The sequence below is a fragment of the Pyrus communis genome, chromosome 16 (assembly GCF_963583255.1).
Source record: "Pyrus communis chromosome 16, drPyrComm1.1, whole genome shotgun sequence".
NCBI classification, from domain to species: domain Eukaryota; kingdom Viridiplantae; phylum Streptophyta; class Magnoliopsida; order Rosales; family Rosaceae; genus Pyrus; species Pyrus communis.
This window is the reverse complement of record NC_084818.1, coordinates 6,968,952-7,243,849: the sequence shown is the minus strand read 5'-3', so window position 1 is coordinate 7,243,849 and position 274,898 is coordinate 6,968,952. Positions and strand designations below refer to the sequence as shown.

General features: G+C 36.8%; 19 protein-coding genes, 3 long non-coding RNA genes, 3 other non-coding genes and 4 pseudogenes across 33 annotated transcripts; 10 read left to right on the top strand and 19 right to left on the bottom strand.

Moving 5' to 3' along the window:
• Positions 1-18,475: 18,475 nt before the first annotated feature.
• Positions 18,476-26,273, bottom strand: LOC137719724 (uncharacterized; annotated as a pseudogene).
• Positions 26,274-28,194: 1,921 nt separating this feature from the next.
• Positions 28,195-31,361, bottom strand: LOC137719723 (fructose-bisphosphate aldolase-lysine N-methyltransferase, chloroplastic-like). The gene is made up of 10 exons (XM_068458757.1): positions 31,350-31,361; positions 30,803-30,862; positions 30,492-30,599; positions 30,054-30,123; positions 29,724-29,753; positions 29,589-29,628; positions 29,420-29,423; positions 29,244-29,279; positions 28,665-28,748; positions 28,195-28,263 (listed from the first exon to the last, which is right to left on the bottom strand). The coding sequence occupies exons 1-10, from the start codon at positions 31,359-31,361 to the stop codon at positions 28,195-28,197; spliced, it is 513 nt and encodes a 170-aa protein (XP_068314858.1).
• A 10,429-nt stretch (positions 31,362-41,790) lies between these two features.
• On the top strand, positions 41,791-46,851 carry LOC137720951 (cyclic nucleotide-gated ion channel 1-like). The gene is made up of 6 exons (XM_068460078.1): positions 41,791-42,243; positions 42,467-42,694; positions 42,868-43,166; positions 43,491-43,602; positions 44,615-44,893; positions 46,399-46,851. Exons 1-6 carry the CDS (start codon positions 41,815-41,817, stop codon positions 46,738-46,740), a joined length of 1,689 nt encoding a protein of 562 aa, XP_068316179.1. The 5' UTR covers positions 41,791-41,814; the 3' UTR covers positions 46,741-46,851.
• Positions 46,852-54,188: 7,337 nt separating this feature from the next.
• Positions 54,189-58,616, bottom strand: LOC137721123 (uncharacterized). 3 transcript variants are annotated; one of them, XM_068460236.1, is made up of 6 exons: positions 58,436-58,616; positions 58,009-58,078; positions 56,618-57,709; positions 56,062-56,195; positions 55,748-55,836; positions 54,189-55,634 (listed from the first exon to the last, which is right to left on the bottom strand). In XM_068460236.1, exons 4-6 carry the CDS (start codon positions 56,148-56,150, stop codon positions 55,429-55,431), a joined length of 384 nt encoding a protein of 127 aa, XP_068316337.1. In that variant the 5' UTR covers positions 56,151-56,195; positions 56,618-57,709; positions 58,009-58,078; positions 58,436-58,616; the 3' UTR covers positions 54,189-55,428. The 3 variants fall into 3 exon arrangements, with proteins under 3 accessions (XP_068316337.1, XP_068316338.1, XP_068316336.1); XM_068460237.1 differs by lacking the exons at positions 58,009-58,078; positions 58,436-58,616 and having other exon boundaries at positions 54,189-55,352; positions 55,486-55,634; positions 56,618-57,925; XM_068460235.1 differs by lacking the exons at positions 58,009-58,078; positions 58,436-58,616 and having other exon boundaries at positions 56,618-57,920.
• A 28,655-nt stretch (positions 58,617-87,271) lies between these two features.
• Positions 87,272-89,674, top strand: LOC137719722 (uncharacterized; annotated as a pseudogene).
• A 40,756-nt stretch (positions 89,675-130,430) lies between these two features.
• Positions 130,431-132,310, bottom strand: LOC137719720 (uncharacterized). Its single transcript, XM_068458756.1, has 5 exons — positions 132,236-132,310; positions 131,899-131,982; positions 131,394-131,476; positions 131,030-131,105; positions 130,431-130,598 (listed from the first exon to the last, which is right to left on the bottom strand). The coding sequence occupies exons 1-5, from the start codon at positions 132,308-132,310 to the stop codon at positions 130,431-130,433; spliced, it is 486 nt and encodes a 161-aa protein (XP_068314857.1).
• Positions 132,311-140,259: 7,949 nt separating this feature from the next.
• On the bottom strand, positions 140,260-141,931 carry LOC137721124 (uncharacterized). The gene is made up of 4 exons (XR_011066606.1): positions 141,806-141,931; positions 141,541-141,629; positions 141,324-141,469; positions 140,260-140,954 (listed from the first exon to the last, which is right to left on the bottom strand). It is a non-coding gene; the product is annotated as an uncharacterized lncRNA (long non-coding RNA).
• Positions 141,932-148,960: 7,029 nt separating this feature from the next.
• LOC137719719 (probable cyclic nucleotide-gated ion channel 10) lies at positions 148,961-153,746 on the top strand. The gene is made up of 4 exons (XM_068458755.1): positions 148,961-149,917; positions 150,141-150,368; positions 150,533-150,831; positions 153,605-153,746. Exons 1-4 carry the CDS (start codon positions 149,492-149,494, stop codon positions 153,744-153,746), a joined length of 1,095 nt encoding a protein of 364 aa, XP_068314856.1. The 5' UTR covers positions 148,961-149,491.
• Positions 153,747-154,388: 642 nt separating this feature from the next.
• Positions 154,389-160,186, top strand: LOC137721121 (uncharacterized). The gene is made up of 5 exons (XM_068460233.1): positions 154,389-154,939; positions 155,392-155,673; positions 156,833-157,156; positions 157,630-157,911; positions 158,791-160,186. Exons 1-5 carry the CDS (start codon positions 154,607-154,609, stop codon positions 160,099-160,101), a joined length of 2,532 nt encoding a protein of 843 aa, XP_068316334.1. The 5' UTR covers positions 154,389-154,606; the 3' UTR covers positions 160,102-160,186.
• Positions 160,187-160,804: 618 nt separating this feature from the next.
• On the bottom strand, positions 160,805-166,359 carry LOC137721122 (fructose-bisphosphate aldolase-lysine N-methyltransferase, chloroplastic-like). 2 transcript variants are annotated; one of them, XR_011066605.1, is made up of 15 exons: positions 166,120-166,359; positions 165,871-166,029; positions 165,656-165,766; positions 165,519-165,578; positions 165,190-165,297; positions 164,840-164,909; positions 164,501-164,541; positions 164,312-164,392; positions 163,986-164,021; positions 163,471-163,554; positions 162,915-163,048; positions 162,602-162,690; positions 162,340-162,488; positions 161,768-162,206; positions 160,805-161,293 (listed from the first exon to the last, which is right to left on the bottom strand). XR_011066605.1 is itself a non-coding variant. In XM_068460234.1 (15 exons), exons 1-14 carry the CDS (start codon positions 166,225-166,227, stop codon positions 161,807-161,809), a joined length of 1,392 nt encoding a protein of 463 aa, XP_068316335.1. In that variant the 5' UTR covers positions 166,228-166,359; the 3' UTR covers positions 160,809-161,293; positions 161,768-161,806. The 2 variants fall into 2 exon arrangements, 1 of the variants encoding a protein (XP_068316335.1); XM_068460234.1 differs by having other exon boundaries at positions 160,809-161,293; positions 161,768-161,968.
• An 889-nt stretch (positions 166,360-167,248) lies between these two features.
• Positions 167,249-167,770, bottom strand: LOC137719422 (uncharacterized). The gene is made up of 2 exons (XR_011066393.1): positions 167,689-167,770; positions 167,249-167,569 (listed from the first exon to the last, which is right to left on the bottom strand). It is a non-coding gene; the product is annotated as an uncharacterized lncRNA (long non-coding RNA).
• Positions 167,767-168,446, bottom strand: LOC137719421 (uncharacterized). The gene is made up of 3 exons (XR_011066392.1): positions 168,278-168,446; positions 168,042-168,188; positions 167,767-167,876 (listed from the first exon to the last, which is right to left on the bottom strand). It is a non-coding gene; the product is annotated as an uncharacterized lncRNA (long non-coding RNA).
• An 8,251-nt stretch (positions 168,447-176,697) lies between these two features.
• On the top strand, positions 176,698-183,744 carry LOC137720700 (uncharacterized). The gene is made up of 4 exons (XM_068459802.1): positions 176,698-176,868; positions 177,815-178,033; positions 178,132-180,677; positions 180,780-183,744. The coding sequence occupies exons 2-4, from the start codon at positions 178,010-178,012 to the stop codon at positions 182,095-182,097; spliced, it is 3,888 nt and encodes a 1,295-aa protein (XP_068315903.1). The 5' UTR covers positions 176,698-176,868; positions 177,815-178,009; the 3' UTR covers positions 182,098-183,744.
• A 3,776-nt stretch (positions 183,745-187,520) lies between these two features.
• LOC137720699 (SAC3 family protein A-like) lies at positions 187,521-196,515 on the top strand. Of its 4 annotated transcripts, none has more exons than XM_068459800.1 (14): positions 187,521-187,833; positions 187,973-188,044; positions 188,515-189,357; positions 189,803-190,426; positions 191,525-191,626; positions 192,406-192,521; positions 192,921-193,095; positions 193,293-193,787; positions 193,909-194,049; positions 194,397-194,456; positions 194,786-194,916; positions 195,486-195,619; positions 195,714-195,949; positions 196,105-196,515. In XM_068459800.1, the coding sequence occupies exons 2-14, from the start codon at positions 187,985-187,987 to the stop codon at positions 196,201-196,203; spliced, it is 3,216 nt and encodes a 1,071-aa protein (XP_068315901.1). In that variant the 5' UTR covers positions 187,521-187,833; positions 187,973-187,984; the 3' UTR covers positions 196,204-196,515. The 4 variants fall into 4 exon arrangements, with proteins under 4 accessions (XP_068315901.1, XP_068315899.1, XP_068315900.1 ...); XM_068459798.1 differs by having other exon boundaries at positions 192,918-193,095; XM_068459799.1 differs by having other exon boundaries at positions 187,970-188,044; positions 192,918-193,095.
• Positions 196,516-206,797: 10,282 nt separating this feature from the next.
• Positions 206,798-209,540, bottom strand: LOC137720748 (ABC transporter G family member 6-like). The gene has a single exon (XM_068459863.1). The coding sequence runs from the start codon at positions 209,309-209,311 to the stop codon at positions 207,056-207,058; it is 2,256 nt and encodes a 751-aa protein (XP_068315964.1). The 5' UTR covers positions 209,312-209,540; the 3' UTR covers positions 206,798-207,055.
• Positions 209,541-213,905: 4,365 nt separating this feature from the next.
• LOC137721270 (protein RDM16-like) lies at positions 213,906-218,419 on the bottom strand. 2 transcript variants are annotated; one of them, XM_068460373.1, is made up of 7 exons: positions 217,612-217,647; positions 216,804-216,884; positions 216,603-216,726; positions 216,063-216,476; positions 215,781-215,972; positions 215,526-215,686; positions 213,906-215,080 (listed from the first exon to the last, which is right to left on the bottom strand). In XM_068460373.1, exons 1-7 carry the CDS (start codon positions 217,632-217,634, stop codon positions 214,204-214,206), a joined length of 1,872 nt encoding a protein of 623 aa, XP_068316474.1. In that variant the 5' UTR covers positions 217,635-217,647; the 3' UTR covers positions 213,906-214,203. The 2 variants fall into 2 exon arrangements, with proteins under 2 accessions (XP_068316474.1, XP_068316473.1); XM_068460372.1 differs by having other exon boundaries at positions 216,603-216,884; positions 217,612-218,419.
• A 3,320-nt stretch (positions 218,420-221,739) lies between these two features.
• On the top strand, positions 221,740-223,218 carry LOC137719512 (uncharacterized). The gene is made up of 2 exons (XM_068458558.1): positions 221,740-221,941; positions 222,524-223,218. Exons 1-2 carry the CDS (start codon positions 221,792-221,794, stop codon positions 223,151-223,153), a joined length of 780 nt encoding a protein of 259 aa, XP_068314659.1. The 5' UTR covers positions 221,740-221,791; the 3' UTR covers positions 223,154-223,218.
• A 2,662-nt stretch (positions 223,219-225,880) lies between these two features.
• On the bottom strand, positions 225,881-228,108 carry LOC137719718 (probable LRR receptor-like serine/threonine-protein kinase At1g05700). The gene is made up of 3 exons (XM_068458754.1): positions 228,045-228,108; positions 227,061-227,607; positions 225,881-226,469 (listed from the first exon to the last, which is right to left on the bottom strand). Exons 1-3 carry the CDS (start codon positions 228,106-228,108, stop codon positions 225,881-225,883), a joined length of 1,200 nt encoding a protein of 399 aa, XP_068314855.1.
• A 526-nt stretch (positions 228,109-228,634) lies between these two features.
• On the bottom strand, positions 228,635-233,223 carry LOC137720146 (chalcone--flavanone isomerase-like). The gene is made up of 7 exons (XM_068459154.1): positions 233,083-233,223; positions 232,807-232,965; positions 230,942-231,165; positions 230,546-230,861; positions 230,289-230,447; positions 229,126-229,349; positions 228,635-229,044 (listed from the first exon to the last, which is right to left on the bottom strand). The coding sequence occupies exons 1-7, from the start codon at positions 233,186-233,188 to the stop codon at positions 228,832-228,834; spliced, it is 1,401 nt and encodes a 466-aa protein (XP_068315255.1). The 5' UTR covers positions 233,189-233,223; the 3' UTR covers positions 228,635-228,831.
• A 2,961-nt stretch (positions 233,224-236,184) lies between these two features.
• LOC137720185 (uncharacterized) lies at positions 236,185-242,374 on the top strand. The gene is made up of 18 exons (XM_068459202.1): positions 236,185-236,588; positions 236,654-236,881; positions 236,984-237,079; positions 237,564-237,616; positions 237,741-237,837; positions 238,007-238,080; positions 238,521-238,638; positions 239,187-239,297; positions 239,455-239,531; positions 239,900-239,966; positions 240,352-240,417; positions 240,507-240,614; positions 240,708-240,838; positions 240,931-240,997; positions 241,152-241,219; positions 241,299-241,392; positions 241,610-241,680; positions 241,790-242,374. The coding sequence occupies exons 1-18, from the start codon at positions 236,439-236,441 to the stop codon at positions 242,163-242,165; spliced, it is 2,052 nt and encodes a 683-aa protein (XP_068315303.1). The 5' UTR covers positions 236,185-236,438; the 3' UTR covers positions 242,166-242,374.
• A 4,585-nt stretch (positions 242,375-246,959) lies between these two features.
• LOC137721226 (probable membrane-associated kinase regulator 4) lies at positions 246,960-249,267 on the top strand. The gene has a single exon (XM_068460325.1). It carries the CDS (start codon positions 247,105-247,107, stop codon positions 248,182-248,184), a length of 1,080 nt encoding a protein of 359 aa, XP_068316426.1. The 5' UTR covers positions 246,960-247,104; the 3' UTR covers positions 248,185-249,267.
• Positions 249,268-249,908: 641 nt separating this feature from the next.
• On the bottom strand, positions 249,909-251,520 carry LOC137721227 (uncharacterized). 2 transcript variants are annotated; one of them, XM_068460327.1, is made up of 6 exons: positions 251,176-251,520; positions 251,014-251,063; positions 250,827-250,929; positions 250,632-250,738; positions 250,418-250,464; positions 249,909-250,269 (listed from the first exon to the last, which is right to left on the bottom strand). In XM_068460327.1, the coding sequence occupies exons 1-5, from the start codon at positions 251,363-251,365 to the stop codon at positions 250,423-250,425; spliced, it is 492 nt and encodes a 163-aa protein (XP_068316428.1). In that variant the 5' UTR covers positions 251,366-251,520; the 3' UTR covers positions 249,909-250,269; positions 250,418-250,422. The 2 variants fall into 2 exon arrangements, with proteins under 2 accessions (XP_068316428.1, XP_068316427.1); XM_068460326.1 differs by having other exon boundaries at positions 250,827-250,935; positions 251,176-251,517.
• A 347-nt stretch (positions 251,521-251,867) lies between these two features.
• LOC137720023 (ankyrin repeat-containing protein ITN1-like) lies at positions 251,868-255,698 on the bottom strand. Its single transcript, XM_068459013.1, has 4 exons — positions 255,574-255,698; positions 254,748-255,248; positions 253,625-254,034; positions 251,868-253,025 (listed from the first exon to the last, which is right to left on the bottom strand). Exons 1-4 carry the CDS (start codon positions 255,593-255,595, stop codon positions 252,201-252,203), a joined length of 1,758 nt encoding a protein of 585 aa, XP_068315114.1. The 5' UTR covers positions 255,596-255,698; the 3' UTR covers positions 251,868-252,200.
• A 3,139-nt stretch (positions 255,699-258,837) lies between these two features.
• LOC137721585 (U5 spliceosomal RNA) lies at positions 258,838-258,954 on the bottom strand. The gene has a single exon (XR_011066660.1). It is a non-coding gene; the product is annotated as a U5 spliceosomal RNA (small nuclear RNA).
• A 1,918-nt stretch (positions 258,955-260,872) lies between these two features.
• LOC137721586 (U5 spliceosomal RNA) lies at positions 260,873-260,989 on the bottom strand. Its single transcript, XR_011066661.1, has one exon. It is a non-coding gene; the product is annotated as a U5 spliceosomal RNA (small nuclear RNA).
• A 1,562-nt stretch (positions 260,990-262,551) lies between these two features.
• Positions 262,552-262,679, bottom strand: LOC137721589 (U5 spliceosomal RNA; annotated as a pseudogene).
• Positions 262,680-263,877: 1,198 nt separating this feature from the next.
• LOC137719581 (3-ketoacyl-CoA synthase 19-like) lies at positions 263,878-265,296 on the top strand. Its single transcript, XM_068458621.1, has 2 exons — positions 263,878-264,806; positions 264,837-265,296. Exons 1-2 carry the CDS (start codon positions 263,878-263,880, stop codon positions 265,291-265,293), a joined length of 1,386 nt encoding a protein of 461 aa, XP_068314722.1. The 3' UTR covers positions 265,294-265,296.
• Positions 265,297-265,946: 650 nt separating this feature from the next.
• On the bottom strand, positions 265,947-266,063 carry LOC137721587 (U5 spliceosomal RNA). Its single transcript, XR_011066662.1, has one exon. It is a non-coding gene; the product is annotated as a U5 spliceosomal RNA (small nuclear RNA).
• Positions 266,064-268,318: 2,255 nt separating this feature from the next.
• LOC137719717 (3-ketoacyl-CoA synthase 19-like) lies at positions 268,319-269,154 on the bottom strand (annotated as a pseudogene).
• Between the last annotated feature and the right edge of the window lie 5,744 nt (positions 269,155-274,898).

The window sequence follows — 274,898 nt, the reverse complement described above, 5'->3', positions numbered from 1 at the left end:
AAAATGGAAATGAATATTAAGCATTTTTGTTAAAATAACAATATTAAATATAACATAAATTGATAATATTTAGTAATATTACAATATATTATGTTAAATTAATTTTTTTGCACACTAATTGTTATGAGGATATTCAAAACTTGAATTTAACAAACAATCAAGATTAGACGAGCATAATTTTGATAACTTTTTGTTGTTATTTTAATTTGTTTTTATTGTAATAGGTGTTGGAAATTAAAGGATTGCAATCGTGATAGAGTTCAAGGGTTGAAAGATAGAAATTGAAAATTCTAATAGTTATGCCTACATGAAATGGATTGAAAGATTGTAGGGATCTTAGTGTAAACATAATATTTTGCCTCGTAAAGTGGTAAAACATGTGGCTGATCCAAAATTCTAACACTGGGATGTCTTAATCAAGGTATGTTAGGCCTAATGCCTAGGTAGGGGCCTCTGCAAAATAGACAAATTTAAGTAAAATTATTATATAATATAAATAAGTGTTTATTTACACTTAAAAAAATTATACTTGTATTGGTAATTTGAGTTTATTATTTTAATTAAGTTTATTATTTAACATATAACGTACAAAATACCATAATTTTTGCTTTAGTATTTAGTAAATTTGATGGTACGAGATGAAAGGTCAAGTGACTGCGAGTTCGTATGAATTTATATTGAATTTAAAAATAAAAAAAATAACAGTGTCAAACATATGGTATATAAGAATTGGTTGAGTAATACACATCCATTTATTAATTAATATGCTATGTGGCATAACTTGATTGGACAACAATTAAGGAAAAAGAAAAAGAAAAATGGGGAGTTGGTCATGTGGGAAATGGAGAGAGAAAGCCTTTCTTCTTCGTTGGAAAAGGTCCAAGAACAACAGAGTCATGGTGGTCTTTTATGTGTTCCTCCTCGTCTGAAATTAGATCTTTCTTTTTTATTTAAAACTTTTGTTGCACAGCCTTCTCTCTTCCACCACATGTCCGGGCCATTGGGTGGTCCTTGGAGGTCCTCATAGGTGATTCTTCAAACTTCCTGATGGTCTCGGGAGCACCGGGACCATAAAATGGATCTGCCTCTGCATACATGATTAGCACATTAAACACCAACATAGTTAATCAACTACTTAAAAGTCCTAGATTAACAACCTCGTATTAGTTAAGATTAAGATTCTTTTTGCGTCGTCATTTTGTTGGTTGTTCATGTAGTGAGAGGCATGTGAAATGTATATGGATTGTACACAAAATATAACTACAAGTTAATTGAAAAGAAATTTTTAACATTTTTCTGTATTTAGAGCAAAAAATAAGCATACATTTTCTCCCTCATTTCCTCTATCATTTTTTAATCCCTTTTTTCTTCTCATGTATACCTAAAGGGAGCGGATCCATGACATGACCTTTTTTTACACAAGTTTTTATAGGATGCACTCCGTAATGTATTTCAACGATCTGAATAGCCGATCTCTTAGAATTATACCAACAAAATAGCACCAATACAAATCAAATCAAAAGAAAAAAAAATTGACCTCCATTCAATTATATGCCATTACAGCCGATTTTCTATCTCTTTGGGCATCATTGTGAAGAAGTTTTCAACTTGGCAATCACATCGGTACATAATGCTATTAATTTAGATGTTATAACATTTAATACAAGTGAATAACAAAATCTTTTTCTTCAAAATCAATCAATAATAGTTAAGGTCTCACCCAATGAACTGATAATATCACATCATGGTTACAATGAAAAATATAAAATTATTAAGATGAGATTCACTTATGTAGTGGCACTATTATTGTCACATCTCAGCCCGGGGTCCACCACATCCCAAGCCCGCTCCATCACCGTAGCACGATGTTGTCCGTTTTGAGCCTTGACCATGCCCTCACAATTTTGTTTCTGGGAACTCAGACGAGAACTTCCCAGTAGGTCACCCATCATGGGAGTGACCTTGCACGCTATTCGCTTAACTTTGGAGTTCCCATGGAACCCGAAGCCAGTGAGCTCCCAAAAGGGCTCGTGCTAGGTAGGGATGATAATATACATATAATGATCACTTCCCTGGACGATGTGGGATCTTACAATCCACCCCCCTTAATTAGGGGCCCGACGTCCTCGTCAGCACACCACGGCCAGGGTTAGGCTTTGATACCAGATTGTTATATCCTGGCCCAGGGTCCACCACATCCCGAGTTCGCTCCACCACCGTAGCATGATATTGTTCGCTTTGGGCCCGACCACGCCCTCACGGTTTTGTTTCTAAGAACTCAGACGAGAACTTCCCAGTGGGTCACCCATCATGGGAGTGCTCTCGCGCTACTCGCTTAACTTCGGAGTTCCCATAGAATCCGAAGCTAGTGAGCTCCCAAAAGGCCTCGTGCTAGGTAGGGATGAGAGTATACGTATAAGGATCACTCCCCTAGGCAACGTGGGATCTTACAATCCACCCCCCTTAGGGGCCCGACGTCCTCGTCGGCACACCACGGCCAGGGTTAGGCTCTGATACCAAATTGTCACATCCCGGCCCGGGGTCCACCACATCACAGGCCCGCTCCACCACCATAGCACGATATTATCCGTTTTGGGCCCCGACCACACCTCACGGTTTTGTTTCTGGGAACTCACACGAGAACTTCCCAGTCGGTCACCCATCATGGGAGTGACCTCGCACGCTACTCACTTAACTTCGGAGTTCCCATGGAACCCAAAGCCAATGAGCTCCCAAAAAGCCTCGTGCTAGGCAGGGATGAGAATATACATATAAGGATCACTCCCCTATGCGATGTGGGATCTTACAATTATCTAAAGAGTGATGCTAGAGAAACCATATTTTTAAATTATATTTATAGTCTACGTAATGTACCGATTGATGGTTTGATTATTTCTTTCAATCATTAAAAGTGAAATTCAACCAAACCATTACATTGTTTGAATTAAAAAAAAGCCTAAACATTTTCCTTATCTGAAATTGATTGTAGAAATAAGTCAAACCATTAAAAACTAGGGTTTTTTGACTTTAATCCTTCAAGAAGATTGAAATTTAAAATAAACCAGGTGTTAGATTACATATTGATTATAATCTCTTGATGTGTCCTTAATTCAAAATAATTAATACGCATTTTATTTAATGTCTCCCATTAAATATTTAAATTTATTAACATACAAATTTTAATTTATTTTTTGACCAAAAAAGAGTTTTTTAATTATTAATTTTATTTAACGTTTTTCAAGGTTGAAAGACTCAATTAATGTACCTAAATGCTAGTACCGAAATGTATTATATTGAACTAATGTATTTAAATGTTAGTACTGAAATGTATGTACCAAAATATATGCACCGAAATGTATTATATTAAATTAATATACCTAAATGTGTGTACCGAAATATATGTACCGAAATTTATTAATATTTAATTAATGTACCTAAATGTTTGAATCGTAATTATGTACAGAAATGTGTGTATCTAAATGTATGCACCGAAATGTATTATAATGAATTTAATGTACTTGAATGAAGAATACAAAGTACATTGAAATATATTGTATAACAAAAATTAGTTTATCTAAATGTTTACAACAAAATATATTATGATAAATGAAATGAAAATTAATACATTAAAAATTAGGAAAAAAAGAGAAATAATTAAAAAATCAAAATATAATTAATAAATGAGGTTATTAATGTTTCAAGGGGCTAAAATTAGATTTTGATCTTACTCATAGTTTTAATCTAATAGTCATCTTTGCAAAGGATTAAAATGAAGTTTTATATAATAAGAATAATGTTTTTGTCCTAATATTCTTGGCGTCCCTGGATGATATTACTCGAATAATGAAACAATAATCTTCCAAACCCAAGTCACACTTCACAAAAGCTTTTTATTGTTCCATCAATCATCATACTGCACTAGAAGCAAAATCGAAAGAATCCCAGGACAAAAAGTTGGAACAAAACCATAATTTTGTTCCAATCAGAAGTCTGTCTTCTCCTGTCTTCTCTCATCCAATCAGAAGTCTGTCTCCTCTCTCTGCAACAAAGACAACGCCACCTCAGGCGAACCGAAAAAACTATCAGACAACCACCATTTTGATCCTCTCGACGTCACGAGCTCGAACCCGAGCTCCGTTTCGCAGGGAACTGTGCACAGAGGCCCCATTTCGGAGCTCCGAATCGGACTAAGCTTTCCGATGGCCCACGGTGGTTTCCCAACGAAGGTAAGAGTGTAAAACTTGGAACACTTAGTAAAGCGTAGCACAGTGTGCAAATGTTTCAAGTGAATTGCATACCCTCATACCGCTTTGTCTTTATAATATTCAAATTTAAACAAGACCTAACAGACTTCTTGGATAGGGACTGTGGACTGAGATAACAAACTGAAGAGTTTGCATACGAACTGGAAGTCTGACTCGGTCTAACAAAGAGTGGTAACCAGCTCAAATTGCTTCGTGTTGTTGTGTAGTTTAAATATTGAGGTTTGTTGCTGAGTTTGGAGAGCCTTGTATGCAGATCGAAGGAGGAAGACACCCTGGAGCTCCGGTGAGTTTTGTCTGATTCAAATCCAAGGGCCAGAATGGGAAATTACTCTGACATGCAACCTGAAGATGCATTAAGTTTATGGAGTGGAGAGGAAACTCAAAAACCACACGAATCTTTGGATCAAAAATACTGGAAGAAAATATTCCTAGCGTTGTGTTTGTGCGCTGTCTTAATTGATCCATTGTTCCTCTACATTCCAATTCTGAAGGATGATTTCAAGTGCCTTATGTTAGACCCAAAGTTGAAGATAAGAGTTCTTCTCTCAAGATCAGTCATAGATTTTTTCTATTTAATGGACATTATTATTCGAATTTATAGATCTGAAAACTATTCGAGTTTAAATAATGAACCTAACCGCATACAACACCAGATGAAGTTCAATTTCGTATTGAAATTTTGTGTGCCAAGAATAGCCAAGACGATATGGGCATCAAATGATATCTTGATTGACATTGTAGCTCTTCTTCCCCTTCCACAGGTAAGAAATCAAATCCTTTTGTTGGAGTAATTGTTTTCCCCATTTACTTTGTGTGCGGCCAAAGCGGTTTTTCAATGTTAAATGCACAAAACTGACACACTGTGGGTCTCACTTACACTTTGTTAGCGAGCGCATTAATTTTGTGTTCTAGACAGCTTTGTCATTAATCCATCGATTTGCTCATGATATTATCATATTTTGATTGTTGATACTACTAATGTATATCCACTATCCAGGTGGCAATTCTCATTTTCTTGTCAAAAATGAGTGACTTGAGATCTTTGACTACAACAAGGATGGTTTTTATGAACATGTTTGCTTTATTGCAATATATGCCACGAGTTTTTCGCATCTACATCTCATCTATGGAACTTAAAAAGACTCATGAAGAAGAGATTAGTGAGACTCCTATATGGATTAAAGGTGTACTCAATTATTGTATGTACATTATTGCTAGTCATGTAAGTTTCGATATATATCCTTATTTATTTTTGTTTGTCGAATCAATTCTTATTATTCTTGTCTCACTTTTGTTTATTAGAAAGAGCATGAAATGACTATTTTGAAATAATAATGAAGTAATGCTACACTTATCACCTAGTTGTACCATTATTTCTATCATATTTTTAATAGAGATAGGGTCCGCCTACGCATGTGGATCTTATCTATATTGGAGATGGTATAACTAGATGGTAAGAGTAGCATTTTTAAAAATAATATCAGAAATATTTTTAAATTTTTCCCATTTTTGGTTGTTTATTTAATTTTCAGGTAGTCGGAGCCCTGTGGTATTTTTTTGCTATACAACGAATGATGATGTGCTGGCATTCTGCATGTCTCAAAAATGATGGATGTGATAACAGATTTTTTGGTTGTCATGATCACCACGCATTTAGAAATACCACAATTCTAAATGATTTATGCTCTGTCAGTGACAATTCATCAGACACAATGCTCTTCAGTTTTGGCATATTTGCTACTGTGCTTCAATATGGTGTTGTAGGATCAACCAATTATTTCCAAAAGTTCTTGAACTGTTTTTGGTGGGGTTTACGAAATTTAAGGTTTGTACATTTTTATCTTTGTTTGTTGAAGAATTTAGGTTTAATGCTCTTTTTAAGGTCTCTGAATTTGTTGACAATTTACATTAATTTTTTTTGTTGAGAGTATGAATATTACATCGAAAACTAAAGCAATAGTTTTACAAAATAGAGTCGAGTAGAAAGACTCATAGAATTAGCAATCAAGTTGAGAGACTAAAATGTTATCTTGGATAAATTTTAGGAAGCAACCGTAGAACCAAAACCAAATAACTTGAAATTGGTTATCATATATATTGATCCATTAATTTGATTTTTGCAGTTCCCTTGGTTCAAATCTTGAGCCCAGTGTAGATGGATGGGAGAACCTCTATACAGTTTTTATTTCTATAACTGGCTTGCTCCTGTTTTTATATCTCATTGGAAATTTGCAGGTTTGTTTAAAAAACTTTTCTTACGCTTATCATTAAGTGCTAATTAATTACTCTAACAACGTAAACTTGATCTATGAAGATTTTGATATCCATTAAATTCACTCTAACCAACCTAATATATGTTAAGTATTCTTGAACTAATTATATGTTAAGTATGAATTTTTTCCTCACTAAATTTGAATGCCATGTATAAGAAATTTTTACTTGTAACAAGAATACTTGTCACGTAATGTATTTTTTACGTGTTATAAGTAGATGACATAGATGATATTTCCCCTTTTAGGATATATTAATAGAAAACAAATGTGTGTGTCATTTGAATGAGTAGTGACACCATGTGGCTGTGTTCTAGTTCTAGCTATAGAGAAATTTCTCGTCATGTATGTTGGATTTTAGGGTAAATTATATTTTACCCTTCAGGGTGCAATTGCAATCTCATACAATATCTTTAAAACATTTCAATCTAATGCGTTTACTTTTATTTCATTTCAATTTATACATCATTTAGAAAATTTGTTAAGTTAACCGTTAAGTAATGACGAGGTTACAATGGATTCCACATTTGCGTTGATATGGCTACCACCATTGCGTCACATGGACAAAAACAAATTAAGAAATTCTTTTAATTATTACCTTAAGAAAATAAGTGATGTTGAACCCACCTCATTGTCCTATTTTTCCATCCACATTATTGTTCCACCCATCATAAAAAATTTACTCTCATTTTTCCACTCACTATTATTGCTGAAATAACCTTTATACCACCACGGCACCACACCTCCAATGTTCTGTTTCCACCACCAGTCCCTTCCCCTGAACCAACTTTACACCAAAATCAAGATTGCAAATCTCTAACAGTACAAATTGAACAAACACAGAAATTTATCTGGTGAAAATTTACAACCTTGAAAGTCACAGTCATTGGTTTTGTTGGAGAGTTGCAGATAGCAAGAGATCTGCTTTCTCAATTCAACTAATTTCGTTCGAATCGAAAGAATTAAATTCAAAAAGTGAAAGTAAAAAAAATCCTGTATCTGAGATTTGATTCAAATGAGTTGGAAGCTATCAAATTAAAGATGCAATTCAAAATTGAATTAAACGTCGAAAAGTTAAAAATTTATTGGAAAACACTACAAATTGATTAACATATTTGGAATCGGAGTCAAAGAAATCATAGAAACGAACAATGAGAAATACTACATGTCGGCGAATTCTTGAACTTCTTTCGCCGTCGGAAAAAATGGATCTTTCTCCTGAATGGAGAGAATGAAATGGAAGAGAGAAGAACGGGGAAGAGAGACCGTGGAGAAGCCGAGAAGAGAGAAAAACGGGGAAGAGAGATGGTGGTGGAGAGAAATGGGTAGGGATTGAAAGTATTTTTCTAAGAGGATAAATACGTCATTAAGATCTTTTTTAAAACGTGAGTGAAAAAATAAGACAATGGATATATCATCTTAAGTTTGAGTGCAATTACAATTTTATACAACATCTTTAAACATTTCAATCTTATATATTAATTCATATTTTGTTTCAATTTCATACGTCCATTCAAAAAAATCTGTTAGTTTTCTATTACCTGCTTACATGAACATCACGGATCCCATAATATATGTGCCACGTAAATTAAAAAATGAAAAACAAATTTAAAAAGGTTTAAAACTAAAATTAATAAAACTGAAAGAAAAAAAAACAAAACCATTAATCTAAACTAAACTAAACAAAACCAAAAAAGTAAGATAAAAATAATTAAAGATGCTTTCCTTAATTCCTTTCAAAATCCCTCGTTCCCATTTTCACCGCCGCCCCATCCTTTTGCGATGGTGTCATCTCAAGTTCTTTTCTTCTTCTTTCCAGTCATCGATTCTCCTGACCCACCACGATGGGGCCCCAAATCAGCTGGAAGACAGAGAAGAATTGGAATTGCCATTTCTGCAACTATCTGCAGATACTGGGCAAGTACCAGGAGAAGCGGCGTATCACGATGGAACCAAAGTCCGTGCGTTTCCTGACCCACCAATGCTTCTTCTCCACTGTCCGATCCGGCGAAGTTGCGGCGCTGACTCAGGTGGTGGAGAAGTTCGCCAAGGACGAGCCCTCCTCAAATGGGTCGCTGGTCTCTGATCTGATGGCCGCGTAGAATAATCTGGAGGAAGGAGAGGTGGTTGAGGTTGGGCATGCTGCGTTGCTCTCTTCAGTTCCTTCCGTGTTTCAATTTCCAACCCCATCTACCATGAATTGTGTTACTGAAAAAAAAAAATAGCTTGCCGCTTTTTTGAAATGGAAAGCAGATGAGTGGAGAGAGAAATGGAAAGGTAGGAGAAGCTTTCATCCGTTCCCACCTCCACCTCGACCTCGCCACCATCCTAGCTGAAAGCTTCATTTTCTCATTAATCCTACTCCTCTGTCCTCCAATCATACAGCCCACAATCAACATCGTTTGGGTAAATACATTTTACCTCCTCTTCCGGCGATGTCAGCCGTCCTCCGCCGCTATTTCTCTCAGCTCTCACCGGCAAGTTTCTATCTTTGCTTTGCTATTCATTTCTGCAGAAATTTTATGCTCTTGAAGCTGTTTATGAAAGTTGGAAACTTTTCTGCGATGGCTTTGAGTGTGTTGATTTTGTGTGGCTTTTAAGGGCATGAGTGGGTAATTTGTGGATTTTAGGCAGATCGGTAACTGCCGTTTTAGCTGTGTGGATATATGGTGTACTGCTTTGGGGTTTTCTGGGAACCTTGAGAGAACAATTGCTAGAAATTTATGGTCTTGTAGTGTAAAGTTATTGCTTTCTGGGTGAAATCTAAGGCTTCATATCTGGGTTTGTTTTTATTTTTATTTGTTGAATTGGGTTTTTATATCTGTTGGAATTGGATTATTGGAATGAGAAAGGTAAAAGAGTAATGGAGAAAGAAGAAGGGCCAGTTTTTCCCTGAAACATGCAGCACCTTTATCGAGAGAGAAGGAAAATCGAGAGAGAAGGAAAGGATTTGGGGGCACGGTTTCGAAAAAGCAGCATCTTTATCAGCTCAATCATGGAGTTGGGACCCATGACTCTGCTCCTCCGCCCTAAAACAGTTTTCTTTGGGACAAACCCACCTAAGATGTCAAAATTTTGGTAGGAAATCTGGGAAAATAAGAAATGGGTCTCAGAGACTTGAGCCAACATGAACGGCGGATGAAGATTTTGAGATTTGGATGGTGGAATAAATTGGTGGCTGCTGATGATACAACGCCATCCCAATCCCAACCCTTCAATTTCCTCATCCTATCTCTTGTAAGAAATTCTTCTGCATCGTTCACGAGTCGAAGCACGCTATGGAGTTTGTCAAGTCGTAACCTGGTGTCCGGCTGGTTTAAGGAGAGGTGGTGGGGTAAGGGGTGGCTGCGGCGGGTGGGGAAGTTCTAATTTCCTATTAAATTTTAGTTTTTTTTTAAAATATTTATAGCAAAATTAGTTTTTTCAGTTGTTTGGTCCTAGGGATTAACTTTGGCAGCCACGTTAGCTCAAATGTGGAATTCATTGTTACTACGTCATCACTTAACAGTTAACTTAATAGAATTTTTAATAGATGTATGAAATTGAAATGAAATAAAATAAAGCGTGTGAGATTGAAATGTTTTAAAGTTGTATGAGATTGCAATAATATTCAAACTTGAGGAGGTAAAGTGTAATTTACCCTAAATTTTTAATTGTAATCCTTTAGTGAGGTGCATTATTATGAAATTTATTGTATAAGTACAATGAGATACCTACATATGTTCGTGATATTTTATTCCATCAAAATATTAGAATCAAAAGTAGCCAGTATTTCTTTCTTTTCATTTTGGTTAAAATAGTATTTTTCTTCTCGTAATATAGAAGAAAGATTAAACTCAAAATCTAATATAATGATGACATTCAGCTTCATTTAAAAAAAAAAAAAAAACTCTTATCCAATGTTGATAATTTAATTCTTATCGATCTCTTATTTGTTGAATAGATGTATATGCAACTTGAGTCTACAAGAACAGAGAATCGCATGCAAATTAAACGGAAGATGAAAGGAAGAGATAAAGAAATAGAATTGTGGTTATTCAAAAAGGGTATTTCCACCAGGTTGATTAAGGATATCAAGTTGCAGATTATGGAAAAGGTAAAACAAGCACTTCAGGAGGATACGGATACTAATTTGGATAATATTCTCCCTCTTCTTCGTTCGGATGTTCAAAGCCGCATAAGAGAGCCTTTTGCCAAGTTGAAGCAAGTAATTACTCACCTTGATAATCATATAAAATGAGGATTGTATCTCTTTATCTTTTTAATAAGACTTTAATTGATTCTTCCTATGGCTTTTCTTGCTTTCTCTCTGATAATTTAACAACATGAATTGCAGGTGCCAATGCTTCGAGGGATGGATGAAGGTTTGTTGAATACAATCTATGAGAAACTCGAGCCCGTGAGGTATGCTAAGAACAGCTTCATTATTCAAAAGGGTAAACCACTTGACAAGATGCTCTACATTGTAGACGGAGATTTATCCTTTCAAAACAGGTCTTCTGATGATTCGAGATGAGGTGCAACACTAGTATGTGGAGAAGAACTTCTACGTTGGCCATTCTACTTTAACTTCCGTTACAGCTTACTGTTGGCAACTGAATCTGTCAAGGCAATTGGTGTTGTTGAAGCCCTGGCTCTCAACTTACATGACTTACGAACTGTAAGCTCTTAATCAAATGCAAATTTCCCTTATTACAATTGAGCATCCATAGGAAAATTAATTGGGACAAGAGAGATCCAAGAATTACCCGTATTTAAACTATCAAACAAAACTTTCATGCTTTCAGTGCAGTCCTTCACGTGGGGGGTATTTAAGCATAATGTGTGGAGTAAACAACACATATTGAGTGATATATAGCACGAAGATCGTCTCATCTGATATCATATTAAAATTGAGCATCCATCTTAGTTAAAATCATTGGCAATAAGAGGCAGATGGTCCAAAACTAATTAAATTATTACGCAAAATTTTATTTTCCTGATATGAGATTCATATAGTCTGACAACTTTAATAAGCCTATAAAAAAAACTCTAACAGCCTCAGTTTGATTGTAATTTGGCTAGATATTCTTTTACTTGAAGTAACGAACTCTAACAACCCTTTTGTTGTTGTGAATTGATAGATATACAATCAATCAGACATTGAAGAAATAGAGAAGCCTAGACACAGAAAAATGATGAAGGAGGAGATGGAGCGAAACTTAGATTGGTGGATACCTAGAAATAAAATTTCTATAAAGTTGAATCCGGATGTAAAGTCGCGGATCATGGAAAAGGTAGATGAACAATTTCAACAAGACAATGGTGTTTATTGGGATACGCTCGATTGGGATCGTCTCTTTTATCGTCTTCCCCGGGATTTGCAAGACGAGATCGAAAGTTACATGCCATTGGCACGGTTGAAGAAGGTAAAGTTTCTTCAAGTCTATGAAACATGTGATATTAGAGCTCCCAGGCATTTAATTAGAGCATAACTAATATACTATAAAAACAAACAAAAAGAAAAAAGAAGCTGTCAAATAGAAGAATTCACGGGCCAATGAAAACCATCCACTTGGAACTTTCTAACCCCTAGCCTTTCACACCAGTAAATTTTAAAAGGAAAACCATCCACTTGAATACTTTTTTATATAACTTGAAGCATGTCAACATTTGCAGCTATAATCATCCGAATAACCCAAAATGGTATAAATAAAGGGTGATTTGGTATAAAATCAATAAAAAGTTACAATATTAATAATCTATCAATCATATTTATGCTAATTATAAACAAGTCAATCATGTATTGTGATACTTAAATGCATTTAAGATAAACAAAAATTACAAAATGTGTCATTATAGCTGGCATCCACTTTAAATGACACTCCCTTTCTCATATTTTCATATGTTGGAATAGGTCAATATGGATTCAGACACTGCAATGTAGTGTCTAATTTTTTATTTTGGTTTTATTGGATTTAGGCACAACGTTGCATTGTTTGTTTTCTGGTTTTGCTTTTTTATCATTCACACCTCATGCAACTCCTAATTTTCGCAGTCAGATTCAGACACTGCAATGTGCGTTTCCTGTTATGTTTTTTACATTATTTTTACATTTGGATTCAAACACTGCAATGTAGTGTTCTTTTCCTGGTTCTATTTTTTACATTTTTATTCAGACACTGCAATGCAATGTTTGTTTCCTGACTCTTTTTTTTTTTTTTGTTACGTTGTGATTTAGGCACTGTGTTGCAGTGTCCTTTTCCTGGTTCTGTTTTTTCCATCTTTTATCATTCGCACTTCGCGCGACTCCTTTTACATTTAAATTCAAACACACGATGTGTCTGTTTCCTGATTCTGAATTGCAAACCATAAAACTCTTTGCAAACGCACCTTTAATTCAAGAGGGTTTTGATGGACACTACCCTTAAGAGAATCTCCATGTCCAAAGCCTTTGGAGGTTTGCTGGATATCTATTACATCCTTTTTTTTTTTTTCGCTTGCGTTTTGTTTTTCCTGCTAATAGTTGCACTTTTCTTTGGAATTCTTTTTTTTTTTTTTCCCTCTCTCCTTTGTGATTGTGTTTGGTATTGGGAAAGTTTCAGAGCACTGGGATTAATTGAACTATTTATTCGGTGCAATGCAGTGTCCGTTTTCTGGTTCCCTTTATTTTAATTGAGCAGACTCCTCCATGTAAACGAAGGACGAGAGACTGATAGAATATATATGTTCTAACTATTTATAGGATTCAGATCCTCTTAAGAAGTTCCATAGGAATAGAAATCCAACGGCCAAAGCCTCTTCCTCTGCCTCTCTTTCCCCTCATGTTCTCTTTCTCCTTCGCACCTCCACGCCCCACTGTTGTTAACAAATCCCAAATTCAATTGCAGGTCATTTGTGCTCTAAGTTAGATTTATTTTTTCGTTATCCCTTATTGTTTTAGTTTTTTATTTGTCATTTCTTTCTTGTTCTTCTTCATCTTTGAGATTTCTCTCTCTATAATTCTTCCATAGTTATGAAAAATATCTCTGCAACCAAAAGACATTGGTTTGCACAACCCCTCTCTTTGTTGTTTCGTTAACATCGGCTGAGATTTTAAGGCTGAGGGACTTGCAATTGAGGGATGTGGTGGTGCTGAGGCTGATTTTTGAGAGGGTAAGGTGAAGGACCTACAATTAGTGGTTGTGGTTGTAGCGGTGTTGTGGCTGATTTTGAGGTGGGGTTGAATTTAATTTGGAATTTGAGGAGTTGGTGGTTCGAGGTTGAGAGCTTCGCAATGAGGGAGAAAAAGAAGAGTTGAGGGAAAAAGATGAAAGATAATGGATTTTGGTCGTTGGATTTGTATCAATGGAAGAGATCCATTGGTCCAGAGGATCTCTACAAAATTGAACCAGAGAAGATCTAAATTCGTATTTATAATAGCTTAAGCACATATGACATTCATAGAGAGAGAAAGTGAGAAGGATAGAAGAGTCAAATTCTAACTATTTATAATGACTTAGTGTTAAAGCCTATGTAGTATTCATTATTGACCTATGCCTCACTAATAAAAATATATTATTTATTAAGTACAAAACAAAAATATGTCTGGAGTTGCAATTACCTTTAACTAAAACCTGGAAAAAATAATACAAATATGCTATACAAAAGTGAGCAGTAGAAATAGGAAAAGCATGATACTTATGGGGTTGCAATAATGTCACTGACAGAAAAAGAAAAAAAAGTTATGATTGTGGCATTAGTTACGTTTTTTATTCTCACGATTCATTTAAGAATAATATTAAGGAGATCATTAAAAAAAAGAGACAATAATAGATGTTGTATTAGTTATGCTTTTTATTCTCCCTCTTCTTCCTTCGGATGTTCAAAGCCGCATAAAAGAGCATTTTGCCAAGTTGAAGCAAGTAATTACTCACCTTGATAATCATATAAAACAAGGATTATATCTCTTTATCTTTTTAATAAGAATTTAATTAATTCTTCCTATGGCTTTTCTTGCTTTCTCTCTGATAGTATGACAACATGAATTTCAGGTGCCAATGCTTCGAGGGATAGATGAAGATGTGTTGAAAATAATCTGTCAGAAACTCAAGCCCGTGAGGTATACTGAGAACAGCTTTATAATTCAAAAGGGTGAACGACTTGACAAAATGCTCTACATTCTAGACGGAGATGTATTCATTGAAGAGGGATCTTCTGATGATTCGAGACGAGGTGCAGGACAATTGTGTGGAGAAAAACTTCTATGTTGGCCATTCTCCTCTTTCTTCCTTGAGACACTACCGTTGGCAACTGAATCTGTAAAGGCAATTGGGGTTGTTGAAGCCCTTGCTCTCGACCACATCGACTTATTTCGTGTAAGCTCTTAATCAAATGCACATTTCTCTTTATTACAATTGAGCATCCATAGGAAAATTAATTGGGATAAGAGAGAGAGAGAGAGAGAGAGAGAGAGATCCAAGAATTACCCGTATTTAAACTATCAAAAAAGATTTTCACGTTTTCAACGCAACCCTTCATGTACGGGGCCCTTTAAGCCTAATGTGTGGAGTAAACAAGATATATTGAATGATGCATAGCACATAGATAGTCTCATTTGATACCATATTAAAATTAAGCATCCATCTTAGTTAAAACCATTGGAAATAGGAGGGAGAGGGTCCAAAATTATTTAAATTATTAGGCAAAATTTTATTTCTCAGATATGAGATTCATATGGTCTGACAACTTCAATAAGCCTGTAAGAAACTCTAACAACCTCATTTTATTTGTAATTTGGCAAGATATTCTTTTACTTGAACTAACGAACTCTAACAACCTTTTTGTTGTTGTGAATTAATAGATATACTATCAATTAGACATTTTAGAAAAAGAGGTGCCTAGACACAGAAGAATGATGAAAGAAGAGATGAAGCGAAATATAAATGGGTTGATACGTAGAAATGGAATTCCTGAAGGGTTAAATCAGGATGTAATGTCACGATTCATGGAAGAATTATTTCAAGAAAAAAGGTTGTGTATTGGGATAAGCTCGATTGGTATCATCTCGTTTCTTGTCTTCCCCAAGATTTCAAAAAGGAGATCAAAAGTTACATGCCATTGACTAAGCTAAAGAAGGTAAAGTTTCTTCAAATCCATGAATCTATGGCTTTAATTTTGAACATGGAATTAGAGGCATTTATTTCTTTATAGCTCTTATCCCAATATCGGATGCATGCAGATATGATATTAGGGCTGCCAAGCATTTAATTAGAGCATAAGTAACGTATATTATACAAAACCCAACCTAGGCTACATAACAATCTAGCCCTAAAATGACTCACAAGTGCCCTTTATTTAGCCCCGGCCCTTGCCCATGATAAGGTGGAGCGTAAGTACATGAGAAAGAAAAAAACAAACAAAATAAAAAAGAAGTTGTCAAATAGAAGAATTCGCCGGCCAATGAAGGAACTTTCTAACCCCCAACCTCTCACACCAATATATTTTTAAGGGAAAACCATTCACTTCGATACTTTTTTTATATAACTTGAAGCATGTGAACATTTGTAGTTATAATCATCCAAAATAACTCAAAAATGGTATTAACTAAAACTAGGGAAAAAAAAAAAAATATGCTACAAAAAAATGAGCAGTGGAAGCGAGAAAAGCATGATGCAATAAAAACGGTGGAGATTAATGATGGATGGAAACGTTTTAAAATTCATGTGTTAGTTATAACTATATACTTAACTTATGTATTAGATTTTTTAATTTGTCAATTAATTTACTTAAATGTTATGAAATGTAGATGTCAGCATTCCGATACATGGACGAATCAGTGCTGAAAGAAATTTGTAGCCATCTTCAACCCATCAAGTACCATCGTACCGATGACATTATTGAACGGGGTGAACCAATTCAAATGATGTTCATTGTGGAAGGAAGAATAGGCCACCAAGGAAGGGAAAAAGGCGCAGGAGAAATCTATGGAGAAGAACTTCTATTTTGGCCATTCTCGACCTCTTTCCCTGACACAGTACCTACAACAGCTCATTCTCCTTTCGTAATTACGGATGTTGTTGAAGTCCTTTTTTTGACGGCTAGTCACATGACAAGTGTAGCCACCGAATTCCGGGTGCATTTCATTAAAAATTACGGCAGACTCGTGCAGAATGTTCGTAAGGATACATTCTTAAGATACTTTACTGAAGAGAATCTTAAGCGGGCCACAAGGAACTACACTGGTTTGAAATATCCAAATGAAGGAGGCTACGGAACGGTTTACCACACAAAATTAGATGGAAGAGCTGTCGCCATAAAAAAGTGCAACAGTGCTACTGGTGACCCATTCATCCAGAGTCAACGTCTGGTTCATGAGGCATTTGTTCTTTCTCAAACCAGACACCAAAATCTGGAAAGGCTGTTAGGTGGTTGTTTCCAGACAAGATGGCCTATAATGGTTTATGTCCGCACCAGTGCTTTGACTCTTGTTGAGCACTTTCACATGGACAAAGCGAAACTCTCATTGGAATCACGAATGAAGATAGCAGCGGAAACTGCAGGAGCTCTAGCACATGTGCACTCCAGGTCAGTCATACACGGAGATGTGAAGACGGCGAATATATTAATAGATCATTCAACTCACACTGTAAAAGTTACCGGTTTTGGAGCTTCACGATTGCTTGATGAAGATGAAGGTGCAATGGAAGATGAAGTATCAACTTTGCCAAGGACATCCAGATACTTAGACCCCGAGTATCTTAAATCACACGACATCTATAGCTTTGGAGTTGTTCTAGTGGAGCTACTAACACGTCAAGAGGCAGTTTCTTCTGACGGGTCTGAGACATCCCTAGCAAACGACTTTGTATGCTCAGTGCAAGAGGATCGTTTGGGCCAAATTCTCGATGGTGAAATAAACACAGACAAGTTTAGTTTTGAGATGGCCAAAAAAGTGAGCGAGCTTGCCGTGAAATGTTTGAGGCCATGGGGGGAGGAAAGGCCTTCCATGGAAGAAGTAGCTGCGGAGATCGAGGGAGTAGTGCAAACTATAATAAACAGAGTAGAACCTTCTACGGTGGACGATAATATATCTTCGGCTTCTAGAACTTCGGAGTGAAGTATTGATGAACTGATGCGGCTGGTTTCAGTTGGTGTATGCTTGTGAAGTAATTCATTAGTCGTGTAATGAAGGTTGACAAGTAAGATGCATTTGGTAGTTTGGGTATTTAATTTTATCTTTGCGGTTGCCCATTTAATTTTATATCCTAAGTGTAACATCCTCGTAAACAGAAAAGAGTAATGTCTATAGCTTTGGAGTGGGAATACGTCGAGTGCTTGAATTCTTCGAAAAGCAATGGCGAGTGGGAATACGTCTTGGACTTATTTTAATTAGGGAAGGCTGACGCTGAAGAAGTAGCCGTACAGGTTGAGAGATTGCTTTAATTTAACGCTAAATTACTTGTTCCAAGGATGCATCGCAACTTCAAAAAACATAAATCATACTCATGAATTTATATGCAGAATTCAACCTTACCCAAATAAATTCATGCCCAATTCACAAACTAAACTTACAAATATATCATAAATTGGTTGATTTTGTAGATCAATGACGCACAGCAATTTGAAAAACAAAAGGTTGCAATCCGTTGGAACCAAAATCTAATTGGATATACAAAAACTGTATATATGTATAATTGTGTGTGTATAATATATATATATATATATATATATAGAGAGAGAGAGAGAGAGAGAGAGAGAGAGAGAGAGAGAGAGAGAGAGAGAGAGGCGCACATGAAGGAAATGAGGGTAGTAACAGTATCCAGACGCACTCCCCCTCCTCCTTTTTCTAGCCTTAGGACCAGCAACATAAGATAAACTTACACAAGCAGAGTTATAAAATGTGGACTATATTATAGAAATTTACTAATTTACTAATATAACCACATTCACTTGAGAAAGTATATATTCACAAAGAAATCCAAATTCACCCAGCAAAAACGTGTTTTCTTTTTTTAGTTGTACATTGAGATCCCACATGCCCGCTCCAAAAGGGTTAAGAGCCAATTTGGTGGTTGTTCCTTCATGTTAGCCTAATCTTGTGGACTCCTAGTCTCCCAAAATCCCGGTTTTTCACGTACGGTTTCATATGAATCCATAACTTGTACCTGTGTCTGATCGCGTATATAGTCTCCGACAATATTACCTCTCTCGAGTCTTTGGTGTTTTGCAAAACCAATATCGTCATCTATGGCAGTCTGTTGTAGTCAAAGTGTCGCAGTAGTTTCTTAGCCTCACAGAAGCAGATTTGAGGATAGAAAGTTCACCATTGAGGAGATCCCGAGCCATTTGCCTCCGAATATAAAGTCTTTTGCATTTAACGGGAGAACTTACGGGTCCCAAAGACTATGCATACACTCAAGAAGCATAAAAAGAAGTTAATACATTAGTACTAGTCAGATGCAACATTATGTAAACAATAGAATGAGTATATCAAAAGTTCACTCTCTTCGTATGTTTATTACTGCTTCCCAAGTTATAGAACTCAATTTCATTAATATCTCAACCACAATGAGTATGTTACAACACGTCAATTGATTCAATATGAGGATGCTTAAGAATTCCTTAATTCACAAGAACTGTAATTGGTGTACGCTCTCGAGAATTAATGCATTACCATAGAAGATAATGAACTCTTGTTCAACTTAGCTTAGGCAAGTTCTGTAAAAGAAAGGGATAAAAAGTTAGCATCTTTACCTTGATGGATGCATCATAATCCTCAGCAAATTGGGTTAATTTGATAACATCTGATGTGCTTTAATCTCTCTGCCGCTCTTTGTTAAAGGACGTTGAGCCAATCGACCATCATGTTCTGAAGCTTCCTTGGCCAGGTCACTAAGCTCTGAATATTAGGAAACAATCAAGAAACTATTTGCAGATGGGTCATAAAGGTAAAATGAGCTCAGAAGCATATCAAGCAATGCATGCAAGTAAGGTAACGCACCTTGAGGAGAGGTGCAACATAGAACATGAGCAAATGCACGAAGTGACTGAAATTCCTTTCCCTTTTCCACTACCAGACCTAACTTCCCTATGTCACATACGATTATTGTAATCAGTAAAAGATTTTCATCACAAGATATCAAGTCATCACGCGGCCAAACGCATTAATTAAGCAAGACTGGAAATGGAACAAAAGAAACAGAATAATTGGTGACTTCATAGAGTACCACTAGATTCGGGTGATAAAGGCCATCATGTAGGCAAAGGAACAAAAATAGGGGGAAAAGGAAAAAGGAAATAAAATAGATACAGTGCATCACTACCAACTTGATGGTGAAAGAATCCATTGAAGAGTCGAAATCATTGACATCACTACTGATTGGTCTGTGATATCTCTTCAAAAGTTCCCACTTCATTTCATGAAGGACATCATGATGAGGTATCTTGCCCTGGATCTGGACCTGAAAATAGACCATGCGCATCCCTAAACATTTATAGATTACATATATCAAAACCATCATCTGGCAAAAATGATGTAGAACATGTATTCAATATCTTACTAATTATCACTGGGTTATAGAATAATTAAGTGCGCTTGAGTCTTCAAGCAAACTTACTAAACAAAGAGATTACAAGTGCTCAACTAAATTGCAATTACTACACTCCCATGAAAGACGTCCAACTTATCAAAGAGGTTCTTAAGCAAGTTTTAGATCAAAACTATTCTTGTTTATTGAGTCAAAGAGAGAATAGTTTTGTTACCAAAAACAAACTTCTAGTCAAAGTGTTAAATCAAAGTAAGAAGTGTTAATTAAGCTACAGAAAGATCTTCCCAAAATAACAAAGCAATCATTGTGACTAAAGTAAACTGAAATCCAAGACCGACCTGGTCGTGAATGTTGTATGAAAGTGTAAACCCAAAGTCCACCAGCGGGGTAGTATTTGAAAACTTTCCGTATCTTATCAGTACCTATACAATGACCACCAACGAATAAAAAGTTTTGCTAATTCATTAAAAAAATACATAAGAAATTAGCAGAAGGTCATTAAAATTTCAAACCCAAACGAGAGACATCTAAAACGAGTATGAGTTATAATGTTAATTGAGCCGTCTACAAAAACAAAAATTGATCAACTGTTTCAAACAAAAAAAGAAAGAGTACGTGTAATTTTAAATAGGGGAAACAAGCCATCTTAATTAAGTAGCATCTAACCTGTTCACCAGGAGAATAATTGCGGTCAGCAATGACCTGCCCAGATAAATGACAGGCATGAAAAATCAAGAACACTGTTCACCCGTATACCTGATAATATGTACAAATTTTAAAGTGAGCTCGTAACTGCAGAAATAAGTAGCATGAGAGAAATGAATTTGTTGTGCACCCCAATAACTGAACGAATATAAAGCAATAAAAACATAAAAAATAATCAATTTCCATAAGAGTGCAGACTGAATAAAGAGAATACAAAATTCTTGTACTCCATAACCAAATCAAGATGTGAGATAGAGAATCAAAACGCAGAGAGAGAGAGAGAGAGAGAGTACCTCTGAGAAATGTTTGTCATCATCACTCAACACAATTGGTTCAGAAGTCCCATCATGATTCAGAAAATCAGCGTCTGCAATCTATAAAATATTTTAATAATCCAAACAGGCATAATTAAAGAGGAAAACATTGAACTTGCATCATAAAGTTCATAACACTATTTACAATGGAATCTTTATAAATGTGTTACCAGGGAATAACCCTTCATGCTTCCCCATGCTCGAGAAGTAACTGCAAAATCCACCTTGAACAAGTGAGAATAAGTTTATAGATCTTTAAGATATGCAACTGCTGCAACTAACCATATGATTAATATCTAAAACAGTTTTGTATCCAGCAAGTCATATAAAGTCAGAATGAATAGGTTTATAGGAAAATGGAGATATAACTAATTTAAAAAATATGAAATTGGATGCCATTAAAATCTACAACACTGCTGGCACTGATTCATTTTCTTCAAAAAAATTGGTATTAAGTACAATTGAAGCAAATAATTCAGACAGATTAGGACATGAAAATTCTTTAAAATGTAGAAGCTTACCTAAAGCGTATGCATGCATGAAATCCTTAAGGGTGATACTTTTGGACATTTCAGGGAAGTTCTTGAGAGCCTGAAAATACGTCGTAACAATAATCAGAATATACAAGTTAATAACAAAGAAGTGATTAACAATCTCATATCTCAAGTAAGTATTGACTTGATTAAGTTTCAAAAGTTATTAAGCTGACGAGATGCCCCACTATTCCAAATTCTAAAGAATTTGTGCCACATTATTCTAGTTGTATTTGACTGGTTACTCTGGTTGATTAATTTTGTTGGAACATTCAAGATAATGGGACACTAAATTACATGCCACCAACAGTTTAAACCCCGAATAGAGATGATGAATTAAATTTAAAACATATACACGGTAGAGGTTTACGCATGAACGTCCCAAAAACATTAACCAGAGAATAAAACAATCAAGTACTTACCATCCTAATTGCCAAAAATTCATTTTTCGATTTGAGATCTCTGATTAATTGTTTCCTGATATACAGAGCTTTGGCGAATCAGCTCCAACTCATCGTTGCTCCAAAATATCTAAGAATATACAAACAACATCCAAGTCAAAAACACTGAATTCTTGCCATTCAAGAAATGCGTACAAACAAACAAATCAACTACATGTAAGGACCATTCATCAGTTAAATTCTTGTTTCATTCGTGTTCAGCCCATAATGCATAAACAAAAACCTCAAACTCCACAGAAAAAAATCTTTCCACAACATGGTAAATTAAGCTAGAACAGCAATCTACATTGCCAATTCTCTGCTCAAACAAAACGACAGTGGCAAGCTTTGCAGCATCACCAACTCCATCACTCAATAAATCTTTCAGTTCTGGAATGAGATTATCCGGAGCTAGCTGCTTCAATTATAAACCAAAACAAAACCTCTTAAATCATAAATTAACAATTTAAACTGTTATTAAAAGTGTGGTTAAAATCTTAAATGATTTGGGATTAAGATTTACCACGCTGTACGGAACCTTCAAAACGCAGTCTCCAGCTGTTATGCTCTTTGAAGCGAACAGAGACGTTCCGTACGCCGATTTCCCAATTGAAAGCGCCGGCCTTCAGCTCCAGCGACGGCAAGAAGTCGTCGGATTCGTCGACCTGGTAGAGAACGATGAGTTGAGCTTGATACTTGGAGTGTAGGAGAGGCTGAGATGTTGACGGCGGAGACGCCATCGGATTTTTCGCGCTCTCAGTAGCATTGCGGTGCGGGATTGGGACATCGTCCTTTTGAGGAGAGTGTTGGCTTGGCGCTCGACTGTCGTATCCACGCGGAGAAGTGTGGGAATTAGTCCCGGCTGGAATAATTTTGACTTCTGGTTTAATGGTGCGTAACAAAGATGAAAATAAGGGGAATTGGATTGAAGAGGGGTTGGAACAAGGAGAAGTTAGAATTAGATTCTTGTTAAAGTTGTTTATTTATAAATGTTCTGGAATCGAAATAGAAATCCATAAAACTGTTTACTAATTCAGCAGAATCGGAATATAAACTAGTATGATTACTAAAATGTCATTGTCCTAAATCAAATATTTTTTATATTTTTTAATAAAATTTGATATAGTATATAATAGTAAGAAAAAAAATTAAATTGCTTTTTTATTTCATATATACACTATAATGATTTTGTTTATTTATTTTTATAAATTTAAGTATTTACTTTAATTACAGTCTAGGGTTAATGAGTTTATAAAGGATAATCTTGGAAATAATGAAAGTAAGTGAGGGCATAAAGGGAAAAAAATTATCATTCTGATTGTCCCAGCAATCCGGAATCCAAATACCATGTCTATGTAGGGAATCCCAATCCTCCAAATTTTGGAATTGGATTCCAAAATTTTGTGTGGGTCCCACCTTTTCTTTTACTCCCCAAGTTTAGTACACAAAAGTATACCCCCATCATCAAAATTTAATTCCGTATTTTGATTCCGATTATGATTACGTAAACACACCATAAAAGGGAACGGGATATGGAATTACGGTGTTTGCGTGGGGTATGGATTATTGGCAATTTGGCATCATTATGGAGGGCGCGGACCACAACTCTTCAATAAACAAAAAAATATATAAGGTGCTAATCCAAGCTGATGAGTCTGTTTGACTAGACCACATGCATGATGAAAATTTTTATAGCCTCTCCAGGATCGAAAAGAATAGATAATCGTGATTTACCACTAATTGTTTCATTTTAAAATAATAATAATAAGTTGCAATAAATGATTTAATCAACATTCTAAGTTGATAGTCATACGACGTATGTATGAGAAATGTAGTCAAAATTGAATAGCTGTTGTTATAATGCTCCTCAACGTTTGGATCTTTAATATTCAATATTGTTATGCAACTATTGATGTACAAAATTAGGTAATTTTAAAACAATACGAAATGTCAAGGTGTGACGTTTATAAAGTTGGTTCGGTCACCAAATAAAGATAGTGTGTAAAGAGATAGAGATGGATAAAAAAAAAAAAAAAATACAAGATATATGTTGTTCACAAGTTAGGATAGTTCACGAAGGTAAAAGAGCCCTCATTAATAATGTAGAGTTTACATGATACAAAAGTTTAAGCATAATAATTATTAGGTAGTTCTAATAATGGTTTAGAGAATCTAAGACTCTAAGAAGCTTAATTGTGGGAGAACGATCTCCCTTTATAGTTGAGGAGAGTCTCATGTTTTCGTCTACGGTCAATGTGGACTCTTAGAGTTTTATTTTGGTGTTGACACATGTCGTGTTGTGATTGGTTTCTTGGTTGGTAAGAAACTCATGTTCTTTGACATGTGTGCCTCAACACGAACCCTTTAGTAGGTTACTAAGGTATAAAGTTGACCGGTATTCAGTAGTTTCGGGTGTGAATTGTGTGATGAAGTATGGTACAAATAATGTTCCCCAAGTTCCCAAGAGGAAAAGAAAAAAAAAACAAAAAAACCCTTTTGGTTGGGAACCTGTAAAATCCAAGTAATTTAGTAATCACAAAACTTTTAAGTACCGAAGTAAAGTAGCATATATGGGAGTCTCCCTAAATATGAATTGACAGTGATTCAGCAAGGAGAGATGAATCGTCAATAACATCTTTCGACCGCATTGCATGTTCCTCGACCACCTTGTTCCACTGCTTCGACAAGACCATTAACAATGAATGATAAAATTACCATATGATCAAATGCAATACAAAGATCAAATACGAAATTATCTTCAAAACATTACCTACTCAAAGAAGGAAATGAAACAACATCAATGGGTTGCTTCGAAAAATAACAAAGAAGACTCGTCAATTTGACAATGAAACTACCAACAAACAAATTGTACCATAACTACATTAGTTCATCATGTTTAAAACGTTATAGTTAGATCCACAAGACCCCTAGATGACTTAGGCTAAGAATCCAATTGGTTATAGCTTGTGGGACATAATCTTTTTCTGCAAAGACAATTTGTAGTCAACAAAATTCTTACCGTGTCATCTGGAGGTATTGGTTTGGCAAAAGTACCAATTTCACATATTTGGTGCATTTTGTTAAATTTTTACGTAGATTGACATAAGTGACAATAAGTACATTAATATTTTCAAGATCAGAACCGTCTATCTGCCATATTCCAATGGTCATATGGTTTCAAATTTGGTTGATTTTTGATAGAAATGATCTTTGAAAGAAGACTTAAGATAGACAGTTTGGATCGTTGACATACATTACTAAATGGGTCTTATAAAAACTTGTGTCAAAAGTTGTGTAAAAAAAGTGGTATGCACTTCCTTTCGTTTTGGGGGAGGGGAGGGTGGAGAAGCTTGCTATTTGGTGGATTGGAAGTGTTTGCTAATACTACTCTTCTGTCAGTAAAGCTATATGTTTTGTTGTTTGTTTCTGAAAGAAATTAGCAAACAAATACTCTGTACATGAGTATAGGATACTGATTCTTTCAATGTGTCCTGCCCTGGCATTCTTTTATGTGAAATTTGACTTATTTGTTCGAGATTGGATTTCTGTTGTATGCTCTATCATACTTGGACTCTTAAGTCATTTTGCTGCTATATTGTGGTGAAGTAATCAAAGATGAGTTTAGTTTTGAGATAGCCAAGTGAGCGAGCTTGCCGTGACATGTTTGAGGTCAAGGGGGGAGGAAAGGCCTTCCATGCTAGAAGTAGCCGTGGACCTTGAGAGACTATGTCAGGGTAAAGCATTCTGTGGTGGAAGATAATATAACTTGGGCTTCTAGTACTTCCGGGTGAGGTATTGATGAACCGATGCAGGTGGTTTCAGTTTGAGTGTGTGCTTCGTGAAATAATAGTGTCGTGTAATGAAGGAGGGGTGAAGCGTTTTCTCAAAGATTCTCCCTTATCTAAAGCAACCAGAAGTCCTAATGAGCTTTACGATTTACACATGAAGTTAACACTGGTATGGAATTGCAAACAGGAACAGATAATGAAACAACAAACCCAAGTATGTTCTATTGAACTGTAAAAACACGTCAAATAAGCACCTAGCTTGAACCAAACAGAACAATCAATAAATGTAACATTTGTCTATGCAATGTTTACCTAACCACCCAAAAAGCACTAGGAATCCCATAATTCATAATCATTCTGCATACCTTCCATATCTGCTGAATACGTCTTCAAGTTCGCGTGATCTTGTCCGTGATGACAAGCAACCAACACAGAGCCGTGAACCACCATTATTTCGCAATTTTGAAAGCATGCATATGGAAATACATATAAAAATTTGTCTTGCAAATAACTATAACCAAACATCTAGCAATTACAGAGATTTGTACATAAAAGAAAGCAGATATCGTTTTTGCAAACCAGAAAAGTCAACAAAAACAGATAAATAGAAGCAAAGGGCAAAAAGTTTCACACTCCAGACACCAAATTAACCTAAACAATGAATATGCAGAATTCAAGCATACCCAAATAAATTTTGTCCAATTCACAAACTATACATACAAATATATCATAAATCGGTTGATGTTGTAGCTCCATGAGCACAGCAATTTGAAAAACAAAGGGTTGCAATTGATTGGAACCAAAATCTAATTCGATATACAAACTTGTAAATATATATATATATATATATATATATATATATATATATATATATATATATAATTATAAAGAGAGAGGGGGTGGCACACCCTAGATTTGTTTCGACAAGAGGATTGGACTTAATTGATGTTCTCTCTTTTGTATTTATAGTGCAGGATAAGTTTTAAAAGGAATAATTCCATTTGTCAAAAAAGATATATCATGTACAAGAAAGTACATATACATAGGAAAATATCAATGTAAAGATATCGAAGTAATTTATATTTGATATTGATATTGAACGGTAATGATCACAAAATGTGGACTACATATTACATAGAGATTCGACGTGAAGGACAAAGTGTCGGTTGTCACCTACTTGACGCACTCTCCCTTCTTTTTTCGGCCTTGGGACCAATAGCGTAAGATAAACTCACACAGTCAGAGTTTTAAAATGTGGACTATATTATAAGAATTTACTAAATTACTAATATAAACTCATTCACTTGAGAAAGCATTCACACAGAAATCCCCCAGCAAAAATGTGTTTTCTATTTTCAGTTGTACATAGAGATCCCACATGCAGGCTCCAAAAGGGTTAAGAGCCAGTTTTGTGGTTGTTCCTTCATGTTAGCCAAATCTTTTGGACTCCTAGTCTCCCACAATCCCGGTTTTTCACGTACACTCTCATATGAATCCATAACTTCTTGTACCTGTGTCTGATTACAATGCATACACTCAAGAAGCCCAAAAAGGAGTTACTACTACATTTGTAGTCAGATGCAATATTATGTTACAACACGTCCACTGATTCAATATACGTAAGCTTAAGACTTCCTTCAGTCAAAAGAACTCTAATTGGTGTATGCTCTCGTGAATTAATGCATTATCATAGACAATAATGAACTCTTGCTTAGCTTAGGCAAATTATGTAAACGGAAGGGGTAAAGAGCTAGCATCTTTACCTTGATAGATGTATCACAACCCTCAGCTAATTTGGTTAATTTTGATAACAAAGTCTGATGTGCTTTAATCTCTCTGCTGCTGTTTGTTAAAGGACGTCGACCCAATCGACCATCATGTTCTGCAGCTTCCTTGGCCAGGTCACTAAGTTCTGAATATTAAGAAACAATCAAGAAACTATTTGCAGATGGGTCATAAAGGTAAAACGAGCTCAGAAGCATATCAAGCAATGCATGCGAGTAAGGTAACATGAAGAGAACACACCTTGAGGAAAGGTGCAACATAGAACACGAGCAAATGCATGAAGTGACCGTCGAATTCCTTTCCCTTTGCCAGACCTAACTTCCCTATGTCACCGTACGATTACTGTAATCAGTAAAAGATTTCATCACAATATGGAAATGGAACAAAAGAAACAGAATATTTAGTGACTTCACAGAGTACCACTAGATACGCAGGGATAAAGGCCATCATGTAGGCAAGGGAACAAAAATAGGGGAAAGAGAAAGAAGGAAATAAAAGAGATACAATGCATCACTACCAACTATATAGTGAAAGAATCCATCAAAAAGTCGAAACCATTGACACCATTACTGATTGGTCTGTGATGTCACTTCAAAAGTTCCCACTTCATTTCACGAAGAACATCATGATGAGGTATATTCCCCTGGATCAGGACCTGAAAATTGACCATAGGCATCCCTAAACATTTACAGATTACATGTATCAAAACCATCATCTGGCAAGAAATGAAGTAGAACGTGTATTCAATATCTTACTAATTAACACTGGTGACAGAATAATTAAGTGGCTTGAGCCTTCAATTACTCAACTAATTGCAATTACTGTGCTCCCAAGAAAGACATCCAACTTATCAAAAGAGGTTCTTAAGCAAGTGCTAGATAAAAAATGTTCTTGTTTATTGAGTCAAAGAGAGAATAGTTTTGTTACCAAAAACAAACTTCTAGTCAAAGTGTTAAATCAAAGTAAGAAGTGTGAATTAAGATTTAAGCCACAGAAAGATTTTCCCAACATAACAAAGCAATCAGTGATGAAAGTAAACTGAAATCCAAGACTGACCTGGTCGTGAATGTTGTGTGAAAGTGTAAACCCAAAGTCCAGCAGGAGGGTAGCATTTGAAAAGTCTCCGTATCTTATCAGTACCTATAAAACATACAAATTGATGTCCGGAGTCACGAACTGCTTTACAGGATGTTGCCATGTACCATCCATTCATAATATATAAATGCATAATAGGGAAAGTTAGTGAAAAGATAATGCATACAGTAAGGAAAACCCCAAACCTCCAGTAACTTCTAAACATTAATTCCCCAAGATATCTCAAACAATAGTGTGCTTTTTACTCTAACGTTGGCCCTATGTCCATGTGCTGAGATCCGTTATCTGTTAACACACTATGACCAGCAAAGAATAAAAAGTTTTGCTAATTCATTAAAAAAAAAAAAAAAAAATTAGCAGAAGGTCATGAAAATTTCAAACACAAACGAGAGACATCCAAAACGAGTATGAGTGAAAATGTTAATGAGTCGTCTAGAAAAACAAAAATTGATTGATTGTTTCAAAACAAAAACGAAATTCCATAGGGTACATGTAATATTAAATAGGGGAAACAGCCATCTCAATTAAGTAGCATCTAACCTGTTCACCAGGAGCATAATTGCGGTCAGCAACTACCTGCCCAAATAAATGACAGGCATGAAAAAATAAGAACACTGTTCACACATATACCTGACATGTATAAATTTTAAAGGGAGCTAGTAAATGCAGATTATAAGTAGCATGTGAGAAATGAATTTTTTTTGCATCGCAATAACCGAACTATTATAAAGCAATAAGAACATAAAAAAGAATAAATTTCCATAAGAGTGCAGAATGAATAAGGAGCATATAAAAAAGTCTTGTACTCCTATAACCAAATCAAGATGTGAGATAGAGAATAAAAATGCATAGCGAGAGAGAGAGAGAGAGGGAGAGAGAGAGTACCTCTGAGAAATGTTATCGTCATCGCTCAAAACAATTGATTCTGAAGTCCAGTCATGATTAAAAAAATCAGCAAAATGGAATCTATAAAATAATTTATATATCCAAACATTCGTAATTAATAAGGAAAGCAATAACCCTTCATGCTTCCCCATGCTTGAGAAGTAACTGCAAAATCCACCGTGAACCAGTCAGAATAAGTTGTACAGATCTTTAAGAGATGCAACTGCTGCAACGAATAATATCTATATAGTTTTGTATCCAGCAAGTCATATAAAATCGGGATGAACAGGTATATAGGTAAATGGAGATATAACTAATTCAAAAATATGAAATTGGATGCCATTTTAAAATCTACACCGCTGATGGCATTCATTCATTTTATTCAAAAGTTGGAATTAAGTACATTTGAAGCAAATAATTCAGACAGATTAGGACATGAAAATACTTTAAAATGTAGAAGCTTACCTAAAGCATACGCGTGCGTGAAATCCTTATAGGTGATACTTTTGGACATTTCAGGGAACTTCTTGAAAGCCTGAAAATATGTGGGAACAATAATAAGAATCTAAAGGTTAATAACAAAGAAGTGATTAACAATCATCTCATATCTCAAGTAAGTATTGACTTGATTAAGTTTCAAAAGTTATTAAGTTGACGGGATGCCCCACTATTCCCAATTCTGAAGAATATGTGCCACATTATTTTAGTCGTATTTGACTAGTTACTCTGGTTGATTAATTTTGCCGTAACATTCTAGATAATGGGACACTAAATTACATGTCACCAACAGTTTAAACCCCGAATAGAGATGATGATATAAAATTTAAAACATATAGAGGGTAGAGGTTCACGCATGAACTTCCAAAAATCATTAACCAGAGAATAAAACAATCAAGTACTTACAGCCCTAATTGCCAAAAATTCCTTTTTGATTTGAGATTTTTGATTAATTGTTTCCTGATATAGAGAGCTTTGGCGAATTAGCTCCAACTCATCTTCGCTCCAAAATATCTAAGAATATACAAACAACATCCAAGTCAAAAACAGTGAATTCTTGCCATTCAAGAAATTTGTACAAGCAAACAAATCAACTACATGTACGGACCATTGATCAGTTAAATTCTTGTTTCATTCGTGTTCAACCCATGCTATCCGAATTGATCGTTTAACAACATAACCTCCCTAATTATCTCAATGAATATCATAACACTCACCGTGCAATACATCTCCACCAGGCGAGGAAGCTGGCGAATGTAAGGGGCCCACCCGGAATCCTGCACAAACAAAAACCTCGAACTCCACAAAAAAAATCTTGCCACAACATAGAAAATTAAACTACAAAAACAATCTACATTGGGTTTCAAAAAAAAAAAAAAAAAAACAATCTACATTGCTCATTCTCTATATATCTAATCATCTATGTCACATATCATTTCACCTAACTCTAGTTAATTTTCACATAAATGTTACTTTTTAAATTTTGGAAAAAAAAAAAAAAAACAAAGGTTAAGTGAAATGTGGCAAACAATTAGGTATATGGTGAGCAACTGAGCATACACCATAGTTTATCGTGATGAGCAAAAATACTCCCATTATAAAATAACCATTTACACTATGCAATCTCAAAAGTCAAGTGATCGATGAGCTCAGACCATTTTGGGACCAAGTTCTTCATATATGTATTTGTAATGCCCTTTTATCAATAACTGAAATATTGTAATCTTCTTCATTAAAACAAAAAAAAAAAAAAAAAAAAATCACCATTAACTCCATATCTCCGCAATTTTCTTACTTTCTGTTGAGATTTCCCATGAATGTCACCTTTGGTACGTCCTTAGTCTCTTTATGGTACAAATTTCAGTTAATCCACTCAAGAAAAAAAGAAAAAAAAACCAATTTTAAGTCGACATAAGTCTTTATAAGCCCAAACTTCTTAAAATGTTTAAAAGCCTAGAAGAACCCTAGTTTATTTTTCATCATCTCTTTTTATCTTATGTTCTTTTTTTTTCATCATTTGATTTTATGGTATTAATATCAATTAGTCCACTAAACGGTTTGATTTAAGAGGAGACAAGTGGTGTGCTTAAGATCTTCTTGGACAACGTGATCAGCGACGTCTTGACTTACATTGAGCACGCTCGCCGCAACACTGTGACCTCTATGGATGTGGTCTACGCGCTCTAGAGGCAGGGCAGGACCCTCTATGGGTTCGGTGGCTAGGGTTTGTTCGGGTTCTTCATGTCTTGCAATCAAGAAATGGTCGATGGGTTGGGTTTAGTGGTTAATTACGTATTAATTAGGTGGTTTAACTTTGTTTCGACTCCCTCACGTGTTTCAATTGCAATAATTTATATGCAAGATTAAGTTTATTATTATTATTATTATTTTATTTTATTTTTTAACTAAATCACTTCCTCACATTTGTTTCAATTGCAATAATTTATATGCAAGATTTAATTGAGCAATTTTTATATCTTCCTTTAGGAGAACGAGAATGTTCGTTTGATCTTAATCCTTGTGGAATAAAAAAGGGATTGCACTGGATATGCACGAACCTCTTCGTATGATTATTGCACTAATATGTAGATGTACGTTGAAGATTAAGATTGAAACATTCAAAACTTAGTGTATCTCTATATATTATATTGATAATGTTCTTCTTATATATTGTACTTGAAATCGAGATTTCGAGTACAATTGTATGTACAATGCTTTCAACCAACTCAATTACAAATCTCTTGCTTGTGTGATAGTATCAATACTGTGCATCATGAAATTATGAGTTTCGAGTGAATGTGTGACGGTTATAAGAGACAAGTTGAATGAAAGATGTGAATTGTGTTTTAGTGTCATTGTAATGAATCAGGTATTGGCCAAATTGAATAGTTGAGTACAAATTTTTTGGTGATTATGGGCCTCTAGGTGAATCGGTAGTTGGATTGGTGGTGGGCTGATTTCAGGTGGAAGGATATGGGCCTTTTTCACCTTTCTATTTTTTGTGTTTTTAGTCTTATTTTATTTTATTTTATGAAAATGGTGACAGCTGGCAAAAGTGGCAAATGAGAGTTGATTGTGATGTGGGCCACTTGAAGGTTGGATGGTTTCAAAGCTAGAAAATGATTTGTTTGATGAATAATTGAAGTAATAGGTCCCAATTTTGAGATGCAATTACTGCAAGTTGCAAGTATTCAACATGATTTTAATCTTTGTTTAAAACGGAGCTTCTACTTTTTTTTATGTTTTTTAGTCAAACGATAACGTTAGTAAGTTAAATTTTAGATTAGTAATTGACGACATTCGAACACATACTCTCATGCAAGGGTATAACCAGGGGCAGTCCTGAGAATTTGGGGGCCCTAGGCGAGTTTTCAAAATTGGGCCCTAATATTATCTAATTTCCGGTTCTTTGTAGATTAATATGTATAAAAAAGAATTCGCTAAATACATAAATATTCTATTTCCACATCCAATATCATTAAAAATTAATATAAAAAGATAATAAATATACAAACATTACTTAAACATTAAACGACTCATGTTTTTAGACTCAAATGTACTAAATGTTTGTAGTCAATAGCCTAAGATTGAGAGTGAAGAACAATAAAACTTGATGATCGAGGGAGTAAAGAACAATAAAACTTGATTGATGAGTATAATAAATTCAACAACATCAATTGTTTCTCTTGTGCTTTTTTCGTAAAATCAACATCACACTAACGAATCAAATACTAAAACAATCCATTGAATAAAAAATTATTGAAAGAGAAAAATATAAATTCAAAGTTTTGATTACCTTAAAGTACAATCTTTAAGACCATGTGATAGTTTAAAAATTCAATAGAAATGGGGAGATTGGGAAGTTGAAAGAAAAAAAGATTGCAAATGGACTTGAGTTTTATAACTTTATATGCATTTGGACAGATGGATTGGGAGTTGGACAGATGGATAAATTTGAAAAAAAAGAAAAATTTAGTGACTAAAAAAGGCATCTCTGTGTTTTGAACTCAACACTCCAAAGAAAAAGAAAGCCGAACATTTCCACCGCACCAACAAATGAATTATGATATCTCTCTTTTTTTTTGTATTTTTATATTATTTACAGGATATAAAAAAATTTGGGGGCCCCTTCGAAGTGAGGGCCCTAGGCGAGCCCCTACTTGGGCTACCCTCAGGGCCAACCCTGGATATAACACATTTATACCACTATAGTAAATGGCCACTTGCGAGCTTCTCCTTCTTAATTGACTTTTCCAAAGATTGTTTTGAGTTCTCTAATATTTCTTACCTTCCAGCTTTTATAAAAATTATCAAACTATTCTTTATTCGAGGCAAAAAATTCAAAACACAAAACTTGTGATGTACTTGTGCTACCAGTAATTTGCACAATTGAAAAAAAATCGTCGTCACATTGTAGATGCGTATTGAAAATATTGTTTACTATCTATATTTTGCATTAGTATGATAAATATCAATGCTCTAAAAAAGGGCCTAGCTGGCGTCTAGTTGTTGGGCGGTGATGAGCTGATGCGTTTTCTTGCAAATCTGTGGGAAAAATCGGATGGGCTCTAGGTGGGCTAGGAGGGGCTAGGCGGTTTTTTTTTTTTTCCTAATGAAATTAAAAAAAAAAAATCATATCCAAGTCTAAGTGGTTAAAAATTGTGAACTTCTTATAAATGTGTCATCCTACAATACTTCTCACTATGATTATATGACATATATGCTTAATGTGTTCTTAAATTTTGGACTTGTTGGATACTCTTTTTGCATTTTATCATTATTTTATTATCTTATCTATGGATTTCATACAAGTATAATTTTTTGTAAATGTCAATATGCACTTGTTTACAAAATATACAAGAAATTTACCTAAATCCACTTAAGCCACCGCCTAGCTGCCTAGGTGTTAGATGTCAGCCCACCGCTCGACTAGCGCCTAGAGTTTTTTAGAACCTTAATAAATATTATTTATAAGTTTGTATTACGTGATGTTTATATCAAAATTTGGAAACAATGACATCGTACCAAACTTGGAAGAAAATGCCACATAAAATAATTCCTAATGAAATTAAAAAAAAAAAATCATATCTAAGTCTAAGTGGTTTAAAATTGTGAACTTCTTATAAATGTGTCATCCTACAATACTTCTCACTATGATTATATGACATATATGCTTAATGTGTTTTTAAATTTTGAACTTGTTGGATACTCTTTTTGCATTTTATCATTATTTTATTATCTTATCTATGGATTTCATACAAGTATAATTTTTTGTAAATGTCAATATGCACTTGTTTACAAGATATACAAGAAATTTACCTAAATCCACTTAAGCCACCGCCTAGCTGCCTAGGTGTTAGATGTCAGCACACCGCTCGACTAGCGCCTAGAGTTTTTTAGAACCTTAATAAATATTATTTATAAGTTTGTATTACATGATGTTTATATCAAAATTTGGAAACAATGACATCGTACCAAACTTGGAAGAAAATGCCACATAAAATAATTCCTAATGAAATTTTTTTTTAAAAAAAATCATATCTAAGTCTAAGTGGTTTAAAATTGTGAACTTCTTATAAATGTGTCATCCTACAATACTTCTCACTATGATTATATGACATATATGCTTAATGTGTTTTTAAATTTTGGACTTGTTGGATACTCTTTTTGCATTTTATCATTATTTTATTATCTTATCTATGGATTTCATACAAGTATAATTTTTTGTAAATGTCAATATGCACTTGTTTACAAGATATACAAGAAATTTACCTAAATCCACTAAAGCCACCGCCTAGCTGCCTAGGTGTTAGATGTCAGCCCACCGCTCGACTAGCACCTAGAGTTTTTTAGAACCTTAATAAATATTATTTATAAGTTTGTATTACATGATGTTTATATCAAAATTTGGAAACAATGACATCGTACCAAACTTGGAAGAAAATGCCACATAAAATAATCAAAACCAATCGGGTAATAGTCAACTTTTTTTTTTTCCTTTTTTCTTAAAAAGAGAAAAAACTAATGACAAGTCATGGTTACTTACCTTATGCGGAGAGGTTATGAGGATTTTTATCCTATTCGTGACCACAGTCAAACAGACTCACTAACTATAACTATAAGTATCGAACTCGAGACCTTCCGTATTTATTTGTTTATTATTATTGTCAAATGATTGATCTTCAACTTTTTTTGTTTATTGTTGTCATAGTCACCTTTGGTTACTACCGGATTAATTTTAGAAACCAAAGTAAAGCATCTAATTAAATTAATTGTAAATACACAAAAAAAAAAAAAAAAAAAGGTCAATTCTCTATTATTTTATTTGGCGTGCAAAAAGGGTTAAAGCAAAATAAATAAATAAATAATTTTAAAAAAAAAGCCAAAGTATTCGGTAAAAAGATTAGAAATCCATAACGAATCTTGCAGGAAAGGACAACTGAAAAATGACAAGAAGGGGGGGCCAGTTGCGGAAAACGTCAGTGCAAGGTTCGAGTCAAACAATGCGACAACGAGTGTATAAGACTAATTTATTCGTTTCACACTTACGTATTTTAAACGACTTTAATTTACAAGTGATACATTGAATTACGGATGTAGCACATTTCTGTAGCTAATTGATGTCTCTAAAAAAAAAGCATCGAGGGGATATGGTTAGATCAATTAGCTTAATTGCAATATAAAACAAACACATTGTTATAAAGGAAAATTAATGAAAAATGTTTGAAAATTTTGAATTTTAATATTTAAATAATATTAAATGATTTTTTTTTTGTTTTTAATAATTTTTTATTAATTTTTTTAATAAAAATGGGTTCCGGATCAAGCCACGTCAGTATTTAACTGAGAAATAAACGGCCAAGCTAACGGAAGGTATAACATTGACACAAATTCGTAAGATGAGGTACGACATTGTCAATTTTAAAAGATGATGTCACATCCCGGCCCGGGGCGGATCACTTCTCGGGCTCGCTCCACCACCGTAGCACGATATTGTCCGCTTTGGGCTTACCATTCCCTCACGGTTTTGTTTTTGGGAACTCACGAGCAACTTCCCAGTGGGTCACCCATCATGGGATTGCTCTAGCCCCCTTCTTGCTTAACTTCGGAGTTCCTACGGAACCCGAAGCCAGTGAGCTCCCAAAAGGCCTCGTGCTAGGTAGGGATTGGAATATACATTTAAGGATCACTCCCCTGGGCGATGCGGGATGTCACAATCCACCCCCCTTAGGGGCCCGACGTCCTCGTCGGCACATTTCCGGCCAGGGATTGGCTCTGATACCAATTTGTCACATCCCGGCCCGGGGCGGATCACTTCCCGGGCCCGCTCCACCACCGTAGCACGATATTGTCCGCTTTGGGCTTACCATTCCCTCACGGTTTTGTTTTTGGGAACTCATGAGCAACTTCCCAGTGGGTCACCCATCATGGGATTGCTCTAGCCCCCTTCTCGCTTAACTTCGGAGTTCCTACGGAACCCGAAGCCAGTGAGCTCCCAAAAGGCCTCGTGCTAGGTAGGGATTGGAATATACATTTAAGGATCACTCCCCTGGGCGATGTGGGATGTCACAGATGAGGTATGAAAGTGTCATTTGACCCATAGTTGAGGTAATTTTTTGTAATTTACCCTTATTTAATTGTTGATTGAAAATGTTTATTAGCCACTTGCTGACATAAACCTTAGTTCACTTGCTGACGTAGGTCTTTGTTCAGGCCCTTAGTTTTAAGGGATTCCTATTTTTTTTTTTTATAGATAATGTTAGGAAGATTAAATTTAAAAATTAAAATTTCTAAATTAAAGAACATGAAAGTTGATGATTAGTTTATTACTTAAACATTGATATAGGTGTTCATTATTATTGGTGACACATCATTTCGTTTGCAAATTTTGTTTCTAAATTTAGTCTCTCTAACATTATCTTTTTTTTTAATATTTTATTTTATAGAAATGGGGACTAGTTGTGTGGTTCACTCCACATCTAACTTCAACATTCAACCCATCTATCTAATTGATTTTTTGTATGGATAGTCTATGAATGAAGACTTAAAAAATAGACATAATCCGGATCGTTAAAATTCGAAGTAGAGTTAGCCTCACAAATAGTCCAATTTTTTTGTAAATAAAGAAAATAGAAATCGCTTTGGATAAAGGCTTTGGGTCTTTGTTTATGATTATTAGTCGCTTGGTGACGAGTGATTTTTTAGCATGTTCGGAGTACAGACATAAATGTCATATGTTATTAAACAAGTAGAATGACACCTGGAATTATAAAATACATAAGAAAAATGAGTTATGAATAAAGGTAGTTGGATGGAAGGGACAAAGAAGATTGAACATTAATCTAAAGGGGTTTCAATTTTTTTTATAAAATGAATACTGGTTGTGGAGCTTACTTTACATCGAACTTCAATATTCAAACCATTTATTTTTTAAATTGCACTTTATAGATCATCATTGCAAAATGTTAGTCAAATCGAAAATATTTCAAGTATTTAATTGATTTTTTTTTGTAAGGATGATCTATGAATGAAGATTTGAAAAAGAAACATGGTTTAAACCGTTAAAGTTCGAAGTAGAGTGAGCCCTATGCCACATCCCGACCTGAGCCCCCACCACATCCCGGGCTCGACTCCATCGTAACATGATATTATTCACTTTGAGCCCCGACCACGCCCTTACAATTTTGTTTCTGGGAACTCATATGAGAACTTTCCAGTGGGTCACTCATCCTGGGATTGCTCTCGAGCGAACTCACCTAACTTCAGGAGTTCCGATGGAACCCGAAACCAGTGAGCTCTTAAAAGGCCTCGTGCTAGGTAGAGATGAGAATATACATATAAGGTTTACAAGATCTACTCCCCTGGACGATGTAGGATGTCACTCCCCACGATTAGTCCAAATTCTTATAACAATAAAAAAGGAATCGCTTTGGATAAAGGCTCTGGGTCTTTGTTTATGGTTATTAGTCGCTTGCTGACGAGATATTTTCTAGTGTGTTCAGAACACGGGCACATACGCCTATTATTAAACAAGTGGAGAGACACTTGAAATAAAAAATCTCTCTACTTATATAACGACAAATGATATACCACCTCATGTTTGATGCACACTAAAAAATATATCTTGGTCGTGATTGGTGATAGATCTTTGTTTATGTTTATTAGCCACATGGTGAGATAGGTGATAGTTCTTGTGCTGGCATGGATCCAAGTTGATTAGAAATCTTAATTGTTGCTTGAAAATGTTAACATGATTGCAAACTATCTAATTTGTTTTATATGTTATAGTTTTTTATATTATTTTGCTTTTGAAATTAAAAAATACATAAGAAAAATGAGTTATGAATAGAGGTGGGGGAAAGGAAGGGACAAAGAAGACTGAAAATTAATCCAACAGTATGTAAAAGCCAAACCATCTTTTGCAATAACGAAAGCTTAATTTAGTACAACTTGATAAATTGAGAGAGCTTAAAACAAGGGAGAGAGAGATAGAAACAGAGATATCTGGCAAAACGGAAAATGTCTACAAAAAAAATGGCTTAATCAAGAAACAATTAAACAAAGTTGAACCCCACACCATCTTTGTTCAATGATGCATCCAAATGATGTAATGAAGAAACAACTATACAGCAGATAAGAAATGTTAAGGGGAGTGAAAAATTAACTGTTTAAATTGTACTTTAAATTAAAACGTTATTTCTATTGGATCGTACTAATTCTGACTATCTAAATTAGAGAGTGGCTGGAGGAGTGTTGTTAAGGAGATCCTAAGATTATTTAGTTGTTTTATTTCAAATTTGATTAAAAAATAGGGAGCATGATTGCAACATGCTTCAAGCTATTTTGCTTCTTATTTTGTTCCTTAATGTCAAACTTTCTTAACGTCAAGTGATGCGTATTGAAGGGTTCTGATATTTCTACATGTATATAAATAGAGTTTTACATGTTTTATATGGTTTGAAAACACGTAGCACCGAGATCGTCTTTGCTAGTTTGACATAATATCAAAGGTTGTTTGACTTGTAGTACAGATTACTAACAGTTTTCATCACAAATTACGGTTAATAATTTTTTTTTATCACAAGACCCAATTATTAACAATCACGTCATAATAAAAGTGAGCCTAAATAAATGGTCTTTTTAGACCTACACTTTCCGTTTTTTATTTCGTATTTTAAAATAGGAAATTTTTTGAATTTGAGGCTTATTCCGTGTGGCGTTTAGAGCAACACCGCATTGGTAAGGCAATTGGGCAATTCTTGCCCAAAAACAAGAAAAGGTGCTCCGGCTCAATCCAATTAGTCAGGGGTGGTGGCTGAGAGCCCGGAGTCGGAATCGGGGGATTCGTCGATTTCACCGTCGGAGGTCAGAAGAAGCGGAAGAGGAGGAGGAGGAGGAAGATAGGAGGGGTGGTGTCCAAGAGCTCGGAAGATTTGGAAGAAGAAGCCGAAGCAGTAGAGAGCACAGAGAAGAAGACCGAGAAAAAGGGAAAAGGAGAGGAAAAGATCTTTCCAGGGAGAGGAAGAAGGTCGTGGAAAATAATGTAATTAGAATAATAATATTATCTTTTATTAATTTAAAAAATTAATGTTTTAATAAAATAAAATGTGCTTGAGCAATTTAATTTGACGGAACACCCGGAAATTACTATTCACGCAATAATTGATAGTGGCCCACACGTTTGAAAAAGAAGAAAGAGCAATTGACAACCATTCCGCTTTATGAATTAGAAATTAGCCTTACAGATAGAAGAGAGCAGAAATTAGCCGAAAGTCCAATTTGAGAGCTAACACTCTCCTTTTTTAAATAATGTTAGGGAAAAAAATTTAATTAAATTTACAAATTAAATGATATTTTATTAATAAGAAATAAGAACGTTAATTGATATTTAATTATTTACAACCATATCATTTAATTTGTAAATTTAGTTTAAAATTTTTATTTTCTCTAGTATTACATGCACTTTTAGAAAAAGAGAGTGAGAAATAGAGAGGAAGCACCTTTGGAACAAGAGAATGAGAAATAGAAATTATGCATCTTTAGCAAGAGATAGTGTAAAAAAGAGAGTGAGAAATAAAAAAGATGCATCTTTTGAAAAAGAGTATGAGAAATAGAAAATATGCACCTTTGGTGATTTTTTGGATAATCATTTGTCACGTGTTGTTTTATTTAATTTTGATTAATATTTTTTTAAATTTAGGAAAAAATCAACCAAAGTTAAGTAAAAAGATACGTGATAGATGATTAGACGTATGATATGCATACATTATAATTTACAATGATGAGCAAAAATAAACCCTCAAATGTTTGCTATGCCAAACACAAATAGTGTTGTCCGTTTGAGTTACCTAGTTATTATTTCACCAAAGGTTTCAAGAAATAAAACAAAAGAAATGCACGTTACTTTTTTCAGTTTGAAGAATATTAAATTTGTAGCTCATCTTGTGTGGAGCTTTGCACCGTGAGAAAGCCACTCAACATTGTAATGGTTATGATGACTTAGTTTCAAACAAAAATTGTATGTAGCCGACACAATTGACTCTCAATTGGAAAAGGAAAAAACGCTGTTGGCATTTATTTCACTTTGTAAAGTTGTTGGGTTATAGAAAGAAGAGAGTGAGAGAGAAATAGAGACGAAAGGGAGAGCTGCCGCTCTTCTGATGTTTCGGGCAATAAGTGGCCCGAGTGGATAAGCATCAGACAGGGGAGGCCCACCTCAATTGTGATGCGACATGACACTCAGATTCAAAAAACTTGCCCACTTGAACAGGTTTACTTGAATTCACTTCTACAAAACGTGGACTACTGCATCCATATATCCACTCGACTTGAACATTTCAGTTATAGAAATTTGAAATCTCAAATTTGGTTTCGAAGTGGATATACTACTTTATCTGCAAAATTTCAAAGTTTTAGCTCCAAGATTCAATTCTATTTTCTGCCAAAAAAAAAAGAAAAGTAAGTTTGAGCAATTTCTTTTTTTTTTCTTTTTTCACCAAAATATTGCGTCAACTATTTTATGATTTTTTTCGGTGCAACCGGAGTTACAGAGCACTTATGATCATCAGATTTGATGAATGTTCAACAAATTTCAATTACTAGATCAAATCCGACAGTTATAAGCGCTCCAACACTATATCTTGAGAAATTTTGGTTTTATTAGGACAACTACTAATTATATTAGTTGTGTTTTGTCCAGTAATCCTGAAATTCAAATCCAAAGGCTAGAATGGAAAACTCGCATATGGAAGTAAGTTGCATATGGACAGAGAAAACTCAAAAACCTGATGAGTCTCTAGATCAGAAATATTGGAAGAATATATTTATATCATCGTGTTTGTGTGCTATCATATTGGATCCATTGTTCCTCTACATTCCTATTCTGAAGGATGATATCAAGTGCCTTATGTTAGATCCAAAGTTGAAGATATTCACTCTTCTTTTAAGAACACTCACAGATTTTTTCTATTTAATGGACATCATTATTCGAATTTATAGATCTGAGAACTATTCGGGTTTAATCGATGAACTTAAAGATGGACAACACCGGCTGAATTTTAATTTTGTGCTGAAATCTTGTGTGCCAAGAATAGCCAAGACAATATGGGCGTCATATGATATCTTAATTGACATTGTAGCTCTTCTTCCCCTTTCACAGGTAAGAACTTAAATCCCTTTCTTGGAGTAATTGTTTTCCCTATTTGCTTTGCCTGTGGCCAAAACGGATTTTTTCGTGTTAAATGCACAAAACTGACACACAATATAATATATGTTTGGGTCTCACATACACTTTGTTAGAGAATATTCATTTTGTGTTCTAGACAATGTTGTTATTCATCCATCAAATTTTACTGTTGGCACTACTAATGAATGGTATCCAGGTGGCAATCCTCATTTTCTTCTCAAAAATGGGTGACATGAGATCTTTGACTACAACAAGGATGGTTCTTATGAACGTTTTCACTCTGTTGCAATATGTACCACGAGTTCTTCGCATCTACCTCTCATTTAAAGAACTAAAAAAAAAACCTCTTAATGACGAGATTAGAGAGACACCGATATGGATTAAAGGTCTACTCAATTTCTCTATGTACATCATTGCTAGTCATGTAAGTTTCAATAAATATCCTTTTTTTTTTTTTTTTTTGTCAAATCAATTCTTATTATCTTGATCTCACTTTTGTTTATTGGAAAGAGCGTGAAATGATTATTTTGAAGTAACCATAGCATCTAAAATATTAATAATTTCCTCAGGCTTTTTATTTGTTTGTTTAATTTTCAGGTAGCCGGAGCCCTGTGGTATTTTTTTGCTATTCAACGAATGATGATTTGTTGGCATTCTGCATGTCGAAAAAATGATGGATGTGATAACAGAATGTTTGGTTGTCATGATCACCATTTCTTTAGAAATACCACAATTCTAAATGATTTATGCCCTGTCAGTGTTGGTGACAATTCATCAGACACAATGTTCTTTGATTTTGGTATATTTGCTACTGTGCTTAAATATGGTATTGTGGGATCAACCAGTTATTTCAAAAAGTTCTTGAACTGTTTCTGGTGGGGTTTGCGAAATTTAAGGTTTGTACATTTTTGTCTTTCTTTGTTGAAAAATTTAGACTTTTTAAGGTCCCTTAATTTGTTCACAATTTATATCAATTTTTTTTGTTGAGGGTATAAATCACATCGAGAACCTAAGGTATTGCTTCTATGAAATAGAGTCGAGTAGAAGGCCTCGTAGAGATTAAAAATCAAGTTGAGAGAAAAAAATGTTATCTTGGATAAATTTTAGGAATAAGGCACCATAGAACCAAATAAACCCTCGGAAAAATGGTTGTAAATCTGTAAGTTTATAACTTGAAATTCGATATCTTATATAATGATCCATTAATTTCATTTTTGCAGTTCTTTTGGTTCAAATCTAGAGCCAAGTGCTGATGGATGGGAGAATCTCTATACGGTTTTTATTTCTATAAGTGGCTTGCTTCTGTTTTTATATCTCATCGGAAATTTGCAGGTTTGCTTAAAAAACTTTTCGTATGTCTATCATTAAGTGCTATTAATCACTCCAACTATGTAAACTTGATATGTGAAGATTTTGATATCCATCAAATTCACTCTAATCTAATATATGTTAAGTATTCATAAACTACATATATGTTAAGTATGAATTTTTTTCTTTCACTAAATCTAAATGCCATGTATAAGAAAATTCTACTTGTAACAGGAATACTTACCATGTAATATATTATTCTAAATGTTATCATATAAGTAGATGACATAGATGATATTCTCGGTTTTAGGATATAATAATAAAAATCAAATCTGTGTGTAATTTGAATGAGATAGTAACACCGTATGACCGTGTTCTAGTTTTATCTCTTGTTATGTATGTTAGATTTTAATTGTGGTCCTTTGGTTAGGTGTATATTATTATGAATTTCATTGTATAGCTACAATAAGATACCTACATATGTTCATGATATTGTATTCCATCACAAGATTAGAACCAAAAGTAGATTAGGGTGGGTTGGTTGAGTTGGACTTTAACTCGTTGGCCATTCCAATAGGCTTGGGTTGGAATTTTTCAAACACATTGCCACCTAAGAAAATAAACAAACCAACCCATCCGAATTATTCTTAGGTTGGTTAGGTTGGGCATGTTTCGCGTTCTGAGCTTAATTAGTTTCTATCTTGTTCATTTGAATTTGGTGTTGTAAATGACAAGCATATCACCAATCACGTCACAATTGTTTGGCCATTAAAATTCAATCCCATAAGTCCTTCTTCTTGTAACTGTTATATTTGTTGTAATTGTAATTTATTGTCATTATTTGCTTGTCTTATTTGGCTTTAAAACTCAACAATGGTGTCACTTAGTACTACGGTTTAATGGTATTCCACTTCACTTATAAGTGAGAGATCTTAGACTAAAAATCTAATATACTGATGACATTCAACTTCAAAGAAAAATAGTTGTTATCCAATATGACAATCTAATTCTTATCAATTTCTTACCTGTTGAATAGATGTATATGCAATTTGAAACTACAAGAAGAGAAGATCACAAACGCAAGATGCTACTCAAACAGAAGATGGAAGAAAAAGGTCGAGATATAGAATTATGGTTATTTAAAAGAGGCGTTCCCACCAGGTTGAATAAGGATATGAAGTTGCGGATAATAAAAAAGGTACAACAAGCACTTGAAGACGGTATGGATATTAATTTGGATAATATTCTCCCTCTTCTTCCCTCGGATGTTCAAAGCCGTATAGAAGATTATATGCCTTTGACAAAGTTGAAACAAGTAAGTTCCTTATATCTAAATTTACCCTTTAATTAATTACTCACTTTGATAATCACATCAAATAAGTATAGTATCTCTTTATCTTTTTGGATAAGGCCTATTTGTCGAAATTCCCCCCTAAACTTGTATCGTACTGCCAATTTACTTCTTGAACTTAAAATTTAACCACTTACTCCCTTAGACTTTTATTTATGGCCAAATTCCCATCTTCAGTTAAATATCACACATTTCATCCATGATTCCGTTAGTTTGGAGGGCAAAATTGTCATTTAGAAGCAAACATATTTTGCCATTTTTGAATTAGCACCTGGGACCTACGACATGCCATTGGAGGCTGTGGTTCTGTGGGTGGGCTTCGAAAACAGTCGCAGAGAGAGAGAGAGAGAGAGAGAGAGAGAGAGAGAGAGAGAGAGAGCAACAAGGAGCTATTGATGTGGCAATAGATGGGCTGCGAGAAGGTGGGTTTGCAGGGAGAAGGGAAGGGGGATCATGACTTGAATCGGGAATCTGAGACCTGCCATTGGAGGTTGTGGGGTGAGTGGGTTATGGCGGGGTGGTACTGGGGCTAAATTTGAGGGAAGCGGTAGGCGGATGAATTTGATATGAGATTAGGGGTGGCTGGTGGTTTGGGGTGGATGAGAAGGGTTACAATTGGGTAGGAGAGGGGAAGTGAGAGATGTGGTTTTTTATTTTCATTTTTAAATCCTACTTTTATTGTGAATCATGGATAAAATGTGAGAAATTTAAACAGCAAAAGGGAATTTGGCAATAAATAAATGTTTAGGGAGGTAATTGATTGAAAATAAAGTTGATGGGTAAATTGGCACTAGGTTACAAGTTTAGGTGGGGTTTCAACAGACACCTGTCCTGTCCATTTTCAAGTCTCCATTCACACAACCAAACATCCTCCTTCAACCTTTCTCTGCCCACAGTCCGCTCCAGAACTGCGGAAACATTACAGATTCTTTCACAAAAGCTATTACCCATTTAATTGAAACCATACGATTCATTTTTATAAAAAAGAGGGGCACTTCTTTGATGTTCTTCTTCGCCCACTGATTGTTACCACTATGGAGATCCATATTAATTTGTGCCACCAAAAGTGGCTTCAAGATCACCAGGTTGAGATCAAATGATAAGACCCACTCTCTGGATTGATGACGACGGGTTGCAATCATCTCCGTCGTCCATAACGGAGGACGATGATCACAGTGGGTGGCAGAAAAGAGGGATTGGGGTCATCGGAGAAGAGAGCGAATTCAGTGTTCGATCAGAGTTTGGTTGTGTGTTAAGAGACTTGAAAATGAACAGTTGTCTTTATTGTATTGGACTATTAGGAGGTCGGTAAATTTTGAGTACTGAACAGGCAGTACCAAGTATTATCTTCATCATTTTATTAAGAATTTAATTAACTGTTGATGATTGCATCTTTATCCTTTTAATGAGAATTTCTTCCTATGGGTTTTCTTGCTTTCTCTCTGATAGTTTAACAACATGAATTCCAGGTGCCAATGCTTCGAGGGATAGATGAACATGTGTTGAAAATAATCCGGCAGAAATTCGAGCCTGTGAGGTATACTGAGAGTGAGAACAGCTTTATTATTCAAAAAGGTGAACAACTGGACAAGATGGTCTACATTGTGGACGGATTTGTATCCATTGAAGAGAGATCTTCTGATGATTCGAGACGAGGTGCAGAAGAATTATGTGGAGAAGAACTTCTACGTTGGCCATTCTGCCTTTACTTCCCTTACGAAAAACCGTTGGCAACTGAATCTGTCAAGGCAATTGGTGTTGTTGAAGCCCTTGCTCTCAACTTAAGCGACTTGGAAAGTGTAAGCTCTTAATCAAATGCACATTTCCCTTATTACAACTGAGCATCGATAGGAAAATTAATTGGGATAAAAGAAAGACCCAAGAATTACCTGTATTTAAAATATCAGACAAGACTTTCATGCTTTCAAACCCTTCACATGTGGGGCAACTTAAGCCTAATGTGTGGAGTATACAAGACATATTGAGTGATGCATTAGTCTCATCTAATACCATATTAAAATTGAGCCTCCATCTTAGTTAAAACCGTTGGGAATAGGAGGGAGAGGGTCCAAAATTATTTTAAATTATTAGGCAAAATTTTATTTCCTCTGACAACTTCAATAAGCCTATAAGCTATAAGAAACTCTAACAACCTCAATTTGATTGTATGGCTACATATTCTTTTTACTTGAACTAACGAACTCTAACAACCTTTTTGTTGTTGTGGATTAACAGATGTACATGCAATCAGACATTTTAGAAAAAGAGAAGCCTAGACATGGAAGAATGCTGAAAGAGGAGATTGAGCGAAATATAGATGGATTGATACGTAAAAATGGGATTCCTGAAAGGTTGAATCATGATGTAAAGTCGCGGATCATGGAACATGTAGAAGAAATTTTTCAACAAGATGATCTTTATTGGGATTTGCTCGATTGGGATCATCTCGTTGATCGTCTTACCTGGGATTTACAATTGGCGATCGAAAGTTACATGCCACTGACTAAGTTGAAGCGGGTAAAGTTTCTTCAAATCCATGAATCCATGACTTTAATTTTGAACATAGAATTTAAGGCATTTATATATTTATAGCTCTCATCCCAATATCCCATGCATGCGCATGTGATATTATAGCTCCCAGGCATTTAAATACAGCATAACTAACGTATACTACACCAACCCCAACCTAGGACCTAGGCTACATAACAATCTAGCCCTTGCCCATGATAAGGTGGAGCGTAAGTACATGAGACAGAAAAAAAACAAACAAAAGAAAAAAATAAGCTGTCAAATAGAAGAATTTGCCGGCCGATGAAGACCATCCACTTGGAAATATCTAACCCCTATCCTTTCACATCAATAAATTTTATAAGGAAAACCATCCGCTTGGATACTTTTTTATATTACTTGAAGCATGTGAACATTTGTAGTTATAATCATCCAAATAACCCAAAAATGGAAATTAACTAAAACCAGGAAAAAAAAATGCTATAAAAAAGTGGGTGGTACAAACAGGAAAAACGTGATACTTAGGGTTGCAATAATGTAACTGACAGCCAAAACAAAAAAAAGAAAAAGAGTAATTAGTTACGTTTTTATTGTCACGATTCATTTAAGAAAAGTGCCATGTGATGATGATAAAAAAAAAAAAATCATTAACTGCCATATTTTGTGGTTTACAAAATATAATTTAAATAGATTTAAAGCCACAATGCATCATTGCAACCGAGCAACAATCACACCTTTCACATTTACATGGCCACCTTTTCTTGTAGTGAGCAAACACAAGAACGGTCTGAAGGTTGCAGATTTTAATAAAAACGTTGGAGATTAATGATGGATGGAAAGTTTTTAAAATTCATGAGTTAGTTATAACTATATATTTATGTATTTGATTTTTTTAATCTATCAATTAAGTTACTTATATGTTATAAAATGTAGATGTCAGCATTCAAATAGATGTCAGCATTCAAATACATGGATTTCTGTTACTCCATTGATTAAAATCCAATTCATTTTGAATTTTTTATTAAGATTCTTGGGTATTAATAACATCATTAATTATTTGAATAATAAAATATTTTTATTTTTAAATATAGTCCTTTAGTGTTAAAAATGTTACAATTAGTATATTTATATTATGGCTAAATTTTTTATCATATATTTTTATTTTTAGTTTGTACCTATTTTTAATTTGCAAATATTTTTTAATTTGTACCAATTTTCTTTTTATTTTTAATTTGTACCCATATATTAGTTTCTTTTTGTGCCCCTATTTTTTAAAGTTTTATTTGTGTTTGCACCCATGTGTATACCGTCACATGACATTGTATATTTAATCAATGATAGAAAAATTATATATGGTATATTTATGTTTTATGCCTAAACTTGTATCATATATTTATATTTTTAGTTTGTACCCACTTTTAATTTGCAACATTTTTTTTTAATTTGTAGTATTTTCTTTTTAGTTTTATTTTGTACCCATGTATTAATTTCTTTTAGCGCCTATATTTTAAAAATTCATTTGTACTCATAATTTTTAATCTTTTATATATACCCTAATTTATGTAGAATGTACCAATTTTTTTTAATTTGCCATTTATTATTTCTTATTTTTACGTAGTTTTTATGCATTTATTCAATCGAAATGTTTTGAATTTTTTTATTGTAACCGTTTCTAATAGTATTATAATGAGGGATTTTAAATTTATAGGATTATAAATCTCATAAAATATCAAACAATTAATGTCAAAACTATAAAAATATAAATATTAATAGTAATATAATGAGGTGTACAAAGTCAAGGGATATTGATCAAACTTTGAATACTATTAAGGTTTTAATAAAAAAATGTTAAAGATTAGGGACCGCATCCAAAGTATCCCATTTAATTAACTGTTGATGATTGTATCTTTATCCTTTTAATGAGAATTTCTTCCTATGGGTTTTCTTGCTTTCTCTCTGATAGTTGAACAACATGAATTCCAGGTGCCAATGCTTCGAGGGATAGATGAACATGTGTTGAAACTAATCTGGCAGAAATTCGAGCCTGTGAGGTATATTGAGAGTGAGAACAGCTTTATTATTCAAAAGGATGAACCACTTGACAAGATGGTCTACATTGTAGACGGAATTGTGTACATTAAAGAGGGATCTTCTTCGAGACGAGGTGCAAGTGTAGGTGCAGGAGAATTATGTGGAGAAGAACTTCTACGTTGGCCATTCTCCTCTTTCTTCCTTCGTAGAAAACCGTTGTTGGCAACTAAATCTGTCATGGCAACTGGTGTTGTTGAAGCCCTTGCTCTCAACGCATCGGACTTGCAAAGTGTAAGCTCTTAATCAAATGCACATTTCCCTTATTAAAATTGAGCATCGATATGAAAATTAATTGGGATAAAAGAGAGATCCAAGAATTACTGTATTTAAAATATCAGACTAGACTTTCATGCTTTCAACGCAACCTTCACATGCGGGGCAACTTAAGCCTAATGTGTGGAGTATACAAGACAGATTGAGTGATGCATTAGTCTCAGCTAATACGATATTAAAATTGAGCCTCCATTTTAGTTAAAACCGTTGGGAATAGGAGGGAGAGGGTCCAAAATTATTTTAAATTATTAGGCAAAATTTTATTTCCTCTGACAACTTCAATAAGCCTATAAGCTATAAGAAACTCTAACAACCTCAATTTGATTGTAATTTGGCTACATATTCTTTTTACTTGAACTAATGAACTCTAACAACCTTTTTGTTGTTGTGGATTAACAGATATACATGCAATCAGACATTTTAGAAAAAGAGAAGCCTAGACACAGAAGAATGCTGAAAGAGGAGATTGAGCGAAATATAGATGGATTGATACGTAGAAATGGGATTCCTAAAAGGTTGAATCATGATGTAAAATCGCGGATCATGAAAAATGTAGAAGAAATTTTTCAACAAGATGATATTTATTGGGATTTGCTCGATTGGGATCATCTCGTTGATTGTCTTACCAGGGATTTACAAAATGAGATCATAAGTTACATGCCACTGACAAAGTTGAAGCAGGTAAAGTTTCTTCAAATCCATGAATCCATGACCTTAATTTTGAACATAGAATTTGAGGGATTTATTTATTGATCGCTCTCATCCCAATATCCCATGCATGCGCATGTGATATTATAGCTCCCAGGCATTTAAATACAGCATAACTAACGTATACTATACCAACCCCAACCTAGGACCTAGGCTACATAATAATCTAGCCCTTGCCCATGATAAGGTGGAGCGTAAGTACATGAGACAGAAAAAAAACACAAACAAAAGAAAAAATAAGCTGTCAAATAGAAGAATTTGCCGGCCGATGAAGACCATCCACTTGGAAATATCTAACCCCTATCCTTTCACATCAATAAATTTTATAAGGAAAACCATCCACTTGGATACTTTTTTATATTACTTGAAGCATGTGAACATTTGTAGTTATAATCATCCAAATAACCCAAAAATGGAAAGTAACTAAAACCAGGAAAAAAAAAATATGCTATAAAAAGGTGGGTGGTACAAACAGGAAAAACGTGATACTTAGGGTTGCAATAATGTAACTGATAGCAAAAAAAAAGAAAAGAAAAAGAGTAATTAGTTACGTTTTTATTGTCACAATTCATTTAAGAAAAGTACTATGTGATGATGATTAAAAAAAAAAAAAACAATCATTAACTGCCATATTTTGTTGTTTACAAAATATAATTTAAATAGATCTAAAGCCACAATGCATCATTGCAACCGAGCAACAATCACACCTTTCACATTTACATGGCCACCTTTTCTCGTAGTTAGCAAACACTAGAACGGTCCGACGGCTGCAGATTTTAATAAAAACGTTGGAGATTAATGATGGATGAAAAGTTTTTAAAATTCATGAGTTAGTTATAACTATATATTTATGTATTAGATTTTTTATTCTGTCAATTAATTTATTTAAATGTTATGAAATGTAGATTTCAGAATTCCGATACATGAACGAATCAGTGTTGAAAGAAATTTGCAACCACCTTTGGCCCAAGAAGTATAATCGTACTGACAATATTATTGAAAAGGGTCACCCAATTCAAATGTTGTTGATTGTGGAAGGAAGAATAGGCCAAGAAGGTTGGGTAAAAGATGCAGGAGAAATCTATGGAGAAGAACTTCTGGCTTGGCCATTCTCGACCTCTTTTCCTGTTAAAGTACCTGTGGCAGCTAAGTCTCCTTTTGTAATTACGGATGTTGTTGAAGCCCTTGTTCTGACGCACACCGACATGGAGAGTGTAGCCACTGAATTCCGGAAGCATTTCATAAAACATTACGGCAATTTCGTAAGGATATCGCAATTCGAGTCTTTTACCCACTATTATTCTAAAGGGGCCATTAAGGAGGCCACAAGCGACTACACTTGTTTCAACTATCCAAATGAAGGAGGCTACGGAACAGTTTACCACACAAAATTACATGGAAGAGATGTCGCCATAAAAACGTGCAACAGTGCTATTGGTGACCCGTTCATCCAAAGTCAATGTCTTGTTCATGAGGCATTTGTTCTTTTCCATATCAGACACGCAAATGTGAAGGGGCTGTTAGGTTGTTGTTTAGAGACAAGATGGCCTGTAATGGTTTATGACCGCACCAATGCTTTGACTCTTGTTGAGCACTTTCACAGAAACAAATTGAAACTCTCGTTGAAATCACGAACGAAGATAGCAACGGAAACTGCAGATGCTCTAGCACACGCGCACTCCAAGTCAGTCATACACCGAGATGTGAAGATGGCGAATATATTAATAGATCATACAACTCACACTGTAGAAGTCACCAATTTTGGAGCTTCACGATTGCTTGATGAATATGAAGGTAAAATGGAAGATGAAGTATCAACTTGGCCAGGTACATGCAGATACTTGGATCGTGAGTATCTTAAATTACACGACGTCTATAGCTTTGGAGTTGTCCTAGTGGAGCTACTAACGCGTCAAGAGACAATTTCTTCTGACTGGTCTGAGACATCCCTAGCAAACGACTTTGTTTGTTCAGTGCAAGAGGATCGCTTGGGCGAAATTCTCGATGGTGAAATAAACACAGACAAGTTTAGTTTTGAGATGGCCAAAAAACTGAGCGAGCTTGCCGTGACATGTTTGAGGTCAAGGGCGGAGGTAAGGCCTTCAATGGAAAAAGTGTGGCGGACGATAACGTCTTTGCGTCTAGAAACAGGGTAGAGCATTCTACGGTGGACGATAATGTATCTTCGGCTTCTAGAACTTCCGAGTGAAGTATTGATGTGAACCCGTGCGGCTGGTTTCAGTTTGAGTGTGTGCTTGTGAAATAATTAGGTTTGAAAATGAATATGAATAAAATATTATGTTGCTTTTTTCTTTTCATAAGCAATGTTTGAATCCATAATGCCAAAGAAAACTGATGACCCTAGGTTTGTTTTTTTTATTATTTTTATTATTTTTTTAATTTTTTAATTTTTAATTTTTTATTTACAAATTTACAGTGTCAAACAACAAACTGGCAGCTGGAAAGGTGAAAATCACCAAGAAAACTGAAACTTGGTTCAAAAATATTGGAGGAAGTACAGGCCATTGTGTGTGACATGCAAAAGTGCTACTAATTCAAATTTCCAACATGCTCAGCAAATCTCTAACTTTTCAAAAGTAATTAAATTGAAATTAATAGATTTTTCTTCTGCACACTGATTATTGAAGATTCGCTACGAAGAATGAATCCGTAACTTACTGAGGTTTCAAAATGGACTACACCATCCATTAATCTAAACAGAACCGTCTCAGCAAAGCAAACAATTTAATCTCCTTCCTCCAGAAATGGCATGTTTTATTACTTCACAGAGCTAATTTCTTCCCAAATATTCAAGGCAAGTGGTTTTTAACATTAAAATACCACAACATGATTAACACATTAAACAAACAGTTTTATTAATATAAATTATTTTCTTGCACAGAATTAGCGTTTTCAATGTATCAATTATCAAAGCAAGTGGTAATTATTAAAATGAATATGTTAACATACTCTTATAAGCATAATCCAATAACCTAAATATAGTGTTTTAATCGATATCAACAATAAAAAACAATGCAATTGTAAGCATAAATTTAGGTGATTCAATGGTTAAAAACCATGTAAACCGCCTAGACATGAAAATATATGAAAATTAAGGACTAACTTGAGCTCGGAGTTCACATAAAACTTTTAAGAGTAGCAAATGCTCTGTCGGATAGGGTTCCTTGTAATGAGATATAACCTCTGCACAAACAACACAATGGCAAAAATGGTAGTCTATTTAAAAAATGAAAACAGATTAAAAACAGTGAACGATGCTAAGATGAATAAAACTGAAACCCCAAACAACGAATTAATAGCTGGGAAGAAAGGGAAAAAACACACGCATAAATAAAATTTCTAATTTTCGACCACCCTTAATTTATCATTAAGCTAAGCAAATACACAACACTCACAACAATAAGAATTTTCAAATAGTTAAATAAATATCAACTACCCTACACAGGAACTTCAAGCTCTTACATATCACAAAGAGAAGCACATGCATCTAAAGAATTGAATATTATTATCACTACTATGCGTTCAGTTTCATTTCAAGCTACTCTCTAATAAAACCTTTCAGTCAAGGTTTCTGTAAATTAATTTCAATTTGAATAACAAAACTATTTTTAGTAAATTTCTTTACATCTTATTACAAATTATTACATCTGCCCGGATTTTAATACACTGAAGATAAAGTTAAAGTCCTTACATCGCAATCTGAATTGAGATCTAGCTCATTGAATCACTATTCAATGCAGGGAGAGGTCACACCGCTCCTGTGGTCTCCTCCCTTCAGGGGATTGATCGTGCCTCCTCCCATTGAATACTGGAGGTGAAGCCCTACAACGCTTAGGGCTTCGGCTGTCATGAGGACTCCTTGATGTTCTTTCCAAACTCCTTTCTCTCCTCACAGGTAATCGGGGACGACTGCACATTAGAAAAAAATAATCGAGTTTCAGCAAAATACCCAGACAAATGATATGCATACATAGAAATTCGACCTGAAGAACAAAGTGCTGGCTGTCGACTTTCTGACGCTCTTCCCCCCTCCTTTTTCCAGCCTTGGGACCGGCAGCGTAAGATGAACTTACACAGGCGGATTTATAAAAAATGTGTACTATATTATAGAAATTTACTACTATAACCTCATTCACTTGAGAAAGCATTCACACAGAAATCCAAATTCACCCAGCAAAAATGTGTCTTCTATTTTTAGTTGTACCCTGATATCCCACATTCCCGCTCCAAATGCGTAAGAGCCAGTTTGGTGGGTTTTCCTTCATGTTAGCCTAATATTGTGGGCTCCTAGTTTCCCAGAATCCTGGTTTCTTACGTACAGTTTCATATAAATCCATAACTTGTACCTGTGTCTGATTGCATAAATAATCTCCAATGATATTACCTCTCTCGAGTCTTTGGTGGTATTGCAAAACCAATATCATCATCTATGGCAGTCTGTTGTAGCCAAAGTGTCGCAGTAGTTTCTTAGCCACGCAGAAGCAGTTTTGAGGATATGAAGTTCACCATTGAGGAGATCCTGAGCCATTTGCCTCCAGATAGAAAGTCTTTCGCATGTAACTGGAGAACTTACGGGTCCCAAAGACCATGCACACACTCAAGGAGCACTAAGGGAGTTACTACATTTGTAGTCAGATACAACATTATGTAAACCATGAAATGATTATATTAAAATTCCACTCTCTTCATATGTTTAGTACAGCTTCCCAAACGCCTAAGAATTCTCCAGTTATAAAATTCCTCAACTTCATTAATATCCCAACCAAAATGAGTATGTTACTGCAACACGTCACTGATTCAATATTCGTACGCTTAAGAATTCCTTCATTCAAAAGAACCGTAATTGGTGTATGCTCTCGTGAATTAATGCATTATCATAGAAAATAATGAACTCTTGTTTAACTTAGCATAGACAAGTTCTGTAAACGAAGGGAGTAAAAAGTTAGCATCTTTACCTTGATAGATGCATCACAATCCTCAGCTAATTGGGTTAATTTTGATAACAACATCTGATGTGCTTCAATCTCTCTGATGCTGTTTGTTAAAGGACGTCGAGCCAATCGACCATCATGTTCTGCAGCTTCTTTGGCCAGGTCACTAAGTTCTGAATATTAAGAAACAATCAATAAACTATTTCCAGATGAGTCATAAGGTTAAATAAGCTCAGAAGCATATTAAGCAATGCATGCAAGTAAGTTAACATGAAGAGAAACGCACCTTGAGGAGAGGCGCAACATAGAACGCGAGCAAAAGCACGAAGTGACTGAGGAATTCCTTTCCCTTTTCCACTACCAGACCAAACTTCCCTATGTCATCGTACGATTATTGTAATCAGTAAAAGATTTTCATCACAAGATATCACATCATCACGCAGATAAACGCAAACAAGACTGGAAATGGAACAAAAGAAACAGAATATTTGACTTCACAGAGTACCACTAGATATGGGGGATAAAGGCCATTATGTAGGCAAAGGAACAAAAATAGGGGAAAAAAAGGAAATAAAAGAGATATAGTGCATCCCTCCCAACTTGATAGTGAAAGAATCCATTGAAGAGTCGAAACCATTGACATCATTACTGATTGGTCTGTGATGTCTCTTCAAAAGTTCCCACTTCATTTCACAAAGGACGTCATGGTGAGGTATATTGACCTGGATCTCGACCTGAAAATAGACCAAAGGCATCCATAACATTTACAGATTACATATAACAAAGCCATCATCTGGAAAGAAATGATGTAGAACGTGTATTCAGTATCTTACTAATTAACACTGGATGACAGATAATTAAGTGGCTTGAGTCTTCAAGCAAACTTACTGAACATAGAGATTATAAATACTCAACTAATTGCAATTACTATGCTCCCATGAAAGACATCCAACTTATCAAAGAGGTTTTTAAGCAAGTGCCAGATCAAAAGTAGTCTTGGTCATGGAGTCAAAGGGAGAATAGTTTTGTTACCAAAAACAAACTTCTAGTCGAAGTGTTAAATCAAAGTAAGAAGTGTGAATTAAGCAACAGAAACATTTTCCCAACATAACAAAGCAATCATTGTGACTATAGTGAACTGAAATCCAAGACTGACCCGGTCGTGGACGTTGTATGAAAGTGTAAACCCAAAGTCAAGAAGCAGGGTAGCATTTGAAAATTTTCCGTATCTTATCAGTACCTATACAAATATACAAATTGAAGTCCAGAGTTACAACTTTAAACAACCACTTCGGCAACATAACCATACTCACGAACTGCTCCAGAGGATGTTTCCATGTACCATCCATTCATACTAATAATAGGAAACCCCAAACTTCCAGTAATTTCTAAATATTAATTCCACAGCATATATCAAGCAATATTGTGCTTTTTACTCTAACATAGACCCTGTGTTCATGTATTGTGATCCGTTATCTGTTAACACACAATGACCACTGAGGAATAAAAAGTTTTACTAATTCTTTGTCATGAAAATTTCAAACCCAACGAGAGACATCTAAAACGAAAATGAGTGAAAATGTTAATGAGTCGTCTACAAAAACAAAAATTGATCAAAATTCCAAAGGGTGCCTGTAATTTTAAATAGGGGAAACAAACCATCTTAATTAAGTAGCATCTAACCTGTTCACGAGGAGCATAATTGCGGTCAGCAATGACCTGCCCAGATAAATAACAGGCATGAAAAATCAAGAACATTGTTCACACATATCCTTGATATGAATAAATTTTAAAGAGAGCTAATAATTGCAAATATAAGTAGCATATGAGAAATGAATTTGTTTTGCATCCCAATAACTGAACTAATATAAAGCAATAAAAACATAAAAAAGACTCAATTTCCATAAGAGTGCAGAATGAAAATGAGAATATAAAATTCTTGCACTCCTATAACCAAATCAAGATGTGAGAGAGAGAATCAAAACGCAGAGAGAGAGAGAGAGAGAGAGAGAGTACCTCTGAGATATTTTTGTCGTTGTCACTCAACACTATTGATTCTGAAGTGCCGTCATGATTCAAAAAATCAGCAAATGGGATCTATAAAATAAATTGAAAATCCAAAAATTCATATGTAAAGGGGAAATAATTGAACTTCCATCATAAAGTTCATTACACTATTTACAACGGAATCTTTATAAATGTGTTACCAGGGAATAACCCTTCATGCTTCCCCATGCTTGAGAAGTAACTGCGAAATCCACCGCGAACCAGTGAGAATAAGTTGTATAGATCTTTAAGAGATGCAACTGCTGCAACTAATAATATCTAGAATAGTTTGTATCCAGCAATCATATCAAATCTGAATGAATAGGTATATAGGTAAATGGAGATATAACTAACTAAAGTATATGAAATTGGATGCCATTGAACATCTACACCGCTGCTGGCATTCATTCATTTTATTCAAAAAATTGGAATTAAGTACAATTGAAGCAATTTATTCAGACAGTTTAGGACATGAAAATGCTTTAAAATGGAGAAGCTTACCTAAAGCATATACGTGCATGAAATCCATAAAGGTGATACTTTTGGACATTTCAGGGAAGTTCTTGAGAGCCTGAAAATATGTCGTAGCAATAATCAGAATCTAAAAGTTAATAACAGAGAAGTGATTGACAATCATCTCATATCTCAGGTAAGTATTGACTTGATTAAGTTTCAAAAGTTATTAAGTTGAAGGGATTCCAAGTACTCCAAATTCTGAAGAATGTGTGCCACCAACAGTTGACGGGTTACTCTGGTTGATTAATTTTGCCAGAACATTCAAGATAATGGGACATTGAATTACATGCCACCAACAGTTTAAATCCCGAATAGAGATGATGATATTAAACTTAAAGCATATACATGGCAGAGGTTCACGCATGAATGTCTCAAAACCATTAACCAGTGTATAAAGCAATCAAGTACTTACCGTCCTAATTACCAAAAATTCCTTTTTGATTTGAGATCTTTGATTAATTGTTTCCTGACACACAGAGCTTTGGCGAATCAGCTCCAGCTCATCGTCACTCCAAAATATCTAAGAATATACAAACAACAGCAAGTCAATAACAGCGAATTCTTGCCATTCAAGAAATGTGTACAACCAAACGAATCAACTACAAGTAAGGACCATTGCTCAGTTAAATTATTTTCCATTCATGTTCAACACATGCTGTCTGAATTGACCGTCTAACAACATAACCTACCAAATTATCTCTAGGAATGCAAATGATAACTTAATATCATATAACACTCACCGTGCAATGCATCCCTCCGGGCGAAGCCAACGAATGTAAGGGGTCCACCCGGAATCCTGCATAAACAAAAACCTCGAACTCCACAGAAAAAATCTTTCCACAACATAGTAATTAAACTAGAACAGCAATCTACATTGCACATTCTTTGCAGCATCGCCAACTCCATCACTCAACAAATCTTTCAGTTCCGGAACGAGATTATCCGGAGCTAGTTGCTGCAATTATAAAACAAAACAAAGCCTCTTAAATCATAAATTAACAATTTAAACTGTGATTAATAATGTGATTAAAGTCTTAAATAATTTGGGCTAAGATTTACCACGCTGTACGGAACCTTCAAAACGCAATCTCCAGCTGTTATGCTCTTTGAAGTAAACAGAGACGTTCCGTACGCCGATTTCCCCATTGAAAGTGCCGACGAAATCTCGGCGCCGGCCTTCCGCTCTAGCCACGGCAAGAAGTCGTCGGATTCGTCGACCTTGGGTTGTTAGCAGGAGTTTGAAATGTTTCGATTGTTTCCGGGATCGTGAAATTCTCGATTTGGCTTTTGGGTTGGGACAAGGAGTGGAAGTTGAGCTTGATACTTGGAGTTTAGGAGAGGCTGAGATGTTGACGGCGGAGACGCCATCGGATTTTTCGCGCTCCCAGAAGCATTGCGGTGCGGGATTGGAACGTCGTCGTTTTCAGGAGAGTGTTGGCTAGGCGCTCGACTGTCATATCCACGCGGGGAAGTCTGGAGAATTAGTCCGCGGCTGGAATAAATAATTTTGACTTCTGGTTTATAAGGGAACGGAATATGGAATTACGGTGTTTGCGTGGGGTATGGATTATTGGCAATTTGGCATCATAAACAAAAAAAAAAAATGTAAAAGGTGTTGAGTTTGATGTTGCGAGCTGATGAGTTTGTTTGACAGAGCTACTGATAAGGTGAAAATTTTCATAACTTTTTCAGGCTTGGAAGGAATGAATAATTGTAGTTTGCCACTAATTGTTCCATTTTAAAATATAAAAAAAGTTCAAAAAGAAATGATTTTGTCAACATTCTAAGTTGATAGTCATACAACGTATATATGAGAAATGTAGTCACCATTGAATAGCTGTTGCTATAATGCTCCTCAACGTTTGGATCTTTAATATTCAACATTGTTATGAAACTATTGATGTACAAAATCGGGTTAATTTTAAAACAAAGTGAAATGTCAAGGTGTGACGTTCGAAAAGTTGGTTCGGTCACTAAATAAAGATAGTGTGTAAAGAGATAGAGATAGAGAGAAAAATACAAGATATATGTTGTTCACAAGTTGGGATACGTCCACAAAGGTAAAAGAGCTCCCATTAATAATGTAGAGTTTACATGATACAAATGTTTAAGCATAATCATTATTAGGGAGTTCTAATAATGGTTTAGAGAATCTAACACTCTAAGAAGCTTAATTGTAAGAGAACGATCTCTCTTTATAGTTGAGTAGAGTCCCATGTTTTCGTCTACGGTCAATGTGGACTCTTAAAGCTTTATTTTGATGTTAACACGTGTCGCGTTGTGATTGGTTTCCTAGTTGGTGAGAAACTCATGTTCTTCTGCAGGTGTGCTTCAGCACGAACCCTTCAGTAAGAAGAGATGAATCGTCAATAACATATTTCAACCGCATTGCATGTTCCTCGACCACCTTGTTCCACTGCTTCGACAAGACCATTAACAATGAATGATAAAATTACCATATGATCAAATGCAATACAAAGATCAAATACGAAATTATCTTCAAAACATTACCTACTCAAAGAAGGAAATGAAACAACATCAATGGGTTGCTTCGAAAAATAACAAGGAAGACTCGTCAATTTGATAATGAAACTACCAACAACCAAATTGTACCATAACTACATTAGTTCATCATCTTTAAAAACGTTATAGTTAGATCCACAAGACCCCTAGATAACTTAGGCTAAGAATCCAATTGGTTATAGCTCCTGGGACATAATCTTTTTCTCTAAAGACAATTTGTAGTCAACAAAATTCTTACCAAGTCATCTAGAGGTTTTGGTTTGGCAGAAGTACCAATTTCACATATTTGATGCATTTTGTTGAATTTTTACGTAGATTGACATAAGTGACTACACGTACATTAACATTGAATATGAGTAGAACATTGGCAATATTTGTATTTTGGTGGTAAATTCCGACCACAACGGTGAAAAGATTCCAACCACAACGGGAACAGGAAAAAAACCAAAGCAAGTTTCGGCAAAGCGGCAAATAACAAAAAAACAAGGCGCAAAAATTTCGTATTATATTTTCAAGATCAAAATCGTCTATTTGCCATAATCCAACGGTCATATAGTTTCAAATTTGGTTGATTTTTTTTTATAGAAATGATCTTTGAAAGAAGACCTATAAGATAGACAGTTTTGATCATTGACATACATTATGAAGTGGGTCCCATAACAACTTGTGTCAAAAGTTGTGTAAAAAAAGATGGTATGCACTTCCTTTCGTTTTGGGGGAGGGTAGGGTGGAGAAGCTTGCTATTTGGTGGATTGGAAGTGTTTGCTAATACTACTCTTCTGTCAGTAAAGCTATATGTTTTGTTCTCTGTTTCTGAAAGAAATTAGCAAACAAATACTCTATACATAAGTATAGGATACTGATTCTTTCAATGTGTCCTGTCCTCGCATTCTTAGATGTGAAATTTGACTTATTTGTTCGAGATTGGATTTCTATTGTATGCTCTATCATACTTGGACTCTAAGTCATATTGCTGCTATGTTGTTGTGAAAGATTCCCTGTAGTCGTAGCTGCGTTGCTTCCATATGTATGTTGGTTCTACTAAGTTTCTAACAACTGCTTGTGAATTTCTGATAAAATGGTTCTTGAAATTCATTTATTTGAGTTGGTACCGCGAACTGTTTCCTTCCTCAAATTAGATAACTAGACAAAGATTTCTGTTGACAGTTATACCAATTGAATTGCAGTTCGATTATTTGGTATTATCTAATGCTGAATTCTTTATTGATGGCAGAGTAAATTCGAGTTTCAGCTGAGACTTCAAGAGTTTATAGAGTTGGTACGAGCTGAAAATTGTTAGACCTAGTCACAATCTGCTCCATCAGCAAGCACGCGTGGAATACAACCTGGACAGCAAGCACTGCAACATTCCCTGACAGCACATTCCATGACAGCAGATTATCACATGATACAGCCCATGTGCTCTCATGTGTTGCAGCATGGATAGCAAGCACGCCACATTAGTTTATTGTGTGTGTAAGATGTATATAAATCAACCTAGCTTATCAGAATGAAAGATAAGAAAGCATATCATTTCTACATGGTACACAGAGCTCTCTAAGTCCAACGACATCGATCCAATTTTTTTTTTCCGCCCACTACCTTTCATTATGTCGTCTGACACTAGCAGCAACAACACCACCACCACTACCATCAATCCAACCATCCCGTTTTCCTCCGCCATGACCACCATCGTCAACATCAAACTCGATCGAACTAACTACCCATTGTGGTTAGCCCAGATTCTTCCTATCTTGAGGAGTCGTGATCTAATGGGGTACGTAGATGGCTCCTGTGTTTGTCCTCCTATGAATCTTCCTGGAAATACTGCAGTCAATCCGTCGTACACTACCTGGACGCAACATGATCAAATGATCCTCAGTTGGATCAATGGCTCGCTCACAGCTTCTGTGTTATCAACTGTGGCAAGCAAGCGCACGTCTCGAGCAACTTGGGACGCTTTGGAGCAGCGCTATGCATCATCCTCTCATAATCGAATTCTGTATCTTCGCAACGCACTGTTGCAAACCAAAAAAGGTGACCTTTCAGTTGCTGATTTTCTTGACAAGATGAATTCTATTTCTGACAACCTAGCCCTAGCTGGCAAACCAGTTGAAGAGGATGAGCTTGTTCAGATTATTCTCAATAATCTTGGACCTGCTTTTGAAATGACCGTGAATGCCGCACAAGCACGTGATTCTCCTATCACGTATCCCACTCTGGAGTCTCTCCTTCTCACCACTGAGAGAAGGATGGCGGAGCAAACTGTTCAGGTGACAGACACTGCTCCAGTTAATGTGTATGTGGCTGCAAGAGGACGTGGTGGACGTCTTCGAGGTACTGGACGAGGCGCTGGACCGTCCAACCGTGGTTCCTCTGTAAATCAGAGAGGGTTTGTTTCTCGCAACAACAATGCCCACAGACAACAATCCGCTGCATGGTCTGTTTCCCGTGGTGGTCGTATAACTTGTCAAATCTGTGGAAGAGAAGGGCATCCCGCCCTTGATTGCTATCATCGCATGAATGCAGCCTACGAAGGTCGTATTACAACCAACCGTCTAACAGCTATGGCTTCATCTCCAACCACACTGAATCGTCAGCAAAATGGTTCCTGGTTACTTGATACTGGGGCAAACGCCCATATTACTCCTGAGCTACAGAACCTTGTCAATCCCAAGGAGTATAATGGTAATGAAAACATTGGTGGAGTAGGTAATGATACTGGTCTTTCTATTGCACATTCTGGTTCAAATCAAATCATGACTGACTCTTGCTCATTTAAACTTAACAACATATTACATTGTCCTTCGGCCTCCACCAGTATAATTTCTGCCCATTGTTTTTCACTTGACAATAGCTGTTATATACTAATCTTTCCACATTTCTTTCTTGTTAAGGACCTCAAGACCCGGAGGACGCTTTTCCGAGGGAAGTGTGAGAATGGGTTATACCCATTTCCTAATGGCGGTGGATCATCCAATCATCCCGTTCTAGCGTGTTTAGGAGTCCGAGTGTCTGCACAGAAATGGCATGCTCGTTTGGGCCATTCTGCGTCTAAAATAATCAAATTTTTAATTTCCAATAATCAAGTGCCAATTAGTGGCACCTCTGCTGTACGTTTCTGTCATTCGTGTCCATTAGGCAAGAGTACCAAATTGCCGTTCCAAGTTTCAGAATCTGTTTCGCAATTCCCTTTAGATCTTTTACATTCGGATGTTTGGTGTTTACCCGTTATTTCAAATGAGGGATATCGTTATTACTTATTGTTTGTCGATGATTTTTCCAAATATTCTTGGATTTTTCCTATGAAAAATAAGTCTGAGGTGTTCCAAATATTTCTTAAATTCAAAACCAAGGTTGAAAACATGTTTCAGCGTTCTATCAAGCTTCTCCAATGTGATGAAGGAGGAGAGTATAAGAGTAATGTTTTTCGAGATTTTTTAGATAAAAATGGCATCTCACAAAGGTTTTCTTGTCCCAAACACCCAGAACAAAATGGTCTTACAGAAAGGAAACATCGTCATATTGTCGAAACTGCCATAGTCATGTTGTCTCATGCTGGTGTTCCCTCAAACTTTTGGCCTGATGCGTGTCGAACAGCCACCTATATCATCAATAGGTTGCCTACTCGTGTTCTGTCGAATAAGTCACCTTATGAAAAATTGTTTACAAGAACACCCAAAATATGATTTTTTTTAAAGTCTTTGGGTGTAGGTGTTTCCCGTGGCTAAGACCCTACACACAACATAAACTTGAGGCTAAGTCCAAATCCTGTGTTTTCTTAGGTTATTCGCTAGATCATCAGGGGTACAAATGTTTGGATGTATCTACACGACGAGTTTACTTGTCTCGCCATGTCCTCTTTGATGAGGACTCTTTTCCATTCAAGGATATCACACTTCGAAAGGAAAGCGTCCATGCCACAGGTAGTTCTCCTCCACCTGATCTCTTATTTGTTTTCCCTTCCTTATCTCCATCACACTCCCCAGTCATCGCCTCTCCTAGCACTGCCCAACTTCTTTCCCATGACCCTCCCCCAACAAATATAATTTCTTCTGTGGATTCCATAGATAACCCTAGTGTGCCTGCAATCCCTAATACTCCTCCTGTTCTCAACCCTGATATTGTACCTTTAGAAATGCCCAATGAGCAAGAAATTATCAGTGAACCTGAACAGCAACCGGACCTTGGTTGTGCACCTAATCCCGTACATCACATGCAAACACGCTCCAAAGCTGGCATCCAGAAACCTAATCCCAAATATGCTTTGCATGTCGTCACCACTGATAAACCTGTTGAACCTACGTCCTTCAGTCAAGCCGTCAAACAACAGGAATGGCGAAATGCTATGGTCACAGAATTTAATGCCTTACAGCATTCTGGGACGTGGAATCTTGTTCCCTACAAACCTCATATGAATCTGCTCCCAAACAAGTGGGTTTATAAGATTAAACGACATGCAAACGGCTCCATTGACCGATATAAGGCACGGCTAGTTGCCAATGGGTTTCATCAGCAACACGGCGTGGATTATGGCGAAACGTTCAGTCCAGTGGTCAAGCACAGTACCATTCGATTAGTACTTAGTCTTGCAGTCTCAAATCGATGGCCAGTTCGTCAACTTGACGTTCAGAATGCCTTTTTACACGGGTATCTAGCGGAGGAGGTGTATATGAGGCAGCCTGTTGGGTTTGTTGATTCCCAATACCCACATCATGTATGCAAGTTACAACGGAGCTTGTACGGTTTGAAACAAGCACCGAGAGCTTGGTTTCAACGTTTCTCGGATTTCCTGCTTCATTTGGGTTTTCAGGAATCTAAGTGTGATTATTCGTTGTTTGTCTTCAAGCAACAAGGTGTTTATTTACTTCTGTTGATTTATGTCGATGATATATTACTTATAGGCAATCATCCACGGCAAATGCATCGTTTAATCCAGCAGCTACGCACATTATTTTCAATGAAAGACTTGGGGCCTCTCCACTATTTTTTGGGTGTGGAAGTCTCCTATTCGCATAATCTGATGCATTTTAGTCAAGCAAAGTATGCATTGGATCTTTTGAAGCGGACCAATTTTCTTGATGCCAAGCCTATTTCAACGCCCGTCTGTGCAGGTCAGAAACTCAGTCTACATGATGGTGATCCACATCCTGATCCTTACACTTACAGAAGTGTCGTGGGGGCCTTACAGTACCTTACGATCACACGTCCTGATCTTTCATATGTCGTTAATCAAGTGTGTCAGTTCATGCATGCTCATACTACAACCCACTGGACGGCTGTGAAACGCATTTTACGGTACGTTAAATCTACGTACGCACAAGGTTTGTTGTACAAACCTGGCAGCATGCAGCTCAGTGCGTTCTCAGATGCAGACTACGCAGGAGATCCTGATACGCGTCATTCTACGGGAGGTTATGGTATATATTTGGGTTCGAACCTCATCTCCTGGAGTTCCAAGAAACAAAAGACGGTCTCCCGATCAAGCACCGAGGCTGAGTATAGACAACTGGCCTATACAGCAGCAAAGATTTCTTGGCTACGCTCTTTGTTTCGTGATTTACAGTTGCCTTTTCTTCGTCCACAACTATGGTGTGATAACATTTCATCGATAGCTTTGGCATCTAATCCTGTTTTCCATTCCCGCACGAAACACCTCGAGGTCGACTATCATTTCGTACGTGAAAAAGTGGTGCGTGGTGAGCTTATTGTCAACTTTATTTGTTCACAAGATCAAGTGGCTGATTTATTCACCAAAGGCTTGTCGTCATCAAGGTTCAAGACTCTGGTTTCCAAGCTTCCAGTTGTGTCCCGTCCTCTCAGCTTGCGGGGGGATGTTAGACCTAGTCACAATCTGCTCCATCAGCAAGCACGCGTGGAATACAACCTGGACAGCAAGCACTGCAACATTCCCTGACAGCACATTCCATGACAGCAGATTATCACATGATACAGCCCATGTGCTCTCATGTGTTGCAGCATGGATAGCAAGCACGCCACATTAGTTTATTGTGTGTGTAAGATGTATATAAATCAACCTAGCTTATCAGAATGAAAGATAAGAAAACATATCATTTCTACAAAAATAACTTGCGAGCGATCACATATGCTCAAAAAGACCTAGCACCACCATGGGGAACTACTCAGATCAAAGAATTGTGGCGGGTCTTTGTAGCAGTAGCTTATAAGAGTACTACAGAATGTGCTACGTACAAGGTGATCCATTTTTCCCTTGATTGGGAAATTCTTTTACGGAGTACTTTGATTCTTTGGCAGCATTATAGGTTTTTACTTATCTGAAATTAATTGTGGATTGAGCTTCTGAGACTATGGTCTCTGTTTTCCTCACATCTTGTGGGAATGTGCTGAATAGGACAATGTGCTAAATGGTACCCATGTTTAGTTGAACTTATTACGTTGCAGGAAAGATGTTTTGTTGAACACAAACTAGCACATATTTGCCTGCACCATGTCTTTGTGGTGGTAGTTCCTCACAGATTAATGCCTTCAATATTCCCGGTATGGAATCCCTTGATATACAGGACTAGGTTTTCAAGAATAGACTCATTTCTATGTTCATCTTCGTCTGAAATTAGATATTTCTTTTTGGTTCAAAACTTCTGTTGCATAACATCGTCACAGTCATGATGGTCTTCTCTCTTCCACCACCTGCTCAGACCGTTGGATGATCCTCAGAGGTCTTCATATGCGCTTCTTCGGACTTCTAGATGGACCTAGGAGCACCGGGGTCCATGAAATGGATCTGCCTTTGCGTACAAGATTAGCACATTAAACACCGAAATCAACCACTTAAAAATCCTAGATTAACAACCTCGTATTAGTTGAGATTAAGATTCTTTCTGCGTTGACATTTCATCGGTTGTTCATATCGGAGGAAAGGATAGTGAGAGAGATGTGAAATCTATATGAATGGTATAACTACAAGTTTTTTATTTTTTTATTTATTATTTTTTATTATTTAAAGAAGTACAATATTCATTACACGTACAAAACAAGAAGACAATGTGCACTATCTTAAAAATATAGTCTAAAAAGTTGAATCATTTCCTTATCTGAAATTGATTATTGAAAAAAATCAAACCATTAAAAACAATAATGTTACTCGAATAATAATAACAAAAGCTTTTTATTGGATAATATTCTTGGCGTCCTTGGATAATATTACTCGAATAATAATAACAATATTCCAAACCCAAGTCACAATTCACAAAAGCTTTTTATTGTTCCATCATTTATCATACTCCACCAGAAACAACGCCAAGAGAATCCCAGGACAAAAAGTTGGAACAAAACTCTAATTTTGCAAAATTCAAACCCATACATATGTCACTACTACAAAAAGGCCTCATTGTGTCGGTTTTATATAACATAGTGACGGATAAGATATTTCCGACACCTACTTAACATGGTGTTGGAATTACTGTCGGTTATAAGCGACATAAATTGTCTATGTCGCTTATAACCGACATAAACTGTTAATGTCGCTTATAACCGACATAGATTTTAATATTTTTTAATTAGTGTTGTTGCATAAAAAAAAACCGTGTCGCTTGTAACGACATAAAGTTAGTGTCGGTTAAAAGAAGACTGGTGTCACTTCTACCCGACACTAATGAAAGTTTTTAAATATTTTCAAAGCCTGTGTTAGTTGTAGCCGACATGGATTTAAATTTTTTTTAAATATTTTGAAACCCAGTGTCGATTGTAGGCGACAGATTGGTGGCCTTAATATTCCCTCCCTATGTTTTCTTCTTACTCTCTCGCATCTTTCTTATTTCTTCTTCCAATTTATAAACTCTCCCCCATGTTTTGTTCTTTCTCTCTCACATGTTTCTTATTTGTTCTTCCAGCTTCATTAATTCCTTCTTCTTCACAGTAAGTTTTTCTTGCTTCTAGTATTTTTATTTTCTCCTCTTATGTTTAATTTTTATTTACAATTTAATTTTGTAGGGATTTTATTTGAGCTAGTTGAGTACATAAAGAATTGATTGACGATGGAATTCTTTCATAATTCAGGTTTCGATGTCACAACCCGTCCCGGAATTTTTAATTCCGAGGACGTGAAGTTACGAGGATGCCCTTAAACGGGACTAAGGGGCGTAAAGTTGGCATTGGTTTTTACCTGAAGTTCCTAAACTAATGTTAATTGGAATATTCATTAGTTTTAGGGACTTAAATTTAAGACTTAGAACTAGGTTTATATGTTATAACTTGATGATTTGGGGATTGGGTAGGAACCCCACATCCCTCACATCTCTCCCCCATTCCCGTACCTTGTCCCTCTCTCTCTCCTCCCTCACAAATCTCTCATTCTCTCTCAGTTCTCTCTCTCCTTCGAACTCACACGGGCCACCCACAAAACCACCCTAAAACTATACCAACGAAGGATCTAAGACCACCATCGTACTCCTGAAGACCACACGAACACGATGGTACCAATTTTAGGTGAGTTTCACTTCGGAAAACATGGATTTCAATTTCACCGTGTGTGTGCACTGTTCATGCACACGTAAAACTTGATGTTTTTGGGATTTTGAAGCTTGTAGGAAGCTTGGTGAGGTCCTAAGGAAGCTCGGAGTGCTTCGTTTGAAGGAATTGGATGTCGGGATCACGAACTGTAAGTTTGGCCGAATTTTCATATTTTTGGAAAGTTTGATCCCGTTGTTTTTAGGCCCTAAAAGTAGTCCAACGTGGTAGATTATGATTAGGGCTTCATTTTGGTATAAATTAAGTGAAAAATGGATGAAAAACGAAAGAGAATAATGAGTTTAAAGTTTTCCCAGTTTTCCGGTGACCGGAGTCCGGCGAGGGTTTTTCCGACGAATCCACGGCGAGTTAGGGGTCGAGGCAGGTATGGATGTGTTCGTCTCGTCAATACCTTCATTTTGATATATAGTACGTCGAAAAATGGTTAAGAAATGAAGAAGTTATGACACTTTGAAGTTTACCCAGAAATTCCGGCAAAACACCCACCTCCGGCGAAACCAGTCCGGCGACGCGAGGAAGAAGACGCGCGCGTGGGCAGCGCGTGAACAGGGCGCGTGGGGGCGCGTGAGAGCTCCAAATTGAGTTCTGAAAATTGTCACGTGTTCGTGACATCGTGTAGATCACCGTGGTATATTCATACACCCAAATTGAGCAACGTATGAAAAAGTTATTGACGAATGTTTAATGTATGTGCGTTTAAATGATGATTTTATAATTATTCTGTTATAGGTGAAACTTGTACGGACGACAAATGTAACCAAACTAGGCGTGAGGGTTACGAGCCGACTACTTATCAGTGAGTGGGCAGTTATTTTTCAGTATATATATATATACGTATGCTTGACGTATTTCCCAGAAAACGTATTTTAAAAGAAATACGAATTAAATATCCTGTCATATATGCATCATATTTTAATATGTGCATTACCATAATTATGCATATTGTTGCATGGTGCTGAGGAGGCCCAGGTAAGCTACATTTGAAATACATTTGATATACGTACAAAATACATTTGATATACGTATGAAATACGTTTGGAATACGATTGAAATACTATCATCACATGCATTAGTAGTGGCATATATTTATATATGTGTATTTGGTGCTGTGGACGCACAGGTAAGTGCCAGGTAAGTGGTATTCATGTTTGTATTCAGTAGTAGCTTGAGATGCTTAGAGAGCTCATAATCTGCACCCCCGGTGTTAGTGCTCCCGCCCGTGGCCAGGGCACAGTCCTTCACGTGATGTTCACCCGCACCACACGCTCAGCTTGGATCCAAGTTAGGTGCACAGTCTTGTCGTACAGACCACATTAGGTGGTTCCGACTCGTAGGTGACCCGCGATTATTCGCACAGTCTTCACGTGATCGTAGCACTAGAGCGTATATATTACACCCAGTCTTGTCGTACAGACCACGTTAGGTGGTTCCGACTCGTGTGCAGATTCAGTTATTGAGTTTGAGATTTGAGCTCTATATGCAGCCGTACAGGTCACGTTAGGTGACTCCCGGCTGCCAGATTATATGTTATTGATGTGAGTTATGCTTGAGCACTTACATTTCATTATGAGTTTCCGACATGGCATATTCTTGAGCATGAATGATATACCCTTGAGCATGTTTGGCATATTTATACATACGTATATATGTTTATTTTCTGGGAAGTATACTTGTTTTACGGCGAGGGGTTAGTATATTCAAAGAGAAAAGAAGGTTCTGAATAAGTTTGTTTTGCTGACCCACTCAACTTTGTTTTGCGCCCCTCCAGGTTTAAGATATCAGAGCTTGGTGGCTACGAGGAATCCAACGGTGTTCTGACAGAATGGCCAAAAATTAGGACTCACCTTTGGGTGTTTTATCTTAGAAATTGTATCTTTAAAGCTTCCGTACTGTGAAAATGGTTACGTCACTCTCACGTGACGGCCAGCATGCCCTTATTCGGGACGGGGTGTGTCAGTTGGTATCAGAGCCTAGTTTCAATCTTGGACATCTTGAGAAGTTCTAGTGAATTCTGTCAAAACTACACCGCCTCGTAGCAAACCACGTAGTTAGAGGAATTTAGTCTCCCTAATTTAGCTGTTAGGGGAAACTATTATTTTGGTGATTCAGTATATTATCTAAAAGGGACATTTTAAGATGGGTTATGAGTTGAATTTGAAGCACCTTATGAAATGATGAACCTGAGGGAGCAAAGTGATGGATTAACCAATTGGAAAAGATGTTTTAGATTATGCAAGTCAAAGGAATCTTCCTTTTGACAGAAGGGTTGAGACGACTACCTGGTTTGAGTTATGAACTTGTATCCTGGTGGAAACATGAGTATAATTCGTTGTCACCGAAGGAAACAGCCGATTGAGAATTGTTTAAGGACTTGTTTAAAGAAAAGAATTATTCCTTCGGCATCTTATGATGGTAGAAAGCAAGAGTTTGCAAATGTGAGACAAGGAAAGCTGACGATCAATGAGTATTATAAAAAGTTCTCAGACTTGCCTCGTCCCATTCGAATATTGCTGCTATTTTGATTGAAGTGTTATATTGTTTTAGGCTGGGTGGCATAAGGCAGTGGTATTTTGGGTGACCACTATCCATTGTAATTCTTACCAGGAGTATACAAGATGTTGTTGAGCCTTGAGGACTCTGAGAACATGTTCAGCGAGAGTAAAAAAGAATGATAAAAGAATGGGAATCAAAAGAGGACGATAAAGTTAATGATTCGTCATATCAAGAATATAGAAAGATTCAGAGCTTCAAGAGAAGTGAAGCTAGAGCTAATTCTTCCAACTGAGGTTTTAATGCCATTGGTCAAAGTCAAAGTGATAGATTTACTGGAAATTCCAGATTCAGAGTCAAGGTGACTCGAGTAAGGGAAATGTACCTTGTGCAGCAGGTACAAGACTAAACACTTTGGAAAGTGTGGAATCAGTGAATGTGTTTGTATAGACAGAAGGGATATAGAGTTATGAATTGTCCCTAGAATTAGTTATTACCCGACAGTTTCCTTGATACCACCAATATTAGTCCAGCAGGTGTTTGGATCATTAGTTTGGGTTATATGAACTGTGGGTGCCAAGATGTTTGATAAGTTGAATGTTCAGCCGAATAGACCACGAAAGGTGGATCCGGCTGACACATGAGGAATTGATGAGTAAGTCGTACAGGTTACTATAGGTAACTCCGGCTAATATGCTAGCATAACTAGTTGAGCTAGAGAATCAGCCGTACAAGTCATTCTAGTTGACTCTGGCTGATGTATTTCGTATTATGAATGATGTTGCCAAAGAAAGTGATGATGGAGCATGATTGAGGTGTTTATATGTAATTATCCCTGTGTGGAGTAAGATGGAAATGTAACACCTTCAGGAATTGTTGCTTACTTATCGAGACAACAATGATTTATCTGTATTGCGGGCTGCAGACCGTAATATTTATAACTTATTGGTTGGATCTGTTAAGCAAGTAAACAAGTAGGTTACCTACATGAGTTGGTGTTATTCAAGGTGTTCAATAAAGGTGAAAGTTAAAGTTATACCAGTGAATTTTATTTTGTGGGATATCGAGGAACTGAAAGTGATTTTAGGCACAGTTTAATGGCGTTAAATCAGGACAAGATGGATTACTACGGGAACTTAGTTACTTTCCATCGATTTGATTGATCAGAGATTACTTTGGTGGGCAGGCAAAGTGGATTGAGTTAGGCCGTTAACATTGCTGTGAGAGCAAAGAGATTGTTATCAGAAGGTTACAAGGGTACTCATCTTATGCGGTACTACATAATGTTGCTCCTACTAATATGAAAAATGTAAAAGGGATTGGACACTTTTTCAATGTTTTCCCTGAAAGTTTACCTGGATTGCCTTCAGGCAGAAATGTGAAGATCAATATCGATTTGTTTCCAGGTATAAAATTTTATGTTAGAGATTAGTTCATGATGAGTTAAGAGAATTGGAAATTTAGTTGAAAGAATTGGTTGATAAAGGTTTCATTCAACCTAATACAACACTTTTGAGGAGCCCAGTTCGTTGGTGAAAAAGAAAATGGACTTTAAAGACTATCCATTGATTATAGACCATGGAATCGGGTAACGATTGAGAACCGTTATCCATGATGGTGTACTGATGTTTAATGAATCAGCTCAGAGGTATTTGTGTAATTTCAAAGATCGACTTGAGGTCTGTCCATTACCAATTGAAGATTTTGAGCGACGTTGATCCTAAGATTGTTTTCTGGACTTGTTATAGTCTTTATAAATTTTGGTGATGCTATGCGGATACTCATGCTGTTTCATAAGTTGATGGATGAAGTATTCCAGGAATGCCTTGATAAATTGTTATCATTTTCATGGACGATATTCTGGTACATTCTGAGCCATAGCAGAGCATGTAAACATATTAAGTCGGTGAAGTAAAGATTGTTAGAACGTTGGTTGTATGCTAAGTTTAGCAAATGCTAAAGTTAAATGAATCAAGTGGCATTCTAAGATTTGCTATATCTGCTGAAGGTATTCAAGTGAATCCTTAAAAGGCAGCAGGAATTGAGAAATTGGAATAACCACGAGCCGTAATTGAGATTCGGAATTTCCTAGCTTACCAGACTATCTCGGATGGTTGTGAAAGATTTTTCAGTCATTGCTTTGTCATTGACGAGATTGTTGAGAAAAGAGGTTATGTATGAGTGGGAAGGAAATTGTGAGCAAAGGATTCAACAACTGAAGCATTTCCTCACTCATGCACGTAATTTAGTATTCCCAGAGAATAGTGGTAATCATAAATTTTTAGTGATGTTTCTTGAATGGTATTGGATGCATGTTGATGCAAATGTTAGGGTGATTACATACGTTTCACGACAAAAGGAACCTCATGAAATGAATTACCCTACTGGTGATTTGGAAGTCATGATTACCATTCTTGCTGTGAAGTTATGAAGACATTATATTTGGTAAGAATGCAAGATTTTTACGAATCCAAAAAGTCTCCAATATCCATTACTTGGAAGGATTTTGATATGAGGCAGCGAAGGTGGATTGAATTGTTTAATGAACATGATTGTACGACCAGGGTGATCGTAAAATTGTTCTAGCTGATGCACTTGGTGAGAAGACTGCGGTAAGAATTAATGTCTGGCACGCTTGCCAAGATTGTCTTCTTGTGGATTGGAAATCAACTGAAGTAAAGTTGAGAATGGAAGATTGAGAAGAAGTTGTAATTGCTAATTTTCAAGTTAAGTCTTTTTAGTAAGGTCGTACTCAAGACTCAAATGGTTAACGAAGAAAATTAAGAATTAACCAAGGCAAAGAAAGAAGGGAAAAAGAAAGATTGCTGAGTTCGAGAATAGGATGGTTACGATTGAACTTGAAGTGACAGTTGATCAATGTACCAAGTTAGTACATTTACTCCAGTGTTGAGTAACAACCACAGTGCAACAGTACTTATATGTTTCATGGAGAAGAGATTTGGGTTACGGAACTGCTGAGTTCCTTAAGTATGTTAGTTGCGCAGTTTCCGATGTAACGCCATAAGGACCATGAAATGTGTCGATTTTTGCTGATTTGTGGAAGAAATGCTTCTGGATAGAGAAGATTCGATCACGAAAGAGTTTTGATAGGCCCTGAAACTATGGATGAGTCTTCTCAAAGTATTCAGGTGATTAAGTTTAACCTGAGAGTAGCCAGGAATGGCAAAAGAGATTAATAGTTGAACATGTCACCAATCGAGTGTTTAACGTAGATGATCTTATAATTTTGAAGTTTTCACTTTAGAAAAGTATGATTCGGCTGGGAAAGGAAAGCAAATTAAGTCCTAAGTACATCGGACTTTATGTGATCATCGAAGAGTAGGTGAAGTTGCTTGAATTACTTCCAGAGTTATTGTAAGAGCATGATGTGTTTCATGATTCAACATTTTTAGAAATTTCATCACGAAAAGAAATAGTGAGATTTGGAAAGGAGACAAAATAAGTCTTAAACACATCAGACCGTTTTTGACCACTAAAGGAATCGATGAAGTTGCATACAAGTGGTGATGTCTTCAGAATTGGCTAAGGTGCATAATGTATTATATTTCGATGCGTTGTCACTAGGTGGCAGATTTGTCACATGGAGTTCCGGTGCAACTATTGAGAATTAATCCGGATTAGACTGGTTGAGGAACCAAGGACGACTTTGGATTGGAAAAAGAATGTATTGAGAATTAAGACAGTGTAATTGGTAAAGAATTTGTGAAGAAAGCAGTCAGTGGAAGAAATTACGTGGGAGAAGGAGAATCGGATGAGAGAGATTTACCCGAAGCTATTGTATGAGTATAGATGATTTAGTTGGTTGTTGGAATTTCGGGGACGAAATTCTATAAGGAGGGAAGATTGTCACAACCCGTCCCGGAATTTTTAATTCCGAGGACGTGAAGTTACGAGGATGCCCTTAAACGGGACTAAGGGGCGTAAAGTTGGCATTGGTTTTTACCTGAAGTTCCTAAACTAATGTTAATTGGAATATTCATTAGTTTTAGGGACTTAAATTTAAGACTTAGAACTAGGTTTATATGTTATAACTTGATGATTTGGGGATTGGGTAGGAACCCCACATCCCTCACATCTCTCCCCCATTCCCGTACCTTGTCCCTCTCTCTCTCCTCCCTCACAAATCTCTCATTCTCTCTCAGTTCTCTCTCTCCTTCGAACTCACACGGGCCACCCACAAAACCACCCTAAAACTATACCAACGAAGGATCTAAGACCACCATCGTACTCCTGAAGACCACACGAACACGATGGTACCAATTTTAGGTGAGTTTCACTTCGGAAAACATGGATTTCAATTTCACCGTGTGTGTGCACTGTTCATGCACACGTAAAACTTGATGTTTTTGGGATTTTGAAGCTTGTAGGAAGCTTGGTGAGGTCCTAAGGAAGCTCGGAGTGCTTCGTTTGAAGGAATTGGATGTCGGGATCACGAACTGTAAGTTTGGCCGAATTTTCATATTTTTGGAAAGTTTGATCCCGTTGTTTTTAGGCCCTAAAAGTAGTCCAACGTGGTAGATTATGATTAGGGCTTCATTTTGGTATAAATTAAGTGAAAAATGGATGAAAAACGAAAGAGAATAATGAGTTTAAAGTTTTCCCAGTTTTCCGGTGACCGGAGTCCGGCGAGGGTTTTTCCGACGAATCCACGGCGAGTTAGGGGTCGAGGCAGGTATGGATGTGTTCGTCTCGTCAATACCTTCATTTTGATATATAGTACGTCGAAAAATGGTTAAGAAATGAAGAAGTTATGACACTTTGAAGTTTACCCAGAAATTCCGGCAAAACACCCACCTCCGACGAAACCAGTCCGGCGACGCGAGGAAGAAGACGCGCGCGTGGGCAGCGCGTGAACAGGGCGCGTGGGGGCGCGTGAGAGCTCCAAATTGAGTTCTGAAAATTGTCACGTGTTCGTGACATCGTGTAGATCACCGTGGTATATTCATACACCCAAATTGAGCAACGTATGAAAAAGTTATTGACGAATGTTTAATGTATGTGCGTTTAAATGATGATTTTATAATTATTCTGTTATAGGTGAAACTTGTACGGACGACAAATGTAACCAAACTAGGCGTGAGGGTTACGAGCCGACTACTTATCAGTGAGTGGGCAGTTATTTTTCAGTATATATATATATATACGTATGCTTGACGTATTTCCCAGAAAACGTATTTTAAAAGAAATACGAATTAAATATCCTGTCATATATGCATCATATTTTAATATGTGCATTACCATAATTATGCATATTGTTGCATGGTGCTGAGGAGGCCCAGGTAAGCTACATTTGAAATACATTTGATATACGTACAAAATACATTTGATATACGTATGAAATACGTTTGGAATACGATTGAAATACTATCATCACATGCATTAGTAGTGGCATATATTTATATATGTGTATTTGGTGCTGTGGACGCACAGGTAAGTGCCAGGTAAGTGGTATTCATGTTTGTATTCAGTAGTAGCTTGAGATGCTTAGAGAGCTCATAATCTGCACCCCCGGTGTTAGTGCTCCCGCCCGTGGCCAGGGCACAGTCCTTCACGTGATGTTCACCCGCACCACACGCTCAGCTTGGATCCAAGTTAGGTGCACAGTCTTGTCGTACAGACCACATTAGGTGGTTCCGACTCGTAGGTGACCCGCGATTATTCGCACAGTCTTCACGTGATCGTAGCACTAGAGCGTATATATTACACCCAGTCTTGTCGTACAGACCACGTTAGGTGGTTCCGACTCGTGTGCAGATTCAGTTATTGAGTTTGAGATTTGAGCTCTATATGCAGCCGTACAGGTCACGTTAGGTGACTCCCGGCTGCCAGATTATATGTTATTGATGTGAGTTATGCTTGAGCACTTACATTTCATTATGAGTTTCCGACATGGCATATTCTTGAGCATGAATGATATACCCTTGAGCATGTTTGGCATATTTATACATACGTATATATGTTTATTTTCTGGGAAGTATACTTGTTTTACGGCGAGGGGTTAGTATATTCAAAGAGAAAAGAAGGTTCTGAATAAGTTTGTTTTGCTGACCCACTCAACTTTGTTTTGCGCCCCTCCAGGTTTAAGATATCAGAGCTTGGTGGCTACGAGGAATCCAACGATGTTCTGACAGAATGGCCAAAAATTAGGACTCACCTTTGGGTGTTTTATCTTAGAAATTGTATCTTTAAAGCTTCCGTACTGTGAAAATGGTTACGTCACTCTCACGTGACGGCCAGCATGCCTTCCTTCGGGACGGGGTGTGTCATTCGATCACTAAATTTCTTAATTTTTAAATTGTATAATACACAAGTTTATTTATTTAAAAATTCTAATTTAAGTATTTAGATAAATTGCTACGATTTATGTTAAATTAATAAATATTTAGTCAAATTAATTAATTTTGTCACTTGAATTGTTATGAGAAAATGGAAATGAATATTAAGCATTTTTGTTAAAATAACAATATTAAATATAACATAATTTGATAATATTTAGTAATATTACAATATATTATGTTAAATTAATTTTTTTGCACACTAATTGTTATGAGGATATTCAAAACTTGAATTTAACAAACAATCAAGATTAGACGAGCATAATTTTGATAACTTTTTGTTGTTATTTTAATTTGTTTTTATTATAATAGGTGTTGGAAATTAAAAGATTGCAATCGTGATAGAGTTCAAGGGTTGAAAGATAGAAATTGAAAATTCTAATAGTTATGCCTACATGAAATGGATTGAAAGATTGTAGGGATCTTAGTGTAAACATAATATTTTACCTCGTAAAGTGGTAAAACATGTGGTTGATCCAAAATTCTAACATTGGGATGTCTTAATCAAGTTATGCTAGGCCTAATGCATAGGCAGGGGCCTCTGCAAAATAGGCAAATTTAAGTAAAATTATTATATAATATAAATAAGTGTTTATTTACACTTAAAAAAACTATACTTGTATTGGTAATTTGAGTTTATTATTTTAATTAAGTTTATTATTTAAGATATAACGTACAAAATACCATAATTTTTGCTTTAGTATTTAGTAAATTTGATGGTATGAGATGAAAGGTCAAGTGACTGCGAGTTCGTATGAATTTATATTGAATTTAAAAAAAAAAATAACAGTGTCAAACATATGGTATATAAAAATTGGTTGAGTAATACACATCCATTTATTAATTAATATGCTATGTGGCATAACTTGATTGGACAACAAACGAGAGACATCCAAAACGAGTATGAGTGAAAATTTTAATTAATATGCTAATTGGTTGAGTAATACACATCCATTTATTAATTAATATGCTAGAATAAAAAGGAAAACATTTTAATAATCCAAACATACATAATTAAAGAGGAAAACATTGAACTTGCATCATAAAGTTCATAACACTATTTACAACGGAATCATCACCAGTGAATAACCCTTTATGCTTCTCCATGCTCGAGAAGTAACTGCAAAATCCACCTTGAACAAGTGAGAATAAGTTTTATAGATCTTTAAGAGATGCAACTGCTGCAGCTAATCATATCTAGAATAGTTTTATATCCAGCAAGTCATATAAAGTCAGAATTGATAGGTATATAGGTAAATGGAGATATAACTAATTAAAAAAATATGAAATCGGACGCCATTTAAAATCTACAACACTTCTGGCATTCATTCATTTAAAAAAAAAAATGGAATTAAGTACAACTGAATCAAATAATTCAGACAGATTAGAACATGAAAATGCTTAAAAATGTAGAAGCTTACCTAAAGCATATGCATGCATGAAATCCTTATAGCTTATACTTTTGGAGATTTCAGGGAAGTTCTTGAGAGCCTGAAAATATGTCGTAACAATAATCAGAATCTAGAAGTTAATAACAAAGAAGTGACTAACAATCTCATACCTCAAGTAAGTATTGACTTGATTAAAGTTTCAAAAGTTATTAAGCTGACGAGATGCCCCACTATTCCAAATTCTAAAGAATTTGTGCCACATTATTCTAGTCGTATTTGACTGTTTACTCTGGTTGATTAATTTTGCCTAAACATTCAAGATAATGGGATATTGAATTATATGTCACCAACAGTTTAAACCCCAAATAGAGATGATGATATTAAATTTAAAACATATACACGGTCGAGGTTCACGCATGAATGTCCCAAAACCATTAACCAGAGAATATCATATAACACTCACCATGCAATGCATCTCCTCCGGGCGAGGAAGCCGGCGAATGTAAGGGGCCCACCGGAATCCTGCATAAACAAAAACCTCAAACTCTACAGAAAAAATCTTTCCACAACATAGTAAATTAAACTAGAACAGCAATCTACATTGCCCATTCTCTGCTCAAACAAAACGACAGTGGCATCACTCAACAACGGAACGAGATCATCCGGAGCTAGTTGCTGTAATTATCAACCAAAACAAAGCCTCTTAAATCATAAATTAAAATTTTAAACTGTGATAAATAATGCGATTAAAGTCTTAAATAATTTGGGATTACGACTTACCACGCTGTACGGAACCTTCAAAATGCAGTCTCCAGCTGTTATGCTCTTTGAAGCAAACAGAGAAGTTCCGTGCGCCGATTTCCCAATTGAAATCGCCGGCGAATTCTCGGCGCCGGCTTTCCGCTCCAGCCACGGCAAGAAGTCGTTGGATTCGTCGACCTGGTAGAGAATGATGAATTGTTAGCAGGAATTTGAAATCCTTCGGTTTTTGGATTGTGAAATTCTCTGTTTGGCTTTTGGGATACCTTGGGTTGGGACAAGGAGAGGAAGTTGAGCTTGATACTTGGAGTGTAGGAGAGGTTGAGATGTTGACGGCGGAGACCCCATCGGATATTTCGCGCTCCCAGTAGCATTGGGGTGCGGGATTGGGACGTCGTCGTTGAGAGAAGACCTAAAAGATAGACGGTTCGGATTGTTGACATACATTACGAAGTAGGTCCCATATAAATTTATGTCAACAGTTGTGTAAAAAAAGTGGTATGCACTTCCTTTCGTTTTGGGGAGGGCGGGTCGAGAAGCTTGCTATTTGGTGGATTGGAAGAGTTTGCTAATACTACTCTTCTGTCAGTAAAACTATATGTTTTGTTGCTTGTTTTTGAAAGAAATTAGAGAATAAATACTGTGTACATAAGTACAGGATTCTGATTCTTTCAATGTATCTTGTCCTGGTGTTCTTTTTTTTGTGAAATTTGACTTATTTGTTCGAGTTTGGCTCTCTATGGTAATGCTTATATCATACTTGAACTACACTATTGCGAAAGATTCCCAGTAGTCGTAGCTGCATTGCTTCCTTAGATTCTAAGCAGTTTCTAACAACTGCTTGTGAGATTCTGAAAAAATGGTTCTTGAAATTCATTTATTTGAGTTGGTACCGCGAACTGTTTCCTTCCTCAAATTGGACAACTAGACAAAGGTTTCAATTGACAGTTACACCAGTTGAATTGCAGTTCGATTGTTTGGTATTATCTCATGCGGAGTTCTTTATTGATGGCAGAGTAAATTCGAGTTTCAGATGAAAGACTTGAAGAGTTTATAGAGTTGGTACGAGCTGAAAATAACTTGCGAGCGATCACATATGCTCAAAAACACCTTAGCACCATGGGGAACTACTCAGATGAAAGAATTGCAGCGGGTGTTTGTAACAGTAGCTTATAAGAGTAGTACAGAATGTGCTACATACAAGATGATCCATTTTTCCCTTAATTGGGAAAATTCTTATCTGAAATTAACTGTGCCACACTTTTTGTTTGCAGTGGTCATACAGATATTTAAGGGAAGTAAATTAAAAAGCTAAATGAAAAAGCTTTTGAGACTACGGTCTCTGTTTTCCTCGACTTGGTTTACTGTTGGGAGATTGAAGCATGTACATATACGCAGAATTACTTTTCAGAATTTATTTTCAAGTTGCTGAAAAGAACACATTCCACACTTTGTTAATATTTCAATTAATTTACTCTCTACTGCTTTGAGCTAAATAAAAATCAAGTCATTTCAAATAGCGATGAGTTGAATTTAACTGCACATATCGCACAAAATTGATGGGAATCCATGTTGACCGGCTTTAAACTCAACTTGCTGGGCGAAGTAGTTCCACAACTTCAAAGATTCATATGTCTGTTACACATTTTAACCCCAAATTTTAGAAATTGATTTCAAATTTCGAAAAATTTGTGGTGAAAATTGTTAATATACTATTTTTGTTTGACCCATGTGATAAAAAAAAAATGTTAATCGTAACCTTGTGGTGAAAATTGTTGGCAATTGTGGTCGAATTCCAAATTTTGTCAAAATTTCATCAAGATTCAGGGGGTAAAAAGGTCCTTCCAGTTTATCACTAAAGGAAAAGAAAACTATTATAAACAACAAAAATACAAAAAACTGGAAGTGATAAAAAGTTAAAAGACGAGCTCTGTTTGGTAAAAAGGTCCTTCCAGACGTTTGTTTTGACACCCCCTTCTCAAAATTCAAAGATTAAATATTAATAGGAAATTATTATTAGCACTTCAAAAATCTCATTTAGCATTCCAAACTTTCTATAATTAGAAAGAAAAATACACTTATAAGAAGTGTAGAATGAGATTTTTGAAGTGCTAATAACAATTCCTTATTAATATACAATTCCGGACCTCGCATATGAGCTTTATCGTCTCTGGTTCTTGGTTTTTTGTGCGTAAGTGGCGCACGAGTATCCATGGCTATTTACCACCAGTCGGTGAAGAGAGGATTAGAGAGAAGAAGGTTGTCCCTTGATCGACTTGGGCATTGGATGTCTGCCTTTTTTCTTTTTCCTTCTTCTTCTTCATTTTCGGTTCCAAAAGAAATAAATTATTCATCAAACCAACCTAAAAGATATCCAAGTCCGTATGGTGCTTTACAATTGGTTTAAGCAATAAACTAGAGTGATGTTATTCCAACACAGTGTTCAATCTTTTCACATATCTTCTAATAAAATTTTTAAATACAAGTTTGTCCATTAAAAATAAAAAACACTCTTCAAAGATATATACAAGCGCTTTAAGGGGAGGAATTCTATGTTATGGTTTGTAATTCGATTTAATTCTGAGTTGTGATGGAGGGGTCACTATTCCAAGGCTCTAGCTTGAGAAAGGTGACAATCAGTTCATTGAATAAGAAAAGAAAATCAAGGAACGCAAGTTGAGTGAGTAGCCTAGAGCTGCTGTCCATAATTTCAGAAAATAAATTTCCAAATTAATTGAGCCAATTCTGCAAAACGGGAATAAATAAAAAAATCAGAAAAATGATATTTGCAATTTGAATCAAGGAGGAGGGACACCCAAATCCATTCTCCAAAAAAAGTAGTACTTGAACCCGTATCTGAGTTTGAAAGACAATGTGCGAAAATCTCCAATTTGTCTTCAATTCGAGATCCGCGTTCCATTTTCTTAAGAGACAAGCTTATAATTGTAGATACATAATAGGGTGTTGCGGCCCATATTTAACTGTCTAGAGGAAGGGGACCAACATCAAGGAGAGATTGTAGAGAGAGAGATGTGTTTGTAGGAATGTAGAAGAATGTGTTATATTCCCCCTAGGTAGTGCCTTTATTTATAGTAATAAGGGAGAGAAGAGATCATTCAGAACCAATGAATACAAGTCCACATATGAAAGAATAACTATAATCAAATTTAATCTAGGATTTATACAATCACACTTGAATAAGAAGTTTACAACACCCTCCTTGAGTGTGTAAATAATTGAGGTAGATTCGGCATCATGTAGAAATTTAGGAAGTCCACTCGTCGGCACTGATTTTATGAACACGCTATTCTCAATAAGGTAGGAACTTGCATAAGGAAGTAAGTCTCACAAAAAACCCTAAGGTTATGGCAAAAACCCGAGCATGGACAAAATCCGTAGTCTAAGGAAAAATGCGTGAGTAATGCAAAGTCAAATGAAATGTCTATGGGACGTCATCAGGGATATGATCAACTCAAGGTGGGTGCCTCGTTAAAACATCATTAGGTAGCAAAAATCTAATGGGAAAATGCTTCTAATAGTAGGGAAAAAGAGTACATTAATATCAAGCAAGTATACTTCAGGATACTCCTCCTGAGTTTGACACAATCCCAAAAAGAACTAGCAATGTTACAACTCAGAAAGTTTACGCATGTCAATTCCTTGAACAAGCTTTTGAAACGTCGTCTTCGGTAGTGATTTAGTGAACAGGTCGACCAGATTGTCTTGTGAACGATTTGCGTGACTTCAATCTTCTGATGCTGTTGTTGTTGATTTGAGAAGAAGAACTTTGGCACAATGTGCTTGGGGTTGTCTCCTTTGATGTAACCCTTCTTGAGCTGTTTGATGCATGCTGCACTATCTTTATAGATCGTCGTCAGGATGTCAATGACGGGGTAAAGATTATAAGAGCTTCGAATATGGCCCACAACTGCTCTCAACCCAAAAGCATTTCGAAGTTGCTTCATATAAGGCGAGAATTTCAGCATGGTTAGACGAAGTGGCAACTAAGGTTTGTTTAGTTAACCTCCAAGAGATTGCGATGCCTCCAACGATAAAGACATAACCCATTCCAGAACGTACCTTGTGAGGATCAGATAAGTATCATGCGTCAGCATAACCAACAAGGTGAGAATCGACTCGAGAAGCGGGGGGTGCGACAGTAGTCGAGGATCCGTAGGGATAGAATAAGCCCAGATCTGTAGTACCTTTAAGGTAGTGGAAGATGTCTTTAACACCAGTCCAGTGTCTGCATGTTGGTACATTACTGTATCTTGCCAAAAGATTAACAACGAAGGAGATATCAGGTTTAGTGCATTAAGCTAAGTACAATAAAGCGCCTATCGCACTTAGATAAGGAACTTTAAGCTCCAAAATCTCTTCATCATCCTCCTTTAGACGGAAGGGATCTCATTTTGCATCTACTGATCGAACGACCATAGGAGTACTCGAATGCTTCGCTTTATCTTCGTTAAAGTAGCACAACACCTTCTAGGTGTAGATCTATTGATGTACTAAGATTTTATTCAAACAATGCTTTATCTTGAGACCGAGACATTATCCAGTCTTTCCTAGATCTTTCATCTCAAATTTTGATTTCAGGTGTGTGGCAGTTCTCGCGAGCTTTTCAGGAGTTCCGATGAGATTCATGTCATCAACATATACAGCAACAATCACAAAACCGGAATGTGACTTCTTAATGAACAGACAAGGGCATAGTTTGTTATTCACATATCCTTAACTAGTCAAATACTCACTTAGACGGTTATGCCACATTCTTCCAGATTGTTTCAATTGAATTTTACGGCTCAATTTCGTATATTCCATAATTCTAAATAAATATGTACATACAATTCTTGTTACAAAAGGAAACAAAAATAAAGGACTATTATCCTTCCTAAAACATGACTCTAATAATTACAAAATATTTACATTTCTTTTCTCCTAAATATTGACTTATTCCAATACTCCCCATCAAGTTGGAGCATATATATTACTCATGCCTAACTTGACCAATGAATCATCGAATCGCTTATTACACACGGCATAGGTGGGAATATCTGCAAGCTGTTCCTCTGAGTTCACAAACGGTATTGACACAATCTTCTTCTCTAGCTTTTCTATGATAAAATATCTATCAACCTCCACATGCTTAGTCCTGGCATGTTGTATTGGATTCTCAGTTATTTCCCTAGTGGACCTATTATCATAATACAACTCCATTACTCATTTCTGTTTAAAACTGAGACTCCAAAGTAACTTTCGTAGCTAAAGAATCTCACACACACCCTGTGCCATTCCCTTATACTTGGCTTCAGCAGAGGATCGTGATACCACATTTTGTTTCTTGCTCCACCATGTGGTTAAATTACCTACAACAAATGTAAAATACCCAGATGTAGATCTTCTATCAATCACATCACCTGCCCAATCAGCATCAGTAAAACCCTCAATCCTCATATGCCATACAAAATCCCTTTACCAAGTGCAGACTTCAAATATGCCAAAATTCTCATTATTGCCGTCATATGATCCACACTTGGTGAGTGTATGAATTGACTAACTACGCTTACAGCATAGGCAATATCCGAACGAGTGTAAGACAAATGAATCAGCCTCCCTACTAGTCTTTGATATCTACCTTTATCAACCGGTTCCTGATCTGGATAAATCCCCAAATAATGTTTTTCCACTATGGGACTGTTCACCGGTTTACATCCCAGCATGCCTATTTCTTTTAACAAATCCAGAACATATTTACGTTAAGACAAGAAAACACCTTTAGGTGGCCGAGCAACTTCCACACCGATAAAATATTTCAAATCTCCCAAATTCTTCATCTCGAACTCGACAGCCAAGTTTTGCTCCAGCTTCATCATCTCTTCTGTATCATCACCAAGTATTATCATGTCATCCACATAAATAATTAAGGCCGTCACTTTCCCATTTCTCCGTTTCACAAGTAATGTATGATTTGAGTGAATCTGATAATACCCAATTCTTCTCATAACTTGAGTAAATTTTCCAAACCATGCACGAGGTGATTGCTTAAGTCCGCAAAGTGACTTTAGCAATCTACATACCCTAGTTTTCCCTCCAGTATTGTACCCCGGAGGAAAATCCATATACACCTCTTTTTCCAAGTGCCCATGAAGAAAAGCATTTTTTCACATCAATCTATTTCAGTGGCCAATTCAAATTTGCAGCTAAAGAAATCAGAACCCGTACTGTATTCATCTTCACCACTAGGGAAAAAGTTTCCTGATAATCAACACCATAAGTTTGAGTATAACCCTTTGCTATTAACCTTGCTTTATACCTGTCTACTGATTCGTCTGCCTTGTATTTGATTGTAAAGACCCGTCTACACTTAACCGGTTTCTTTCCTTTAGGTAGCTCTGTTACCTCCTATGTATCATTCTTATGTAGTGCCATCATTTCTTCATCCATTGCAGCAGCCTATTTAGGATCCTTCAAGGCCTCATTAACTCGAGTTAGTGCTTGGATTGCTTCCATATTATTTACCCAGGCTTGGCATTCCAGGGCAAGGTTCGAGCATGACACATAATTAGCTATTGGATACTTCACTTTTCCTTCAGGAGAAAACCTGTCAAGAGGAACACAACAATTTTGCCTTAGTGGCAACTTATATGTGCTCATAATGTTATTTGGATTAGTTACATGAGTATCAATGGTACTTACCTCAGGGATATTCAGAGAAAACACATTGGGTGGCACTATCGAACTCGAGAGAGGGGGTATGGATTCGGTAGGCAATGGCGTGACTGGTTCGGCAGCTTCCTGTCGACATTCTTCATCACACTCGGCAGGTTATTGCCGAGAGGGCTCATGTGGTTCGGCGCTTGGTGGCTGAAGAAAACTCCAGTGCTCGGTAGGTTCTTGCCGAGAACCCTGATTGTCTCCTTGTTGAGAGCTTTCACAGCTCCCTTCTTCAGTATGCCGAGAGCTTTCACAACTCCCTTCTTCAGTACACTCTCCCCCTGAGCTACATATTTCCAACCACCCAAGATCACCAATAATATTCCTTTCCTGGTAATCAGAAGGTGATGGAATCGAACCATAGAAATACTCGGATTCAGAAAAAGTAACATCCATGATCATGTACATATGGCGAGTTTCAGGATAATAACACTTATACCCTTTTTGTTGAGGAGCAAAGCCAAGGAAAACACACCGGTGGGCACATGGATCCAACTTACTACGATGAATCTTGTGAATATGAACATAAGCTACACACCCAAATACAGAGGAGTAAGAGTATTGGTGGACACTACTGGAACAAATTATGTCAACACTTGAAAAGGTGTACGAAAGTCCAACACCCAGGATGGTAGCATAAATGATCGCGTTAGGCCAGAACCGTTTAGATACGGATGCACCAATGAGCAAGGCACGGGCAATCTCCAAGATATGAGGGTTTGGGGGGGGGGGGTATGAGGACAAGTAGTTTCATGTAAAATTCCTTGATCCCGGAGAAAGCTAGACAACTTGCAACCATTTAAGAGAAGGACTAAAACACCACACTCACAATACTTTTATTCTTCATCACATAAATCCATGTCATACGTGTGCAATCATCAACGAAGGTAACAAACCATTTAATGCCAGACACAGTACTAACGGGGGAGGGACCCAAACATCAGAGTGCATGAGATCAAAAGAAAATAATCTTTTATTCATACTAGGAGGAAACGAAACGCGATGACCTTTCGCAAGCATACATACTTCACAATGCATTGCAGGATCCACATGCATTGAAATGCCTTTTTAGGAATTTCCGGTTTGAGTTGACATGTCATTATTTCACACAGAGGTGATGATACAACTATTTTATTACTAAGAGTAAAGAATGCACTGGGTTGCTATGTTTGTTTACCATTACTTTTATAGGGTTTCCTTCGGCCGGGGGTGGAGGGTGGGACCTAAGTCGGGAGCATATAGTTTACCAAAAAAAAAATTGAAAAGACGGGAGCATATATTATCCAATTTCATGGTTTGCTGAGTCGGCCAGTATTTGAATTCTGATGCTTAGATGTTTTTAAATGCTTTTCAGGTGAAAGAATATCCTAAATATAATTTTGTTGGCCTAATATATGGTCCTGGAAGTGATAACCAGAAACAATTAGAAAAGGTAAGAGTTTTGTGATCTTCGCGTCGTGTGTGTTTTCTCTATATTTCTTTTTGATCGGTCAATGCAAATAAGGAAACCGGAGCCAATATTCAAGTCTATGGTACCAAAGCAGGGACAGGACAGAAGGTAATATTTCAATAAATAATATAGAACAGTAAGGAATCAATATCAAGATAAATTTGAGATTCCTGACTCCTCATCATCAATTTTACTGATTTTCATCTTTTCTTAAACATATTATTTTATGCAAAAAAAAAAAAAAAAAAAAAAAAATCTATTGTGGAATGGTTGCTTCGAGGTGTGCATAATAATGCTCATGTAGTATTGACCTTCCCCTCTTTTATTCTTTAACTTTTTTGCAGGCTGAAATAAAACCATCTGATGGGAATGAAATCCATGGTGAATATGAAAACTTATATGTTCAAATATCAGCTGACACATTTGAGAAAGTAGATGCAGCAGTTGCTGTAATTGAACTCTTTAGTCACCTTTGTATCAGTGGGTTTCTTTTTTATTTTTAAACAGAAAGCCTTGCATCCAACAGTTTCTTAAAATTTCTCTTTCGTGTTATTTATTATGATTTCTACAGTTGTTTTCGTAGCATTGTTCTTTTAATTACTTCCATATAGGGAAATCTGGCAGCGGTTAGCAGTACAGGTGCTTCAGTTTCTGCTGATAATGCTCATGTTCCAAGTCAAGTCCAGGACACTACTACCTCTAATATGGTTCCTACTACTGTGGTAAATCAGGGAATGGTACAACCACTGCCAGGACTTGCACAAACTCCACTGGATGGGCACTTTCAGTACCCTGGTCCATTTTTCTCGGGGGGCCCATCTTCCGCTCCCATGAATATCCCTAGCTTCACTCCCCTGAATTCTTCGAGATCAATTCTCAATAATCCTTCCCATCTTTCAACATCACCTTTCAACCCTGCATACCTGCCTTCATCATTTGGTCTTCCGCAATCTCTTGTTTCCCCTAGACAAAATCCACCAACAACACAATTTTTGCCGCATGCATACATGGCTCCCCGGCCTGCATCAGTTCAAACTAATGTTTCAGCTCCACTCACATTCATAGGAAACCGACCACTGCCTGCTGGGAGCTCTACTGGATGGTCAAGCGGTCCACCAGCTCCACAACCAGGTGTTGCATCCATGCCACCACCTTCAAATATACCAACGGTGAATATGGTATCTTCTGTAAACCCTCCTATTGCAGCACCAAGTTTTATTTCTATTCCACGGCCTCAAGCAGAACTTCCTTCTACATCTCTGCAAGCAAGAGTTCCAAGTTCTGTTTCTGGAAGTGTTCCAAACTTTGCTTCCCTAAAACCACCAATGATGACAGCTCAAAGCCCTGGAGATTTCACCTTTCAGCCTCATCGACCACAGAATCCATCCTTCCTAACCAACGATGCAACAACCAAACTTCTTGTAAATTATTGGTACGGGATGCTCGAACTGCATTAACTTTGCCAGGAACGACGTCATCCACATAGTATAACCCATCTTTCTTAGTGCCACGCCCAATTATCTCCTTGATCTGAATATCCTGAAGTAAACAAAAAAGTGGATGCATAAGTACAACACAATCTAATTGCTTAGTAACTTGAGGAATAGATAACAAATTATGAGACAACTAGGGAACAAGCAGGCAATGATGAAGGGGAAGGGCCGGCGTGAGGTGCACAATGCCAACCCCCAAAACTTGTGCTATTGTTCCATTGGCAATTGCAATACACTTCTGTGAACTTGTTGTCATACTAGTAAATAAATTCTTATCAAAAGTCATTTGATCGGTTGCACTCGAGTTTAGAATCCAACTTGTATGATGTTCCATATCAGAGGCTAAAAACACATGTCCTATACTACCTGGAGTGGCCGGGGTTCCACTAGGAGTGGTCCTAGTCAACAAACTTTGACTCGGATCACCAGAGGGGGTACGACATCCTTGGTGGCAGTGGCAACGGATGCAAGGCCTCCACTTGCTCCACTAGTGGCTCGTTCCTTGGCACACAACTTTTTCTTCAATTCTGGAAACCATTCAGGTACTCTATGTTTCTGAAAACATGTGTCTTCCGTATGATGGGTTTGCCCACAAAAAGTGCACTTCAAATCATCCTTATTTTCCCGAGTGAATAGCCAAGAATTTGTTAATGATGACGAATTAAAGGGCCAGCTACCCGAAGGTGGCCGTGACACCATAGCAACGGGGAGGGTCTCCTCCCTGGTTCCCAATGCCATTACTACCCATCTTCGTTGCATGGCGTTGTGCTTCCCGCCTCACAATGGAGAACACTTCCTCCATAAATGGTAAAGGTTGTGTTCTCAAGATATCACTACGCACCTTATCAAAGATATCATCAAGCCCTACTAAGAAGGCATACACATGGTCCAGTTGGATCTCTTCTCGAAGTGTCTTCAAGTCACCAGCACATTCCATCTTGATTGGTCTCCTCTGATCCAATTCTTGCCAAACAGTTTTTAGATCAGCATAGTATACACCAATAAACCTTCCTTCTTGTTGAAGTCTGAATGACTTCACTTTCAACTCATAAATATGAGAAATATCCGACCCGTCATAATACGTTCGAGCAACTTCTTCCCAAACTTCTTTAGCAGTACAAAGATGGATGAAAAAACCCATGATGGTAGGATCCATGATATTAATCAACCACCTTTTTCACAATGGCATTCCCCATCTCCCAAGCTTCATACTCGGCACTGTCCTCCTTGGGTTCTTTGATGCTTACTGTCACGAACCATTTCTTACCATGGCCAGCGATATGAATCTCTAACACCTTGGACCAAGGAGGATAATTTGATCGATTAAGTTTTACAGTACTAGGTACAGTTGAAGCATCATTTTGAATAACAGCTGGATTTACGACTGAACTGTGGGTAGAGCCATGCGGCCCACCCTCCAACTTCAGCCCCATCTCGCCTTTGTCACTCACCATAGGTCACGGTACACACAAGCACACTGCAACATAGCACACGGCACACAAGCACAACAAATTGTTCTTGCTGTAGGTATGTAGCGAAAAAACCAATTTGTCTTCCTTCTTCTCTCGTGACACACGCAACATAGGAGCACATTGGGATTAGGGTTATGGCTTGGCTCTGATGCCAAATTGAATTTTATGGCTCAATTTCGAATATTCCATAATTCTGAATAAATAGGTACATACAATCCTTGTTACATAAGGAAACAAAAATGAAGGACACATTATTCTTCCTCAAACATGACTGATAATTTCAGAACATTTACATTCCTTTTCTCCTAAATATTGACTTATTCCAATAGTTTCAAACCATAGAGTGAATGTCTCAGCTGAATTGAGAGCATGTTCCGGGGTTTGGAAATATTTGATTCAATCAATGTAAGTCCTTTGGGAACTTTCATTTAGGTTTCTTCTCCAATTTCAGCCCACATATTATAGGCTTGCATTTTAGGTTTCTTCTCCAATTTTGTTTATTCAGAGCTACCATACCATGTATATGCATGCTCTTTCAGTCCATTGAAATGATGGTCGTAACGCATTGCTTGATTCTGGGTTCTGTTTTGTTTTTGTGATCAAATATCTGAGTTGTTTCAGTTTGTGAGATTTCTGTTTTTTTTAATCAATTTGTTTTGTTTTGTTTTTCTGCAATTGTTTTGGTTTTTGGTTTTGTGGCTTTTTCTGTATTGATCAATTTGAAGATCCCCATTTTGTTTTAATATTCTATACGTTTTTAGTTACCGGATTGTTTTGACAATAATATTTGCTTTAGTTTTGTGCCCAGTATTGGATTTCCCGATAACTTTTATCTAACTTTAACGTATCCACTGTCTTATTCCCCGGATTAAAATCAACTCTTTCAGTACTGTTGCATCTTAGGATCTCGAGTTCACCCACCATTTTCAATCTTTTCAAAAAAGAATGAGCATTGCATTGACACTTTGGCTGTGAAACGGAAGGTAGAATCATTAATGATTAGACATCGGGTTTCAAAATCGTTTAATTTCAGCAGTGCTTCAAAATCGTTTAATTGCATTGACACTCTGGGTCTTCTTCCTTTTAATCTTTCTTCGTTGAGTTTTAGTCCTCGAAATTGTTTTATAGTTTGTAAAATTTGAGTTTCTAGGTTGCTCTTAAATCGGAGCTTTCGTGTTGGGTAATTCCCCACACCCCTTCCCTCCTTTATTTTCCGGTGGAAGCACTGTTCTCTTCATGCTAATTGTCAAATTGTTCGAACCAGTCTGTTGTATAAAGGTTGTTGTATGTATATATTTTCCCTGTTCCTCAGTTTGTTGTCTGTATAACTACGATTTCATAAACTTATCAATCGGGTGGTTCTTCTTTTGTAATTTCATTAATTGGGTCTTGCAAAAATCTTTTTAATGTCAGACATGCTTCACCTTGTGGTGCTCATTATTTTCTCACTGTTGTTGACGAATACGCCTGTTTTACTTGGGTGTTTTGAATGAGACACAAAAGCTTTTACAAGATTTCTTTTCCCTTGTCCACACACAATTTAATTTCACTATCAAACAACTTGTTGTTGACAATGGAGGAAAATTTCTTTCTGTGCAATTTTTTTAAGGCAAACGGCTTTCTTTTTCAACATTTTTATGTTTATACGCCCCAACAAAATGGTGTTGTTGAGCGCAAGCATCGACATATTCTTGAGACGACACAGGCTTTAAAGTTTCAAGCTCATCTCCCTCCCAAATTTTGGGAGGAGTGTGTTCTTACCGCCGTTCATATTATCAATCGTTTACCTACTCCAATTTAAATTTTCCAATCCCCATTTGAGAAACTTTTTGGCAAACCTCCAACTTATTCCCATTTGTGTGTTTTTGGATGTCTTGCCTATGCTAATAATGTTCATATCTCTCACAAATTTGCTCCTCGTGCAGTAAAAGTATTTTTCTTGGTTATCCTATAGGTCAAAAAACTTTTAAACTTTATGATTTATCCACTCACAAAGTTTTCACCAGTAGGGATGTAGTTTTTCATGAAATTATATTTCCGTATCATCTTGAACCGAATCCCACCACTCATCCATCATCAGATCCCATTTCTAATCATGTATTATCTACACCACCTGACCTTGCTTTAGACTCACAATTCCACCCTTCCACTATTCCGCCACCTAACATTAGCTTACCCTACTTTAATAACCATTCCACTGACTCATTACATGCCCCACAATCCTCCCATTAACCAACTTTCACCACGAACCGTATCCCAACCCATACCAGCACCTGCATCAACCCTCTTAGCCGACCCCACTAACCCTCTCCCTATCCCAGCCCCCATAGCTGAACTTAATGATTATATTTGCTCTGTCACGTTACCCACTTCCATTTCGTTGTCTTCATTGTTGCCAAGTCCTACGCCACACAAAGGTACTCGTTATCCACTTTGCAACTATATTTCTCATCACCGCTATTCGCCATCACATCTCTCTTTTATTGGTCAAGTTCAGCAGGATATTGAACCCACTAATTATGAGGAGGCAGCACCTCATATTCATTCGCAGCAAGCTATGTACTTGGACTATGACCTATTTGCCCCCTGGTAAGAAGCATATTAGTTGTCGTTGGGTTTATAAGATCAAACGTCATTCTGATGGCTCTATTGAGCATTATAAGGCTCGTTTAGTTGCTAAGGGTTTCACACAAATGGAAGGCGTTGATTATCATGAAACTTTTTCTCCTACTGCCAAAAATGGTTATTGTTCGGTGTTTGTTATCCCTCATAGCCACATTTAATTGGTTACTTCACCAACTTGACGTTAACATCACTTTTCTTCATGGCGATTTGAATGAGGAAATTTATGTCTCCTTCACCTGGTTTTCGGTGATAGGGAGAATGTTGTATGTCGCCTCCATAAATCTTTATATGGTTTAAAACAAGCCTCGCATCAATGATTTGCCAAATTCTTTGAGGCCAAACAATCTGCTGGTTTTACTCAGTCTAAAGCTGATTATTCGCTCTTTACGCGCCATCATGGAAAGTCTTTTATAGCTCTTCTTATTTATGTAGATGATATTGTGATCACAGGTAATGACTCCACGGCAATAGCGGTGCTCAAAGATTTCTTGCATACTCACTTTTGAATCAACGATCTTGGTGATTTGAAATACTTTCTGGGCATTGAAGTTGCTTGTTCACATAAGGATATTTTTCTTTCTCAATGTAAATATGCATTGGAAATTCTTAAAGATGGTGGGTTGCTAGGTGCAGCACCTGTTGAGTAACCTATGGAGCGAGGACTTAAACTTTCGAATAATGGTGATTTACTTAAGGATCTGTCACAGTATAGGAGGCTAGTTGGACGTCTTATATACCTTACTATTACAAGACCTGACATCATTTAGTTAGTGCACATTTTGAGTAGGTTTATGCATAAACCTCGAAAGCCCTACATGAAAGCTGCTCTACGCATTTTGCGTTATTTCAAGAATGTACCTAGACAAGGTCTTTTCTTCTCTTCACAAAATGACTTGTCTTTGAGTGCATATTGTGATTCTAACTGGGTAGGTTGTCCAATTACTAGAAGGTCAACTATAGGTTATTGCATTTTCTTGGGCTCTTCTTTGGTTTCATGAAAATCAAAGAGACAAAAGACCATTTCATTGTCTTCGATAGAAGCAGAATATAGGGCTATGACAAGTACTTGCCAAAAGTTGTCATGGCTCAAATATCTTCTCAAAGATCTTTGTTTGGCTCATTCCAAACCCGCTTTGTTATATTGTGATAATAAAGCAGCTTTGCATATTGCGGCTAACCCGGTTTTTCACAAGGGAACTCGGCATATCGAAACTGATTGCCATTTTATTCGGCAAAAGATTCAAGAATGGGCTGTTGCAACAAGGCATGTTTGTTCTTCATTTCAATTAGCCGATGTGCTTACTAAAGCTTTGGGAAAAGAAACATACATTCCTCTTGTTCGCAAGTTGGGTATGAATGATATTCACTCTCCAACTTGAGGGGGTGTGTTGGAAAAGATATTCACCAAATCTAGGATTCTCCAAGACTGTATAGAAAAACATTTGTATTCTTCGGGATTTATTATTGTATTATTCAGATCAATGAAATCATTCATTCGAGACAATTCTTTCTTGTAATATTCTCTTTTCACAAAAATGTCGCAGTAGTTTCTTAGCCACACAGAAGCAGATTTGAGGATACAAAGTTCACCATTGAGGAGATCCCAAGCCATTTGCCTCTAGATATAAAGTCTTTTGCATGTAACAGGAGAACTTACGGGTCCCCAAGACTATGCATACAATCAATAAGCATTAAAAGCTACTACATTTGTACTTGTTGACCCTAAAAACTACCTACCCTATGTGGCGCGCAGACCGAGTAATTAATAAGCTAACTACGTCATTCGGTTGAATGCGGGGCATGCCAACTCATCGGCCAAGTTTGGCCGGAGAGTAAAATGAATGTTGGACGTGCTGCTGACTTCTTGATCTCATGACTACGATCAAGGAAGAAACACGTTTCGACCTTTGGGTTCCAGAGCCTAAAGATACGGCCGCTAGTTCTGTGAAGTTCAATATCAAATTTGGTTTTTAGTGTGCCGAATGTAGTAACCTGATAACACCTCACTTTGTTGAGAAGGCTAATGAGATAACATCTTCTAATAAGGACTTGGAAATCCTTGTTGACTGAGACTTGGATCTAGTGTTGTTTATCTAAACTAAAGATGTCACCAATTGCCTTCCCAGTGCTGTTTATCCAAATTAAAGATGTGTTGGCAAAGAAAAAGAAAATAAAAATCTTAATATGTTTGACAGGTTTGCGTAGGACAATTGTGTGTTGAATTGGAAGGGCTTTTGTTGGGTTTTTTCGAGCCCATGGTAAGTTGTCCTAAGTCTATAAGGAATTATAATCTTAGAGCATTAAATTGTTTTCCCAATTGGAGTTGTTTACACAATTGAAGATAGTTTCTCAATTGAAGTAGGTTTTATAACTAGATTCCAATTAGGATTAGTAATCCTTATTGAAGAAGACCTTTATTATGTCTATATAAAGGGACTATTGTACTAGTTTTGAGAAGGGAGCAAAACAATAAATTGTATACCACTCAAGGGATTAAAGTGAGAGAATATTGTAAAGTGTGTGCGAGAGAAAAGAAAAGAGATAATGTTTTTCTTGTTCTTGTTCTTTCAGATTTTTCGTCAAGTCCTAGTTCTAGAGATTTGGCAAGATTATTAGTTGTACTTATTATTGATATAGTGAAAGACTGTTGTTGCTATCCCGTGGACGTAGGCACATATTGTCGAACCACGTAAATTCTTGGTGTTATTTATCTTGGTTATTTGTTTTCTATTTCCAGAATTTGTTCTATTTTTCCCATTCTTAAACGCGATATTCTCAACAAGTGGTATTAGAGCCAGGTTTGGCTGATGTCAGTTTAGAATGAAGGGTGCAACCCGCTTTAATTGGGTTACTTGGAAATTAAGAAGAGGACATGCTTTACTGAAGGTGTTAAGAGCAAGACAACAAGTATGTCTGATGTTGATTGGACCAAGATGAAGGATAAGCGATGTTTTCTAGCAAAGAAGTCTATAATTGCCTTTGCCAATGACGATGGTAGTTCTGATCAGGGGGAGCCTGGTCAAGTTTGGTAAAGTATTTTGGTCAATAGATGTTCGATCACATGGAGTCTGGTCATGGGTATTGCGATCAGGGGGAACCTGGTCAAGAGAAGTCTAATCAAGAGGGTCTTGGTTAATGAGTAGTTCGATCAAGGGAAGCTTGGTTATGGGTAATTAGATCAGGGGGAATCTGATCATGAAAAGTTCGATCAATGGGAGTTTGGTCAAGAGGAGCAATCCTATTTTTTTTGGTATACCTTCCTCATGGTCTGGAGGGGGCGATTGTTGGGTTTTTTCTAGCCCATGGTAAGTTGTCCTAAGTATATAAGGAATTATAATCTTAAAGTATTAAATTGTTTTCCTAATTGGAGTTGTTTTCCCAATTGGAGTTGTTTACCCAATTGGAGTTAGTTTCTCAATTAGAGTAGGTTTTATAACTAGATTCCAATTAGGATTAGTAATCCTTATTGAAGAAGACATGTATTATGTTTATATAAAGGAACTATTGTACTAGTTTTGAGAAGGGAGCAAAACAATAAATTGTATACCACTCAAGGGTTGGAGTGAGAGAATATTGTAAAATGTAAGAGAGTGTATTTCTTGTTCTTGTTCTTTTAAGTTTTTCGTCAAGTCCTAGTTCTAGAGATTTGGCAAGATTTTTATCTTGGTTATTTGTTTTCAATTTCCGGAGTTTATTCTATTTTTCCCATTCGCAAACTCGATATTCTCAACAGCTTTCTCGTTGTATATCGTCTTGTATTTATAGGATTAGATATGCATGTGCTTTTCGTGAAGTATTCTTTGCTGACCACAATTGAAATCTCTTGAAGATAATCACCTCATTCGAAAATTCATGATAATCATCCTTAAATTGGCCACTGGATTTGATGCTAATCCTGATCCTTGTCTGCCACTCATGATAGCCATGTGTCAGATCAATTTGTACGCTACTGAAACTCTTCCCGTAGCATCCTGAGATAACCATGCAATGTTTACACCCTTCTTCCGTCCATGTCGTGCTTGTCCTTGGAGTATATACTAATTATTAGCATATACTAGGTTGCCCATGCGTTGCCGCGGTGTTGCACTATTGTATACCCTTTTTCTGCATAATGGGTAGAGCATCTATCTATTTTCTTCATATAATGAAAAATATTCGGGGACAATGAAGAACATAGATAGATATTAGGTTTTTAAATTGGCTTGATTCTTCACATTTCTATTATAATGCAGCAGGAAAGAAATTGTAAAACATTGTAAAATTAAGAGGTTGCCAAGAAAAGTAAACATTGTTATGTAGGAATCAATACAATTGGATATGTAATAGCTGAATAAAAAGTGAGGAAGGCAAAATGACGCGATACGCACCATAGTTTGAAGTTCATTGGTTGAGAATGGGTTATAGTAGTGGTCCATGCATGGATAATTTCTAGAGGTACTCGGGTCAAACTGTTAACAAACAATCGTTTCATTAGTAAATGCGGACTGGCTGAAGTTGGGCTCAAAATGATAAGAATAGTTTGCTGATGTTGATAAAAGAGAGACTGGCGTATGGGACCTTTAGTGTTTTATCGAAAATAATGTAATGAAGCAATACGCACTATAGTTTGAAGTTCATTGGTTGAGAATGGGTTACAGTAGTGGTCCATGCATGGATAATTTCTAGAGGTACTCGGGTCAAACTGTCAACAAACAATTGTTTCATTAGTAAATGCGGACTGGCTGAAGTTGGGCTTAAAATGATAAGAACTGTCAACAAACAATCATTTCATTAGTAAATACAGACTGGCTGAAGTTTGGCTCAAAATGATAAGAATAGTTTGCTGATGTTGATAAAAGAGAGACTGGCGTATGGGACCTTTACTGTTTCATCGAAAATAATGTAATGAATTTATCCATTGAATAAACGTCAAGGCATTCAAGATTTTTCATTTGACACAGTTTAAAGGCATTACTCTAAAGATGCTTTGCAAGTAATGAAAACCTAACCAAGTTGATATCAATCACAAATCCAAATGCATGTTAAATAATGAAGCAAAACACTTAAAACGAACAAGGTTTAACAGGTTTAAAAACTGTGTGCTAAACCTAATCATGAAGGAGAAAATGCTGTGAAAAAAAATGAAAAAAATAGGTAAAAACTAAGAAGTAGAAGAAAGAAAGAAAGAAAGAAAGAAAGAAAGAAAAAAAAAAAAAAAAAGGTGAATACATTTGTTTTCATTTGAGGTTTTTGGATCAATGGAATTTTTGTGTACAGAACAATGGGATCAATTAAATTTTGGTCCTTGTGTTTTAAGACCAATCCCACCTCAAAAAGTAAAGAGTAAATTTGTATTGATACTATAATGATAAAAATGGATAAGTTCTATACGTGGATGGTTACAGAGTTATGGGCTGACCTGGTTCATGAAGAAAAATAAGAAAAACTTAAATATTGACAAAAAAAGATGAAGTTTTTTTTATGTTGTAAGTGACCATATCATTATCTATTGAATAAAGGTTTTTTTAGAAATGCAAAAGGAAAAAATGTTGGAAAAGAAATTAAAAGTTGAGAGTGATCAACGTTATACCTTGAAGACGGCAAATAGATGTAGTTCTTTCAAATTGATTCCAACTTGGCTGTAGGAAATTGAAAAAGATCAAATTGTAAACATTTTGCACCAAGGATTGGATATGAAGAGACACAAATAATGTTTTCAATGAATAAAAGTGAGTGCAAATATAATTGTTTCACATTGATAAGGTCGGGAAAACTACAGTTGACATATTAGGATCTGATGATCATATGTTAAGAACAATCAATAACGATGATTAATACAAAATTGTAGCTGCTAGTGGTTAAGAATGAAACAAAGAGATAAAACATATTGATGCTAAATTTGATTTTAAAGGTTGGTGACAATCATGGAACGATGCTGGATATGATTATAGCCCATGAGGAGGTTACTTTTATAATTATTTACTGGCTAACATTGCATTCATGGTATAGTTAAAGGCTTTATACATTTTTAGCGCCAATTAAGTTTGGTTCCCAGGCGTATAGAACAAAAATAAAATGTTGGGGTTAACATTGAACAATTTAAAGATTAAACTGGTGAGAACAATTTAAAACCAAAGATATTGATTGAGAATAGATTGGGCGATCAAATTATCCAACAAAAGATAATAAAGTGAGGGCAATGGGTTGCACAAAAGTGAAAGAGAAGTGGATAAAAACCAAAAAAATAGGAAAAAAAAAGGCAGGCAGCAACAAAAGTAACATAAAACTAACAACGCAAAATACAAGATACATTGAAAACTAAATGTCTAAACGGATTACATACCTTCAATAAACACCAGTGCTTCTTGAAAGTGAAGAAGAATGAAATCAGTCAGCGATATCAACCATCTGATTACAGGAACAAAATCTGCGGGATCACAAAAAGAGAATTTAAATGTAGAATTTATTTGTAAATTAAAAAACTCCAAAATGAAAAACAATAAATAAAAAAATGAGGTACTTCAAGAAACGCAACCTTAACAAGCTCAAGGCCCTAATGTCTAATCTAAATTAGAGAACACTAACCCAGAAGACAAAGTACTACACATTTCTTAGGAAATTACTTTGTGGTGGAGGCTATATATAAGTGATAATTTCAGTAACCTATTGCTGAACCTCCGTTTATCAAAACAAAATAAAGTAAAGCACATAGAAAAGGCATCGTTAAATCTTCTTAACTATAAAGTACCTGAACATTTTTTTTACTCACACCAGGGACGTCACAAAGTAAAGGAACTAATAGCCCAACTAATTGGTTAATGTCTTGTAAACCTTCCACTTGTTCATATGAGGATATGGCTGCAACAAAAATAAATATAGTTAAAATAAATTCAACCAATATGACATGGAAACCATGAGAATTAATCATATGAACCTAGTCAATTGACCGAACAACACAACCCAAAACGCATTAAACCACCAAGAAAACAGAATCAAATTAATGTCCAAAGTCTGGGGTAAACAACACACACAGAGACTTAAAAATTAACAGAAAAAAAACAGTGACAACCATTATCAAAAATACACCCAAAGAGTTAGTGAAGTGATATACAGATTATGCAAGCATTCATAAAATAACATGAATAAATAGAGGACAAATTAACAACTCACCCCATTGAAATTAATGGAACACTGTAATCTTCAACTAACAAAACAAATAGTGAAAATTCAAAAGAAACAAACATGCAAGAATAAAAATTAAATAAAACCAAACACCAAATCAATACAAACCCCAAATTTATTTTATTTTCTTTTCCTCCAATCAGACACCAAAATCCAAATGGATCTGGCCCCAAATGAGCTCCAATATCTCACCATCCCAGGTATACTCAGAGAATCCACCTTCATCCATTACATAAAAATTAGAAGGAAAAAAAAAAAGGGTTCCTTATACTTCCAGTTCTAGTCTTGGAGAGCCAATTTTGGGATTTTTTTTTTTTTTAGAGAAAGTGGAATTAGACAGAGTGGAATAAGAGAGACCCTAGTTGCCCAGATTTTTCTTTCCCTACCAGCTGACCAACGCGTATAGAAACCCCAAGAGAGCACCACAACTATCAACAAAACAAAATCATTAGGGTTTCATTGAAACGAACAAAAATCCAAAATACAAACTGAAAGACAATCATTATAAATTATACCTTATATAGCTGAAAGGGCTATTTTGCAGCGATATAGAAACACGCCGCCCCCAAACTGGGCTAGAAATTGGCCAAAAATCCGGCCATAACCCGGAAATCCCAAAAGGAAAAAATGGCAAACACTGTGAATTCTTGCCATGATCACAACTTTGGAAACCCTGGAAACCAATTCTATCAGTTTCCAGAAGGAAAACAAAAAAAAAAAAAAAAAAAAAAAAAAAAGCAACCCTAGGTTTAAATGGATGAATCCCAACTGCTTGAGCAGTACCAATGGCACACAAATCAGATGTAGCAGTAGCATGGTATCTTTCTCCAGTTGGTGGGAGCTTTAACTTGATGCAATGTACAATCAAAGTAAAGAACTAATCGGAAATTTTATTTAAACCCATGTAACTTTTTTTTACATCCAACTTAAATTTAAATTGTTAATTATCTATTTTACCTTATTTCATAATTACTATTAAGGGCAAAATGAAATTAATAATAAAACTCAAATTTATCAATAAACCCATTAAACCCTACCATCACTTCTTGTTTATCCTACGTTCATTCTGATTAAAACCCTAATAGGCCTTGTAGAGAAAAACAAGATTTTTTATTGATGGATGGTGATTTTGAAGTTTTGAATCCTCCAACTAAGGTATGACTTAATTTATGAATATTTTATTTGTTTGATTTCAATTTTTTTAAAGTTTAGAAGATGGGTACTTGGGTTTCAATTTTTTCCATCAATCTCGAATGGTTTGTTAAACTTTCTGCAATTGGAAAATTTTAAGGAAAAACTTCTTACCAATGTTGACACACCCCGACCCATAATGTCCACTAGGACTCCAAATCGAGTTATGGTGGCCGACACCTGGAATGTGACAAAGCCATAAAGTGTAGTGATGTGGAAGGTATGAATAAATTTAAACCTATGAGTGTCTAAATACCAGAGTGCGTTGGTGAGTAGGAATGAACCCATTCACACGTGACATCAGAGCATAAGTAAAGTACAGTAGAGTAGATAAGGATTATACCCTCAAAAGTAGCCACCTATACTGAGACTTGCCAAGAATCCTCGTCGATATGAACTTTCAGCAGCTAAAACCTGGAGGGACGCAAAACAGAAAATGTGAGTGGGCCAAAACAAAGTTTTTGAAAACACATTTCTCTTTTTAAACATAATAACCCCTCACTGTAAAACCCATATAATTTCCCAGAAAATAATACTACATACGTAATTAGAAACCATTCTCGAAAGCAATGGAAATCGAGTATATGCCATGTCAAGTACCTCAGCTGTAAACATGTAAGTTAGGTGATATAATTTAATGCAGAATGATATGTCAGCCGGAGTCACCTAATGTGACATGTACGACTAAACCTCAATCAACTCCTGCACACAAGTCGAAACCACCTAATGTGGTCTGTACGACAGGATTGGGTGTAAATAAGTACGCTCAAGTGCTACGATCACGTGAAGACTATGCGAATAATCTCAGGTTACCTACGAGTCGGAACCACCTAATGTGGTATGTACAACAAGACTGTGCACCAAACTTGGATCCATGGTGAGCGTGCAGTGCGGGAAGTGAACATCACGTGAAAGACTATGCCCTGGCCATGGGCAGGAGCACTAACACCGGGATGCAGGGTTATCATAACCATACTCACCATAATCACTATCGTCATGATATACTCACCTAAAACTTACATGGGCCTTCGCCGCATCAACAAAAATTATGCATATGTATACTAATGCATATACTAACATGTACTGTAATTGACATGGCATTTAAAAACGTAAATTCATTTAACACAGTTCTGGGAAAATGTAAAGCATACATACATATATATATATATATATATATATATATATATATATATAGAAAATCAAAAGCCCACTCACCTGAGGTCCGCGCTACACGCCCTAGCACAAATATCGAAATGTCTCGAACGATCGTTGCCTAGAAAAAATATCAAACCACATCTCAGAATCCTTACTGATCGAACACGTAATTTACATAAAACACATCCCCAAGGACATTCTAGAATGATTTGAGACCCATTGACTAAAAGTCAACCGTCGGTTAAAGATCGACGATATGATCCACAACCCTACATAACTTAATCCAGAAGATTCGCATCTCAGATTTTTGATCCGTAACTTCCAAAGATCCAAATTATGCTTCTAGAACAACATACTAAAGTTTCATTACGATCCAACGGCTGGATCTTTGCCAATTGCAAAATCAAGTGGCAGTTAACGTTTTATTTTATAAACTTACAAATCCAATTCAGGAAGATTTGTACGTAAGATTCCCGATCCGTAAGTTTCTATGGTCCCCAAATATTCCATACTATAATGTATTAAATTTTAGTGATGATCTAACGGTCGGATCGTTGATTGCTATAATATTCAAGTTGCGGACCTTAACGAAATTTCGTCAGATTCTGCAGATTTTGCAGATTTTTTGGGCAATCTTTGGAACTCCATATCTCACTTGTTTGTCAACCAAATTCAACCCATAATATATCAAAACGAAACTAGAAAAGTTTAGAATAAGATTATACCTGCTTGGAGTCCAAATGATCGCCGGCGATGGCTAGAAAAAGGCCTGAAAGACGGCTGTCCGCGGGAAAACAGGGAAATTCGCCAGAATTTCTGGGAATCCTTTCAACGTCCATAACTTTGTCAATACTCAACGAAATCAAGTGATTTAAAAATAGAAATCATATTTCTCAACGAGAAGAAGAGATTAGTATCTTATATGATGGCTATCTAGCCTTGATTTGGCCGTAAAATGCCTCGAAAGTGGTGGAGGTCGCCCGAAACTGGGCAAACTTTAAATCGTTATAACTTTCTCATTTCTCCACCAAATCACACGATCCAAACATGAAAATTCATCTACACAATATGAGGAATCGATTTATACCTGCTTTGAGCTCAAAAGATGGCTGATAATTGTCTGAATCACTTCTAGAAGTCTCGGCCCAAAACCTTGTTCTTCGAACTCGAGGTTAGGATTCGTTTTCAATGAAACAAAACTCAAAACTGGGTTTATGGTGGTGAATACATGCAGATAATGGTGGTTTTGATGTTCAACAAGTAGAAATTTTTGGTGATGATGGTGGTTTGTTTCACGGGAGAAAGGGAGAGCCGAGAGAGAGTTACAGAGTTGGAGAGAAGAGCTACGGAACAAGAAGAAAAAGAAAGAGAGAGAGAGAGTGTTCCAGAAAAGTGGGGGTGGCCCCACGTGACACTCATCCAATGATTAGACAAAATACCACATATGTTTCAAATGTCAAATTATGAAAATGCCTTCAACGTCCACAACGACGAGTACTATGAGGATACGCCACGAAAATGAGTCTTACGTGACACGACACAGCAGTCAACAAAAGTCAACGTATTTGACTCGAAGGGCATTTTCGTAAATTCACTTATTAAAATTATTAAAAAAAACCGTAAAATTGGGAACGGGTCGTTACAAATGTTCTTAGATTAAAAAAATTCCTTGCTTGTTGATAAATATAAGGGCATGAATTGTTTGATTTGTTGCTTATGCACATCAGTAGAAAGAAAAAAAGGCAAATGTCTCGGTTTGATAACAGAAAGACAAAACAAAAAAAAAGTAACCATGGAAATGCTAGTGGGAAGAGGGGGGTGGGGCAAGGATGCCTCTTAAAAAAAAATCAATTACAGATGTTATTTTATAAAGGGAATGGGTGCAAATATAACTTAACATTTTAAATTGGGTTTGAAAGTAGTTTAGGTAATAAATTTGGGTTTAAAGAGAGATTAATTCTTTAATAAAATACAATATAGGTGAAGAAAGTAAATTAGGTGTAGAAAGAGGTTACATGGTTTCAAATAAAATTTCCCAGGACCAATTGACAAACAGAGGAAGAAACTTAGGTTCGAAACGAAGCAAAATACTGTGAGAGAAAGAAAGAAACACAGAAGAAAAGGTGGAGAAGAAGTGAAGGTAGTGATGATAGACACATAGCCAATAGGGGCAAAAACGACTTTCCACTGCACAATTCCACCAAAATCAGCAAACACTGAAGAAAATGAGGGGCAAATCTGTCTGCACACTATAGGTTAACAATAACCCAAAACTATATATATATATATATATATATATGTGTGTGCCAATAATTATCCCAACTTGCCACTCCATTATCTTTTGGTAATCATCAGATACCACCATTACTGAGATAACCTGCATGCATGGTTCGTTTCCGAGCAAATTCGGTCCCAATCCACCTTTGTCATCTTTATCTCCATTTCCAATTGCTAATTATCTTATGCATGAAATGCATGGAAAATAGTCTCTTAACCCGCCACGTTAGTTTTCAAACCAATCATCATTAGGTGTAGCAATTCAAATTGGAATCAATCTCCTCCGCTTCCAAAAATATTTTCATAAGATAATTACTACGAAAATTCAATGGTAATATCTAGAAAAATATGAAATCCAATAGTCTTGAACCCGGTCATTCAACGTCCTCGATTGCTCAGGCCGATATTGTAATTTTTGGTCCAAATAGTACTAGTCAGATGCAACATTATGTAAACCATAGAATGAGTATATTAAAAGTTCACTCTCTTCATATGTTTATTACTGCCTCCCAAGTTATAAAATTCCTCAATTTCATTAATATCTCAACCAAAATGAGTATGTTACAACACGCCAACTGATTCAATATGCGAATGCTTAAGGATTCCTTAATTCACAAGAACTGTAATTGGTGCACGCTCTCGAGAATTAATGCATTACCATAGAAGATAAAGAACTCTTGTTTCCTTAGCTTAGGCAAGTTCTGTAAACGAAAAGGATAAAAAGTTAGCATCTTTACCTTGATGGATGCATCATAATCCTCAGCAAATTGGGTTTATTTGATAACAACATCTGATGTGCAAAACGTCACCGTAAGGTTCCCGGCGACAACATCCAGGGCATCACCAAGCCGGCAAGAAATTTTTCATTGTAAGTGGTATAGTACGTGTTTTTATGCAAATTATGGAAAATTTTATTTTTTAAGTTATTAACTTTTTAACACACATATCTCATCATTTGTATAATGACACGTAGTATATCACTCTGTGTGTCGGTCACACTGAAAAATCTCTCTAAGCCAGCCATCCACTGTTTGGCTTGTAGAGGTGGTGTGAACCGTATCAGCAACTTGATCAATCTACGAGGAGACACGTGGTGTGCTCAAGATGTTCTTGGAGAACATGGCCAGAGACGCTGTGACATAAACTGAGCACACTCGCCGAAACACGATGACCGCCACGGATGTGGTCTACGTGCTTAAGACGCAAGGATCGACCCTTTATGGGCTCGGTGGCTAGGGCTTTTTTGGGGTTTCAAGTCTTGCTGTCAATAAATGGGTTAACGGGTTGGGTTTAGTTGTTATTACGTATTAATTAGGTGTCCTTGGTTGGTTTAGAATATTAAACAATTGTGAGGGTTCTTGTTACGTGGCTTTGTAAAGTGATTTTGGACTAAGTTTCCTATGTGTGTTTGCAATTGGAATGGAGTTGAATGAAATGGTGGTGTTTGATCCAAAATTGTTATGTTTATTTTTATATATTTGTTTACTAAAATCACTTCTTCCCATTTGTTTCGATTACAGCAATTTATACGCAAGAGTTAGGTTTAGTTTTATGTTGTTTTTTTTTCTTCACCAAAAGCTGTTTTATTTTAATGTTAAATAATAAATTCTCTTACTTACTTTAAAAAACAATGACTTTTAGACATTAGTTTTTAAAAGCAACTTGTAGATTGTTTTTAAAAGTTACTTTGATAAAAATGGAATTAAGCTTTTAATGAATATTTTTTTATTGTTGTAATATGCTCATTAATTTTAAAAAATGACATTATTTATTCTTCTAAACACATTTTATTCTTAAAAAATGACCACGACTATCTACCATTACAAACACTAAAGTCTTATACCACCACCACCACACCACGATCATGCCACCACAACCATACCCCCACCAATACCACAACTGTCACGACTATCATTGCCGCCACCACCATAAGCACAACCACCACTACTTAGTGTAGTTTAATATATATGTTTTTCTTATACAGTTGATATCAAAGGGTTCAAGGGAAGGGGAAATTTGAGATTTCGAGTGCAATTGTTATGCTTTCAACCAACTTGATTACAAACTTCTTGATAATACAATAATATGAGTAGTATGCATTATGAAATTATGAGTTTCGCGGGAAGATGTGATACTTATACGAGATAGATGTGACGGTTTTACGAGACAAGTCAAGTGAAAATATGTGGATTGTGCTTTTGTCATTGTAGTGGATCCGGTATGGGCCAGTACAAATTTTTGGTTGCTATGGGCCCTAAGGTGAATTGGTAGTGGGATGGTGGTGGGCTGATTTCAAGTGAAAGGTCGTGTGCCTTTTTCACCTTTATGATTTTTTTGTTTTCAATCTTATTTTATTTTTATATAAACATTGCTACAGTGACAAGTGAGAGTTGATTGTGATGGCCGGTTGAAAGGTGGGATGGTTTAAAAGGTGGAAAGTGATTTGTTCCGTGAATAATTGAAGTAATGGGTCCCAGTCTTGAGATACAATTAGTGCGAGTTGGAAGTATGTGACATGATTTTATCTTTGTTTTAAAAGAACTTTAACGAAAAAGGTTGGAGATAAATTCATTTTAACTAAAAATTACTTTATAACTTTATTTAATATAAAGGACCTGAAATTTAATAAGAAAGACAAGATACAATATAATAAGAATAAAAGTTAAAAGCCTCATCAATAATAAGGAAGCCCATGTGCAACACTATTTTTTCACCTTTATGATTTTTTTTGTTTTCAATCTTATTTTATTTTTATATGAACATTGCTACAGTGGCAAGTGAGAGTTAATTGTGATGGCCGGTTGAAAGGTGGGATGGTTTAAAAGGTGAAAGTGATTTGTTCCGTTAATAATTGAAGTAATGGGTCCCAATCTTGAGATACAATTAGTGCGAGTTGGAAGTATGTGACATGATTTTATCTTTGTTTTAAAAGAACTTTAACGAAAAAGGTTGGAGATAAATTCATTTTAACTAAAAATTACTTTATAACTTTATTCAATATAAAGGACCTGAAATTTAATAAGAAAGACAAGATACAATATAATAAGAATAAAAGTTAAAAGCCTCATCAATAATAAGGAAGCCCACGTGCAACACTATTTTTTTTTCTCTCCAACCAATGCCCGCGACGAATTAGTGCGAGTTGGAAGTATGTGACATGATTTTATCTTTGTTTTAAAAGAACTTTAACGAAAAAGGTTGGAGATAAATTCATTTTAACTAAAAATTACTTTATAACTTTATTTAATATAAAGGACCTGAAATTTAATAAGAAAGACAAGATACAATATAATAAGAATAAAAGTTAAAAGCCTCATCAATAATAAGGAAGCCCATGTGCAACACTATTTTTTCACCTTTATGATTTTTTTTGTTTTCAATCTTATTTTATTTTTATATGAACATTGCTACAGTGGCAAGTGAGAGTTAATTGTGATGGCCGGTTGAAAGGTGGGATGGTTTAAAAGGTGAAAGTGATTTGTTCCGTTAATAATTGAAGTAATGGGTCCCAGTCTTGAGATACAATTAGTGCAAGTTGGAAGTATGTGACATGATTTTATCTTTATTTTAAAAGAACTTTAACGAAAAAGGTTGGAGATAAATTCATTTTAATTAAAAATTACTTTATAACTTTATTTAATATAAAGGACCTGAAATTTAATAAGAAAGACAAGATACAATATAATAAGAATAAAAGTTAAAAGCCTCATCAATAATAAGGAAGCCCATGTGCGACACTATTTTTTTTTTCAATCACGCAAATTACTGGTATCGTAGGTACCCCTAGATGACCTAGGGTAAGAATTCAATTGGTTATAACTCGTGGGACATATTCTTATTCTCCGAAGGCAAGCTGTAGTCAGTGGCAAAGCCAGGAATCCTTAAGGGGAGGGGCGAAATATAAAAGGGCAAAAGGTGTAAAAAATGTAGACAACTAAATCCTTTTGAGTAATGTTAAGAAGACCAAATTTTTTAAACCAAATTTGCAAACTAAATGATATGATTGTAGATGATTGGATTATTAATTAAGTGTCGATTAACGTGTTTGTTTCTTATTGGTGACCCATCATTTGATTTGCAATTTGGTTTTAAAAAATATGGTCTCCCTAGCATTACTGTGACATCACACATCGCCCAAGGGTGTGATCCTTATATGTATATTCTCATCCCTACCTAGCACGAAGCCTTTTGGGAGCTCATTGGCTTCGGGTTCCATTGGAACTCCGAAGTTAAGCAAGTAGCGCGCGAGAGCATTCCCAGGATGGGTGACCCACTAGGAAGTTCTCGTGTAAGTTCCCAAAAACAAAACCGTGAGGGCGTGGTCGGGACCCAAATCGGACAATATCGTGCTACGGTGGTGAAGTGGGCCCGGGAAGTGGTCCTTCCCGGGTCGAGATGTGACAATTTGGTATCAAAGCCTAACCCTGGTCGCGTGTGTGTCAACGAGGACGTCGGGCCCCTAAGGGGGGTGGATTGTGACATCCCACATCGCCCAAGGGTGTGATCCTTATATGTATATTCTCATCCCTACCTAGCACGAGGCCTTTTGGGAGGTCAATGGCTTCGGGTTCCATAGGAACTCCAAAGTTACGCGAGTAGCACGCGAGAACATTCCCAGGATGGGTGACCCACTAGGAAGTTCTCGTGTGAGTTCCCATAAACAAAACCGTGAGAGTGTGGTCGGGGCCCAAAGCGGACAATATCGTGCTACGGTGGTGGAGTAGGCCTGGGAAGTGACCCCCCGGGCGGGGATGTGACAATTACTCAATCCTTTTAGATATATATTAGATAATATTAATGTCGCTCATAATTTATCAATACAAATTACAATTGTTATCAACGAGGTTTTATGTTATAAAAACGTCACAAAATAGGCTCATTATCAACAAAAACAAAAATATATCTCTCAATGTAAACAACTATGATATCCATCAACCATTGATCTTCCATTTTGTTATGTAGTAGTGTTTTCACAATAGTTACACTAGAAAACGCTCTATCCATCGAAATGGTTGCAACCGGTAACTCTAAAGACATGTACGAAGCTTATACACTAACTTACAGCTTTCACACCTCTTGTATTCACCAATTCCTTTAAAAGATGACTAATTCTTTTAATGTAGAAAAATTACTATTCATCTTCAAAATTGCTTTTGAGGGGAAATGATAAAACCGAACTAGTAATGAAATCTAGTTAAGTTACTACTAGTTTAAGGCCTAAATCGAACCAGTTAAGACATTTACGTTCCGTTGGTTCAGTGTATAGTTTGAGAGCAAAAAAAATCAAATCAGACTAGCCTATGTGAAATAGTTTGTTGTGTTTCTTTATCCACCAAAATACCCTAGTAAAGGTTATATATGTTTCACTAGACTCGAGATAGATGAGAGTCAAGGGATACAAATGGCACAATCTAGTTGCACCACATTATAAAGTCCAAAAATACAGTGTAGTCAGCCACGTGGCTTTTTAAACCAGAATGCAGTTTGGTTCTTCATATTCTCTTCAATCTCTTCTCCACAAAGCTCATCTAAATATATATTGTTGCTGTCAAGTTTTGAAGGAATTCAGGTAAGCTATGAAAGCCTGCTTTGAAGCTGGGTAGTGGCTTGGCTTGAAGGCTAGAACTTGGAAGAGAAGGCGAAGCCGCCAAGGTGGGGAATATGGGTGAGTGGTCCTCCATATGTCAGTGACTCAATCTTATTTTATTTTCAATGAAAGCAAACGACGCCGTTCTACTTAAGGCGTTTTTCATTTTCCCAAGGTCCAAAACGACTGTGTTTTGGCTTGAGTTTTACAGAAACTGAACCACCGCGTGCAGCGCCTGTGCATCAGCATAAATCAATGTTTCGTTTCCGACAAGATGAGGGGCGGATACTCGCTCCTACGCTTCATTTTCGGCGAGGGGAGGGGTGGCCGCCATTCCTTGCTCCTCTGTAGCTTCGCCACTGGCTGTAGTCAACAAAATTCTTACCATAAGTCATCCAGATGTATTCGTGGGATGGAAATACCAATTACACATGACACGTTTGGTAGAATTTTTTTACAAAGATTATTAATTTTTTTTCCGGTAACTTGGGATTGATCATTCCAAAAACTAGCTCCAAGAGTTATTACATATAGTTCGAGTCCTAGAGACTCTCATCAAATTATTAAAATAACCAAGTTCTTATCCAATCAGGAGGACTCTTAATATAATAGTACCTAAGATCCATATTATAGCTCAATTTTTATGAAGATTGACATGAGTTAATATATGTAGATTAACATTGAATATGTGTAAATCCATATTATAGACGGTTCAGATCATTGACATACATTCTGAAGTGGACCCTACAAAAACGTATGTTAAAAGTTGGGTAATTAAATGGTATGCAATTCCTTTTGTTTTGGGGGAGAGTAAGGCGGACAAGCTTAGTCCATCTCCAACTGACCCGGTCAAATAGCTAGGGCTAAAAATAGCTCGAAATGACACGAAAATGGTCTCCAACTAAAGGCTAGGCCCAAGGGCTTGTGGTCCCCACTAGGCCAAAAATATGAAATCAAGCCAACTGGCTGGCCTATTTCAGCTAGCCAGCCCACACTCTGCCCAAAAATTCAAGTGCAACGGCTACCTGGCGTCAGCATGACGCCAACTAGCAATGGCTAGCTGACGTCAGGTTACCTTGCATTTGATTTTTTCTTTTTCTAGGATGATTTTTTTTTTTTTTTTAAAAAGTCTAATTATTTTTCCTATAAATACCTAAGTCATTCCTACACCATTTCTCAAATAATTTTCACCATTCTATACTATCTTACCTCATTTTATTTCAATTCTTCACAACATTAAACAACACAACCTTCACCCTAGTACTTTTTGGGGGAGTTATTCAAACTTAAACAACATGAAACTTAAACAATATTAAACAAAATAAAACTTAAACGCCTACTACATGGTTCTTTTGGCCCAAAGATGTGCAACAAGATCTTGTTGTAGGTACTTGTTTGTGGCATGCGAACATATCATCCTATGGCGCCTCATGTACTCACTTAAAGAGATATTACCAATTCTTGGATCCAAAGGCAAATTAGGCCCATCATATATTTTCGCACGAGCCCTCCTTGACCTATTTGGATCATCCTATTTGAAAAATTATTGAGATTACATCTCAACAAGAAATCTAAAGAGTTACTCATGTTAGCGACATGTGTCACTCAAAATCCTATCAGAAAAATTATTGAGATTAGGGGTGGGTTCAAAAAACCGAAAACCGAAAAAAACCGAAAACCGAACCAGACCGAGACCGAAAAAAACCGAACCGAAATTGTCAAACCGAACCGAACCGAATCTGACCGGTTCGGTTTCGGTTTTTGAGGCTCGGAAACCGAACCGAACTGAACCGAACCGATATATATATATATATATATATATATATATATAATTTTTTTGAATATTTATAAATAGTTTAGTCATACAATCATAACAAAACAGAACCTGTTGCCAAGTTGGTTTTAGTGAAACTTTACAAGCATGGAGGCATGGGTTCGAACCCTCATGCCTCCAGGATTTGTGAGATTTTTTTTAATTTTTTAATCTTTTTAACAATTCCCTTAACTGTAACCCTAACCCTCTTCCTCCTTATTTTTCATCCTATTAATATGAATGTGAACTTTCATATTTCCTTTTTTTTTTTAATAATTTTGGAGGGAGAAAAAAACAAAAAAAAAAAAAAAAAAAAAAAAAACCGAAAAAAACCGAAACCGAACCGAGAAAAACCGAACCGAAAAAAATTTGAACCGAACCGAAATTTCGGTTCGGTTTCGGTTTTGAGAAAAAACCGAACCGATTAGAACCGAACCCAGCCCTAATTGAGATTATATAAAGATAAAAAAATCCGGAGGCTTAGTCATTTGGCGACAAGTGGCACTCAAAATATGTTTAAAAACCTTATTTTAATATAGGAGTTTAATTTCAGTAACAATATTAATTCAATTAAATAATAAATTATGTTTGACATATGATCCTTTGGTTCCCTTGGTTGGAAATGATATAAAATATGGTCTGGCACTGTTTAGTAAAATATTAATTTCTTGCAAGGCTATAGTGTCATATCCCGGCCCGGGCCCTCACCACATCTCGGGCTCGACTCCACCGTAGTACGATATTATCCGCTTTAGGCCCCCACCACGCCCTCACGGTTTTGTTTTTGGGAACTTAGCAACTTCAGAGTGGGTCACCTATCAAGGGATTGCTCTCGCACGCTACTCGCTTAACTTTGGAATTCCTACGAAACCCGAAGCCAGTGAGCTCCCAAAAGGCTTCGTGCTAGGTAGAGATAGGAATATACATATAAAACTTACAGGATCCACTCTCCTAGACGATGTGGGATCTTACAATCCACCTCCCTTAAGAATTTGATGTCCCCATCGGCACACATCTACCAGTTTTTTATCACTCTATAAGGTGTTGACTCCCAAAGCTTCCGTGGCTTTGAGGTGCCTACGTGACCTGTAGGAAAATAAAAACTCTAGAGGGGTAGGGTACAGCTATAGCATACGCACATACTTACGTGATTGAAATAGTGACCAAAACTTTTGTGTGTGGAATGGAGTGAAGTTTTGACAATGCGGACTCTGTATTTCGTTAGTTGTGGAAATTTAGTATTTTCGTCCATTTCTTGCTAACTTTTAAGGGTTTTATGTCATAATCTCTAGAATCATTAGGTGGTCGTGGTTTAGCTCCGTTATTGGTGTTTTGGCACGTCACATTCACCTTTAGCACCTGATTCAGATACTGTTACGATGATGATTGCACCAAGGAGGCATATATATCATGAATCCACTATGTTAAAACTATTCAAGTTTGTTATTAATTTGTAATTCTGGGCTTTGAAACTGTCAAAATTTCCTCATCTCTCTGTCTCTGTACATAAAATCCTTTAGTGCCAAACATCCGACGCATTCCTCAACTTGGAAGTTGGTATTGCTTTCTTGGGGGCTTGAAGCATGTACATATATGCAAACTTACTTTTTCAGAATTTATTTTTAAGTTGCTGAACATAACACATTCCATACTTGCTAATATTTCAATTAATTTACTCTCCACCGGTTTGAGTTGTAAAAACCAAGTCATTGCAAATCGTGATGAGTTGAATTTAAGTGCAAATACCGCGCATAATTGATGGGAATCCATGTTGACGGGCTCTAAATTCAACTTGCTGGGCGAAGTAATTCCACAACTCTAAAGATTAAACATCTGTTATGTATTTTAACGCCAAATTTTAGAAATCAATTTGAAATTTCGGAAAGTTTGTCATCAATCTGATGTAATTTTTTTTTAATACTAATGGTATTTAAAGTGGGACATCCTGTGAAATTAGTGTGGAACTAATGGATATATATGTCTTTAAAAGAAAGTTAGCTTTAATAGAGAAATTTTTCAATGACACCAGAATACGAAGTGATACATTATTTATTACTATATAAATAATAAAATATGTGTGTTAAAAATAAAAATTTCAACTATTTATATAAAAATATATAGTGCTCTACCTGTGTTTGGTTATAATAAAAAATTTCTCGTTTTAATGGAAGTGTCGTTAGTATAATATTTAAATTTAGACAATAAAAAACAAAAAATTATTGTTAATTTCGCAAACCCCAAAAAACTTTCGTAACCCTTGCATCAAACCGACAAAAGAAAAGTAGCTGCACATTATTTCAGAGTGCCATCACGGGCTGGGACCTCACCTAACTCAAATTTAACATGGCTCTCTGCCCATTTGACAGTCCCTACGCAGTCGAGGTACAATAATGTGAAAAGAGATTCTCCCCGACCTTTCCCTTTAAAGCTTAGAAATCGAATAATTCGAATTTTTAAAAATTGATTTTACGGTTAATAATTATTATAATTTTGAAAAATTTTTATTAATTTTTTTATTTTTAACTGTTGGATTAAATTTAAAAATTTGAATCACATTATTCTTGAATTTTGAAGGAAAAGATAGGATCTCTTTTTCAATAATGTAATTTAAATTCGCATTTGACGATAATCAAACTTAAGAATTCTCATTTAGAAGTAAAGAAAAATATCATTAAATTATAGTATTAAATAACTCTTGTAATTTTTTTTAATAGTACGATATATTTTACACTAAGAGAAGGGAGAATTCGGCTAAGCTACACAATGAATAACCTAATTTGATATCAAATTTACTATTCTCAAGATTCAAACCTAAAACCTTTAATTTACAAGTAAGGAATAATATTATCAGACCTTAATACGAAGTAGCAGTAACTCTTGCAACTTTAAATATTAAAATTTTAAATAAACAAATGAAAATTTCTTTGAAGTTCCTCATCCAACAACCCCGACAAAGTCTCTGTATCTGCTAAAATCGCCATTATCGAGGATACCAGGAAAGACAGATTGAAGCTTTGGTGGAAGCTCTCAAAAGCACGAAGACATAAACTTCAGAGGTGTGATATCCGTATTCTTTTTTACTTTTAACACTTTTCATTAATTTTTATCATTTGATATTCTTTAATTTATTCGATTGAACAGCTAAAAATTAAGAAGGTGTGTGAAAATAAAAAGAGGTGTGTAGATAGCACACCCCAAACTTAAAATAGGATCCTCTTTGGACCCTTTTTGTGGGGATTTGGATGATCAATTAATCGTGTATGTTCATCGTATATTATACGGTTAGAAATCATTTTAAATTTTAAATTTAAAATTAAATATAAATAGTACCTAACGAAAACTGACTGCACAATGTACGATAAACTGACATCATTGGATTCCCACAAAGAGAATCCGAAGAGTATCCTTTTCCCCCAAACTTAAACTCAACTTAATTGTCATGTGACTAGGGATGGTTCAGTATGGGATACCGAACCAAAACCTTAGTCCCGATTCCCAAACCAAAATTTTTGCAATTCCCAATTTCAAGACCGATCTCAAACCAAATTTTGGGAAATCCCAAAATAGTTTCGGTATTTTCGGGACAATGGGAATCCCGATATCTTGGCAGTGCAGTGATCAAAATTTGGCTGGGCTATAACTTGGTTGTGCCTGTGCAGTGTGCAGAATAGCAAATCTGCACTGCATATCATATCTTGGATGTGCAATGAAGTGATCATCAAAATAAATTAACAATCTGCTGCCTATTCTAAACTGCCAATCTGCCTATTCTACTACAAATGCATGCACCAAAAATAAATTAACAAATCCAAAACCAGAGTTTACTAGGTTCCTTCAAAATTTCTTCTACGACTGACATAATTTGAGTTAAAGAAACGGGATATGAACTTATAGTTTACACATGTGCAAGTGTTCCCGTGAGTGAGGATCTATGCATGTGTAAACAGTTTAAAAGCACAAATAATGTCATGCTTTGATGACCATTCCAGCAGCATTACGTTGAGCAAAATTTCTTTTACCTCGTAAACATAACGAACTATTCAAATCAAGGTTTCTTTTCTTGTTCTACATAGTAAAAGAAATCATGATTTCACACCAGGAAGGATAAATCTTACACAATTCATATTGGAGATGCATTCGCATAGCCTATAAGAATATATACATAACCATAATCGGTTGAAAAGAAAGAATGGGGTACCTCACTAAAATCCATATAAATGAATTCAAGTAGACAATCAAGATAATTGATTTCTATAAATAGAAACCATCAAAGCTCACATCTAACTGGTAGAAGACAAGGATCCTTAACACGATAAAAAGAAGGAAAACGCTTTACAAGGAATAAAGAAACAAAAGTAAAAAAAGCTCTAATTGCAGAAGGTATTTTAGAAAATATTTAAGTCAGGCTCCCTTCCTCCTTTAACCCCTCATTCCCTCTATAAATATTCTAAATATATATATTTAAAAATTAAATAATATATATATATTTTTTGGTTCAGTTTGGCATTACTGAAATCCCAAAAACTTGAGACCGATTCCCGCACCAAAATTTCGCGATCGGTTCAACATTAGGTACTGAAATTTTCGAGAATTTCGGTTTGAGATTTTTTCAATTTGGTTTCGAGAATTTTTCAATTCGGTTAGGGACTTTTGGGATTTTCTTCCAGCCCTACATGTGACTCATGTGAGCTCATTAACCCTCCCTTCCTACGCCACTGATGCCATCCGCCACTTGCTTATTTGTTGTCATTCCGAATTATGATTGCAAATGTTTATTACCCACTTGCTGACATAGTCCTTATGTGACTCATGTGAGCTCATTAACCCTCCCTTCCCTACGCCACTGATGCCATCTGCCACTTGCTTATCTGTTGTCATTCCGAATTATGATTGCAAATGTTTATTACCCACTTGCTGACATAGTCCTTAGATCACTTGCTGACGTAGGTCTTTGTTCAGGGCCTTCATCTAAAGGGACTCTAATTTTTTTTATAAGTGATGTTAAGAAGATTAAATTTACAGATAAAATTTTAGAAATTAAAGAATATGAAAGTTGATAATTAGTTCATTATTTAAACGTTAATAAATATGTTCATTATTATTAGTAATACATCATTTATTTTGCAAATTTTGTTTTTAAATTTAGTTTCCCTAACATTATCTTTTTTTGATAAAAATTAGGACTAGTTGTGTGGCTCATTCCACATCTAACTTCAATATTCAACCCATCTATCTAATTGATTTTTTTGTAAGGATGCTCTATGAACGAATACTTAAAAAATAGATATAGTTTGGATCGTTAAATTTCGAAGAAGAGTGAGCCCCACAAATAGTCCAATTTTTTATAAATAAATAAAAAATAGAAATCGCTTTGGATAAAGGCTTTGGGTCTTTGTTTATGGTTATTAGTTGCTTGGTGATGAGATATTTTTTATTGTGTTCGGAACACGAACACAAACATCGTATGTTATTAAACAAGTAGAGGGACACTTGAAATTGTAAAATACATAAGAAAAATGAGTTATGAATAAAGGTGGTTGGAAGGAAGGGACAAAGAAGATTGAAAATTAATCTAAAGGGGTTTCAATTTTTTGATAGAATGAATACTAGTTATGGGGCTCACTTCATATCAAACTTCAACATTCAAACCATCTATTTTTCAAATTACATTTTATAAATCATCATTGCAAAATATTAGTCAAATCGGAAATATTTTAGGTATCTAATTGATTTTTTGTAAGGATAGTATGAACGAAGACTTAAAAAATAGATATGGTTTGAATCGTTGAATAGTCCAAAAATTGGCCGCACAATGTACGATGAACGAACACGATACGAGAATTCCCAGGATCCTCACAAAAATGATCCTCATTCTTCCCCCTATTAGGATATATTAATTAAAAAAACAAGTCTTTGTGTAATTTGAATGAGAAAACAACACCATGTGGCTGTGTTCTAGTTCTAGCTACAGAGAAATTTCTCGTCATGTATGTTAGATTTTTAATTGTGCTCCATTGGTTAGGTGCATTATTATGAATTTCATTGTATAGGTCCAATAAGATACCTAAATATGTTCATGATACTGTGTTCATCAAAAGATTATAACTAAAAGTAGCTAGTATTTCTTTCTTTTTTTTTTTTCTTTTTTTTTTTTTTTTTTGTGGTTAAAATGGTAGTAATATAGAAAAAAATAGTAGTAATATAGGAAAAAAAATATTAAACTCAAAATCCAATATAATGATGACATTCAGCTTTAAAGAAAAAAATTTCCTATCCAATGCTGATAATCTAATTCCTATCGATCTCTTGTTGAATAGATGTATATGCAAATAGCAGCTACAAGAACAGAGGATCACAAACACAGGATGGTAATGGAACAGAAGAGGAAAGAAAAAGTTCGAGAAATAGAACTGTTGTTATTTAAAAATGGCAATCCCACCAGTTTGATTGAGAAAATCAAGTCCCGGATTATGGGAAAGGTAAAAGAAGCACTTGAAGAGAGTGTGAATGCTAATTGGGACAATATTCTCCCTCTTCTTCCCCCGGATCTTCAAAGCCATATAAAAGGTGCTAGGTCTTTGGCTTGGTTGAAGAAAGTAAGTTCCTTATATAAAACGAGGATAGTCTCTCCATATCTTTTTAATAAGAATTTAATTAATTGAGAAAATAAATTTCCAAATTAATTGAGCCAATTCTCCAAAACGGGAATTAAAAAAAAATTCAGAAAAATGATCTTTGCAATTTGAATCAAGAGGAGGGACACCCAAATCCATTCCCCATAAAAAGTAGTACTTGAACCCGTATCTGAATTTGAAAGACAACATGCGAAAATCTCCGATTTGTCTTCAATTCGAGATTTACGTTTCATTTTCTGAAGGGATAAGTTTATCATTGTAGATATATAAGAGGAATTATTTTAAAAATAATTGCAGGTGGAGAAATATCATTTTAATTTTTTAACTTTTGCCCCTGTTAAGTTTGTGTTATTACTTCTCTACTACTGTGAGAAAATATTTATGCATTTTATTTTTAGAAAAACTAATGAAAAAAGTTTGAAAATTTTAAATTTTAATGATAATGACAAAATAAAGAATAAAGTAAATAGTATTAGGATTAATGTAAAAGTGTAATTTCTCTTTAAAATGACCTGCGGCATTTCATTACTACTCTGTTTATTTTTTCTTCTTCCTCCTTATCCCTCTTCCCTCTCGTTGTTCTCCCCGACTGCTAAAAAATCCAAAATCATCAATTTCATCTACTTCTCCAAATCAATACGGTCATGCATTAATTTGAATTCGCACCCGAACTCTTAGAACCCTCGAACCCAGTTTGGGTTCGACATTTCCGGTGACTTTCAGACGTCTTCAGGTGACGGCAGCCCTGCGACCACCACTATTCGACTCCCAACAACAACATTCAAGTTTTGCAGTGCTCGAATCTGGCTCTATATCGAGGAGTTCCATAAGCCCAGCTCGCGGTGGGTATCGAGGATTTTGAAATCTAAAATCAACTCTTTCAGTACTGTTGCATCTTAGAGCAACTCCAGCGTTGGAGCCCTCCCCCCTGGCAATACACTATTCAATCCACCTAATGAACAGTAATTGCCCTTAATGAACAGTAAGTAGCCCTGGCAATAGAATTTGCATCTCCACCGTTACACTTCAATAGCCCTGGCAATAGGCAATAAAATATTAGTATTTTTTTTATTTATAAAATTAATACAAAATAATTTTAATTGTAATATCGGATAAGATTTTTAATCGTTCTCGTTGCGCCACGTGTCATTATCCGAAGTATTATTAAATAATACAAAATAATACAAATAAATAATTATAATGAAAATAAGTAACTAGCAAATATATACATATATATATATATATAAGTAACAAATATAATGAAAATAAGTAACAAATAAATAATTATAATGAAAATAAGTAACTAGCAAATATTATAATAAATAATTATCATACAAATGTATACCTAGCAAATATATATATATATATATATATATATATATATATATGTCATGTTAATCATAACATGGGGCTAGAGTTCCAAGTTTAGTAAATAATTTTAACCTTAAATATACACATTTTTTTTTCTTAATGTAAGTGATATTATACATTAATTTTAATGAAAATAAGTAAAAAATAAATAATACAAACAACATAACAAATAAATGTAACAAATAAGTAACAAATAAGGTAGATGATAATGAGAAGGTATTTATAGAAAAGTAAAAACAATTTTTTTTACAATTTTTTTCAGATTTTTCAGATTTTTTTTGAATTTTTTTGAATTTTTTACAATTTTTTTTAAAATTTTTATTCAATTAATTAATCTCTGCCGTTGGATATAAAAAAATTTGAATTCCAACACTCCAGATTGTGCCACGTGTCACAACGGTAACTTTTCAGATTTTTAAAACTATTTTTTCATTTATTTTTTAATTTATAAAGCATTTTAATATCCACCGTTGATCTCATATCAAACGGTGGATATTAAATCTGACTTTTTTTTTTTTACCGTTGAGATCTAACGGTCCACATTAACTGACCGTTAAGATCTAACGCACCGTGGGAAGCCACATGGCTTCCCAACGGTAACTGACACTTTATTTTTTTAATTTTTTTTGTGTCGGCGACGCGCCCCCACGCGCGGGTGGGGTGCACGCGCCTGACACAAAAAAAATTAAATAATGCGCCGACGCCACCCTGGCGTCAGCATTGCGTCACCCCCACCTCGGGCTCAAGGCCTGGCAATCCCTCACGGGCCTGGCCCTCGGGCCTCCCCCTTCCATCCGGCTCCCCCACGCTGGAGCCAAGCCACCGGCCCTCGGGCCATTGTTTTGGACCCCTTCCCCCGAGCAAAACCCCACGCTGGGGATGCTCTTAGGATCGCCGCTTTGAAACAAAAAGTTTCAAAGCACTGTGGTGTAAGTTCACTCACACACCATTTTCAATCATTTCAAAAATGAATGAGCATTGCATTGATACTTTGGCTGTGAAACGGAAGGTAGAATTATTAATGATTAGACATCGGTTTTCAAAATCGTTTAATTTCAGCAGTGGTTCAAAAAAAAAAAAAAAAAAAAAAAATTTCCTGTAACATCTGGGTCTCCTTCCTTTAATCTTTCTTCGTTGAGTTTTAGTCCTCCAAAATTTTTGATAATTTTTTTAATTTGAGTTTCTGGGTTGCTCTTAAATTGGAGCTTTCGTGTTGGGTATTCCACCCCCCCTCCCTTTTATTTTCCGGTGGAAGCACTGTTCTCTTCATGCTAATTGTCAAATTGTTCGAACCACAGAGATGAAAAGATCTTTCCAGAGAGAGGAAGAAGGTCGTAGAAAAAATAATATTAAAATAGATCCTCAAATGTTTGCTACGCCAAGTACAAATAGTGTTTTCCGTTGCCTAGTTATCATTTCACAAAGTTTTCAAGAGAAAGAACAAAAAAATGCACATTACTTTTTTCGGTTTGAAGAATATTAAATTTATGTCTCATTTTGTGTGTAACTTTACACCGTGTGAAAGCCACTCAATATAATGTAAAAGTCATAATGACTTTTGTTTCAAATAAAATTTGGAAAGGAAGAAGAAGCTGTTGGCATTTATTGCACTTTGTAAAGTACTTTGCCTTTTAGAAAAAAGAGAGTGAGAGAGAGAGAAATAGAGAAGAAAGGGAGAGCAGCTCCTCTTCTGATGTTTCGGGCAATCAGTCGTCAATTATTGAAAGGGCTTTCGCCCGAGTGGAGGAGAAATTTTTCCAAGTGCCGGGAACACTATGACACATGGTGTTCCCTCACCCATTAGGATTTAGTTTTATTTATTTATTGAAATATAAAATTGAAGGATATCCAAAATGTCAAATCCTAATGTGTGAGGGAACACCATGTGTCATGGTGTCATGGTGTTCCCGGCACTTGGAAAAATTTCTCCGAGTGGAGAAGCATCGGACAGGGTGAGGCCCACCTTACGTGAAGGAAGAGAGCCAATTAGTAATCACGCAATAATTGAAAGTGACATTTGAAAAAGAAGAAAGACCAATTGTCAATCATTCCGCTTTACAAAGTAAAAAATAGCCGAAACACTTATGGTCATCAGATTTGATGAACGATCAACAAATTTCAATCACTATCAAATTTGAGGGTTTTAAGTGCTCCGACACTATGTCTTGAAAAATTTCAGTCGTTTTAAGGTCAACTACTAACTACATTTGTTATGTTTTGTCCAGTAATTCTTATTCAAATCCAATGGCCAGATCAGAAAACACTGTCATGACCATGCAACCTGAAGATGAATCGAGTTCCATATGGACAGAGAACACTCAAAAGCCTGACGAGTCCTTTGATAAAAAATATTGGAGGAAGATATTCATCGCATCGTGTTTTTTAGCTGTTCTAGTGGATCCGTTATTCCTCTACGTTCCAATTCTCATGGATGATTTCAAGTGCCTTATGTTAGACCCAAAGTTGAAGATAACTGCTCTTATTTTAAGAACAGTCACAGATCTTTTCTATTTAATGGATATTATTATTCGAATTTATAGACATGAGAACTATTCATCTGGTTTATTCAATGAACTTGATGACAGACAAAACCAGATGAATTTCAGCTTTAGATGGAAATCTCGTATGCGAAGAATAGCCAGGATAATATGGGCGTCAATTTATATCTTAATTGACATTGTAGCTCTTCTTCCCCTTCCACACGTAAGCAGTTAAATCCCTTTGTTGGTGTAATTGTTTCGCTATATGCTTTGCATGCAGCCAAAGCGGATTTTTTTTTTTTGTGTTAAATGCAAAAGTGACACACTGTGTAATATACATTTAGATCTCACATATACTTTGTTATTAAGTGTTAATTTTGTGTCCTTGACATCGTTGTTATTGATCAATTGATTTTCACTATTGGCACTATGTACTAATATATGGTATCCAGGTGGCAATTCTCATTTTCTTTTCAAAAATGAGTGACTTGAGATATATGACTAAAGGAAGGATGGTTATCATGAACATTTTTGCTCTGTCGCAATATGTGACACGAGTTCTTCGCATGTACCTCTCATTTATGGAACTTAAAAGGACTCCTAAAGAAGAGATTACAGAGACTTCCATATGGATTAAAGGTGTACTCAATTTCTCTATGTACATAATGGCTAGTCATGTAAGTTTCAATGTATATCCTCATTTATTTTTGTTTGTCGAATCAATTATTATTATTCTTCTCTCACTTTTTTTAATTAAAAAGAACGATAAATGACTATTTTGAAATAACAATAACATCTGAATTATTAATCACCCTATATAATTTTCTTCAATTTTTTTGTTTGTTTATTTGTTTAATTTTCAGGTATTGGGAGCCATGTGGTACTTTTTTGCCATTCAACGAATGATGAGGTGTTGGCATTCTGCATGTCGAAAGGATGATGGATGTGATAACAGAATTTTTCATTGTCATGATCACCACGCATTTAGAAATACCACAATTCTAAATGATTTGTGCCCTCTCAATTCATCAGACACAATGCCCTTCGATTTTGGTATATTTGCTACTGTGCTTCAATATGGTATTGTAGGATCAACTGATTATTTCCAAAAGTTCTCAAACTGTTTTTGGTGGGGTCTACAACATTTAAGGTTTGTACATTTGTGTATTTGAATTTGCTCCTGATTTAAATTGGATAATACTATCTACATACTCATTTTTACTTTAAATTTTAGACTTTTAGTCCCTAACATTGGTTCTTCTTGTTGAAAATATGAATCACAAATCGAAAACTAAAGCGTTGCTTCTAGGAAATAGAGTCGAGTAGAAAGACTTGTAGATATTAAAAATCAAGTTGAGAGACTAGAATGTTAACTTGGATAAATTTTAGGAACGAGGAACCATAGAACCAAATAAGCCTTTAGAAAAAAAGGTTGTAAATTTGTAAGTTTATAACTTGAAATTGGTTATCTTGTATACTGATCCATTAATTTGATTTTTGCAGTTCCTTTGGTTCAAATCTTCAGCCCAGTGCAGATGGATGGGAGAACCTCTTTACGGCTTTAGTTTCTATAATTGGCTTGCTCCTGTTTTTATATCTCATTGGAAATTTGCAGGTTTGTTTAAAAAAAATTTCTTACGCTTATCATTAAGTGCTAATTAATCACTTCAATTATGTAAACTTGATCAGTGAAGATTTTGTTATCCATTAAAGAGAAATGCTAAGGTAACTCTTTCAAAAGTGGGACTATTTATGGACTCTTTCTCACCTCACGTTTTTGGCAGAATGTTTTATAATGTTGGCACGATAATTGACATTAAACTGTGAGTGATAGAGAGTCTATGGAGAATCTCACCTTGAGAGAGTCTCCTTAGCATTTCTCTCCATTAAATTCACTCTAATTAACCTAGTATATATTAAGTATTCTAGAACTACTTATACGTTAAGTATGATTTTTCACTAAAACTAAATGCCGTGTATAAGAAAAATTTATATGATTTTTCACGAAACTTGAATGCCATGTATAAGAAATTTTTACTTATAATAGGAACACTTGTCATGTAATGTATTAATTCACATGTTACCATATAAGTAGATGATATTCCCCTATTAGGATATATTAATAAAAAAACAAGTACGTGTGTAATTTGAATGAGAAAACAACACCGTCTGGCCACGTTCTAGTTCTAGCTATAGAGAAATTTCTCGTCATGTATGTTAGATTTTAATTGTGGTCCGTTGGTTAGGTGCATTATGTTCATGATACTATGTTCATCAAAAGATTATAACTAAAAGTAGCTAGTATTTCTTTCTTTCTTCTTCTTCTCTTTTTTTTTTTTTTTTTTTTTTTTTGTTTTTTTGTTGTGTGGTTAAAATGGTAGTAATATAGAAAAAAAGAAAATTTTGAAATAGGTCCAATTTTATAGACTACCTTTTGAAATAGGTCAAATTTTTAGTTACTTTGGACCCATATCAAAAACCCAAAAAAAAAAAAAAAAGATTAAACTCAAAATCCAATATAATGATGACATCGATCTCTTGTTGAATAGATGTATATGCAAATAGCTGCTACAAGAACAGAGGATCACAAACACAGGATGGTAATGGAACAGAAGAGGAAAGAAATAGTTCGAGAAATAGAACTGTTGTTATTTAAAAATGGCAATCCCACCAGTTTGATTGAGACAATCAAGTCCCGGATTATGGGAAAGGTAAAAGAAGCACTTGAAGAGAGTGCATATGCTAATTTGGACAGTATTCTCCCTCTTCTTCCCCCGGATCTTCAAAGCCGTATACAAGATGCTAGGTCTTTGGCTTGGTTGAAAAAAGTAAGTTCCTTATATAAAACGAGGATTGTCTCTCTATATCTTTTTAACAAGAATTTAATTAATTGTTGAGGATTGTATCTCTTTATCTTTTTAATAAGAATTTAATTAATTCTTCCTATGGCCTTTCTTGCTTTCTCTCTGATAGTTTTACAACATGAATTCCAGGTGCCAATGCTTCAAGGGATGGATGAAGGTTTGTTAAAAATAATCTATGAGAAACTTGAGCCCGTGAGATATACTGAGAACAACTTTATTATTCAAAGGGGTGAAATATTTGAAAAGATGGTCTACATTGTAGACGGAGTTGTATCCATTGAAGAGAGATCTTCTAATGATTTGAGTCGAGATGTAGATGCAGGAGAATTATTTGGAGAAGAACTTCTACGTTGGCCATTCTACTCTAACTTCCCTTCCGAACAACCATCGGCAGCAGAATCTGTAAAGACAACTGGTGTTGTTGAAGCCCTTGCTCTCACTTCACACCACTTGAAAAGTGTAAGCTCTTAATCAAATGCACATTTTCCATATTACAATTGAGCATCCATAGTAAAATTAATTGGGATAAGAGAGAGAACCTCTTAACAACCTCTTTTTTTTTTTTTTTTGTTGTGGATTGATAGATATACGGGCAATTTGACGTTAAAAGAAGAGAGGAGCCTAGACATAGAAAAATGATGAAAGAGGTGGTGAAGCAACAAATGAATTTGTGGATACCTAAAAATGGAATTCCAGAAATGTCGAATAAGTCTATAAAGTCGCAGATCATGGAAAATCTTAGCTTGGAAAATTGGGATAGTCTCCCTTCTGATTGGTATAATCTCGTTTCTCGTCTTCCCTCGGATATTCAAAACAAGATCAAAGAGCATATGCCATTGACAAAGTTGAAGCAGGTAAAGTTTCTTCAAATCCATGAATCCATGGCTTTAATTTTGAACATAGAATTGGAGGCATTTATTTATTTATAGCTGTCATCCCAATATCCCAGGCATACACATGTAATATTAGAGTTCCCAGGTATTTAATTAGAGCATAACAAACGTATACCATGCAAACCCCAACCTAGACTACATAACAATCTAGCTCTAAAATGACAAAAATCAGTTATAATGAGAGACATGTCAGGCCTAGGCTAAAATAGCCAAGTGCTCTTTATTTAGTCCCGGCCATTGCCCAGGAAAAGATGGAGCGTACATGAGAGGATAAAAATAAAATAAAATAAAATAAAAAAGAAAAAACAAACAAAAGTAAAAAGAAGCTGTCAAATAGAAGAATTTTAAAAGGAATTAAGCTATTCTAATTATTCTACAAAATTTAAGTGATGAACTAACCAATGATGGGTCTGTATAGGTAAAATGGTGGGTCTATAGGAGGGATGCAAGGGGTTTATAAGAGGGTCTGAATAGTTTTTATTTTTATTTTTTGGATGATGAGTATAACGATATATTTTATACTAAAACCTCTCATTTAGATTTTTCATCATTTAGCCAATTTTCCTTTTTAAAGGAAGATTTCATGAGTCGTTTAGATGTGCTCTTAGATACATTTTTATGTAACTTGAAGCATGTAAACTTTTGTAGTTATAATCAGCCAAATAACCCAAAAATGATATTCATTAAAACCAGGAAAAAAAAAAAAACAAACGTTACAAAAAAGTGAGTAGTAGAAACAAGAAAAACATGATCTGATGGGGTTGCAATAATGTCACTGACAGATAAAAAACAAAAAATAAACCATCACGATTATGCCACTTGTTACATTTTTTATAGTAATGATTCATGTAAGAAAAATATTAAGGAGACCATTAAAAAAATCAATTATCAACCACTGTATTATGTGGTCAACAAAATATAATTTACATAGCTCTAAAGCCACCGGGCATCATTGCAACCGAGCAACACTCACACCTTTCACGTTTACATTGGCTTCATTTTCTTGCAGTGAGCAAACAGAAGAATGGTTCAAAGGCTGTAGATTTTAATAAAAATTTTGGAGATTAATGATGGATGGAAGCTTTTTAAAATTCACGAGTTAGTTATAACTATGTACTTATGTATTATATTTTTTAATTTGTCAATTAATTTACTTAAATGTTATGAAATGTAGATGCCAGTATTCCAAAACATGGAAGAATCAGTGCTGAAACAAATTTGTAGCAATTTTCGGCCCATGAAGTATTCTGACGGACAGAACATAATTGCAAGGGGTGACCCAATGCAAGTATTGTTCATTGTGGCTGGATATATATCCGATCAAAGTTTTAATGAAAAAAAGCGAGGAGAATTCTATGGAGAAGAACTTCTGGATTGGCCATTCTCGATCTCTTTCCCTCGCAGAGTACCTACAGCAGCTGAGTCTCCTTATGCAGTATCTGAATGTACTGAAGTCCTTGTTCTGACGGCGGTGAACATGGAGAGTGTAGCCACTAAATTCCGCAAGCATTTCATCAAAAATTACGGCAGACTCGTGCAGAATTTGGTTAATTATGCTAGCCACGTCGTCACAATGCCGGGGCCATCTTCTGAGGCAGTCGTACGATTCTTTACTGAAGAAGAAATTAAGGAGGCCACAAGAAACTACAGTTGTCCTAACTATAAAAATGAAGGCGGCTACGGAATAGTTTACGAAGCAGCATTACATGAAACAGCTGTCGCCATAAAAACGTGCACCGGTGGTAACCGGTTCATCCAGAGTCAACAATTGGTTCATGAGGCATTTGTTCTTTCTCAAATCAGACACAAAAATGTGGTGAGGCTGTTAGGTTGTTGTTTAGAGACAAAATGGCCTATAATGGTTTATGACCGCACCTCTGCTAGGACTCTTTACGAGCTCATTCACATGAATAGACCGAAACTCTTGCTGCAATCGCGAATGAAGATAGCAGCGGAAACTGCAGGAGCTCTAAAATACTTGCACTCCAGGTCAGTCATACACCAAGATGTGAAGACAGCGAATATATTAATAGATCATATAACTCAAATTGCAAAAGTTTCCGGTTTTGGAGCTTCACGGTTGCTTCATGAAGATAAAGGTGAAATGGAATATGTACGACCAACTTTGTCAGAGACACGGCTTGATGATGGTGATAACAGTGAAACGGAAGATGAAGTATCAACTTCGCCAGAGCTATTTTGGGATGAAGCAACACCTATCCCAGAGCCATGGGGGGAATATGGAGAATCAAATTTGCCAGAGCCATCGGGGGAAGCTGAAGTATCAACTTTGCCAAGGACATGGGGATACTTAGACCCCGAGTATCTTGAATCACACGTGTTAACAGAGAAGAGTGACGTCTATAGCTTTGGAGTTGTTCTAGTGGAGCTACTAACAAGTCAAAAAGCAGTTTCTTCTAACGGGCCTGAGAGATTCCTAGCAAAAGCCTTTGTTCGTTCAGTGCAAGGGGGTCTCTTGGATCAAATTCTCGATGGTCAAGTGATCAAAGACAATTTTACTATAGCCGAAGAAGTGAGCAAGATTGCCGTGGCATGTTTGAGGCCAAGGGGGCAGGAAAGGCCTTCCATGAAAGATGTAGCTGCGAAGCTTGACACAGTAGTGCAAACTATTATGACCAGGGCAAACCCTTCTACGGTGGAGAATAATATATCTTCGGGTTCTGGAACTTCCGAGTGAAGTATTACTGAACCGACGCAGCTAGTTTCAGTTTGAGTGTGTCCTTGTGAAATAATTCATTAGTCGTGTAGTGAAGGTTGACAAGTAAGATGCGATCGGTAGCTTTGTGTAAACCATGGAATTTAGAATTAGTATCAAATATTTATATTTGCCCATTACATTTTATCTTTGCAGTTGCCCATTCGATTGTATATGTCCTAACAGTACCATCCTCGCAAACAGAAAACAGTAACGTCTATAGCTTCGGAGTTGTCTAGGAAATCCTAAATCAAGGGAGTGAGAAAGGAACTGTTTTTAATTGTACTTTAAAAAAGAAAAAGCTTATTCATATTGGTTCATACTAATTATGACTCTTAAAAAAAAAAGCTTATTCATATACAGAGTTTCACTGAAAATAGACATCAAAGTAAATAACTTGTACATGTGTCTGATCGCGTAAATAGTCTCCGACAATATTACCTCTCTCGAGTCTTCGATGGTTTTGCAAAACCAATATCGTCATCTATAGCAATCTGTTGTAGTCAACGTGTCGCAGTCGTTTCTTAGCCACGCAGAAGCAGATTTGAGTACACGAAGACGAAGTTCACCATTGAGGAGACCCCGAGCCATTTGCCTCCGAATAGAAAGTCTTTGGCATGCAATGGGAGAACTTATGGGTCCCAAAGACTATGCATACACTCAAGAAGCACAAAAAGGAGTTATTACATTTGTACAAGTCAGATGCAACATTATGTAAACCATAGAATGAGTATATTAAAACTTCACTCTTTCATATGTTTATTACTGCTTCCCAAGTTACAAAATTCCTCAATTTCATTAATATCTCAACCAAAATGGGTATGTTACAACATCTGATGTGCTTTAGAATTCCTGAGTTCACAAGAACTGTACTTGGTCTAGAAAGTTAGGCAAGTTCTGTAAACGGATGAGGTAAAAAGCTAGCATCTTTACCTTGATATATGCATCACTAGCCTCAGCTAAATGGGTTAATCCTGATAACATCTGATGTGCTTTAATCTCTCCGCTGCTGTTTTTTAAAGGACACGTCGAGCCAATCAACCAATGCATGCAAGTAAGGTAACATGAACAGAACACACCTTGAGGAGAGGTGCACGAGCAAATGCACGAAGTGACTCGAATTCCTTTCCCTTTTCCATACCAGACTTAACTTCCCTATGTCATCATATGATTATTGTAATCAGTAAAAGATTTTCATCACAAGATATCAAGTCATAACGCGGATAAACGGATTAATTAAACAAGACTGGAAATGGAACAAAAGAAACAGACCATCTGGTAACTTCACAGAGTACCACTAGATGCGGGCAATAAAGGGCATCATGTAGGCAAAGGAACAAAAATAGGGGAAAAAGAAAAAGGGAAATAAAAGAGATATATGCATCACTACCAACTTGATAGTGAAAGAATCCATTGAAGAGTAGAAACCATTGACATCATTACTGATTGGTCTGTGATGTCTCTTCAAAAGTTCCCACTTCATTCACGAAGGACATCATGATGAGGTATATTGCCCTGATCTGGACCTGAAAATAGACCACAGGCATCCCCAAACATTTACAGATTACATTATCAGAACCATCATCTGGCAAGAAATGACTTAGAACGCATATTCAGTATCTTACTAATTAACACTGAGTGACAGAATAATTAAGTGGCTTGAGTCTTCAAGAAAACTTACTGAACAAAGGATTACAAGAACTCAACTAAATGCAATTACTATGCTCCCAAGAAAGACATCCAACTTATCAAAAGAGGTTCTTAAGCAAGTGCTGGATCAAAAACATTCTTGTTTATCGAGTCAAGAGAGAATAGTTTTGTTACCAAAAACAAACTTCCAGTCAAAGTGTTAAATCAAAGTAAGAAGTGTGAACTAAGCTACTGAATGATCTTCTCAGCATAACAAAGCAATCATTGTGACTAAAGTAAACTGAAATCCAAGACCGACCTGGTCGTGAATGTTGCATGAAAGTGTAAACCCAAAGTCCAGCAGCAGGGTAGCATTTGAAAATTTTCCGTATCTTATCAGTACCTATACAATGACCAGCAAGGAATAAAATTTTTTGCTAATTCATTAAAAAAAATACATAAGAAATTAGCAGAAGGTCATTAAAATTTCAAACCCAATTGAGAGACATCTAGAACGAGTATTGAGTTATAATGTTAATGAGCCGTCTACAAGAACAAAAATTGATCAACTGTTTCAAAACAAAAAATGATATTCGAAAGGGTACGTGTAATTTTAAATGGGGGAAACAGGCCATCTTAATTAAGTAGCATCTAACATGTTCACCAGGAGCATAATTGCGGTCACCAATGACCTGCCCAGATAAATGACAGGGATGAAAAATCAAGGACATTGTTGAAGTGTATACCTGATAATATGTATAAATTTTAAAGGGAGCTCGTAACTGCAGAAATAAGTAGCATATGAGAATTGAATTTGTTGTGCACCCCAATAACTGAATGAATATAAAGCAATAAAAACATAGAAAAAAAAAAAATCAATTTCCATAAGAGTGCAGATTGAATAAGGAGAACATAAAATTCTTGTACTCCTATAACCAAATCAAGATGTGAGATAGACAATCAAAACGCAAAGAGAGAGGGAGTACCTCTGAGAAATGTTTGTTGTCATCACTCTATTAACTACATTGCAAAAGATGAAATTGGTACAGAGGAAGAGAAAGAATTGGTAGAGAGAAACAAGCAAGATTGTATTGATTGATTAGAGAAAATGTATACAACTGAACTTAAGAAAATGATAGCTATATGATCCCTTATATAGCCATATATCCCAATGATAGTAATACCCTTCTAACTATATTAACAAACTCAATCACTAGAATAATGTCATGTGGCATTTCTGTTATATCAGTTATTACTCCCCCCTCAAACTAAACTTGGAAGTATCCAAGTGAAGTTTGAACTCGCCAGGTATTTGAGATTGATTTAGAACTACAAGACCAGGATGTCTGCAATGCTTCAAGAACATTGGACTGTGCAATCCTTTTGTAAATATATCTGCAATTACGGTTATGAAGCTAAACACTGCAGAAACCGCATTGTCAACGCTGCACCTAAAACTATGAAGCAGATGAATCCTCCCCACATGAATCAAACTGATTACTTAGAGATTCATTAATATCCTCGGGGTCAGAGAAGAACTTCTTTCTCTTACTGCTGCTGCATTCACCATTCTCTGTTTCTTCTGTAGGACTGGATGAAAGAAGCAACTTTACATCATCAAGTAACCCTTTTCTACCAAAATCAATATTGTAGCTGAAGGTAACGACAACAAAGTCATGCTCAGAAACCTTGAGTAAGCTGTTGCTAGTTGTCATTTTCCCCAACCATTCATATTCTACTAATACAATTTGGCACCTCATCCTTCTCAAGAAACCTTGCAGCAATTTATCCAAAGCCACTTCTATGTCAGTAATTTTGTCCCTAAACAGAATATAAGGGATCGCCACAGAGGAATTCGCTCCATCAGAATGCTCATTACATTCATGACCATCAACCCCAAAATTCCCATTGCCATTAGATATCAAATTTTCCCCATATTTGACAACAGCAAGATTGTTTTCACTGTCATGAGACTCCAAAATCTTACGTTTATTGCCATTTGGAATCACCAACTGCTTATCAATCTCATTTGTCATTGTGAAGATTACCCTTCAAGTGATCAAACAATTGAATGTTCATTCCCACATCTTTTCCACTTTTGAGGCTGATGCTGCAAACAAGAAAGCACCCACGAAACCTATCACCAAACCTTCTAGCTTTCCCAAAACCCTGAATCAAACAAGTGCATCCCATGACACCTTTGTAACTACTGACCAAAAGATTACTGAGAGCTTTTGCAGCTTCTTGAAGAGTTGAGACATAAACCAAAACCTCTACTTACTCCATTATCATCACACAAGACTACAACTTTAGCCATTGGTGAAGCCACGATGAAAGACACAAGTGTAATCCAGAAATCATAACAGATAAATTCTTCCAGGCAGCAAGAGAATGACACTCTTGACACAAATGCTACGGCAATAAGAGAATGACACTCTTGACAAATTCTAAAGCAACAAGAGAATGATACTCTTGACAAATTCTGTGGAATCAAAGAAAGAATGATACTTTCTTAACCATCAAGAAAGAATGACACTTTCTTGAAATCCTGAAATCTTGTAATCCAACCAAATCACTAAATGAAACAGTAGTTTATCTTTAGACGATTCATCCAAAAAACATCAAAACAACTTGACAAACATGTGTCTTCACCAATTTCACAAAACAACTTGAGCTGTGCATTTCTTCAAACATGTGGACTGCACAAAGTTGAGAAATTTTCTCCATATCAGAGAACACAACATGGATCAAAGTGGCAGATATAGAGCACAAAGAGCTGATATGCGAACGACACCAAGAAAAGACCATAATCTGAATAACCATCAACACAAAATTATCTTGGCAAATAATCAAGAAACTATATTTCATCATTCTTCAACTAATGTCAATGGCCTTCACAATTAATCATGTATAAAATCTCACACTTTATCTTCTGCGGCAATTCCACAAACACCATATATGCATAAAGAAGATGACAAATACAAGAAACAACCTAACATAGTCCAAGATCCCACTTTCCAATTAGCAACACATAAGAGAAATTCCGAGACGATCGAGTCGAGCAACTAAACAGAACACAAATTCTGAGGAAAACCCACATTCCAGCAAACAAGAATCACAAGATTCTGATGACGCACCACCAACTCATGAGAATACACCGGCTTCCAGGGTAGGAGAAAACTCAGGGGAAAGAAAATTTGATTTCGAGGATGTAAGAGCAGCACTTGATGAGACTATTCAGAGCAGCACTTGATGAGACTATTCCGGTTTTTGTTGGACAACAAGCACAAGTAGACCCACCGAGAATCAACTTCAATGCATCTGGTTCAGGTGAAGCGAGTGAAGCAGAAGCACCAAAGCTTATGAAACCCAGAAACCCAATGAACAAGAACAAGAACCCCAAAAACAAAACAACCCAGAAGTAATAGAACGATCACGGAAGCACCCAGAAATTTATTGGAACGTCTAATGAAAATTTGGAAAGAAACTAAAGCTAGAAACAGATGAAAAATAATAGGAAGTTGAACCACCAAAATTCATGGCGTGAGTTTGGTGGATGTGATACCATATTAACTACATTGCAAAAGATGAAATTGGTACAGAGAAAGAGAAAGAATTGGTAGAGAGAAACAAGAAAGATTGTATTGATTGATTAGAGAAAATGTATTCAACTAAACTTAAGAAAATGATAGTTATACAATCATTTATATAACCATATATCCTAATAACAGTAATACCCTACTAACTATATTAACAAACTCAATCACTAAAATAATGCCATGTGGCATTTCTATTATATCATTTTTTAACACAAGTGATTCTGAAGTCTCATAAAATCAGCAAATGGGATCTATAACATAATTAAACAGGAAAACATTAAAGTTGCATCATAAAATCAGCAAATGGGATAACCCTTCATGCTTCCCGATGCTCGAGAAGTAACTGCAAAATCTACCTTGAACAAGTGAGAATAAGTTTAATAGATCTTTAAGAGATGCAACTGCTGCAACTAATCATATCTAGAATAGTTTTATATCCAGCAGGTCATATAAAGTCAGAATTAATAGGTATAAATAACTAATTAAAAAACATATGAAATCGGACGCCATTTAAAATCTACAACACTTCTGGCATTCATTCAATTTTTTTTTTTTAAATTGGAATTAAGTACGACTTAATCAAATAATTCAGACAGATTAGAACATGAAAATGCTTAAATATGTAGAAGCTTACCTAAGGCATATGCATACATGAAATCCTAATAGGTGATACTTTTGGAGATTTCAGGAAGTTCTTGAGAACCTGAAAATATGTCGTAACAATAATCAGCATCTAGAAGTTAATAACAAAGAAGTGATTAACAATTGCATATCTCAAGTAAGTATTGACTTGATTAAGTTTCAAAAGTAATTAAGCTGACATCTCGCCCCACTATTCCAAATTCTGAAGAATTTGTGCCACATTATTCTCGTTGTATTTGATTGTTTACTCTGGTTGATTAATTTTGCCTGAACATTCAAGATAATGAGAGAATGAGTTACATGCCAATAACAGTTTAAACCCCCGAATAGAGATGATGATATTAAATTTAAAACATATACACGGTAGAGGTTCACGCATGAATGTCCCAAAACCATTTACCAGAGAATACCATATACCACTATTCGACTCCCAACAACAACATTCAAGTTTTGCATGCGAATCTGGCTCTATATCGAGGAGTTCCATAAGCCCAGCTCCCGGTGGGTTTTTCCGACGAAGATCCAAGTTTTCTCCGGCCGATTTCAGGCCTTTCCGACCGTTTTTGGATCCGGAAAAGGTGGTATTCATACTCTACACCCTCAAATTAGCTTAGGTTGTGAATTTGGTGTAAAATGGCATGGGTTAGGAAGCTAATCGGAATCTCTATGTTTTTGCAAGGAACCAGAACTTTTCGATGCTCGAAAGCTCCACTGGAATGTCATCGCTCTTCTGCCATGTTTCTGCTTTGATCTCTGATCTTTCTGCAATTGTTTTGGTTTTTGGTTTTGTGGATTTGCTGCTTTATCTGTGTTGATCAATTTGAGATCCCCATTTTGTTTTAATATTCTATACGTTTAGAGGAATCTTGATTTGTAAAATTCTTATCACGATTTTGTGTTTCCTCTTCAAATTGAATACTCTTTCTATAGTTATTCCATGTTTGGGGTAATTTTACCATAATAGCCCCAACTATCATAGGATCCGAAATAACTATTTTAAGTTCACGAAGCTTTGAGACCAAGACCGATAATTCATGAACTTGGTCTAGGATGTGTTTGTTATCAAACATAGTGAACTCATAATATTTGAACATTAAAAAAATCTATCGGTACCTCTTTTTTCCGTTGTGTAATTGTGTTCAAGTGCTTCCCAACTTTCCTTTGGAGATTGAATGTGTGCGTACATGTCATATAAGCGATCAGATAATGTGCCCAAGATGTGTCCTTGACATACCAATTCATCTTCTTCATGCTTCTTTCGATCGACAGCTATTTTGTTCGTGTCTTTGTCACTTGGTTCACGAATAGGCTCCAATTTCGAGTCCAACACATATATGACATTTAGAACAGTAAACATGAAACGCATCTTGTCCTTCCATTAGATGAAGTTTTATCCACCAAATTTGTTATTGTGGAATAACAAATATACTACGAATCATACATTGCAATAATAGAGGAGCCTAGACACAAAAGAATGACGAAAGAGAAGATGCAACGAAATATAGATTGGCTTATGCCTGGAAATGGGATTCCTGAAAAGTTGAATCAGAAAATACAGCCGTGGATTATGAAAACGGTTGAAGAATAAATTCAAAATCGCATGTGTGCTTTTTGGGATTTGCTCCCTCTTGATTGGGATAAGCTCGTTTCTCGTCTTCCGTTGGATAAACAACAAGTTATCAAAAGTTACATGCCATTGACTAAGTTGACTAAGTTGAAGGAGGTGAAGTTTCATGAGTTAAGTATAACTATACAGTTATGTATTATTATTTTTAATTTGTCAGTTAATCTACTTAAATGTTATGAAATGTAGATCCCAACAATCCAAATACAAAAACATGGAAGAATCAGTGTTGAAAGAACTTTGTCGCCTTCTACGGCCCATGAAGTATTATCGTAACAATGCCATTATTGAAAAGAGTGACCCAATGCAAATGTTGTTGATTGTGGAAGGAAGAATAGGCTATGGAGGTTGCGTAAAAGGCGCAGGAGAAATCTATGGAGAAGAACTTCTGGTTTGGCCATCCTTGACCTCTTTCCCTGACAGAGTACCTACAACAGCTGAGTCTCTTTTCGTAATTACGGATGTTGTTGAAGTCCTTGTTCTGACGGCCAACGACATGAAGAGTGTAGCCACTGAATTCCGAAAGCATTTCATAAAAATTTACGGCAGACTCGTGCAGAATTTGAGTAAAAGGACATTCTTAAGATGCTTTACTGAAAGGGAAGTTGAGGAGGCCATAAGAAACTACACTTATCATTACTATAACAACGAACGCTACGGAACAGTTTACCACACAAAATTAGATGGAAGAGGTATCGCCATAAAAAAGTGCAACAGTGTTAAAGGTGACCCGTTCATCCAGAGTCAACATCTGGTTCCTGAGGCATTTGTTCATTCTCAAATCGAACACAAAAATGTGGTGAGACTGTTTGGTTGTTGTTTAGAGACAAGATGGCCCGTAATGGTTTACGTCCCCACCAATGCTTTGACTCTTCTCGAGCACTTTCACATAAACAACCCTAAACTCTCGTTTGAATCACGAATGAAGATAGCAGCAGAAACTGCAGGAGCTCTAGCATACTTGCACTCCAGGTTAGTAATACACTGAGATGTGAAGGCAGCGAATATATGCATAAATGATACAACTCACACTGCAAAAGTTTTCGGTTTTGGAGCTTCACGATTGCTTGATGAAGATGAAGGTGAAATGGAAGATGAAGTATCAACTCTACTAGGGATATCCCAATACTTAGACCCCGAGTATCTTAAATCGCACGTGCTAACAAAGAAGAGTGATGTGTATAGCTTTGGAGTTGTTCTAGTGGAGCTACTAACAAATCAAGAGGCATTTTCTACTGACGGGCTTGACAGATCCCTAGCAAACTAGTTTGTTTGGTCAATGCAAGAGGATCGCTTGGGCCAAATGCTCGATGGTGAAGTAACCAAAGACGAGTTTAGTTTTCGGATAGCCAAAAAAGTGAGCGAGCTTGCCGTGAAATGTTTGAGGCCATGTGGGGAGGAAAGGCCTTCCATGGAAGAATTAGCCGCGGAGATTAAGGGAGTAGCGCAAACTATCAGAAACCGTTAAAAAGCATAGAAACTTCAGCATTTCTCGGAGGAGTTTAGCCTTCTGCGGTGGAGGACGATAATATATCTTGGGTGAACCGACGTATCGATGAACCGATGCAGCTGATTTCAGTTTGAATTTGTGCTTGTGAAATAATTCATTAGTCGTGTAATGCTGGTCGACAAGCAAGATGAATTTGGAATTAGTATCAAATATTATAACTTTTATATATGTATTTGCCCATTTAATTTTTTATTACTTGTTCAAGTTTGCATTGCAACTTCAAAAAACATAGATCATACTGTTGAATTTATCTATTGCCCGCTCCCCTCCACAACCCCCCCCCCCCCCCCCCCCCCAAAAAAAAAACCCCCAAAAACCACCCCCTACACAAAAAAAATAAATAAATAAATAAAATAAAACCAAAGACAAAAATTCGTAATCTCTATAAAATGATGGCCAAAATTCATAAGCAAGGAATGAATCCCTAAATGCCAAAGCAAGGTGATGGCCCTAGTTTTTTTTTTTTTTTTTTTTTTTTTTTCATTGTACTTAAAATTTACCGTGTCAAACAACAAACCGGTAGCTGAAAAGAAGAAAAACACTAATAAAAATAGTACTATTTCAACTGTCACAACCCGAAACCAAGGTCGGCCAAAAACTTGAATTCTGGAATGCGAGTTAAAAAGTAAAAGTAAAACGAAAACCTAAACTTCTTTTATAAAATAATCTGAAAATCTTTATAGGGTGTACAAAAATAAAGAAAAATTCTTAGATCTCTCGTCTAACACAACCCCAGCTCGTCCAACCCTTGTCTTACCAAATAATTCATCTAAAAAATAGAAAGGTGAAGGGTGAGCAATAACCACCGTTGCCCGGTGCGTAGAATATGTAATATGTCAATCAAGCGTGCTGCTATTTTACACAGACTATAAAATATGAGAATAATATCAAAGTTTTAGCCAGGTAATTTTATATCATTCATCCCTTCACATGTTAGTTATTCTTCATAATATGCAGCTCACTGACCCCTATATTGGCCATTCTGCACTAATGTCCCTGTGTGCCATACATTTATCTCTTAGATAACCCAACATTGAAGTTCTCATGCTCAATGAATATTTCCAAATAATCCACATATCACCATATATTATAACTTTGAAAGCATTCACCAAATCCGACATGCTTGACTTGAAATAGAGTAAAATCACATGATAACTCATGATTTTCAGTTATTAGAAAATAGGAATATTTTTAAGTTTTTAACACATTACATAAACCACTCACCTCGATTAATAACTATAACCATGGCAAGACAAGCCTACTAACATCTGCACACAACTCAAACCCTAGCTCTCTCTCTCTCTCTCTCTCTTATTTCTTTTCAACTTTTTTCCAACGTAAAGCTGGACAACTACTCTCATTTCCTTGGTAATCGTAAAGTGTGGCAGCTGCACCTATTTATAGTTCACTAGGCCGGTTAAACTTAGTGACCGAGTAAGAAATTAGTAATAAAAATAATTGGGACCGGCAACATAAGATAAACTTACACAGGCGGATTTATAAAAAAATGTGGACTATATTATAGAAATTTACTCCTATAACCTCATTCACTTGAGAAAGCATTCACACAGAAAGCCAAATTCACCCAGCAAAAATGTGTCTTCTACTTTTAGTTGTACCCTGAAATCCCACATTCCCACTCCAAATGTCTAAGAGCCAGTTTGGTAGGTTTTCCTTCATGTTAGCCTAATCTTATGGGCTCCTAGTTTCCCAGAATCCCCGTTTCTCACGTACAGTTTCATATGAATCCATAACTTGTACCTGTGTCTGATCGTGTAAATAATCTATGATGATATTACCTCTCTCGAGTCTTTGGTGGTATTGCAAAACCAATATCATCATCTATGGCAGTCTGTTGTAGTCAAAGTGTCGCAGTAATTTCTTAGCCACGCAAAAGCAGATTTGAGAATACGAAGTTCACCATTGAGGAGATCCCAAGCCATTTGCCTGTGGATAGAAAGTCTTTCGCATGTAACTGGAGAACTTACAGGTCCCAAAGGCTATGCACACACTCAATAAGCACAAAAAGGAGTTGCCACATTTGTAGTCAGATGCAACATTATGTAAACCATAGAAATGATTATTTTTAAATTCTACTCTCTTCATATGTTTATTACTGCTTCCCAAATGCCTAAGATTTCTCCAGTTATAAAATTCCTCAACTTCATTAATATCTCAACCAAAATGAGATGTTACAACACATCAACTGATTCAATCTGCATATGCTCAAGAATTCCTTCATTCAAAAGAACCGTAATTGGTGTATGCTCTCATGAATTAATGCATTACCATAGAAAATAATGAACTCTTGTTTAACTTAGCTTAGACAAGTTCTGTAAACGAAGGGGGTAAAAAGTTAGCATCTTTACCTTGATAGATGCATCACAATCCTCAGCTAATTGGGTTAATTTTGATAACATCTGATGTGCTTCAATCTCTCTGCTGCTGTTTGTTAAAGGACGTCGAGCCAATCGACCATCATGTTCTGCAGCTTCCTTGGCCAGGTCACTAAGTTCTGAATATTAAGAAACAATCAATAAACTATTTTCAGATGAGTCATAAGGTTAAATGAGCTCAGAAACACACCTTGAGGAGAGGCACAACATAGAACACGACCAAATGCACGAAGTAACTAAGGAATTCCTTTCCCTTTTCCACTACCAGACATAACTTCCCTATGTCATCATACGATTATTGTAATCAGTAAAAGATTTTCATCACAAGATATCAAGTCATCACGCGGATACATGCATTAATTAAACAAGACTGGATAAAGGCCATCATGTAGGCAAAGGAACAAAAATAGGGAAAAAAGAAAAAAGGAAATAAAGGAGATATAGTGCATCACTACCAACTTGATAATGAAAGAATCCGTTGAAGAGTCGAAACCATTGACATCAGTACTGATTGGTCCGTAATGTCTCTTCAAAAGTTCCCACTTCATTTCACGAGGGACGTCATGATGAGGTATATTGACATGGATCTTGACCTGAAAATAGACCAAAGGCATCCGTAACATTTACAGATTACATATAACAAAACCATCATTGGAAAGAAATGATGTAGAACGTGTATTCAGTATCTTACTAATTAACACTGGGTGACAGATAATTAAGTGGCTTGAGTCTTCAAGTACACTCACTGAACAAAGAGATTATAAATACTCAACTAATTGCAATTACTATGCTCCCATGAATGACATCCGATTTATCAAAGAGGTTTTTAAGCAAGTGCTAGATCAAAAGTAGTCTTGTTCATCAAGTCAAAGAGAGAATAGTCTTGTTACCAAAACAAACTTCTAGTCAAAGTGTTAAATCAAAGTAAGAAGTGTGAATCAAGCTACAGAAACATTTTCCCAACATAACAAAGCGATCATTGTGACTATAGTAAACTGAAATCCAAGACTGACCTGGTCATGGATGTTGTATGAAAGTGTAAACCCAAAGTCCAGCAGCAGGGGTAGCATTTGAAATTTTCCATTTCGTATCAGTACCTGTACAAATATACAAATTGAAGTCCAGAGTTACAACTTTAAACAACCACTTCTGCAACATAAACATAGTCCCGAACTGTTCCAGGGGATGTTTCCATGTACCATCCATTCATACTAATAATAGGAAACCCCAAACTTCCAGTAATTTCTAAACATTAATTCCACAGCATATCTCAAGCAATATTGTGCTTTTTACTCTAACATAGACCCTGTGTGCAGGTGTTGTGATCCGTTATCAGTTAACAAACAATGATCACTGAGGAATAAAAAGTTTTACTAATTCTTAAAAAATAAAAAATAAAAATAAAAAAGATAAGAAATTAACAGAAGGTCATGAAAATTTCAAACCCAACAAGAGACATCTAAAACAAAAATTGATGAAATGTTTCAAAACAAAAAAGAAAATTCCAAAGGGTTCCTGTAATCCTAAATAGGGGAAACCAGCCATCTTAATTAAGTAGCATCTAACCTGTTCACCAGGAGCATAATTGCGGGCAGCAATGACCTGCCTGGATAAATAACAGGCATGAAAAATCAAGAACATTGTTCACACATATAGCTGATATGTATAAATTTTAAAGGGATTTCTAACTGCAGATATAAGTAGCATATGAGAAATGTATTCGTTTTGCATCCCAATAACTGAACTAATATAAAGCAATAAAAACATAAAAAAGAATCAATTTCGATAAGAGTGTAGACTGAATAAGGAGAATATAAAATTCTTGTACTATAACCAAATCAAGATGTGAGATAGAGAATCAAAACGCAGAGAGAGAGCGAGAGTACCTCTGAGAAATGTTTGTCGTCGTCACTCAACACAATTAATTCTGAAGTGCCGTCATGATTCAAAAATCAGCAAATGGGATCTATAAAATAAATTGAAAATCTAACATTCAAAAGTAAAGAGGAAAAAAGTGAACTTCCATTATAAAGTTCATAACACTATTTACAACGGAATCTTTATAAATGTGTTACCAGGGAATAACCCTTCGTGCTTCCCCGTGCTAGAGAAGTAACTGAGAAATCCACCGCAAACCAGTGGGAATAAGTTGTATAGATCTTTAAGAGATGCAACTGCTGCAACTAATAATACCTAGAATAGTTTCGTATCCAGCGATCATATAAAATTGGAACGAATAGGTATATAGGTAAATGGAGATATAACTAATTAAACTATATGAAATTGGATGCCATTGAAAATCTACACCGCTACTGGTATTCATTCAATTTATTCAAAAATTGGAATTAAGTACAATTGAAGCAAATTATTAGACAGATTAGGACATGAAAATGCTTTAAAATGTAGAAGGTTACCTAAAGCACATGCGTGCATGAAATCCTTATAGGTGATACTTTTGGACATTTCAGGGAAGTTCTTGAGAGCCTAAAAATATGTCGTAGCAATAATCAGAATCAAAAAGTTAATAACAAAGAAGTGATTAACAATCATCTCATATCTCAAGTAAGTATTGACTTGATTAAGTTTCAAAAGTTATTAAGTTGACGGGATGCCCCACTATTCCAAATTCTGAAGAATGTGTGCCACCAACAGCTGACGAGTTGCTCTGGTTGATTAATTTTGCCTAAACATTCAAGATAAAGGGACATTGAATTACATGCCGCCAACAGTTTAAATCCCAAAAAGAGATGATGATATTAAATTTAAAGCATATACACGGCAGAGGTTCTAGCATGGATGTCCCAAAACCATTAACCAGAGAATAAATTAATCAAGTTCATACCGTCCTAATTGCCAAAAATTCCTTTTCGATTTGAGATCTTTGATTAATTGTTTCCTGATATACAAAGCTTTGCCGAATCAGCTCCAACTCATCGTCACTCCAAAATATCTAAGAATATACAAACAACATCCAAGTCAAAAACACAGAATTCTTGCCATTCAAGAAATGTATACAAACAAACAAATCAACTACATGTAAGGATCAGTTAAATTCTTGTTCAACCCAAATTATCTCTAGGAATATCATCACGCTCACCGTGCAATGCATCTCCTCCGGGCGAGGAAGCCGGCAAATGTAAGGGGCCCACCCGGAATCCTGGATAAACAAAAACCTCAAACTCCCCAGAAAGTCTTTCCACAACACAGTAAATTAAACTGGTACGTTGCCCATTCTCTGCTCAAACAAAACGACAGTGGCAAGCTTTGCAGCATCGCCAACTCCATCACTCAACAAATCTTTCAGTACTGGAACGAGATTATCCGGAGCTAGTTGCTGCAATTATAAACCAAAACAAAACCTCTTAAATAATAAATTAACAATTTAAACAGTGATTTATAGTGTGATTGAAGTCTTATACAATTTGGAATTAAGATTTACCACGCTGTACGGAACCTTCAAAACGCAGTCTCCAGCTGTTATGCTCTTTGAAGCAAACAGAGACGTTCCGTACGCCGATTTCCCAATTGAAAGCGCCGACGAAATCGGGCGCCGTCCTTCCGCTCCAGCCACGGCAAGAAGTCGTTGGATTCGTCGACCTGGTAGAGAATGATGAATTGTTAGCAGGAATTTGAAATGTTTCGGTTGTTTCCGAGAATGTGAAATTCTCGGTTTGGCTTTTGGGAGACCTTGGGTTGGGACAAGGAGTGGAAGTTGAGCTTGATACTTGGAGTGTAGGAGAGGCTGAGATGTTGACGGCGGAGGCGCCATTGGATTTTTCGCGCTCTCAGTAGCATTCCGGTGCGGGAATGGGACGTCGTCGTTGGGTATTGAAAAATTTTTTTTTTTTTTTTTTTTTTTTTTTTTGGTTTCCAAGGTGTCCCCGGGCAAAACCCAAGACTAATCTTCGAGGTACGGTCGAGCACATATGCGGGACCTCTGGTCCTCTTCCATTCTGACCAACCTTGATTGGTAAAACACAAACAATTATTCGCAAACCCCAAAAAGCTTTCATAACCCTTGCATCAACCGACAAAATAAAAGTAGCTGCACGGTTTTTCAGAGTTCCATCACGTGTTGGGACATCACCAACTCAAATTTAAAACCCCAAAAAACTTTCACAACCTTGCATCAACCGACAAAAGAAAAGTAGCTGCACAGTATTTCAGAGTCCCATCACGTGTTGGGACCTCACCCAACTCAAATTTAACATTGCCGTCAGCCCATTTGACAATTAACAGTCCCTATGCAGAAAATTAGAAGTAAAGAAGATTATCATTAGTTCTATGTAATTTTTGTAATTTTTTTTTTTGTAAAATGATATATTGTAAACTAAAAGAAGAAAAGAGTTCGGTTAAGCTACACAATAGATAATCTAATTTAATATCGAATTCATTATCTTCGAGATTCGAACTTAAGATCCCTTGATTACAAATAAAGAAAAATATCATCAGATCGTAATATTGAATAACAGTGGCTCTTGCAATTTTAAATATTAACAATTTAAATAAACAAATGAAAAATTCTTTTAAGTTCCTAATCCAACAATCCCGAAAAGGGATCAACTTCGGATCTCTTTCATCAAATTCACATAATCAATCAATCCGGATCATTGAAATTTGATGTAACGATTACAAACAGAAAATCCTTTTAAAAATTATAATAACTTTAACTCTTAGATTAAATTTCAAAAATCTAAATTAGGTGATTAGATAGATTTGGTAGAACGGATCCGGATAGAATCCCTTTCGCAACAACACTGACAATGTCTATGTATCTGCTAAAGTTGCCATTATCAAGGATACCACGAAAGACAGATTGAAGCTTTGGTGGAAGTTCTTAAAAGCCCGAAGACATAAACTTAAAAGGATGTGATATTCGCACACAGTTTTTTAACTTTTTTGATTAATTTCTATAATTTGATATTCTTTAATTAATTTGATTGGACAGTCAGAAATTAAGAATGTGTGTAAGAAGTATAAAAAAGTGTGAGAATAGCACACTCCAAACTTGGAATAGGATCCTCTTTGGATTTTCTTTGTGGGAATTTAGAGGATCAATCAATCGTGTCCGTTCATGATAGATCACGGGGTTAAAAATCATTTTAAATTCTCAATTAAATATAAATATAAATAATATCTAACATAAACTGACCGCATAATATAATATGCAATAAAAAGATTTGATTGATTGATTCTTGAATTCCGACAAAAAAATCCAAAGAGGACCCTTGTCCCCCAAACTTAAACTCAACTTAGTTGTCACGTGACTCATGTGAGCTTATTAACCCTCCCTTCCCTACACCACTGATGCCAGTCACCCGCCACTTGCTTATTTGTTGTCATTCCGAATTATGATTGCAAACCATGTTTATGAGCAACCTTTATTTAATTGTTGATTGAAAATGTTTATTAGCCACTTGCTGACATGGTCCTTAGTTCACTTGCTGACGTAGGTCTTTGTTCAGGCCCTTTGTTTACAGGGATTCCAATTTTTATATATATATATATATATATATATATATAATGATGTTAAGGAGTTTAAATTTAAAAATAAAATTTTAAAAATTAAAGAATATGAAAGTTGATGATTAGTTTATTGTTTAAACATTGATAAATGTGTTCATTATTATTGATGACACATCATTTCGTTTGCAAAATTTGTTTCTAAATTTAGTCTTTCTAGCATTATCTTTTTTTATTATAAATGGAGACTAGTTGTGTGGCTCACTCCATATCTAACTTCAACATTCAACGCATCTATCTAATTGATTTATTGTAAGGATAGTCTGTGAATGAAGACTTAAAAAATAGACATAGTTCGACCGTTAAAATACGAAGTAGAGCTACCCCACAAATAGTCCAATTTTTTTGTAAATAAAAAAAAAATTAAAAATGGCTTTGGATAAAGGCTTTGGGTCTTTGTTTATGGTTATCAGTCGCTTGATGACGAGAGATTTTTTAGTATGTTCGGAACACAGACACAAACATCATATGTTATTAAATAAGTAGAGTAACACCTGAACTTATAAAATACATAAGAAAAATAAGTTATGAATAAACGTAGTTGGATGGAATGGACAAAGAAGATTGAAAATTAATCTAAAGGGGTTTCAATTTTTTTATTTATAAAATGGATATTAGTTGCGGGGCTCACTTCACATCGAATTTCAATATTCAAACCATCTATTTTTCAAATCGCACTTTATACATCATCCTTGCAAAATATTAGTTAAATCAAAAATATTTCTGGTATCTAATTGATTTTTTGTAGGGATGGTCTATGAATGAAGATCTGAAAAATAAACATGGTTCGAACCATTGAAGTTCGAAGTAGAGTGAGACTCACGATTAGTCCAAATTTTTATAAATAAAAAACAAAAAAAATGGAATCGCTTTGGATAAAGGCTCTGGGTCTTTGTTTAAGGTTATTAGTCGCTTGCTGACGAGATATTTTTTAGTGTGTTCAGAACACGGGCACAGACGCCTATTATTAAACAAGTGGAGAGACACTTGCTAATTAGGGCTTTTTTTGGGGTTTAATTTTTTGATCTTGTTCTTCTCACCAAGGAGGGAAATATATATTGTACAAGATTGATTTACAAGGAAAGAAACACCAAATAACTTTAGTTAAGATGTTCACTAATTGATCCTCTGACTTTACGAACGAGAATTGAATAATATTCTCATCCAACTTCTCCTTAATGAAGTGTATGTCAACTTCAATATTTGTGAATTTAGTCTAAAAAATTCAAATTAAATAACATCTTACTAATAAGATATAAGAAGTTAATTGATATTTAATTAATTAATTAATTATTTACAACCACATTATTTAATTTGTGAATTTAGTTTAAAAAAATTATTTTCTCTAGTATTACATGCACTTTTAGAAAAAGAGAGGAAGCACCTTTGGAAAAAGGAGAATGAGAAATAGAAAATATGCATCTTTAGCAAAAGATAGTGTAAAAAAAGAGTGAGAAATAAAAAAGATGCATATTTCGAAAAAGAGTGAGAAATAGAAAATATGCACCTTCAGTGCTTTTTTTGGACAATCATTTGTCACATATTGTTTTATTTAATTTTGATATTATTATTTTTTAATTTTGGAAAAAATTAACTAAAATTAAGTAAAAAGATACGTGATAGATAATTATGTGTATAATATGCATACATTATAATTTATAATGATGAGCAAAAATAGACCCTCAAATGTTTGCTATGTCAAACACGGACAGTGTTGTCCGTCTGAGTTTCGTAGTTATTATTTCACCAAAGGTTTCAAGAAATAAAACAAAAGAAATGCACATCACCTTTTTCAGTATTAAAAATATTAAATTCGTGGCTGATTTTGTATGGAACTTTGCACCGTGTGAAAGCCACTCAACACTGTAATAGTTATGATGACTTAGTTTCAAACAAAAATTGTATGTAGCCGACACTCTCAATTGGAAAAGAAAAAAACGCTGTTGGTATTTATTACACTTTGAAAAGTAAATGGCTTATAGAAAGAAGAGGGTGTGAGAGAGAAATTGAGAAGAAAGGGAGAGCTGCTAATCTTCCGATGTTTCGGGCAATCAGTGGCCGGAGTGGAGAAGCATCAGACAGGGGGAGGCCCACCTCACGTGAAGGAACAGAGCCAAACGGCTCAATTGTGATGCGACATGACACTCAGATTCTAAAAACTTGCCCACTTGAACAGGATTTACTTGAATTCACTTGTATAAAACGTGGACTACTGCATCCATATATCCACTCGACTTGAACATTTCAGTTATAGAAATTTGAAATCTCAAATTTGGTTTCGAAGTGGATTTGCTACTTTATCTGCAAAATTTCAGAGCTATAACTCCAAGATTCAGTTCTATTTTCTGCCGAAAAAAAGAAAAGTAAGTCTGAGTAATTTCTTGTTTTTTCTTTTTTCATCAAAATGTTGTGTCAATTATTTTATAATTTTTTTTTTCGGTGCAACCGGAGTGATAGAGCACTTATGATCATCAGATTTGATGGATGTTCAACAAATTTCAAATACTACAAGCGCTCCAACACTATGTCTTGAGAAATTTTGGCTTTTTTAGGACAACTACTAATTATATTAGTTGTGTTTTGTCCAGTAATTCTGAAATTCAAATCCAAAGGCCAGAATGGAAAACTCGCATGTGGAAGTAAGTTGCATATGGACAGAGAAAACTCAAAAACCTGAGTCTCTAGATCAGAAATATTGGAAGAATATATTTATATCATCATGTTTGTGTGCTATCCTATTGGATCCTTTGTTCCTCTACATTCCTATTCTGAAGGATGATATCAAGTGCCTTATGTTAGATCCAAAGTTGAAGATATTCACTCTTCTTTTAAGATCACTCACAGATTTTTTCTATTTAATGGACATCATTATTCGAATTTATAGATCTGAGAACTATTCGGGTTCAATCGATGAACTTAACGGTAGACAACACCGGCTGAATTTTAATTTTGTGCCGAAATCTTGTGTGCCAAGAATAGCGAAGACAATATGGGCGTCATATGATATCTTAATTGACATTGTAGCTCTTCTTCCCCTTTCACAGGTAAGAACTTAAATCCCTTTCTTGGAGTAATTGTTTTCCCTATTTGCTTTGCCTGCGGCCAAAACAGATTTTTTCATGTTAAATGCACAAAACTGACACACAATGTAATATATGTTTGGCTCTCACATACACTTTGTTAGAGAGTATTAATTTTGTGTTCTAGACAACGTTGTTATTCATCCATCAAATTTTACTGTTGGCACTAGTAATGAATGGTATCCAGGTGGCAATCCTCATTTTCTTCTCAAAAATGAGTGACTTGAGATCTTTGACTACAACAAGGATGGTTCTTATGAACGTTTTGGCTCTGTTGCAATATGTGCCACGAGTTCTTCGCATCTACCTCTCATTTAAAGAACTCAAAAAAAGGCCTCTTAAAGAAAAGATTAGAGAGACTCCGATATGGATTAAAGGTGTACTCAATTTCTCTATGTTCATCATTGCTAGTCATGTAAGTTTCAATATATTATCTTTTTTTTTTGTCGAATCAATTCTTATTATCCTGGTCTCACTTTTGTTTATTAGAAAGAGCGTGATAGACTATTTTGAAGTAACCATAGCATCTAAAATATTAATAATTTCCTCAGGCTTTTTATTTGTTTGTTTAATTTTCAGGTAGCCGGAGCCCTGTGGTATTTTTTTGCTATTCAACGAATGATGATTTGTTGGCATTCTGCATGTCGAAAAAATGATGGATGTGATAACAGAATGTTTGGTTGTCATGATCACCACTTCTTTAGAAATACCACAATTCTAAATGATTTATGCCCTGTTAGTGATGGTGATAATTCATCAGACACAATGTTCTTTGATTTTGGGATATTTGCTACTGTGCTTAAATATGGTGTTGTAGGATCAACAAGTTATTTCAAAAAGTTCTTGAACTGTTTCTGGTGGGGTTTGCGAAATTTAAGGTTTGTACATTTTTGTCTTTCTTTGTTGGGAAATTTAGACATTTTAAGGTTCCTGAATTTGTTCACAATTTATATCAATTCTTTTTGTTGAGGGTATAAATCACATTGAGAACCTAAAGTATTGCTTCTACGAAATAGAATCGAGTTGAAGGACTCGTAGAGATTAAAAATCAAGTTGAGAGACAAAAATGTTATCTTGGATAAATTTTAGGAAGAAGGCACCATACAACCAAATAAACCCTTGGAAAAATGGTTGTAAATTTGTAAGTTTATAACTTGAAATTTGATATCTTATATAATGATCCATTAATTTCATTTTTGCAGTTCCTTAGGTTCAAATCTCGAGCCAAGTGCTGATGGATGGGAGAATCTCTATACGATTTTTATTTCTATAAGTGGCTTGCTTCTATTTTTATATCTCATCGGAAATTTACAGGTTTGCTTAAAAATCTTTTCGTATGTCTATCATTAAGTGCTATTAATCACTCCAACTACGTAACCTTGATATGTGAAGATTTTGATATCCATCAAATTCACTCTAATCTAACATATGTTAAGTATTCATAAACTACATATATGTTAAGTAAGAATTTTTTTTTTCCCACTAAATCTAAATGCCAGGTATAAGAAATTTCTACTTGTAACAGGAACACTTACCACGTAATATATTATTCTACGTGTTATCATATAAGTAGATGACATAGATGATATTCTCAGTTTTAGGATTTATTAATAAAAACCAAATCTGTGTTAATTTGAATGAGATAGTAACCCATTTGACCGTGTTCTAGTTTTAGCTCTCGTTATGTATGTTAGATTTTAATTGTGGTCCTTTGGTTAGGTGCATATTATTATGAATTTCATTGTATAGCTACAATAAGATACCTATATACGTTCATGATATTGTATTCCATCACAAGATTAGAACCAAAAGTAGATTAGTGTGGGTTGATTGAGTTGGACTTTAACTCGTTGGCCATTCCAATAGGCTCAGGTTGGAATTTTTCGAACACATTGCCACCTAAGAAAATAAACAAACCAACCCATCCGAATTATTCTTAGGTTGGTTAGGTTGGGTGTGTTTCGTGGGTTGAGCTTAATTAGTTTCTATCTTGTTCATTTGAATTTGGTGTTGTAAATGACAAGCAAATCACCAATCACGTCACAATTGTTTGGCCGTTAAAATTCAATCCCATAAGTCCCTTTCCTTGTAACAGTTATATTTGTTGTAATTGTAATTTATTGTCATTATTTGCTTGTCTTATTTGGCTTTAAAACTCAACATTGGTGTCACTTAGTACTACGATATAGTGGTATTTCACTTCACTTGTCAGTGAGAGGTCTTAGGTTCGATTCTCGCCGAAGGCGAATTTGAACCACATTATTGCTAGCCCATGTTATATATAATATCATTAAATAAAAAACTCAACACTGGTAATTTGTGACATCCCACATTGCCCAGGGGAGTGATCTTTATATGTATATTCCCATCCCTACCTAGCACGAGGCCTTTTGGGAGCTCACTGGCTTCGGGTTCCATCAGAACTCCGAAGTTAAGCGAGTAGCGCGCGAGAGCATTCCCATAATGGGTGACCCACTGGGAAGTTCTCGTGTGAGTTCCCAAAAACGAAACTGTGAAGGTGTGGAGTCGGGCCCGGAAAATGGTCCTACCTGGATCGGGATGTGACATAATTTGTTTATAGAAAAAGATGTAGTAAATGCAAATCAATCAAGCCAATTTTCTATTCACCATTCTTTTTCTAATGGACGTCTCTAATATTCCTACGGTATTTTTCTCCTAAGGCATGTATTATCATTCGGATGGGTCTGGTTCAATCGAATTATTAGTATTTCAACCTAACTCAACCCGCTTATAGAATAGATGGTCGAATTTTTACCCAAAAATAACTTTTTAACGTTTAGAACCCAACCTATATCAGTTGGGTTGGTCAAGTTGGTCGGAAGACCACTAACATGCCCACCCCTACTAGTTATTAAAGTGGTAGTATTTCATTCTTTTTTTTTTTTTGGATTGAAATAGTAGTATTTCTTTTTTGTAATGTAGAAAAAAAAAAAAAAAAAAACAGATTAAACTAAAAATCTAATATACTGATGACATTCAACTTCAAAGAAAACTAGTTGTTATCCAATATGACAATCTAATTCTTATCAATCTCTTACTTGTTGAATAGATGTATATGCAATTTGAAACTACAAGAAGAGAGGATCACAAACGCAAGATGCTAATCGAACAGAAGATGGAAGAAAAAGGTCGAGATATAGAATTATGGTTATTTAAAAGAGGCGTTCCCACAAGGTTGAATAAGGATATGAAGTTGCAGATACTAGAAAAGGTACGACAAGCACTTGAAGACGGTATGGATATTAATTTGGATAATATTTTCCCTCTTCTTCACTCGGATGTTCAAAGCTGCATAGAAGATTATATGCCTTTGACAAAGTTGAAGCAAGTAAGTTCCTTATATCTGAATTTACCCTTTAATTAATTACTCACATTGATAATCACATAAAACGAGTATAGTATCTCTTTATATTTTGGATAAGGCCTATTTGTCGAAATCTCCTCTAAACTTGTAACCTACTGTTAATTTATCCCTTGAACTTAAATTTTAACCAATTACTCCCCTAGACTTTTATTTATGGCCAAATTCCCAACTTCTGTTAAATATCACACATTTCATCCATGATTCCGTTAGTTTGGAGGGCAAAATCGTCATTTAGAAGCAAACATATTTTACCCTTTTTGAATTAGCATCTGGGACATGCGACATGCCATTGGAGGCTGTGGTTCTGTGGGTGGGCTTGCCATTGGAGGTTGTGGGGTGAGTGGGTTATGGCGGGGTGGTACTGGGGCTGAATTTGAGGGACGGGGTAGGCGGATGAATTTGATATGAGATTAGGGGTGGCTGGTGGTTTGAGATTTGGGGTGGATGAGAAGGGTTTACAATTGGGTAGAAGAGGGGAAGTGAGAGATGTGGTTTTTTATTTTCATTTTTATATCTTATTTTTATTGTGAATCATGGATAAAATGTGAGAAACTTAAACGGCAAAGGGGAATTTGGCAATAAATAAAAGTTTAGGGAGGCAATTGACTGAAAATAAAGTTGAGGGGTAAATTGGCACTAGGTTACAAGTTTAGGTGGGTTTCAACAGACACCTGTCCTGTCCATTTTCAAGTCTCCATTCACACAACCAAACACCCTGGGTTTCTGCCCACAGTCCGCTCCAGAAATGCAAAAACATTACAAATTCTTTCACAGAAGCTATTACCCATTTAATTGAAACCATACGATTTATTTTTATAAAAAAGAGGGGCTCTTCTTTGATGTTCTTCTTCGCCCACTGATTGTTACCACTATGGAGATCCATATTAATTTGTGGCACAAAATGTGGCTTCAAGATCACCAGGTTGAGATCAAATGACAAGACCCACTCTCCGGATTGATGACGCCAGGTCGCAATCATCGCCGTCGTCCATAACGGAGGACGACGATCACAGTGGGTGGCAGAAAAGAAGGATTTGGTTGTGTGTTAAGAGACTTGAAAATGAACAGTTGTCTTTATTGTATTGGACTATTAGGAGGTCGGTAAATTTTGAGTACTGAACAGGCAGTACCAAGTATTATCTTCATCATTTTATTAAGAATTTAATTAAGTGTTGATGATTGTATCTTTATCCTTTTAATGAGAATTTCTTCCTATGGGTTTTCTTGCTTTCTCTCTGATAGTTTAACAACATGAATTCCAGGTGCCAATGCTTCGAGGGATAGATGAACATGTGTTGAAAATAATCTGGCAGAAATTCGAGCCTGTGAGGTATACTGAGAGTGAGAACAGCTTTATTATTCAAAAGGATAAACCACTTGACAAGATGGTCTACATTGTAGACGGATTTGTATACATTAAAGAGGGATCTTCTTCGAGACGAGGTGCAAGTGCAGGTGCAGGAGAATTATGTGGAGAAGAACTTCTACGTTGGCCATTCTCCTCTTTCTTCCTTCCTAGAAAACCGTTGTTGGCAACTGAATCTGTCATGGCAACTGGTGTTGTTGAAGCCCTTGCTCTCAATGCATCGGACTTGCAAAGTGTAAGCTCTTAATCAAATGCACATTTCCCTTATTAAAATTGAGCATCGATATGAAAATTAATTGGGATAAAAGAGAGATCCAAGAATTACTGTATTTAAAATATCAGACAAGACTTTCATGCTTTTAACGCAACCCTTCACATGCGGGGCAACTTAAGCCTAATGTGTGGAGTAGACAAGGCATATTTTGTGATGCATAGCATTTATATAGTCTCATCTAATACCATATTAAAATTGAGCCTCTATCTTAGTTAAAATCATTGGGAATAGGAGGGAGAGGGTCCAAAATTATTTTAAATTATTAGGCAAAATTTTATTTCCTCTGACAACTTCAATAAGCATATAAGCTATAAGAAACTCTAACAACCTCAATTTGATTGTAATTTGGCTACATATTCTTTTTACTTGAACTAACGAACTCTAACCACCTTTTTGTTGTTGTGGATTAACAGATATACATGCAATCATACATTTTAGAAAAAGAGAAGCCTAGACACAGAAGAATGATGAAAGATGAGATTGAGCTAAATATAGATGGATTGATACATAAGAATGAGATTCTTAAAAGGTTGAATCATGATGTAAAGTGGCGGATCATGAAAAATGTAGAAGAAAATTTTTATCAAGATGATCTTTATTGGGATTTGCTCAATTGGGATCATCTCGTTTCTCATCTTCCCAGGGATTTTCAAGATGAGATCGAAAGCTGCTTGCCAGTGACTAAGTTGGAGAAGGTAAAGTTTCTTCAAATCCATGAATCCATGGCTTTAATTTTGAACATAGAATTTGAGGCATTTTTTTATTTATAGCTCTCATCCCAATATCCCATTCATGCGCATGTGATATTATAGCTCCAGGCATTTAAATACAGCATAACTAACGCATGCTATACCAACCTCAACCTAGGGCCTAGGCTACATAACAATCTAGCCCTTGCCCATGATAAGGTGGAGCGTAAGTACATGAGACAGAAAAAAACAAACAAAAGAAAAAATAAGCTGCCAAATAGAAGAATTTGCCGGCCAATAAAGACAATTCACTTGGAACTTTCTAAGCCCTATCCTTTCACACCAATAAATTTTAAAAGGAAAACCATCCACTTCGGTACTTTTTTATACTAATGGGACAGAAAAATAAAAAAGAAGTCATTCTTATGGCATTAGTTAGGTTTTTTATTGTCACGATTCATTTAAGAAAAATACTAAGGAGACCATTAAAAAAAACAATCATCAACCGTTGTATTAGTTACGTTTTTTTATTCTCCCTCTTCTTCCTTCGGATGTTCAGAGGTGCAAAAAAAAAGAGCCTTTTGCCAAGTTGAAGCAAGTAATTACTCACCTTGATGATTATATAAAATGAGGATTGCATCTCTTTATCTTTTTAGTTAGGTTTTTTATTGTCATGATTCATTTAAGAAAAATACTAAGGAGACCATTAAAAAAAACAATCATCAACCATTGTATTAGTTACGTTTTTTTATTCTCCCTCTTCTTCCTTCGGATGTTCAGAGGTGCAAAAAAAAGAGCCTTTTGCCAAGTTGAAGCAAGTAATTACTCACCTTGATGATTATATAAAATGAGGATTGCATCTCTTTATCTTTTTAGTTAGGTTTTTTATTGTCACGATTCATTTAAGAAAAATACTAAGGAGACCATTAAAAAAAACAATCATCAACCGTTGTATTAGTTACGTTTTTTTATTCTCCCTCTTCTTCCTTCGGATGTTCAGAGGTGCAAAAAAAAGAGCCTTTTGCCAAGTTGAAGCAAGTAATTACTCACCTTGATGACTATATAAAATGAGGATTGCATCTCTTTATCTTTTTAATAAGAATTTAATTAATTCTTCCTACAGCTTTTCTTGCTTTCTCTCTGATTTTAACAATATGAATTCCAGGTGCCAATGCTTCGAGGGATAGATGAAGATGTGTTGAAAATAATCTGTCAGAAACTCGAGCCTATGAGGTATACTGAGAACAGCTTTATTATTCAAAAGGGTGAACAACTGGACAAGATGGTCTACATTGTGGACGGATTTGTATCCATTGAAGAGAGATCTTCTAATTATTCGAGACGAGGTGCAAGGGAATTATTTGGAGAAGAACTTCTACGTTTGCCATTCTCCACTGACTTCCCTTTCACAAGACCGTTGGCAACTGAATCTGTCAAGGCAATTGGTGTTGTTGAAGCTATTGCTCTCTACGCACAGGACTTGCGAAGTGTAAGCTCTTAATCAAATGCAGATTTCCCTAATTACAATTGAGCATCCATAGTAAAATTAATTGGGATAAGAGAGAGATCCTAGAATTACCCTTATTTAAACTATCAAATAAGACTTTCATGTTTTCAATGCAACCTTTCGGGTGTGGGGCCATTTAAGCCTAATGTGTGGAGTAAAAACAACACATATTACACATTGAGTGACGCATAGCACGTAGATAGCCTCATCTGACACCCTATTAAAATTGAGCATCCATCTTAGTTAAAACCATTGACAATAGGAGGGAGAGGGTTCAAAATTATTTAAACTATTAGTCAAAATTTTTAATTCCTTAATATGAGATTCATATAATCTGAAAACTTCAATAAGCCTTTAAGAAACTCTAACAACCTCAATTTGATTGTAATTTGGCTACTTATTCTTTACTTGAACTAACGAACTCTAACAACCTTTTTGTTGTTTTGGATTAATAGATATACCGCAAATTAGACATTTTTGAAAAAGAGAAGCCTAGACACAAAAGAATGATGAAGGAGGAGATTGAGCGAAATATAGATGGATTGATACGTAGAAATGGGATTCCTGAAAAGTTGAATCAAGATGTAAAGTCGCGGATGATGAAAAATGTAGAAGAAAATTTTCAACAAGTTGATCTTTATTGGGATTTGCTCGATTGGGATCATCTCGTTTCTGGTCTTCCCTTGGATTTTCAAAAAGAGATCATAAGTTACATGCCATTGACAAAGTTGAAGCAGGTAAAGTTTCTTCAAATCCATGAATCCATGGCTTTAATTTTGAACATAGAATTTGAGGGATTTATTTATTCATCGCTCTCATCCCAATATCCCATGCATGCTCATGTGATATTATAGCTCCCAGGCATTTAAATACAGCATAACTAACGTATACTATACCAACCCCAACCTAGCCATTGCCGATAAATAAGGTGGAGCCAAAGTACATGAGACAGCAAAAAAAAAAAAAAACAAAACAAAAGAAAAAATAAGCTGTCAAATAGAAGAATTCGTCGGCCAATAAAGACCATCCACTTAGAACTTTCTAACCCCTATCCTTTCACACCAATAAATTTTAAAAGGAAAACCATCCACTTGGTTGCTTTTTTATATTACTTGATGCATGTGAACATTTGTAGTTATAATCATCCAAATAACCCAAAAATGGTATTAACTAAAACCAGGAAAAAAAAATTTAAAAATATGCTATAAAAAAGTGAGTTATAGAAACAGGAAAAACGTGACACTTATGGGGTTGCAATAATGTCACAATTTATTTAAGAAAAATATTATGGGATGATTAAAAATAAAAATAAAAAAATCATTAACCGTCGTATTTTGTGCTCTACAAATTATAATTTAAATAGATCTAAAGCCACAATGCATCATTGCAACCGAGGAACAATCACACCTTTCACATTTACGTGGCCACCCTTTCCTGTAGTGAGCAAAAACAAGAACGATCCGAAGGCTGCAGATTTTAATCAGATTTTATTTAAAATGTTAGAGATTAATGATGGATGGAAAGTTTTTAAAATTTTGAGTTAGTTATAAGTATATACTTATGTATTATATTTTTTTAATCCGTCAATTAAGTTACTTATATGTTATAAAATGTAGGTGCTAGCATTCCAAAACATGGATTATAAAGTTCTGAAAGAAATTTGTAACCACCTTCAGCCCATGAAGTATAATCGTACCGATAACATTATTGAAAAGGGTGATCCAATTCAAATGTTGTTGATTGTGGAAGGAAGAATAGGCCAAGAAGGTTGGGTAAAAAATGCAGGAGAAATCTACGGAGAAGAACTTCTAGCTTGGCCATTCTCGACCTCTTTTCCTGATAAAGTACCTGCAGCAGCTAAGTCTCCTTCTGTAATTACGGATGTTGTTGAAGCCCTTGTTCTGACAGCCAGTGACATGGAGAGTGTAGCCACTAAATTCCGGAAGCATTTCATAAAAAATTACGGCAAATTCGTACGAAAATCGGAATTCGACCTTTTTATTGACTATTATTATGAAGGGGCCATTAAGGAGGCCACAAGAAACTACACTTGTTTGAACAATCCAAATGAAGAAGGCTTTGGAACAGTTTACCACACAGAATTAGATGGAAGAGCTGTCGCCATAAAAACGTGCAACAGTGCTGCTGGTGACCCGTTCATCCAGAGTCAACGTCTTGTTCATGAGGCATTTGTTCTTTTACATATCAGTCACGAAAATGTGGAGAGGCTGTTAGGTTGTTGTTTAGAGACCAGATGGCCTATAATGGTTTACGACAGCAGCAATGCTTTGACTCTTGTTGAGCACTTTCACAAAAACAAATTGAAACTCTCGTTGGAATCACGAACGAAGATAGCAGTGGAAACTGCAGGAGCTCTAGCACATGTGCACTCCAGGTCAGTCATACACCGAGATGTGAAGACAACGAATATATTAATAGATCGTACAACTCACACTGTAAAAGTTACCGGTTTTGGAGCTTCACGATTGCTTGATGAAGATGAAGGTGAAATGGAAGATGAAGTATCAACTTTGCCTGGGACATCCAGACACTTGGACCTTGAGTATCTTAAATCACGCGACGTCTATAGCTTTGGAGTTGTCCTAGTGGAGCTACTAACGCGTCAAGAGGCAATTTCTTCTGACGGGTCTGAGACATTCCTAGCAAACGACTTTCTTTGTTCAGTGCAAGAGGATCACTTGGGCCAAATTCTCGATGGTGAAATAAACACAGACAAGTTTAGTTTTGAGATGGCCAAAAAAGTGAGCGTGCTTGCCGTGACATGTTTGAGGTCAAGGGGGAAGGAAAGGCCTTCAATGGAAAAAGTAGCTGAGGAGCTTGAGGGACTAGTGCAAACTATTAGAAACAGGGTAGAGCATTCTACGGTGGACGATAATGTATCTTCGGCCTCTAGAACTTCCGAGTGAAGTATTGATGTGAACCCGTGCGGCTGGTTTCAGTTTGAGTGTGTGCTTGTGATATAATTAGGTATCAAATATTGTAACTTTTATATTTTTGCCCATTTCATTTATTTTTGCACTTCTTTTGGTTCAAACCTCTAGAATTATCCATTGCCCCCACAGAAATCCATACCGTCTTAAAAGAGATGGCCAAAATTCAGAACTAGAGAACCATAAATAGAGTCCAGTAGAAAATGTATTTGCACGTTGTTGCAGAATTAAAAATAGATAAAATATTGTTGCTCTTTTTTTTGGGAGTTTTAACGAAAAACTTATGGTACTGTTCACTTTAACGAAAAACCACATTTTTACATTAAAAAGTCAAATCTGGTACTATTCATTTTACCCTTTATTTTGTCATTATCGTTAAAACTCAAAGTTTTCAAGTTATTTTCATTAGTTTTTCTTTTTTCTATTCATAAGCAATGTTTGAATCCATAATGTCAAAGAAAGCCGATGGCCCTACGTTTGTTTCTTTCTTTTTTTTTAATTTTTTTTTTACAAATTTATAGTGTCAAACAACAAACTGGTAGCTGGAAAGGTAAAAATCACCAAGAAAACTGACACTTTGGTAAAAATTTCTAATTTTCTACCACCCCTAATTTATCATTAAGCTAAGCAAATACACAACAATCTCAACACAATCACAACAAGAATTTTCAAATAGTTAAATAAATATCAACTACCCTACACAGGAATTTCAAACTCTTACATATCACAAAGAGAAGCACATGCATCTAAAGAATTGAATATTATTATCACTACTATGCATTCAGTTTCATTTCAAGCCACTATCTAATAAAACCTTTCAGTCAAGGTTTCTGTAAATTAATTTCAATTTGAATAACAAAACTATTTTTAGTAAATTTCTTTACATCTTATTACAAATTATTACATCTGCTCGGATTTTAATACACTGAAGATAAAGTCAAAGTCCTTACATCGCAATCTGAATTGAGATCTAGCTCATTGAATCACTATTCAATGCAGGGAGAGGTCACACCGCTCTTGTGGTCTCCTCCCTTCAGGGGATTGATCGTGCCTGCTCCCATTGAATACTGGAGGTGAAGCCCTACAACGCTTAGGGCTTCGGCTGTCATGAGGACTCCTTGATCTTCTTTCCAAACTCCTTTCTCTCCTCACAGGTGATCGGGGACGACTGCACATTAGAAAAAAATAATCGAGTTTCAGCAAAATACCCAGACAAATGATATGCATACATAGAAATTCGACCTGAAGTACAAAGCGCCGGCTGTCGACTTTCTAACGCTCTCCCCCCCTCCTTTTTCTGGCCTTGGGACCGGCAGCGTAAGATGAACTTACACAGGCGGATTTATAAAAATGTGGACTATATTATAGAAATTTACTAATATAACCTCATTCACTTGACAAAGCATTCACACAGAAATCCAAATTCACCCAGCAAAAATGTGTCTTCTATTTTTAGTTGTACCCTGATATCCCACATTCCCGCTCCAAATGCGTACGAGCCAGTTTGGTGGGTTTTCCTTCATGTTAGCCTAATATTGTGGGCTCCTAGTTTCCCAGAATCCCGGTTTCTCATGTACAGTTTCATATAAATCCATAACTTGTACCTGTGTCTGATTGCATAAATAATCTCCGATGATATTACCTCTCTCGAGTCTTTGGTGGTATTGCAAAACCAATATCATCATCTATGGCAGTCTGTTGTAGTCAAAGTGTCGCAGTAGTTTCTTAGCCACGCAGAAGCAGTTTTGAGGATATGAAGTTCACCATTGAGGAGATCCTGAGCCATTTGCCTCCGGATAGAATGTCTTTCGCATGTAACTGGAGAACTTACGTGTCCCAAAGACTATGCACACACTCAAGAAGCACTAAAGGAGTTACTACATTTGTAGTCAGATACAACATTATGTAAACCATAGAAATGATTATATTAAAATTCCACTCTCTTCATATGTTTAGTACAGCTTCCCAAACGCCTAAGAACTCTCCAGTTATAAAATTCCTCAACTTCATTAATATCTCAACCAAAATGAGTATGTTACTGCAACACGTCACTGATTCAATATTCGTACGCTTAAGAATTCCTTCATTCAAAAGAACTGTAATTGGTGTATGCTCTCGTGAATTAATGCATTATCATAGAAAATAATGAACTCTTGTTTAACTTAGCATAGACAAGTTCTGTAAACGAAGGGAGTAAAAAGTTAGCATCTTTACCTTGATAGATGCATCACAATCCTCAGCTAATTGGGTTAATTTTGATAACAACATCTGATGTGCTTCAATCTCTCTGATGCTGCTTGTTAAAGGACGTCGAGCCAATCGACCATCATGTTCTGCAGCTTCTTTGGCCAGGTCATTAAGTTCTGAATATTAAGAAACAATCAATAAACTATTTCCAGATGAGTCATAAAGTTAAATGAGCTCAGAAGCATATTAAGCAATGCATGCGAGTAAGTTAACATGAAGAGAAACGCACCTTGAGGAGAGGCGCAACATAGAACACGAGCAAAAGCACGAAGTGACTGAGGAATTCCTTTCCCCTTTCCACTACCAGACCTAACTTCCCTATGTCATCGTACGATTATTGTAATCAGTAAAAGATTTTCATCACAAGATATCACGTCATCACGCGGATAAACGCAAACAAGACTGGAAATGGAACAAAAGAAACAGAATATTTGACTTCACAGAGTACCACTAGATACGGGGGATAAAGGCCATCATGTAGGCAAAGGAACAAAAATAGGGGAAAAAAGGAAATAAAAGAGATATAGTGCATCACTACCAACTTGATAGTGAAAGAATCCATTGAAGAGTCGAAACCATTGACATCATTACTGATTGGTCTGTGATGTCTCTTCAAAAGTTCCCACTTCATTTCACGAAGGACGTCATGGTGAGGTATATTGACCTGGACCTGGACCTGAAAATAGACCAAAGGCATCCATAACATTTACAGATTACATATAACAAAGCCATCATCTGGAAAGAAATGATGTAGAACGTGTATTCAGTATCTTACTAATTAACACTGGATGACAGATAATTAAGTGGCTTGAGTCTTCAAGCAAACTTACTGAACATAGAGATTATAAATACTCAACTAATTGCAATTACTATGCTCCCATGAAAGACATCCAACTTATCAAAGAGGTTTTTAAGCAAGTGCTAGATCAAAAGTAGTCTTGGTCATGGAGTCAAAGGGAGAATAGTTTTGTTAACAAAAACAAACTTCTAGTCGAAGTGTTAAATCAAAGTAAGAAGTGTGAATTAAGCAACAGAAACATTTTCCCAACATAACAAAGCAATCATTGTGACTATAGTGAACTGAAATCCAAGACTGACCTGGTCGTGGACATTGTATGAAAGTGTAAACCCAAAGTCAAGAAGCAGGGTAGCATTTGAAAATTTTCCATATCTTATCAGTACCTACACAAATATACAAATTGAAGTCCAGAGTTACAACTTTAAACAACCACTTCTGCAACATAACCATACTCACGAACTGCTCCAGAGGATGTTTCCATGTACCATCCATTCATACTAATAATAGGAAACCCCCCAAACGTCCAGAATTTCTAAATATTAATTCCACAGCATATATCAAGCAATATTGTGCTTTTTACTCTAACGTAGACCCAGTGTTCATGTATTGTGATCCGTTATCTGTTAACACAGGAATAAAAAGTTTTACTAATTCTTTGTCATGAAAATTTCAAACCCAACGAGAGACATCTAAAATGAAAATGAGTGAAAATGTTAATGAGTCGTCTACAAAAACAAAAATTGATCAAAATTCCAAAGGGTGCCTGTAATTTTAAATAGGGGAAACAAACCATCTTAATTAAGTAGCATCTAACCTGTTCACCAGGAGCATAATTGCGGTCAGCAATGACCTGCCCAGATAAATAACAGGCATGAAAAATCAAGAACATTGTTCACACATATCCCTGATATGTACAAATTTTAAAGGGAGCTAGTAATTGCAAATATAAGTAGCATATGAGAATGAATTTGTTTTGCATCCCAATAACCGAACTAATATAAAGCAATAAAAACATAAAAAAGACTCAATTTCCATAAGAGTGCAGAATGAAAATGAGAATATAAAATTCTTGCACTCCTATAACCAAATCAAGATGTGAGATAGAGAATCAAAACGCACAGAGAGAGAGAGAGAGAGTACCTCTGAGATATGTTTGTCGTTGTCACTCAACACTATTGATTCTGAAGTGCCGTCATGATTCAAAAAATCAGCAAATGGGATCTATAAAATAAATTGAAAATCCAAAAATTCATATGTAATGGGGAATAATGAACTTCCATCATAAAGTTCATAACACTATTTACAACGGCATCTTTATAAACGTGTTACCAGGGAATAACCCTTCATGCTTCCCCATGCTCGAGAAGTAACTGCGAAATCCACCGCGAACCAGTGAGAATAAGTTGTATGGATCTTTAAGAGATGCAACTGCTGCAACTAATAATATCTAGAATAGTTTGTATCCAGCAATCATATAAAATCGGAACGAATAGGTATATAGGTAAATGGAGATTAACTAACTAAAGTATATGAAATTGGATGCCATTGAACACCTACACCGCTGCTGGCATTCATTCATTTTATTCAAAAAATTGGAATTAAGTACAATTGAAGCAATTTATTCAGACAGTTTAGGACATGAAAATGCTTTAAAATGGAGAAGCTTACCTAAAGCATATACGTGCATGAAATCCATAAAGGTGATACTTTTGGACATTTCAGGGAAGTTCTTGAGAGCCTGAAAATATGTCGTAGCAATAATCAGAATCTAAAAGTTAATAACAGAGAAGTGATTGACAATCGTCTCATTTCTCAGGTAAGTATTGACTTGATTAAGTTTCAAAAGTTATTAAGTTGACAGGATTCCAACTATTCCAAATTCTGAAGAATGTGTGCCACAAACAGTTTAAATCCCGAATAGAGATGATGATATTAAACTTAAAGCATATACATGGCAGAGGTTCACGCATGAATGTCTCAAAACCATTAACCAGTGTATAAAACAATCAAGTACTTACCATCCTAATTGCCAAAAATTCCTTTTTGATTTGAGATCTTTGATTAATTGTTTCCTGATATACAGAGCTTTGGCGAATCAGCTCCAGCTCATCGTCACTCCAAAATATCTAAGAATATACAAACAACATCCAAGTCAATAACAGCGAATTCTTGCCATTCAAGAAATGTGTACAACCAAACAAATCATCTACATGTAAGGACCATTGCTCAGTTAAATTCTTTTCCATTCATGTTCAACACATGCTGTCTGAATTGACCGTCTAACAACATAACCTACCAAATTATCTCTAGGAATGCAAATGAAAACTTAATATCATATAACACTCACCGTGCAATGCATCTCCTCCGGGCGAGGAAGCCAGCGAATGTAAGGGGCCCACCCGGAATCCTGCATAAACAAAACCCTCAAACTCCACAGAAAAAATCTTTCCACAACATATTAATTAAACTAGAACAGCAATCTACATTGCCCATTCTCTGCTCAAACAAAACGACAGTGGCAAGCTTTGCAGCATCGCCAACTCCATCACTCAACATATCTTTCAGTTCTGGAACGAGATTATCCGGAGTTAGTTGCTGCAATTATAAACCAAAACAAAGCCTCTTAAATCATAAATTAACAATTTAAACTGTGATTAATAATGTGATTAAAGTCTTAAATAATTTGGGTTAAGGTTTACCACGCTGTACGGAACCTTCAAAACGCAATCTCCAGCTGTTATGCTCTTTGAAGCAAACAGAGACGTTCCGTACGCCGATTTCCCAATTGAAAGTGCCGACGAAATCTCGGCGCCGGCCTTCCGCTCCAGCCACGGCAAGAAGTCGTCGGATTCGTCGACCTGGTAGAGAACGATGAATTGTTAGCAAGAATTTGAAATGTTTCGGTTGTTTCCGGGATTGTGAAATTCTATGTTTGGCTTTTGGGATACCATGGGTTGGGACAAGGAGTGGAAGTTGAGCTTGATACTTGGAGTGTAGGAGAGGCTGAGATGTTGACGGCGGAGACGCCATCGGATTTTTCGCGCTCCCAGTAGCATTGCGGTGCGGGATTGGGACGTCACCGTTTTGAGGAGAGTGTTGGCTTGGCGCTCGACTGTCGTATCCACGCGGGGAAGGTGTGGGGAATTAGTCCGCGGCTGGAATAATTTTGACCTCTGGTTTAAAAGGGACCGGAATATGGTATTACGGTGTTTGCGTGGGGTATAAACTGAATGGCTGTTATATACTTATAATGCTTCGTTTCCTTTGTCAGCTCGAACTGTACTGACTAAATTAGTCGGATGTTTGGTGTAGTATCGGACTAGTGACCGTATTATATATACTGTGTTTGGTATTATACTAGATAGGAGGAATCAAACTTTAAAAAAAAAAAATTTAAAAAGTAAAATCATTTTTTTGTTCCCAGATCTCTCCGCACCCCCCAAACACCCTCCCTCTCTCTCCCTTCTTCTTCCCCGACTGTAGAAGAATCCCAAATAATTGTTCTCCAGCTCTCTCCGCCACACCCCCCAAACTCCCTCCCTTTCTCTCCCATATTATTCTTCCCCGACTAAATAATCCGGGCGTTTTGGTTGGTTTTATTAAGCGGGTGTATACCGTGTTATCCTATCTAACCGGTTAAATTAATCCGACGCTTATTTAGTACGAGTGAACGCCAAACACCCGTGTCCGTATAACTAATCCTATCTGATCCTTTATCCGATCTGCCAAACACAACGTTTGGATAATCTTTAATATTCAATTAATGTTATGAAGTTATTGATGTACAAAATCGGATTAATTTTAAAACAACATGAAATGTCAATGTGTGATTTTTGTTCACAAGTTGGATTACGTCCATGAAAGTAAAAAAGTTCTCATTAATAAGATAGAATTTACATGATACAAAGGTTAAGCATAATGATTATTAGTAAGTTCTAATAATGGTTCAGAGAATCTAAGACCATAAGAAGCTTAATTGTGGGAGACTTGCAAAATCCATTATCGGTTGGAGACTTGCAAAATCCAAATAATTTAGTAATCACGAGACTTTTGAATACCGAACTAAAGTAGCATATCCAGGAGTCTCCCCTAATATGAATTGGCGTGATTCAGCAAGAAGAGATGAATCGGCAATAACATATTTCAACCGCATTGCATGTTCCTCGACCATCTTGTTCCACTGCTTCGACAAGACCATTAACAATGAATGATAAAGTTACCATATGATCAAATGCAATACAAAGATCAAATACGAAATGACCTTCAAAACATTATCTACTCAAACAAGGAAATGAAACAACATCTGATGTGCTTTAATCTCTCTGCTGCTGTTTGTTAAAGGACGTCAAGCCAATCGACCATCATGTTCTGCAGCTTCCTTGGCCAGGTCACTAAGCTCTGAATATTAGGAAACAATCAAGAAACTATTCGCAGATGGGTCATAAAGATAAAATGAGCTCAGAAGCATATCAAGCAATGCATGCGAGTAATGTAACATAACATGAAGAGAAACACACCTTGAGGAGAGGTGCAACATAGAACACAAGCAAATGCACGAAGTGACTGGAATTCCTTTCCCTTTTCAACTACCAGAACCAAATCAAGATGTGAGATAGAGAATCAAAACGCAGAGAGAGAGAGAGAGAGAGAGACTACTTCTGAGAAATGTTTGTCGTCATCACTCAACACAGTTGAATCTGAAGTCCTGTCATGATTCAGAAAATCAGCAACCAACATAACCTACCTCATTATCTCTAAGAATATCACAACACTCACCGTGAAATTATCAACCAAAAGAAACCCTCTTAAATCATAAATTAACAATTTAAACTGTGATTAAAATCTTAAATAATTTGGGATTAAAACTTACCACGCTGTGCGGAACCTTCAAAACGCAGTCTCCAGCTGTTATGCTCTTTGAAGCAAACAGAGACGTTCCGTTCGCCGATTTCCCAATTGAAAGCTCGGCGCCGGCTTTCCGCTCCAGCCACGGCAAGAAGTCGTCTGATTCGTCGACCTGGTAGAGAATGAAGAATTGTTAGCAAGAATTTGAAATGTTTCGGTTTTTTCCGGATTGTGAAATTCTCGGTTTGGCTTTTGGGATACCTTGGAGTGTAGGAGAGGCTGAACTGTTGACGGCAGAGACGCCAGCGGATATTTCGCTCTCCCAGTAGCATTGCGGTGCTGGATGGAATAGAGTGTTGGCTTGGCGCTCGACTGGCCTGTCCACGCGGGCACGGGTGGGCCGGAAACCCAAAAACCGAAAAAAATCGAACGGTTCACCGATATGTGCCCGAAAAGGACAAAAGTAAAAAACCGAACTGAGATTTTAAAAAGGAACCGAAACCGAAGGTTGGAGAACCAAACCGAGTCAAATATAAATTATTTTTTTATTTATAAACTCAGGATGCGTTTGTTGCACCGGACTGAACTAGCTTCAGGGATTTAGCTGGACTGGTTTAGACTAGATTAAGCTGGAGTAACTTAGTGAAGCGTTTGATGTAGTATCAGACTAAGAAACAGGATAATTAACAAAACTCAAAAATTATATTATTTTAAAGCATATCTAGAATATTTATATTAATTCTTCCTCTTTTTTTTGTTTTTTTTTTGTTTTTTTCTAGAAACCCCTTTTTTAGAATGCTATGTCTTCTTTGCCTCACCACTTCCCCTTTTTTCTCCATCCGTCATAATCCTCTATGTCTCTTGATTGTTTCCTTCAGCAAGCTTGGCTTGAAGATCTGTTGCTTTCATGGAATCCCGTTTGCAAAAAATCAACCAACGAAACACCTTTCAAAATCTCATTTCCTTTCATGCAATTCCCCAGTTCTTACTAATTGCCATTCCATTTTCTTTTGTTTTCTCTTTCAATTTTGTCACCAACCAAACACCTTTCAAAATCCCCAATTCCAAATAATTGCTTACCTTGTCTAGCGTACCAGATTCAAATCATGGTCCACTGAAAACGAGAGTCAAAAATTGAATTCTCGCGAAAGAACACAACTGGTGGGGGAAGAATCAGCGGAAGCGGGGTGGTTGGTAAGTGAAAATTAAGGGTGTTTCTGAGAGAGAGCGATGTATGTATGTGTGCAATTTGAGATACCAAAAGACCCAGATGGTGGAAAACCCCAAATCGCCGAACCCAGATGAAAAAAATCCTTACTTTCAAGGATTGAGATCTTATAAGTTGGAATGAGGCACAAGGTTTGGACGAGTCATACGAAGCAATGTGGGGGTTTTTAGCAGTCCTGAGATATTTAGGGGGTTTGGATAAGAACTTTAAGTGAGGGAGTCAGTCGGAGTGAGTCAGACTTAATCCCATTAAACCTAATCCTTCAGCCTAACAAACATGGGACTACAATAATAGCTAATCCAGTCCAGTCCAAAGAGAGTTAGTGAGCCCAAACAAACACACCCTTAATGTTTTAATGTGGGCAGTAGCCCAAGAAGGTATTTTGTAAACTCATGTTTTAATGGTTTATGTTAATGCATGTAGCTTATACAGTGGTGGAGCTATCTACAAGGTTAAGGTGGACTATATAGTCCAAGAAGGTATTTTGTAAACTCATGTTTTAATTGCTTATGTTAATGTTGTATCCTATATAATTACTCAATTTCAATCAAGTTTTTAGTGCACTAGTAATAAATAATCTTTTTTAAGTAATGCTAGAGAGATCAAATTTGTAAACTAATTGATATGAATGTTGATGAATGGATTATTACTTTAATGTTGATTAACATGCTTATTTCATATTGGTGACACATTATTTGATTTAAAAATTGAATCTCCCTATCATTATACCTATTATTTACGCTTAGAATAATAAATGAGTTCTCTCCTCCTCATCCTTTTATCATATTCATTATAAAATGGAGCACTTTTGCTCACCACCATAATTAAGGTGTATGCTCACCATACACCTAATCAACTGTAACGTGTCACTTCACCTAACTCTAGTTAATTTTCACATTAAATGTTACTTTTTAAATTTTGGAAAAAAAAAAAAAAAACTAAGGTTAAGTGAAATGTGGTAGATGATTAGGTATATAGTGAGTATACACCATATGTAATACCTTGAAAATTTAAATATATGAATATGCGGAGAGGATCGAAAAAATAAATCGATTTATGGTTATGAAAATAGAAATTGGGAAATTTTTAAAGTTTTAATTCCGGAAATTATTATAATGTACGAAGTTTGAAGTTTGAAAATTTATTATTTAAAATCCATGAACCATTCGAGGTCACAATTTATATTTTTGATAGAGTTCGATCTCACGAACGCGTGGGCGCAAACCATTCATGAAACGGAGTGATAACGAAGAAGTTATTAACGTTTAAAGTTGGAGATAAATTGGTAATTTTAAACTTCTTTGGAAGGCTCCATAAAATCTGGAGCCATGTTATATGCCACGTGTGTGGCTGAGATGAAAGGAAAAGAAAAGGGAAGAAAGAAATGGACGGCTATGATGAGAAGGAAAGAAGAGAGAGGAGAGAAAATGAGGGAAGAACCGACCAATGAGGAAGGAAAGAAAGGAGGGGAAATGAGGGAGAAAAGAAAGGGAGAACCGGACCCTCCCTTGCCTCGCCAACCTGACCCAGCCAAAATTTCCGTTTCCAGCCACCGTTGATGACGGCAATGGTGCCAAAATGACCCTCACTCCAAGACCGATCGATCCCTCTTCCATTTTTACACTTAAACTGACGAGGGAGAGTTCAATTTTGAGAAAAATACCCACGGTGGGTGCGTAGGCCTTAGGTGTAGATCCACCAAATTTGAAATGTTTTTGCTCAATCACCACCACCTTTAGTACCCTCTTGAGCTTAGGAACAAAGCCCAAATAATTTTGGGGGCATCAGAGTTCGTTTGAGGTCGAATCGAACACACATAAATTCAAGGGTTTCTGGCGGTTCAAGGCAGTTTTCCAGCCAAATTGGACTTGTCCATAAGTATGAAAATTGTTCCCCTCACTGAGATCTATTTACCTGTAAAATTTGGTAATTTTTGGAAATAGTTGATATTTTCCGGCGACACGGGATGACCAACGGCCACAGGTGGCGGCGCGTGGCTAGTGAGCCGACACCGTATTTTAAAGCTAATTTTGATGTTTTGAAACCAAATTTGATAAGAATTTGGTGTGGTTCACTTGTTTGAAACTATATGGTGATTGTTCGTCTCTTGTAGAAAATTCGGAATTTTAATTGAAATTGAATTGGCGAACTACGAATGGCTTGATCCCTGTTTAGGATACATAGGTAGTCTAACGAGACGTTAAATGCAATCATAAAATAAGTGAGATTAAATAATTCGAGACAGTATCTTTGGTTGGGAAATTGAGCTAAGTAAGGAATGTTGAAAAATAAGAGATTACCCTTATGTTTTGGTGAGTAAATTTTTGGGCATAAATAAGTGTGTGGAATCATAAAACTTAAGTAGAGAATTGTAATTGTAGATAGTTAACAAAATAAAATTTTAATTTGGGCCTATCAATAAAATTAATCCCCAAAAATAAATATTTTGGGGCCGGGGCGTTACACCATAGTTTATGGTGGTGAGCAAAAATACTCACGTTAGAAAATAACCATTTACCCTATGCAATCTAGTGTTTGTGCTTCTTACTCAAAAGTCAAGTTCTCGATGAGCTCAGACAAGTGCTTGATGTCTACTCATTGCTTTGTAATTACTGATGTTTTATTGTAAAACTTTTAGATCTAGTTTGCAAGGACCATTTTGGGACCAAGTTCTTCATATATGTATAATACCTTTTTATCAATGGCTGAAATATTGTAATTTTCTTCATAAAAAAAAAAAAATCACCATTAACTCCATATCTCCGCAATTTTCTTACTTATCAAAAGTTAAGTTCTCGATGAGCTCAGACGAGTGCTTGATGTCTACTCATTGCCTTGTGATTAACGATGCTCTATTGTAAAATTTTTAGATCTAGTTTGCAAGGACCATTTTGGGACCAAGTTCTTCGTATATGTATTTGTAATACCCTTTTATCAATGACTGAAATATTGCAATCTTCATCATCAAAAAAAAAAAATCACCATTAACTTCATATCTCCGCAATTTTCTTACTTACTCAAAAGTCAAGTTCTCGATGAGCTCAGACGAGTGCTTGATGTCTACTCATTGCTGTGTGATTAATGATGCTTTATTGTAAAAAATTTAGATCTAGTTTGCAAGGACCATTTTGGGACCAAGTTCGTCATATATGTATTTGTAATACCCTTGTATCAATGACTGAAATATTGTGATCTTCTTCATCAATAAAAAAAAAAAAAAAAAAACCCCATTAACTCCATATCTCCGCAATTTTCTTACTTTCCGTTGAGATTTTCCATGAATATCACCTTTGGTATGTCCTTAATCTCTTTATGGTACAAATTTCAATTAGTCCACTCAAGAAAAGAAAAACCAATTTTCAGTCGACATAAGCCTTTATAAGCCAAACTTCTCTTTATATCATATGTTCTTTTTTTTATCATTTGATTTTATGGTTTTAATATCAGTTAGTCCACTAAGCCACTTGATTTACGAGGAGACACGTGGCGTGCTTAAGATCTTCTTAGAGAACTTGATCAGAGACATGACTTACATTGAGCACACTCGCCGCAAGATTGTGACCACCATGGATGTGGTCTATGCGCTCTAAAGGCAGGGCAGGACCCTCTATGGGTTCGGTGGCTAGGGTTTGTTCGGGTTCTTCATGTCTTGCAATCAAGAAATGGTTGATGGGTTGGGTTTAGTGCTTAATTACGTATTAATTAGGTGGTTTAACTTTGTTTCGAATGTTAAACACCTGTTAGTGTTCTTGTAAGTCGCAATGGAAAGTGGTTATGGACTAAGTTTCCTATGTGTGTTAGGCATTGGAATGGAGTTGAATGAAATGGTGGTGTTTGGTCAAAAATTGTTATGTTTATATTTATATATTTTTTTTACTAAATCACACTCCCTCACATGTGTTTGAATTGCAATAATTTGTATGCAAGCAAGATTATGTTTATTATATATATATATATATGTATATATATTTACTTACTAAATCACTCCCTCACATTTGTTTCAATTGCAATAATTTATATGCAAGATTTAATTGAGCAATTTTTATATCTTCCTTCAGTAGAAAGAGAAATTTCGTTTGATCTTAATTCTTGTGGAACAAAAAAGGAAGTGCATTGGATCCGCACAAACCTCTTCGTATGATTATTGCACTGATATGTAGATGTACGTTGAAGATTGAGCTTGAAATATTAAAAACTTAGTAGTGTATCTATATATTTTCTATTGATAATGTCATTCTTATATAATTGATTTCGAGGGAAAGGGAAATTGAAATCAAGATTTCGAGTACGATAGTATGTGCAATACTTTCAACCAACTCAATTACAAATCTTTTGCTTCGCGTGAATGTGCGACAGTTACAAGAGACAAGTTGAGTGAATAGTGTGAATTGTGCTTTAGTGTCATTGCAAAAGGGAGCCAGCCGCATTCCTAACGACCACTCCCAGACCCATACATTTATTCACCTTAGACCATGACCCATCACAATTAATCTTCAAAACATTGGGAGGGGGAGGAGACCAGATCATAGAGTCGGCATCAGGAGTTGTAGGAACGTGCGGTGACAACAACCCGTGCCCGTGAGAAGTCCCCAAGAATTCGGTAGCAGCTTGGTTGGCGAGCGAAAGGCAGTCTCCCCTGTAGAGGGGAGCAAGCCGTTGAAGCTGCAGTGGCACCGCGTTTTCCATGAGGACACCGGAGAGAGGACCCAAGAGTAGAGATCCTTGTCATTCCCCACCTCCTCCTTGATAGTCAAGAACCATTGATCAAAAGTAGTAATATATTGTGGGTTAATACGGTAGTTTGAGGCACAGGAGAACCAAACTCCACTTGTCCAAGGGCAAAGGAAGAGGAGATGTTCAACAGTTTCCGGATGCTGCTTACAAAACGGGCACGTGGGATTGGTGCGGATCCTTCGTTTGAACAGAGCAGACAGTTGGAAGACAGTTATTTCCAATGCGCCATATGAAGAACCTGATCTTTGGGAGGGTATTGATCTTCCAGATATGCTTCCAAAAGTCAGCAGGGATTTGATGAGACTGTTAGGCAACCGTCCGGGAGGAAAGCTCGATCATGGTCTTTGTGATATGACAGAAAGCATAACCGGACTTAACAGAGTAAGCGCCGTTTTTCGTCCAGGGCCATATAAGACGATCCCGACAGTCGAGACCCCCAATAACCAAAGATTCAATTGCAGCTACTTCTTCCAGACGTAAGAAACCTCGAAGAGTACCTAAATTCCAACTCCTAGTGGTGACATCAATGAAATCACATGCAAGCGATGGAGTATCGGCAGGATTGGAGGATTCCGTCCGCCGAGGAGTGTAGCCACTTATCCTGCCAAAACATTAACTGAACAGCCATCGCCTACCAACCAACGGGCGCCCTCCACAATAAGAGCTTGGCCCTCCAAAATGTTACTCCAGGCCCAGGAGGAGGCACGAGATCCCTTCTTAGCAGATAAGGCGTCACCCGTCGGAAAATAGATACCTTTTAGAATTTGGGCCCAAAACGCCAAGCAATATTGAAGAAGAGGAAGAAGCCCAAATTCTATAAAGGCACAACTCCCATTTCCTCACCAATGCATCCTACGCTCGTTGTCATTTTGGCCCCACCAAAAGTTAGCTGTCATGGCATCGATTTCCTTGCAAATGGTCATGAGAAAAAGAAAGCAATTCATCGGTTAAGTCGGAATAGCCTTGACGACAGCCTTGACAAGAACCGGCTTCTCAGTTCTTCTAGTTCTTATACATTTTTATCTTCTTCTATTTGTGCTGTCACGATTAAGTCACGTTAACAATTTATATCACTATTGCTTTTTATCTTATTATCTTTATAAAAAATTTAATATAAAATATTGATTTGATTTAACCATGACGATGCAAAATAGATAAGAATAAGAGTGTATAAAAACTAGAAGAACAGAAAAGCCGGGTCGTCAGGGATAGGTACCGTGCGTCCAGCTTTGAATTGTCTGTTCGATGAATAATTGAGGTAATGGTAAGCTGGAAAGTGACTCGTGACTTGTTCGATGAATAATTGAGGTAATGGGTCCCAATTTTGAGAAACAATTAGTGCAAGTTGCAAGTGTTCAACATGATTTAATCTTTGTTTAAAACGGAGCTTCTCCTTCTTAATTTGACTTTTCCAAATATTGATTTGAGTAATTAAACTAATCTTCTCTAATATTTCTTACCGTTTAGCTTTTATAAAAATATAAAAATTATCAAGCTATTCTACCTGTGCTAGCAGTAATTTGCGGAATTGAAAAAAAAAAAAATTCATCGTCACATTGTAGATGTGTATTAAAAATATTGTTTACTATCTATATTTTTTATTAGTATGATAAATATTATTTATAAGTTTGTACTACATGATGTTTATATCGACTGAAAATTTTGGAAACAATGACATTGTACCAAACTTGGAAGAAAATGCCACCTAAAACAACCGGAACCAATCGAGTCATAGTCAACTTTTTTTTTTCTCTCTTAAAAAGGAAGATAAATGGTGACAAGTCACAGTTATTCACCTTTTACGGGAGACTATGGGGAGTTTTAGTCTACTCGTGGCTACAGTCAAACAAATTCACTAGCTATAAACATCAAACTTAAGACCTTCCACATTTTTTTTTGTTCATTGTTATTGTCAAATGATAGACCTTCTATATTTTTTTGTTTATTGTTGTCATAATCACCTTTGGTTACACCGTATTAATTTTAAAAACCAAATTAAAGCATCTAATTAAATTAATTGTAAACACAAACAAAAGGTCAATGCTTTATTATTTTATTTGGCGTGTAAAAAGAGCTAAAGCAAACAAAAAATGAAAAAGGCAAAGTATTCGGTAAAAAGTTGGAAATTCATAACAAAGCTTGCGGGAAAGGGCAACCGAAAGATGACAACAAGGGCGGCAAGTTGCGGAGCATCTCAGTGCAAGGTTCGATCCAAACAATGTGATGGCGAGTGTTTAGTTTTTTCTTTTCACATTTTAAACAACTTTAATTTACAAGTGTTACATTGAATTCCGAATGTAGCACACTTCTTCAGCTAAGGATGTCTGTAAAAAAGCATCGAGAAAATATGGTTAGATCAATTAGTTTAATTGCAATAAAACAAAGACATTGTTATAACTAGACCCGACTTGTATCCACATGCAACTCAAATTTATGAGTTTTGGACTGAATTCGTTGCAGTTCAACGTTATACTGTCTTCTTTGAAGAATTTGTGTGTAAAAAGAGTAGACGAACAGTGATATTAAACAAAACAATTCGAGATAAAATTCGACACACCGTTTAAACCAGCTGATCGAACAGTGACGTGTGACCAAATAGTGTACGCATAAATTGAATGAATTTACATACAGTAAGACCGCAATTATAGAAAGAAAGCGCAAACCCTAGGCGGCTGACGATATAATGGAACGTAGTGGGAAGCCACCACCTTGGATTTGATTAGATTCTCTCCTTCCTCTCTTTTTCCCTCTCTCTCTCACTTTTTCTCCCCCCTTTCCCTCTCTCCCTCCCTTGCTTTTCTCTCTCAATCTTCAACCACCTCCTCCTCAATTTCCTGCAACTTTCACACCTTTGAGCAAGCCAGAGCTCCTTCAAACTCTCTCCCAGCAGGTAATTCCTCCTCAATTTCCTGCAACTTTCGTACCTTCGATCGGATTTCGTTACTTTCGTCAACGCGTTTGCGATTTGAATTCAGAACTTCGATTTCGGGTATTTTGCTGGAAGCTTCTGGACTGATTTCAATTTCGCTTATTTTGATTTCGTTTCCGTCGAATTTAGTAGATCTGGTTGACCCCACCCACCACCCCCACCCCCACCGCCCCCCCCCCCCCCCCCCACATCGGTTTCATTGGCTGTTTTTGGCTTTTGGAAAATGTTTGATTGGGGGGTTTCATTGGCTGTTTTTGGCTTTTGGAAAATGTTTGATTGTTTTTTCGATCAGAGTGAAAGTGCTTATTTATTAAGCCGTAAACTTTCTCTTTTTATATGGATCGTCCGGACTTGTTTCGTTTGAATCGTAACGCTTTGAATTGAAACACTACTAGAAATTCGTTTTTTGGGTTATTTATTACAGAATAAACAGCACGGATAAAGGGTCTCTGTTTCTGCTTATGCTTTTGGGAAAAGTGCTTCTGTTTTGTTGGATCTATTAGGGTTTTAATTTGGTGTTTAGATTGTTGCTTGGTTACTTAATTATTCTAGAAAATGATCTTAGAGTTGGCAAATTGGTTTGAGTATAGTTTTCATATTATATCTATATATATTTGTTAGTATTATTTTGCAAGTCATATTGCATAATTGCATCTGTTCACACAATATGTAAATTTTTTTTTTTTTCCCCACTTTTCGTTTTTCAATTTGCCGATCAGCCATGATGCGTTCTTTACTTGTCTACAGATATGTGTGAATTGTTACTTTGAAGTCTGTATATCGTACTTTCCCGATTAGTCTATTTCGTTGACTTAGAGTTTGCTGTTTTATCTTCGAGTTCGTTTACATGTGCTATTGGGTTCGCTTGCTAATGTATAGCTTTGATTTTTGTTTTGTTTGTGTGCAGGATATTGAAATTGGAGAAATTGCACGGACGGATTAGCTAACTAAATTTGGTTTTTAGAAAAATAGTGTAGCTGCATAATTATCATAGTGGTGGTCTTGATAGTGACTTCAGAACGAATTCAGGGTCCTGCTAGTTGCTATTGACTTTGATTTATAGACGAGAAGGGGTAATATAAGATTGCAAAATCTTGGAATCATGCCGGTTTCGGGAAATGAAGAGGTGTTTATTTCCTTTCTGAAAACTGCTAACTGAGATCAGAGTCTCCTTTAAATTTATTGTTTTTCTGAATATTGATCAATTAAATCTTTTGTTGGCAGACTGGGGTTAAACCCGTCACCCGGAAATCTAGTGATTATAGTGCAGGTGTTCCTATCAAGAAAAGGAGGTTTTTCATGAGGCCTCCTTCACCTCCTCCTGAAGAACCAATTTTGTTTCCGAAAGAAGAACTATCTTCTTTTCCAGCAAAAATTGATTCAGTACAGGAGGAATCTCGGGGGTCGACTCCTTCATATGTTAGTATCACCAGTTCTGGACTTTCTGATGCAAACAAGATTCCTGAATCCGATTATGGAAAAGGAAACTCTGACGTTGCAAATGTTAGTGTGGCCCGAGGAAATGATAATATCTTTAGAGTCAAACTTGAAGAACCTAGCCTCAGGATTCACTCGAGTTCTTTGGATGACATGCAGAGGAAAGGGAAGCTTGTCTTGTCTGATAATCCTACACCTGAGTTGACTTTAAGGAAAAGTGAATTGACTTTAGCATCAAATGAAGCTCTTGCATCTAATGTAGGTAAGGAGATTTTGCAGAGCCGAAGTAAAGTAGAAGTGAAGTGCAAAGAAGAAGTGCCTGCTGTTGCTGAGAGTACTGAATTATTATTAGGTTTAAGGGAACATCTTGCTCCAGCGTTGACAGGACGGGTTATTGGTGATGACAGGAGTTACCGGAATCAGGGTAACTTGGAGCCTATGTCACTGGATTTGTCTTTAAGTAAAGAAAAAACCAGCAGCCAATGCGAAAGTAGTGCTAAAGGTTTGAATTCCCTTGGTGCTGATATGAGTGCATGTCGAGCAAACTGGGATTTGAATACACCGATGGATGCATGGACAGATACTGTTAGCGATTCTTCCGTATCCTTTTATGGGAGTAATGCAACTGGTGGGGTGAATTGCACAACTGGGTTAGTTGGAGCTGGTGTTAACAAAGAAGAACTGTCCATTGTTCAGACTCAGAACAGAGGTAATGAGCCCGTCTCATCCACACTTGCTAACCAGTACAAGTCCAGTGACTCCCTTCTTTTGCGCCTTAGTTCATCTTGCTTGCAGTTAAACCAGTGCCAAAACCCTTCTAGTTCGTCCAGTAAACTGGATTTACATAGGGTGATATCTGCTACAAACGTACCTAGATTGTTTGGGCCAATTAGAAATTTGAACTTGGGTAATCATAAAACTGTGAAATCAGAACCATTTGATGAGGGTGTCAAACTGGATGTTAACGTATCTAAACCCAGTAACACAGGATTAGTAGATAGTAGTAGAGCAGTGAAGTGTGGAGTCGTTGAGCAGGGGAATCTTGGAGCTGTTAAGTCTTCAAATACGAGCACCCAACATTCAGTCGATGCTAGACCCATAAAATCTGAACCAACTCATGTGGATACTCAAGAAACCATCAAGTCAATTGAAGGCACCTCAGTTCAACTGGATAAACATTTGATACAAGGTCTGGATAATCGTTCTTGTGACATGGCATTGCCTATGACTTCAGAGGTGTCTTGCCGTGTTGGAAATCCTTGTTCAACGGAGTTGACTATGAGCAGGGATGTGATAAAGCATTCTGGAAACGTTATTGCATATGCGCCTATGGAAGCTTGTCAAAGCAAAGATCAGGTTGCTGTATCTCAGGGTCCTGATACTAAGGGAAACAATACGCGAACAGAAGATGGTAATGTTGACAGCGAGAGTTGTAAATTGAAGTTTATGAATGATCAGTCACTTGATTCACGGGGAAGTGGTGAGGGTTCTGCCAGTGATGAGGAAAAGATTAATATATCTGCAGATATGCTGGAAGATTCTTATGGTTCTGATTGTGAATCAGATGGTGCTCATGCTTTGGATACAACCATGGATACTGAACAAGATGGTAAACGTGATGATTATGAAGATGGTGAAGTCCAAGAGTCAGTTGAGCTTACTGCGGTAGAGGAACCTATTTGTAAGGCAAGAGAAGTGGAACATGACGATAATGATGATTTTGATAATAAAAGGACAGAGCTTGTGGCACCTATTAACAATGTTCAGCCTACATCATTCTATAATGAGGCAAAAGACAACAAAGACAATCTTGCTGAAACAAGTAACAATAATTATAAAGAATCTTTCCAGGTAGTTCGTAATGATAAATCTGATACGGGCTCTGATGAAGATATGAGTTTGCATGAAGAACCATTAGCTGTTGAAAATCTAACAAGCGGAGCTGGTGTGGAAGGGTCAACAGAACCTGATGATCAAGCAGTGAAGATGGATGCCCAGAAATGTCAGGATGCAGAGTTCTCCGAGCAAGTCATTAATGGAAATCAAGGAACCGAAGTGGAAAGTGGTCAGGGTATAGAGCTGAATGTAAATAACACTGACCTGGCACCAATGGGTGACTCAAATTTGCCCAAAACATCCAGTAGTGGTGATAATGCTGCCAAGGATACCAGTTATGGAGGACAACGGAGCAGGATAATAACTTTGCCTCGATCTTCAACTGTTTCTCCGAGTAAATCAATATCTATTTCGGGACAGCCTTTGCCGTCAAGGGTTGGAAGAGAAATATTAACTGATGTAGAAATGGAGGAAGATAATATACATTCTCGAGGGAGGTGATTATTTTCCCTTGTTTTGTATTTTGACTTTTATTTGATTTTGAGGGTTAATAGTTGTATTCTAATCTAAAACTTCTTCCTTTTTGCCATTTTTTCCAGAGGTGAACCGTATGTTCACAGAAACCTGGGATTTTCAAGGGAGCGATACCAAGATCAATCACTGAGATATCCTAGATTAGGTTCTGGACGTGGTAGAGGGAGGATGCATAGTCGTGGCGATTGGGGTTCTGATCGTAACTATGCGTCGGAGCTTTATAATAATCAAACAAACTATCGTGTCCCCAGACATAAATATGCACCTGATGTTTCTGATGCTGACCTTGAATATAACACTTACAATATGCCTCCAGATAGTGCATTTTATGGTGCAGGTCGTGGAGGAAGGAAGCTTTCAAATGATGGACCACTTAACTACCGTATACCCTCAAGGAGGCGGTCTCCTGTTGGAGCGCACACCATTTACATGCCTCGCCGAAATCCAAGAAATGTTAGCCCAACCAGATTCAACGGTGAAGATGCTCCAAATTTGGTTGGAATGAGGCATAATGAGAAGTTTATGAGGGGTTTCCCTGATGATAGTGCAGACCCCCTGTTCACTCGTAGCCAACCTTCATATGAGGGAGTGCATGGCCAATTTGGACGAGGCAATCGGAACTTTTCTTTTGCACAGAGGAGAGGGATTCCCAGAGTTCGCTCAAAATCGCCAATAAGGTCCAGGACTCGCTCTCCTGGGCCATGGTCTTCTCCTAGAAGAAGATCCCCAGATGGATTTGGTGGGCCTAGAGAACTGACTCATCGAAGGTCTCCACCAGTTTACAGGATGGAGAGGTTTAGATCCCCTGATGACCCATGTTTTCCCGGAGAGATGGTGGTTAGAAGGAATCCGTCAAATGATTTGAGGAATATGGATCCTGGAAGAGACCATGGCCCTCCAAGGTCTGTTATTCCCAATGGGAGTCCTTCGAGCCGGAGTTTAGTCAGAAACAGGAGATATGATGTCATGGATCCTCGAGAGAGGCCAAATAATGGCGATTACTTTGGGGGCCCCATGCATTCTAGCCGTTTGCATGAGTTTGGTGGTGATGGAAGTGGTGATGATAGAAGAAGATTTGCTGAGAGACGTGGACCCGTCCGTTCATTTAGACCTTATAATGGTGTTGGTAGTGAGACATTTCATCTTAACGGAGAGGATGGCCCTAGGCCTTTGAGGTTCTGCCCAGATGATAATACCGAGTTTCAAGAAAGAGGCAATTTGAGGGAAAGGGACTTTGATAGAAGGATTAAGAATCGGCCAGGAAATGCTCCTAGAAGAATGAGAGGGATCGAAGACCAAGAAGCTAATTGCAGACATGGTGAACAGCCTTGGCATGATGATGTGTTTGATGATACGTCACAAGTGAAGAGAAAAAGATTTTGAGTTTGCTTCTGCCATGACCTTGAATTCGAGATTGGTTGTTCATGTCTGGCACACAGAATAGTCACTTTTCAGGGACATTCTATTGACTCAAAGCATCAAAACAAGATGCCAATCTGTTTGCATATGATGTTCTGTGGTTTCAGGACTGGATGCAAATACAGCCTTGCTTAATTGTCTCCCATGTAAATAGTTTGCATCTGGTACTATGGTGGTTACTGGTTAGTTCTTCTCGATGCTCATATTACAGTAATTATGGGTTTTACATGTAGTGCCTAAATTTCATTAGCAGTATTTATAGTTGCCATAGGTCTCGGTTGCACATCAAGGTCATTATCGTTGAGTTAGCCATTTAAACGCTTATGTGAAGATTCTCCTTAGTTTCTGAGTTATGTTTCTGCATTGGTTTTGATGCTTGGTGAGCGAGGGCAGGTATCCTACTAGGAGCTGTCATCACTCTTAACTAGTATTTAGGCCACAAAAGCTCCAATTATAACTGCGTCTCATCACTTTCTTCACGTCCATCTTCCTGTCGCACCTTGTGTGACCTCAGATGAGAAGCCCATCGGTACAGTTTGATCTTAGGTTCGAAAATTTTCTTCGTTCCTGGTTATGCGACCTGCAGCAATCGGCAGAGAAGCAGATCTTGTACACGCTTTCAGTATAGAACATCTTATTGGTTGGAGGTTGTAATGAATAATGATATGCAGAAATGTTGGAAACTGATGTGAATGAGAAGTTTGCTCCATTACTTCTTATGTATGAATAATGGAACGGGGCTTTGTCGGCAAGTTCTGGATCGGCTGCTAAGCTTACTAGTACTGAAGTCCACAGGTGAATAATGCTGTGTAGGAGGTTGTTTATATCTGTTGATCTGTTCCTTCTTTTCTTGAATGGTGGGTAGCTGACATGCTATTAGGGAACTTAGAAACATATTTGTCTGAACTTCCTGGAGTTGTCATGCAACGCTTTGTGCGCTTCTTATGCGCAGTTAAATCCCAACTGGAATCAGCCACAAAACGGGGAAATGTTGGGTGTATAATCGGTTACGTTGTGGAGACAGTTATCCCCTGGAAATTTAATACATTGAGATTTCTCAAAACTGGAAAAAGTAAGTTGGTTTTTGAGTGTCTGGGCAATGGAGGTGTCGGGAAGTCTTAGAACTAGTCTTAGAACTAGTGGAGGTATTGAGGTAGAATTGCTGCTTATGTGTTTCTTGTGCTACTTTCCTTCCTCATTAGATCAGCAGCAAGGTTGAGAAGTTGGATCCGGTTGCCGGCCAAACTTGCTGTAAGACCCGGTTGCCGGCCAAACTCGTCGTAAGACTCGGAACTGCCCTCTGCATCTAAATAAAACCTAAAAATCTATTAATAAGTGGAGGTTGCAGACGAGTAGGGGGGGGTGAAGTGAATTTACAATTTTGACTGCGCATTTCACTTGTGGCATGGAATGGAATTACTTTTATGAGTGGGGGCATTTATGGAATTTTACTGAGTTGATTTCCAATTTTCTGTTGGTATTTACATCGTTGAATGCCAGAAAATGACAACCTTGTTTGCATATGGATGTGATGTGATCAAGATTAAACATTTTGAATGTGACATGATCAAGATTAATTTTGGATTAATGCAAGCTTATTTGATATTTTTATTGAAATTGTAAAAAACTAGCATTGTTTGACAAGATCAATGATTCAAGTGCAATACAAAGTGGGCACTCTAACTTGACTTATTGTAAAGGATAAATTTTAAGAAAACTAATGAAAAGGGGTTGAAAACTTTGAGTTTTAAGAAAAATAACAAAAAAGTGTTGTAAATGAATAGTACCATGATTGGTTTTTTAAAGTAAAAATGTGGTTTTTCGTTAAAGTGAACAGTAGCAGGAGTTTTTCGTTAAAACTTCCTAAATTTTTGCTCATTTGGTACGCGCCTTGTCAAATTCTCATAATCACTTTTGCGGAGAAATACATAAGATGTGTGTTTTTTGTAAAATCACCTTGAGAAGCACATTAGAGGTGTATTTGTATAAAATCAAGTCATTTTCAAGTGATTTTATAGAGAAGCACTTCTCATGTGCTTCTTCCCTTTCCAAACAGGAATTATATGAAAATCGTCAATATTATTACAAAAATAAACTTGGTTAAATTAAAGACTACCAAAATTAAAAATCTAAGCAAAAACACGGAAATGTTCTTTTTATTGGAAAATTCCATGGGGTTCATTTGGTCCTATAGCCAATGTGAGAGACTGTAATCAAACTTCAACCATGTCTTCCTTCTTAGTCTTTTTTTTTGTTAATCCAAAATTTTATTTATTTTGCCCTCCAAAAAAGGAAAAAAACTTGAAAAATAAATTATTATTTTCACCCAGAAAAATAAAAAATCATTTACGCATTTGTTTTTATTACTAAAGAGGCGTGTACGGTCATTTTATAATAGTGTTAATAGCAATTCTCTTTATTGAGGTTACATTTGTATCCGAACTATTAGATATCTTTGGGCTAGTACTTTCACTAACATAGTCCATTGAGCTCTCCCATTCTGATTGTCACATCCCTAGAATTCAAGTTTTGACCGGAGGAGAAAAAACAAGTACAATCTAATTCATCATTAATTTTGAACATGGGACACGATAAGTTGAAGAAGAAGACCATATTTGTCATAGCAATTCACTGCTTGCCAAAAACACCAACTTTTCGAAATTTATCAGTAACACGCTTACAATTACACTTGGACTATGTTTGAGTAAAGAATTTCAAATCTTAATTATTGATGTCAAGATATTAAGGAATGACTTTTTAGCTAAAATGGTCTCTGAGATTTACATAACTCATCACTTTGGTCATTGAGATTGAAAATCAATAGAAATGGTCCATGAGATTGTCCACCATCCATTATTTTGGTCATTCTGTTAAAAATTCCGTTAAGTGTCCCAGAGTTCTTAGCCAAAAGTTTGGGCAATTTTCAAAGCTTCGTAACTCAATCGTTTCTTAACTAAATTCGACCCGTAATATAACAAAATGAAGATAGGAAAGTGTAGAATAAGATTATACCTATTTGGAAGCCCAATGGTTGCCGGAGATGGCCAGAAAATAGCCTGAAAGGTATTGGTCCGTGGGAAAACTGTAAAACTCATCGGAAATTAGGTAAACTTTAAACGTTCATAACTTCTTCAATACTCAACGAAATCAAGTGATTCAAAAATGAAAATCATACTTATCAATGAGACGAAGAGAATGGTCCCTTTCTCAATGGCTAATTCGCAGTGTTTTGGTTGGAAAACGGTTTGGAAGTGGCTAACTCGAGACCAAGACAACCACTTTTGAGCCATTTTTCGGCCAAAACACGGCGATTTAGCCGTCGAGAAAGGTACCATGCTCTTCGTCTCATTGAGAAGTATGATTTTAGCTTTTGAAGAAGTTATGAACGTTTAAAGTTTACCTAGTTTCCAATGAGTTTTCCAGTTTTCCCGCGGACCAGTCACCTTTCGGGCTATTTTCTGGCCATTTCCGGCAACCATTGGGCTTCCAAATAGGTATAATCTTGTTCTACACTTTAATATCTTTATTTTGATTTATTATGGGTCAAATTTGGTTAAGAAACGATTGAGTTATAAAGGTTTGAAAATTGTCCAAACTTTCGATCAAGAGCTTCGGGACACTTAACCGAGTTTTTAACGGAATAACCAAAATAATGGATGGTGGACAATTGCATGACCATTTCTATTGATTTTTAATCTCAGGGACCAAAGCGATGAGTTATGCAAATCTCATAGACCATTTTGGCTAAAAAGCCTTAAGGAATGGATCAAAAAAATTAAATGCACCATATAACCATTACAAAGACATGTAGAAGAAATTCGTAAACCTTTCTCACATATCTTTGTTATGCTTATGCGGACTATTTTAAATCCTTTTACAATATTTTATGATCCATGTTTACTTAACGAAACAAAGTTAATAACGGTTATTAATAAGGGCAACCCTATCCCTATTGTAATTAAAAAAAATTCTTTGGGTACTATTATTCCCACACGCCTATTAGTGAAAAAATGTTCATGACAAATGGATATAAGTCGAGTGAAAATATGAAAAATTCTCACTCTCATCCTCATAAAGCCTTGAGGAAAAACTGAATACTAGCATGATCAATCTTAATCATGCATGTTCAAGAGAAGTTATAATTTCTCATTCAGAATAAAACTGTTCAGTTATATCATACATATTCTTTCAATATAGACTTCTTCGTATTAGTACACCAATGTTACGGTGTAGTTTCAATCCTTCACACATACATGATTACACTCATTGTGAAAAAAAACCATGTCATTATAAATCATATTCCAACAAGCACACCCTCTCCCTCCACCACTAGCGACCAAGTAATGAAATCTCCTTTTTCCCTAACACCAACAGGCGAGACCGGTAAGATCACTAACCTCTCTTGTTGCCAATAAAAATGCGAGGGAGAATCGGAGAGCCGCAAGGGATCAGGGGAGGAGGCGTCAACAAATTTTTTTCATATTATATTTTGAATTGAGTAAGACACGTGCATAATTAAATTGGCGTCACATTGACGTTTGAATTTGCTTTCTTTTTCTTTTGATACTTCCAAATGTTCTTCATCATAATTTGAATTTGACTTACCTTAAAATATTGCTTAAATAAAAGAAATAATTGTTGGCAGATGATGCTTTATCATAATAGTGGAAAATAATCATGTCTATATACCAAGATACGGGTTTGATCTCCACTAATTCATTTTTTCCCTGATAACTAACTATTTAACCTACTAGCGTTATGGTTTGTTAAAAAAAGAAAAATTGTTGAGCTTAAGAGGGTAAACCTGACATCAAATTTGTAAATAAAATTTGGGATCCAACTTCAATAGTACCTAACATTGAGTCATACAAATTTTGAGTAAGATTAACTATTACGAATTTCATTAGATCCATGTATTTAAGATCTAATCGTTACTCAGGTGCGAATAGAAAACCCCAATTTATTTATTTGTCACAATGGTGGAAAATTAGACTCGGCAAACGGTTGTGTTCATTTCGTGTTCGTGTCATATCCGTTATTTTAATATATAAAAATGTTATCGTAATAAATTATTAACAAGTGACTCTGTAGCTACTCGACTAGTTAACGAGTCATATCGTTTCGTATCAGGTTAATGAGTCATGTAAGAAATTGTTATGCTTAATATCTAAATGACAAATAAGTCGTATTCGTATCGTTTACGTGTATACTCGTTATCTCAACAAGTTCCTAACGTATAATTTGATAAAAATCCGAATCATGTTAACCCAAAACCTATTATTTTTACGTTGTCTTGGTCAACCGCCAAACACCAAGTCCTCCTAAACCCGCAAACACGACCCAGGACCCAACCTAGACCCCCGGTCGTTGAACCTCAAGCCCTCCCTCCCTCCCTCCTCCTTTCTCTCTGCATCTTTCTTCCGCATATCTATATCGCTGTTCTCGCCAATCTGCCCCTAATAATTTTTATTAATTTTTCTTGCTTTTTATAAATTTCATTCGTGCTATTGGGTATTGATAATTAGGTTTTTTCAGTCCAAATTCTTTTTCTTTTTTTTTCTTTTTCGCTTCTTCTTGTTTGTTCTTGTTGTTGATCTCAATCTGTTTTCTGGGTTTTTTCTCCGCCCTCCGATTCCATTGATCAGCTTTCTTGTAAGTCAAACTGCGTTTCGAGGTTGATGGCCTGCGTTTTGTTTGAAGGTACCGATTCTAATTGGCAATCAATTAGGGTTTTGGATTCTTGTTATCGAAGATTTTTGGGATTTTTACTGTGGATTTTGTGGTATGTTTGACTATTTTGTTTGTTTGGTTAATTTATGTTTTGATTTTATTGTAGCAGGATGCTAAAGATATGATGAATCAAGGAGGTAATACAGAGACGATAGCTCCACTGGACCCGAATTCGCTTGAGGTGATTACTACTAAGCCCGCTTCTCTGTTACGATTTTTGTATTAAATTCTGATTGACAGTAGGAGTTTTCGATTTCAAACAGATTTGTTGCCATATAGAATGTGATTTAAATTTATTTTCATATGTACTCTCTAAGCATAGCCTCGCCCGCATTTGGTAGATTAGCTGTAAAAAGCTTAGTTTTCTTAGTATAGCTCAAAGGATTATCTGGGTGTTGTTCTCTTAGGCAAAAAATTATCTTACCAAATGGCCTGTACTGCTCGTCTATAGTGGATGCTAAGCTTGTTGTCTCTGATTTTCCATTTGTTATATTCCGTTCAGTTTACTTGACATGTCTACCAATTTTATGATAGCCATTTTTTAGTTGGCTCTGTATAATTTTTCATATATATATATATTAATACTAATTGATTATTGCTTTTTGAATGGCAATACTGATTAATACAATTTTGCATTTATTTGTGTTTTAGAATCGGTATATTATTAATGCAAACCAAGGACAGACGCCTTCATATCCTCCTCTTTCAACAACTGGTTCAGAAGCCTCGTCCTGGAACGTTCATAGGACGGACAATAGCTTGACAGATAATGGGGTTCATTCCCATTCAACCTATCAATACGATCAGCAACCACAGCCGCCTGGGAGTAGTACATCGAGTTTGGGAACAGTAAATGCACCACAAGATTACAATAGTTATGCTTCATACCAACATTCTTCAGATACATATGGTTATGGAAGCGCAGGGTACCCAGGTTACTATAACAACTATCAGCAGCAATCCAACACTTCCTACTCACAGCCTGTAGGAGCATATCAAAATACAGGTGCTCCTTATCAGCCTCTTTCCTCATTTCAGAATACAGGGTCTTATGCTGGGTCTGCAAGTTATTCAAGCACTTACTACAATCCTGCTGATTATCAGACAGCTGGAGGTTACCCAAGTAGCAGCTACAATAATCAGACTACCTCTTTGAGTGACGGAAATTATGCAAATTATATGCCTCATCAATATTCACAGTACACCCCGGATACCACTGCTGCATATAGTTCTAGTACTGCGACTTCAACTTCACAAAATTATGAGCAGCACTACAAGCAATGGGCAGATTATTACAGTCAAACAGAAGTCAGCTGTGCTCCCGGTACTGAGAACATTTCTGTTACAAGTACACCCAATGTGGGATGTCCGGTTCCAGGTGCTACCACCGGGTATCAAACCTCGGACAGCCAGCTACCACCACCACCACCACTACCTTCATATGCTCCTTCTTGGAGGCCAGAACCCAGTCCATCTGAATTGCCATCAGTGCAGGTTTGAATTTCCTTCCGCGGAGGGTTTTTGAAAAAGTTCCATGCCCTCATATGCCAGCTCTTCTTGATATGGTGCATTGTTGAATTCTATTAATGATCCTATTAATGATCCAAGTCATAGTATTCATATGATTGAAACTGTCATTAATGAGTGATATTGTCATCAAAGATTATTGCTAGTGTACATGGTAGCTATACTTCAGATTTGTGCATCATCACATATATAGCCTTTATTTTTGTTTTATGTTTTGTTTTAGCTTACTGTTAATCTTTACATTTTAAACCAACCATTAGATAGAGTTCCATGATATTTCTGACAACTGCAGTTGATGGTTTATCTAATGATATTGATCTGATGTTAAATTTGAATATCTCTATAGTCATTACTATGCTGTTGAAATATGTTTGGTTAGTAAAATTCTTGTCGTTATTTTTTGGCTTCTCAGTCTGGTGCTGTAGTTATTGGTGCTCATGATGGTTACTGGAATCATGGGGCTCCAACTTCTCAATCTCAAGTTCACCACAATAGTTCTATGGAACCACACTTCCAAAAACCTTTGGATGAAAAGGCTTCTTATGATAGCTTTCAGGATCACCGGAAAACTGCATTTTCTCAAGCACCCAACGTGCAGTATCCTGCTTCTCAGCAGGTGCCCCATGCCTCTCATACTTACCAATCACCCTTGCAACCTGTTCCATCCCATGCGTCTCATACTTACCAATCACCCTCACAACCTGTTCCATCCCATGTGTCTCATACTTATCAATCACTGTCCCAACCTGTTCCATCCCATGTGTTTCATACTTATCAGTCACCCTTACAACCTGTTCCATCTCATACTTACCAATCACCCTCCAAACCCGCTCCACCTATAGGTACACAAAGAGATGATAAACTGCAGATTCCAACAAACCCTAGAATCAATTCAAATCCAACCTTTGGGTTACCAAAAACTGACAAGGATAGCTGTACAACCACTGCAGCAGAAAAACCTGCTTATATCAGTGTTTCACTGCCAAAGCCGGTTGACAAGGTGACATCCAGTGCCACTGCTGATTCTCTACTTAAGGTATGTCTTCTGCTTTGATGACTGTTGCTTTTTTAAGTATCAATTCCCAGTTATTTCTTTCCAGACTGACTACTAAAATACTAAAGATGTGATGGTCGTTGCTTCTCATCTTTTATTCTAGAAATATGTTAGGAGTGGAAGTTTGTTACCTCTTAAGATACTCTTCTTAGGTTGCGAGCTTGCTATTCTGCTATGTTAACTATACATGGTTCTTAAATTGTAACATAACATAAATTGCCTTTCCTTTTACCAACCCTTTTTAAATGCAAGCATGTACTGACATTCTGCTACTTTTAAGAAAACAAAATGTTGATAGCGATGGGGCAGCATACAGTCCTACAATGAATAAGCAATTAATTACGCAGTTGGCTTTGGAATGAACGTGCTCTTTTAAAGGGAAAAGTGAGGCAATTGGCCTTAAAATTTAGAATAAAAAAGGAAGATTTTGTCACTTCAACATTTATTTGTATACTTGTTTTTCTAGTAGGATATCTGGAATAATAAGTGGAGAATAATGGGGGATTCTTTCCTGCAACTTCGTAGAAAAAAGGAACTCTCTTTTCTGAGTTTTCTCTGAAACTTTCAATTGAAGAGTTCATTCCAAACATATAAATAACATGAGATGAACCTACACCTCTAAGATGAAGGATGATTAACTCTAGAGCCATTTGAAATTTCACAGGGCTTGCCTTATGATATTGTTTTGATACAAATTGATAGTAATGAAATAAAATGTCATTCCTCTCTTAAGTCCAAGAACTGATGCAAAATCTAGCGAACAGTTATAATTAAGCTATAGGTACTCAACTCTGATTGTGGTTGATAGGTGCACCGCATGTTTTTAGCACCTTAATTCGTTTTGAATACTTAATTGTTTAAATTGATCAATCAATGTGTGTTTGGAGATTTCTGCAGCATCCTACCAACATGGTTTCCTATAATGTGTTTTTATTGTTTTGGGTGTTATGCATGTCTTTATCCTCTCCTCGTATGTCATAACATTACGCACAGAATGGTAATGTAGTTCATGACTCAGTAAACTATGCTGTAGCTAATGAATATGAATTTATTTATTTCTGCATGTTTTTTCATTTTCAGCCTGGTATGTTTCCCAAGTCGCTGCGTGGTTATGTCGAAAGGTCTTTGGCTCGCTGTAAAGATGATAGGCAAATGGCTGCATGTCAGTCTGTCATGAAGGAGGTAAGCCAAATTGGTTAGAAGTTTTTCTTTGCCAACTTTGAAATCATACATGTTGATGGACTCTTGCAAACTCCCCTTTTTGGCATGACTTTTGGATTTTTTATCAATTGTAGTCGCCCTTAGTAACTATTATCTAATATGTTGTGATGATAATAAAACCACTATATACGTTATTATGAAGAGTTGAGTCTTGAGGTTTTTGCGAAATGAAATGATTTTCCATGACCCAAAACCTCCTGCATGTTCTATGACTTACCTGCCACGTAATATATTTATCTGAAGTACTATTACCTATCTATGAACATCAGTTTACCATTAAATGTCATATTGCATCTTCCACAAATGTTCATCTGATGGTTCAAATGAGTGCAATGTTTATGATTCATGGAAGCATTTTGCTTTCAAGTGTTTGTATGTCAAGAAACTTTTGTATGCAAATTGAGGCAGATGCACTTCTGGCTTGCTGCTCAATTCTATGTCAGTTTCATGGACATGAAGCACTCAATAATGTATTTTTTCTCCTTATTAACTCCATACTTCTCAGTTCTCAGTGCAATGTTTCAAGAAACATTTCCTTTTTTGGAGTATCTGTATATCTTGGAACTTTTGTTTGCAAATTGAGGCAGATGCACGTTCTGGGTTGCTGCTAAGCTGCTTAACTTTTTGTTAGTTTCATGGACATGAAGCATGCAATATTTTTTTTTCCCTCGATGCTGCTTGTGTGTGTGATTTTTTAGATGGGATGTATATGGTGTGAAAGTACTTAATTTTCGTTTCAGATTATCACCAAGGCAACAGCTGATGGTACGCTTTACACACAGGACTGGGATACTGAACCTCTTTTCCCTCTGCCAAATGAAGATGCTATTAATAAAGATCCTCCCTCCGTGGGCTTGTATGTTTACATTGCATTTATGCACCTTGAACTCATTTATTCATGAATATTTTGGTAACCATTGTATGAAAAGTGATCATCCATTAGTCAGTTTTGGTTTGTTATTTTGTCACATTTCCTAACCTACTCTATGTGGGTTGATTAGTTTAATGAGAACGCTAGGGAGACCATCTTTTTAGACCACATTTGATAGATTATATGATGTGGCGGTTGATGGTTTGATTCTATCTTTAAATCAGTAAATAAGGGACTCCACCCATCAAGCTCCAGCTCACGTGGTCTACAAAATATGGTTTAAGTAAATGGTCTCTCTGGAATCACCCTTAGTAACATTCGTTGCAAGGTTTTAGATTCCAATGTATAGACCATTGACCTTTAAGTGCTCTGGTTGTGCAGCAGTTTACAGTCTTCAAACCTTGTTTCGTCATTGCCAAAGTACAAAAGAAGTCCGAATAAACGATCCAAGAGTAGATGGGAACCTCTACCGGAGGAGAAGTCAGTTGAGAAACCGGCATCTGTCAACAATGACAGTTTAAAATTTTCTTGGATGAATGTCAATGATAAGCAAAGAAAGGTAATTATTTTGTCAACCAGTCTTTTTATTTATTCTTGGGAAGGAAACCCAATTGTCTTAATCTTAAATACATATTTTTTATGTAGATATGCATATTTCATTTTTACTTACATTATCTGGAATATACATGATTCAAGCATAAAAGCTGTCAAACATTTCTAGCTTACCCTTATATAATGTGGTGTTCACACATGCAGCCATGGATGGGGAGTGCTGGATTCAAAGATGGTAATACAAGTAATGGAAAGTTTACTCCACAGGAGCAGAAAAATGGAAGTAAGATAACCCAGAAACCATTTAAGAAGCAGCGCCTTTCTTATGTTTTAAGTACTGCTGAGAACAATGATGCATCTAGTGATAGTGACGAGGAACAAAGTTTAACCTCATATTACACTGGAGCAATGGGCCTTGAGGATTCACCAGAGGAAAAAAAGAGACGTGAAAATCGCTCTAGGCGTTTTGAAAGAGTGCAAGGACATTGGGCACAAAATAATCACTTCAAACCAAAAAAAGCTGGTGGTGGAAACTTGTATGCCAGAAGGGCTACTGCCTTGGTGCTTAGCAAAAATTTTGAAGATGGTGGCAGCAGGGCAGTTGAGGACATTGACTGGGATTCTCTTACTGTTAAGGGGACCTGCCAGGAGATTGAGAAACGTTATTTGCGCCTCACTTCCGCTCCTGATCCTGCTACTGTAATAATCTCTATCTCATATCTTTCTTTTCTATGAACATTCTAGTTAAATAAATCAAATGAACTGGTGAAGATGATGTGTGATGTAACTAATCTGCTACAGAATCTGTTCTACCTGACAGGTAAGGCCAGAGGATGTTCTTGAAAAAGCTCTGCTTATGGTACAAAATTCCCAAAAGAATTACCTATATAAATGTGATCAGTTGAAGTCCATTCGTCAGGATTTGACAGTGCAACGAATTCGCAATCACCTAACAGTAAAGGTATATTTGATATCATATGGTCTTTATTAATCCTTTATCATATGGACTCTAGTTTATTTACCCTTTTTCTGCTGCCTGACTACCATATCTTTCAAAACTGACTGTTGACTACTTAAATCAACTTAACCAGGTCTTTTCGGCTAATTAGAGTCACTTTGATCACCCATAATTTTTAGCATTTACTTCTTTACATCCTAATACAACATTAAACTTTTGCTGCAGTTTTTTTATTTTTTCAAATTATGTTATCTGTAATATTATCTTTCATTTTCAACTACCGACCCCAATCTTTGTATGAGTTATGTTCACATCAGTTTGTCATTCATTCTGCCTAATTTCCTGACCAGGTGTACGAAACCCATGCTCGCTTAGCAGTGGAAGTGGGGGACCTGCCCGAGTATAATCAGGTTGGTGATCTTAGTGTGGTTGAAAACAATTTTGTAAATACTTTACGGCATGACACAAATAAGATGACAATAGAAGAACTTTACCTTGCCAAGGGAGGTTGTGGTAATTATCTGTGGGAATCAATAAATTTGATTAGTTTGGCTTCAAAACTGATAATTATTTATAACTTTTTATTTGAGATACGAATTTATCCGATGCAGTTAAAAGTTTATGCACCTTTTTTCAGAAAGAAAAAGAAACAAATATTGTTGCGCAATTTTTAATATTTGAAGGTATTTATTCCTCATAAGTTCAGGTGTCGAATAACAGTCTTTCATGTTGTTTTCAGTGTGCGTCACAGTTGAAATCTCTCTATGCTGAAGGTATTGAGGGATGCCATATGGAGTTCTCTGCATACAACTTACTTTGTGTTATCCTTCACTCAAATAATAACAGAGATCTAGTATCATCAATGGCAAGGTCAGTAACTCTCAAGTTAAGATGACTTTTCTCGTATGGATATTGTGGCTTCTTACTAGTAATATATTCGGGTCTCTTCTTTTTTGTTGATTAAAGTTCCATAAAAACTCAAGAGTCATGAACGGGTCCATAGGTAGTGAACTTTAGTTTATAGAAAATTAGAACTACACATTTGGCAGATATTGGGACACTAAAAAGTTACAAAGATATGTTTTATTGTCTTCTACTTGACTATCAACAATGTTATTCTATATTTCAAATACGGAGTAGAAATAAATTTGTGCATGTCCTATATTGCCTGGTTGTGTGAGATAACAAGTTTGGTGCAGAATCGAAATTTAAGAAATTAATGATTGGTCACCTGATTTTTGATGGTAATGACTACTCTTTCGCCAAAAAAGAGATCATATTTGATGAAATATGAATCAAACCATTATTGCAATTTTGGCTCTTTGTTGCACTGTAGTGTACGATTATTGCATGCAGAGCAAAAGTGATATTTCCCCCTTCCAGTTTATCAAACCATGTAAGATGACCCTGAATATATTGTTCAACGTTGCTGAATGTAGCTTGTCAGTTGAAGCGAAAAGAGATGGAGCTGTTAAGCATGCTCTTGCGGTTCGTTCAGCTGTGACTTCAGGAAATTATGTTATGTTCTTCAGGCTCTACAAGACAGCTCCGAACTTGAGCACCTGCCTTATGGGTGAGCATCTCTTTCAAATGAAATTATCTTTTACATTTTGGATTATAAAAAAATATAAAAAAGGATTATTGTATAATAACTCTTCCTTCTGCAGATCTCTATGTTGAAAAGATGCGGTATAAGGCAGTGAGCTGCATCTGTAGATCATATCGGCCTACGATACCTGTTCCTTACGTTGCTCAAATTCTGGGATTTACCACCATTACACCCACAAACGAGGAAAGCGAGGAGAAGGATTCAGAGGGATTGGACGAATGCATTGAATGGTTGAAAGTACACGGTGCATGCCTCACTGTTGATAACAACGGAGAAATGCAGCTTGATACAAAGGTAGGTTTTAATTACACAAATTTTGCTCACACGGATATACACATTCCCCTGTGCTAAATTTATTTTCGATTGAATGGCGCATTAGCTGTTTGATGTCTACTTGGTGGCAATTGCTATGTATACAGTGGCTTGAAATGGTTATGTTTGATGTGCAGCCTACGTCCTCAAGTCTTTACATGCCGGAGACTGATGCGGTGTCCCACGGCGATGCCACTCTCGCCGTTAACGATTTTTTGACAAGGACACCTTTATAGCGAATTTGTTAGTACCCAATTTTATTTTGAGTCTCAGAGAGCGGTGGAAGAAGATGCTGCCTTCAGAATCTAATGCAGAAGAAACGAGCGGGCAACTTCCCAGAGTGGTAGGGCATTCGGGGTTCCCTGTAACATTAGAGAAAGGAAAAAGAAAAGATAGGTTAGTGTTGTGTAATTGGAATATTTGATGAAAAAGAATCCGAATTAGGTAACATGTAATATCCATTCTTTCTTTTTTGGGCGATAGAATATGGTAAATACACAAAGAGAAGAAAGAATAAGAAATTTTTAAAAATTATTTTCTGAGATTAATCTGTACTTTTGAGTATGTTATTTTGGTATTTTAGCCATTAATTATTAGGAAAACTAATGAAAATGATTTGAAAACTTTGAGTTTTAACGATAAGGATAAAATAAAGGATAGAGTGAATAGTACTAGGATTGAATTTTTAGTGTAAAAGTGTAGTTTTTCGTTAAAGTGAATAATATCGCGGGTTTTTCTTTAAAACTCTCTTAATTATTTTGGTCTTTTTGGGAAAACTCTCTTAAATAAGTACTCAAAAAATAACAAAAATGCTTGCAATAAACAATGGTTAAAATGATTTGACAAAAATTAAGGATATTTTTGTTATTTTTTCATATTTAAGGATTTTTTTTACAAAAATACTAAAGGGATTGATGATGAACAAACTTAGGGATCCGTGCTATTGATTTTATTTTATATTGATGACAAATTATGTGATTTGTTAATTTAGTTTAATTTTTTTATTTCTCTAGCATTACTCTTTTCATTATAAAAAAATGCTTACATGACTCGATGAATGGTGAATTTTTTTTTTCCGTATTCCTTGAGTTGTACATAAAAAAATCTTGAGAAAACTCAGCCACGTTTATATGGTTGAAATGTGTGCTATAATTAACGGAAAAAAGTGATTACCCTGCCGAGCGTTTTCCTCTCATTTGAGTAACTCAAAAGTATAATCTTATAATCAAAGGTTGAATTTGCATTACAAAAACAAATCAAAATTTACTAGAATTTAATACTAGAATAATCACATATATAATTTAATTTATGTTCACTCCTTGGGCGGAGCAGACTGTCACTGAGGCCACACTCACCTTCTCCTCATACTGAAGTTCTCGTACGTAAGAGCAACTACAGCATATCAAAGGTCTTCAGGGCAACTTCTTATTCAATCCCCTCTAGTGAACCGTAACTACTTTTGATGAACAATAATTGCTTTTTGCATCTTCATCCCTAACTGAATAGCCATAGCAATAAGCAATAAAATAATACAAAATAATTTTATTTGTAATTTCGGATAAGATTTTTAATCGTTCTCATTGCGTCACGTGTCATCATCCGAAAAGATAATTTTTTATGATAGATTTCAATAAGATTTTTATCTAATGTTGTCGTGCCACGTGTCGTTACCTTTTCAGAATCATTGAGGATAGATTTCCGATAAGATTTTTAACCAATCACGTCGCGCCACTTGTCACAATATGTTTGTCATCTTTGAAGATAGATTTTGATCAAATTTTTAACGAATGACAACATGCCACATGGTGTTATCTACAACCTAATCCTTTCTTTTTCCTCCTTATAACCCACCATCCATCTTAAGAAATCACACACCAAAATCAAAATCTCTATCATTATTTATAGTTTCTGCTTATTTCTTACAATGTCTTCTTCGTTGTGGGAAATCGATGAGCAAGAGAAATAATTGTTTAAGCAAGCAGAAGAAACGTTCAATCTTCATGTGGGCAAAAATAAGATGGAAGAGGAAGAGGAGCGTAGAAGGAGAGATGACGAAGCAAGAAGCCAAAGAGCCTTACATTCCCGTCGAATCATCCAAGTTGTAGCTCAGATGTCCAGGTCCAGCCGTTCTGCAAACATTGATAGAAGCAAGCATCGACGAGGTACGGATCTGAACTAGCACAAAGTAAACCTGAACCAGCACAACTGACTACCCATGATACTTCAACACGCTCTTCCCCGTCTGCCAACTCTACCAGCAACAGCGCCCTTAGACCCAGAACTGTAATTTGCTCGTCTAACCTCTCGCTGTACGGGCTGAACCTGAAATCCACCTTCAACCCGCTAGACACCGGCTCCTTGAGCGGCACCGGTGGAAGGTACAAGTTGGATGCGGACGAGGATCCAGAACCGCTTTTGGACTTCCGGGTCTTCCATACTCCCGTTTTCTTTCCGGTGCCGCTGCGGTATCGGAGTCGGACCTGGCTCAGCTTGCTGTCGAAGTCATCCGGGCCTGAACCAGATTCGGGCGATGGCTCGGGGGCGGCGTTTCCGGGTTGGTGGCTTAGGTTGCGAAGGAGAAGAAGGGTTTGCGCGAGTGGGGTTTGGTCGATGAGGACACAAGTGGGAATAGGTTGGGGAAGTCATCCGGGCCTGAACCAGATTCGGGCGATGGCTCAGGGGCGGCGTTTCCGGGTCGGTGGCTCGGGTTGTGAAGGAGAAGAAAGGTTTGCACGAGTGGGGTTTGTTCGATGAGGACACGAGTGGGAATGGGTTGGGGAGTTGCAGGGAAGTGGCATTGTCGCCATTATCTTGCTGCTGAAAAGGTTCAGCTCGTGGAGCCGTCTGTTTTCTGTTTTGGATGAGGAATGCTCTCTGGAATTTTTCTTTTAATTTTAATTAAATAATAAAATAAATACTTTTTATTAAATTTTATTACTTTGTTTTGGGTATTTTGAGTATGGAGAATGATTCTCTCTCCTTGTAATTTCCTCCCCCTTCACTCCGTTCACATTTTCTTTCTTATCATTTTTTTTCCTTATAAAAGTTTTAAAATAAGATATTGACGTGATTTAATCGAAACCATATAAATAGAAATAGAGGGAAGAAAGGGAGGGGAGAGAAATCCTGGTCTGTTTGGTATGGAGGCCATCGGGTGGCGGGAACCACCTGGGCTACTAGGTTTTGGATTAGGTGAATGTGTTGATGGAATTTTAATTTTAATGCGGTGAATGCTTTTAATCAAATAAGGTAAGAGTATCAGCCACTAGGGCTAGCCTAGTGGTGTTGGTGTGGGTAAGGGGTGGGCGTAGTCTAGGAGGTCTTGGGTTCAAGGCTGGGGTGGGTAAGGGATAAATTATGCTATTAAATGGTAACAAAGTCAAAGTGAGTTAATGTTATTTTATTATAAGGTTTTTATCACAAATGATCTCTGAAATTGACCCACCCAATCAATATGGTTCTTGAAATTGAAAATCGATCAATGTAGTCCCTGAAATTGGGTATTGCAAATCAATGTATTCCTTCTGTCACAATTCCGTTAAAAATTCTATTATGTGCTGATGTGGCATATAATTAGGTTTCACAATATAATAAAATATTGCCATGTGGATTAAAAATATTTAAAGAAAAAAAAAAAAAAAAAAAAAGAAGAAGATGACTGTTCATCATCTTCTTCCCCTCCTACCCAGCGACCCACCATTCTCCTCCCCTTGAAATGGCACCGTCGCACCCTGTTCCCGCAGTCCTCGTGTTCGCCGGCGATAGTAATTCGAAATAAAACCTCCCCGATGTTGCTCGACCCGGAGGTGCAGTCCATAGGGAGTGGGGCTGAGAATTCGTGAAAAGATGATGGCCATAGATACAATATAATATTTGATTTGGGTTGGTTTGGTTTGGTATATATGCAAAATGCAAAAAGCAGTTATAATCAGTGTTCTAAAAAACACCCTAGGCGGCGCCTTGGAACCGAGGCGATTTTGGGCAAAACGGCTGGAAAAATCGGGGTGGCTCTAGGCGGGCTAGGCGGTGCTAGGCGGTTGGGTGGTTTTTTTTTTAATTTTTTTTTATATATTTTTTGTGAAATTTGTTTAAAGTCTAAGTTCTAATTATACCTTGAAATTTTGTTAATTGTATAGAATAGGTGTGTTGTGTATCAACTTAAATTCCGGGATGCTAAAAATAAGTATCTTACATTACTAAATTTCCTTATTTTCCTCCTATTTTCCATTTTATGTTGTTTTAAATTGTGAACTTGTTGTACATGTGTCATCCTACAATACTCCTCACTATGGTTATATGACATATATGCTTAATGTGTTTTTAAATTTTGGACTTGTTGGATACTCTTTTTGCATTTTATCATTCTTTTATTATCTTATCCATGGATTTCATACAAGTATAATTTTTTGTAAGTGTTAATATGCATTTATTTACAAGATATACAAGAAATTTACCTAAATCCGCCTAGGCCGCCTAAGCGCTAGGCGCTAGCCCACCGCCCGACTAGCGCCTAGCGTTTTTTAGAACCTTGGTTATAATTAGTACGTGACTTATTGGTGCTTAGCTTGGGAAGAAAGCAGGTGCCACCGGCGAACACGAGGACTGCGGGAACGGGGTGCGACGACGCCGTTTCAAGGGGAGGAGAATGGTGGGTCGCTCGCTGGGTAGAAGGGGAACAAACAGTCATCTTCACCTTCTTTTTCTCTTTTTTATTTTTTTTGTTTTTAATTATTATTTAAATACTTTTAATCCACATGACAATATTTTATTATATTGTGGAACCTAATTATGTATCACATCAGCATATAATAGAATTTTTAACAAAGTTGTGATGGAAGGACTACATTGATTTTCGACATCCAATTTCAGGGACTACATCAATCGATTTCAATTTCAGGAACCATCTTGATTGGGTGGGTCAATTTCAAGAATCATTTGTGATAAAAATTCTTTATTATATTTATTTTTGTAAAAATAATAATTATATTGTTAGATCGGGAAATCTGTACCACATAATCAATTCACATTTAAACAACAATATCAATCATTCATATTTACAATTTGATGACAAAATGCGATGTCAAATAGTCTCAATGGTCTTAGCCTTGAGATTTTTTTAGTTGGGTTGAGACCATAGAGTTCTTTCAAGCCAAGTCCTAGCTAGCTAAGTAACATTGTTCGTCACCATCTCACTCTCTTTATCATTATTATTTTTTTGAACAAACGATATTATTAACCCTAAAAGAGTGAAGAAGTGGGCTAAGTTTCACAATAAGTTAGCAATAATGTGGTTTAAATTCGTTTTTGACGAAAATCAAATTTAAAACCTCTCACTTACATGTACTACTAAATCGCCCCTCTCTTTCTTGTTTGAATGGTAATTGTGCGGAACCCAACCGAGCACATATTCCTCATCACGCAATGGGTAGGCAATTCTTTCATGCACATGACCACGTGATAATTAACGTGCAAAGTGGAAACAAATGCATGGATATTGAAGTCAAAGCAAACACATGAATTCCAATATGTACCTGACAATCTAAGGCTTATATCGTAAAAATTGTATGATGCATCGGTGTATCGAACTGCTAAATTTGTAAAAATTAATTACGAAATTTTGACAATTTCAATTTAATTGTTCAAAAATAGGTGCATGGTGAAACAGAAAACCCCTAAAAGTGTAAGTGAGCAAATTTCGGGCTGGTTTGGTATTGCTGTGCTTTGAAAAAAAGCTGCTTCTGCTGTACTGTGAGAATAAGCAGCTGTGAAATAAAGCAGCAGAGTGTTTGGAAAACTTTTTTGTAAAAGTGCTTTTGAAAAAAAAAAAAAGCAGTATTATAGTGTTTGGTAAACTTTTATGTAAAATAGATGTGAAAAAAAACCAGTTTTTCAAAGATGGGTTTTGCAGCTTCTTGTTTTTGGTTTTTTTTTCACCCAAAACTATGAAAAAAAGCTGAAGCTGAATGTTTACCAAACACAAAAACAGCTCCTAGCTTTTTTTGATACCAGCTTTTTTCAGAATCACCTCAGTACCAAACCAGGCCTTCATCTTCCCTTAACAAGTAAGCATCTTGGGTCGAAAACAAACAAGTATTAAGTTCACATAATTGTCGTAACGATTATTATTGGTGTGTGTATATACATTTCATCACTTGAGCTCAATCATTTTGTGTATATAACACTTATTCCATGATATTTTGAAGACGATATATCTATATTGGTAAGACATATCTTCTCTCGTGTTATATATGTAGTGGACATGTGAAGCCTCTGTGTGCGTTTGTAAATGGACTACGAGTAAAAACATATTCATATTAGAATTGTAGTAATGAACAAAATACATCTTCAACTTGTAATAGTTTCTACCCATACATCTCTTGTTTGAAATTTCGACATCTCTTAAATCATTGTAACAGTTTAGAAATTTTTTCTTAAAAAAAAACTTGTATAAAATAGAATAGAAAAGAGTAATTTATTATTATTTTGTCGCAAGGAAGAAACTGACTACAGATTTTGACAGGACAACATCAACACGTGCTTTGCTTTTTTGAATAGATTAATTTAGTCGGATGTCATTAATTCTCTTCTCTGAGCAGTCCTAATCATAAAGTTTTCAATATTTCACACAGCTTGAAGTCCCGTAAGAGAATAATGTTAAGAAAATTAAATTGGTAGATAAAATTTGTGAATTAAATAATGTGTCATCAATAAAAATGAGTATGCTTATTAATGCTTAAGTAATCATTCAATCATCAACTTTCATATCATTTAGTTACAAAATTCTATCTACAAATTTAATTTTTGTAGCATTACTTCTCGTATAATCCATATATAGTTATCATTCATAAGGGAATGGAGAGGAAAAGGGAATGGAGAGGGACAGAGAAACAAAAACTTAAGTACGTTATTAATGAAAGGTTTTTTAGCCAAAATGGTCCCTAAGATTTGCATAACTCCTCATTTTGGTCTCTGAGATTGTCCACCATCCATCCTTTTGGTCATTCCGTTAAAAACTCTGTTAAGTGTCCCGGAGATCTTGGACGGAAGTTTGGGCAATTTTCAAAGCTTCGTAACTCAATCGTTTCTTAACCAAATTCAACCCATAATATATCAAAATGAAGATAGGAAAGTGTAGAATAATATTATACCTATTTGGAAGCCCAATGGTTGCCAGAGATGGTTGGAAAATAGCCTCAAAGTTGACTGGTCTGAGGAAAAACTGGAAAACTCGCCGGAAACTGAGCAAACTTTAAACGTTCATAACTTCTTCAATTTTCAACGAAATCAAGTGATTCAAAAACAAAAATCATAATTCTCGATGAGACGAAGAGAATGGTACTTTTTTTTCAGTGGCTAACTCGCCGTGGTTTGGCCGGGAAACGGCTCGAAAGTGGCTGTCTTGGTCTCAAGTTAGCCCCTTTCGAGCCATTTTCCAGCCAAACCACAACGAGTTAGCAGCTGAAAAAGGCACCATTCTCTTCATCTCGTCAAGAAATATGATTTTCATTTTTGAATCACTTGATTTCGTTGAGTATTGAAGAAGTTATGAACGTTTAAATTTTGCCCAGTTTCCGACTAGTTTTCCAGTTTTTCCTCAGACCAGTCAACTTTGAGGCTATTTTTCGACCATCTCCGGAAACCATTGGGCTTCCAAATAGGTATAATCTTATTCTACACTTTACTATCTTCATTTTGATATATTATGGGTCGAATTTGGTTAAGAAACGATTGAGTTACGAAGCTTTGGAAATTGCCCAAACTTCCGGCCAAGAGCTCCGGGACACTTAACGGAGTTTTTAACAGAAGGACCAAAATGATGGATGGTGGACAATCTTAGGGACCACTTCTATTGATTTGAAATCTCAGGGACCAAATTAAGGAGTTATGCAAATCTCAAGGACCATTTTGGCTAAAAAGCCTTAATGAAACTTAACATGCACACCACTAGTATTATAATCTTAAGTTCGACTTCATAAATAACAAGTTCAATGATCAAGAAGTCTTAAGTTTGATTTTCATAAATAGCAACTTCAACAGAGTTAAGATTAAAAATGGGTGGACACACATTGCATATTTAGAGGAGCCACATAGGGGTCACAAAGGTATTTGGGTGCAGAAAATTTGGATTCCTCAAGCTCATCATGTCGCTTACTCCAATGATAAGGTAATTTATATTAAACTATAAAAGCGTGATTAGAATATGGAACATCAAGTGCAAGAACAAATATTTTTAACCAACTGAGTTACAAGCCACTTCCGAAGACTATCTTGTTGAATGGAATTTCCGTTTTTGTTGAACAGCAATGGTGCTAATACCAAACTAAACCCTACAATTAAAGAGATGAACATGACAATACTAGTATACTACCGGCCATGCCGAAGGCAAGTGCACTATATAGCTATCAGCCCAGCTGGTATCACTCTCATGAAGTTCATGTGTCAAACTAGCTCGCACAATTAATTAAGTACCGGCCAGCGGCGAGCAACCCAAATTTAATGAATTTACTAGACAATCTAGCAAACAATTGCCAGTCGCAACTTAAATGATTCGGACTCGTTTAGTATAGAGGGTCGGATTATAATTGATAAGCCATTATTTTGAAGTTACGTTGAAGGAAGAAGTATTATTTTGAGTTAGATGTACGTAGAAGATGATTACCCGTTAAGAAAACATATCAATATTTCACTCTCCCTAAATTAGTATGATTAATGAAAGGGATAAGTTTCCTTCATGTCTAATTCCCGTCCAATAACCTCAAAATAAAAAATCGTCAACTTCTATCTTCAATATACCTTGAATTTATAGGATTAGTTATTTCAATCCAATAATAGAGACCAAACGAGGCCTTGGTTACACACTCAGGAATCTGTCATTGTTGAATTGATTTTGGTCACATGACCATGAGAGAGATAGGTGATCAGATTATGTATGGATCACAAGCGACTCGTTACCCGGTAGAATCTCTCCTTCTCCTTTTCCATGGCCGACCTCAGCTCCAAATATCTTGAAAAGAATTTTACACAAATTAATCTCGCCAACAATCAAATATCGGTCATTGAATGGAGTAGTCTTCCAATTTATATATGTAATTAATTAGTTTGCAGTGAAATTAATCAGCCACAGGCTCATATCCATATGAAGAGAGATTTTTCAGTATGTTCAAAACACAAAGCAGTACGTCACATGTTTTTATACATTTAGAGGGATGCTTGAAGAAAAAAAATATTTCTTTACAATTATATAACAACAAGTGATATACCGCCCCATGCCACACTGAAAAATATCTCCCATATGGAACAACCACAGTTATTTTCTTTATGTGGGCGCATGCATATCAATCTCTCACCAGCCGCATACAACTTGGAAAAAATAATAATAATTAGAGTTTATATTAATTTACCTTACCTCCTACAACTTTAACTCCTATACATATATATGGAGTCAAATCTTATAAATAAAATAAAATTAAAGTTAATTTAGAGCCAAAATATTATACCTTAAACAAATTAATTAGGGTGAAGCTAGCGTGTGAATATATAGCTTTAAACTGTAAAGGGAGAATATATAATGTGGTCGATGGAGTGTGGGTGAACCGATTAACCCGTAAATTATACATCCTATTTGATTTTGGTCCCCTCCAAAAATTATTTGGCAATCTTGTCCTCGGGGATTAAGTTTAGATGTAGGATTGGTGAACAAAGTCGGGCAAAGTTGCTTTATTTTTTTGTGGTTTGTAGTTTTGTTCTTGTTTTTGGTTAATGTGGGTTTGTTCTTACATATGCATGCATATTTGATGTTTTAGACTTTGAATCCTTAAACATGCATGAATGAAGCATATATGCCCCTTTTTCACTCCAAAACAAAATCAATTATCCAAAACCATTATTATATACAAAATTTTGTGATATTAAAATGGATTCATGTGGCATAATATGAATAGACGACGCGTTTATTCTTTAGATTATAACATTAACAACCAACAAGACCAAATCTCAGATTCTGGGGTTTGTGTTGAAGTTTAAACCGAGGCACTCAAAATCTCATTTTACTCCCAGCTTTTCTAAGTCTTGTTTGAAAAATAAAATTTATAGATTGTGACACAGAACAACAGTTGACTGGGAGCTAGTCATAAGGTAATTAACGGTCAACTTGATTTTGTACAAATGGATCCTGGTTAGACTTATGTTGGTAACCGACCAAAAAAAGAGAGACTTATGTTGGTAACTTTTTATGTCAATTTTTGTAAACATTATGGAAGGGAGATTAAATTTGACGCCGTATTTACATATTCTTTTTATGTTAATTTTTGTAAACATAAAAAAAGAGATTGAATTTGATGCCCTTCAGGGTGCGTTTGTTGCACAAGAAAATTTTAGACTGGATTAGCTTTAAAAATTAAGCTGAAGTCGCGCCCGAACCCTTTGCTGTCGAAAATTGAGATCGATGAGCCCAAGATAGCAAAGCAGACGAAGGCGAGAGAGGATGAAGCGCAGGTCTTAGTCAGTCCCATATAGTTTTTGGGGGATCTTGCTAAGACAGTCTAACGAGGCCTTCATTGATGCGAGTAAACCCTAATCACATTAAAGCTATAGTTTCGCATGGTGACAAACATGAGACTACATTAATACTTAGTAACGAGGCCAACAAATGCTCCCTCATACCCTTAGAGCTGGCCTGATAATTAACAGGACATGCTGAAACTATAACATGCTAAATTGCTTATAGTTCAGTACATGTGACATGCATTTTGCCTTGGATTGACATTCAACACATTACACTTCAGAAACTTTTTGCATACAAAATTGAAAAACTGGTAGAAGAGGTTGATCTGAATGAAAGATTATTATACTTCTCGCGATTAGTATATGCCCTATATTTTAACAGTGTACAATTTGCATGCAACACCAACAAAATCAACCTGGCCAACGTAATTCAGATTTCCGAAATAATATTGGAAACCCTAAATAAAAAAGGTAAAAATACAATTAAAATTTGACACAGGAATTTCACAGTTTCACACAGACCAACGACCTCGCTCCCGCCAAATAACCAGCCGGAGCTTATTTTTCCTTTTTTTTTTTTTTTCTTCACCGCCTCTTGTTCTTGCTCCCAAGCAACAAGGCGAAGTAAAACAGAATCCTAAACAGAAACCCCCAAGCCACCGTGATCCAGAGGCAGTTCCACTTGCTCAAATCCGTCACCCCCTGCTGCTCCAAAATATCAGCCCCCGTCGTCAGACACGTGGAAGTCGTGATGCGCATCCCCAGCGTCTGGCTCATGCTCTTCAGCAGCTTCAGCTTCATCGCCGCCGGCACCGTCCCCAGCGGGGTGTTGTCGAAGATCTGGACCCCGCGAACGAAACACTTTGTGGGGTCCTGGAACTCGTTCTGCATCACCCCCTCGTAGGGATACTTCACTAAAGACAAGTAGTGGAACCAAATCCAGTAGGCCGGGATTCTATCGCGCGTGATGAAGAAGCCGCTGAAGAGGAGGAAGTAGGCCAGTATTGCGACTACGATCGTGTACCCGAGCATCACGTGCGGGACCACCCCGGAGAGAAACGTGACGAAGGAGCTTCCCGCCCAAAACGACGCGAATATTATCAGAAAGTAGAATAAGAAGCCGGACAGTCCGCCGTCGAGCCCCACCGCCCAAAACGTCGTCGCTGAGAACGCCGTCGAGAGAAAAATCAACGATGGAAGCGCCACCAGAGAATGCGAGAGGACGTAGGAGGATCGGCGGTAGGCGTTGTAGGCGGTTTCGCGCATGAAGATGTAGCGTTCCTGGAGGAAGACGGGGAGAGCGTCGGCGCAGGTGTAGAAGGTGGTGGACATGGCAAATGCGATGAATCCGAGGCGCTCCTGGACGCCTTTGGGGGTGTTATCGAGCTTCCAGAACATGGTGGCAAGGATGAATCCGGTGACCATGACGGCGCCGAGGCGGATGCCGAAGAGCTCTGGCATTCTTCTAGCGTTTTTCATCGAGCGGTTGGCGAGCACCGCCATCTCTACCCAGATTGGGTTCGCGAATGTGGGGACCATCGAGTTCGGGCTCGGGTTGTTGTTGGTGGCTCCGGATACCAATTTCCCGCGAGAAATGCTCGCGCTTATCGCCTCCTGGAGGGGAACGACGTGTCGTGCGTCGGATGCTCCTCTGTACGACGCGTCGTTGGGGTTCGAGTGTTTCTTGTTCTGCCAGGTTCTGTTGAACTCCACCAAGCTTTTGGTCCCGCCGGGCGAGCCTTCAAGTTCTCGGATTATGTCGAGCGCAAACTCGGTCCGGTTCTCGGACTCGGGTATGGGGTGCCCAAACTCAGCGAAGTAGGAAGGTAAGTTGGTGGGGGACCCGCTGTAAACGGTTTGGCCCCGGGTCAGGAAGAGCAACCGGTCCAGGAGGCCGAGGATCCGATAACTAGGCTGGTGCACTGACATCACCACAATGCTCCCGCTCTGAGCGATTCGCTGGAGGACTTTCACCACCATGAATGCGCTCGTGGAGTCGAGGCCGGAGGTCGGCTCGTCGAGGAAGAGGATGATCGGGTCGTGGATGATGTCGATTCCGATCGAAACGCGGCGGCGCTCTCCGCCGGAGACTCCGCGGTGGCCTTCGTCTCCGATGATCGTCTTCGCCGCGTTGCGGAGGCCGAGCTGGTCGATCAACGCCTGGACGCGGGACTTCTTCTTGGATTTCGAGAGCGCGCGCGGGAGGCGGAACTCGGCGGCGAACATGAGCGTCTCTTCGACTGTGAGCATCGGGAAGAGGAGGTCGTCCTGCATGACGTAAGCGGATATCACCTTCAGGAGCCGCGATTCAAGAACCTCGCCGTTTAAGCTGACGGTGCCTTTCAAGCTTCCTTTCGCGATCCGATTCGCTAAGGCGTCGATCAAAGTGGATTTACCCGACCCGCTCGCGCCGAGAACCGCGAGAATCTCTCCCTCGCGCGCTTCTCCCGTGATGTCGTTGAGCAGCGTCTTCGTCCTCGTGAAAAGATTATCTCCGCCGCATACGGGATCGGAAGCCGTGGCTGCGCTGAGGCGGCTATTGCAGCCGGATAACATCCCCGACAAGCTGAACTTGCGGCGGATCTTGACACTGTAAGTGAGGTTGTTGAATGAGAGAACGAACGGCAAGGAGCGAGGCTCAAGGCTGGCGTCGGAGATGTCGAGTTCATGGTGCGCCGGAGTCTCGCCGCCGTCACCTGTGACCTCCTTGCGTACATCACCAACTTGTTTCAGTAGCTGGCCGAGCGAGGGCGACGCGCCGTGGGCGGGGCGTGGGAAGTCGTTTAGCTCCATGGAAGTGAAAAACGGCGATATCTGGTTGTCCGCCACGCGAGCCAACATTCGTATTGGTTCCTTACTCTCCAAGTCTCCTTATATTTATAGTCGTGGAGTATGTGATCTGCAAGTGAGGAGAGAGCGGTTAACGGCGTGTTTCGAATGGGATTAATTTCTCAGAAAAATGCGTCAAATCAGAGCGGTGTCGTTTTGCTTCTTCAACTCGACAGTAGTTTCTGTTTCTCTCTCTAAAAATGCACCTCTCTCTGTTCCTCTCTCTCTCTAGAAGTGAGAGTTAAGCTTCTGCTCTATGGAGTTACGGAGAAGTGCTTTTCTATATATAGAAAGACAACAAACGTAAAACTGGGTGAGGTTTTGATGGTGTGGGTGTAGGGTTTACTTACTTTTCTCTGTTATTTTATTTATTTATGTTTTAATTTCGAATTTAATTTTAATTTAATTTTCTGCAGGTTTGAAGGGGGAGGTGAGAGAGAGGTGACCTACAACGCCTAATCTCATCTCCATACGTCTTCCCTTTCTCTCTAATTCTGCTTCTTGAGCAAGATATGGGAGGACACGTGGGTGATATGGGCTGGTGACACGTGGAATTATGGCAGGGTTAACAAGTTTTGGGGATCCATGTTGAAATTAGGTTGGGTGTTGATCAAATTATGCGTAAGCAGTAATGTAATTGTATGTATTTAGTCCATAATCTATAATTCGTGGATGGCTCAAGGGTCACTGATTTAGGTGCCCATTTTATGGTTTACCGGGTTAAGCTATCGAGTCGTACAACTTTGACAAGTTTGTCTATGTATACAGTACACGACGATATAATTGATACGCTTTATTTTTCTGATTTAATAATACAGCGTAGTAGTGTTCTGGATACACCGAAATATTTGTCGCAAACTTGGTCATTAAGCGATGGGGTTCCAATTTATGAGGTGTACATGGTTGGCAGGAAGCGGAAGGTTACTGTTTACAGTCAGCTTTCTTGTGTAGTGTTACAATTCAATTTCCAGTTTTCATATCTTCCCTGTTGCTTAGTCGTTTTACACTTTCTGGTACAAGTTTAATGATTTGGGTCATTGATTCGGATGTGGGTTATGTAGTTATAACTTCCAAGTTTAGATTTCTTTTCCAAATGGAGCATCTGCTTTGGGACTCACAAGTCCTTTGTTTTGGTGTCAAAACCTTTTTAGGGAGTTTCTTAAGTCCGAAGAGATTTACAATTTGGAAGTGCAAATTACGGTGAGACGTAAACACAACCGATTCATAAAGTGTGTTTTTTTTATTGGGTGTGTTTTTTATGAGTTGTTTTGACTTTCTTATTAAACTATGATTGTGGTAGCAAAAAATCATTGTCTTTTTAGTCTTACAAAACAAATTAAACACCTTTGATTAAGGTTAAGAAACACAATCCCTGAGAGGGGAGGTTGATTGATCAATGAACTTTCGATACCTAAGTCAGGTTTTTCTAGAGTGAGATTCAGGGTTGAGTTATGCATAGTAATTTATAGCATGGCCGACTAGATGTGTAGGGTTTTTCATGGCATGTGTCTACCTCCAGTTGGTCAGGTTGTGTCATCTGATGGATAGAGTTTGTATTTGTACCATAATAGTACTGAGGATAATCCTTATAGATATTATTAAATTAACTAATAATATACTAAGGATTTTCTTTGATAATCCTTGATTAGAGATAGCTAGGAATTAGTTATTGATTTTGATTTTAATTCATTTGCCTTACACCTTGGCATGAGCAGACGAGCTTTGAGAAGTCATACTCAGGAGCTCAAGTCTTATTGATGGTTGAACTGCACATGGAACAGATGTGGGCCTCACTAATTTAATGAGAACATTCTCGTTTCTTGCCGATGAAATTCCACATATCAGCTCCACAAATTTCTAAATTATTTTTAGCTAAACAGTAATTTTTACAAAAAGAGCACTCAAGGGTCTCCTCTTATTATTCATTAATATTAGTAAGTAATCCTCAACTCTGTCATTTATTCCTATTTCGATTTATCCTCTATGTTCAAGGGTTTCACATTTCAATTTGAAACCCACATAATATATACGATTGGAGTTGCTTGCCTCCTACTCCTAGGAGTCCGCTATGCCCATTCAAGACGAGTCACCGAAGAGAAATGCTAAGGAGACATTATTAAAAGTATGACTATTTATAAATTATCTGTTATCTCATGTTTTTTACACAATATTCTATAATTTTAACAAGAGAATTAATATTAAACTTTGAAATGTCAAAATTCCTCCCTAGCATAAGCACTAAGCAAAACAAGTTACCTTATTAGTACTAATTTTCTTGTTCATCAATCGCATATAGAGACAAACTAGGCAGTACGATAGGACGTGAAAACACTGAATTCTATTTCGACGTTAATACGTGGAATCGTCTTGTTGGAGAGACATGATCCAAACCCAGTATGACATAAGAACAGGAAAATAGGTCTTTGATATATATATATATATATATATATATTTTTTTTTTTTTAATTTCAGTAGCAAATGCAAACCTTATAATAATTCGGGTGATACTTGTACAACACCCCAATTTATATTATGGTTGTACAGTGACAACTGCATGATACACATAAGTCCAAAACAATATCTAAGTGCAATAAATTATGCAATAGTATACAACACACTTTAGCAGATTTTCTCACGTACCTCACCTAAGATCGTTAAATTGGGAACGAATAATAGTGAAATAAACCATTCAAAGCAATTTTGTCACACATCATCGTTTCTAGAAAAAAAAGAAAAAGAAAAATCAAATCTGGTGGCTAAATGACGAGAAATTTCTCATGAGTGTCGGGAATACAGTCAAGTACATCAAATGTCATAATACAATTGGTTGGAAATTTCTTTTTCAAATTTCCAACGAATTGTATTATAACACTTGGTGTCACGGAATATATTCCTGGCACGTTGAAAATTTTCTCCTAAATGACAAGGAGAATGATTCTTACAACGAGAGTACATCGTTATCATCACATCCGTATTAGTATTACAACGAAGTGTGCAAATTTTTCTTTACACGACATTGTATCATTGATACGGAACACTACAGTAGCAATGTATCCGTGCTATGTAAGTTGCTATTTTGAGAGTAAGGAAAGTAAGAAAACAAGGGAAAGATTAAAAGGTAAAGAGGTTGGTAGTTAAATATAGATAGGCTACCCCATCCTTCACCGAATCATAAGGTAGCTCAAACCAATAAGGAGATAGGAAGGGATGGAGGGGCTTAGCTAGATATTTTATGTGAGAAAAGCAAAGTCCCCTCAAAAGTCAAAACAAAAAATTTACATGGACGTATCTGCATGCGCATACAGTGTACATATGAATATACTTCTTCACTCCACTTTGCACTCAGGTTTTGACACTTTTCGCGGAGGGATTCGGGTACTGTTTGGGAAAAATTCTTAGGTTCCGATGACCAAACCACGTGGCGTCCAGTTGAACACATGTTGGGCGGGCCCAATTGCAGATGGGTGACAAGTTTCGGGAAAAAGAAAGTTGCAGAGAAGAAAAATGCAGAGAAGGATAAGTCATATTTCATGCCTCCAATGAGGTTACAACGGAATAGTATATGGACAAGGATTGTATGTTCTCTCACTTTCGACGCCCTCTCGTGCTCTCTTATTTTGTGTGATCACAGTTAAGTCACGTCAACATTTTATATATTTTTTTTTATAAAGATAATAAGATAAAAATAAATAGTAATATAAAATATTAACGTGGCTTAACCGTGATCACACAAACACGAGAACACAGAAGGGCTTAACCGTGACCACATCATCCACTGTATAAAAAAGACTTAGGTAACCAAAGTGTTGAGTCACCACATTCCTATATTCCACTACGAGGCAGGTAAATTAACCAAGGCATGAGTTAAATCATTGCAGGGTCCTAACACTGTCCGGACAACAGGACAACTCCGATTGAACTGGATAACAGTCGTATAAGAGTCTCACGCATGTTTTAGCAAACCTAGATGCATTTCGGACCGAGACTTTGCATCAAATTTCCAGTGCTCAAAGCCTACTCCGCCCCTGAAAGCCATGTCCGATACTTGAGTAATCCGATGATTTCTAAGCCGGCCTACTCGGAACCCGGGAGCCATGTCCAATATGTCTAAGCCGATGCAGCAAACGAGTGCTATGCATCAACATCAATCTAAATTCTGCAGGAAGTATGACATTTTACACAACCCTAAGTAATACAAGGCATGCCGGTCCACAACCCCACATTTGAGCGAGCACAAAATAATGAAACAGAAGTTGCCACGACATATATACATATGTAAAGCGAGGACTCCAAATTCTGTTTGGTTTTGGTGGTCGAACATTCATGCTTTGCTTAGCTTTAATGAAATGGGTCCAAGCATCATGTTTTCGCCTCCGAAAACATCTACAGATAACCAACTCCCCGGAAATACTATACATTTGTACAAGCAGAAGTGCGGTATTAACTTGGCACAATGTTTGTTGGCTATCTACTTGGTTTCTCCGGAACCTGCTCTTATCCGCCGAGTACCTGTACTAGTTCATTTTACCCGTTTACCGATCATCGTTAGTAGCAAGAGGTCTAAAAGAAAATGCTTGCAGCAAAAGTCGGCACAACAAAAGAGATGTCATGAAAAGCACAAGTCAATACGAATTACCCACTCTAAAATTTCAGCTTAATTACAGCATCTTGAGATGCAAAGTATTCTCATTTAAGCAATTCAATTTGTGCCACCCATTGGATAGAATGGTTCACTTCATATAGGCACATACAACATCAGTGGTGCGTATTAAGAAATCACATAAGGCAAATTTTTAGAACTACTACTCAGTTATCAACATGTTGGAGAGAAGTGGCCACGTTGAGAAAAATATAAGCCAAGGAACAAGGAATACTTCATCGAAGCAACATCTACAATTACCTTACTAATTATCATCCTGGAAGTTGACCGCAAGATCCCAGTAATGAGCAACGCCAGCATCAGCAAAAATCTTCCGGGCAGCAGCTTCGGTCATGCATTCATGAACATAAAATCTATTGAAGCTCGGTCTGGCAACACTTCCTTGCCATACTAACACGCACTTATTAGGAGGCTTGTCATCCTCAACATCATCATCTTCTTCCTCTTCTTTTACTGCTTCAGCCCAGTTTATGCGCCTAAGCATAACCTTAGCATACCTCTTAATAGACTTGCTTCCACCTTCAACAACCACAACATTAATACCATCTGATATCACACAAGATCCAGTCAGCCGGTTCTCTCGCGCATTAACATCTATCTTGAAGCGGGCCTTTGGATGCGACAGCTCATTGATCCTGTAAACTGAGACTATGGTCTCCACGTTATTTGGGTCATCAAAAAGCTTCCTTTCTTTCTTCTCGCGTCGTTCGGCAGGAGTGAGCTTGCGTGCTATATTCCTGTCTGCATGAGCCTGTTCACGTTCAGCAGCTGCACTCCGGATCTCCTTTTCAAGCCTGGTTGGATCTTGGGTTGCTTCAGAGCCAAGAACTTTCATCAAATTACTCATTTTAACTTTTGGCTTTGGAGGCTCAAGTAGGCCTTGTCTAATCATCTCCTGCCTATCTTTCTCTCTGGCCAGACGTTTCTGTGTACGTAGTTTTTTCTGTTCCTTCTTGGTCAGCTTCAGAGGTTGAGGCGGTGGAGGAGCTGGCTCAGTAGGGGGCTCAATAGGTTGAGGATGCTCAATATAGATTGTGATTTTTTCCATCTTCAATTTTTCCTCAGCTACTGTACCATCGATGACTTCATTATAAGTACCAGAGTGCAAGAGGGGCACATCCCTGACATAATTAGCAAGTATATTCAGGAGACATCTTTAGCATAATGTGCAGTTTAAAGATGATTTTAATCAGACGACAAGTTCTAAGAGGACTAAACAAAATGCAAATTCAATCTGCAATTTAAAATTGGCAAATGAAACAATGACAACGTTCTTCAAACATCTTAGTTGAAAGACATAATTCAAAAAGATGGATATTAGGATATTGGGTTCACCCCTTTTGTTTCATCTACCGTCACAGATCATGGCCTATTTTCAACATCGGGAACAGTGGGGAAGCGTAGAGGAGAAAATATAATCAGTAACCATATTGAATAAAGTTTCTAGGTCATTTCATTACTTGCAGTCACAAAAAGTAATGTTACGTCTCCCCCAACCCAAAAAAAATTAAAAAATAAAAACAATCATTCAGCAAACTGCAGCAATGCAAAAGGCAATCAACTTACCACCACTCGATTTCAGGAATTGGATCCTTTGGCTTTTCTTTGGTGATAACTCTCTCTCCTACCTCTATCAAATTTGGATTAATATCTGGCGCTGCCTTTGCCTTTGCAAACTGTTGCTGCTTTGCTCTTTGCTCTTTGGCTTGTGCTTCTCCAAATTTACTCTGTACAGATGTAGGAAAATTTTAGTCAGAGTCTCAGAGACAGGTATATAACTCAAAAAATGATCAAAGGGGTTAAAGGGACATCAATAAATACCTTTAATTTTATAAGCTCAGCATCTTTTGTCCATTTTCCTTCCTCTACAAACGCAAAACCCATCCTCTTTGGCCTCAAAAATTTTTTACTGATGCCCACATCCGGATCAAAATGAGGATTCTTTTCAGGATCCACATCCAATTCAGGTTTTAGAATCTGGAATGCTTCTTTCTTCTGTTTGTTAATGTTGACCTGAAAAAATAAGAAACAACATATTAAATTTCAAACAAAAAAAGTCCATATAACAAGAGGCAGCTGATTGACAGGTAATAGCTACTAAACCTTTAGAGTGCTGAGGTTGTTTGGTTTGGTCACATTCACTAAGTTTCCGTGCTCATCTATTTCCCTTCCAAGGGCATCAAGACGAAGAACAGGGGCCTTAGTAGGCTTCTGAGGGGCATCAGTTGCCACCTGTCCGGGAGACACATTTATAAGAGGAGAAAACTCGGGGTCTTGATGGAACCCCATCTGAGCAGCAAGCTCTTGTGCACGTTTTACAGCTTCAAAATTGGGAATGCCTGCTGCAGAAATGGGTAGTGCAGATGAATCAAATGTTGCCACAGAAGCAGCTGTACCACCAGCTGTTGATGGGGCCGGTGCACGTAGTATCCCAGCAGTGGTAGATGGTGGTTTAAGTGCCTCCTTCGTTTCCAAGTTATGGCTAGCATCTTTGCTTGCATTGCCACCCTTCTTCAACTGCATGATAAGAATAGTGATAGTAAGTTTATCCAAAGGTATATATGTAATAAGAAATTGTATAGTACATGAAAGTTTGTCGCACACAAGTGTCAGACACATTAAAATTTTATGTGGATATGTTACCTGGTTAAGCTTCTTCAGCTTCTCAGTCAATTCCTTCTGCTTTTGTAAAGTTCTCTTAATTTTTTCTACATCACCAAGAGACAGATTCGCACTTTTCCCAGCAGTTGAAGATGTTCCATCTGTACTAGAGTTTCCATGAACCTCATGAGATCTGGTAATACTAACTCCCTTATTTTCATTTGTGGTAGGAATTGAAGATACCTTGGTAGGAAGGGGTTGATTGGGAGCAAAAGAGGTCTCAGGCATAGTCCTTGATGTCGTAGTAGGTTCCAGAGCAGCACCCTGTAAGTGGTGAAAATTAACAATGTCACTCACTGAGGTTGCCGAAAGATCTTGATCATGGTGGAGAAAAAAAACACAAACATGAAGAATCAAAACAAAATGAAGGGAATACATTTCATACTGATGACCTCGGTCCTCAGCTAATAGAGAGATGACCTAGAACGGATATAAAGATATAGGAAACAGAGCTATTTTCTAACGAAGAAAATAAGACACCTTACATTATTAAGGAAGAATATACCTCTTCTAAAAATCTGTAGCTTCCAGGTAAATCAATCATCAGTATACAACACTAAAAATTTCAAGAGTAATAGCAAGGTAGTTCAACCAACATTTTCTGTTTCTCTTATTCGGTAAATATAGTTTACTTCAACCTAAGTTGTTATTTGGAGAGCCTTATGGCTTCTAGCACTATAACATACAATCACATACAGCAATGCTATAAGAAGGCAGAACCCTTCTGCTACATCATTAATCCATACCTCAACTATGATATCAAGGGGGGGGGGGGGGGGGGGGGGGGGGGTTAGAAATTTCAGTTTCAAAAGATTGAATCTTCAGATTGTTTATTGCAGTTTTACGAGTGATTAAGAGGCTAACCTACGGTATATCCTAAATGTGGAATATTTTCGCCAGGTTTTCACAATTTCAGCATCTAAATAACATAATTATCAAATTCAACTAAAGCGTAAATAAAAAGAAAGGTAACATCAAGCATAAAACTTACATTACCCACCCAACCACTCCCATTTGGGGCGGGGGCGGCGTTCTGGAAATTGCCAATCTGATCATCCCCAACTTCTTCTTTCTTAACATTAACCTCACTCGCATTCACATTCAATTCAGTTCTCCGTTCAACAGCTCCGCAATTCTCTCCGTCCTCTTCCGCCTTTACTCTGCGGTCATCAAACCTCCTACTCTTTCTCTGACCTCCATTCACTTCCTGCCCATCTTCCTCGAATCGCTTCCTCTCTCTCCTCTCCCCTTCCGAAACCCTAGACCTCTTCTTATCTTCTAAACCATCACCATCGCCATCTCTACCCTCACTCCTCTCCCTCTCTTTCCTCTTACGCTTCGATTCCTCTCGCTCCTCCGACCTCTCGTGTTTCGCTTCCCGATGCCTGGACCTCTCTCTGCTCCCTTCCCTCTCGGCCCTGGGCTCGTAGGACCGCTCGCGGTGGTCGCGCGAGACATCCCTGCCGTCTTCACTCGGCTCGCGTGACCGTTCCCGACGAGATTTGTGGTCGCGGGGCTCGCGAGAGCGCTCGCGCTTGGAATCACGGTCCGATCGGTGGTGGTGGCGGTGGTAATCGGAGTCCTTTGACGATCGCTTTTCATCGGCGTCACGGCTGCGATGCTTATCGTAGTCTCTGTCTCGATCCCTGCGGTCGCGTTTGCTCGATTTGTCTTTCTCCATAGCTAGGGTTTCCCAGTCGCTCACTCTTCTCTCTCTCTCTCCCACCAAATGGGGTTCAGGAGGATAAATTGGGCAGAATGCAACGGATACGATTTCTATGGGTATTTTCGCAAGGAATTAAAAGAAAACTCACGTTTTATCGATAATAGTTGAAAGATAATGAAACATATGCCAAACTTTATATGTTGTTTTAGGATAATAAACAAAGGAATTTAGCTAAATTTTTCTTTATTATAATCACGTTTTATTGATCTGCCGTTCTTGCAATTCAAATCGGAGACCAGAGACAAAAGGATAGGCCACTCTTGATGCTTGGTTCTAAGGTTGCTTAGTGAGCACTCGGGAGTAAGCGGGAAGAATGAGTTCCACGTTGATGGGAGGCAGTGGCAAAGTCAGGATTTGTCGAGGGAATGGGTGAAATTCAAAAGTATGCAAGGTTCAACCAAAGCAGTTGCTTTTACATTGAAGAGTGCAGAGTTTTGACAATATTCATAGTGGAAAACGCTCTATCACAAGAGCAGTTGTAAGCGGGAGTAATGCTAGGGAGATCGAAATTTTAAACCAAATTTGCAAAATAAATTATGTGTTACCAATAGGAAATAAATATGTTAATCAACGCATAACTAATAATCCAATCATCATTTGGTTTCCAAACTTAGTTTAAAAATTTTGGTTCATCTAGCATTATCTTATAAGTGGTAACATCAAAACCAATGTAAGAAACTTAAATTGGTTAAGATTAGGTTCTAAAAGACGTTAGAGTGCTAGCCGGGAAGTGGGTTGAGGCCTAGCGCCTAGGTGAGATCTAGACGAGAGCCTAAGCGGACTAAACGAATTTAAATTAATTTATTATACATCATCATGAATAAACATTAAATATTATTTGCCTTAATTTTTTAAAATAATAATACAATATTTATGTATAATGTGCAGTTTAAGGTAAATATGGTGGGGATTTTAAAAGAGAAAAGAAAAAAGAAAAATGGAAAATGGAAAATAAAACTTACAAGAATAAATAAAACATTAGTAAAAAAAGGGTAAACAAACCAAAAAAAGGTGGGGGTGAGAAGAGAAGAAAAAAAAAGGGGGAAAAATGGGTTAGCGAGAAAAGGTGGGGTCAGAAGACAATAGAAAAGTGAAAAATGGGTAAACAAACGAGCGGGGGTCAAAACTTTTGCCAAACGACGCCGTATAGGAAGACCAGATGAAGGCTTCATCTTCTTTGTAAGTTCCGGTCCACCGCTCTGCAAATATTTTATTTTCAGATTCCGTTCACCAAAAATTAAAATACAAGAGTCATCAGCACACCAGTGCAGCGCTGCTGCATAACCAAATCCAGAAATTCAGCAAATTTAAAAGAGCAGAAGGGCGAAATCCTCACTCTTGGTGGAGATTTCCGAGGAGCGGAGAGGCGGGGGGCGGCCGTCCCTCCTTGCCCCAGTGTAGCTTCGCCAGTGATGGGAGGAGGAACGTTGTACAGGGTTATAAAAGGTTGTGCTACTCCTCATATTGTCAATTAGTTTTACGGTGAAACCTAACTTTTTTAATGGTATCAGAGTAGGTTGTACCACGTGTTAAGCCAAACGGCTACATGTGCTTCACGTCATTCTGTTGTATTGTTCACGTGTGTTGAGAATGAGTCTCACATTGATGGGAGAAGGGACCTCCTAATCCCCAAACATTAAAGATAAGATTCAATACCATAAATGGATTCTAGATTGAACCTGTTCAATGAGATAATGAGACAAATACACAATAATAAGATCGTACTAAACTTTTTTGTGGTTTCATTGGTTCATTGTTAACAAAATCAATTCGCAAAGACGAGATATTTTTACCTATTTCTTTTAGTATAATTTGTAGAAGTAGAATATGATTGAAGTGAATCGAAAATGTTTTACTGTTTGAAGAAAGGAAATTAAGGCTGCAAATGTCCGTGTAGGGTGCCTTCTTGCCCAAGAGAAATCACTACGAGCTTAAAAGGAGTTGACAAAGGCAGCTTGGAGGCATTCCCAATTCTAACTCGTATTTTCGAGCTGCGGGAGTCCTTTCAAGCCTTGCAGCTAGTCCTAAGTACGTCAGGCAGATAATGAAGCGACAGATTTTGTTGCATCACAATAAGGAGCGGAGATGAGAGATTTTTCTTGTGTCGTTAGACTCCCATCTTCATTTGTCAGGATCTTGAACAAGGAGGGCTGGTCATATCCACTAGTTGATGCGAGTGAGTGAGAAGTGTGAGGGGATGAAGTCTGGCCTATGTGTAGAGCGTCTTTCTTATTTCCCTTTCCTTCTTTCTATCATGTTTGTTTATTTGTCAGCCTTCAATTTGGTTTTCTATTTTTCTGTCATTTTGGCCCTGTAAATGAATTCCAGCTTTACAAAAGAAAAAAAAAAACACTCAGGAGCAAGTTACTACTAGGCCAATAAACTGACGGCATTTTGTGGGTGTGCAACTTTGGGGCAATAGATTCGTGTTCTTTTATATTTGTTTCGGACAATTTTTCTTGCTTCCCAGGATTGTCTGTGTATTTTTGTTTTAGGGGTATAGGAATTAGGGGTTTTTTTTGTTTTTAGGTTAACTGAATGTGAAGTGACAATTGAAATGCAAGCCACACATTCGTGGAGATCAAATGTGACACCCAATAAAAAGATTTTTTTTTGTTTTTGAACAAACGATTATATTTTAAGTTTACTAAATACTCAGGGTACGTATGCTTCTGATTTTTCTTTTTTTTTATTATTTTATTTTATTTTTTTAGGGAAGGGATTGTTAGACTAAGAGAGTTTATATTATAGGGGTGTGATATTCACACACCCCTTTTTACTTCTCACACATCTTTTTAATTTTCGACCGTCGGATCGGATGAATTGAAGATGATCAACGGACAGAAATTAACAAGGGGTGTGTGAGAAGTAAAAAAATGTATGTGAATAGCACACCCCATATTATATAGAGGTTTAAATCAGAGTACACCTATTTTATGATATATATTTTTTGTATTTGAACAATGGATGTTATCATCTGCACCTTGATATTATGATATGATGTTATTACGTTTTTGTTTATTGATATTTCACATTAATGGTACTGTAAACATACAGGAAGACGGGAAGACAAAAACAAGTCCATTTTAAATCCGATCTTTACCCGGAATAAAGCCAATAATTTATCAAAACCACTTAAATACTATCTCCGTAGCCTTCGAAAAATCATGAAACTCGCCAGAATCGAACTTAATATCTCTCACTCATAAGTAGAGAGGAATGTCAGTTAACGATCTTTTAAGTATTTTAGATTATCTAAGTAAATGCTTTTTTTTATTAATGAATAATGCCGTAAGCATTTAGCTTTAAGTCAACGAGCATTACCCTGTTTTCTCCTTTGTTTTTTTGGTGAAGGAATCTCTTAGTTTCATACAGATTACAGAGAGATTAAGAGCAGGCTAATACAGATTAACCATCATTAATCATCAGCCACAGCAGGAAATCAATGGCAGGTTTGTTTGACAAGCAAGCAGATCTGTACTTAGATTCAAGGCCAACTTATCCCAAAGAATGGTACTCCAAATTGGCAGATCTCACTCCTCACCACTCTCTCGCTTGGGATGTCGGAACCGGCAACGGCCAAGCCGCTATCGGTGTTAGTATCACGATACTACCCCTCTTTCCCTTCTCAATTTGCCGCATTTCTTTGAATTCAGTTGAAATTATTTTCTTTACAAGTTATAATATACAACATAGCAAGTTAGTTTCTTTTTTCTCTTAAACTAAGACTTTCACATAGAAGTGAGTCAGGAAAGTTGATCATGTTAATATGATGGTGCCCTTGCACGGAAGTTCGAATAGCATATTAGAATAATTTTGAATATCGTTTTGTCACATCCATAATTTCATAATATACATATTGGTTGCATCCCTGCTTTTCTATGCTGAATAGACTACTTGACTATTGCACCCAAATCTTTGATTTTCAAATGATCAATATACATATATAGAATCAAAACAAATGATTACTGAGATTCGCCAGGAGGATACATCTTAAATCGCAAAAGGAGGGTTTGAAAACACTGAAATTTTAGTCTAGATTATAGTCTAACCACATTTCACACGAGTATTGAACACATTGACTGTTGCAAAATGTTACCACAACGATTGTGCACATTAAGTTTGATAAGAGAACATTCATCGCTTTAACTTGTATACTGTATGTTTTAATAAAAAGGTTGCTGAGCACTATAAACAAGTGATTGGAACCGATGTGAGTGAATCCCAGCTGCAGCGTGCAATGCCACATCCTCGTGTTCGATATGCCCACACGCCATTTACCATGACAAACGACGAATTAATAGCCATGATCGGGGGCGAAAACTCAGTTGACTTGGTGACTGTGGCTCAAGCTGTGCACTGGTTCGACTTACCAAAGTTTTACAGTCTTGTTTCGCGGCTTCTGAAGCCAGGAGGCGTGTTGGCGGTTTGGTGCTACAATCGCATCGAAGTTTGTCCGGAATTTGATCCTATTGTGAAGCGACTTGAGGACACAACCCTTCCCTATTATCATCGTAACATCCAGTACGTGTTTGATGGTTACAAGACGCTTCCTTTTCCTTTTCAGAGCGTTGGTTTCGGATGCGAGGGGAGTCCATTGGCGCTGGACATTCCAAAGAAGTTGTCGTTCGAAGGGTTTTTGAAGATGGTACGGTCATGGTCTGCAGTCAATACGGCCAAAGAACAAGGCGTGGATTTGTTGCCCGAAAAGCTGGTTAAAGAGTTTGAGGTTGCTTGGGGCGGCTCCAAATTAGTCAGGTCTGTCAGCTACAAGGCTTTTATGCTCGCCGGGAAAGTTAAGGTGTGATCTTGTTGGGTGGGTGTGCGGATCATTTCCTCCTGCAAACAAATATTACTTTGACGTTTGTATTGAAATTTCTTTGTCTTTTTTATGAGTCAATATATGTATTAGCTTGTGATTTGCATACTATAGTGTATATTTATAGACTTGTGAGAACTCGAATCTCACTTCAAAAAATAAACACCAAAAATTATTTAGCTTTCGCACTCTACCTCTTTCCTTTTTCACCTATTTAATTTGTGAAATTCGTCTCAACCATTGATGAGTTCAACTCTTTAAATACATGCGACAGATATCAGCAGTTAATCATCGTTTACGTGTGCAATTTTTCTTACCATAACATGAAGCTAAGGATCTGGAATCCACCAATTTAGAGAGAAATCCCAAAGGATAATTTGATTAATTGATGATTGATGGCTTAAATAAATGAATTACAACTCTCTGAGACAACTTATATGGCTTAGGTAATTTAAATGAAAGCAAATGACATTAACCAAGCAGAAATCAAGGTTCGGTTTTTATTACATAATTTCAAATGCTGTTTTGGAAGCCTAAATGGTCTCGGATTTCTAAAATTCGCCATGTTTCACTGCAAAGCTGTGAGTTGGAACCACGGCGTTGTTCCCCTCTCAAAAAGGTATCGTGGCTCAATTCAAAGCTTGGACGCCAAATCTACAAATTTCTGCTGCATCCCCTCTTTCGTTAGTCCATTTCCTCTTCAATCCACTTGGCCATTTGTTCTACATCACTCTTTTTTTTTTGTTTTTTGGTAAACATCACTTTCTCTTTGTTCTTAAAGAATTGGCAAAAGCTTCAATGAATCATGCCTCTACAACCCCAAAGGACAAAGCATAAAATTCTATTTACCCCGGAGGGCTCCTTCCCTCTCCGATCTAGGTCAACAAATCATAACTTTATCACCTAACGGTGGAGCAAGTTTTGGCAAAGGTTGTATCAAGTTTGTGATTTATACTTTGACTAGTAGACAATGGCATGCATTTGTTTAAGAGTTTCGCTTTCGTTAATTTCTTTGTCACATTTAATTGACGGACATTCTTAATTACAAAATTAATATATAAAGTTTGGAAAAAGACATGTTGCCTCTTATTATAATCCTTGATGTAGATTTGGAAAATAAATATTTGGATAAATTACAAAAAATTACCTTAACTATGAGTCGAATGACAATCTCATACCTCATGTTTGAAAAATGACAATTTCATACGTCATCTTATGAATTCGTTTCAATGTCATACCTCCGTCAGTTTTTCTGTTAAGTTTGACTGTTAAGTTATGAGCTGGCAGGTGTGGAATCCACATCCTTACCCAACTAAATTAAAAAATTAATTAAATACTAATAAATATATTTCAACAAAAAAAAAAATCTAATAAATATAGAAAATCATTTAAAAAAATTATTAAGAAATTGTGGGACCCACCCTCATCCCTTACCCTTTTCCCTACACCATCCGTCCCCTCCCTTTTTTTCCTTTGCAATTCTCCCCCGTAGCCCCCAACAACAAAACCCACCGCCTTTGTCTCTTCTTGGTCCTCAGGAAAACTCTCTTCCTCACTCACTCACTCACTCACTCTCTTCCTCTCCTAGTCCTCGGGGAAACTCTCTTCCTCACTCACTCTCTTCCTCTCCTGCAACTCCCAATTCACCCAATGCCATTCCCATCTTGCCACTCTCTCTTCCCTTTTTGAAAACCCGCCTTCGGCCCAAGATGGGCACAACGATTCTACCCGAATGCCTATTAGCCTCTGCCCGAGAATGTACCAGTCGACGGTAACAAATACGATGTGGGAAGATAGCTCGAAGATCTTCGAAAACGCCGTGTGGATTTCAACGGCTCACTGTACTTGTAGCTGCATCTAGTCACCACGATCACCACTAAATCTTCCCACTGACTCGAGTTCTGCTGGACCCTCATTAGCTGCATCGTCTCCTCTTAGGTCCATGACAGTGGCTGGGGCTTCTTAGCGGAGGTTATGGGTGACGGTAGTGGTGGTGTAGACATTGCTGTGGGGGTGATTGAGGCTAACAATTTGAAATTTAGGGTTAGGGTTTGGGGGGAATTAGGGTTTTCTGTTTGAAATTGGTATGGAGGGTTAGGGTTCTGAGGGGGATGGGGGATTGGGGTTTCTGTTTGAAATTGGGGAATTAGGGTTAGGGTTTGGGGAATTTGGTTTTCTGTTTGTAATTTACCCCATAAATTTTTTTAAAAAAATTAATTATTAAAATATATATTTAATTATATTTTAATCTAGTTGGATTAGAGAGTGGTTCTCATATCTAGCCACGTCAGCATTTAACAGAAAAACTAACGGAGGTGTGACATTGACACAAATTCGTAAAATGAGGCATGACATTGTCGTTTTAAAAAAATGAGGTATGAAAGTGTCGTGACACCAATAGTTGAGGTAGTTTTTTGTACTTTACCCTAAATATTTTGTTCTTCATGAACATTATATCATTATTTTTTACTATTAAATCCCGTGTGCCGTATGAATTTGTAGTTCTAAGTTGTTAATTTACGAGAACTTCATTATAAAAAATTCATATAAATTACATTTGACAGTTATTTATATAGACATGAGCAATGGACATTAGCGTTTAACTTTCATTAAGTGAAAAGATATGCTGCCCTACTATTATGACCATTGACGATGAATGTCAAAAGAAAATTACAAATAAAATCCTTTACGCGGACACTAATCCAACTTATATGGTTAGGCTATGCATAGAAGAAACAAACAAATACAAGAAATTGAATTAATGTATGCATAAAAGAAGCTTCCTTGTGTGCCGCTGCCATGTGTGGGAGTGGAAGAGGGAGGAGAAGAACTCTTCGAACCGGCTTCTACTCTTGTGAACACTTCCATGGCACTCACTATCGGAGGTAGGGTGGACCCGCTGGCCGACGCCATTGTCACGTTAATTGCGGGACCTACAACGGTCATAGGATACAGGGTGATTACTTTGCATTCTCCAAGTTTAAGTGTTGTTGTAGACTTTTTTTGACTGTTGATGTAGATGTCGATGATTCTGCTGTCGTTTGGTTTGGGCAGGGTTGCCGTTTCAGCGAAGTAAAGGGCTATGTAAGCCAATTGTGGGGTCGTGTGGGGGAGATCGACGGACAGGATGATTGGATCAGAAGGTTTCAGTGATTGAATGGAGTCGAGAAGCACCGGAATAGGGGGGTCGTTTTCTATTAAGGGGAGGGGAGTGGCTACGGTAGGGACTTGGACGCAGTTTGGTGGGGTTGTTCCACGTGTCCATACTCGGTTGTACCTTTCCTCACTCAATGGTCCTGCGTACCTGCATTGATTTAGCAGTTTGGGTCCATTGTCAATCAAAATCCAACACATTTCTCCAATAATCTAGGAGAGACTTTGGGTACGGAAACCCGTACAACGTTAGAATTTATTAGGATTTGTTCGCGCAAGACACAGTCGAATGTTAGAATTTATTGTATACACTACCATAAGCGAATTTTTATTATTAATATATTATGAATCTCACATAAATCAATAATATACATACGAGATTTTGTATCTAATTTTTCATGTCCAAATTTAATGAGCATACGATTAGAGTAAGGACATAAACAACTATATATATGTATGTATATGTAACTATTTGACCTACCTCTCAATGTTTATGTGAGACTCGCTTTTACATGGTTAAGCTCATATGCAATTTTTGAGAACTCATATGAATTTAAATTTTTTCGAGTTCTATGAGATTCTAATAGCACTTTGTGTTACATATAGTTCACCCTATCTCTCATGTCAATGTTCATTCCGACACAATGCAACATACGAAAATCAATAATCACTTATGTTGTGTGATAAAGATGCATAGAATAAAAATGGTAAATTGACACTAAAGGATTTGAGAAAGGTATACCTTACTTCATTGCCACCAAGATTAACCCTAGATACTAGATCATAAGCGTAACTGGTCTCCATCTTAGGGTACAATGTACCTGTTAGAACATATATTGGAACAGCTTCTACTGAAGATACAAAGGGAACCATTCCCTTCTCAACCTGCACAACACACACATTGAGAGATCCTGACCCTTGATTCACATACATGGCTTCATGGTACAATGGCCCTTCCGCCGTTGATGCTTTGACCGTTGACCACGTTCGGCCGTTGATATGAAGATCAAACGGCGGAGGGCGGGAGAGACCGTCATAGTCTCCGTAGTAGAAGCCCGCCCTGATCAAGTACCGCTGAGTAGGTGCATTGTAAGGCAAAACATAACAATTTTGCTGGTTTTGGTTAGGGAATGATCGGAGGGTGTTCATTTCTTCAAGCGGTTGCTTTTGTGGAACTTGCTTGTTGATGCCTGCTTTGGTGTAGTCATTGTCTGTGACCCATTGGAGTAAGTTTTTATCCCAACGTGTAGCATTGCTACCGCAGTCAATGTTCAGCCATCCGATTGTAACTGCGATTTAAAAAGTAATAATCAAGAGCAAGTTTGATGTACACGGTCAATCGCAATCTAAACTATCGATCAGGTGAATTTGTCCTCGAATGAATATGAATGAACAAGAATTAAGAGTTTAGTAACATAACGATACGACGGATGAAATAAAAATTATGCGTTGCAAGTTATACATACTCTGAGACGAAGCGCGGAATAAATGGAAGGCTAGAAGAAGCGCCGGTACCCATAAATTTGTATTCATAGAGAGTGGCTTGAGTTTTAGAATTGAGAATGAATTTCAGTGAGGGATGTTTGGCTTGTGAGGTTAGATTTGATTTGGTTATGGGACTTATGTCAATGAAAATACCCTCCCCTGGATATCTCCACCGCAGAGACGAATATTATAACATATATACATATATACACACACACTGCTGTGACAAATATATACATACATGTAGCAGTGGCACTATTTCTTGAATTTACCTCCGTTTCGTTAAGAAATATCGAAACCAACATTGTAAACTTCAAACTTTTGATCCAAATATAATTATTTTATAACTACCAATGGGTTTCTAAAGAAATTTAGTAAAGAAAAAAAGGACTAACTGGTGGCTTAGCCACATTAGTTCTATTCTTCTGGAGGTCAAGAAGATTCACAGGGGCATTTTAGATTCTCGTGGCAACCATCGTGTGATTGAACTTAAAACGTATCGTATGTAATACGGGCCGATAGTTTGTTAAACCTACCAAAAAGAGTCAAAGAGTTTTTAAAGTAAAATTATGGGTTGGGGCCTTAGGGCAGTTAACTAGAGTATTGTGTCAACCCCTTAGTATTCAAGTTCGAAACTCTCTTTTAAATTTGAGTAGTTTATATTTTTTGTTTGACAAGACGAAATATATTCTGAAGTACTTGATTTTATGGGAAGAGGGAATCGAACTTGGGTGCAAATAGTTAGACCCTCCCAACTGGTTGACACAAGGCCAGAGATTTAGTTCAAAATTTGGGGTTTGGTTGGGTTCAGAAGCAATGTTATTAGGCATATTTACCAATCGACCTCTATATTTGTTGATTTGAATTAAACATATAACAAAACAACACTAATATTTCTCATAAAACACGATCATTTTTCTTTAAATTAAATAAGACAGCACATTCCTATAGCTTCATAGATTGTATGTAAATAATCCACTAAACACAGAACAGGAGTCCCTCCCAAGTTTTATTTCTCCTCTCAGTTTTCATGCCTCCACTTTTTCATTTCCGGCTTCAGCACCATTAGATTCCTTGCACCCACTCAACAATTCGGATAACCTCGCGGCCAAACTTTGCTTTGCTGCAGGAGAAACACCGTGCTTTCCAATGATCGACTCTAGAACTGCCTCGGAAAGTAGTTTGTTTTCTATCACCGCGTTTGCAGCTTCAGGTACGGATGCATCTCTAGAGAAGCTAATCTGTGGCAAAAGCAAGAGGGAAAGATGTCAAAAACCCGATGTAAACTACATAACTAACCATCCAAAAGTAGGATTACTAACCGTTAGTGATCCTTTGGGAGATTGCGTGAAAAGAATGGAGGCGCCGGGTGGGAAGTTTTGATCTTTGAAGACCTCAAGGAACTTTTCAATTGCTTTGCCTTCTGCATCAGTGTAAATTCCGACTGACTTCCAAAAGGCAACGCAATTCTCTGAAACTTTCTCAGAGTATTGCTGGCCTGTCAGTGGCAGTATCGTTGCCACTTGAATGAATTTCTCAAATGGACCTACAAAAGGATAGCAAAGATTATAAACCGCGCTACAAAACCTCAGTCTTATCTTTAGTAACTGTTTCTTATGCCTCAAGTAATCATCATAACCAGAAGATAGCACTACATCTTGAGAGATTCATTCATTCTAATTTGCTAGTCAGGCCTCAGGACTAAAGTACCACCATAAGCACACATAAATTTACAAAATTAGAATACAACTTGAAAAATCTACAACATTCATCGACCGCGACAGGTCTATATAGGCCGCTGAGAGAACGGCAGGCTGTAGGATTGCCTCAGTTTGGCATGACTACCGATCATTCTAAAACGACTCCACCTTAAGATGCAGGGCATGAGTAATATGTACACTTTCAACAGCATCAACGAGAGCTCAAATCAATTTACCCAAAGATACAGAAGGCATCCATTTGAAGATTAATATGATTATATTTTGAATCTGACCGTTCAACCGGACGATGATAAATAGAAGGGAAGATACATATGAAACCAACTTATCTTTAACAAGTCATCCACTTGTGTGAACCTTTTTTAATGTGAAAATGTGCTTATGAAAAGGTACGGATAAAGGGTCGAACATATATAACTTAGATAAAATTGTTAAATAAAGAGTCGAACGTATGTATTCATAGGGTCGAACATCAATGAATTTTGCTCCAAAAGAAGTCAAAGAGATAAAAAAAAGTGAAGAGTCGAAAGTTAATTTAAACTCTAAATTTGACTTATTTCATCTCTAATACACTGAATCAAATTAGTTATATATATGAATAATTTTTCGTTCTATCTGGTAAGTTTAGCTAAAATTGGGTTCACCATAGCATGCAATTTTATTCCTTTGTTAATTATAACACGACAAGGTAACAAATTTGCACCAGTAACTGGAATTTAGTGTCAAAATTCGAACTGTTGTTAAAACAGCAAAGAAATCCGTGTTACCTGTAACGATGTCCCTGAAGAACTCAACGGACTCCGTCAACTCCTTGGCTGTCTTACCCTTCCACTTAAAGGCGAGCTGAGGCACGGCGCTATCCTCCAAGTACACTCCGATCGCTGTGAACTTCACGAAGTTCCCCTGAATCTCCAGCCCTCTCACCCCTGCGCATGTTAGCAAGCAAAGTACCGTCAATCAAAACCAAAAGCAACAAACAATCATAATTATGGGTATAAGCGCCGGACGTGCGAAGTTTACAAACCTCCGCCGCCGAGGAACAAAGTGTTGGAGGATCCCGGAGGTTTGACGGACGGTGGAAACGTAGTCGTTTCGATCTGAAGTCCGGCGAGCGACGGTGGTGGAGCCATTTGACAATCTCTCTCATTTCCAGCTTTGCCATCATTAGATTCATTACACCCGTTCAACAATTCGGATAACCTCACGGCCAAACTTTGCTTTGCTGCAGGGGAAACACCATGCTTTCCAACGATCGACTCTAGAACTGCCTCGGAAAGTAGTTTGTTTTCTATCACCGCATTTGCAGCTTCAGGTACGGATGCATCTCTAGAGAAGCTAATCTGTGGCGAAAGAGAGAGGGAAAGATGTCGAAATCCGATGCAAACTACAAAATTAACCATTCAAAAGTAGGATAACTAACCGTCAGTGATCCTTTGGGGGATTGCGTGAAAAGAATGGAGGCGCCGGGCGGGAAATTTTGATCTTTGAAGACCTCAAGGAACTTTTCAATGGCTTTTTCTTCTGCATCAGTGTAAATTCCCACTGACTTCCAAAAGGCAACGCAATTCTCCGAAACTTTCTCAGCATATTGCTGGCCCGTCAGTGGCAGTATCGTTGCCACTTGAATGAATTTCTCAAATGGACCTACAAAAGGATAGCGAAGATCATAAACCGTGCTACAAAACTTTACTCATATCTTTAGTAACTGTTTCTTATGCCTCAAGTAATCACCACAACCAGAAGATAGCACTACATTTTGAGAGATTCATTCATTCTAATTGGCTGGTCAGGACTAAACTAGCACCGTAACCATAAGCATACATAAATTTAGAAATTAGAGTATAACTCAAGAAAGCTACGACATTTGTTGAATGTTACAGATCTATATCGGCAACTGAGAGAACGGCGGGCTACAGGATTGCCTAGGTTTGGCATGACTACCGATCATTCTAAAACGGCTCCGCCCTAAGATGCATGGCATAAATAATATGTACACTTTCAACAGCATCAACAGGAGCTCAAATCAATTTACCAAAAATTACAGAAGGCATACATTTGAAGGTTGATATGATTATGTTTTGAATCTGACCGTACGACCGGATTATGACAAATAGAAGGGAAAATATGTATGAAATGACTTATCTTTAACAAGTCATCCACTTTTTCAACTCAAAACCTGAAAACTCTACAATTGTGAACCTTTTTTTAATGTGAAATGTGCTTATGAATTGGTAAGAATGAAGGGTCGAACATATATAAGTTACATAAAATTGTAGAATAAAGAGTTATGTATTCATAGGGTCAAACATCAATAAATTTTGCTCCAAAAGAAGTCAAAGAGATTGAAAACGTTGGCGTGAAAAGTCAATTTAAAATCTAAATTTGACTTATTCCCTCTCTAATGCACTAAAAAAAAATTAACGTTAGGAAGACTAAAATTTTAAGGATTATATTAGGAAGACTAAATTTGTAAATAAAAACTAAAGGATGTGGAAGTTGATGATTGCCTACTGGTGTATTAGTGTTGATAAACGTGCTTATTCATATTGGTGACATATAATTTATTTTACAAATTTTGTCTCCAAATTTAGTTACACATTTTGCAAATCAAATGATGTGTGACTAATAGAAAATAAGCACCTTAATCAACGCTTAAGTAATAATCCAATCTTCAACAAACACATCATTTTGTTTTCAAATTTTGTTTGGAATTGCTTTTAAATTGACTGAAAACATTTTTTATAAAAGTATTTTTAAAACCAATTCTTAATAAAGATGTAAGTGAATCATAAAAAATATTCCCAATAACATTTTTTTAAAAACGCTTTCAATCAATTTTAAAAACCTTTTAAACTTGTCCTAAAACACTTTTTTTTTTTTTTTGTCTATGTCCTAAAACTTCTTTTGACTTTGTGTCTTTTGTGTAGGAAGAGGATCCTCTCCGGATCTTTTTTGGAAGATCTTAGGAATTTTTATATCCTAACCGTTAGTCGTACGTTGCGCGATCAAATTTTATTGGATACTATTTGTGTTTAATTTTAAATAAATAAAAATCAAATGATTTCTAATCGCATGATACACGATAAATAGTTAAGATGTAAGGATCTCTAGATCCCCACACAGTGGATTAGTCAACGATGTTAGAATTAATTTTTCGTTCTATCTGGCAAGTTTAGCCAAAATTGGGTTCAGCAATGGCATGCAATTTTATTCCTTTGCTAATTAGAACACGACGATGTAACAAAATTCAAACAATAGTTAAAACAGCGAAGAAATCCGTGTTACCTGTAACGATGTCCCTGAAGAACTCAACGGACTCCGTCAACTCCTCGGCCGTCTTACCCTTCCACTTAACGGCGAGCTGAGGCACGGCGTTATCCTCCAAATACACTCCGATCGCCGTGAACTTCACGAAGTTCCCCTGAATCTCCAGCCCCCTCACCCCTGCGCACGTTAGCAACCAAAATACCGTCAATCAGAACAAAAAGCAAGCAACAAGCATTCAAACAATCAGAATCACGGATAAAAGCGCCGGAGGTTCGAAGTTTACAAATTACAAACCTGCGCCGCCGAGGAACAGAGTGTTGGAGGAGCCCGGAGGTTTGACGGACGGTGGAAACGCGGTCGTCTCGATCTGGAGTCCGGCGAGCGAGGGCGTTGGAGCCATTTGACAATTTTGTTTTATTGCGGAGAGAGAGAGTGTGAGAGAGATGGGGTTTGCTGTCGGAAGCGGTGGGTTTATATAGGAAAAAATCCTCTGAATCTCTTTCACCAAAACTTACGAATTAAGTGATCCGAATTCTTAAAACTTGATCCAACGATTAAAATAAAAAACTTTTTAAAAATTATAATAATTTTAACCGCGATGGATCATTGAGTGACGGGAGAAGGTTTGATGAGTAAGAAGAGGCAGTTGGGTGGGAGCCTTTAAAACGTGCGGGTGTTTTCACCGGTCGCTCAAGGGAAGGCGGGGAAGTGTCCACGAACTGATTTTCTGGTACCAGCTACCCCTTCGGTTGTCTTTCCCCCAAATACAAAAAGACAAACAAAATTAAATTGAAGAAAATACCACGTCACAAAATCCAACTAAATAAATATAATAAAGGTGCAGAAATATTAAATTGAATTGTTTTACGAGAGTTTTAATGAAAAGGTTACGGTACTAAAAAGTTAATCCTGGTATTATTCACTTTATCATTTATTTTGTGCTTATCATTAAAACTCAAAGTTTTCAAATCATTTTCATTAGTTTTTCTCTGTTTTATTTTAAGGGTTTTTTCGAGAATAAGATTACTTGGTATATAATTTTGGAAGTTTTAACAAAACATTTCCAGTACTGTTTACTTTTAACGAAAAACCACATTTATACATTTACTATTCACCATACCTTTAAAATGGGATTTTCATTAAAAATAACGTTTTCTCTTTGCCGGACGTTGTACCACAACACTTGCAAGTAAATTTTGGGATTTTGCACTTGTTTGTGTTTGCTTTAGATTTGCGGTGGACCTCATGGAGTAAATCATAGCTCTTCCTGTGTATTACGGCGTTTATGAATTTTGTTAGTGCAAGTTGAGCAAGATCAGCCAGTTTTTCATGCCGTATTTGCCAACAGAATCAATCACCTCCATAGTCCTCAATTCATGGGTCAGCAACACTTTGATTGTAGCGCTAGAAGTCTTCTAGTCAATAACTAATTATTCAAAGAAATTGAGGGTATTTGTGTCTATTTAAGTGAAATTTTGGATATATTTAAAAGTTCTTATAAAAACTGTCATTTATGAAATTGAGAGTCAATTTTGGGCTATATTCAATAAATTCTCAGAATCAAGTGATACAAACAAGGATCGAAACAAGCGGAGTGGTGGAAAAAGGGGCATGGTGAAATCATGTCTGGGTGGGTTCATAGTGTACAATCTTTTGATTAGAATTCAGACTAAAAACAAAGACTTGTATTTGTAAATGAGTGTTGTTGTAAACTTGCATGGATTGGAAAAGATTACGATAATTAACGATATTTTGTTGGAGAACAATTTAGAAACAATAAAATAACAGAAATATAGAACCGAAATACTTATACTTTATTATTAAAAAATACTTGCAATACAAAATATAATTACACAATAATTACAAAAATTAAAATGATACTAACTTGAATGAATTGAAGGTAGAGGGTAGCGCAAACGCTATGTCCTTCGAACAGTATTTCCGTCCCACTCGTGTGCTTGTGGTTCTACAACATCTGCTTGACCAGGATACAACTACATAATTCTACAACCCGCACTGAATTATAGAACGCTAGCGAATTGCTTTGTGTGTTTACTCTCTGTAAATTTTGTAGGGAAGACAAGGAGGAAGAAAATATGATTTTTGATGGAACTGAGGACTCCAGTTATATAAGCTCTTTCATACCTCTTCAAACACCTTTTGGATGTATCTGAAGCTATACAACTCTTTCCAAAGAGTTGTGTCTATTAATCAAAACGTTTTTAATTAATTTAATTAAAAACTTAATTCGAATGATCCAAGTTCTAATTACTAAGGAAAAAGGAATAAGTCTATATAAAGGCTAATGAAAAAATACTGTTGATCAATTTGAGACAAGAAGGTTTCAAACTCCTACACATTTAAGCTCAAAGCCTCTTGAACCGAAGGAATCATGACCGCAGGTAGTATCCCTATTTGAAATATTACGTGCACTAATTCATAGCAAGCATGACCGTTTAGTATGGTACATTAGCCTGCAGTCGAAGCAATCTATCTCGAATGTCTTAATCCTAATGCGCGTAACTCTATCTCTACTCGGGGTTTCATACTGTTGAGCATTGGTGAATTTGAACAGAATCGTAACACTGCCAGAAGCTTTGACATAGGAAGAACTATGTTCAAGATAACTAACGGAAAATTCAAAAAAACTTTCGTTTCAATGAAAAATGACAAATAAAGATGTAGTGAATAGTACTAGAGAAAAGTAAAAATGTTATTTTACGTTAATAGTGAACAGTACCGAAAGTGTCCCGTTAAAACTTCCTTTGTTTTTTATACATAGACTTGGTCCATAGAGGCATCTAATGAACATTTTACTTTTATTTTTGTTTTAATTTTTGAGTCTATGTAGGGAGGAGGGGCCAATGCAGTAAAGCGCCATAAGTATATTCGATGTGAACGTTGAATTGTATGATCACCACGGAAAGGGCATATAGATTTAGTTCTAGTTACAAGCGCATGGTATCTCTTTGCCTGCCTGCTGAATTCTTTGCGCAGCCATGGATTTCAAACCAAACTTGAAGTTATTGTACTTCCTAAACAGGATTCCTTGGGTGTTTTTCTTGCACATATACACCCGTAAACTCAAAAACGTGAAATCAACTTTTTAAAACTAAAGTATTGTCCCGATTAACTTTAGAGAAATATTTTAGTTCGTTTCAAACTTCTATTTGTGATATTACATATTTTTGTACTCATTAACAATTATTACTATGTAGAGACGTGTTTTATAAGATGAGACCAAAATAAATATTAAGTTATAATATAAAGTTTTTTATGACTTTAAGGGATTTCTTTATAAATCTATCTTACCAAAAATAGAGAAGGATCGGTTAAGCTAGAAGTAGACTGGTAGTCTGTCAGTGGCAAGGCCACATCACCTAAAAACCCCCCAAAACGTGGCCGTTTAAGTCCAGAAACGTGGCAAACGAAACGCCGACTGTTTCATCCTCTCTTCTTCTTCCCGTCTCAATTGGCAATGGCTCCCCCAAAAAATCCCCAAATCCTACCCCCATTTCCCCTAAACCCCAAACCCTAAACCTCTCACCTACTCGATCGCTCCCCCAAAGCATCAAAATTTAAAAAATTTCAGCTTTTTCGTAAAAAATTTCTGAATAATTTCTCAGCTGGAGCGATAAAAGTCGGAGAAAATGTCGTGGCTGAGATCGGCGGTGAGCAAGGCGGTGGAGGCTGGCAACAATAACAACCTCACCCGCACCGTCAAGAACTACGCCGACTCCGTCGTCCAGCAAGCCGGCCAAGCCGTCGCAGAGGGCGCCAAACGGTTGCAGGACCGAATGGTAATTTCACAATTCACCATTTTTCACGTTTTCCGACATTTTTTCTCATTCGCATTTGTTTACAGGGAGGTCGGAGCTTTAGGAGTGCAAAGAAGAGTATACAGAGATTGGAGGAAGCAGCTGTGTCCTGCAGGGGGCCGGAGAGACTTGAGATATTGAGAAGGTGGGTCTTGCTGCTTAAAGAGGTGGAGAGGCTGAAGCTGTCTCAGGGTTCTGTGGAAGAGAAGGAGAACGCGCCGGAGCAGCCTGTTGCTGCCGATGACACGAACGAGATTCGAAAAAGAATATCTCTGGTTTGATTTTGTTTTGTTTTTGCAGTTTTATTTCATTCCATTCAGTTTTTTTGTTTTGTTGGAATATTGTTTGCTGTTGAAACTTGTGATTTTTGGTAATAGGTTTTGTATTATGACTCTGATGTTGGTGGTGAACCGATGAATTTCCGCGAAGTTTTTCTTCAAAGTCAGGCTCTGGAGGGCATAACACTGTCTATGGTATGTATTTGAGAAATGAATGCTGCATATATCAATGAAATTAGAGAGATTTCTTTGAAAGGGATGGGATTTTTTATTTAGCTAATGATCTTAGAAATAGTTCAGCCAAACAGATGAATGCTAAGATGGATGACTAAATGTGCTACGCAAAGAAATTACTTATTTCATTATCATTAGTTAGGGGAAGCACTTAATGCATGATGGAAAATTATTTAAGTCAGAGATGATTTTGTTGAGCCGTATGCTCTCTGTTTTTGCTCAGGCATTGCCACATATGCACTTGGTTTGTGAAGTTCATGGAGTTTTCTTTTGTAATAGGAAACGGTGGCTTTTTTATTTAAGGAAAAGAATGATTAGGAAACTTATTGTTCTCATCAAATGCCTAAAACTTCTAAAACTGGGATTATCCTAAATGATCTTATATTTTTTTTGGAATTTCTGATTCTGGAAGTTAACCGCTGGTTAACCCTTTTCTATGCCTCAGATTCTTGAAGCTCCGAACGATGAAGAGGTTGCCCTACTCATGGAGATGTTTAGGTGAGAACCAGGAATTTCACTAGTGTGTAATGCAGTTCATGGCCTGTTAAGTGCCAGTATTATTTATTCGGGTTGACAAAACTATGGCCTGATTTTTTAATCTTATTATTACATGAAACTGCAGGCTCTGTCTTACTGGAGGAACAGAAGTTCATCATGCGACAGTGAGCAGTATAAAGGACCTGGCAACAGCTTTTTCAAGCTACGATGATGAAGTATTGGTAAAGATATAAAACTAAGAGTGCACATGAAGATCATATCAACAATTATGAATTGTGGAGAAAACTTGATGTATATTTTCCATCAAGTTTATATAGATATAATTCATGCAAGACTTGTACTTCTTTTTGCTTAAGTGAAGCATACTAGTTCATATTCTTCTGTATTCAGGTGAAACGGGACGAATTGCTCCAATTTGCACAAGGTGCAATTACGGGGTTAAAGTTAAATGCTGATGTCGTAAGGTGTGCAAAAGATAACAGAACTCTCCCTCTCTCTACTTGATATAGCAATTTCATGAATAACTTCTTATGTATGAATAACCCTATTTTTATTATCACGCATTCACACCCAAAAATGAATGTGAAAAGAATTATCACCTAGGCAGTTGACGATTGAGTATGAGAAAATCTGATCTTAACAGTTAGTAATCTCTTTTGGATTTTTCTTTTTTTTGAGAATAGGTAGTGGGATTTTGTTCTTGTATGGATATGGGCTAGTCCTGCCACTCACTAGATGTATGGTTATGCAAATAAATTTGTTTGTTTATATTTTTAGAAACTTTTACCGATAGGTTGTTTGGGATGGTGACCTTAGGCATTTAATTATCAGTTGTGAGCTAAAGGGGTGAGGTGTTGCTGGTAAACATTTGCTTACCCGTGTATTTATATGTGTCCTGCCACAGAATAGATGAAGAAGCCTCTAGTCTAAAGAGGAAGCTTGATGTAACGAAACCACCTCTGAAGCTCTCAAATGAAGGTCATGACAAAGCATCAGAAGAAACAAAATTGGAAACAATAAAGGTGAGCATGATTGCTATTATTGATTTTTGTGGTTTTACTGCCTCATAATTTTTTTTGTATTTAATCATAAATTCCAATGACATATCAAATTTTATAAAGTGGAAGACTAGCGTCTTAATGATGCAATTTTAGTCATGGGCGAGCTGATAGATAACTGCTACCATATGTGCAATTTAAACTTCTAGTTTTCTGGATGTAATAATAATTATAATATTATTTATATGGGAGGCTTCAATATAAAAGTTTTCCATTGAAGCTGTAACAATTAAAAGTTTACAGCATTCGGTAAAAGAAGCCATTTAAGAACTCCATGTACAGGAAAAAAGAGACAATTGGGCTTAGTCGGGATTGAGTAAAATATCCTGCACAAGGTGCAAATGAATTGTTACTATATATACAGTGTACATTCTGTACATGTACAAGTTCTTCTTTTGTTCCTTCTTTATAAGGTCCAGTTTGATGGATTTGTGAAAGCTTTTTATTGGCCAGTTTTGAGTGAAAAGTTCTGAAAATAATGGATCTGACTGCCCTATGTTTCTTTCTGGTAGGCATTAAAAGAAGCACTTGCACAAATTCGAGCATGTTCCAGAATAGAAGTGCTTTTACTGAAGAAGAAATTGTTGAACAATGGAGATTCTCCAGAGATCCATGCTCAAAAAGTATGTCTTGTGTAGGCAGCATCTTGCCTTTATTTATATAGTTTCTGAATTGAATGCAGCTTGATGCTTTGATTGTTACTTTTGCACCAACAAAATGGCAATTTTCTTTCATGGTTAAAAACCGTTGTTATCAACACTATTTTGGCTGTATACTCAGGTTGATAAATTGAAGGTTCTATCAGAATCTCTTGCTAGCTCCTCTGCAAAAGCTGAAAATCGTATTTTAGATCACAGGTATAATAACACTTTAGGAACCATTTGTGCTTGTGTTGCTATTCGATAGTGTTGAATCACGTTGTTACAATGTCTTTTTTCTTATAATACATGTGTGTTCATTATATACTCTGTTGTTTTGTTTTTAAGTCAAATGTTAGGCTATCAAATAATAAACATTAACTCAAAAGTCAAAACTTCATATGACTTGGCTTGATGTATTGTATCCATACAGAGATTTAGTAAACCTTGATTTTGTAACTGCAGTTCCAGTGAAGAATTATTGGTTTAATTAACAGCAATGGCATGTAGTCTGTGGTTGTATTATTATATTAGATGCCAGGAATAGGGAAAACAAAATCACTTCCTTAGTTCTTTTTAAATAACAGACTTCAAAAAGAGGAGGCAATAAAGGTTCGTGTAGCCAGAGCAAGTGAAGTGACTGAAAGAGAGAAGGTAAGGTTCTTCAACCTTATTTAATAACAACATGAAGTTTGTACTCGATCCAAACACATTTATCTAGAGAGATTATTATTAGGTACTTGCATTGTTATCAAGTTTGAAATATGTTGGTATTTTAATTATTAGCATCTTTATTTTTGTGGGAATTATTGTTTGAACGCCAAAAGAAGCTTCTTGCAATCCATATATAAGTGCCTGGAGGAGTATCGGAAGCAAATTTTGGAGTTCATAAACCATCTCCCTTTTTTTTTTGTCTCCCGTGGGTAAAACGTTCTTTTTTGGTTCATGCTAGGCCTGCTTATAGATGTGGTAGAGAGGTTCAAGTATACCATGAGCCTTGGAAAGGGAATTTTAGTTTTTATCTTATGACCATTTTCAGGAAATAACAGCTGAGATTTCAGAGCTTGAAAAAGAAAGGGATGATCTTGAGGCTAAATTGAAAAAGGTTTTTCTGCTTTGATATTTCCCTTTGTGTATTAAATCAATTTGGCCTTCATTGATTGCTAATTTCTAAACACTAGCCATCTTTTCTAGGTTAATATTTCCTTGGCTGCTGCTAATGCTCGCCTTCGCAATACCAGGGAAGAGAGAGAACAATTTGAGGAAGCTAACAATAAGATTGTTTCTCACTGCGAAACAAGGGTTTTGATTGTTTCTCACCTTCTGGATTATTTCACGGTATTACACCTTTTTGGCCATTTGCATAATTCAAATATTTCTTTGTTTTGTTAACAGGAAGTCGAGCTCTCGAAATCCATTGCAATGTGTAAGGTAGAGGCTGATATTCTAAAGACATGGATTAATTTTCTCGAAGATACTTGGGTTCTCCAACGCTCGTACGCAGATAAGAAGGAGAAGCTGGTCAAGTATGTTCTTCAAATCTATGCAATTGGATTCTTTTCTTTCTTGAAATTTATGCATTGTATTTTACACAACTATTGTTTTCTGCATTTTCAAGCGATGAATTGGAGAAGCATGAGGACTATTTCTTGAACTTGGTCGTTGTTCATCTCTCTGCTTACAAGGTATTGACTCCCTCTCTCTCTCTCTCACACACACACACACACACACACACACACACACACACACAAATCTATATATATATATATATATATATATGTATATATATGTTGATATTTCTTTCAGTGTTCTTGATGCACACCTTTTATCTTAATGCAGAAAGAGTTGGGGCCTTCTATCAGCCGTATTGAGACATTTGTAGAGAACCTTAAGAAATTGAGTGAGGGGTAATGTTTGTGAAACTGTGATGGTTGTACCTTCATTTTGTTTGCGCGGTTTTTAATGTATTTGGACCTGATGAGACAGGTCAAAGATGGCAGCCAGTGCAGAGAATGAGGCCTCCAAAGTATTAAATCCAATAAACAATCTTGAGGAGGAATATTTGGACCTCGAAACCAAGGTAAAAGTATTGTGTTATAGTATTGCATCAGGAATCATGTGTCAAAGTCTTATTTGTCTATATCATCTATGATCCAATTTTTCTTTTGCAAGTAGTCTTTTATAGTACCGCATTAGGAATGCTTCAAATTATGTGTCTAATGGTTTCCTAATTATTTTTGTTGTGCAAGATTTATCTACTAACAAGTACAAACATTGATGTTGTCCGTTTGTTTCAGATTATTACCACCTTCAGTGTAGTAGATTACACCAAAGAGCAATTTTATGGCCAGCGAGCCGAAGTTTCCAGGTATCAACTTGTGGGGGTGTGTGAACTTGTTTCTTTTCCTTTGTACACTTATGTTTGAAGATGTTCACCAAAGACCCCGAATGTGATGTACTTGTCTTGCCTGTTCCAGGAAAGATGACCCGATGGTTAAGGAGCTGTTTATTGATATTGAAAAATTAAGAGAGCAATTTGAAGCTATCGAGAGACCAAATCTACAACTGGAGAATCCATCCCCTAAAGCAGAAACTTCATCTAGTGAAAAGCCGCAGAGCGGTCCATCTCATCTCCCTACAGAAAGCACAGGAGCACAGGAAGCAGGGACAGATAAGCAGCCTGGATCAGGTGCGGTCAAGGCAGAGCAAACGCATGAGACGGAAGCAGAACTAGCTAAGCTGGAATCCGAGTTTGGCAAGGTCGGTCAAGACTACTCAGGAGAGGAGATTAATGACTGGGAATTCGATGAACTTGAAAGGGAATTAAAATCTGGTGAGTCATCAACCAAATAGCCCAATACTTATGCTGGCAAGGTGATCGTCACCTGTGTACTATAAGGGATATGACTCTACCTGACCTCTGAAAACCTACACATACTTAATTTTGTAATTTCATTGCAACAAGTGACGGATTATCAATTTGTTAATTCTTCCTTAAATTCTCGAACGCGTGTGATATAATATGGATTTACAAATGAATGAATGGTATAATTTGGATGTAACCGGTGAGCCACAACAATCTCTACGACGGTTAGCTTCATGGCACCATGTTTCATATAACTGTTCGATACGATTGAGAAGCCACATTGCTTCTATTCTCTGAAGTGGGGAACGCCGGATGCCCACCGGATGTTTAAGCGGGCCTCTCGTGCTTCCCCACCCACAGATGGAGTCCAGAAGAGAATGTGGGGTTTCGAGATTTTTTGTTTATGTGGATTTGAAAAGGTTTCCGGATATGCAAGTAAAATTTTTGTTTTATGTTTCAATAGCACCATAATTAGGGAGGACCTCCTATGTTTTTAGCACAAAGGGAACAGAAGCTAGTGGCCTGGACATTAAACATATCTCCACCCAAAAGTGCTTCCTCCAAAAGCAGCTTCTAAAACGACTTCCAAGAGAAGTTTGAAGACGTTGTTGCAATTCTCTTTTGTGGGATGCCGGGCCAAAGGTGCCTCAATTAGTCGATCCAAGACTTATCAGTCCTTGAACCAATCAGATAGCTCAAGTATCCTGGATTTTGGGGTTGTGGGTCATTTGTATGAAATTGTGGCCATCCTTTGCTAGAATGATTTTTAATGTAATTTGGTAACGTAATTTGTTATTGCATATAGTGTGAGAGTTGTGCTAGGATTGTCGTCCATGCGAGCGGGTAACCATCAACCATTGAAGCGCTGCGGAACCCATCTCAATCAATAGCTAATGACTACAGTTGACTGTTAGCAACATTTCTCATAAAAGTAAATGTAATATGTATTGGTTGTTGGACCCTTATTATTTAGGAGATATTCTTATGTTCAGACGCTTGTATAAGGCACCAGACAGTGCAGACACAAATGAATAGAATCGAAGAAGGTGGGCGAGACCAAAATATAAAAGAGTGAGATGCTTTATGTGTAGTTGGACGGCCTCGTGATCCGGACTCCTGCACCTAAGAACTTCTCCTTTTTGGCGATGCAAGGGTTAAAAGCAGGAGAAGGTATTGATATGGTAAAGTATGATGGAGGATTAGATATTGTGGAGTAGGGTGAGAGTGAGTCGAGTGACTTGTTACTAATCAAATTCAAACCCTTAAAATCTAAGCTAAGGAAAGCACATTTATGAATGCTTGCTGTAGGAGGACAATCGTGCGCTACTACTCAGTGCCGTTTGTCTCAAGAAGAAACACAGAAAGAACATAACAAAACAAATTTTTTATTTTTTATTTTATTTTTCAAAACATTTAACAACTTGATGCCAAAATATGGATATTTTAGAAAGTGGGAGAAGCCACATGATATAACCCTTGTGTACTTATGTGGTGTATGGAGTTCCCCATGCTATAACGAGAAACTCTAACACATCCTTGCTACACCTCTTACACAAAATGTTGATTCTATATGTGAAGTTGATATAGGACTTTTTTTTATGTGAGAAGTGCCGTATACATCAGCATATAACTTTTTCACTACAAGTCTACAACACACGTACTATTATAAATATTCAAATCTTTAATTCTAAACTCAAAACTTAGTATACGCGTTATAATTTGAGTGAATTTAGATAGACAACATATGCCTAACCACCTGGCCGAAACATATATGATCAACTTAGCTAGTGAGTGATGATGATGAGGAAGTGTGAGGGAATAGAATAGGGTGACATTAGAGCCATGGCCAACCATTTAATTTGGGTTTTGAAAAATGACGGAATCCCATTTCTGTGTTTTAGTGCTTAAAAATGGTTCGAGGAAAGAAAACAGTGAGAAAAAGATGGAACGCAAAGATGGGGAGGGTGTTAAAAGGAGAAGACAAATGAAAAGTCTCTCGAGACTCGCAGGCATTCCTTCCGGAAGTTCCCTTTCCCACCCACCACCAACTGTCGGCTTCTGTCTTGGCTCCTTTTAGATGTCGACAAATTCTCCCCTTCCTCCATTTCACTATAAACAATACAATCTCCTCTCTACTTTTTCTCTCATTTTATAGAAACTAATAGAAACATGTTCAAGATATTTATTAACTTTTCAAAAAGAATATTGTTTGATTCTTTTACATGTGAAATATTATTTGATAGGAGAAAAACTTATGTATAGGTATTCAATCACATCATTCGTATGATATTTCTTTTAAACGCATGAGATCTGTTTGTATCTTTTTTATTCGGACTAACACTATGTTGGTCTCACCGGTGTGAGAGCTGCCCTAGTCAAACATCCCACAAAAAATTCCTAGTACTCTAAATCAGTTTAAATATAACTTTACTCACTAAGGGTGATATAGTAGTATTGATTTATCACCTCTTTTCTCCATATTTACTCTTCATCTCGCTCGACTCTACTATAATAACTAATTCACGTACATAACATGTGTCGCCACTCTAGTACGATACATATGCAAAAATAACTAGTTAAAATTCAAAAAAAAAAAAAAAAAAAAAAAAAGTTCTGCGTGCATGCATGTCAAACTGTTACTTATGTGTAAGATTAAATATGAAATATGGTGCATATAATAAAATTAGAGATAAGTTAAAGAATGATCAAAGATGTGTGCACGTACAAATATGAAATGAAAGTGAAAAACAAGCCCAGGAATCCAGTAAAAGTAAGATGATCAGGTGAAGTGTACTACAAAGTGATTATTTTTGGTCCCGATTACTATATTGGATTACAAGAGCCTTTTCAACCTATAGCTCCCACCATTACTTCACCGATTAAAAAGCTTTTTCGTTGTCTTTGAGAGAGAGAGAGAGAGAGAGAGAGAGAGAGAGAGAGAGAGTTTACATTCTTGGCGGCATAAAAAGCCAGGTTTTGAGACGTGCGGTTGGTCACGAATTTAAATTTAACTACAAAGGTGGTGAGTCTGAGAAGAACTTAAAGAAATATGTACTTATTTTCTTGTGCATGAGCCTAATTTTTTATTTATTTAATTCACAAATAAAATAGATGGCATTAGTAAGCATGAAACGGATGTGATCAGTGAAGGATTCAGGATTTTAATATTGGATGATTCTAATAATCAAAATATGCTAGGCACTAGTCAAACAGCAGATTGGGGCCTAGCGTCTATGCGTTTGGACGGAGCTTTACAAAATGTTTTAGAAGTTGTGTGAATTTACAGGTATTAGTTGAGTAACACTAATTAAAATGCTAAGCGGCACAACTTGATTGGGTAATAATTAAAAAAAGAAAAAGAAAAAGAAAAATGGAGAGTTGATCACTTGGGAAATGGAAAGAAAGTCTTTCTTCTTCGTTGGAATCAAGGTCCAAGAACAGCAGGGCCATGGGTAGTCTTCTTTGTGTTCCTCTTCATCTTAAATTAGATCTATCTACTTGGTTCAAAGTTTTTCTTGCACATCATCTACATAACCATGGTGGTTTGCTCCAAAAGCGTTGGGTGGTCCTCAGAGGTCCTCACAGGTGACTTTTTCTGACCCTGGGTGACCCCAAGACCACCTAGGTCCATGAATCAATCCGCCCCTAGATGTGATAATGTTTCAAACCAATTAAAAAACACTGTGCAGAAAACTTAAAGCATCGACATTGTATTTTTGGTCTGAAATACCTTAGTGACGTCGCGAGAGATACAAGTAACATTCTTCCGAGTTTTGAGTTAAAGTAGCATCGTTTAGTTAGGCTAAAAAACGAAATCATGCACTCAAATGTTATTGCACCAAGTATTCTCACTAACAATAATATCAGTTTCCGACAGCACTCGTTAAATATTTTATAAGATATTCTAGTAAGTTTCAACTTTGAACGATTCAAGCATTGTTTATTTTGAGATGTGTCAACTTCAAAAGTAAACTGAAACAATTTTCTGTCTTACAAAGACCAATTCACCCAGCAAGAGCCGGCCTGGGCCAAGCTGATGACTGTAATCAAGAGGTTAAGGCAAATCGTCAATAGATATTAATCCTTTTAATCATGGTTCTTGCTTAATTTAGCACTTTTTAGATATTATTAACCACAATATTCCTCTTTTTTCACAACTTAGTAACTTTGATTGGAAAATGCATGGTCCCAACAAATTAAAGTCTTAAACTTGTCCCGAGTCCAGGAAAAAATATAAAACCGACGTGCATTCTGATCAATTCAAACGCTCATCTTCTTTTTTAGTGTAAATTAATATAAAATACCATTTGTAGTAAAAAAAAAAGATAGACATATATATATATATATAGGCTGATCTGTGACATCATTTTTTTTACACAGCTTTTGTGTAACTCACTTTATAATGTATTTTAAAACTGTCTATGTTTTAGAATATCATCCATAGATCATTCTTTCAAAAAAATTAGAAAAATCCAAAACCATTAAGACAACATGATTCTACCAAAAAACCTTGAATCCAACAGTCTTATAGTTTTCATATATTGGGTGATTTTTAGTAGACATGACCTTTAAGAAAAAAACCTAAAAGACAATTAGAATCGTTAAAATAAATTACGAAATATGCTTCATAAAAATTTGTGTGAAAAATTGTGTAAGAAGAATGGCAACCCGGATCCGTCCCATAAACAAAGAAAGAGATAACCACAAATTTTTTTAATGATAGATAGAGAAAAGAAAACATTTATAAATGAGCCAACAGAAAAGGTCCACATCATATTTTATATTTGGAATTTTGGGAGCACTTAAAAAATATTCTTAAAAAACAGTTTATTTCTCTCTATAAGTTGGCATCATCGACGTTCTCGAAAGGTTGCATAACACCTTTCGAAAACCTCACCAAGCTCATCTTCAAGCAGCACACAGGCTATGGCTGTACACCACCTATCCTGTGACCATGCAGACGATGACTACATCGACATGGATGTCGGTTCGTACTCTGCCTCCCTCAGCCATTCCATGAGCTCCCCTCCACACCCCAGAGAGTTTGAGTTTCAAATGTCATCCACTTCTTTGAAGAGGTATTCCCCCTCAACCTCTCCAGCTGATGAGCTCTTTTACAAAGGGAAGCTCCTTCCCCTCCAACTCCCCCCGCGCTTACAAATGGTCGAAAAACTACTGCAAAACTCCCACTCTGGTTTCGATCACCGAAAAGATATGTTTGAAGAATTCTATAGCACTCCATTGGCCACCACTGCCCCAACTCCAACCACAACCAGCACCCCATTTGAGTCCTGCAATATCTCACCTTCGGAGTCTTGCCAGGTTAGCAGAGAGCTGAACCCAGAAGAGTATATTTTGGAGTACTCAACTGAAGGGAGCGGCTTCACGAATGAAACCCCAAAAAAGTCTTGGACCAAAAAGTTCAGGCAGTCATTGCTTGGTTCAAAGCTGAAGGCTTCCCGGGCATACTTCAAGTCTCTGTTTGGCAAATCTGGTTGCTCGGACGAGTCCAGTGCAGCTGCTGCCAGGAATGCAGATGGAGGAATGGTTTTCAAATCTGAGGATTTATGTAAATATGTGAAGACATCCAAGAAAACCCCATTTGGACAAATTCAGAGAGAGAAATACCAGATGTCTGCTTCTGGCGCGAGGAGCTTCAGCAAAGCCAAGGTCATTGAGGATGGTCCTGGTCTCCACAGGAGATCGTTCTCACTGGCCATCAAACGGAATTCAACAAAGATCTCAACATCCTCTTCATCATCTTCGGGCTCTTCTTCATCTTCAAATCATTCCAATGGAACTCAGGAGCTGCAGTTTCTGAAGAGATGCAACAGTGCAAGTTCCGAAATTGAGAGTTCAATTCAGGGGGCAATTGCACATTGCAAGCAGTCTCAGCAACCTTTTAGTTCAAGAAAGACCGTCAGTGAAGTTGGGTTCTACTCATTGTCATCTTCGAGGATAGCAGCTTGTGAGGACCAAGAAAGACCAGAGCTTTGTACGGGCTGAAGGGCTCTCAGTGAATGGGAGGGAGGGAGGGGAAAGTAAAAACTTTTGACTTGGGTTAATGATGTGTTATTTTTTTCCTTCTTTCACAAATTTGTTAATGAATATGGTTTGGTTCAGTGCATGGCTGTCAGAAACTCTGTTTCACTTCTAAGACAAGACATCATGTTCTTCCCCTTTTTTTCCCTAACAACTGCTTCACTTCCAGCAAATTCCGTGGCTCTAGAATTCAACTAGCTAACAAGTTTTCAATTTACGAGCATGTGGTCCAAAATCCTAATAGATAGAGTGTTGGGTTTCCACCCATGCGTCCTGGGTTCGAAACTGGCTATCTTTTAAGACGTCATAATCAAGTGAATTATGAACGAAAAGATTGGTAATAATCCATGTCAAGGGTCTGAGATTTGTAAATTAAACCTGATGTTATTCAAGGAGTCGCCTGATGAACTCTCGGGGATCAGTTTCACCTCCTCAAATTACTATGAATGAAAAAACGAGAAAAAAAAAACAGATCTTCCCAGCATCATATATGGATACCTAATTTAATTCAACAGCCATCAACTTGATGAGCCGGCATCATTCCTTGATGATACTTAACTTCAAAGTACCTTAGACTAGGCTAAGATCAACATCATTATGTCCCAGCCAATCACCAAACCGAGTTCCGAAAATCCCACGTATCTGCCCCTCAAGAGTAGCCAGAAGACACCAGCCTCCATTATAGAAGAAAATGGTCCTTGGATCAACAAAGAAAACGTATGTACTCATTCTTACTGCATCATACAAGATTAATCCTAAAGCACGGTATAAATGAACAAAATTACGAACTCGACGAAGAAAAAGGGAAGACGTTCAACAATTTAATATAACAGAAGTTCTTCAAGTGCAAGAAAAGAAAACAGCCTTTACTTTGGCTCTTGTTTCCTTCCCCTTTTCTTTTCCCAGATACTTCCTAGTGGGAAATATAAACCTTAAATTAAGTGAACATGTCAGCCAAAAATTTGACAGGATTAGAGCCAAAGAAAGCAACTAAAAGGTCTAATTGATGTTGTTGAGCACTATGGGTTAACAGATACCCATCTAACCACAAACCTTTTTCCCCACTCAAATTTTAATGTTAACTACGAAAAATAAGGAAATGGTAGGCCTTGCAGACCAGCTAGATTGTTACATCAGCACAGAAGCCGCAAAGTTGCCCCTAAAAACTAAGATATCAGCATCCATACCCATTTAGCCTAACAGCAATAAGTGAAAACATACACCGAGAATGTGGCAAAGACCAGTAAGAATAAATCAATGTAACAAAACTTGTCGTATCTCGTTTTATACAGTGGTGAATTTGCATCCTTAACTACTGATTAGTTTCGTAGTGACGAAGGGCTTAAGGTTTGGATCAAAACTGATTTTTCCAGAATGCAACAGCTTACATGGAGTTCAGAATTCAATGTCAATTGCATATACAAAAGACTAACATTGCTCTGGTAAGAATATTTTTTTTTATCTTCAAGACTATGGTTGAAAAGGTCAATAGCGCAAATGATCTTTCTTATCAAGTTCTTTTGGTTTGAACTAAGAACGGGCCTATGGAAGGTAGTGGATTTATCACCAGGCCGTCCCCTATGACCTGAGAGATTTGGATATCTCCAATCCCTTGCATATCCTTTTATTGTGCTAGCATAATGATTATACCATAAGCACATATGTAAATATTCGCAAACATACAGAAGTAAAGACAATTCCTACTCTTCATTTATCTTTTTAAAACCGCTAAATAAATCCAAATCTCCATATAGCAACAAACTCTACTAAAAACAGAGGTAAACTAAGCCTGCCATGTATGACCATTGCAGCTTACTATCTGTACTTAAAGACAATGATTTTGTCGATGCATCACAAAGTCAACATCTCTTATCATTTTATTTGGGATGCACATCCAACTGATAACCAAAACATAATAACACACAAACCAGATGAGGAAGAATTTAAATGCACTGTAGACCTGTAACTTGTTTGAAAATCAAGTGCTTTGATTTCTCGGCATCCATGTTGATAGGCAGTTGTGTTTATCCAGATGGATCTTGCCATTTCCTGAACACAAACAAATTCAATCGTACACATGAACACAGACATTCATACCCACAGTCAAAACATGTACACGCACGTACACAGACATGTATCTAGACAAATGTCTACACACGTCATGTAGAGAACTCAAGTCGATTCATTTGCCACTTACCGCTATTATGCAGGACACGAGTCAGTTGACTGCAGCTTGATAACAATCTGCCATAAAACAAACAGGACCAATTAGCAAGCTATATCTTTCCCACAAAACATCAAAATCATAAACTACTATATGCGTCTCTACAACTAAAAAGTTCAGAACTTCACTTTCAGTAACATGTCGAAACCAATTGCAATCCATACAAGTAAGGTATCAAATTAATCACCTTAGTTTTTTCATTGCTTCCAATATAATCACACAACCGTTTACTCCCATCGAGCACTTTCCCGGCCCAACAAAGCCGACTCGAATCCTCCCCGCCAAATTCAATGCCTGTAACTTTTCACATTGCAATAAAAAAACCAAGACTTCCCAATTGCAATACACAATTCAAAAACTCAAAAAACAAAAACAGGGTTACCTCCCAATAGTTCCTGAAACTCAGAAACCGCTTTGAGTTCTCTCTGCAAAGCTTGTATGTGGTTTCTCAGTACATGGTAAGACAAAGGCTTATTGTATACAACCTGGTCCTGTTTTCAAAAACCCAGAATTTATCAGTGCGTTTTCGTTCTCGAAAACAATTCGAATTCAAATTCTTTGGTTTATACCTTGGAAGCGTAGGATTTGGCTTCGGATAGAGCTCTGAGGAGAGAAGCAGCTGCATTAGTAGTTAAACAAGTGAGTGATTCAGAGATTAAGGATTAAGATTCGGATTAGTGGGTTGTAAGCAAAGTGATTAGGGTTTTTCGGGTTTTGTTTGAAGTTTGAACCTTTTGCGTCGCCATGGAGGAGTTCCAGACGAGGTTCGAGCTCGAGAACCAGGCGGTCGATCTTGGTTTGGAGATTGGAAATTCGGGAGATTTCGGGGGCAATCTCGTCAATTGGCGAAGTGCTTGCGCAGTCGTAGAGGAACTCCTTCTGGTCGGAGCCCTCGCCGCGCTTCACGTGGATTCGAACCATTTCCGGCTGAGAACGGAGGGAGGGAGCGGTCAAGTTCAAAATGATCACGAATCACGATCGAGCAAAAACTCTTATTGTGTTTTCCGTGGCATTATACAAGAATATGTGAAACAAATTCATTTTGTCAGATGTTTCTTCCTTAACACGTCGAAAATGCAGAGATAACATGTCTTGTTTTTGTTATCGGCACATAATTGATGACATAAAATAATAAAGAACGAAAGTTTATTACCCTAGTCGAATAAAAAAAAAATTAGTAGTAGTGACTCGGGAAAAGTCATTAAAAATAAGTTTTTTAGTTAAAATAATCCCTTAAATTGCTATAATTTTTCATTTTGGATCTCAAGATTTAAAATCAATAAAAGTATTATTTGAAATTATCATCCGACAATCATTTTGATTATTCTATAGAAATCTCCGTCACATTGGTTTTTCACCCCTCTCTTATTTCCCTATAACAAACTGCTATATTGCTAATTTTGGCAGAGGGAAATGAACAAACTAGAGAAACAATTCTATCGATTTTAAATTTAAGAGACCGAAGTGAGGATCGCAACGATCAAAGCGAAGAGTTATACCAATACATTTTGACTGAAAAGCCTTGAAAATATAAAAAAGGTTACTTGTCTTCGCAAATAGATTACAAGACAAGTGCAATTTTTTTCCAATTTGAGTAGAAACAGGCAGAGTACAAACGGAGGACAGAGAAATGTATTGTTGTTATTTAACTCCAGGGGATCATTCCTGTTTCCTGGAGGTCAGGGATATATCTACACGCCTCTGCACCCACTGAACAGCCATTGTTGCAGTGGTTTTAACCTCTACAAACTTCAGATCAAAGGGCATAAATCCGTTCGATTTCCGAATTTGAATGGTCAGAGTGCATCCACGAGTTGGAACCGCTCCTCTTCGGGTGCTTCTTCCTCATGGAACGTATCCGCTTCGACTTCACCACGTAGTATGTCATGGTGCCGAGAACAGCAGCCATTATCATTCCCCCAACGACTGTTACCAGAATGGCGGCCCACTTATGGCGCCGGCCAACCACTATGTAAGAGGAGGCTATGAATGCCACTGAAGTGCAGACTGAAGCCAGCCACATCAACTTGTTGATTATCTCCACCACCTGTTTCTCCGCCTTTGTCTCGCCTCTGACCAAGGTAATTTGGACAACCACAACAGCCAGCGACGTAAAAAGGGCAATGGCATTGAAAATGAAGAAGATTTTGAAAGGAGTGCTCTTAACTGCCACGGCAGTCCCATCATTATTATCACCGCCAGGCACCGTAAAGATAGCTGCAAAGGCAACTGTTGCGAATAGAACAGCCACCACAGTGACTGACTGGGTGGCGTTGTTGATTCCTTCCCTGTGGAGCTTTCTCAGCTCTTTGGATATATTGTGAACATTTTTGTTGGTTTTCCTTGTTTGTTCAAGCTGGATATGAACATCGTTCTTGATCTGAGTGACCGTTTTCCTCAATTCATCCCTTGGTTGGTTCAGTTCATTTGCCTTGACAGCACCATAGCGATAAAGACAACCCCTTATTTCTGAGGATTCTTCGGAAAGTGGAAGTGCATCAGCAATGTCAAGAGCCGTTTTTGTATCCCTGTTCAGTGCATTAACATTGGTGTCTGGGAGGAGTAATAACTCATTCACTATCTGCAATGAAGGTTACAATAATCAGTACACTATCTGCAATGAAAGTTACAATAATCAATTCAGATCTATGTTTGTCGTAGAGATGTACAATCATGAAAGGAAGAATCAATGGCTATACTAGTTCAAGCTTGAGCCAAAGCTAAATCCAGTGCAGGAAATACAACAAACGTCCATAAACCCTATGTTTGAGAGCAACGATGTTAAAACTGATACTGGTTTTTGGCCAACTAAACCTTTTTGTTCACACCAGACTAGTAAATAAGAATCCTAGTTCATCACAACTATATTTAACCGTGCAAATAAAATTAGATCACGAAAGGAAATTGCTAAAGAAGAATAGCTCATATCATCGCAAGCATTTGCAAGGATCAGATGACCAGGTAAGGATTTTACAAATGGCATGAGTAAATCTTTAAGAAATTATACACTAAGGGCAGATAAACAAATTAGCATTACATACCAAAAGCAATTACTTAAAGCACTGACTCAAGATATTGGTGGGATTAAAGCCGTCGTTACCATATTAGAAGAATTGGAATTCACAGCCATTTATCACTAAAAAGAAACACTGGTAAAGATAAAGCGTAACCCAGACATACCTCTGCTCGCTTCTTCCTGGTGGCAATATGTAATGCTGTGTTACCAAATTTGTCTGGCAGCATTACAATTGCGGGGTCTGCCTCAAGAAGCAATTTCACCACCTCGCAGTTCGTCCCTTTTACAGCCATATGCAATGCAGTTTGCCCTTTCTTGTCAGTTCTTCGTGCCAACTGTGGATCCTTAGTTAGCAATGCGCTTACAATCTCTGTATGCCCCTGTCTTGCAGCCAGATGCAATGCATTCTTCCCATTTGATTTAGAAATCTCCAACAAGGTAGAATCTTTCGAGAGCAGTTCATCAACTACCGCTATATGCCCTTTATGAGCTGCAGATATAAGTGGGGTTGAATTCGATGGACCAATTGTTTTGCTTAGCCCAGGGTCATGATCTAGGAGCACCTGAACAATGGCTGCAAGAAAAGTACAAGTATGAATGCATTGTCCAACGACACAGACACAATCAGAAGAAGTAAGCAGTAGCTTTCTTGTACTCACTACAATCAGAAATCATTATTTGAGGATAGACAAAAGAACCAGGAAAGAAGCAACTAGGAAATGTATCAGTAGTTTTACGAAACCCCTGTCAATGGAAATCAATATTTGTTTCACAACATGATGCAATTTCTCTAACATAACTGTCGATTCAATAGTATCATCAGTGCGTCCTAAACTCTCGAAACAACAGACAAACCAAGCACCAAAACTAGAAGACAATTGTCACATGGAATGGTTAACATTTGTGCCTTGTCCACACAAGAGCATAGCTTATAATACCACCAAATCCTATCCCTCAAAAAACACAGGCTTGGATACTCATCCAACCAAAATTCATCACTCTTTCGAATCATAAACCTCAAAGATCAAATACATCTTACTTCCTATTCGATTTCCTAGTTCAGCTTTGCTCATAGAATAAGTACGCTATATCGTACACTATATTCAACATGATTCAAAGAACACGAGAAATGATATAGCGAGATCCCAACATCTCAAAGAAGCAAACTTTTATCCTAATAGTCCTCTTACCATCTTTCACCAAAACACCCAAACTAACAAATCACACAATTAGAATTAGATAAAGAGATTCTAAATCCAAATTAGCAGAAATGCTGAAGATCATTACCGTGGTGTCCTTGACTTGCAGCAGCATGCAAGGGATCAAACCCGGACCGGTTCTTCTTCGTAACGGTCTCCCGATTCGAATATTTCAACAGCTCCTTAACCACATCAAGGTGCCCTTTATCCGCCGCCGTGAACAAAGCCGTCTCTCCCAGCTCATTGACCTCATTCACCACCGCCGCCCGAACCTCAGCCACCTCCGTATCAAACTCCGCACCGCTAACTGTCCCCACAATCTGCGAATCGATATCGCCGAGAATCTTCTTCACGGCGGCTAGATCCGCGCGCTGAGCCGCCAAGTGGAGCTCCGTGTCGTTGTGCCGCCCGGTGACCTGCTTCAAGTACTTTTTCTTCCCCGCCTGGTCCATCCGCTTTCCGGAGTTGGAAAGCACCAAAGCCGGCGCCGACGTCGTGGAAGACGGAGACGGCGACGGCGATGGCTCCGCCAGAGAGTTCTGGTTTGGCTGTGCAGTCATCGGACCCTTCTCTAAATCCCCATCACCTCCTACAAGTTCGATCATAATCACAAAAAATACGCAAATATTCAGAAAAATAAAAAAAATCTGTTTGGCTCGGAGGAAAATAAAGGAGGCAACTTTCCGGGAAAATAAAATATGGGTTCAATCAGGAATGATGAAATTAAGCATGTGACAAAAGTAATAAACAAAAGACAAGTTGTTGATTGATGATGATATTTTATTGGATTGTTCATTCAATTATTTTCGGAGCTGAGCTACAGAGAATCTTGTTTTCTTTTTCTGAGGTATATTTTCCCTGAATAATCAAACCAATCGGATTAAAAAAAAAAATATTCTAGAGAGAGAAAGTACCTTGTTCGATTGGGGACGCCATGAGAGAGAGAGAGAGACAACAGTCTGAGAGTGGGTAGAGAGCTATGAGTTTATTTAGCTGAGGGTGGTGGGCTGCTGTGGGGGTGAGTGAAAAGACGAAAAGGGGCAAGGATAGGAAGACAAGAAGATGACAAGGAAAGGGAGGAAGCAGGGAGGAAAAAGGGGTCGCCATGAGCATTAGTCATGGTTGGCTGACTGTTTTGGAATTTTGCTTTCCCCTGGTTACTGCTCTCTCTGACTTTCCCTGTCATCACCTGAAAATACCAAATTACCCTTCTCTTTTTCTTTTACTTTTTGGACAACACGTGGAATAAAGCGAATGAGGATCATTTTCGAATCCTCTTAAGTGAGGATTCCAGGAATTCTTATATGATATTTGTTTATCGTATGTTGTACGGTGATAATCTTTTTTAATTCATTTGATTCGATGGTCGCAAAGAGAGATGCGTAAGAAGTAAAATTAATGGTCTAATTGGATAAATGGTGATCTTGATAATGGAGTTGTTGGAAGGTAGCGTCGAGGATAACAAATTCAGATTGAAACCTTACTGGTAAAGTCTATTAGAATTTAAACTCAAAATAAAATCCCTATTAATTCTCCGTTAACCCCATTAACCATGGCTTCACACTCAACAACCAAACTTCCTCCGCCGTCACCATTTGTGAATCTTTTGACTAAAAATGGAAACACCAAGGATGATCTGAGGCTTCTCACTTATAAAACTTAGCTTACCCAGACGAGTTTAATGAAGGATCTTGCAGTGATAGCCAAGTCTGCCATGGGAGAGGAGCAAATATGTGCCCTGAAGGTCATTGGTCCGAAGAATTAAGCATGACGTTCTTTGTTTTACCTTTTTCATTTTTTTTTTTTTCTGTGTGGAACTGTTGCTAACATGAATACTAACAAAGGTATTTTAGCCTCTCTCTGACAACTACCGTGTAGTTCACCAACTCTAAAAATCAAAATCAGAATGTGCTGTGTAGAATACAGGTTTAGAATTCGTCTACAATAATTGATCCATTTGTAGTGGTTTATAACCGAACTCATCGTTTGATCTTGAAGCTAATAATGGGTTACGAATGGCAATGGGCTTTAGAATTTAGATGCGTAATGCACTTGCACACAAACACTTTGGTGATATCAACATTTCAAGCGAAATGAAACTTCCTTGTAATTATTACTTTACAAAAAAGGCACTTGATGAAGAAGCCAATTTGAAACAAGATACAAATTTTGAGAATGACAAAATGCGCCGCTACTCGACTAATGCCTAACATCTTTTAGAATCTTGAAATTTAAATGCGTAACGCTCTTGCACACTAACACTTTGGTGATATCAACATTTCAAACGAAAGGAAACTTCCTTATAATTATTACTTTACAAAAAAGGTACTTGGTGAAAAAGCCAATTTGAAACAAGACACATATTTTGGGAGTGGCAAAATGCGTATGAGTCCGTGGCTTCAAAGGACATATAATTTAATCACTTTTGGCTTTTTGCTATATCCTCCTTGGAATTCTGGTTTGTGGGTCTTTCCATTCCCATACTTATCTATTGCTAGTCCGAGAGGCTCCTTCCTCGAACTAAGCAATGCTCACTTAAGGTCTTCAAAAATGAGGAGAATGGCCTCTTTCATATGAATCCGGATTCTCGTTGGATTCTCTTTATAAGAGTCTCGAAGATTTTCTAATCGTGTTCGTTCATCGTACATTATGTGGTCAGAAATCATTTTAAATATTTTTATTTAAAATTAAATACAAACAGTACCTGATAAAAAACTGACCGTACGATGTACAATAAACGAACACTATTCATGAATCTCCAGAATCCTCACCAAAAAGATCCGAAAACAATCCTGTTGGCTTTCATATAAACTTTTAGATTAATTTAAAGGTAATTAGACTTATTGGCTTAAATCTTCGTTTGTGTATCTAACAAACTTGAACTAATGAAATAGAGTGTAAAATCCCAATTCCATATAACTCAATAACTTTACGGACTCAATTCAACCCATCTCTTTTTTTTTTTTTTTTTGAAGACCTAGACAACCCAATCACACAAATTCAACAAGTTTCAAATTCACGCAATCTAATTCCACAAATTCAATGAAATTCAAAACCCAATAGACCAAGAAAAGATTGGGATTGTTGAGTTTTGAAAATTGCTTCACTCTTTTTCATCACAAAACCCTAATAGGGTTGTGTAACACCGTATGTATCTTCCTGACTCATCATCGTCATAGAGAACAAATGAACAAAATCGATTCTTCTGTTTGGAGTAGAGAAACACAAGATGGGTTGCCACTAAATCTAATATATGAGTACGAGACAACGTGGATATGAATCTAGTTACAAGACAACAATTCGAATTGATACTTCCTCTTTTGTAAATTGATCGAACCCAGGTTAAAATTCAAAAGAAAACTTGATATGAATCTAGTTACAAGCCAACAATCTAGTAGATTTAAGATTTGGGGAAGACAAAGAGATAAGAAATCATAAGCTTTGAGATTCTCCTGCGACAGGGCTTGTGGGCTTAAAGAGGGCCCACTATCAGCTATACCCATCAAGAATGTTTGAGCCCTAAAAAGAATGGATTTGGATTGAAAAACTCAAGGGGAATTTGCATGAATGGCATTTGAACTTTTTCATTTTTGTGCGATTACCATGTAAATTAGAAAAATTAACAATTTACCACTTAAACTTCAAATAGTGTTATAATTTGGCGTCTATGTCTACTTCCATCTGCATTTTCGTCAAATATTGGACATGACAAATACAAATACCATTTTACAAAGAAATTATCATCCATTTTCCCTCGACAAGAAAGCTGCACAAACATATGTGGTTTTGTTGGCAAGAGAGTGGATGTCGATAAAATAAATGGGTTCAAGTACTCTAGTCATGATAAATGACCACAATGCCTTCGAAAAAAGGCCTCGTGAGTTTTGGTGAATGCCTTCGAAAAACGGGCCTCGTGAATTTTGGTAATGTCGAACTGAACATGAAATTTCGTAAGATTATTTCTACTAATTCAGGAGACTGAACATGAAATTTCGTAAGATTATTTCTACTAATTCAGGAGAGTTTTTGTACCATTTGAATAATTTTCCCAAAACAAGAATTTACTTGGTAATGATTAGTAAGTCACGAATTCAAATGTTAAAACTCTTGACCCAAACGACTGAGAACATTAACCATTTTGACAGATAACATAAATTATTGATAATTGAATTGATAGGGGCACCCACAGAGGTGTGCCCCTCCAAAAATAGGCGTATGCCACTTATAGCGACGAGCACACGGTATTCTTTAGTAAAAGGCGAAAGAATAGTTCGCTTTGTGCTCAACGCATGGCTCCGTGAGTCTATCAACATTCTACTGCTGTTTTTTATATCCCAGAGGCTAGCTGCTTCTTTGGACTAGCCGATGTGGGAGTAACTCACCGCTTAGTTGAACGGCCAACGTAGAAAAACTTACAAGCTCAACAAAACCCCTACCAGCGTCTCAGCTCCTAGTATTTGATGCCCAATGGCACAAAACGAGGTTCATGAGCAGATGACTGATGACTAGTACGATGCCGTTCTTCAAATTTCTACTCTTTTGAACAATTTCCAAAAGATATATAATTTAATCACTTTTGTCTTCAAAATGAGGAGAATGACCTCTTTGATATGAATCTGGATTCTCGTCGGATCTTCTTTATGAGGATTCCAAAGATCCATGAATCGTGTTTGTTTATCGTACATCGTACAATCAGAAATTATTTTAAATATTTTTATTTAAAATTAAACACAAACAATACCTGATAAAAAAACTAACCGTACGATGTACAATAAACGAACACGATTCATGGTCCGAACAATCCCAATTCCATAAAACTCAATAACTTTAAGGACTCGATTCAATCCAATGGTTTTTTTTTTTTTTTTTTTTTTGAAGACCTAGACTACCCAATAACACAAATTCAACAAGTTTCAAATTCACACAATCCAATTCCACAAATTCAATGAAATTCAAAACCTAATAGATCAAGAAAAGATTGGGATTGTTGAGTTTTGAAAATTGCTTCGCTCTTTTTCTTCACAAAACCCTAATAGGGTTGTGTAACGCCGCATGTATCTTCTTGACGTATCGTCGTCATCGAGAACATATGAACAAAATCAATTCTTCTGTTTGGAGTGGAGAAACACAAGATGAATCGTCACTAAATCTAATATATGAGTACGAGACAACGTGGATATGAATCTAGTTACAAGCCAACAATTCGAATTGATACTTCCTCTTTTGTAAATTGATCGAACCCAGGTTAAAATTAAAAAAAAAAACTTGATATGAATCTAGTTACAAGCCAACAATCCGGTAGACAGCCTAAGAAACAAACAAAAAAATGGACCTGTAGATTTAAGATTTGGGGAAGACAAAGATATAAGAAATCATAGGCTTTGGGATTCTCCTGCGACAGGGCTTGTGGGCTCAAAGAGGGCCCACTATCAGCTATACCCACCAAGAATGTTTGAGCCATAAAGAGAATGGATTTGGGTTGAAAAACTGAAGGGAATTTGCATGAATGGCATTTGAACTTTTTCATTTTTGTGCGATTACCATGTAAATTAGAAAAATTAACAATTTACCACTTAAACTTCAAATAGTGTTATAATTTGGCGTCTATGTCTACTTCCATCTGCATTTTCGTCAAATACTGGACATGACAAATACAAATACCATTTTACAAAGAAATTATCATTCATTGTCCCTCAACAAGAAAGCTGCACAAACATATGTGGTTTTGTTGGCAAGAGAGTGGATGTCGATAAAATAAATGGGTTCAAGTACTCTAGTCATGATAAATGACCACAATGCCTTCGAAAAAAGGCCTCGTGAGTTTTGGTGAATGCCTTTGAAAAACGAGCCTCGTGAATTTTGGTGATGTTGCTAATTCAGGAGTTTTTGTACCATTTGAACAAATTTCCCAAAACAAGAATTTATTTGGTAACGATTAGTAAGTCTCGTTACCAAGTCACAAATTCAAATGTCGATTAGTAAGTCACAAATTCAAATGTAAACTCACAAATTCAAATGTAAACTCTTAATCCAAGGAACTGAGAACATTAACCATATTGACAGATACATAAAAGTCACAAATTCAAATGTCGATTAGTAAGTCACAAATTCAAATGTAAACTCACAAATTCAAATGTAAACTCTTAATCCAAGGAACTGAGAACATTAACCATATTGACAGATACATAAATAATTGGTACTTGAATTGATAGGGGCACCCATAGAGATGCACCCCTCCAAAAATAGGCGTATGCCACTTAAAGCGACGAGCACACGGTATTCTTTAGTAAAAGGCGAAAGAATAATTCGCTTTGTGCTCAACGCATGGCTCCGTGAGTCTATCAACATTCTACTGCTGTTTTTTATATCCAGAGGCTAGCTGCTTCTTTTGGACTAGCCGATGTGGGAGTAACTCACCGCTTAGTTGAACGGCCAACGTAGAAAAACTTACAAGCTCAACAAAACCCATACCAGCGTCTCAGCTCCTAGTATTTGATGTCCAATGGCACCAAACGAGGTTCATGAGCAGATGACTGATGACTCGTATGATGCCGTTCCTTAAATTTCTACTCTTTTGAACAATTTCCAACTTCTTTCAAGCAACCAAAGCTCCATGATTAATCTTCCAATTCCCAAGCTAAGAACCATGAAGAACCCATATTCCCTGCAGGAACTCTTACTCCCCGATTAGACTCTGGAGTATAAGATGTTCAGCACTAAGTCAAGATTCGTGCAAATCACGGTATGTAACTAATAGGAAAATTGGTAGAATGTTCGATCAATTCCAATTCCCAACCATTGCCCATAACTTTAGTTTGGCAGTTATCTTGTCAAGGTCATACCCTTGGCTCCTCATGAGAACAGTGTCAGTCCTACTAAGGTCATAACTTTGTTTTTACGTTTTTTTGTTTTTAATTCATAACATGTTCGTAAGAGACACATGAATTTGCTTTAAATTTTTATTTCTATACAAGCGATAGTGCGGAAGGTTGACTTACAGACATCACGAGCATGGGTCATTTTCCCTTCCAATTATCTTAACTTTATGTGCTTTACAACATCTCTCAACCTTAGTTTATAACTTTGTTTTCAATTTTACGAGAGTATAAAATTTTCCTCAACTTGTATGATTTATACCTTTACAACCACATGTTGTTGTAGTATATATCTAATTTATATGATTTTTTTTCAACTTTTGTAATTTATGTGACTGATTCTTTCTAGGCATATCATCCAAGCCAATCAAAGTCAAGGGATTTAAGAGCCACCCGACACTTATGCAGTTTAGGGCATCTCTACTGCGATATGCATAATATTTTCAAAATAAAAATTTTACATTTTCAGTTAACCGGTTAGTTGTCCAATAGAGAGATATCAATTCTAATCTTGACAAAAATATATATATAAATAAAAATGCAAATATGCGTTTTTTTTTTTTTTTTTTACATCTTTGGATGTGGGTGCTGTCAAATAAACAGAGAAAAATGGGATCCGCAATTTACATCTCTCCTGTTTTTTCTCATCTAGTTAGAGTACAACTTAAATTTACATCTCAGAAAAATTTTAAATAGAATATAAATGTAACCTTACATCTCTAATTTACATCTTTCAATTGCAAATGCTCTCGTACATTATTATTTAGGAGTATCGAATAAAAAACTCCACTACCATTTTAAGAACACCAAAAAGAGATGATCTCATGCCACTAAACTCACAACAAAACAACATTTATTGGTCAATAGAATCGTTCAGTTCACTTTTTGAACACGTAATAAGCATCCACCGTACCAAGGACTTCCCATTAGGCCGAAAAAGGTTTGCTGCTAAAAGTTATGAAACCAGTTGCATTAGCAGAGCGTCAAAGATATTACAGCTTTGATTGACTTTTACAGTGAAATAAACAAACAATTCAAACTAAAATTGTAAGGGACACTGTGCGTATACCATTTGTCACGATGTGCACACGGTATTCTTTAGTAAAAGGCGAAAGAATAGTTCGCTCTGTGCTCAACGCATGGCTTCAGAAGCATCTAATAAGCATGCTGCTTTGCCGCCGTATACCAAGGACACTAGCTAGAGTTTCTCTGCCCGTCGGTGTGGGACATCGAGCGTTACTCCTCCCCTTATGACTAATAGGTTCAGTCCAATCCAACATTCAACATACAAAATCTTGAATCTCTATTTGATGTTGTTGTTGACTTATGAGAATCATACTCTACTTCCCAAGTTCAGCTCTTATTCTAGTACAAACAAAGCCTCAGCATAGGAGAGGGATCTTTAATTATGTTGTCCATATTCAGATTTATTTCTCCATTTATGGAGAAATAATTCTCAACTTTCCCAATTTGGTGTCTATAAATTTAGTGCGTGTTTGATGAAAAAATGGCTGCAACTACTAAACTTTATTCAAGTTGAAGGTAAAAAAATGAATTAGTCATGAAACTTGTCCATTCTAATTCTCACAAAAGAAGTATAAGTAACAATCATAATTTTCTTTCTATGACTAATTCATCTTCTACATTTAACTCGGATAAACTTCTAAAATTGCGTCCATTTATTGCTTCAAAATGTTCAACAAGTTTAGTGAGTGATCTCCAATCCAACCCTACACAACAAACGACATAGTTCAATTGTGAGTCCCAAGCCAAGTTTTCATGAAGAAGCCATATTGCATGCGTTGTTAAGTCCCTTATTTTGTTCACAAAAAGGTGATAAGAAAAGTACATATTCAATAAGACAAAGACTACTCCATCTCAATAATTGAGTGAAGAAAGCATCACTGCTAAATGTCAGGGCACTCTTAATTATCCAACTAATTATTATACGTGGTTGTTGTGCCTAACACCCTTAACCAGACATCTTAATGAGGCCTACTGTATTATATTTATCAATAAGTAATACTAGAAAGACTATATCAAATTATTTGGATTATCAAAAAAAAAAAATTATTTGTATTATATTTTGTAAATCATATGACGTGATTGTTGATGATTAAATTATTATTTAAGAGTTAATTAACGTGTTTATTTTCTTTTAATGACACATCGCATAATTATAAATGTGGTTTAAAAATTAATCTACCGAGCATACTATTTAATAACTATTTGACTCTAGCTCTTGCATAAGCATCTAGTTATAAGAGAAAGATCGTGCAACTGATCATTGACACTGCCCAATTCTAACATCTCTCTCTCCCTCTCCCCCTCTCTCTCTCTCTCATGGAGATCTTGATGGCAACGTGTTTGCTGGCTCTTTTCTATGGTTTTTACTGCCTCTATAAGTTACTTCTCGGATGGAGAGACCAGTCATGCTATCTGCAGGCCTACGAGTGCCACTTGCCTCCAGACGACATGAAGCTCAGCACTGACTCATGCGTGAAAATCGTCTTGCGGAATAGGAATCTGGGATTGGATGAGTTCAGGTTTCTCTTGAAAACTATTACCAATTCGGGCATAGGCGAGGAAACTTACTGCGCAAGAAACATCATCGAAGGCCGAGAAGAAAATGCAACCCTAGAAGATGAACATGCGGAGATGGATGGCATCATCTTCGACATGCTGGACAAGCTTTTCGCTAGGGCTACATCAATTTCTCCGTCACAAATTGACATTCTTGTCGTCAATGTGTTGATGTTCTCCCCTGCACCCTCCCTATCGTCGCGTATAGTGAATCGTTACAAGATGAGGGACGACATCAAGAGCTTCAACCTCTCGGGAATGGGCTGCAGTGCGACCCTTATTGCCGTTGACGTTGTACAAAACTTGTTCAAGTCTCACAAGAACGCGAATGCCATCGTTGTAAGCACGGAATCCTTAGCTCCTCATTGGTATTGCGGCATAGAAAAATCCATGATGCTCACAAACTGTCTCTTCCGCTCGGGAGGGTGCGCGATGCTGTTCACGAACAACCAAGACCTAAAGCACCAAGCCAAGCTGAAATTAAACCATTTGGTACGAATCCACACTGGCTTGAACGACGACGCATATAACTGTTGCGTACAGGTAGACGATGAGAGTGGACATCGAGGTTTCCGCCTTACCAAATACCTATTAAAAGCAACAACTCAGGGTTTTACAATAAACCTCCAAGCTCTAGCACCAAAAGTGCTTCCACTAAGAGAAATACTTTGGTACCTGGTAGCCTCTAGGTTTTAAAATATAATAACTATTATTAAAAGCCAACAGCCAAAAGTAGCTGAGGGAGTAGGGTTGAATCTCAAGACAGGAATAGAGCCCTTCTGTATTCACCCTGGTGGAAGAGCAATCATAGATGGGATTGGGAAGAGCTTGGAGCTAAGTGACTATGATGTCGAGCCGTCAAGAATGGCGCTTCACCGGTTCGGAAACACATCGGTGGCCGGATTTTGGTACTCTTTGGGATACATGGAGGCAAAAAAGAGGCTGAAGAAGGGGAATAGGATTCTGATGAGTGGATTTGGAGCTGGTTTCAAGTGCAACAGTATTGTGTGGGAAGTGATGAAGGACTTGGATGATGTCAATGTGTGGAAAGACTGCATAGATAGTTACCCTACGGATCAAACCCTAGTCAATCCTTTCATGGAGAAGTATGGCTGGATCAATGATGATTATCTAGGCTTTGTTAAGTTTGATTTCTCCCTATTAGCTGTTAATTGACTATTCACCACTTATTAAATTTACGTTTTTTTCTCCTAATTTTTATGGTTGTTTGAAGTTTGTATGAAGTTTCTCAAGCCATGTACGCTGGATATATCTCATAAATAAAACCAGATCAGGTGTTCCTGGATTTCGTTTATCAAAATCAGAGTTCCTTTGCTAGATGTCAGCCCATGATCCTTTGCTAGCAAACTCTCTTTTCGATATATATGTTAGGATCGGGAACACAGATTTTGACACACGTTTTTGTAGAGTTCAGTCCTTAATATATTTCAACGATCCAACCAAACTATTTTCTATATCTTACCTCAAATATCATGTCAACTAAAAATACATTTTCAAACGGGGTCTAAGCTTGCGAGTCCCTTTGTCAATTCTTATATGAAATCAAGCTTTGATTGTCAACCTGAGTGGAAATTAGTTGACAAGTATTACGTAGAAGACTTAAAGCCCGTTCGAAAAAGCTTGTTCAGAAAGCACTTTTAAACATTAATATGTTACTATGTCTGTTATCTGAATTAATGTCACTATGTATGTTACTCGCTAGTGGGCTTTGGATGCACAAGTTCCCGGGCTCACGACTGTAAAGTTGTGAGACGAAAATAGCCCGCAGTGATTCAAACATATAAAGACATGGTACTTGAATTGTTAGGGGCACCCACAAAGGCGCAACCCTCCAAAAATAAACATATGCCACTTAAAACGACAAGCACACGGTATTCTTTAGTAAAAGGCGAAAGAATAGTCCGCTTTGTGCTCAACGCATGGCTCCGTGAAATTTTACTCTCACATGCTGCCCTTGTTTATCCTACCGCCACTACATACCTCGAGCCTCTGGTCGATGTGGGAATTATGCAGCACAGCGCTCAGCTCACGACTCGTGGTTTTATTTGAACGGTCAACCTACAAAAGCATTCGTACTTGTCCATGATTCCATCACATTTTTCATTTCCTCTGGTCCCCTTCTGGCTAAATCCACTTGTATCTTTTGCTTGTTTTATCTTTATCCCCATCAAAATCCTCATCTGTTTTCACATCAGCTCCACAGACTAATGAGAAACGTTGCAATCTGCCACCAAGGCATTCATTTTGAACAGTGATGATGGTTGCTCAAGTGTATTTCAATCAGTTTGAATAAACTCTGAGCTTGCTAGTTCTTTGTTCAAACTCCAAACCATACCAGGTAGCAATAGGTTGTGTTTGAGTTTATCATTTATATATGCGTCATGTTTGTTTGAACTCAAAGTTGATCAACATGCAAAACTCTAAGCTTGCCAGTCCCTTTTACAAACTCCATACCTTAATGGGTAGCAATGGGTCACGTTTAAGGTTGCCGTTTATATCTATGTTGGGTTTGTATCAATACATTCTTAAAAAAAATATAAGAAAAGCCGTCATTTTACTGATATAATAATTTAATTGTGCACGCAACATGTTTTATATTCGTGCAGGTTTCGAGTCGTGTAATGTTTCGTGTCCAAATTTATCAACCCTAAGTTAAAATGAAATGAACTTATTTGCACGAGAATGGTACTGAATTTCTTCAATCTTACGAAATTACCCACATGTAGTCTATATATAGAACTGATTTTCCACAAAAATGGAACTGAATTTCTTCAAACTTAAAATACTCACGGATCTGCACATATGGCAACATTGCATGAAAATGGAAGGTGCATAGAGAAGAGGAGAGGAAGAGGGAGACGAAGCAGAGTGAGGAAGAGAGAGAAAACACTTGGTTTATAGATGTAAGCTGAGACTTTGCTTGGAAAATATTCAATGTGTATTTGGCAAACCAAAGTTTGATATATTCTTGCTATGCTTGTACTGAAGAATCAAGATGGAACAATGGAAATAGTTTTAAGTGTTGAAAAAGAAGTTTAATTAAGGCCTAATTTTGTCACCATTTTTTCTACCAATTTGGTTCATGAAGATAGAAGCAGACAATGCTGCAGCACACAGCTCAGCTACACATGCTGTGCTGCTACCATAGCATTCATGTTATGACTCTCTTGTTTCCCAATTTATTACTTTGATGGCAAGGACAGGACCAAAACTTGATTTGGGCAACACATGCCAGAAGAGCATAGGCAGTCTTCTGATTGAGAAATTTATTATGTTTCAGAAATGGGGCAGTTATGTTATTCAATGGTTCTGCAGATACAGTGCTGCAAGATGTTTGTAAACTTAAATTGCTCAAGTTCTTGATCACCTACTTACTCAATTTTCTCCTTTTGGTTAGGACTCAGCCAAATTCCATTTCTAAACTAGATGTCTAGATATTGAATGTGAACCTCAGATTCAAGGCTATATAGATGTAACAAAAGAGACGTGGCCAAGATATGGTAAATATGCCCCTAAAAAAAGATATGGTAAATGTAATATAACCTCAAAAGTTACCTTTTACTTGCCATTCTTTTGGTATACCATGTGCTCTTTTGGTATACACACATATATATAAAAGTAAAGAACAATTCTTAAGGCATAGTGCATATATAAATCCATGAACTTTATTGTCTACTCAGTTGTGATTGATGAATTTTTATGATATATAATTTGATATGTTTCAACAAAAAATTATTTTTAAATGTTTAATAGTGATTATAAAATTGAGCAATTCTGATTGCGACATGTGTACAACAAAAAGTCATTGACAACTTAGTCAACAAAGAGGTGCGCTTAAGTATCGTTCTAAGATAAATTTCCTATGCTTTTCAAACTTTACAAACTTGTAGCAGTTCAACTTTATTTCATAATTTATTAGGCAAGTCAAAAATACCAAAGAAATGACTGTACGAATATGTAGATCAATATTCAGTCATAAAATTAAACATATATCTCTTTGTGCTTTTATTTGCAGCTTCAATTATAGAGAACACAAGTTGGCACAGTGAACGACAATTTGATTATCTGTCGACGAAATAATACAAAACCCTTCAAGAAGATCACAAAATTAACCAAAATCACACACAATGCAGCGTACAAATAAAGAAAATATCCGAAAATTAACTGGAAAAAGCTAAGTTTAAGCGAAAATTTGGGAGAAATCGAGCCTAACGAAGCTTAGACATTCGTCATTGAGCCAACTATACTTCTCCATGAAAGGATTGCCCAATGTATTATTAGGAGGGTAACTTTCTAAGCAGTCTTTCCACACATTGGCATCATCCAAGTCCTTCAATACTTCCCACACAATGTTGTTGTACTTAAAACCTGCTCCAAATCCACTCATCAGAATTTTGTTCTTCTTCTTAAGCCTCTTCTTTGCCTCCATGTATCCCAAAGTGTACCAAAATCCGGTGCTGACGTGTTGCCAAACCGGTGCAGCGCCATTCTAGATGGCTCAATATCCTAATCACTTAGTCCTAAGCTCTTCCCAATCCTATCTATAATTGCTCTTCCACCAGGATGAATACAGAAATGCTTTATTCCTGCCTTGAGACATAACCCTATACCAACTGCTCCCAACTTTTGGCTTTTAGTACTAGGTCTATTCCGAATCCTGGAGGCCACTAGGTAGTGAAATATTTCTCTCAGTGGAAGCACTTTTGGGGCTAGATCTTGGAGGTTCATCGTAAAAGCTATAGCTGCTGCTTTTGTGAGGTGTTTGTTTGGTGAGACGAAACCCTAGATATCCACTCTCATCTTCTAGTTGTATGCAGCATTCATACGCTTTGTCGCTCGAGCCAATGTGTGTACGTACCAAATGCTTTAACTTCAACTTGGCTTGGTGTTGTAGGGTTCTGTTGTTTGTGAACAGCATCGAACACCCTCCGAGCGGAACAGACAGTTTGTGACCTTCAAGTCCTCTTTCGCCTTGTAGCATTCGTAAGCCAGCAGGTAACAGCACTGATCTCTCATTCGGAAAACCAACTTCAAGATGCAGAAGAAACCGACAAAAGAACGAGTAGAGACATTGTCATGACGATCTCCATGGCCCTAGGGTTTTGAACTTGAATTGTGAATTGTTCAATGAACTCAGAACTTGAACAATGTTTCTGTTAATTTATACGTAACTTTGGAGCCATCTCTTTCTTATAAATTGATAGTTATGAACTAGTGAAATTTTTTAACAATAATGGATTTTTGCAAAGAACTCTACTTTTTACCTACAAATATAGATAGTCACTAGTAGCCTGCATGAATGATCAAAGTTTCCCAAAATTTGTTAAAATTTTTGAGAGGAAGAGGAAGTTATGATGCTTCACATCTACACTTGGCCAAGTTGCCATCTCTCGTTACAACACCAGAACAGGCAAATTTATTGAGAGGGAGATGTCTTCATATATATTGTTTTATAATTAAGTTTCTAAGGATGACTTTGGATTTTATTTTATTTTTTGTTTTTTAAAGTCTTTGTTATGATTGAGGTGTTGTAGTTCGATATAAATCATAAATTTAAATAAAAAGTCAGTTGTTCGATGCTAATTATCGAGATAAGACTTCACATCTAAATGTGTTCATTGGGTCTTAACCACATGGTTTTAAATCGTGCTGGCTTCATTAAGTTTGGGACAATATAATTGCAGTGTTGGAACGGATTTAGTAGGGCGCTTACACTGGTTCGTACACAACACAGTTTGTAGGCTTATCTATGATTTCATTGGTTTATTTGTAAAGGGGATTAATCATGATTGATGATCATATGGCAAGCTAGACTGATTAAAATCATTAAGTGCATCATCAGTGCATGTATATCAGACCGTGCACATACAAATGTAACTAAACAAGGGACTGACATGTTTTGCCATCTTCCTGCTTAATTACCATTTAATTCCATGTGTTATCTTTGGATGGCAATCTCTAGCTAGTAGGTTAAACAAATGATTGCAGAAGAAATTTGTGTATCCGGCCACACTAATCTGGTTAAATAAAAAGGTCCAATTAGTCTGTTAATATCACCAGAGAAATCCAACATGACTTTTGACCTGCAAATAAGTACAAGCAAAATGATCATAACAAATTTATATTCCGTTGATCAATACAAAACTCTTTGATCAAAACCACAAATTTGCAGTGGAATCAAAGTACTACATGCAGACATCTTCTCGTCGGTTGTTAATTAGGCACCCGCTTAATTGTTCAAAAGCAAAGCAATCTGTGTTTTTGAACCAGTTGATATATCTGTTGGAAATTTTCACAATATATGTTCAGTGCTCAAGGGGTACATGTTGGAAGCTAAACAGCTTCTAAAGTCGAGGGATCGAAGGCAACAAGGAGCTTCAAAGCATGGTTGTTGTCTGCATCGAAGAAGAAAGAAGAAATGAAGGGTTTTAGTCCCAATGGCTAGTTTTTTTTAGTTTAAATGTATGTGTGAGTGTGTGAGTGACAAGTGTACACTCCAGATTAGATTACTTAAAACCCAAACGAAGGGCTAGGATTAAAACTGGAGTAGTAAGGCTAAAATGGTTGTTAAACCTCTTGTCAATCACTCTTTTAAACAAGTATGGGTTATGGCAATGCACCATACCCTACAAACATTCACCTACTTAATGAAATTATTGCTACTACATCTTGCACAGCCTTGAAAGCCGTCAATCACTTCTCCAAGTTCTCTCCATTCTCTGTCATTCTAACCCTAAGAAACTCACCCAAACAATCAACCAAAAACACCAAAATAAACATACTTTATCATGGCCTCAGAGCCTAGTTTCTAATCTTACAACTTTCTGGGCATAATTTGTGCAAGTTGAGATCTTTGGGAGCACCTACGTAGTGTCCTCAACAACAACAACCAACAAACAACCCTGCAAATGAAGGGATCCAGCAATAGCAGTGAGCTAAAAGCTCCAATCTTTAATGGGGAGAACAATGATTTTTGGAGAATAAGAATGACAACCATTTTCAAGTCCTATGATATATGGGATATGGTTCAATACAGGTATAAACTACTTGAGATGGAGGTCGATGCTCTAGAGGAGAACCTCACAAAAAGACAACTCAAAACACTGAAGTAGAACCGGATGGAGGATGCTAGAGCACTTGGAATCATCCAAGGTGCTATCTTAGACACCATTTTCCCGAGGATAGCAAATGAAGAGACTGCAAAGGGAGCTTGGGAAGTTTTACAACAAGAGTATAGAGGAGACACCAAAGTCATAAAGGTAAAACTTCAATCCCTTAGAAGAGATTTCAAGTATACAAGAATGAGGGAAAATGAGTTGTTGAAAGATTACTTTACTAGGCTATTTGATGTTGTAAATAAAATGAAAACACATGGTGAGGAACTGCCTAATGAGAGAGTTGTCCAGAAACTGTTGATCAGTTTGACTAAGCTCTATGATTCAATAATGAGTGTCATTGAAGAAACCAAAGACATTGAAACTCTTAGTGTGCAAGATGTGATGGCATCCTTAAGAGTTTTTGACCAAAGACTCGAGAGGCATGTTGATTTTGCCACTGAGAACGCATTTCAATCACTCTCTGTTGGATCTAGTAGTCAAGCTAGTGCAAGCAAACAAAAACCACAGTGGAAGGACAAGAACAAGAAATGGGAAGGAAAGGGGTATCAAAGCCCTAGACCTAACCAAGGCAGCAACTCAAATCAAGGTCCAAGAACCAAGCAACAATGCAAGCACTGTGACAAATCCCATTTTGGGGAGTGTTGGTTCAAGGACAAGCCTAGATGTCACAAATGTAACAAGCTCAGGCACATCATGAAGGAGATCAAAGAATGTGCAGCAGGTGAACTGTGCAAACCAAGTGGAAGAAAAAGCAAATGTGTTTTGTGCTTTCAGTGCAAAAATGGAGAAAAATAATGAAGTGTGGTACATTGACAGTAGTTGCAGCAACCATATGACTACACATGAGTCATTACTCATTGACATTGATACAAGCTTCACTGTAAATGTGAAAATGGGGGATGGAAACATTTTCAAAGCCACTGGAGGAGGAACTCTAGTCATTAACACCAAGAAAGGAAGAAGATGCATAAGGGAAGTGATGTTAGTGCCTGGATTGGATGAGAATCTACTTAGTGTGGGTCAAATGATAGAGCATGGCTATTTCCTACTCTTTGGGGGAACTGTGGTCGAGATCTATGATGACAGGTCCCTATCAAACCTAGTAATTAGAGTGGAAGTGAAAAACAGAAGCTTTTCACTTATGTTGAAGTACCTAGAGGAAATGGCAAGGAAAGCGAGTGTGACAGGTTTTATGAAGCTATGGCATAAGTGACTTGGTCACTTAAACATGACAAGTCTAGAAAATCTGCAAAAGAATGAAATGGTATAAGGTATACCAAAGTTGGAACAATACAGTGAAACCTGTGAATGGTGTGTGTTTGGAAAGCATCACAGAGATCCATTTGAAGCTGGAAAGGCTTGGAGGGCAACAAAGCCACTCGAATTAATTCACACAGATGTGTGTGGACCAATGCAAACAACAACAATCAGTGGAAACAAGTATTTCCTAACCTTCATTGATGACTACTCACGGATGTGTTGGGTGTATTTCATAAGGTTCAAGTCTCTAGAAGTTTAAGGTAATGGTAGAATTGCAAAGTGGATATCAAATCAAAAGACTAAGAAGTGATAGGGGAGGAGAGTACACCTCTCTTGAGTTCAATGCATTCTGTGAAGATGTGGGGTTGGAGAAGCAACTCACTGTGGCATATTCACCACAACAGAATGAGATTGCAGAAATAAAGAATATGACTTTAGTCGAAATGGCTAAGTCTATGATGCATGAGAAGAACATGCCTTATACATTTTGGGGTGAAGTTGTGAACACCTCAGTGTACCTATTGAATAGGTGTCATACTAAAGCACTAGATAAGAAGACACCATTTGAAGTGTTTAGTGGAAGGAATCCTTCTATGAAGCATCTGATAGTGTTTGGCTCAGTGTGCTACACTCACTTTCCTCAACAACTAAGGCAGAAGTTGGAGAAATCAAGCAACAAGACTGTGTTTGTGGGCTATGAAACCAATGAAAAATGGTACACAGTTTACAATTTGTCAACTCAAAAGATAATTTTATTAAGGGATGTTATCTTTGATGAAGACTCAACATGGAATTGGGAAACAAGTGTAGAAGAGAAAGACAGTGTCTCTACAACTTGACCTCAACAATGGGCAAACAAGGCAGCCTATGGAGACCTTAATTCAAGAAGAAACCACAGAGAATGGTGACACACAAAGGACTTCACAACAAGCAAGCATGAGTCCACAACCGAGTCAATCACAGATAACAACTCCAAGTTCAACTCCAGTGAGGTTGAGAAGCTTGGATGAGATTTATGCTACATGTAACTACTGTGTAGTGGAACCAGAAACATATTAAGAAGCTGAGAAAGAAAAGGCTTGGAAGAAAGCAATAAAGGAAGAGCTTGAAATGATAGAGAAGAATGACATTTGGGAAATTGTAAATCGACCTAGTGACAAGCTGGTGATTAGAGTGAAATGGGTGTACAAAGTGAAGATAAACCTAGATGGTTCTATGCAGAAGAACAAGGCAAGATTGGTAGCTAAAGGCTACTCACAAAAGTCGGGTGTAGACTTCAATGAAATTTGCTCTAGTAGCAAAGTTTGGACACCATAGGGACCTTGGTAGCCCTAGCAGCCAAGAAGGGTTGGAAGCTGCATCAATTGGATGTCAAATCGGCATTTCTAAATGGAGTGCTAATGGAGGAGGTTTTTGTGGAAGAAACTCAAGGGTTCACAAATCAAAAGTTTCCAGAGAAAGTGTACAAGCTAAGGAAGGCACTCTATGGCCTAAAACAAGCTCCAAGAGCTTGGTATAATGAGATTGATTCTTATTTCACTGAGAAAGGATTTCAAAAAAAATCTAGTGAAGTTACACTCTACACCAAAACAGAAAGCAACAACAAGACTCTCATTGTTTCAATCTATGTGGATGATGTGGTCTACACTGGAAATGATGTTGCAATGATTGAAGAGTTCAAAGAAGAAATGATGAAGCGGTATGAAATGACTGACCTAGGCTTCTTGCATCATTTTCTTAGCATTAGGGTAATTCAAGAGGCAAACAGCATCTTCATTCATCAAAGGAAGTATGCTAAAACCTTGCTTGAAAGGTTTGGTTTGAAGGGTTGCAAACTGGTCTCCACACCCCTAATTGCAAATGAGAAGCTTAAGAAGAATGATGGAAGTGAATCTGCAGATGCAAGTCTCTACAAAAGCATTGTTGGCAGTTTATTATACCTAACTGCAACAAGGCCGGATCTAATGTTTTCAGCAAGCCTAATTTCTAGGTTTATGCAGAATCCTAGCAAGATACATATGGGGACAACGAAGAGAGTTCTAAAATATGTGCAAGGAACACTTGATTATGGCATCAAGTATGAAATGGGGAAGTCAACTATCCTAATTGAATTTTGTGACCGTGACTGGGGTGGCAGTGAAGATGATAGCAGAAGCACATCGGGCTATGCTTTCATTTTTGGGTCAGGGGTATTTTCATGGGCCTCTGTGAAGCAACAAAGTGTTACACTGTCCACAGCCGAGGCAGAGTATGTGAGTGCATCAGAAGCAACGACTCAAGCTATTTGGCTAAGGTTTATACTCAAAGACTTTGGCGAATTGCAGGTTGATGCCACACCACTTCTATATGACAACACCTTTGCAATTGCCATGACCAAAAACC

What these genes read in the sequence shown, in the direction of transcription:
- LOC137719723 (XM_068458757.1), bottom strand. An exon ending in AGCATGGGGAAGCATGAAGG is followed by an intron (nt 29,629 to 29,723) that starts GTTATTGCTTTC and finishes ACTGGACTTCAG; the next exon opens with AATCAATTGTTTTGAGCGAT. An exon ending in ATTATGCTCCTGGTGAACAG is followed by an intron (nt 28,749 to 29,243) that starts GTTAGATGCTAC and finishes TATGTTTTATAG; the next exon opens with GTACTGATAAGATACGGAGA.
- LOC137720951 (XM_068460078.1), top strand. Translation starts at nt 41,815, where the DNA reads ATGGAAAACTCGCATATGGAAGTAAGTTGCATATGGACAGAGAAAACT. An exon ending in CTCTTCTTCCCCTTTCACAG is followed by an intron (nt 42,244 to 42,466) that starts GTAAGAACTTAA and finishes AATGGTATCCAG; the next exon opens with GTGGCAATCCTCATTTTCTT. An exon ending in ATCTCATCGGAAATTTGCAG is followed by an intron (nt 43,603 to 44,614) that starts GTTTGCTTAAAA and finishes CCTGTTGAATAG; the next exon opens with ATGTATATGCAATTTGAAAC.
- LOC137721123 (XM_068460236.1), bottom strand. Translation starts at nt 56,150, where the DNA reads ATGAAGTGGGAACTTTTGAAGAGACATCACAGACCAATCAGTAATGAT. An exon ending in ATGGATTCTTTCACTATCAA is followed by an intron (nt 55,837 to 56,061) that starts GTTGGGAGGGAT and finishes ACGATGACATAG; the next exon opens with GGAAGTTTGGTCTGGTAGTG. An exon ending in ATGTTGCGCCTCTCCTCAAG is followed by an intron (nt 55,635 to 55,747) that starts GTGCGTTTCTCT and finishes CTTAATATTCAG; the next exon opens with AACTTAGTGACCTGGCCAAA.
- LOC137719720 (XM_068458756.1), bottom strand. Translation starts at nt 132,310, where the DNA reads ATGTCCTTGATTTTTCATCCCTGTCATTTATCTGGGCAGGTCATTGGT. An exon ending in ATTATGCTCCTGGTGAACAT is followed by an intron (nt 131,983 to 132,235) that starts GTTAGATGCTAC and finishes GTCATTGTATAG; the next exon opens with GTACTGATAAGATACGGAAA. An exon ending in GAGACATCACAGACCAATCA is followed by an intron (nt 131,106 to 131,393) that starts GTAATGATGTCA and finishes ATGATGACATAG; the next exon opens with GGAAGTTAAGTCTGGTATGG.
- LOC137719719 (XM_068458755.1), top strand. Translation starts at nt 149,492, where the DNA reads ATGGAAAACTCGCATGTGGAAGTAAGTTGCATATGGACAGAGAAAACT. An exon ending in CTCTTCTTCCCCTTTCACAG is followed by an intron (nt 149,918 to 150,140) that starts GTAAGAACTTAA and finishes AATGGTATCCAG; the next exon opens with GTGGCAATCCTCATTTTCTT. An exon ending in TGTTCATCATTGCTAGTCAT is followed by an intron (nt 150,369 to 150,532) that starts GTAAGTTTCAAT and finishes TTTAATTTTCAG; the next exon opens with GTAGCCGGAGCCCTGTGGTA.
- LOC137721121 (XM_068460233.1), top strand. Translation starts at nt 154,607, where the DNA reads ATGCTTCGAGGGATAGATGAACATGTGTTGAAAATAATCTGGCAGAAA. An exon ending in ACGCACAGGACTTGCGAAGT is followed by an intron (nt 157,157 to 157,629) that starts GTAAGCTCTTAA and finishes TTGGATTAATAG; the next exon opens with ATATACCGCAAATTAGACAT. An exon ending in CATTGACAAAGTTGAAGCAG is followed by an intron (nt 157,912 to 158,790) that starts GTAAAGTTTCTT and finishes TATAAAATGTAG; the next exon opens with GTGCTAGCATTCCAAAACAT.
- LOC137721122 (XM_068460234.1), bottom strand. Translation starts at nt 166,227, where the DNA reads ATGCTACTGGGAGCGCGAAAAATCCGATGGCGTCTCCGCCGTCAACAT. An exon ending in ACGACAAACATATCTCAGAG is followed by an intron (nt 164,022 to 164,311) that starts GTACTCTCTCTC and finishes TTATCTGGGCAG; the next exon opens with GTCATTGCTGACCGCAATTA. An exon ending in ATTATGCTCCTGGTGAACAG is followed by an intron (nt 163,555 to 163,985) that starts GTTAGATGCTAC and finishes ATATTTGTGTAG; the next exon opens with GTACTGATAAGATATGGAAA.
- LOC137720700 (XM_068459802.1), top strand. Translation starts at nt 178,010, where the DNA reads ATGCCGGTTTCGGGAAATGAAGAG. An exon ending in CGGTTTCGGGAAATGAAGAG is followed by an intron (nt 178,034 to 178,131) that starts GTGTTTATTTCC and finishes TTTTGTTGGCAG; the next exon opens with ACTGGGGTTAAACCCGTCAC. An exon ending in AATATACATTCTCGAGGGAG is followed by an intron (nt 180,678 to 180,779) that starts GTGATTATTTTC and finishes CATTTTTTCCAG; the next exon opens with AGGTGAACCGTATGTTCACA.
- LOC137720699 (XM_068459798.1), top strand. Translation starts at nt 187,985, where the DNA reads ATGATGAATCAAGGAGGTAATACAGAGACGATAGCTCCACTGGACCCG. An exon ending in GTCAGTCTGTCATGAAGGAG is followed by an intron (nt 191,627 to 192,405) that starts GTAAGCCAAATT and finishes TTTTCGTTTCAG; the next exon opens with ATTATCACCAAGGCAACAGC. An exon ending in GCAATCACCTAACAGTAAAG is followed by an intron (nt 194,050 to 194,396) that starts GTATATTTGATA and finishes TTTCCTGACCAG; the next exon opens with GTGTACGAAACCCATGCTCG.
- LOC137720748 (XM_068459863.1), bottom strand. Translation starts at nt 209,311, where the DNA reads ATGTTGGCTCGCGTGGCGGACAACCAGATATCGCCGTTTTTCACTTCC.
- LOC137721270 (XM_068460372.1), bottom strand. Translation starts at nt 218,301, where the DNA reads ATGGAGAAAGACAAATCGAGCAAACGCGACCGCAGGGATCGAGACAGA. An exon ending in ACAACCTCAGCACTCTAAAG is followed by an intron (nt 215,973 to 216,062) that starts GTTTAGTAGCTA and finishes TTATTTTTTCAG; the next exon opens with GTCAACATTAACAAACAGAA. An exon ending in ATTCCTGAAATCGAGTGGTG is followed by an intron (nt 215,081 to 215,525) that starts GTAAGTTGATTG and finishes TAATTATGTCAG; the next exon opens with GGATGTGCCCCTCTTGCACT.
- LOC137719512 (XM_068458558.1), top strand. Translation starts at nt 221,792, where the DNA reads ATGGCAGGTTTGTTTGACAAGCAAGCAGATCTGTACTTAGATTCAAGG. An exon ending in ACGGCCAAGCCGCTATCGGT is followed by an intron (nt 221,942 to 222,523) that starts GTTAGTATCACG and finishes TTTAATAAAAAG; the next exon opens with GTTGCTGAGCACTATAAACA.
- LOC137719718 (XM_068458754.1), bottom strand. Translation starts at nt 228,108, where the DNA reads ATGTTGGTTTCGATATTTCTTAACGAAACGGAGGTAAATTCAAGAAAT. An exon ending in AAATAGTGCCACTGCTACAT is followed by an intron (nt 227,608 to 228,044) that starts GTATGTATATAT and finishes TTTAAATCGCAG; the next exon opens with TTACAATCGGATGGCTGAAC. An exon ending in CTTGGTGGCAATGAAGTAAG is followed by an intron (nt 226,470 to 227,060) that starts GTATACCTTTCT and finishes AAATCAATGCAG; the next exon opens with GTACGCAGGACCATTGAGTG.
- LOC137720146 (XM_068459154.1), bottom strand. Translation starts at nt 233,188, where the DNA reads ATGGCTCCAACGCCCTCGCTCGCCGGACTCCAGATCGAGACGACCGCG. An exon ending in TCTGTTCCTCGGCGGCGCAG is followed by an intron (nt 232,966 to 233,082) that starts GTTTGTAATTTG and finishes TAACGTGCGCAG; the next exon opens with GGGTGAGGGGGCTGGAGATT. An exon ending in CTTCAGGGACATCGTTACAG is followed by an intron (nt 229,350 to 230,288) that starts GTAACACGGATT and finishes ATCCTTTTGTAG; the next exon opens with GTCCATTTGAGAAATTCATT.
- LOC137720185 (XM_068459202.1), top strand. Translation starts at nt 236,439, where the DNA reads ATGTCGTGGCTGAGATCGGCGGTGAGCAAGGCGGTGGAGGCTGGCAAC. An exon ending in GCTACGATGATGAAGTATTG is followed by an intron (nt 237,838 to 238,006) that starts GTAAAGATATAA and finishes TTCTGTATTCAG; the next exon opens with GTGAAACGGGACGAATTGCT. An exon ending in AAGTGACTGAAAGAGAGAAG is followed by an intron (nt 239,967 to 240,351) that starts GTAAGGTTCTTC and finishes GACCATTTTCAG; the next exon opens with GAAATAACAGCTGAGATTTC.
- LOC137721226 (XM_068460325.1), top strand. Translation starts at nt 247,105, where the DNA reads ATGGCTGTACACCACCTATCCTGTGACCATGCAGACGATGACTACATC.
- LOC137721227 (XM_068460326.1), bottom strand. Translation starts at nt 251,365, where the DNA reads ATGGTTCGAATCCACGTGAAGCGCGGCGAGGGCTCCGACCAGAAGGAG. An exon ending in GTTTCAGGAACTATTGGGAG is followed by an intron (nt 250,739 to 250,826) that starts GTAACCCTGTTT and finishes GAAAAGTTACAG; the next exon opens with GCATTGAATTTGGCGGGGAG. An exon ending in GAAGCAATGAAAAAACTAAG is followed by an intron (nt 250,465 to 250,631) that starts GTGATTAATTTG and finishes GTTTTATGGCAG; the next exon opens with ATTGTTATCAAGCTGCAGTC.
- LOC137720023 (XM_068459013.1), bottom strand. Translation starts at nt 255,595, where the DNA reads ATGGCGTCCCCAATCGAACAAG. An exon ending in GGCGTCCCCAATCGAACAAG is followed by an intron (nt 255,249 to 255,573) that starts GTACTTTCTCTC and finishes TCGAACTTGTAG; the next exon opens with GAGGTGATGGGGATTTAGAG. An exon ending in TGCAAGTCAAGGACACCACG is followed by an intron (nt 254,035 to 254,747) that starts GTAATGATCTTC and finishes CTTTTCTTGCAG; the next exon opens with CCATTGTTCAGGTGCTCCTA.
- LOC137719581 (XM_068458621.1), top strand. Translation starts at nt 263,878, where the DNA reads ATGGAGATCTTGATGGCAACGTGTTTGCTGGCTCTTTTCTATGGTTTT. An exon ending in TGGTACCTGGTAGCCTCTAG is followed by an intron (nt 264,807 to 264,836) that starts GTTTTAAAATAT and finishes TATTATTAAAAG; the next exon opens with CCAACAGCCAAAAGTAGCTG.